This window comes from Mytilus edulis, chromosome 7 (assembly GCF_963676685.1).
Source record: "Mytilus edulis chromosome 7, xbMytEdul2.2, whole genome shotgun sequence".
Lineage (NCBI taxonomy): Eukaryota > Metazoa > Mollusca > Bivalvia > Mytilida > Mytilidae > Mytilus > Mytilus edulis.
Window position 1 is genome coordinate 18,684,531 of NC_092350.1, and position 276,286 is coordinate 18,960,816.

Genomic DNA, 276,286 nt, shown 5'->3' on the forward strand with positions numbered 1-276,286 from the left:
TCGCTCATTACAAATATTTGGGTGTTCACTTTACTGCATCTGGAAGTTTTCATCTAGCTAAAACTGAACTTTATAATAAGGCTCTTAAGGCCTACTATAAACTTAGAAAGGATTTTATCAATTTGTCTCCTGGAATAAAATCTTGTGTTCATATTTTTGATCATACCCTTAAACCCATTCTGTTATATAATTCAGAGGTATGGGGAGGTTATAATGTTTCTTGTAATAAATTACAGTCTTCCTTATTTAATCTTGAAAATATTTTTAAAAATCTTAAGTGTGAGAATCTCCATCTTAAATTTTCTAAGTTTATACTTGGTGTACACAAAAGGAGTGTCAATTTTGCTGTATTATCAGAACTGGGGCGTTTCCCCTTACATTATGATATTGTAAAGTCAATTGTAAAATACTGGTATAGATTTGAAAATCTTACAACTGAATTCAGTCTATTGAAAGATGCTTATAAATGCAGCCAAGAGCTTCACAAATCTAACATAACTTCTTGGTACTCATTTGCTAAGAAAGTATTAGAAGTTTTTGAAATTAAACCAGAAGTAAAACATTTTGGACAATATAAATTTTTGAACATATCTAGCAAATTAATTCACACTAAATATATTAGCAATTGGTATGCTAGCCAAAATAAAGCTTCTGATGGAAAACTGTTTAATTATGTGAAATTTAAGCAGAATTTTGGTTATGAAAATTATCTTTCTTTAATAAAGGACTTTGATTTAAGAAGATCTATATGCAAATTACGTATTTCTGCTCATAAGCTTCAAATTGAAGTTGGACGTTTTTCAAATATTCCACGAAATGAAAGAATTTGCAAAAAATGCTCCTCTGGCTGTGTTGAAGATGAAATCCATTTTTTAACTAACTGTGAAAATTCTAAATCAGATAGAGATGCTCTCTTTGACTTTGTTTGCCAAAGAATTCCAAATTTTTCTTTACTGGATAATCAGCATACATTTATTTATTTATTAAACTGTGAAGACAATCAGGTCCTTAATGCTGTTGGTAAATTTATTAAAGTGAATATGAGTTAGTAATTGTATTGTTACTGTATGTAAAATAATGTTTGTATCTACATTATATGTATCTATCAAATTAATATTCTTTTTCCTTATTCATGTATGCTCTGTATGCCCCTTGTGGGCCCTTAATTGGAAATAAAATATGTTATGTTATGTTATGTTATGTTATATTATATCCCTGTTTGATCTGCTACCTTTCACACAAAAAGAGCAATGGACGAAATGAACGAAATAGGAATAGGAATGACACCTGAACTGTTTGCTGCTGTATTTACTCTTTTATTGAAATTTTCATAGGCAACAATGAATGAAATTATTTTTTTCACTTTTGAACCCGCTGTTGTATTATAATTCCTGCATCAGATAATCAAACATCTCATCCTCAATGCCTCTTTTCTGACCAAAATTATCCATCACTGCTTTATCTCTTGAGCCATGTATTAACCCAAAGCCTTTAGGGGTATGGTTGAGTCTTGGAGATGAAGAAAGCTATTTTTATCCTACTTTCACTTTGGTGAAACAACCTGTACTTTCACTTTCAACAATCATGGCAATCATTCTTTTCCCTCATATTTAATTAATATATTTCAGTATAGAAAATTTATTAGCACAAACACATAAGTTTACATGAAGTGAATATGGCATACAGTATATTAACCTGACAATGATTTAATTGAAGTGACAGCTAGTGATATACATGTATATATATGTCATAGTGACTTAATAGTTGGTAACTATATTGGTAGACCATGATCAACATTATTACAGATGTGTATCTCCTTTTTTGATACATTGGATTTATTTCTCGGGTTTCCAATGAAAGATAACATTTGTGTGAAACTTGGTCATTTTTTGTGACAGACTTGGGGAATAGCTTTGGTAGAAAGGATGGAGGCTAGAATATATGAAGTAACATTATGTTTTCCCTTTATCAGATGCTGCAGCATCAGCAGGCAATGGGTGGTTTTATGTTTCCTGGAGAATCAGACGAGGATGAAGATGAAGAAAATGAGGAAGAAATACAAAGTAATATAATTATAGCTTATTAATGCATTGTTTAAGCTACATGTAGTTTTAAATTAATGAGTACTTCATGAAAATAATTCCATTAGATATATTTCAAACCCATGAAAAGATATTGTGCATGCATACACCAAACATCAATGAGACAACACCCTAACAAAACAACATGAGCATGTAATGATAAGTCCGAGATTACTCTGGCGTCCAACGGCTGTTTTGCCAGACAAGCTGGGGCCCTCCCACGAGTAGAGATGACATCATTAATGATTGACTGATTTTTGGTTGCATATATAATGTCCAGTGTGTAATATTTCAATATGAAGCATGTTCAGGACTAGATAACTTAAAATTAAATGCAATGAATAGATAGGTCCTATCATAGAGGCTGTTTTTGATGAAGGTCAGGAAATTTGAACTACCACTTGGAAATGATGGTACATTGTATATTGAATAGGTTCGAAATTTCTCCTTGCAACAGGCCACTTTATAGAGTCGTTACAAGGTTTCTTGGTGTGCAAAGAGCATGGCATTCTCTTAACACCAGGCATCGGATTTAAAGTCTCTATTCTGACTGGGTATTGCTGCTCACTTGTACATAGTACAGCCAAACAGACACCCCACTTTGGCAAGCCAATCTGAAGAAAACCAAAGTGCCCATATTTCTATTCCCCAGTCAATGTGTGAAATTCACTGTGAAAGACCTGATATTAAAGCAAACAGACAATGAAACTCCTACAATATTGTATGCTTTCCCAAAAAACTGAACAGTAACACTAAATTCCAGAAACTTTCAAGCTCTTATTTGTGTGTGCTAATTAAAAATGCAATAACAGTAGAAGCATATATATATATAAATTCAAATGTCATAGAATATTTAAAATTATTTTTTTAAACGATATTTATTGAAATCATTCACTCATATTTTTTTTTTAATTTAATCAATACATTCATAATGATGATTGTGTTTGACTTGCTTCTGAAAATGCTGAACTAATGATTTGTTTGTTTATAGCATGTTCATATTTTTTTTTTGTATTTTTTTTTTTAGACAATTCAGTATGATTAATATGGATCTGTTCCAATGATTTTTCAGAGTAAATGATTTGGATTTGAATATTTTTAATACTCTGCTTATATGTTTTTATTGAATTTTCAGATAATCCAAAGAAAAGAATATTATGGGCGGCAGAAAACAATCATTTAGACATAGTGGAATCAATTTTACAGTCTGACCCAGAATTGATCAAATCTTGTGACGATGACATGTATACTCCACTTCATAGAGCATGCTATAATGGTCATGTTGATATGGTTAAGGTACACAAAATGTAGGAAAAACATGAAAAAATGAAAAAAGATTATTTGGACTTTTGCATTATGGATTTTAATCCCAAGGTCCAGGCAAATTTAAACATAAAATACAAAAAATGGGATAAAACAAGGGCAAATTAAGTTTTATGGGAAGAAATCGCCATCCATGAGAGACATGACAACCAAATCTACTCTTCACAAGAGACCAAATGACACAGAAATTAACAATATATAGGTATATAGGTAACTGTATGGCCTTCAACCATGAGCTAAGCCCAAACCAAATAAACGGCCATAAAAAGCCCCAACAAATATAAAACAATTCAAAAGAGAAATCTAACGGCATAATTTGTGTTCAAATTATGAACGAAAAACAAATTTGTAACACAGCAACAAACGACAACCACTGAATTACAGGCTCCTGCCCTGAGATACACACATACATACAGAATTTGGTGGATTTAATCATGTTAGCTGGATCCCAACCCTCCCCTAACAAAGGTATAATAGTACAATATCAGAGAAAACTATAAAAAAAAATCAGTTGAAAAAGGCATTACTCATCAGATGAATACAAATAGAAATACAACTTAACAAAAACACAGAATCGATGCGGCGGGGTACTTGTGCATCCCAAAATAAAAAGACACTAAGTGTATATCTGAGAGTACTCACAGCTACTGACAAAGGTGTATTTATAATATGTAAAGTGAATAAGTTCAACAGAGGCTATCATTGATGTTTTTTTTAAAACTTTTTTACAGTTACTGATAAGAAAGAATGCAGATGTTAATGCTAAGACATCAGATGGATGGCAACCGATTCACAGTGCTGCAAGATGGAATCAGTCAGAAGTTATTAAAGTTTTACTAGAACATAATGCAGATATAAATTCACAGACAAATGGCGGTCAAGCACCGCTACATCTAGCTTCCTCCTGTAAAGATACTCGGGAAACATTGACATTGTTATTATCCAATCCAAACACTGACAGGACTATTATAAACAATCTTGGTGAAACAGCAGAGACAATTTGTAAAAGAACAAGTGCACTGTGTAAATTATATGAGGAAATAAAAACGTAAAATGTATATTAATTTACTACTGGGGTTCATTTGTTGTAACCCAACCTTCTTTTGGGACAATCAATGCATTTAAATGGGGACATTTATTTGGACCTGCCTCTACATGTTTGAATATGACTGGATCTAGCCCTGCAAATGATAGGTATATTGCATCCACTTACTACCTGTTGTTCACATCATACTGCAACATATAAATGCAAACAAATTATTGCAACATTTTAATGCAAACAAACAACATATACATGATATTTATAATAGATTGTGTAATAACAGTTGTTTTTGAACTGACATGATATTGTAGTATTAATAATATCGTAGAGTTTCCACATAGATTTGTCCAAGTCATGAAGGCAGTTTTCTAACTATGGCATACCTCCACTGTTACTAGATGTGGCGGTGTTCCAATTATGGAATACCACTGCTATTACTTATTGTGGCAGTGTTCAAAGTAAGGCATTCCACTAGAATGAATAGTTGCGGTATTTATCCAACTAAGGCACATCACTGGACTAACTAAGGCAGACCAGCAGAATAACTAGTTGTGGCAGTGTTCTAACTTTGATATACCACTTTTGTTACTAGTTGTGGCATATATATATCTAACTTGGGCATACCACTTATATAACTAGTTGTGACAGGTTGTCAAACTAAGGCATACCACTGCTATTTCTAGTTTGGCAGTTTTTGTTGAGCACATGACTTTTGTGACTAAAAGCTTGACATAGGGATAGTGATCTGGCGGCAGCAGCATTAGCTTATCTCTTATAAGCTTAATATTTCAGAAGGTAGAATACCTTGATCTTTCATACTTTGTATAAAGATGCCTTACCATATAAAGTTTCTGTCTGTCATATGTCCATTGTCCTCATTTTCAATGTTTCAGTTACTACTTGAACAAAAAAAAAGTGCTGTTAATTTGTCTCTAGTTATGATAAATAGGATAACTATATTTGGTATGTGAATACTTTCATATGACTTTGCAAGGTCCTTAAGCCCGTCAGACAGTTTTCACTTGACCTTGATCTCATTTCATGGATCAGTGAACTAAATTAAGTTTTGGTGTTCAAGTCTATATATATATGTGCTATAAACAATGGGTCTATATTTGATAAGGAATGATTGTATTGACCATTGGCAGGTGTCATCTGACCTTGACCTCGTTTTCATAATTCAGTTAAAGCTAAGTTTTTGTGTTTTGGTCTATTTTGCTTATACTGTATGCAGAATGTCTACAATGTCTGGTGTATGCAATAATTGTAAGGAATACATGTCTGTCTGGCCAGGCTCATCTGACCTTGACCTCATTTTCAGGGTTCATTGATCAATGTTAAGTTTTCCTGGTTAAGTTTGTTTCTTAGATATGCAATATGTCAACTACATGTATATTTAAAGCAAATTTGGTATGTAATGATTTCGGTTTTGGTTTATCTGACCTTTGGCTACATTTTCTTGGATTATGTTTAAGATTATGTGATAGTTGTAGTAAAGCTTTATACTGATAACTATCAACATAATATCAATGGTTAGTAAAGAAGGCAAGATATTTCAGGGTGTGCACTGTTTATCTAAGGCATACCACTGATGTTACTAGTTGTGGCAGTGTCCCTAATAAGGCATACAACTGCTATTTCTGGTTGTAGTGTTGTTACTAAGTCATACCACGGCTGTAACTAGTTGTGGCAGTGTTCTAACTCATGCAGACCACTTATAGTACTAGTACTGGCTGTGTTCTAACTAAGGCATACCATCTATTAGTTATGGGAGTGTTTAAACTTTTGAATATTAGTTTCAACTATTGTTAATACAGAAATTATTAAGAGGTTTTTATGAATGCGAAAAAAGCAACTGAATAAGTATTGCAATAATAAGTACTCGTAATTTGATATCTGATAGTCATCATACATATATACATGTATCTGTAGGAAGATTTCCAGATATCTGATAGTCTTCATACATATATCTGTAAGAAGATTTCCCGATATTGCATTAACTAATCAATTCTTAACATATCATATAAATAAATGCACATTATAATTTCTGAATTTACAGTATGCAGTCTACAAGCTGTTACTTGTTCTAGCAATGTTCCAAATATTGCTGTTATAAGTTGTTGTGGGTTCTAACTACAGTATTCAAAGTACTGATATTAATAGTTGTGACAGTGTTTCAACAGTTATATAAAGTCATACCAGTTGTTACTAGAAACTAAATAAAGGCAACAGTAGTAACAATTGTTCAAAAGTCATAAATCGTTTTAGAGAAAACAAATCCGGGTTGAAACAAAAATTGAGGGAAACACATCAACTCTAAGTGGAAAACAAAGGAACTACAGGATCAGGTACTAAAGAACAACAACAAATTTTGCATATACTGATAGGGAAGCGTTTCGTTTGAATTGTATTCGGTTCACAAAATGGGTGGCTGTTGACTCCATTTTTATTCCCCACAACAGACGAAATCAAAGCGGACTTTAGTACCATTAAAACGTTTAATCCCGCTGCAAATATTTGCACCTGTTTTAAGTCAGGAATCTGATGTACAGTAGTTGTCGTTTGTTTATGTAATTTATACGTGTTTCTCGTTTTTAACCGGATTTTTGTGACAAAAATGTCGGTTATTGATTTGGGGATGTACGGCGGGCGGGCGGTCGGGCAGTCGGGCGGTCGGGCGGGCGGGCGGGCGGCAATCAAATGTTGTCCGTGCATTAACTCATGAACCGTTCAACCAAAGCTTTTAAAATTTTAATATGTTATTACTGACAACTATTCGAAGGTCAAGTTCAATAATGGCGATTTTGACTTTTACCGTTCAGGAGTTATGGTTCTTGAAAGATTGAAAAATGGAGTTGTCCGTGCATTTACGCATGAACTGTTCTACCAAAGCTTCCCAAATTTTAATATGTTGTTACTTATGAAAGAATGGAGGTCAAGTTCAATAATGACGAATTTGACTTTTACCGTTCAGGAGTTATGGTTCTTGAAAGATTGAAAAATGGAGTTTCCAGTCGTGTCCGTGCATTTATGCATGAACTGTTCTACCAAAGCTTCCGAAATTTTAATATGCTGTTACTGATGACAAAATGGAGGCCAAGTTCAATAATGACGATTTTGACTTTTACCGTTCAGGAGTTATGGTTCTTGAAAGATTGAAAAATGGTGTTTCCCGTCGTGTCCGTGCATTTTCTCATGAACCATTCAACCAAAGCTTTTGAAATTTTAATATGTTGTTACATATGACAAAATAGAGGTCAAGTTCAATAATGACGATTTTGACTTTTACCGTTCAGGAGTTATGGTTCTTGAAAGATCGTAAAATGGCGTTTCCATTCAGGTTGTTGCATTTACTCATGAACCATTCAATCTAAGCTTTTCAAATTTTTATATGTTGATACTGATGACAAAATGGAGGTCAAATCTGATATTGACGATTTTCACTTTCACCATTCATCAGTAATGGTTCTTGTGATATTGCCAGGACACAAATAAATGTTAATAAATCCGGTTTGCTGTCGTTGTGACAGCCTCTTGTTTTTATATAGACTAGACCGTTGGTTTTCCCGTTTGAATGGTTTTACACTAGTAATTTTGGGTCTCTTTATAGCTTGTTGTTCGATGTGAGCCAATGCTCCGTGTTGAAGGCCGTACATTGACCTATAATGGTTTACTTTTATAAATTGATATTTGGATGGAGAATTGTCTCATTGGCACTCACACCACATTTTCCTATATCTATTTAGGGTTGCACTCCGTCCGTATGTATGTATGTCTTGTGGCTAATCAGTTTTCAACACTTTTTTCTCTGTGCCTTGAGAGATTTATTTGATATGTGGTGTATTCATGTATAGTTTTATCATGACAAGTAATTGAAGTTACAGATCAAGATGGTGAATTCTGTTACTGTCTGATGATTTTTTGTCGAGCCTGCAACTTTTGTTGCAGAAAACTCGACATAGGGATAGTGATCCGGCGGCGGCGGTGTTAGCTCACTTCTTAAAAGCTTTATATTTCAGAAGGTGGAAGACATGGATGCTTCATACTTTGTATATAGATGCTTCATGTTATGAAGTTTCCGTCAGTCACATGTCCAATGTCCTTGACCTCATTTTCATGGTTCAGTGACCACTTGAAAAAAAGTTCAAATTTTTTGTAATGTTGAATTCTCTCTTATTTTAAGTAATAGGATAACTATATTTGGTATGTGCGTACCTTGCAAGGTCCTCGTGTCTGTCAGACAGTTTTCACTTGACCTCGACCTCATTTCATGGATCAGTGATCAAGGTTAAGTTTTGGTGGTCAAGTCCATATCTCAGATACTTTAAGCAATAGGGCTAGTATATTCGGTGTATGGAAGGACTGTAAGGTGTACATGTCCAACTGGCAGGTGTCATCTGACCTTGACCTCATTTTCATGGTTCAGTGGTTATAGTTTAATTTTTGTGTTTTGGTCTGTTTTTCTCATACTATATGCAATAGGTCTACTATATTTGTTGCATGGAATGATGGTAAGGTGCTCATGTCTAGCGGGCAGATGTCATCTGACCTTGACCTCATTTTCATGGTTCAGTGGTCTTTGTTTAGTTATCTTGGTTAATGTTAAGTTTATGAGACAGTTGTAATAAAACTAAGCTTTATACTTAGGACTATCAACATAATATCAATGATTAGTAAAGAAGGCGAGACATTTCAGCGTGTGCACTCTTGTTGTAGAGTTATGGTCCTTTGGATTTCACTTATATAATCAGTTTTCGACAATTTTTTTCGTCATGCTTGAAGATATTGACTTGATAATTGGTATAAAGTTTTATCATATAACAGATCAATTCCGAATTAAGATCTCGTTTGACGATTTTGTGCAGGGTTATTGTTCTTGTACTTTGAAAATTAACTAAGTTAATCAATTTTCCACACTTTTTTTGTCATGATTGAAGATATTGACTTGAAATATGTTATATAGTTTACACCATACTATGTTATAGAACTAGTAAGCATTTGGTTCCAGCATTTTTAACCGTAGAGGACTATTTTTTGCCATCAATACGCTCAGAATGCTTGTAAATGATTTGACTTTAAGGATGTCTAAAAGCCAAATATATCAACACTATATCTCTTATGGTTTACAAAGGATTGAAACCAAACCAATTAATTTGGTATATCTTCACACCATAGTTGAACACCTCTCTTTTTATGCCCCACCTACAATACACCTACGATAGTAGAGGGGCATTATGTTTTCTGTTCTGTGCGTCCGTCCGTCCGTTCGTCCGTCTGTCCCGCTTCAGGTTAAAGTTTTTGGTCAAGGTAGTTTTTGGTAAAGTTGAAGTCCAATCAACTTGAAACTTAGTACACATGTTCCCTATCATATGATCTTTCTAATTTAATTCCAAATTAAAGTTTTGACTCCAATTTCACGGTCCAATGAACATGGAAAATGATAGTGCGAGTAGGGCATCCGGGTTCTATGGAAACATTCTTGTTTAGAGTGTTCTTATTTTGTACTGTTTTTCTTCATGCTTGAAGACATTGATTTGATATTTGGTATACTGTTTTATCATGACAAGTTATAGATTAAGTTCGAAGTCATTCCGGTCTTATGATTTTATGCAGAGTTATGGTCCTTGGATTTCAGCTAAATAATCCCTTTTTCAACACGACTTTTCGTCATGCCTGAAGTTATTTACTGGAAATTTATTATATAGTTTTGATCATGACAAGTTATAGATCAAGTTAAAATTTTGTTTCAATACATAAAGGCAACAGTAGTATACCGCTGTTCGAAATTCATAAATTGATAGACAAAAAACAAATTCGAGTTACAAACTTAAACCGAGGAAAACACATCAGCTATATGAAGAAAACAACGAAACAACAGAAACACTGAAGTGAAAAAAACCCAAACCAAACGACAATGTAAAGTAAAATCTCAAAAATACTGAACACCGAGGAAAATTCAAAACGGAAGGTCCCTAATCAAATGGCAAAATCAAATGATCAAACACATCAAACGAATGGACAATTGTCATATTCCTGACTTGTTACAGACATTCTCAAATGTACAAAATGGTAGATCGAACCTGGTTTTACCACACACAGAAACGAACTATAAGATAACAACTGCCATTGAATTTTGAACCTGTAGGGGACTATGTATTGCCATGCCATACTCACAGAATGCTTGTTGTTAACTGTTTTTTAAATTAGGCGATTATTTTTCTCAATTGAATTGGTTCATTATTTTTTTTCATGTCTGGGCCTTTTATAGACGACCCTACGATATGGGTGTTTCGGAATGTTGAACGCCGTATGGTTATAATAAAGAATAAGATACTTTAACTACAAAAAAATAATGAAATAATGTAGTCCTGTTTTATTCCACCAATTTTTATTAAAAACATTTACGTATTGCTTAAAGGTTTTGCCAAACAATGCATGTAATAATACGAATTCCTGAGATGAGCCTATCATTCGTATAGTAAGACGATGCTATATAACTAACAAAAAAATTCGCGATGCAAAGCACGAAAAATAACATTAATACCCTATTATCCAATAAAAAATCCAGAAAATGTACTGAATCCCCAGTGGACATAAAATGGTCTCTGTCCGTAGTTTTTGTTCTTTTCCATCCACACACGATCCCCCTTCTTCAGATTGAGAATGACTGCATTCATAGCATGATTCCAGTTTGCTTTCCGAGCATCAGGATATACGAGCATTTTATAAGTGTCGTTAACTTTCAGGAAGACTTCTAACGCAGACCCACACTTAGTTAAAATTGAACACATAAAAACATAGGATCCAGAAAACGGAGCGGTGAAAACGGATGTCAAACGATTGAAAGCATTCCCTTCATTAGATCTGACTTCCAAAAATTTTATTGTCGCCCCAGGATCAACATTGGATTGACTGTGTGCAAAAGCCGAAAACGCAACAATTGGTCTTTTTACTGGAACAGAAAGGCGTTTTTCTAATGAAGATATGTCACTCATAATTTTGTCCTGGTTCAATTTGATTTTAATTTGATTTTTATCATACAGATCCAGTCTTTTTTCTTGAGAAGCAAGTTTGTCAATAAGTGTTTTATTTTTCAATTGAAGCCGGTCTTGATTCTTCGTGATACGTGCTATCTTTTTAGACGAAATAACAACTTCAAGGTTTTTAAGCACAGATTTAATGTCGTCGATTTTCGACTCATGCTTCTCCAGTTTTCTTTCTTGCTGTCGAAGTTTCTCTTCTAATCGAGCAGTTTTCATTTCACACATCTCTTTCTGTGAATTGACGACAAATTCTATGGTTTTGAACCAGTTAAAATCTTCACCCCTTTTCTTCACACCAGGGTTATCTGACAATAATCTGTCATCATTTCCTTTCTCAAATTTTTCAGTGAAATATAGCTGAACCACGCTTAAGAAAGTTAAAGCAATAATCCAATAATTATTAACCATTTCAAGATTAAGGCGTCAATTATTTCGATTTCTATGTTAGTTTAACAGTGCTACCAAAACATTAAAATTAATGTACATATGTTACATGGTTAAAGTAATAATAGACATTAATTGTATAATTGCATGTCGTCTACATATACACTATTCGTGCAGCGTCGGAAAATATAAAACATTTCTTACCCTGCACAATTATTTAATTTAAATTCAATACTGCAATTTAACATTGAACTTAGACGTATAAGTTTTTTCAAATCTTCTTGTTGAATTTGTATCTGAAGCGAAATTAAATGACTTTTAAACGTGTACCTAAATGAGGACATTATGTTTGATACATAAGTTAGTGACATATATTTTGAAAAATCAAACATGAAAAAATATGAGAGTGAAACTGCAATATCTATCATGTACTTTTGAGGATGTTATTTACATCCTGACTATATCTATTATTTTTGATACATATGTATTCGTTAATGAATATCCTCCATTATTTACCCACATACTGAAATAAGGTCAAATATCTGAATGATTATCTCCTATATAAATGAAATATCTCTTTTTTCATTTACCATAATATCATAGTATAAATCAGATACACCTGATCGGACTAACACCCTCAGGTGTGTATCTAATCATTTACCCTCAGGTGTATATCTTATCATTAACCCTCAGGTGTATATCTTATCATTAACCCTCAGGTGTGTATCTAATCATTTACCCTCATGTGTGTATCTAATCATTTACCCTCAGGTGTGTATCTAATCATTTACCCTCGAGTGTGTATCTAATTATTTACCCTCAGGTATGTATATAATCCTTTACCCTCAGGTGTGTATCTAATCATTTATCCTCAGGTGTGTATCTCATCATTTACCATCAGGTGTGTATCTTATCATTAACCCTCAGGTGTGTATCTAAGCTTTACCCACAGGGGTGTATCTAATCATTTACCCTCGGGTGTGTATCTTATCATTTACCCTCTGGTGTGTATCTAATCCTTTACCCTCAGGTGTGTATCTAATCATTTATCCTCAGGTGTGTATCTCATCATTTACCATCAGGTGTGTATCTTATCATTAACCCTCAGGTGTGTATCTAAGCTTTACCCACAGGGGTGTATCTAATCATTTACCCTCGGGTGTGTATCTTATCATTTACCCTCTGGTGTGTATCTAATCATTTACCCTCGGGTGTGTATCTTATCATTTACCCTCTGGTGTGTATCTAATCCTTTACCCTCAGGTGTGTATCTAATCATTTACCCTCAGGTGTGTATCTAATCATTTACCCTCTGGTGTGTATCTCATCATTTACCATCAGGTTTGTATCTTATCATTAACCCTCAGGTGTGTATCTAAGCTTTACCAACAGGGGTGTATCTAATCATTTACCCTCGGGTGTGTATCTTATCATTTACCCTCTTGTGTGTATCTAATCCTTTACCCTCTGGTGTGTATCTCATCATTTACCATCAGGTTTGTATCTTATCATTAACCCTCAGGTGTGTATCTAAGCTTTACCAACAGGGGTGTATCTAATCATTTACCCTCGGGTGTGTATCTTATCATTTACCCTCTTGTGTGTATCTAATCCTTTACCCTCAGGTGTGTATCTAATCATTTACCCTCTGGTGTGTATCTCATCATTTACCATCAGGTTTGTATCTTATCATTTACCCTCTGGTGTGTATCTAATCATTTACCCTCGGGTGTGTATCTTATCATTTACCCTCTGGTGTGTATCTAATCCTTTACCCTCAGGTGTGTATCTAATCATTTACCCTCAGGTGTGTATCTAATCATTTACCCTCAGGTGTGTATCTCATCATTTACCATCAGGTTTGTATCTTATCCTTTACCCTCAGGTGTGTATCTAATCCTTTACCCTCTGGTGTGTATCTAATCATTTACCCTCAGGTGTGTATCTCATCATTTACCCTCAGGTTTGTATCTAATCATTTACCCTCAGGTGTGTATCTAATCCTTTACCCTCAGGTGTGTATCTAATCATTTACCCTCAGGTGTGTATCTCATCATTTACCCTCAGGTTTGTATCTTATCATTAACCCTCAGGTGTGTATCTAAGCTTTACCAACAGGGGTGTATCTAATCATTTACCCTCGGGTGTGTATCTTATCATTTACCCTCTGGTGTGTATCTAATCATTTACCCTCAGGTGTGTATCTAATCATTTACCCTCAGGTGTGTATCTCATCATTTACCATCAGGTTTGTATCTTATCATTAACCCTCAGGTGTGTATCTAAGCTTTACCAACAGGGGTGTATCTAATCATTTACCCTCGGGTGTGTATCTTATCATTTACCCTCTTGTGTGTATCTAATCATTTACCCTCAGGTGTGTATCTTATCATTAACCCTGATGTGTGTATCTAATCATTTACCCTCTTGTGTGTATCTAATCCTTTACCCTTATGTGTGTATCTAATCATTTACCCTCAGGTGTGTATCTAATTATTTACCCTTATGTGTGTATCTAATCATTTACCCTCAGGTGTGTATCTTATCATTTTCATATTCCTGACTTGGTACAGGCATAAAATGTCTTTAAAAAGAATAATACATATTTACATAATAATAATAAAATTGAGAAAGAAAATAGGGAATATGTCAAAGAGACAACATCCCGACAAAAGATCAGACAACATAAACATCTCAAAAGGTTAATTTGGCTTAAACCTACTTAAACAAATGTGATTAAGCTATATTTCTCTGAAAAACTTGAGAAAGGAAAATATGACAGGTTAATGACAGATAAGCATAGTGTGAGGAAAAAGGGGTGAAGAGTTTAACTCCAGTTTAAATTCAAAACCATAGAATTTGTTGTCAATTCACAGAAAGAGATGTGTGAAATGAAAACCGCTCGATTGGATATGGAGAATATGTCAAAGAGACAACAACCCGACCAAAAAGCAGACATCATTAAAATCCCGAAAGGTTAATTGGTTTATACCTACTTAAAAAAAAGAGACAACGGAACAGTTACCAGCATTTAAAATCAATCAACTTTTTGTTATTCTTCCGTTACATGTATAATCAGTGAAAGGGTTACGGAAATTATAACTTAAAAAGTGTTACAGGAAAGGAAACAAAGCTATATCAAAAAGCAAAAATAATCGTATATTTAACCACACTTTTCATTCTGACATATAAACGTAAATCAAAGTATGGCGAATAACACCGATTATGTCGAGGTTCTTTATGATCAGAACTACTCCGATGTCGCTCTAAGCAGTACCATTCTGACAATTATCGGAGGTATCGTTGGTATCCTAGGAAACGGTTCAGTCATTATATGTTACTTCTTTCGTATTCAGGAAAGAGGAGAGCGTTATTTTATTCCGGTGTTAGCAGTTGTAGATTTAGTTGCTTGTATAACAAGTTCTATTTTCTACGTTATGGATAATACATTTTTCTTCAATTATCCCAATGATTTTATGTGTCGTATTCTAATATTTTTGCAGCTGCTTGTGCCAGCGATTTCCGCAAGTTTATTACTTATAATAAGTGTTCAAAGATATCTGTTAGTTTGCAAGCCACACGGACCAAGGATGACATTACGTTGGAAGAGGATTGCCATTGTTGTTGCATGTTTGTTTACTTTGACTTACTCTGCACCGGTTCTTGCGATATCTGGAATTAAAACATCATATGAAACTTTTCAGAATTATACAGTACAAATTAAAGTCTGTAAATTTTCAACAGCAGAAACTTCAGCTATGACAACAGCTTACTTCGGGTTTCTTCTTCTGTTAACGATTATCAGTATTCTGATAACCATAAGTTTGTTCATACCTGTTTTGAAAAAGATACAACTCTCCTTTCTAGGGAAATTCAGACGAAAACGTCAGAATACGCTACCTGATGATGATTCGGTGCCAAAACATAATATAGAACTTAGAAGATACAAAAGAAAAACTCCTGAAATTCAGATCCAGAAAAAATCCAGCTCAAACCCAAGCATCAATACATCATCCTCTACTTTGATAGATGATCTGGATATAAATAAAACAGTAAATACTTTCACAACCGAGGACAACGAAAGAACAAGAAAGGAAAAGGCAACAAGAAAAATAACAATTATGCTTTTTGTCATCATTGCTGCTTATGTTTTATCTTATATTCCTTCTTTAATAACTTTAATCGTAGTATATGTTGATGGCGATCTCAATATCGGCTCTATATCCAGGGAGTCAGCATTTGTTTTTATTTACTTTGCGCGTTTTGTCTTTCTTAACCACATTGTCAATCCTTTTATATACAGTTACTTCGATGAGAAGTTTAGAACAGAATTGAGAAAGCTATTAACACAGATAAACAAATGCTGGTTAGTACAAAATGAAAAATAAAATGTAAAGACACAGCTAAATTAACAAAGTGAGTTTAATTATTCTATTTGAAACAAGTTAACTAAGGCCGTGTTCACATTGATCTAAACTCGGTGATGTGTTAGTGTAACTCACACGTAAACTAAACACAATTACGTTCCCATTGATAAAACGTAATTTGTACATGCAGTTTGAATTATTTTAAATTAGTCTACATGCAGTCGATAGTCAATGTAGGCCTTGCGTAGGTTAAGTGTACATAAAACTAAGCATTTAGAACATTAATTCTACCACGTATATTTAAGGAAGAAACTATTTTTGAATAAAATTGATATCTATAACAATTATTAATAAAGTTCTTTACAGTATTATTTGTCTAACTTTGCCTGAAATATATTAATTTGTTATAGAGAAAACTTTAGGCAGTTTTGTTCTGATCTGATGAATGTGCAGAGTTATGGTCCTTGTATGCAAACGATCAGCTTCCACACTTTTGTATACCTTTACAAAACAAAATAAATTATTTGTTTGAAGGGAAAAGATTTGTTTTGAAAATGATATAGGCCAAGGAAGAATAATGATTTGTACACGTTATTATCTTTTTTCTCACTAAAAATTGTACAAGAAATTTGTTTTGATTTATTGATGATACGGATTTTAAATGGACAGAATCACAAGACCATCTGAATGAAATTAACACGTGTAATTCTTTCTATATATAAGAAAATTTCAGGAATATGACAGTTGTCGTCCATTCGCTTGATGTGTTTGAGCTTTTGAATTTTCCATTTCAGTACTTTTTGTGATTTTGTTTTTGCACGATTCAATGCATTTTACACACGAAACAACACAGAAAACACATTTCCTTTTTACTACGAGTTACATCCGGAACGGAACAATTATAGCGGATCTCCATACGAAGGAATCAAACAAACATCAGTTTTTCTTTTCTCAAAATTGCCACCCTAAACACTGCTCCTGTGGTATCCTTTTCAGCCAGTCATTGCAAGTCTAGAGAATATGCTCAGCTGAAAATAGAAAAAATGCTAGACCTAGATAACTACTTAAACATTTAGTTGTTCGAGGATACAATAAAAACAGCCCTGATACAGATACCAAAAGAGCAAACTGAACTAGCCGACAAGTGCAATGAAACAGAATGAAAGAATCAATAGAAGACCTCCTGTACTCACAATCCTGATCTTTAAAATGTATCATCCATTTTTCAAAAGCATTGGAAAATTAAAGAAGCTGACCCCAATTTAAAAACAAATATATTTTCCTCACCACCAGTTATGACATTAAGGAGACCTTAAATCACCCATGACGAATTAGTGACAGCTGCATAAACAAACAACCTACTCCACTTCCCGGTTGAAACAAATAATGTGACAGAAGGAATTGCTTATGTTGTAAAGCTACCAATACAAAAGAGGTGCGAACGATCCTAGAGGCACATTCAAACTCATAGATAACAAACAAACTGAGAACGCCATGGCCAAAAGTGAAAAAGACAAACAGACAAACAACAGTACACAAGACACAACATAGGAAACTAAATACTAAGTTCCACGAAACCTACTAAAACTGGGGTTGATCCCAGGTGCTTTCATCTTTCATCAACTTCTTAAATGAATAATTTCTACCATTTAATCAGATTTTCAACTTTAAAATGGAGAACTCAATTGATATATTGACACTTAACACTGGTGGCATTCAGTATGTGGGAGATACAAAAGACAAATTTAACAGTTGGCTAAATAACCATCGTTCATGGTACAAAACCAACAAGAACTGTATTTTCACTTGACAAATTCGGTCAAAGAAAAAAAATGATATTGTTACTTTCCAAATCATAGGAATCGACACCACCGAGAGGGACACCACGGTGAGAAGGAGAACAGAAGACGTTTGGATCTACCAGCACCACAATTAAGAAACTGACAGTCTTAATGAAAATGTCGAGAAAATATTTAGGAAAGATAATGCATAATTTAGTGCACATCGGCACCCTATTTATCCTGTAATATTGGCCAATGGGCGTTACAAACTCCAATCACCAATTTTGTAAATAACAAATTTAAAATTCTTTACAAGGCAGCTAAATCCATGTAAACTGAGCTGCAAAAGTATCTTATCTACATGCGATTTCAACTTTGACTAGCAAAATTATGCATTTATTTTAATTTCATTCTAAACCTTCTGATATGTACATGCTAAATAGTGTGTCAAAATTACATTGTTAGGCAATTTATAATTTCATTTGTGTAATTGAAATAATCTTTGTACTGATTAATCCACACTAAAATATTTTCATATATCATGTGTTGCTATTTATACAGGTTATAATAATAGAATGAGGTATTAAAGAAATTTTGATGTTCCATTTTTACTTCTTTCTGTCGAAATTTCTCTTCTTATCGATCAATTTTTATTTCACACATTTCATTCTGTGAATTGTTAAAGTATTCATTCCTTTTCCTGTCACATTACTACGATTATATGACAATAACCTGTAATCTTTTCCATTCTCAAGGTTTTCGAAGAAATACAACTGAACCACCTAATAAAATTAAAGCAATTATCCAACAATTATTAGCTATTTCAAGATTAAAGACGTAAATGTTTTCGATTGCTATGTTAGTTTAACGACAGTGTTCCCAACACTTCAAAACCAATGTACATATTTTACATGCGTTATAGAAATAATAGACTTTAATTATATATTCTCACGTAGTTTACATATACAATATTCATGCAGTGCCGGAAAATTTAAAATTTCTTACCCTGCACAATTACTAAATTTAATTTGATACTGCAATTTAACATTGAACTTAGATGTTTAAGTTTTTTCCAATCTAAACGTTGAATTGGTATATGAAGTGAAATCGAAATGACTTTTGATCGCGGACAGGAAAGAGGACATGAAATTGAACTGTATAATAAACAGTAATTTTAAAATAACCGGTCGCTTATACAAGAACGGGTAACTAGGAGACTTAAATAATTGTAACTAGTACTTGATTAATTTCACATGACTTGGCGGGGTTTAACCGATTCGCTTTTCTTTGACTAGTCTATCCATATACTTGTGTTTTGTGATAAACTCATCAATGACATGTCTAGTTATTGTCATTGATCCGATTAATCATTTAAACAATTTATGTGTCTTCGCAAAGTAAATAGGAGACACAGTCGTTTATATTCTTGTAAAGCGGAGTCTGAAAATTGTGTATATGAAAGTATAACTATGACGACGATAGTTAAAAGGCATAAGTCGTTATTCTGTAAGGTTTTGATATACTTTGTTCCTTTCCTTTTCATTCCAAATGGATTTGCTTTGTTTGGAGGGGCACAAGGATAAGTGGCAAATGATATCTCGACCTTAATGTTTTTGTTTTGTTTTTAGTCTGATAAATTTCGAAATATTCTCTTTTCCAGCTCGTACTCAGTTCTTTAATTGTATATCCATTAGGTGAAACTGATAGTTGATTACAACTGAGCTAAAAAATAAATATAGCAAGAATCATTCCTTTAACACACATCTTCAAATAGACTGTCCTTATCGAAATTTAAACGTTATCAGTTGAACAAATACATTGATAGTCCAATATGTGTAAAGCTTCATGTTCCTTGTCTGTCAAAATGTTACCTCTACAGTAGAAACGTCGATTGCAGGATAAAGAACTGTAAACACAAGGTTACGTAGCAGCTAGTAAACAAAAGTTTTACCAAGTTTTTTTTATTCAAAAGGGCACTGATTACACGGGTTTGCCGATTTTTTTCTACTAATTTTACACATCTACTGTCCGTTATACTTCCGTTACATGTATAATCAGTCAAAGGATACGGAAATTCTAATTTAAAAAGTTTTAAAGTAAAGGAAACATCTATAACAAATATAATCGGTATTGTATATTTAACCACATTTTTCGTTCTTACATATATATACGTAAATTAAAGTATGGCGAATAACACCAATTATGTGGAGGTTCTTTATGATAAAAACTACTCCGATGTCGCTCTAAGTAGTACAATTTTGACAATTATTGGAGGTATCGTTGGGGTCCTAGGAAATGGTTCAGTTATTATATGTTACTTTTTTCGTATCAAGGACAAAGGAGAGCGTTATTTTATTCCAGTGTTAGCAGTTGTAGATTTAGTTGCTTGTATAACAGGCTCTATTTTCTACGTTATGGATAATACATTTTTTTTCAATTATCCTTATGATTTGATGTGTCGTCTTCTGATTTTTTTGCAGCTGCTTGTGCCAGCGATTTCCGCAAGTTTATTACTGATAATTAGTGTTCAAAGATATCTGTTAGTTTGCAAGCCTCATGGACCAAGGATGACTTTACGCTGGAAGAGGATTTCCATTGGTGTTACATGCTTGTTTACTTTGACTTACTCTGCACCGGTTCTTGCAATATCTGGAATTAAAACATCATATGAAACTTTTCAGAATTATACAGTACAAATTAAAGTCTGTAAGTTTTCAACAGCAGAAACTTCAGTTCAGAATACAGCGTACTTAGGTTTCCTTCTTATGTTATCGATTATCATTATTCTGATAACCATGGGTTTGTTCGTACCAGTTTTGAAGACGATAAAACTCTCCTTTTTTGGGAAATTCAGAAGTGGGCGTAAGGCAAGTGAACATCGAAATACACCACTTAATACTGATTCGGTGTCAGCAACAGATATTGAACTGGGAAAATACGAAGGAAAAAAATCCTGAAATTCAGATCAAGAAAAAATCTAGCTCCATTTCGGGCATTCATAGATCATCTTCTTTGATAGATGATCTGGATAATAATAAACCAGTAAATACTTTCACAACCAAGGACAGTGAAAAAACAAGAATGGAAAAAGCAACAAGAAAAATAACAATTATGTTATTTGTCATCATTGCTGCTTATGTTTTATCTTATATTCCTTCTTTGATAACTTTGATTGTAATATATGCTGATGACGATCTTAATATCGGTACCGGTTCTATTTCAAGGGAATCCGCATTTGTTTTTATTTACTTTGCGCGTTTTGTGTTTCTAAACCACATTGTGAATCCTTTTATATACAGTTACTTCGATGAGAAGTTTAGAACAGAATTGAGAAAGTTATTTACATATACAACTCTATAGTAAAAAATACTATATAGTACAAAATGATAAATAAAATGTAAAGACGCAGTTAGATTGAAAAAAAATAGCCAATGTAATCAATCATAAACACGTTAACAAAATTTAAAGTTACTCAATTTCGCTGCTTAATTTGTTGGACGCATTTTGACTTATTTTGATATCATAACCAACTTTCTGTCAACGTTTACGTTAACTCTTTCTATGTTGCTTTAAGGGAATCATTTCAAACAATAAAAAATGAAGTTGGAGATATTTCTGTGAGAGGTATGTCGAGAACATTTTATTCGAGTATCCGAGTTTTGAATTTGTACTCAATGGTTCGATTTTTGGTGCGAATACTCGTCAGGAATGTTGTTGATTACTTTAAAAAGTAATTTATAAAATTACAATTAATTTGCTAATCTCATGAAATAAATAACATTACATTTACTCCTAAAAAGTGACCGACGACCTTTAATACAGTAGATTACTTTCTGTAAATCAATCATGATTACATTAGATTACAGTGTTTACTATGATGTAAAGGGTTTTTAACATAAAAAAAAAACAAAAAAAACCCACTAATTTTTGTGAAAAATTATGAAGAATGGGCAGAGTAAATGTCCTTGCACGCAATTGATCAGCTTCCACACTTTTGTATACCTTTACAAATAGTAATACATTATTTGTTTAAAGGGAAAGATAGTTGTGAACATCAAATATGCCACGGAAGAATAATAATTTGTACAAGTTAATTTCTTTTTCTCAAAAAAATTGTACAAAGAATTTTTTCGATTTATTGATGATATTGATTTCTAAATAACTATTTATTGACGATATTGAATTTAAATGGACAGAGTTATCATCTTTTTCTCATAAAATTGTACCAGTAATTTTTCGATTCATTTATGATATTTTATTGATTTTAAATGGACAGAATCACAAGACTATCTGAATGAATTTCTAAAACAATGTAACCCTTTCTACTTAAAAAAATGCCTCTGCTAAGTCAGGAATATGACAGTTGTTGTCCATTCGTTTGATGTGTTTGTGCTTTTGATTTTGCCATTTGGGACTTTCCAGTTTAAATTTCCCTCGGAATTCAGTATTTTTTGTGATTTCACAAGAAGTTAGCAATATCCTTTAACTCTTCTTTCCTCTATATAGATGATGTTCTTTCACTAAATAATTCAAAATTTGGTGACTATGTGGAACGCATCATTCCCATCAAACTAGAGATAAATGATACTACAGATACAGTTAAGTCGGCCTCATATCTTGACTTACATCTAGAAATTGACAATGAGGGTTGGTTGAAAACAAAACTTTACGACAAAAGAGATGGTGAACTTTCCATTTCTAAGTAGCAACATTCCAGCAGCACCTACATACGGGGTATATATCTCCCAATTGATACGATATTCCCGTGCTTGCATTTCCTATCATGATTTTTTTTATAGAGGGTTGCTGCTCACAAGGAAGCTATTAAACCAAGAGTTCCAAATGGTGAAGTTGAAATCATCCCTTCGTTAATTTTACGGACGCCATCACGAGTTGTTTGACCGTTATGGAATAAGCGTTTCACAAATGATATCGGAAATGTTCCTTACGTCGTAATTACAATCCCCTTCCCTTTCATGAATGTGGCCTACCGAATTAGACTATTTACTGGATTTGTTATCACATAAACAACACGACGGGTGCCACATGTGGAGCAGGATCTGCTTACCCTTCCGGAGCACCTGAGATCACCCCTAGTTTTTGGTGGGGTTCGTGTTGTTTATTCTTCAGTTTTCTATATTGTGTCATGTGTACTATTGTTTGTCTGTTTGTCTTTTTCATTTTAGCCATGGCGTTTTCAGTTTATTTTAGATTTATGAGTTTGACTGTCCCTTTGGTATCTTTCGTCCCTCTTTTATACTACGAGTTGCATCCAGAATGGAACCATTATAGCTAATCCCCATACGAAGGAATCGAAAAAAAACATCAATTTATCTCTCCTAAAATTTACTCAGATTCCAACTTAAGATGAAGAACTCAATTGAGATACTTATATTTAACACTTGTATGTAGGAGAAACAATGGAAAATTTTAATAGCCAGCTAGTAAATAACCATCGTTCATGGTGCAAAACCAACAAAAACTGTTCTCTCACAAGTTATCATCGCTCAAAGAAACAATTGATAATGCTACTTTCCAAATCAAAGAAGTCAACGCCGAGTGGGACACAACGGCGAAAATGAAAAGAGAAGACTTTTGGATCCACCAGCTCCACACTTCAGAACCTGATGATCTTAATAAAAAAGACGAGAAAAGATTCAGGAAAGATAAAGACTAATGTACACATCAGCTTCCTATTTATCCTGTAATGTTGGCAAATGGACGTTGCAAACTCCAACCAACTATGTTGTGAAGGTCATCCAAATTTTGAATTCTTTACAAGGCAACTCAACTCATTTACAATGACTTTCTTATCTACATCCGATTTCAACTGGAAAGATGCATGCTTGATGAAGCTAGTTTGTGTAACGAAAAATTGCGTGTTTTTTTTTTTATCGCATTGTAAACTATATAGTGTGTTAGGATTCATTTGTGCAATATAATTAATCTTTGTACTGACAAATCCACATTCAAATGGATTCGTATGTTATGTGTTGCTTTTTATACAGGTTAAATAATAGAATGAGGTTTAAGGAAATATCCTGAAAACAACGTATATTAAATATAAAGTAAATTTTTGGCAGCTGCCCACTGAAAAAATGAGATCAATAAAATAACGGAACATACACCTACTAATACCAACATACACAAAAAAATGTACTAGATTTTCGACTGTTCTCCTACTACTTTTACAAATCTTCTATTCGTTACATCCGTCAATCTGTAATAAGTGAAATCATTCGGAAGTTGTAATAAAAAAAATATTTTAAGAAAGGATACAAAGTTATGTAAAACAAATACACAATCGTATATTTCACCATATTTTTTATTTGACACAAACGTGATTAAGGTATGACGAATAACACTGATTATCTTCAGATTCTTTGGGAACTGAAATACTCTGACGTCGCTGTAAGCAGTACCATTCTGACAATTATCGGAGGTATTGTTGGAATTCTAGGGAATTGTTCAGTTATAATATGTTACTTCTTTCGGATTCAGGAACGAGGACAGCGTTATTTTATTCCAGTGTTGGCAGTCGTAGATTTAGTTGCGTGTATAACAAGTTCTGTGTTCTACATTATGGATAATAAGTTTTTATTGAATTATCCCTATGATCTGATGTGTCGTGTTCTGATTTTTTTGCAGCTGCTTGTGCCAGGAATATCGGCTAGTCTACTAGTCATTATTGGTGTTCAAAGATATCTGTTAGTTTGCAAACCTCACGGACCAAGGATGACATCACGCTGGAAAAGGATTGCCATTGTTGTCGTATGCTTGTTTTCTTTGGCATTATCTGCACCATTTCTTGCAATATCAGGAATTAAAACATCATCCAAAACGTTTCAAAATCATACACTACAGATGACAGTCTGTAAATTTTTCACAGCAGAAATTACAGCAAATATAAGAGCGTACATCAGCTGTCTTCTACTGCTAATTATTATCAGTATTTTGATAACCATAACTTTGTTCATATTAGTGTTGAAAAGGATAAAACTCTCTTTTCTTGGGAAATTCAGAAGTTGGCGTCAGACATTCAAACATCGAAATACACCTAGTAATACTGATTCAACAAAAGATATAGAACTCTACAATTGTAAAGGAAAACTTCACGGAATTCAGATCCAGAAAATATCTAGCTCAAATCCAAGCATTGACGTTTCCTCTTCTTTGAGTGTTGATCTTGATATTAATAAATCAGTAAATACTTTGAAGAAAGAGGACAGCGAAAGAACAAGGAAGGAAAAAGCAACAAGAAGGATAACGATTATGTTTTTTGTCATTATTGTTGCTTATGTTTTATCTTATATTCCTACTTGTATCATTTTTATTGTAGTTTATACTCTCCCTGATTTCAATTACATTTCTTTGTCAAGAGAGGCAGCATTTCTAATTATCTACCTTTCTCGTTTTGTGTTTCTAAACCATATTGTTAATCCCTTTATATACAGTTACTTCGATCAGAATTTTAGAACAGAATTGAGAAAGTTATTTGCATGTGTAAATGAATAAGGGGGATATAAAATAATAGTCTGTGTGAAGATACAGTTGGCTTAGGCAAATAATCAGTTTCTGCATATTATTTGTTACGCATGAAGATATAGATTGATATTTGGTATACAGTGTTGCCTTTACAAGTTCAAGATTAAATCTAAATTTTGTTTAGTTTGTAGGGTTATTTCGAAAGTTTATTGGACTTAGACAATTCAGGCAAATAATCAGTTTTCCACACTTATTTTTGTCATGCTTGAATATTTTGATGTGATATTAATTGTATAGTTTGACACCGTGACAAGTTATAGATCAAAGTTAATTGCTCCATTACAATAAATTACAATGAATTTTTAGTTGGTAGGGTAATTGACTTGCAAAACTCTCAGAATGCTACTTTTAGTTATTTTGTCGCTGCAAAATACTCTTTTATTGCGAGTTATAGGGTAATTATTGTGTATATTAGATGCTTTCAAAGTGTACATATCCGTCAGACATGGCTCACTTGACCTCAATCTTATTTCATGGATCAGTTATCAATGTTCAGTTTTCGTGACCAAACCCGAACATCAGATACTATTAGCAACATATTCACTATATTTGTTGTGCGGAATGACTCAAATAGTAATTGTTCATACTCACCTGTCAGTTTCACCCGAACTTGACCTCATTTTCATGTTTTATATGTCAGTGTAAATGATTTTGGTCTTGTCAGTTTCTCATATACTGCATATAAGCAAATACAATGCTGTATTTGGTGTATAGAATTAATCATCATATTTAAGTAAGATCAAGACAAGATCGATTTATTCAATATAAACATTAATAGATGAAAGAGCAGCTAACTCAGAGAAAATATTTATCTTTATAAGTTAACTCAGAGAAAAAAATACAGATACATTAAAACATGAGACTCTTAAAACAACTTATTGATATTGAAATTAGAAAGCTGTATGATATTCAAACCAATCCTTTAAACTGTTTTTCATCAAAATTAATTTAAAAAAATTCTGAAATAAACAATTTTTATTAACTCATTGTATTACACAAATATTCTAGTAGTTATCAATTTTTTGTTCACAGACTTTTTGCCTTTATACATAACATTGAACATTGTTTCTAACTTAATTTGTGACTTTTCTCAAAACCTACTGTGTTTTCTATTTCCTAACAAATTTGTGACTTTCTTCCAGTTACCTTCATATAATCATTTTTGTTTTATATATAACACATCCTCTCTATATTAAACACGATGTGGGTGTTGTTTCTTGCATATTATGGATTGATATTATTTGTTAATCAGTTAGTTAAAACGTAATATATGATTTTCATTTGCTATAAAACCAGGTTCAATCCACCATTTTCTACATTTGAAAATTCCTGTACCAAGTCAGAAGTATAACAGTTGTTGTCCATTCGTTTGATGTGTTTTGTCATTTCATTTTGCTATGAGATAAGGGACTTTCCGATTGAATTTTCTTCGGAGTTCAGTATTTTTGTGATTTTACTTTTTGTTGGTTCAATTATTAGTTATTGGAACTGGAAATTGACTTTTGGATTCCAATTTTTATAGATAATGGCTTTACTTTATGAAAGCTTTTTTTTAAAGGGGCACTTGCTACGAGATATAAACAATCTAAAGTATGATTGTTTTGGTTCAATAATCAATGAAAGTGAAATAGTGAAATACAAATTCGCTTTTAGTAGCGAGTATGTTTAAATTTTGTCGAACTAATATAAGAAACATTGCTGATGAATTATTCACTTGCAAGTGAATAATTTGACCTTATGAATCCGTATACATATGAACGTCAATTTAACCCCTGAACTAGAGATGAACAACGGATGAATTGTGCGTGCTATGTTAGTTAAAGGAAAAGAATGTCAACATTAAAAGTCGAATAAAGGTAAATCATTTGATTTACTGATACGAACCACAAACAATCCTTCTTATTTAGGTAAAAACGATGATTAACATATATTTTCAATCTATAATATGAAATTATACAGACATAATTAAGCGAGTTTGCTTTCTTTTTTATATCTCTAATAATGTTTATATTGTTTATATAACTATCGGACGTCTTCAGAGGTCAACTCGATAGTGAAATGGCGTCAAGACTAAAATACACACGTAACAAGGCTACATATTATCGAGCCCATGCCCTTTATGTTTAGTTCAGACTTTTTTTATAATTTGAATAAATGTTTAACATGGTTATAAATCAAATATGAGAATTTGAGTCAAATAGATGAACATGAAATTGACAGCTAGTGCCCATCTAATAGTATTTAAAGAAATGGTTTTATATTTGGTAGATTAATTTTACTCAAATAATTCTTTGCTAAATTTTCAGTTGTAATTCATTTGTGTTATATACAAAAGAGTAAAAAATACAACACCCCTTGAAATTTTAAAACGGAACGTCCCTTATCAAATGGCAACACCGAAAGCTCAAACACATCAAACGAATGGAAAACAACTGTCACATTCCCGACTTGGTACACGCATTTCCTTATGTAGAAAATAGTGAATTAAATCTGGTTATATAGCTAGCTTAACTTTTAACTTTTTCAATATTGTGTTTTAATCTTGATTACTATAAAAATAAACAAAATATGTCAACAAAGAAAAACAAAATGGCAAATAGACAAAACCCAAAAGCAGACATGAAAGAAAAAAACCAAAAATGACTATTGCACAGTTACACATGTTTTGGTCTTTCACCAATTTACCACAATGAGTCAGAGATTGCAAATTAGAGTTGAACCTTCAGTGGGTCTCGAACTGCTTTCAATCTAATTCTTCAATTTCGTTCATTGAATAAAAACATTATATAGGTCACTGGAATATACGTTTTTTTGAATATTTAGATGTTCATATTTCTGAAAAAGAAGATAAAAAATGTTGTGTAATAAAACATGAATGTACTTATTACAAAATAAAATAATACAAAATATGCTGATATCTTATTATACTTAAAGGCTATCTTCAGTACTTATAGTTAACAAGATCAGTATTTAACGCAGACTGATATATAACTTAAATTTCGTTACTGTTTTCAATATGAACATTGTAAGGCCAATTTCAAGAAACGACAACAACAAAAAACCATGTCAATTGGGCTTCATTTGATACGATATATGCACTTGAGTTTTTACAAGATAACATTTTTGTTCGCAATGGAGTCTCCGAATATCATCAAGTTGTCGGAATTCCGATGGGACTAACTGCGCACCACTTATTGCAGACCTGTTTCTGTATTATTATGATTGAAATCAACAAAGACCCAACAAAAAATATCTGATACATGCATTTATAGCAGTTTTTGATATTTGAATAATATTTTGGCTCTCAATAAAAACGACTTCAGTATGTACACTAAAGAGATTTATACTGATTTCCTGACTTTACATAAAGCTAAAACTTATGTTGAAGTTTGAACAATACCCTTTCCTATATCTCTAATGTCAAGCTTTATACGAACATTTACAATAAAGGAAATGATTTTTCATATCCTATTGTTAATCATTCATTTCAGGCGGTGACGTTCCCTTGTCATCATCTTATATCAACTAATTACTAAATGCTATCATCGATACAAAGACATCATTCGTATATATGAATCAACATCCAGACATTTTTATACGTTGAGGTATTTCTGCTCTTAAATAGTAATATGCTATACAAAGCACATACATGTCTTCATTCAGCACAAAATCTTACCAAACCTTTAAACAGACTTATTCAGAAGGGATATAGTTACGATACTTATGTTAGATTATGAAAGATGGCATATTTTGGAATTAATATTGACTTACTCATAGGGTTTTTGCATCGGAAATAAAAACATTTATTCTAAAACCAGTTGTTGGCAGGCTATATGTTATATTCTTCTCATATACATTGTATTTTATGATGATATGATACTAAAACCCTAACGGGAGGGCGTGTGCTTAATTTTATATCTTTATATAAAACATAATCTTTCAATCAGTTTAATTGAGGTCTGTAGCTGGCATGTTAGTAACTGCTAGTAGTCTTTTTTTTTTTTTTTGTTTTTTTTTTTTTTAACTACATAATAATTTTATTCATCAAATATTGCTGGTTACATAAACCATCAAGATTCCAAACTTCTCTTGACGTACCCTGTTACAATCCACTGACTACCCAGGGAATAATCAGCTAGTAGTCTTTTGTTAATATATTCTAACATCGGTCTTGGACTTTTTTATGCTGTGTGTAATGCCATGCTTTTTATATTATACATTGGGGAAAAGTATAAGGGGATGGTTACTATATCACAAAATGTGTTAAAACCCGCTGCGATGTTGCGCCAGTCCAAAGTTAGGAGCCTCTGGTCCTTGTTAGTCCTGTGTGTGTGTGTTTTATTTTAATGTTTCTGTGTTAAGTAGTACATCCATTTTCTTTGGACTAGTACACATTTCTGTTTAAAATTCAGTTGAAGCGCAGCGCGGATGTGAGATTTTCTCACTATGTTGAAGACCCATAGGTGGCCTCCGTCAGTTTTCTGCTCTTTGGTCTTTTTGACATATTACCAATTTCCATTCTTAACTTTATTTATTTACTTTATTGTCTGGAGATTTTCAACAAACAGCTGATGCTGCCTATTGCTCTGAAGCAGCGAATATATTTTGATCCAGCTTTTCATATTTTGATTCTTTGTTTTAACTAATTAATCTGTTGGTAGCTGGAATGAGCAGACTTAATTGTGTTTTTGTACTGTCATGACATACGCATTGTCTGTAAATTCACAAGGGGGTGTTTGTGCACACATAAGAATAGCCAAAATTGCCTTCCCTATTCGAAAATTGACCAGAGTAGTTGACTAGAGTATAGTAATATAACCATCCCTTGATTTTCATTCGACCGACAGTGAAACCCTCGCCAAAACGAGGCTATGTTTGGCTGTGAGGGAGGAAACAAATCACAGCTAGGTCCTACAAAATGGGGAACTAATAACGATGCCTCGGGTTGAGGGAGTACTACACTCTTTTCATGATAGGAACCTTACAACAACTCTTTGGAAAGTTTGGCTAGCTCAAATGATTATTTTTGTTTATCCCTATCAAACATACCCTTAGTATCAAGTGGCATTCCAATATTCAAGCCTACCATTCCGGTAAACTTCCTTTCGTTGATCATAGCTATTATTTCTATTGTTCATGTATTGTCTTCCTGAACAAGCTATTTGTCACTCGACGTAAAGCAAACAAGCAATATTTTTTTTCATAATAAAAAAAAAGTCAATGAATAAAATGAGAAGACATTTTTGACGAAGGACGATTTTACAATTCCATTTTTTTATTTTCATAATGTTTGTTCCAAATCAGATTATAGGCTATATTACAAAGTGAGTTTTCATGGATATTATCTACAGAAAAACACATATTTACATAAACATCCAAAGGATTATCTTTGGCCTGACATTTGCTAGGAGAATGCATAATAACGGAACATACACTTACTGATCCCAAGTGAAAAAAAAAACCAAACAACATGCATAGATAATCTAACAGATATCCAATCTGTAACATCCTCCGATGTATAATCAGGGGAAGAATCACGGAAAACGGAACTTAAAAAATGTTCTAGGAAGGGAAGCAATGTAATATATAAAACAGTCAAAATTGTATATTTCCCTATACTTTTATTTTGACCAAAGACGTAAATATCAGTATGGCGAATAACACTGATTATCTTCAGGTTCTTTGGAAAGTGAAATACTCCGATCTCGCTCTAAGCAGTACTATTCTTATAATCATTGGAGGTCTTGTAGGAATCCTAGGGAATTGTTCAGTTATAATATGTTACTTTCGAATTGGGAAATGTGGAGAGCGTTATTTCATTCCGGTGTTGGCAGCCGTTGACTTAGTTGCTTGTATAACAAGTTCTATTTTCTACGTTATGGATAATACATTTTTCTTCAATTATCCCTATGATTCGATGTGTCGTATTCTGACATTTTTACAGCTGCTTGTGCCAGGGACTTCGGCTAGTTTATTAATCATAATTAGTGTTCAGAGATATCTGTTAGTTTGCAAGCCTCTCGGATCAAATATGACATTACGTTGGAAAAGGATTGCCATTGGTGTAGCATGTTTGTTCACTTTTACTTGCTCCGCGCCAGTTCTTGCGATATCTGGAATTAAAACATCAAATGAAACATATCAGAATCATACAATTCAAATTACAGTCTGTAAATTTTCCACAGCAGAAACTTCAGTTCAGAATACAGTGTACTTTGGTTTTCTTCTTTTGTTAACGATTGTCAGTATTTTGGTAACCATTAGTTTGTTCATACCAGTTTTGAAGAAGATAAAACTCACCTTTCTTGGGAAATTTAGAAGTGGGCGTAAGGCAAGTAAACATCGAAATGCACCACATGCTACTGATTCAGTTTTAACAAAAGACAAAGAGCAGAAATACGAAGGAAAAACTACTGAACTTCAGATCCAGGACAAATCTAGTTCCAATCAAAGTATAAATACATCTTCTACTATGAAAGGTGATATGTATATCAATAAACCAGTAAATACGTTCACAACCGAGGACAGTGAACGAACAAGAAAGGAAAAGGCAACAAGAAAAATAACAGTAATGTTTTTTGTCATCATTGTTGCTTATGTTTCATCTTATATTCCTTCGTTAATTATTTTAATTCTAGTATATGCTGTTGATGATCTCCAAAATTTTATTTCTGTATCCAAAGATGCAGCGTTTGTTAGTACTTATCTTGCGCGTTTTGTGTTTCTTAACCATATTGTCAATCCCTTTATATACAGTTACTTCGATCCGTTGTTCAGAACAGAATTGAGAAAGTTACTTACGCAGGCAAATAAATACTGGATGGTACAGAATGATAAATAAAAAGTTAAGCCATAGTTGGATTGAGAAAATGAGCAAATATATTTAATATAAAACACGTTAACTGGATTTCAAAAGACTCAATTTAACTGCCTATTTTTGATTGGTTATAATACAATAACCTTACTGTCAGTGTTAAAAGTAAGCTTTGTTTATTTGGCTATAAAAGGAGCCTTACACACAATAAAAACTTAGATTGAGATATTGCCTAGAGAGATGAAACTAAAACGTTTTATTCGATTATCCATATATGCAATTTGCAATCAAGTGTCCGGTCTTCAGAACGAATACTCGTAAGGAATATTTATTTAAAGCAAATGATCAAATTACGATTACTTTCCTAATTTATTGTAGCCAATAACATAACAATTACTTCTTAATTCAAATGTAATCTTTTTCATCTGATAGATTTTTACAAAAGTAATCATTATTCCATCGATGGCAATGTATATTGTGGTAGGTGAGGTTTTCTTAAACATAAGCAAAGGTGAAGAAACATTTTTGGTGAAAAATTATGTCTAGAATATCTTTAATATATGAATACATTATATATTATTAAGAACTTAGATTAGAAGCATTGTAATATCTGTATTGTTTGATTCAAATGAATTAAGTGACTATTTAATGATCCAATAGCTTTCTATTCTGTATTCACCATGTACATGATTGTATGAAATTTTTTTTATAAATGATTGGATATTGAAAAAACATATATAGTCCGTTTCTGTGTGTGTTACATTTTAATGTTGTGTCGTTGTTCTCCTCTTATATTTAATGCGTTTCCCTCAGTTTTAGTTTGTTACCCAGATTTTGTTTTTTTGTCCATAGATTTACGAGTTTTGAACAGCGGTATACTACTGTTGCCTTTATATATATAAGGGTATCATTTTGGGAACTCTGTTCAAAGTAGTTTTTCTAGTATCCATGTTAATGATATTATTTTCAATTGTGATAGAAGTAAGTAAGTGTCTTTTCTGAATTGCATTTATGTCTATGTCCATCTAATAATCATACATGAACAAGTGTTTCTCGCAAACGTTTATCAAAATGTCTAAAAATATATAACAAATATAGCGAAAACGTGTTATTTCGAGACTCGTTAGCAGAATTTATTGTATGATTAGACACGACATATGAATATACGGTATACAGACTAACACCACTACGTAGGATCGTAGCCGTCAGGAGCAAAAAAGGAGGACAAAAATATGTAATTGAATAGTTAATTAGCAAAAATTTTTAAAAATGAACATGGGAGGAAAGAGGATACTGACTAACTTCTATACTTTTGTCCTTTTTTACAATTTCAAATGTGACGTCACTTTGCGTTGAGGCCTTGACTAATTCGGGTGTTTCTATTTTTTGTGTTGGATTTTGTCGGTTTATGTAATGTATCCGGTTGCTTTCTGTAATTAGTTAATACTTCAGTTTTATCATGTATATCTTTTATATAGTCATTTTTAAAATTTACTGTTTGCAAAAGTATAAATTATTCTAAATAATAGGGATGTTCCGGTCCCAAACAGAAAACCTTGGCCGTTTTTGGCACAACTTTTTTGAACTGTACCTGGGCGTCACTCGTAGGTCTTGTGTGGACGAAACGCACTTTTTGCGTATTAAATTTTAAACCTGGTGCCTTTTGTTAGCTATCATTCGTGTGTTTCTTTGTCAAATATGTTCTTCTATTTATTTGTATTGTAGTCCTGGTATGTTGTGTTGTCATTTTAATGTTATATTTGACATGGACATTAAAGCGGGAGATTTGTCATGCCACAAAACCAGGTAAAACCCACCTATTTTTTCTTTAAAAAATGTCCTGTACAAGTCAGGAATATGGTCATTGCTATATAATAGATCGTTTCTGTGTGTGTTACATTTTAACGTTGTGTTTTCTTTTGTGTCGTTTGTTTCCTCTTATATTTGAGTGTGAATTCACATTATTATAAGACGTGTCACGGTACTTTTCTATCCCAAATTCATGTATTTAGTTTTCATGTTATATTTGTTATTCTCATCGGATTTTGTCTAATGCTTAGTTCGTTTCTGTGTGTGCTACATTTTAATGTTGTGTCGTCATTATCCTCTTATATGTTATGCGTTTCCCTCGGTTTTGGTTTGTGACCCGGATTTGTTTTTTTCTATCGATTTATGAGTTTTGAACATCGGTATACTACTGTTGCCTTTATTGGACTTTATATTTGTTTGATTTACAGTAGTGTTCGTTATATCACCACCCCCTACACCCAACCCAATACACAAACATACACGTTTCAGTGTACTCCTATTCAAGTGCTATATTTCAATAGAGTAGACATGATCAGTTTGAGATTTGATATTTTAGCGGATCCAGTAAACGGATATTGAAGACTACCCAAGCCAAAATTGAAGATTTCAACTCTTCTTAGTCCCGTTATTCCTATACGAATGCAAGCTCAAAGTTTGTGCAATACTAGTAATTTTTTTTACAATTCATTTCAAAATTAAATGTTTGAAATTCCAATAATTCAACAACGTTATCAATGACACCGATTTTAAAACTTCACATTTTTATTAATTTTTTAACATTTTTTATACTGATTTATTTATTTTACTCTTGGAATTGGACACATGCCAAGTTAAAAATAATAAGAAAAAAACAGAAAAAGAAGTAAAAGAAAATAAACAGAAATAGAAAATGATGCCTCCGAGGTGATATGTTGTAGGACTATGACGCTGATCTGATATTAAATTAGTTTTATACGCTAAGAATTGTATAAACAAAATGGGCCTTTGTATCCATCATAATTTTCTGAAACAAAGATATGAAACACATAAACGTATTGATCTTTTAAGTACTGTTTCCTGAAGGTTATAAACTTCTACAAAAAATAGCTGATATGAATGAAACAAGGAAGGAAACCACTATTGCCATTCACTTATTTTCAGTTTCCCGATCACTTTCATCTTCATTATAAAAAAATTGTATAGTTCAGATAAAAGTGCGTGGACATTTTTGAATATTGAGTTTGTTTCGTTGGTTATGTGTTGAAGATCTAAATATTCCGAATAACAAATATCATTCATCAGTATGATTCTGATGTTAAATGAATCATATCAATCTATTCCTGCAACTGTAACAATCTTGAGTTTTATATATTTAAAACCGAACACAAAAACGCTTGTACGTTTCTAAAATTTAAAATATGACATAGGTTATACAGCAGAGACTGGATAGATTGCTTCTAATAAAAATAGAAATGAAGTAATATCACGGAAAACACCATATTATGCAATGTTAATTGCAAATCTACAACATAAAATGCTGTGTATCTTTTACAGTGCAAATGTGGTAAACAGTGTGTTGACAAGCCAGAACATCCATTTCACAAACGAATAAACGACCATTGTAGCGACTATGATTGGAAGCTAGACCTTCTTCTCAGTCGACATGTGAGATTCCCTGGCCACACTAAGGCAGATCGTAATCGACTGACCATTACCATCATAGACCACAACACTGTTTTGTCTTGGGAGGTAATTGAAAACTTTGGCACCAAATGAGATAAATGAAAAGGTGCAATCCTCATTAGCGCAGTGCTTTTCATTTGGGTTATATCACATATTACTACGCTGTGTCTGTTGTTTTTTCTTAACCTTTGTCAACTCTAAAATTATTGAGTAATGTCACTTTAAATCGCAGGGTTCTATTCTTTTGGGATTCAAAATGTAATTGCTTGATCAAATATAACCATACAGTATATAAATTTTCAATGTATATCACCTCAGCAAAGGTGTGTTTTATAGGAAAAACGAAAATACTATTTTTCTTTAAACTTGTTTATTGTTTTTGTAGTAAATTCAAAAGGCACTTTACAGGGTATTGTTTAATTTCTAAAGGATGATATACAATTTATTACCCTCTGACACGGTGTGCTCTTTTTAATTGATTGTGCCTCAAGCAGGAGGTATAATTTTTTGTTTACCCCTGATATATTTTCAATTATTTCTGTACATTTGTTTTTATCCCTTTCAGATATACATTTACTAATATATAAATAAGCCAAATTATAATACGAATATATTTATTTCTGGTATAAGGTTAAACAACTTCAGTAATTTTGTTGGCTGGTGTTATGTCAGTTCAAAAGATATTTATATAACTATTGTATCTTAGCATGAAACCTATACAGTTTTCTTTAAGAATTTTGGTTCATTTAGCTTTGTTAAAAAAAAACCCCATGGCAAACAAGAATCAAATTATTAAAGTTTTATTTTTCAGTACAGGTGTATTTTTCAGATAAAAGAAAATTTCTTTGTTTCCCCAATTTTCTGACTCTAAAATTAGATAATTATGTCAATATGTCAAAATCTGTAAATATATCTTTACTTTATTGCAGGTGTTATCATGTCAGTAAAAAAGATAGTTATATAAAAAGTTAAAATTGAAAAAGTAGAGATTATTTGGTCAAGCCTGGTTTAGACTGCTCGAGTATGTGTCAGATTTTGGTCAAATCTAATTCTTTTTTTTTTCTCACTCAATTGATTCTTTATTGCACATATTGCTGTTTAACAATTACACTTGGTGTACAGCATTTCATGAAGTTTCCCTGTTAAATTACCACTGGAATACCGAGGGATAATATTCAGTAAAATTAACTAATAAAATACATCAAGTCTAATTCATACATTTGGTCGAGTATGGTTCAGACTGAAACAAAAATATGTTAAGAACCGGTCGAGTACAGGTCAAGGATGGGCTTAGACTGTTCCAGACCTGTTCAGTAAAAGAACAGACTTTTCTCAATGCCAAAGATAGGGTAAAGTACAAATCAGTACAGTAAAGTCCAGTATGGTTAAGATTGGAATCGAGTAATACCGATTAAAATTCAGTCCAATTCAGAATGATTGAATACGAATCAATATAGTAGAGTACATATATAGGCCATTTCATAATTTTACTGGTTTGTATTGTTTGTTCAGAAGAGGTGAGATTGATGGCAAAAAAATGTAAACTTAGTTTAGTGTATCATGGATCTACAAAGTAATCCCAACGAAATAAATTTATTCATTAATCTAAGCTATTTTAAGCCCTGCAGTCGACAGAGTAATGATTGCCACAAGATTTTAGCCTATTCAATAATTCAGTCAATGAAAAAATATTTCCCACGATCAGTTTTAAGGGTTTTCATATCACGTATACAACAATAAACTAGAGTATTTTAGTAGGTGGTTTTATATTACGCACTATATAAGAGTTTTAAGCACTGCAATTGACAGAACAATGATAGCTACAAGATTTGAGCCTTTTCAATAATTCGAAAATGGAAAAATAATCAGTTGTAATGGGTTTTATATCACGTATATAACAATTAACTACAGTACTTTTACGGCTCTTCACTTTACCAGGAAATTTAAACAATAGAATTTGTTGAATTTTAACACAATCATTTTAGTTTTTTTATATGTTCAAAACAAATGAGAAACATATTGCTTTAATAAAGTTTGTCTTATAAAGTCTATGTATGATTTTTTTATGATGTTACCAGATGCACTGCATGTATATGAAATGGTAAGTGATCGCAAAACTCAATCAGACTAAAAAATGGAAATATATTATTTTCAATAAGTAGTTTACCAGAACATGTGTTAACGCAGAAATTTAGTCATAGTTCAAATTTAGTCAACAGACTGTCGGCATTCCAATGTGTACAAATTGTGCCCTCTTCTTGCCGACTTGTTTCTTTATTATGAGGGTCGGTTGAAAACAAAACTTTACGACAAAAAAGATGATTTCAGCTTTTTAATTGTGAACTTTCTAAGTAGCAGCAGCACCTGCATACGGGGTATATATCTCCTAATTGATACGATATTCCCGTGCTTGCATTACCTATTGTGATTTTCTTGATAGAGGGTTGCTGCTCACAAGGAAGCTATTTAACCAAAAGTTCCAAATGGTGAAGTTGAAATAATTCCTTCGTAAATTTTACGGACGCCATCACGAGTTGGTTGACCGTTATAGAATAACCGTTTCACAAACGATATCGGATACGTTCCTTTCGTTGTAACTACAATCCCCTTCCCTTTCATGAATGTAACCTCCCGAATTATACTATTTACCGGATTTGTTATCACATAAGCAACACGACGGGTGCCACATGTGAAGCAGGATCTGCTTACCCTTCCGGAGCACCTGAGATCACCCCTAGTTTATTTATGGGGTTCGTGTTGCTTATTCTTTAGTTTTCTATGTTGTGTCATGTGTACTATTGTTTGTCTGTTTGTCTTTTTTTTCATTTTTAGCCATGGCGTTGTCAGTTTATTTTCGATTTATAAGTTTGACTGTCCCTATGGTATAGTTCGTCCCTCTTTTTTCAGTAGTGAAGTATACAACTGCACCATGTGGACTGAAAAGACGAACCAATTCAAATCTTAGGCTATTGTACTACTTAAAGAAGTAATTGCATACACAGATTTGGGATTTCCTTTACATGAGGGACCAATCAGAAGATCCAATTTGGGTTTCCTTTTTTTATTTCATTCAATCAAAATTGGGAAAAATTTGTTGTATGTGAACAAAAATATATTGAGGTATTAATGGTAAAGATAGGTGCGGACAAGGCTCTAATTCAAGGAATTTCATTTATCTCTTGAAATGTGCCTACAAGTCTTGCCTTTCATTATGACAATAAATGGGGAATTAAGTGGAAAACGGTATACTAATTAAGGACCAGCTACTGATACTACAAATTTCATTACCTAATCCTCGAGATGATTTAAGATTTTGTTTTTAGCAGTCAGGTTTTTTTTTAAAGTTTGGAATGTTTTATAATATCTTTCCACTGTTCTGAATTATCTACACTAAGTCCTATAAATTCTTACATTATTTCAGCATTGTCTCTTATTTGCTTTGCATTCGAAAAGTTGAGACCTGTAAGTTCGACGTCTTTTGAGAAAACATGCTGTTGTTGTTGCCCCTAATCATTAAATGACCATCGATAGTTGTCTCATTGGCAATCATTACATATCATATCTTTGGGGTGTTTTTTTTTTATCAAATTAACTTTTGTTGTCTTTTTGGTTGAGAGAAAAGATTAGTACATGGCTTGTTCTTGAAAAAAACTGAAAAATTGGATTCAAAAGGGTGTATATGTCGTCGGCAATAAGTGAAATTAGTCATTCGCATAGAGAGTAAGTCTATCGTCTAAGTAGTGTTAGAAATTAGTCTAAAATCATGAATAATGTGTGCAGGCATTAAGCTTAATGCCTAAAATATAAATACTAGTATGAGTAAATAAAAATAAATTTATTACATAATAATTATGAAAGCTGAAATTTAAAATATCATCCAACGGAAATAAAATATCTCCATTTGATCTCTCAATTCTACCCTGTGATTGGTGATGTTTCAGCTTCCCATGAATGGTAACACGTTCTGGCCACAATAATTATAACTCGGATAAGACCTAAGCTGTGAAACCCCGACCATTGTTAATTTGCAGTATATGGGGCGCATGAAATATTGTGAACATACCAATTAGACTACAAGCCACCTTTGAGTCACATTTTGTCGTAAGAACTTTCATTTTACAAAATTTTGAAGATGATCTTGGAACACCATAAGAAGTTGGTAGTTTCCATCTAGGTTTGATTAAAAATCCATCAAACAAATTTGTCCTTTACTGTTAAAGTCGTTAGATAAAATAGACCACACTACTACCCCCTTCCCTATATATTTTTTTTCGTATTACAGTTTTCACAAAGTAAAAGAAATAGTTCATTAGCGTCATGGGAAATATTAGCATATCCATTATTCAGTGTTTAAGCGTGCGGTTTCTTTATGTTCCTTTATCATACAGTTTCTCTGGGCAGACATAGATTTTTAAATTTTCCTCATCATTTTCGTTGACTTAAGTTATCAACCTCTCAAAACCTCCAATGGTAAAAAATGTCATATTTTTTTTAATTGTTGTAATCGTTTGTTGCATTCTTTTCTGATGATTCCAAAAGTTTAATCTTTGCCAAAAGATCATGGTACATTTCTCTAGGGTATATGTTCCTTTTATTCCCTGAATTTAGACTGAAAAGATTTATGAAATTTGTTCTCAATAGACATGTACCCATTTAATGCTATAAATCCAGATAAAGAAGTAAATAAGACATTATGGATTAGGGGAATGTAACAAATTTTTAACAAGAAAATATATTTATCCAATACAAAAATTGGAAAAATGGTGTGAGCAAAAAATTAGATTTTAAGTTTGTCTACTTTTGACCAGTTCAAACCAGCTCGACTAATGAAGTGTAAAAAAAAATAATATTATAATTATTATATAGAATTTCGTAAAACCACAAAATGTATGAGTTCATTATGTTTGAATACGAAAAATACTAAAATTTGAAGATCTATCAAATGAATCTATATAAATATTAGGTTTACAATTAAGAAAATACTCAATATTAAGAATAAATCACCGAATATGTATAAATTCCAGAGTTCACTTATTTCCTTAAATCATGTTCGGCAATAAGTTGAATAATCATCATCAGATTTCAGGAAATAAGGTTAATGTCTGAAATTTTCAGCTAATAACTTAATGCCTAGGCGTTAGCTTACTGCTTAGGATTTAAGCTTAATTCATAATTTCACTTATTGCTAACATATATAATCAAAGAGCAGATTGCTCTGAGGGATACGATTGCCATTGTTTTCATTGATACATGTATTAGTATTATTTTCAAAAATAATTCAACTGCACGTGTAAAATGCTCGTAAAATGTTATTTACGTAATCTGAATAGTTATTCAACTTTAACAGCAGTCACTGAGAGTGAGAAAAGGTGTTTCACTTCGTACCTTATCACCTATTTTCTTACGTGGTGGAACCCCATTCCTAACTCTTAGAATATTTAATTTCCTTTGGGTCAGTGGGCATGACTCCTTTCCGTACACATTCCTCTGTTATTAATTGCGATCGGTTTTAATATAATACGACGTCTATCGACAGAACGAGTTAATTTTTCTCGACGTATCGTCGTTGGACGAAAGTTACTTACGGAAGGGAGAAAACTCGAAGCGATAATAAGGAAGACTCCTCTTTGGCTGAAGGGGTGTTCTAGTTACACCTTTACGTTGTAGACTACATTTATTTTAATTTAAATGATGCATATGATTTTAAATTATGCAACAACAATAACCCTCAATAGCAGACAGACATAGAAAAGATCTCGTGAGTTTCAAATTAATCAATGGAGTAGGGAATCCAGAGCAACCATTCAATCTGATACCCCTTCAAATAAGAAAACTATACGCATGCGCATACTTACGTAAACAAACCCTAGACTTGGGGTTTGTAGCAAGGACGTATATTAAATGTTAATTAAACGACCTCAATTTCTTTATGGAAGTACAGTATCAAATATCAGCTTCATAACGGTGACATATAAGAAAACTCCAATTCAGTTCTTATGACAGAAATAGATTTATCGATCTGAATTCAGAGAATTCTCGCATGTTATCAAACTGGAGAATTCCCTCTGACGTGTTTCTAAATTTATAAAAACACTACATATAAATACTGCTTAATTCTGATTTTCCGTGTTGTTAAAAACACGCATCCAAGTCAAGGGAAATATCGAAACATGAAGATTATGAGAAGAACATTATAGGACAGTTGTTTAAATTCAATCCTTTTGTTTTTTATACCATTTAAAGCAAGACAATCTCAAGAATCTGAGATGTTCCTTGATGTTTAGAATAAAACGGTTGACGTGAGGACATGGCCCTGAGTCAATGGTATATTATCTACTGCAAATGCAACAAGCGATCAAAAAAGGAAGACCCATGGGAATGCAAAATATGCCAAAAGATATATAAAAATGAAGACGCTAAACTCCTTGAATGTCAAAGATGTAAAGAACATTTTTGCATAAAATGCTTAAATAAATCAAAAATTGAATATGAAATATTAAGCAACTCAGACACAATGTGGTTCTGCGCCCCATGTAGACAAGTAGTTGAAGAACACATAGTTACTGATCTGAAAATCGAAGAGAGATGCCGAGAGATCATGGACAACTATGAGCAAAGAATAAATGATATAGAAAAGAAATGTGATAAAGAAGAAGTAAGAGATATAGTAAGCCAGGAGATTATAAAACACAAATGTGACGAGGAAAGAGTAAGAGAAATAGCTAAAGAAGAAGCATTAAATGGAGGGGCAGTAGCTAATGTTGTATCCGAGGATATTGAAGGTGGAGTGCTACCAAATCAAGGAACAGTAACCACAGTACTAGAGGAAATAAATGAGAGAAAAACAAGGGAAAATAATCTGATCATATTTGGGATAACATAAAATGAGTCGGAAAATAAACAAGAAAGAATAGAACATGATGTAGAGAATATAGTCCAACTCTTTAAAGATGCCAAGATAACATTGGATATTGAAAACATCAGAAAAACACAAAGACTAGGGAAATATGATAAAGAAAAAACAAACAGACCTCTATTAGTCCATTTGCATAGACTCAAAACTAACCCTATTTAGAAACATGCATTATATCAGATCATATCCCAAATACCAAAAAGTAAATGTAAGCAATGACCTTACAAAAAGTGAGAGAGAAGAAGAAAAGAGACTGTGGGCTGAAGCAAAACAAACTTCAAGAAAACAACTCGGGGGACTTCCTGTTCAAAGTGCGGGGACCGCCATGGGCGAGGAAAGTAGTAAAACTAAAAAGGTGAAAAGAGAGACAAAAAATGTAAATATAAATGTACAAAAGAAGGGAAAGGTTTTTAACGGCAATGTAAATAACTTTACAGTTCTACCGAAATTGAACTGTTTTTATACTTATGCAGATCAGCTATTCAACAAAATGTCAGAATTGATCGTTCGTACAAGAGACAACAAACCAAATATCATTGGTATAACAGAAGTAAAACCGAAAGCTAATAGATATAAACCATCAACAGCGGAATATTCAATACCAGAGGTAGGAAATTACAAAATGTTTGAGAAAAACATAAAGTCAGATGAAGGAAGAGGCCTTTTAATGTATGTAGACTCCAACCTAGAAGCTACAGAAATTACAATGAAGACAGAGTTTCAGGAAAATTTATTTATAAAAGTAAAACTTAATCAAAATGACAAACTCCTTGTGGGTCTGATATATAGAACCCCATCCAACAGTTCCAAGGAATACAATGATAAGCTAGTAAACCTAATGTCAGAGGCAACAGATATGGGGTACTCACACATACTCATTATGGGAGATTTTAATTATCCTGAAATAAACTGGGAAACATGGAACACAAAGGGGGATAGACCAAACAGCACTGAAAATAAATTTCTGGAAGCACTACAAGATAATTTTCTGTACCAACACACAACAAAACCAACACGATGGAGAGGAGCTGACACACCCCATACACTTGATTTACTAATCACAAATGAAGAAGAGATGATTTCAAACCTAGAATATATGAGCCCGCTTGGAAAAAGTGACCACTGCGTCCTATCCTTTGATTTTAACTGTTATGTAAATATAAAAAGAGCACCGAAAATAGCTAATCTGTACAATCATGGAAATTACAAAGAATTTATTCAAGAGCTGAATAAAATAGACTGGCATAATAAGCTTAATGCGGAAAATTCCATTGATAAAAATTGGAATTATTTTTTAACCATTTTAAAAGAATTAGAGAGCAGATTTGTACCAACAAAAACTATGACACAAATAGGAAAAAAGAGAAATGTATTTCCAATAGATAAAAAGACGAGAGAGTTAATTAGAAGGAAAAATATTCTATCCAAAAAAATTATAACTAAACAAGATCCAGAAACAAGAGCTGAATACAATAAAGTCAGAAACCAGGCCAAAACATCAGTCAATAAACAAAAGAAATTATTCGAAAAAAGATTATCTGAAAATGCCAAAAGAAACCCAAAGGCTATATGGAGCTACATAAAATCCAAATCAAAGACCAGGGAAGGTATAGGGGACCTACATGTAGAAACAGAAGATGTAAAATCCGAAAAAAACAGATGACAATAAACAAAAGGCTGAGATACTATCAGAATATTTTACAAGCGTATTCACTAATGAACCACAAGGCAATATTCCAGAGCCTAAGCATATTCCATTAGATAAAAAAATAGAGGAATTAAATATTGGCACTGATTTGGTTTTGAAACACCTACAGAAAATAAAAACGGATAAATCACCCGGCCCTGATAATTTACACCCAAGACTGTTGTTTGAAGTCAAAGAAGGTATAGCTGAACCACTTGGCATCATTTTTAGCCAAACTTTAACACAAAAAGTAGTTCCAAAGGATTGGAAAAGCGCCCTAGTGAGTGCAATATTCAAAAAAGGGAAAAAATTACAAGCTAAAAATTATAGACCAGTAAGTCTCACATCAGTCGTCTGTAAAATAATGGAGAAAATAATAAGAGAACATATAATTAATTACATGAAAGAAAATAAACTATTTTCAAACAAACAATACGGATTTATCTCTGGGAGATCGACATCACTACAACTATTAGAGGTAATAGATAAATGGACAGAAGCTATAGACAATGGCTATGAGATTGCCTGCATATATACAGACTTCATGAAAGCCTTTGATACAGTACCCCACAGACGACTCGTTAAGAAAATCGAAAATTTTGGGATAACTAGTCCATTCCTAGAGTGGATTACAGATTTTCTATCGTAAAGAAAACAACGAGTTTCAGTTAATGGGGAAACATCAGAGTGGAAAGATGTAACATCAGGAATTCCACAAGGCTCAGTATTAGGTCCCCTGTTATTTGTTCTATACATAAATGATTTGCCAGATTGCGTGACATCAGATGCCTACTTATTTGCGGATGACACAAAAATCTTTAGAATTATTGAAAGCAAAACAGATCAAACAATATTGCAAGATGATCTAAAAAATCTCGAGAAATGGAGTGATACATGGCTGTTGAAGTTCCATCCAGAAAAATGCAAACACATAAATATAAGTAGAGGGGTAAGAGAAGAAAAGACAAGTTACAAACTATTAGGTCATGATATAAGTAAATGTCAAGAAGAGAAAGATATTGGAGTAGTAATTGATGAAGATCTAACCTTTGAAAGACACATATGCGAAAAAGTGAACAAAGTTAATTCAACTTTTGCCGCAATTAGAAGGACATTTAAAAACTTAAACGAAAAAATCTTCATACCTCTATACAAAACATTAGTGCGAACACACTAAGACTATGCTAGCTCTGTATGGTCACCTTTTAAAAAGAAATCCATCGACAAAATCGAAAATGTACAAAAAAGGGCAACACGACAGATACCAGGATTCAATAAACTGAAATACCCGGAAAGACTGAAAAAACTTAAGCTGCCAACATTGTCATATAGAAGGGTCCGAGGGGACATGATTGAGACTATAAGATACTAAATGGTAATTACGATCCAGAAACGAGTTCATTCCTTAAATTAATTTCAAGCACTGAAAATAGACATAGCACAAGAGTAAACAGTAATAAAATCATTCACCAACGATTCAAAACAAGTCTGAGGAAAAACAGTTTTTCTGTAAGAATAGCCAAATTATGGAACAAGTTACCAGATAAAGTAACTAAAGCGCCATCTATAAACTCATTCAAAAATAGACTAGATAGATACTAGGAGTACGAAGAAATCTATTATTCTGATTATCGAGCTGAATTAACCGGAAGCAGCATCAGAAATAATGGAGACAATATTCAATTATATGAGTCTGGTGAAGAGGAACCGTGAGGATCCTGTACCGGAAAACATCATTAAGTATCATTAAGTAAGTATAAGTCTACAGATTGCTTAAAAGCAATCGTATCCCAAAAAGTAATTTCAAGACTTTAGGAATTTGATCTATATATAAAAACATCATTAAACTTGAGCAACGCATCAATCTAGGTAACATCACATACTTATATGTGATCATTCACAATAAAGAAACTTGCATGTAAGATGAAATATATTCCGTTTTACTAGTATGTACCATTGCATTATGTTACTCCAAACGCATGACATATTGTTTTCATCCGTATTTTTGTTATTGATCTTCTTTCAATGATCTTTGTCCTTGCAATTTCGTAGGTTCTATTTGACCAATCTTCTTAAAAATACATTGTTAATCACAACGAGAGATATCATGTGTTGATGTGTAGTTAGATCTTTGAATTTTAAATGGCCATTGTTACCACGGAAAATACAAACATGTAAATAATAACATCTTGGTTTTTATGCATAATTTGGGTAAACCTGAACTATCAATCATAAATTTTTTATACAATATGGTGTCTACTATATACTAGGTTTTTGGTGATTTTTAGTATCCTCGAAACTTTCCGGAATATGTTCAACCGTAGAAACGAACGGTAAAATAGAAAAAGTAGAATTCTTAATGACAATTGAATCAAATGTAAACAAATTGTTGTTATCTGCAAGAGATAGGGGCGAAATATACCAGAAGGCCAGTCAAACTCATTAATTGTAATGTAAATATTTGGGAAAAGTTTAACAACAATTCAATAGGTCAATCGTCACCATGAAAACACCAAAAATTCAAAAATATAAAAATGCTTCAAACTTCATAAATCTTCACCACAATGTCAATTAACAGGTATATTTCGACTTTAAAATGTTCAAAATGGCTTCCGATTAGTTGCAATTGGAGGAGGTGACATCTCTATTTTTTTTGTAGTTTTCAATTATCTGTGTAGTATTGAAACTGTTAACAATATGAAAACTTTATTGACCAGATGTTTTCAACAAACAGCTTCTGCTATATTGTCAACTCTCTTAAGCAACAAACACATTTTGACCCAGTTTTCAGATTAAATGCCAAATTTTATTTCTTTGATTGAAATTATCAACCTGTAGCTGGACTTTTTTTCATCATTAGACCATAGAAGTTGACTGAAGTATGCATGATCACCTAATGGTTTTCTGTCAACCGACAATGAAACCATTGCCAAAGTTGGGCCTCCGTTTGGCTGCACGTGATGTACAAAATTGCATAAACGTCTGGTCAGAATAGGGACATTAATTTCAATGCCTCGAGTAGAGGTACTACTCTGCTCTTTTTACGCTAAGAAACATTGCAACAAATTCTTTGGAGGTTTGTAGGTTGCCAGTTTCAAGGCTCAATTTCTATCCCGATCTTATATACTTTCTTTCCTAGTGGTATTCCATATGCCCCTCCAATCATATCGATAGACTCCCTATAGCAGAGCAAACCTATCGTGTTTATTATAAATTTGTTCTCGTCCTGAAGATGTATGAGGTATTCGCTATTAGACGGAAAGCAAACATCATATTTTCGATCTTTCTTCGCATGATAGAATAAGTGAATTCGTATAATCAGGAGACATGTTTTTGTCTAATGCTTAGTCCGTTTCTGTGTGTGTTACATTTTAATGTTGTGTCGTTGTTCTCCTCTTATATTTAATGCGTTTCTCTCAGTTTTAGTTTATTACCCCGATTTTGTTTTTTTGTCCATGGATTTATGAGTTTTGAACAGCGGTATACTACTGTTGCCTTTATTTACGAAGTATGATTTTGCCAGAACAGTACAATTTTATCTTCACAAACTTGCCTCCAAATAAGATAATATTAAAATGAATTTCTAATTAAATTTCCAACAAAATAACACATATTTACATAAATGTCCCAACGATTATCTTTGGATGATACCTGTGGAAAAATACACGAGATTTGCAAAAATAAACAGAACAATCACCTACTTATACCAACTTACAAAAAAAATGTATGTATATTTAATCAAATCTTCCACCCGTGACATCTGCCGATGTATAATAATTAAAGGGCATACGGAAAACATAACTTAAAGGTTTTCTGGGAAAGGAAGTAAAGTCATATAGAAAAGAAATATATATTCGTTTATCTATTCACACTTTATTCTGACATATAGGCATACATAATAGTATGGCGAATAACACCGATTATGTTCAGGTTCTCTGGGAGCTGAAATACTCCGATCTCGCTCTAAGCAGTACCATTCTGATAATCATCGGAGGTGTTGTTGGAATCCTTGGGAATGGTTCAGTTATAATATGTTACTTCTTTCGGATTGAAAAGAGCGGAGAGCGTTATTTTATTCCAGTTTTGGCAGTCGTAGACTTAGTTGCTTGTATAACAAGTTCTATTTTCTACGTTATGGATAATACATTTTTCTTCAATTATCCAAATGATTTAATGTGTCGTATTCTGACATTTTTGCAACTGCTTGTGCCAGGTACTTCGGCTAGTTTATTACTGATAATTAGTGTTCAAAGATATCTGTTAGTTTGCAAGCCTCATGGACCAAGGATGACATTACGTTGGAAAAGGATTGCCATTGGTGTTGCATGCTTGTTTACCTTGTCTTACTCTGCACCGGTTCTTGCGATATCTGGAATTAAAACATCATATGAAACTTTTCAGAATCATACAATTCAAATTACAGTCTGTAAATTTTCCACAGCAGAAACTTCAGTTGAGAATACAGTGTACTTCGGTTTTCTTCTTCTGTTACCGATTATCAGTATTCTGGTAACCATAAGTTTGTTGATACCAGTTTTGAAGACGACAAAACTCTCCTTACTTAGGAAATTTAGAGGTTGGCGTAAGGCAAATAAACATCGAAATTCACCACCTACTACAAATTCAGTATCAACAAAAGATATACAACTGGCAAAATATATAGGAAAAAAACCTGAAATTCAGATCCAGAAAAAAACTGGCTCCAATCCAAGCATAAATATATCTTCTATTTTGAGAGGTGATCTGGATATTGCTCAACAAGTCAATACCAAGGACAGTGAAAGAATGAAAAAGGAAAAGAAAACAAGAAAAATAACAATTATGTTTTTTGTCATCGTTGTTGCTTATGTTGTATCGTATATTCCTTCGTTAATCATATTAATTTTAGTATATGCTGTTGGTGATCTCAATAATTTTATTTCTATATCCAGAGAGGAAGCATTTGTTTGTACCTACCTTGCGCGTTTCGTCTTTCTAAACCACATTGTCAATCCCTTTATATACAGTTACTTCGATGAGAAGTTTAGAACAGAATTGAGAAAGCTATTTTTACAAAGGTAAATAGATACTCGATCGTACAAAATGATCAATAAAGTGTGAAGACACATTTGGATTTAGAACTTAGTTTACTTATTCAATCAAAATAACGTTACCTAGATTTGAAGAGATTCAATTGCACTGCCTAATTTGGTACGGGCATTTTGACTGGTTTTAATATATTAACCTTCTTACTGTCAACGCAAACGCTGAACTCTCCTCATATTGCTATCAAGGGAACCTTTCAAATAATAAAAATGTAGATGCAGATATTGCTGAGAGTGGTGTTTTAAAAACATTTTATTTGAGTATACGAGTACGGAATGTGCAAGCCAGTTTAAGTCTTCAGAGTGAGTACTCGTCAGTCATATGGTTTGTCACTTAAAAACAATGAATAAATTACGATCACTTTGATAATTTAATGAAATTCAATAACATACCATTCTAATGCAATTAGTTTGTAACGATATTTTTTTTTTATTTTGGACGTTGACAAATATTTTTAGGAGTTAGATTTCACGTTCTACCAGCCCGGCCGTAACTAAGAAAGGCACCATTTGGAATTGCAATTTTTTGGGTTATGTAATTTCTCAAAAAATAAACAAGATAGTCACATTTTGAGTCTCAAAATCTTCTTTTTGACTATATTTAAACCATTTTGAAGCGTACTAAAAGTAAAAATACGTGTTCATGTTTGACATCCAGAGTATACATATGACGTCACATTGTTTAGATGCTAAAGACGATGTAACAGTTTCGCGGACTTTTTCATATATGCCAATTTTAAGCCAAAAAAATATTAAATTACATTAATTCTAATGTGTTGCATTTGAATGGAGATAACTGTATTGTATTTTAAGCTTGGCCTTCGTAAAACTTGATTTTACTGTCGCAAATATCCGTTTACCTATCTCCGCTCCTCGTCGCTAGGTAAACTCAATTAGCGACAGTAAAATCTACGTTTTAAGAAAGCCAAGCTTAAAATACAATACAGGTATCTCCTAAATTACTCCTGAACTTCAATGTAATCGATTACATTTAGTGAAAAAAAAATCAATCATTACATTGGATTCCATTGTATACTTTGATATTGAAGTTCCTTTTTAAAATATAAAAAACGAAAGAAATTTATTTTTTTGTGAAAAGTTTAAAATACAGAATGGAATTGAGAAATGTGTCAAAGAGCAGAAAACAGTCCACCAATGGGTCTTCAACACAGCTAGAAAAATATAAAGATTATCTAGTAGCTCTATTGTCTGTGGGTACATACTTGACGTTTTCATATGTATTTAGAGGAGTTACTCACAATTTTAATGAAAACCATTAGGTGAGTGTGGGTTATAAGAGTGAATCGTATCAAATGCGATAATCAATAAAGTTATATGTAATTTATTTTCAACATGCACATGATTGCATGAAAAGTTTTAATATATTTATTTAGAAAATATACATATATTCAATTCATAAAAATTCACAAAATTCAACAAAATTTGAAGCCAAAAAGAAAAAGTTCTAAATTCCATAACCATAACCTTTCAGGTGGGGTCATTTATGTCAATATTCAAGGTCAAAAATAATTTTCTATGCTGTTGAGTGTCTAGGTACTGCACATGTCTTAAGCGTGTTTATACTTATTTATACTGGTTATACTGTTGCAGGGGATGAAATCCATCCCTATTCATTACACCCACATTTCCATTGGTAGCCTTAACTTCGCGTCGAACCCCATTCTACCTTGCATAACCTAGCTATTTTTAATTTGTTCACTCTGGTTGGTCCTAATGATGCACGAACTATGCCACTGGACTTTAAAGCAACAATCAATCAATCTAAAGGATGCAAAATAATCGTAAATATTCAATTGCAGTGGTAAATGGAATATTTCACCTTCAGCGGTGCTGTGCATAACTATCATATATATATATATATATATATATATATATATGTATATATTGTATTGTAATGTGGCAATTATTATGTATATATTATATTGAAATCATTCTTAAATAAAATTTCTTTTTAAGCTTATTTTTTCCCTTAAGCCTGTATTTATACTTAACCGGTAAAAAAATAATGTCAACATACTACATTATTATTAAGACGAGCATTCATATAATGCAAATTAATAAATAAGAATTATAATATGAAGTTTCTCGAACGCTTTTATTGGTAAAATATGAATATATTGGGTATGTCAGCTGATCATTATCATTATGTTTTTTTGGGCTGTTCCAATTTTACTTCATTGTAGTCTGCTTTATAAGCCTGGTACCTTTGATAAGTACTCACACCACTGGGTCTATGCCACTGCTGGTGGATGTTTCGTCTCCGAGGGGTATCACCAGTTATCTAAGTATAGATTATAGATTCTGACATAAAAAAAACCGACCTTTCAGCGTCTTACTCGACAACACCTTGAAGATATTATGGCTAAATTTCTCAAAATAAGCCGAAAAAGTATGATTCATCCATTCAACAAAATATGACTTGATAACAAAACTTGCATACGTTTAGATTTATCACCTAATGGTTTTCTGCCGACCGACAATGAAACCCTTGCCAAAGTAGGGCCTTCGTTTGGCTGCACGTGATGTACAAAATTGCATAAACGTCTGGTCAGAATAGGGAAATCAATTTCAATGCCTTGAGTAGAGGTAGTACTATGCTCTTTTTACTTTTTTTTTTCTGTTTATTAAAAATTTGTTCTCGTCCTGAAGATGTATGAGATATTCGCTATTAGAAGGAAAGCAAACACCCTTTCGGTCTAAATGATAATATCATGGGAATTGGTAATATATCTAGAACCAATTCCGTTAACATTTTGGATATAGTTTCTATAACTGTTCGTAAAAAACGTTCTCACGGTCGTAGAACAAATCGCAATCAAAGAAAATTTCGGGCCAATCATACTAATATTTCGGACCTAATTTCTATTTCAAAAAACAACGGCAGACATTATCTGTTAACAAAACTCTGTTCGTTACCGGTTAATAAGTTAAATACAATTTTGAAGGATTGCAACACAATTTCATATAGCAGTCCTAAGTATGAAATTGTTCAAATTATTATGGCATATTGTTATTCTAAATTATTTCCCAAAATTGATCGCCCTGAAGATCATAAAAAACATTTTATTAAAATTAAGTATGTCAATAAAGGCTTTGATTTTGTAAATATTGCCGGTATATTCAACGACCATTCTGTTAAGAACAAATTCCTGGATATTTTGACAATACTGAGCTACTTCTTATTTGTTATATTTACAAGAAATCTACCCGGAAATTTGTGTTTAATTATAGTCAATTGTGTAAAGATATTAATATCAGTGAAAATACACCTACTTCATGTAATTGCAGTAATTCCGAATATATTTATGGACCCATTTTCCATGTTATAACAGGAGATCTTAACATCGTTCAAGACCGAGAGTTAAAATCATTCCTCAGTAAAGGACCTAAATATCGTCCCCCGTCTATTATTAATTGGGATGAGTGTCGTAATATCATCCACGACTCACTCCATACTTACTGTATGAAATGGATAAAACGGGAAAAAGCTGACAAAAAATCTTTGGACTCTTTTTTTAATTCAGTAATGAAGATAGTTGATATACGTATTCAACATTTTAAAGAACATTTTACTATTAACAATAACCACAATAAACCTATTTCTCGTATCAAACATAAACTAAAAGAACTAGCCAAGGAATTTGTTTTTGTCCCGGCCGATAAAGCTGCTAATAATATTATTATTGTTTGACGTAAATTTTACATTGGGGTTCTGAAAAAGGAAATCACCAATTCACCAACATTCCAACTGACTCCATTTTCAGAAAACGAAATCTGTAACAAACATAAACTTTTAGCCACCGCTTTACAAGCAGAGCCAAATACAATGAAAGTCCCAACTATGTATTGGCTTCCGAAGCTACACAAAACTTCTTACAAATATAGATTTATTTCGTCTTTAAGCCATTGTTCAACTACTAAATTGTCTATTCTTCTTACCAGCACACTTGGTACAATTAAAAACCTGATAATAAATTGTTCAAATAAGGCCTTCGAAAATAGTGGAATAAATTACTTTTGGAGTGTCAAGAACTCGTTGGAAGTACTTGATAAATTGCATGCTTATATTGGTGATTTTGAATCTGTTCAAAGTTTTGATTTTTCTACCCTGTATACCACATTTCCTCACATTCTCATTAAGAAAAAATTCACACACCTAATTAAATGGGCATTCAAAAAATCAGAATGTGAATATATATGTTCAAACTCTTTTAGGTCATTTTTTAATAGCAATAAACAAAAAAACTATGTTAATTGGACATGCTTTGATACTATATATGCCCTTGAATTTTTACTAGATAACATTTTTGTTCGCTTTGGGGATTCCGTATATCGTCAGATTATCGGAATTCCAATGGGGACTAACTGTGCACCACTTATTGCGGACCTGTTTTTGTATTGTTATGAGTTACAATTTATGACAAAAATAAGCAAAGACCCATCGAAACAACATCTGATAAACAAATTTAATAATACTTTTAGATATTTGGATGATATTTTGGCTCTCAATAATGACGACTTCAGTATGTATATTAATGAAATGTATCCTGTTGAACTTACTTTAAATAAAGCTAATACTAACAATGACCACTGCCCTTTTCTCGATCTTGATATCTATATCACTAATGGAAAGCTGAATACTAAAATTTATGATAAAAGCGATGATTTTTCATTTCCTATCGTTAATTATCCGTTTTTAGATGGTGACGTGCCCTTGTCACCATCTTACGGTGTTTATATATCTCAACTTGTACGATTCGCTCGTGTATGTAACAATGTTTTAGATTTTAACGAGAGAAATTTATGTATTACTGAAAAATTATTACACCAGGGTTTTCGATATCACAAACTAGTCAAAACATTTACTAAATTTTATCATCGGTATAAAGACATCATTCGTAAATATAGCTCAACATGCAGACTTCTAATACGTTCAGGTATTTCACATCCAATTTTTTATGGAAATCTTCTTTATAAAGCACAAAGGTGTCAGTATTCACCTCAGAAACTTACAAAACCTTTGAATAGACTTATTAAGAAGGGATATAATTACGATACTGTTGTCAAGTTATTAAAGATTGCATATTTTGGCGTTAATATTGAGTCACTGATAAGGTCTTTGCATCGGAACTAAACACATTTATTCTAAAAACAGTTGTTGGCATGACACGGGTTATGTTCTTCTCATATATGTTATGATGGTATGATACTAAACCTCTAACGGGAAGGATTGTGCCTGATGTTCATATGATGAAATCATAATCTTTCAGTCAGTTTAATTGAAGTCTGGAGCTGGCATGTCAGTTAACTGCTAGTAGTCTGTTGTTATTTATGTATTATTGTCATTTTGTTTATTTTCTTTGGTTCTTCTGACATCAGACTCGGACTTCTCTTGAACTGAATTTTAATGTGCGTATTGTTATGCGTTTACTTTTCTACATTGGTTAGAGGTATAGGGGGAGGGTTGAGATCTCACAAACATGTTTAACCCCGCCGCATTTTTGCGCCTGACCCAAGTCAGGAGCCTCTGGCCTTTATTTGTATTATTTTAATTTTAGTTTCTTGTGTACAATTTGGAAATTAGTATGGCGTTCATTATCACTGGACTAGTATATATTTGTTTAGGGGCCAGCTGAAGGACGCCTCCGGGTGCGGGAATTTCTCGCTACATTGAAGACCTGTTGGTGACCCTCTGCTGTTGTTTTTTATTTGGTCGGGTTGTTGTCTCTTTGACACATTCCCCATTTCCATTCTCAATTTTATTAAATTGTGACAAATCTGGACTTATTACTGTTATTATTTAACGTATTAATTATTGTATATGACATATATTTATTTGAATATTGCCGGGTGGTCAACTTCTCGGGAGTGCACAAACACTGATAAATGCATTGACTTTCATACTCATGATTTAAACTATTTGTACTTTGCAAGCGATAAGGGCCAGTTTTATATGTATATCTTGGTAATGTTTACCTATGTAATACTTTGATTATCCCGTCATATAGTGATTTATTTTGACAAATATCGTCGTGAGATTCAACTTGTTTACATCTGCCATGACACCGTTTTGTACTTTCACTTTGCGATCTCATTATTATTATTTGTTTAAGTTAACACTTTATCAATGCAGATAAATTGCGTATTTATCATGTTTGTGCCTCCCTTTTCATTAACAGTGTCTTTATTTATGATAGAACAGGGTTTTCATTGATCTCATTTAAGCATTATATCTAATGCGTAAGGTTAGGTAAATTACACATAAGTTCATACGCCGTAGTGAGAAAGGAATTTACTGTCCGTTTCATTATAGTATTATATAAAAATGTCCTTTTGGTTTTATTTGCTTTTAAAAATAATTCGGACAAGAAGGACAAAATGAGGACAAGCCAATAATGAGTATTTATTTAATAATAACGAAATCTGATTGTCCTCTTGAACGTTTCAAGCCAAAAGACGTAAGAAACGTTGCTTTTGATTGGACGATTAGATGTTTACTCTAACGTCATAGTAAGTGCCAAAACACATAAATAGGAGCCTGTAGACAGACATGTCATTCTGGATCAATCTCTTGAACCGTCAACTACCTTTTATATTGACCACCCGATTTATTGCTTTGTCTGTTGAATGATGAATGTGTATTTGATGTTTGTTATATTGAAAGAAGAAGTCAAAATACGACTAAAATAAATATCATTGATGTGTTTATTACAAATCTGTTTCTCTACAATGCCGTTGATTCCACTCCTCCCGAATGATGATTTAAACAGTTTTATAGTAACCCTAGGTTTGTTACAGTTTGGTGTCAGAAGTGGGATGACAAAAAAAAATTGTCATCCAGTGATCGAATACCTCGCCTGTGATTATTAAGTTGAATAGAAATCTTAATTTTTCAACGATGTTTATAGTGAACTGGTTATAATTTCAACATGTCTGACGAATCTGATTCAGAAAGTGAGTTTAATATGGATAAAAGTGAAACAGTCGAGGAAAATAATGAAGACTCTGCATTAAATACAGCAAAGCAGGGACAAGGTGGTATTGAAAGTGCATTTAATAACAACGTACGAGACGACATGGCTAGACAGAGAGAGACAGTAGAGGTGGAAAGGAATTTTGAAGGTGAACCAGGTGTTTCGTATTTCGAAAATAATAGCGTTCATGAACGAAAATGGGGAAATGCACCACGATTTTGCCGTGAACAGTTGCCGATTGCTGGACATCCTGCTACAATTCGTCCAGATGCTTATAGTGGATCAGATGGTTGGGAAGAATATTTTTCGCATTTTCAAGATTGTGCAGAACTAGGCAGATGGAGTATGGAAGATAGAGTATTGACACTTGCTGCAAGTTTAAAGGGCCCTGCGAGAACTTTTTATATGAGCCTTCCTACACATGAACGCCGACCTTATAGTATTCTTGTCCGACGTTTAGAAGAAAGATTCGGAAGTGCCCGTCAACAAAACAGATGGTTATCTCGTTTTGAAATGAGAAAGCGAAATTCCGGTGAAACAGTTGCTGCTCTCGGTGATGACCTCCGCCAGATTGTAAAAAAAGCTTATTGTAATTTAGATTCATTGGCACAAGAAGTGTTGGCGCTCAATCAGTTATACAAGTCGATTCCTATAGAAATGAAATGTCGATGCGTAGATCGAGAATGTAAAACGGTCGCTGACGCTGTAGATATAATTGAAAGATATGAGGCTCTTTTAGGGGAGTCAAGTCAAAAGAAAACTAGTGTCCGCTCAGTTTCTTCTGAAAATTGTAGTGAAAATAAATTAGATATGGAATGGCAAAATAATGGTGACCAAAATGTCAGATTAATTTCCCAACAGCCAAGTAATGACAGAACCATTCAAATGCTTTTAAGTAGAATGGATAAGTTAGAAAATCAGATTCGGAATACGAATAACCGATCCAACTTTAGATTTTGCCACAAAAATTACCAAAATGGGGGCAATACACAGAATCAAAGGACCTGCTTCATTTGTGACTCACCTGATCATTTTTATAGACAATGTTCTATGTCTAATGGTCATGAATTTAGGGAGAATAAATCCCCGAATTCACAGAATTTTAGAAATGTCAGACCAAATACAACTATGGAAACGGTTCAGTGAGACAACCGTCCGTTTATTCAATAGGTCGGGAGTTGACGGTTACAGAAGTCGTATTTTATGTTAATTAAATGATTTTAAAGATGTTGGAAATGAAATTCAGACTCAAATTATAAATAGCAGAATAAATCAAATAGGGTGTCAAGAAAAATAACAGATAATGGATTTTATATGCATGGTTCAGTTTATGGACAAACATAAGAGAACTCTGGCAAAATATGTTTTATGAAAATAATGTGATTATTTGTGATATTACCTTGATAAAATTTTAGAACAAGATTTATTATTTAAATTCGTGCAGTACCAGTAAATTACGGAATATTGAAGTGACAAAGAAAGCAGGAAAAGTATTTCACATATTAGATAGACTCGCAGAATATAATGGAAACGATATCATAAAATGGTTTAAAGTGATAAAAGAAAGTGTCTCATAATCTAGCAAGAAGTGAAGTTAAAACCAAAGAAGAGAAGAGGACAAGACGCCATTCAAAATTTATTGTGCTTATGTGTTTAAATGTGTATCACTCGTTATTTTTATTTTTTTATGAATAAGATTATTCATGTGTTGAGATATAGTGTATATGAAGAAGTATTGGTGCAGTGTTGTGAATGCATCCAGTTGTTATGTGATGGTGCAGTGTTGTGAATGCATCCAGTTGTTATGTGATATTTCTAGAAACGTAGCCCAGATTTGCCTATAGGGACTGATCACCCCAGAGTTGGTTGAAAAGAGGGGGTTTTCTAGAAAATTTGGTGGAATATTGTGATATTTCCAAGGTAGTTAATAATTATAGTTGCAGCGTCAACAGAAATTATTATTTGATGTTAAAGTGATACTGTGTTTTTGTAGATAAGTTGAAGAAATTCGTGAATGGCTCTAGTGTTTCTCTATGGTTTTTAAAATGTGTCCGATGTCTTATCAGAAATAGCTATGAGTGTAATAGTGAAAATTATCAACAGATGACAGAAAGATGATTTCCCTGAAGACACAGAAGTGTGGATGATATAATTAAACAGTGTGAATATATTCCATTAAAGATTGAAGAGCACAGAGACTATAAGTAAAAAATAAAAGTACTGGTATACTGTTGCCTCCAGAAAATACAGGAGTATTTTAAGACTTGGGTGGGGGAAATTGTGACAAATCTGGACTTATTACTGTTATTATTTAACGTATTAATTATTGTATATGACATATATTTATTTGAATATTGCCGGGTGGTCAACTTCTCGGGAGTGCACAAACACTGATAAATGCATTGACTTTCATACTCATGATTTAAACTATTTGTACTTTGCAAGCGATAAGGGCCAGTTTTATATGTATATCTTGGTAATGTTTACCTATGTAATACTTTGATTATCCCGTCATATAGTGATTTATTTTGACAAATATCGTCGTGAGATTCAACTTGTTTACATCTGCCATGACACCGTTTTGTACTTTCACTTTGCGATCTCATTATTATTATTTGTTTAAGTTAACACTTTATCAATGCAGATAAATTGCGTATTTATCATGTTTGTGCCTCCCTTTTCATTAACAGTGTCTTTATTTATGATAGAACAGGGTTTTCATTGATCTCATTTAAGCATTATATCTAATGCGTAAGGTTAGGTAAATTACACATAAGTTCATACGCCGTAGTGAGAAAGGAATTTACTGTCCGTTTCATTATAGTATTATATAAAAATGTCCTTTTGGTTTTATTTGCTTTTAAAAATAATTCGGACAAGAAGGACAAAATGAGGACAAGCCAATAATGAGTATTTATTTAATAATAACGAAATCTGATTGTCCTCTTGAACGTTTCAAGCCAAAAGACGTAAGAAACGTTGCTTTTGATTGGACGATTAGATGTTTACTCTAACGTCATAGTAAGTGCCAAAACACATAAATAGGAGCCTGTAGACAGACATGTCATTCTGGATCAATCTCTTGAACCGTCAACTACCTTTTATATTGACCACCCGATTTATTGCTTTGTCTGTTGAATGATGAATGTGTATTTGATGTTTGTTATATTGAAAGAAGAAGTCAAAATACGACTAAAATAAATATCATTGATGTGTTTATTACAAATCTGTTTCTCTACAATGCCGTTGATTCCACTCCTCCCGAATGATGATTTAAACAGTTTTATAGTAACCCTAGGTTTGTTACAATATTTTCGATCTTTCTTCGCATGATAGAATAAGTGAATTCGTATAATCAGGAACAATCTTTTTACGAAGTATGATTTTGCCAGGACAGTTCAATTTTATCTTCACAAACTTGCTTCCAAATAAGATAATATTAAAATGAATTTCTAACTAAAGGAGTAGGTTCAGTAAGACCCCTTTTTGGCCTCAAAATATAGCAGTTTTAGAAAATTGTGAAAATGTAATCGTTTAGATATTTATTGCAAAGTAGAATGCTTCTGCTACATAAATGTGGGCTGTTTTTGACAAAACAATGCACATATATCGGGTACTAGCATCATTAAGTCATGCTAAATTACTGAAATCTTCACAATTGTAGCATTTTAGTTAAATTTTAGACGGTTTCCGTCTGAAATGAAAGTGGCCGCATTCGTGTTCATTCATAATATTGAAATGTAAGTTGTATTTGATGATAATACATAATATATATAAAGGTTGAGGATGAACACGGATGTGGCCACTTTCATTTTTGCCAAAAATCATCTGAAAAGTGACGATTTTTGGCATATTTGATAGATTTTTCATATTTAAGCTTGAATCGGGCGTTTTAAATGACTTATTAGTTAAAATCTTCCCCATTAACTAATTGAATCAATTGAAATAGACACTTAAGTGTTAAGAAAGTGTCTAAAATCTTTCGTTAGATGAACTTGAAAATTGAGGCCGAAATCGGCCCTTACCGGACCTACTCCTTTCCAACAAAATAACACATATTTGCATAAATGTCCCAACGATTATCTTTGGATGATACCTGTGGAAAAATACACGAGATTTGAAAAAATAAACAGAACAGTCACCTACATATACCAACTTACAAAAACATGTATGTATATTTAATCAAATCTTCTGTCGGTGTAAAATAATTAAAGGGCATACGGAAAACATAACTTAAAGGTTTTCCGGGAAAGGAAGTAAAGTCATATAGAAAAGAAATATATATTCGTTTATCTATTCACACTTGTATTCTGACATATAGGCATACATAATAGTATGGCGAATAACACCGATTATGTTCAGGTTCTCTGGGAGCTGAAATACTCCGATCTCGCTCCAAGCAGTACCATTCTGATAATCATCGGAGGTGTTGTTGGAATCCTGGGGAAAGGTTCAGTTATAATATGTTACTTCTTTCGGATTGAAAAGAGCGCAGAGCGTTATTTTATTCCAGTTTTGGCAGTCGTAGACTTAGTTGCTTGTATAACAAGTTCTATTTTAAACCCGAAAAAATATGATTCATCCATTCAACAAAATATGACTTGATAACAAGACTTGTTTTCGTTTAGATTTATCTAAATATATAAATTTGCAATGCAATCGCCACTGACAATTGTCTTTCTTTAATTATTCAAAGCCAGTAGAAGTGGTCGTGGTTATTTCGATAGACTTTAATACCTTGGTACTTTCGAGGAAATGAAAAGTTTCATTACATATAAGACACTTAAAACAATAGATTTATATTATTCTTGGAAAGCGGTATAATTTTCAAATTTAATATTTCAAATTGTTTTCTGGTTAAAATATTTTGATATATTCGGAAATAACCAATTGGTATAAAATACATGTATGACACAAATAATCTTGTATTGCCAAATAATTTCCTTGTGAAAATAATATGACAGAAATACTGAACTCGAATGCAAATAAAAGAAGAGGCTCTAAATAACCTAAATCGCTCACCTGTTATTTTTTGCTTCAATCTTTCATCAATGATTATTTTTGCTTTTCAATATACATTAATGAGTGGCTTTAAAATGTCATTCAAATGTTCCTTTTTTTTTTTAAGGCAGATAGATCTTGACCTGATAAACATTTTTATCGGTGTCAGAATTACTCTAAATGCTATGTTTTTTTTTAGATATAATCCAAAAACTGCATTTGACCCCTATGTTCCATTTTTGGCCATGTTTGTTGCTGGGAAAAAAGATCAGATACATCATAAATTAAATTCCTAAAGGAATATTCATTTAAAGTTTAGAAGTATTAGGCACAGAAGTTTCAGAGGATACGCTTTTAAATGTAAGCAACCATGTAGAACAAATTGTGTAAAAGTGTCTGTAAAGGACAATAACTCCTAATAGGGGTCAATTGACAATTTTGATCAGATAAACTCTTTTGTAGATCTTACTTTGTTGAACAATATTGCTCGTTACAGTATATCTCTATCTATTATAATATTCAAGATTATAACAAACTAGAGGCTCTAAAGAGCCTGTGTCGCTCACCTTGGTCTATGTGAATATCAAACAATGGACACAGATGGATTCATGACAATATTGTGTTTTGGTGATGGTGATGTGTTTGTAGATCTTACTTTACTAAACATTCTTGCTGCTTACAATTATCTCTATCTATAACAGTACTTTCTGTGGAAAATGTTATTGAAAATCTTCAAATTTTAAGAAAATTGTTAAAAATTGACTATGAAGGGCAATAACTCCTTAGGGGGTCAATTGACTATTTTGGTCATACTGACTTATTTTTAGTTCTTACTTTGCTGTACATTATTGCTGTTTACAGTTTATCTCTATCTATAATAATATTCAAGATAACAACCAAAAACTGCAAAATTTCCTTAAAATTACCAATTCAGGGGCAGCAACCCCATAACGGGTGGTCCGATTCATCTGAAAATTTCAGGGCAGATAGATCTTGACCTAATAAACAATTTTACCACATGGCAGATTGCTCTAAATGCTTTGGTTTTTGAGTTATAAGCCAAAAACTGCATTTTACCCCCTATGTTCTATTTTTAGCCATGGCGGCCATCTTGGTTCGTTGGCCGGGTCACCGGACACATTTTTAAACTATATACCCCAATGATGATTATGGCCAAGTTTGGTTAAATTTGGCCCAGTAGTTTCAGAGGAGAAGATTTTTCTAAAATATTACTAAGATTTACGAAAAATGGTTAAAAATTGACTATAAAGGGCAATAACTCCTAAAGTGGTCATCTGACCATTTTGGTAATGTTGACTTATTTGTAGATCTTACTTTGCTGAACATTATTGCTGTTTACAGTTTATCTCTATCTATAATAATATTCAAGATAATAACCAAAAACAGCAAAATTTCCTTAAAATTACCATTTCAGGGGCAGCAATCCAACAACGAAATGTCCGATTCAACTGAAAATTTCAGGGCAGATAGATCTTGACCCGTTGAACAATATTACCCCATGTCAGATTTGCTCTAAATGCTTTGGTTTTTGAGTTATAAGCCAAAAACTGCATTTTACCCCTATGTTCTATTTTTAGCCATGGCGGCCATCTTGGTTGGTTGGCCGGGTCACCGGACACATTTTTTAAACTAGATACCCCAATGATGATTGTGGCCAAGTTTGGTTAAATTTGGCCCAGTAGTTTCAGAGGAGAAGATTTTTGTAAAAGTTAACGCAGGACGACGACGACGACGGACGCCGACGGACGCCGGACGCCAAGTGATGAGAAAAGCTCACTTGGCCCTTTGGGCCAGGTGAGCTAAAAACTGAAAAATTTCCTTAAAATTACCAATTTAGTGGCAGCATCCCAACGATGGAATGTTCAATTTGTCTGGAAATGTGAGGGCTGAAAGATCAGACCAATTGAACAATTTTACGCAATGTCAGATTTGCTCTAAAAGTTTTAGTTTTTGAGATATAAGCCAAAAAACTGCATTTGATCCCTATGTTCTATTTTAAGCCATTGCGGCCATGTTTGTTGATGGATCAAAACTTCGGATACAAGTTATAAACAAGATACCCTAAGGAACATTCAGTTAAAGTTTGAAGGTATTTGGTCAAGAAGTTTCAGAGAAGATTTTTTAAATAGTGTACGACGACAGACGACGATGGACGTCAAGTGATGGCATAAGCTAACAGGGGGCTCTATGGTCCCCGGTGAGCTAAACAAAGGGAAGTCTTTGAAAAATGATAAAATCAAATGGTGCCAATCAAGGGAACAAGAGAAAAACAAATTCCATATTGCTGTTTTCAAATCGTAGGTCATTTTTTAATTCCTTGTACAAATGAGTTCACCCTGCTTGAAGTTGGGACTCTGCAGAATTATATGACATGTATATATGGTATAAAAAGACAAAAGCTTTGCTTGCTTACATAAAAGGTATAATATCACCATGTTTTTCCCATATTAGTCTTTGTTAGATTTGCACTTTTCAAAAAGTTGTGCAGAATTTATCTTTGTTACAAATAACAACTAGACAAAGTGATGCCCCCACCGCAAACCAATCTGCTCTAAAGTAACTGCATTATAACAAAGTCAATGTGAGACTTTCTTTGAGATATTATTGTGTCTGGCAGACACAAATGATGCCCCCGCAGATGCAAAGTGTTATTTTAAAATACACAAAATTGACCATTGGAGCACATTGGTTTCTGGTTCACTGAAGGAATATCTCTTATACAAATAAATACACCAAAAATGACAAAGTTTGACTATCTCCCAAAAGAGCAAATATTGATAAAAATAAAAACCCTGATTACATGCACACCTTCAATATATTTACGAACAGCCAGCAAAGTGAAAACTTCCTAGCATTCAAAATGTAGAAAATGCTATGCACCTCTTATGCAAGTAATACTCCAAAAAAATAATAGTCTTTCCAAATGTACAGTTGAACATGTTGATTGGTTGGTTACTATTTTTTTTTTATTTCATTCTCATTATAAATCATAAATCATTTAAAAAATTTCAATTTTTTATTATCATAAAAATATTAATATTGCACATAACATAATAAATTATAACAAAACAATCATAACAAACATTACAGCATTAATACAAACATTAGACATTATATTTGACGCCACCTATGGCTATAGAAAGTAATCAATTCTTCTTCAAGTCAGTGAATCCTTCATCTATACAAAAATGATTGTTGATTATTTTTATATTTCACAACTGAATGCAATGTGACTCAAATCTTTTTTTTGTAATATATATTTGAATTAATGAAGATATAGTGTATTAATAGGACAATAAAAATAAGGTAATGCTAAAGTAATGAACTTTTTTCCACTGACTTACTTTATTGATATGGCTACAACTAACTGAAGCTACATTGGAGCTATTTCATTTATAGATCTCCTATGCCAGTCTTCACTCAATTACTTATAAAAGTGTAATAAGCTTTTTTAGCCTTTATTTTCAAACATCATCATTGATATTTAAAAATGAAAATTCTGAGAGTTGAGCAATATTGTATACAAAATGATACTTTGTTAGAATTTTTTTCTCTAATGTTTTTTACATGATATCTAATTAATAATTGTCATCTCTTTTTTAGAATCAATTAATAGGTGCTCCTAAATGTTGGCAGCAGGTGAAGTCTCTTTTTTATGATGTCCAAATTACAATAATCAGACAAAACCATAGAAATTTGTAGATCACTTCAACAAAATTTGAAATAATAAATGGCTGAAAACATTGAAACCAAACTCAGTTTAGCAGTACATTAATAAAGCTGTCTGAAAAGGTACAAATTACTGAAAATATAATTGAATTGTTTATCCACTGTTTTTTCCCCCCAATCATTTGTGAATGTTTTACTTATTTCCAGCTAGAGAGAGGAAGGTTATACTGTTTTAATTTATTTCTAGCTAGAGATAGGATGGTTATCTCGTTTGAATTCAATTCCAGTTAGAAAGAGTATGGTTATACTGTTTTAAATTATTTCCAGCAGGAAAAATGATGGTTATACTGTTTTAAATTATTTCCAACAGGAAAATGATGGTTATACTGTTTTAATTCCAGCTAGAATGAGACTGATCTTCCTCCTCTTCATCAATAAATGGTTTATCTACACATCTGAAAAGGAATAAACATTTCCAGGATAAGAAATATCAATAATTTTTTTGTGAATGTTTACTTTTGAATCATCATTGTACTTGATTTACCATTATTTGTGAGACTTTAAAGTATAGGTGAACCATGATTTTGAATGGTTAACAAAAGGCAAATTTTCTACAGGCTTGTATGTAAACTTACACAAAACCATTAAATAAAAATATCCATTAAAGTACAGCTTTTCCTTTATCCATGAAATTAAATGAATCCACAGTAATAGAATTGTTTCCATAAATGTCTTAAAATTAATTTATGTTTCAAAAAGAAATGTACAAATATATTCATAATCAATATCAGTGTTCTTGTTTGACTTCCTTTTAAAAATTAAAATCTAGCAGTCACAATAGACATATAAATGACTACGGTTTGCTGATGGAGTTTTTGTGTTCCTAATGGTTAAAAGCGTATTTAAAATTCGATTTACAAAATGACAGATAAGTATTTTTTGTAATTTGTAATAAGTTTGGATGAACTTATGTTTAACACTGGGACCATGTCCAGAAACTTGAATTGACACCAGTATTAGAACAAATCTATATTCTGTGAAAATAAACCCTTCTTTGTTAAAGACAAACAAACCAAGCAAGTTTTTAAAATGCTGTGTCACAAGGTAACAGTTAATAAGAGGGCATGTCACGTGAAAGCATCAAATGGACAACACCAAAATGAGAATCTTTGTACAGACATAAAAAAAATAACTGAATTAATCAAGTTCTTTATTGCATTTTTCACAGAAAGGACAAAAATGTGAGATTTTTATTGTGATTTCAGAAAAATCTGCATACAGACACCTATATGTGTCTAATATATATAGAATAATACATGCCAAACCCGTATCGCATGCTGTATCACAACCAGAAACCAATATCAGTCCCGAGGGCTGATATTGGTCGAGTGGTGATACAGCATGCGATACGGATTTTGCCATGTATTATTCTGTTTATCATATATTTTAATAGAATCAGATTCATGGGATATCCATTTTTTTTTAAATCGTCTGAAATTATAAGCTAGTATTGGTGGATATCAGCTATTGTCTGCTCTATGGTTGGGTTGTTGTCTCTTTGACACATTCCCCATTACCATTCTCAATTCTATTATGATCTATTATGATTTTCCTTTAATTTTCCAGCTGACTTTTTTTTTATATAGACATCCTTATTTGCTTAATATCCACATCGTAATGCCCCCTATAATCTTATTACATTCTCAATATATGTTAAAGACCATGGGTATTAATTTTTGGAAAAAATACCGATTTTAGTTGAAATTATAGGACACTTTTTTTTGTTGTGAAAACTCATTTTTTTCCTATGCCAGGAAATATAGCAACTGAACGTCATAGGTCAAACGTTGACGTCATTTGAATTGTGACTTCATGCTAGGTATGCGATACAGGTTTTGCTATGCGATACGGGGTATGCAATACAGGTTTAGCCATGCGATACGGGGTATGTGATACAGGGTAGGTGATACAGACTGGAAAAAACAACCTTTATTAGATATACAAAATTGCTGTATTTTGTACTAAACATATGATAAAGAGCAATAATTTCTGAATTTACAGTTCTCCTATACCTATGTATTCAAAGTTTAACTGTACAGACTAAACTTGAGAGCAGTGTCTGTTTTTTTTATTAAAAATTTCAGCAAAGTATACAAAATTCTGTCAAATGACACAGCAAAACACAGCCATTTAATTGGTTCTATTGAACTAGAAATTGGAGATGACTTGGTAATGTTTCGAACTCCCAAAACTTAATCTTAAATTATGTTCTACCTGTTACTTTATCTAACATATCTATTCTTTTCTTTTTTTCTCTTAAAAAGACTTGTCACCTAACTCAAATTCTGAATTATATTGGAAATTGAGGATGATTGTATAATGTCATTGGTTGAAATATTACATTGAATAGGCTTGAAGTGGCAAGTTATATTTCACCAGGGAATATATTCTTATTTATAGTGTGGCTGAACATTAAAATGAGGGGGGAAAAAATCATGTGCATTGGAGATTGCTATACAATATACTAATGTATACCTTATCATAAAATCACCACAATAAAGACATTCTGATGCTACAAGATCATCTAATTCTGCCTGAAAGTAAAAAAATATACAAATTTCAAACACATGATTCATACCTTACTGTCAAATGAGTATTGCAAAGCTTTACCTAAATAGTAGTCAATGTTGTTAATCACCCCAATAGGTGTAGTCAATGTACAAGATATTCCATGTTTAGTTCCTGTTAAAAGCCAAAGTCAAGCTCTTTGTTCATAATATTGTTTTGTTTGAAATCGGGGACAAAATTGCACTTTCAAAATTTCCAATTGGGAGCCTCCATGGTAGAAATCCCCCACAAATAGTGACAGTTGGTAGGTATGTCCATTGGTGGTGAAACAACATATCAATATATCTCAAATATATCATCCAAGGAGTTAAAAATACAAACAACAGACAGAACATTGACACTTTGATCTTTTGATAAATATATGAACTAAATTTATGACCTTGACATGAAAAGCATGAATATGTTACACTTTGTTGTTTAGACAACTTAGAAGTATCACACCATAGTGTAACCATATTACTGGCATTGCTCATGGATTTCAAAACTTCACACCAGAAACAACTGAAGTATTCTGCCATCTTTTCTAGGCCTTACATGATTAATGACAGATACTTGGATTGAATGGTTATAACCACATGATTTTTACATGGCTCTATTTGATAGGTTAACAAAAATTTGTCCATAGTACACGGATGTCCCACTCACACTATCATTTTTAATGTTCAGTGGACTGTGAAATTGAGATCCAAACTCTAGGTTGGCATTACAATAAGAAAGATCATATCATAGGGAACATGTGTACTTAAGTTTCAAGTTGATTAGACTTTAACTTCATCAAATACTACCTTGACCAAATACATTAACGTGAAGAGGGACAGATGAATGGATGCATAGACCAAAAAACAAAATGCACCTAAGTGGGGCATAAAAATAACATACATGTATTAAGATCCCATTTATAACAGCACCATCTGTGAGGTATCATTCTTACCTTAATATCTAAATGTTTAGGAATGTTTAGTGATGATAAATCATTTGATTGTTGTTGTTGTAATTTACTGCTTTCATGTTCTGCTAGTTTCCTTTGTAAATCAACCACACGGTTTTTCTTTGTAGTTGTTAAATTTGGTATCACCTAAAAAAGTAACCGAATATCATTATCCTCATCTCTTTTGTTTTCATACTATTAAGAATGCATTGTGAAGTTACAATTTCCATTGAAAAAGCATGCATAGTGCTAATTCATATGACCTGATGATACATTTTATATTGAATTATAGTGTTTGTTTGCAAATATGGGATTTCTAACGGGGGTTAACATTTGTTTATTTTAACCTTTTTTTTCTTCTGCCATCCCTTACGTTTTTATGCCCACTTTTTTGTTGAAAATCCTGGATCTACTGCTAACTAGTGACTGGAACGCTGTTAGAACTGACATTGTCTCACAAATATTAAATTTTGTTTGAAGAGTTTCTAACCATGATAAGCATAACTGAGTACAATGACATACACCACATATCATTTTTATTCACATTCCTTTCTTGAAAATCTCAAACAAGTTAACCATACTATACTTTTATAATTCAAATCACATATCTTTTAAAATCTAAATCACAAATCTTTTAAATTAATTCAATCAAAACTTTCAGATTTGTCTTTTGATTCAGAGTTTGTTCCCCCCCCCCCCCCCCCCCCCCCTAAATCATATTTTCACTTGTTCTCTCATTATAGTATATTGCCCAATACAACAAACTGCATAGCTTCCACTCAACCTATTTTTCATCTTCATTTTAAATATAGTGCAGACTGTTCTTTAAATGTACAAATTAAATAAATAACCTACTTCTTCTATCAAACAATCTGAATGGAATTTATGTTGGCATGGGAATAAGTAGAATCCTCTGGTCATCAATGGATAGTTACAAGCTGCACATTTATCATTAGCCTTCACTGTTGAATATCTGTAATATAAATAAATAACATAACATCTATTCCTAGACTTTACTGTATATATATGTAATAAACACATAACAAAGGCAACTATTAGATCTTACTTGTGTTTTATTAATCATTGGGGCAAGACAATGTAACTCTTTCAATATGTTTTTTAGTGTTCATATCTTTCAGGTCAAATCATGGACCTTTTACTCAATTAACATGCATGGCAATACCTAAAACTTAAAAGATACTAAATTCTTTGTTATGTTATATTATAATGTTAGTAATTTGATAAAAAAAAATAAACCTATACTTTGATTTGTCATCAAAACTCAACTAAGAAAACATGAAACATACTTATTCCTAAAACTTTGTATTTCTTTTCTAATTTCTTCTGCACTTCCTGTCGCTTCATCCATCTCTTCTTTCAATGTTTCTATATGACTGTTGTATTCTTGCAATGATGTGATGATGGCATCCTGGAACAATCAAACAAGAAATCAGATTCATCTCCAGTGTTTTTTTATGGCATAAATGTTAATACAGTGGAACATTCAATGAGTAAATTTCAAAAAATTACGACTTTTGAATGGAAAGCAATAATTTTAACAATATTTGTGATGCCTTATTGATTGTAAAAACAAATTGCTCATATACTTGTAAAAAAAAATTTATTCTTTACATGTAAAAGAATATGACAACATGTCAAATTTATGAGATTTATAATTACATAATTTGAATGGTCTATTGTCAGACAATTTTTGTATTGTAATAAATTATTGATTTGGTCTGGTTTAGTGGTTTTCCGTATGGCTACTTTAATTTTTTTCTAAGGATGTAATGTTAAATGTGTGTGGACATCAGGTAACAAGGTTGCAAGGAAATCAAGTCAATAATACATTAAGCTTTAAACTCTTTAACAGAAGTAAATAAAATATAAGCATTTTTTATTTTCATTAAAAGAAATTTAAAAGTGAGAACATGAAATTGCTAAACTGTGTAGTCCATTTATGGGGGGTATATATCATAGCTGCTATTAAATACCTTAAAATGGTCAATGGTAACAAAATCAGGAAAAAATGGAAGGATATCTTCAATCTTAAGTAAATCACATTCATGGAGGAATTCCATGGCTCTCTTGACATCTTTCTCTTTTTCTACAACATGTCTTGCTGCAAAATAATGTAACAAAATAAGTCTACAAAATGAGGATATAGGGAAGAAACAAGATATACTGTCATTGCTTAAAACTTTTCAGAGTCCATTTTAATAATAATCCGACTCTCTCAATTATGGTCCAGACAGAAAATTGATGAAGACTTGCTAACATCTTTAAAACTAAACATTAAAGAAAGACAGAATCTTTGTGAAATACAAAATTATCATGCAAATTAAAAACCAGTAGCCATCAGTTACATGCTGCCTTTGTAATTGGCATGTTTAATTCAAGTAAATAGTATATAAGAATGAAGTAAGGTAAAGGGATACAGGATCTTAAGAACCCCTTTTTCTTCAAACTATCATCATTCATTCAACTTACCAATTCTAAGCCAAAGTTTCTTTTTTAACTCATCATCTGTATCTTCAGGTTTTTCGGCTTGGGTCTTAGCTAACTCCACATCAACCTAAATAAATAATATAGTCCATACAAAATTTTGTTTCCATATGTTTTATTGTCCTTACTTCTGGTGTAAAATAAATGCTTTTATTTAAATCACATTTTTCTGTCATGTTTAGTTCAGTATGACCTATTATCCCTCCATTTCCCATTGAGAAAGTCTTGACTCATTTAAGAGACTACTGCATGCTCATTAAATTTAAACTCCAATGGTTTTATTTGAACAATGTTTAACATACCGTACAGCACATATTAATTTTTTTCTTCAAGTTATAAATTATTTTGGACTTGTTATGTATGCAAGCACACACCAAACAGTGACAAGATAGTCAACTTAATGACAGTGGTCACTTAGTGGTAGAAGTAATTGACCAGTTATAATTCCTGTTCTATTGAATGTTGTTATGTTAACATTCTCTATAGAGCCGTGGAGTACTGGTTAGCGCATAGGACAATTGACACAAAGGTTCCTAGTTCGATTCCCGCACCAGGGAGAAAATGTCAGGAACTGAATTTTTCGGCTCTCTCTTGACACCATTTGCAAGTACGGTCTTGAGAAAGGATAATAGTCTGTCAGAAGGGGGGATAAATGGCTGACATGCGTTAAGAGAGAGACATATCTCTTACACGTAAAAGACACCCTTGTAGATTTCGAAAAAAAGAGAGCAGGCTAATGCAGCTACAAGGCAGCACTCGCACCCGCAACATGGAAAGGGATTAACATAAATTGCAATAACTTGTTTCCCAATCCACTATAAATAAATATGTTTAAACTAAACATTCTCTATATAAATGATTATAAATATAATCAAAATATACTCACATCTAATGCCAAATCTACAGCTTCTTCATACAGTCCCATTAAAGAATAAATATGTACACATGCCTTCTTACGATCATGTTCCATACACAGTCTTAATGCATACTTCAAATCATAACAAATTTCATCTGGATCCTAGAAACAAAATTAATTCAGGTCAGACAGGTTTCGTTGTATTTACTATAAGCATTGCTTTTTCCAAATAATTTCATGTCCCCAATAACAGAAGGTTTTAACTGTATTCGAACTTTGTTTTTTCCTCAATAAATATCTATACCTAAATGACAAAATATAACTTACAGTTCCTTGTATGTCTAAATACTGCATGAGTCGGTCAGGTCTAAGGATAGCATAAAGAGACAGAAGGTAGTTATGTATGGCCATCTCTTTGTTCGTCAGTTTTTCTACACAGAACTCTAGGTATGTTATTGCTTCATTCCCCTAAAATATTAAATTAAATACACAATTAAGAAAATTGTTTAAAAATAATAGTCAACAACTTGTTTTTTTATTTTCTTATAGTTTGATATAAATAAGTTGAAAGATGATCATCTAATCAGCAAGAAAAACGCAATTTCTAATGTATAATGCTTTATCAATTTGAATCTACAGGAAAACACAATTTCTTTGTATATGATATTGTAAACTAACGGTAAAATGAGGGAATCTATCTTTTGTGTAGATGCATATATATAGATTCTATCATTGGTGCAAGTAATATTAAATTTCTCTACTGGAGACCATTATATTTTCCTATAAAAAAATGAGGCTTGCCAAGCATTTAAAATATGTGAAACTTAGCTGTTGAGAGTGAAGGCATTTCATATTGCATGCGTTTTGGTGGTCTGTTTCTCTAAATAATTGTAACTTAACTGTTGAGAGTTGAGAAATATCATTTTGCATGAAATTGGGTGATGGAATCTGTTTCTCCTCAGATTTATAAAAGATATGTCAATCATTTGCAAAAGAGGTATTCTCTGTGACAGTTTCACATTTTTTTATGACATCAAAGTAGATATTCAACAGAGAGCAGGAAAACTTTGTGTCTGACATAATAAAATTAATGAACAAGTTGGGGAAAATTAAAACTTGTGTAAGAATTAAAGAAATAATGGTAAATACCTGTTCCCTATATTTATCATGATCATACTGAACTAGAGCTGGTATCAACTTCATTGGTTCTAATTCTGCTGACTTGGCGATCCATGCTGTGACAGTTTCCTTTGGTATATACTGCATTAGCAAGGGAGAGAACTTGTAATACAGTTCCACGTCACTTTGTTTCCTCAATATTAATAATGCCCCGTTGTAATCATCCTGCTGGAGGTAATGTGATATCACTTTCTCAAAATCTAAAATACAGTAAAACATTTTTCTTATGTAAAAATAATGTTTAACCAATGCTCTTTTTTTTCTTTATCAACAATATCAAATATCAAAAATCAAACCAATAGATTGAGTTGCAGAATCTACATCTCCATTGTTTATATCTTATCCAAACTTCCAAACAATGCCAAAATCAACCTTTCAAATATTTTTCACTGATATCTGTTCAGAAAAGAAGGTGAAAATAACACTACAAATTTTTGTATAATGTACTTGAAAACACATTAGACCATCATAACCCTTTTCAACATGACAATTTTAGAACTTTTTAAGATATTGGGGTTAAAAACATTTCAAAATATATTTTAAGTCTAACAATAAGTGAATGCAGGAGCAGACTTACAAAGCAAAAATAAAGCCAGGCATATCTTTGTCCTCACCTGCACTGCTCCTGAAGAAATAAACAAGTAAAGAAAACAAAATTAAGTAATCACTGATTTGATCTTTTACCTTGCATAAGAACAGCAAAGAAAACCATATCTTCTACATTTCCATGGCTGGCAATGAGATCATACACTACTCCTCTGTTATTACTCACACATTCCTGTAATAAAATAATGTGTTTTATATCAGCTCTTACAAACATTTTGGTTCTTTAAACATTATATGATCAGATTAAAAAAATACAAAGATACATAGTATTCTGAATAAAACATTCCTCTTAGATCTAACATTAAAATGCAGTATGTAAAGTGTTAAGCAACAAATTTAAGACAGGCAAAGGAGAATACTAATCCAGCATCCATAAAATAGAGAAAGTATTTCATCAAGGTATAAAATAAATTACCTTTATTTTTGGTTCCTTTAGAAAACGTCTGAATTCTTCTTGGATTTTTTCATATTTTTCTGGTTGTTCTTCCATATTTTCCTTTAGTTCACCTAACTGGTTTAGGAATATTTCAATCAACCAAGTCACTAACATGGTCATTTGTGTTTTGTCCTGAAGAAAAATATATAATCATTGTACATGTATTAACATCCTAACATCAAATCTATTGGTATCAGTACCAGATTCGACCCAGAACTTGTTAGTTATTAGTAATTTTAATTATGTGGAAACAAAAGGGGTTGCAATGATGCGAATTTTATCAACACCATTGTCCTTAGGACCTATATCAGTTAAATATAAATTTTATTTTTTTATTCATTGTTTTTATGTTATGCAAGCTAGCAAATTGGTGGACCTTGCTGTTTTCAAAGTATAGATTCTTGGATTGGTTCAAACCTTCTATATCATTAAATTTTACAAGAAACTCAACAGGCAATTTTTTAATCCAACAAAAAATAATGAATCAACAGAAACCATACAATAATAGACATTCATAATATATAATGTTATACAAATTATCACTTTTGTAGTACCTGAGGGCCAAGAGATGACAATTTTTTCATTATAAACGACCGTAAAGCATCCTTTCTGTCTAGTCTGATAAATTTTAAAGCAACCTCTTCAAATGAGTTCCTGGTCTGTGCATATAATACAGCACTTTCTTCATATCTAAAAATTAAAAAAAAGTGTTGATGGTTGAATTGATGTCCTGCTGTTTTGTCTTCTTTATTTCAAAGTCTCCCATAGATTTCTTATTTGTATGGCATTTGTGACTATATTTGCCATAGATATTAAAATTTGACATAGATCTTGAACCAACCATAAATTTAAATCATACATATATATTGCAGGAATTTGCATAATTGGTGAACATTACAAGCTTGACTGAAAATGTGGAACTTCGTAGCAAGTATCTCTTTTTTAAAGTTTTTAAAATATTTGGCTTTGCAAGTCCAAAAGTGAATCAAATTGAAAATTAAAAAATCTAAATCATGAATCTTCTTAAATATTTCTGAATGATTAATTCAGATAAATCGTAAAATAACAAGAAAGTGTATCCATTGGACATGATGCCCTCTAGCTCTAAGACAATTTAATTTTCAGTGAATTATGAAATCACAACCATAATTTGGCATATATTAGGCCTAACCTCTTTTTGGAAAACAGATGTTCTGCCTGTTTTGTCAAAACTCGATCAACCTGAGCTGGATTATCACTGCAATATTCTCTGGCATTTTCAAACTCCTCTGTGTCTAAATACATCTGCCATACATCTCTAAAAATACAACCATAAAACATTTGTTTTCCTTTATAACAAATTGTTCATTTGAAGACGAAAATACTCAAATAGCAGTTCAAAATTAACTTATGAGAAGGCCAATGAATTCCCTATAAACAAATAACTCATTATGTTATGGTTTGTAAATGAAGTTTCTTTTTCATTTTAGTCTGTAAAAAGTTTTTTAGAATCAGTATTTATGTATTACCTGCACACAGTTTAACTTCAAAACATTGACTTTTGCCAGATTTGTGGATAATACATATCTATACAAATATAAATTCTTGTTTCTTTTTATATAACACTCATCTAAATGTATTGAAATATTTTATCATTTTCAACCAAGCTTCCCAGCAAAACAGTAAATCGTTGAATTTTCACAATCTTAGTTGACATAACAGTAACTTTATTATAGTAATCCGCTGTTGACCTTTTAATTGTATACATACATTGTTGCCTATTTATGCCTCCTAACCTGGACTTTCTGTTGATATTATAATTGAATATAAGGCCAACATTAAAAATATCTTTGTTTCCCCTCACACGTCTGAGGTTATTAGGGTATGGGTAGGTAGGTAGGCAAATTATTTTATTTTATTCCTTGATATGGTTTTCTATATTGAATTTGTATAAAATTCAACAAGTAAGGCTCAAGTCAAGAAAAGTGGGGTATTCCCTGTATTCTAATTCAGTGTACACCCCAGTTTTCTGGTGTTAAAAAAAAACAGTATACAGGGACCTCCTTATTTTCATATTCATTTAATGTAATGAAATATACAAAAGCACACATTGTACTTGTGGTAACAATGCTTAATGATAGCAAGTGTTTTTTTAGTTAAAAAATCAAGCTTATTTCAAGTCTAATTTGATGCATAACTCACAACAAAACAATTCCTTTGTTCACCAATTCATAACGTGATCATCAATTATGAGATGACAAAAAGATACATGCATGTTAATCAATTGGGAATTAAAATTCAATGAATAAAATTTTTCAATAGAATTGAACATAATTTAGTTATGTTCAGTTACACCTGGATCATACAGCTTGGTCAATTAATTCCTAAACAAAGAGATTTGTATGTTTTTTCAAGTTCTAGAAGAAACAAGGCTTCACTTTATATTCATGTTTTGTATTTCCTAAAAATACTTTTAATAAGTATTTACGAATTTTACTGATGCAGTTATAACGTTAAAACGTGCCCTTTTGTAATTTTCATGCCATTAATTGAAAAAGGAAATCCCATTTAAACTTTTTTTTTTTACATCAGAAAACAGGGACATTCCCTGAAAGCATGGAATACATGTATCCCACATTTCCTGACTTGTGCCCAACCTGTTCAAAGACAATGTAGATAGATTTTAAAGCACGATTCAGACCATATTTACTCATTAAGATTTTATCCTTTAAACAGGAACAGAGATTAGACACAAAGCAAATCAAGATGCACTCAGCGGATTGAAAGATGTTTCAGGTTTTTTTTATTTTCAAAAAAGATCACCCTTGCACACAAACAAATCGTGTGGCAAAGCATTTTGTTTGTTTCCTTGATTCCGAATCATGCAGACGCTTCAATGCAAAAATACCTTGATTTAAAACGCTCGTTGACTACAGCATCGGAAAGGTATCACCAAAAACCAACGCTCGTTGACTACAGCATTGGAAAGATAACACCAATAACCAACATAGCAAAAAAAAATAGTGGACAAGAATGGCCAACAAAAATTTTCAGGTCGCGGTGATTTTACCAGGTCGGTCGGGTGAGGGGAAACAAACAATATTTTAATTTTGGCCTTATTATTATAAGTGTTGCCTATTCGGATCCCCTTACCTTGCCTTTCCATTGACCTTATATTTGAAGACATTTTGTGAGGTATAAGTCCAGATCCGCTTACCTTGCCTCTCTGGTGACCTTATATTTGAAGACATTCTGTGAGGTATAAGTTCAGATCCCCTTACCTTGCCTCTCTAGTGACCTTATATTTGAAGACATTCTGTGAGGTATAAGTCCAGATCCCCTTACCTTGCCTCTCTGGTGACCTTATATTTGAAGACATTCTGTGAGGTATAAGTCCAGATACTCATCTTCAGAGGATCTTTGTATAATCCCATTAGTTTGCCTAGTCTCTGTAAGATACAAAGATTTTAATATTTTTTTTGTCTGTTTGTTTACAAGCAAACATTTGATTTGGTAAAATACATTACAGCAAATATTCCAAAAGTTTTTATTATTTATTCTGGTTATCATTTGACACCATTCACTGAATCATAAATGTCCTTATTAACTTAAACTTGCATTTCCCTAACAATCCCTAGACAATGTTAAGGCCACCCTTTTAAATTCTTTGCTTGATTTTGCCTACCTGCCTTGTAGGGTTGAGTAGGTAGTTAAGGATTAATATTTTTTGGCAAACAACACAAGCTACATGCTTTAGACCAGAAAAGAAAAATTAAGCTAGAAAAAAACTTTTAAAGAAAATTTGAAACGATTTGTGTCTTTAAACTTTTCAGATAGACTGTTGCCTGTTTTATAATAAGTAGGTACAAACATATTCAAGAACATTTTATCTACTTCTAGGAATGCCTTAATTTTAAATAATTCATCTGTTTTTTTTAAAATGAAGAAAAACATTAAAAATATTGACAAGTTCATAAAATTTAATAATCTGTATTAAGCCAGGGGAGATATTCACACTTGGATATTACTGCAAACCAATTTAATCTTACAATAGTCAAATAGCTATAAAATAAATAATGTCCTCATGGAAAATCTTAAATTTCCTAACATAAACTTGTTATATTTGCAAAGAATGAATATTTGCTTAAAAAAAAACTAAATAAAAGTTTTGAACCCCATATTCATTGAAATAACATGTACGTTGATCCTTAATTTTAGAGTTTATAAGTATAACATGATGTATATCTATCTTAAAGTTTCAATAAATATTTATTAAATTCTGCAATATTTGCACATTTACCAATTGTATATCAACATTTGGAAATCTCATTTTTTGCTTCACATAAAGATTAATTTATTATTCCTTCGATACCAATTTCCATGGATTTCGTGGGTACAGGTAAACCACAAAATTAAATGTTCCAACGAATGACAAATTTTCTTTAGGCTTGTATGATGATCTTAGCAAAACACCGAAATTGAATATCCGTAAAAATTGGTACCCACGAAAATAAATGAATCAACATTTATTGAGCCCCTAGACCCTATTCCATTTGAGGATTATTGACTACAAAGTTACAACATACTTACATCAGCATACACGTCATCATATATCAGTTGATCATTCAATACACATACTACTTTTATTCTGCAAAAAACAAAGAGAATAGCATATTTTAAAGTTAATATATTTTCACAATTGCAATGTATACACTTTTGGCTTCAGGGCTAAATTCAAAAATAGAATTTTTTGCCATCATAATTTGTAGAAAGTATTTAGAAGAGGGATATTTTCCTGAATTTTGTTGGATAGGGGAAAAAATAAATCTGAAACCCCCAACAAAAAAAGTTCATGTTCATGATCAAACTGTTTTAAAATCAAAGCCTTGAAAGGAAACAAGAATGTGTCATAGTACATGGATGCCCCACTCACACTATCATTTTCTATGTTCAGAGGACCATGAAATTGGAAAATGTGTAATAAGTTTCAAGTTGATTGGACTTCAAATTCATCAAAAACTACCTTAGACCGAAAAATTCAACAAAAACTTTAACCTGAAGCCGGACAGATGAATAGACAGACTGACGGACGAATGAACGGAGGAACGAATGGACACACAGACTTAAAAACATAATGTCCATAAATGGGGCATAAAAATTAGAAAAACCCATGAATAAATGACAAAACAAATGGAAAATGATTGTTACTTTCTGGATTTGATACAAGTACTTGCAAGGAGAAAAAAATCCATATTCCAGATGGCAAAAAACATTAAAATAACATGTTGATATAACCCTACCTGTCTTGATAAAGTAATAGAACATGGAATTCTGTCAGAACCATGGAAATAGGATGTGTCTTCTCTCCATCACTGTCTTTAGGGTATCTGATATAAATGTTAAGACAATCTTATTCTTACTGGATTTAAAGAAAATGTTTAATCAAAGTGCTTGTCAGCACGGAAGAGTAACTATTGCATTAATTTATCAGTGGGAAGTAATTTAAAATTAAATATTGCGTTGTCAATAAAGCATTGGTTGTAGTTGATTCAACTACAATTCTGGACAATGGGAGATTACTCCAATTTTTAAAGATGACTTTAACAATGACATCATTTATATCTTTGGAACAGATATTAGATTCCTTGCAAAAGTTGTGTTATTTTCTTGACAGGTGTAACATTGTTTTGTGACTTGAATATCTAAGCATACCGTTCGTTACATTTACATTGATAAATTTCTGTAAATGTTAATTGATAGGATGTATAGAATGTTATGATCAATGCACTATATTTTGTGTATCAAAAGGATAGTGATAAGCCTCGTAAGATTAGATATCAAGTTAGTCACATAGGGTTTTGATTGCATTTCATGCAATCTTTACCCAAAAACATAATGTCCCTACTTAGGGGCATGAAAAACAGACAAGTGTAAATTCTAGTTTAGATGTGCATTTACTGAAAACATTTCATGAGTCAAGCAATATGTAATAAACTATGTATCTAGTCTATTTAGTTTCTCGTTCTTATTTATAAGGATACGGTATAAGTTTTGTTTGAGTTGTCACAGATTTTGGTCCAGCTTCACCTGTGAAATCTAAATTTCCAAAGTACACACCAGGTCCTGAAGAAAAAAAACAAGAAAAAGTATTAACTATCAAAACATGATTGAACTTTTTTTATTTCTAGATGTTTAAAGATCTTTATCCATTTCTATGTATGTCTAGAAACACCAGTTTTAAAGTCATAAGAAACAAGTTTCCGGAGGTTATAATGTTAAATTTTTTTTTGAACCAATGTATGCATATATTCTAAGGCATATGTGCACAATTTAAATAATAACTGTCATGAATCGATCATGTATGAGGGACAAACAAATACTTCTAATGACTGTTGATCAAAACCAATGGCTGTTCATCAACTTTGTATTGGCGGAAGTAGAATTATAATGATCAAAGCCCTGATAAACCATCAATACAGAAAGATAACGCAGGTGTATGGTAAGTAAGATCATATCTGGATGATAGAGCTATGTTCAAAATCAAGTTGACCTCCATGTTCCATCATGATGAGTATCCAAACACTTACATATACTTTCTAGTCTATACTTTTTCATTATTTCAGTAAATTAGGCAAAAGACGCCCAAGTTTAACAGTACATGTATTACACAAAATTAAAATACAGTATTCACTAAGTACTGATAAACTATCATGAACATTTGTTGTGATGTTTTTTATTTGTTATTCATTATCAAAATTTTACATTCTACTCTAACTAAATCAGTATACCTGTCATCCAGGCAAATGTCCTTGCAGAACCTCTAAACTTTGGGAAATAAAGTTTTAATTCACTGTAGCCCATGTTTCCTGGCAACTCTAAGAAGGGAGCTAAAAATAGAATGGAAATTCTTTATTTGTTTAGAAACAAGGGTTACATTTTAAAACATGATATTACCATTACCTTTTTGAAAAATGGGTTATCTGGTTAAAATATAGAAAATAAAGAACTGAATGATCCTATTTCCAGTTAGAATAATATAATAAATCCTACATAGATGCTGACTTAACGTCCAAACAGACACAGTATTAATCAGCTTATATGAATAGGCATCCCATTTGTAAAAAGACCATAACTTCTTCAAACAAATTTAGGTAAAATCATCAATTAAACAACATGGCCTTTCAAATACCCTTCTATTTTCAATTGCATAATTCATCATACAAATACATAAAGGCATACAATTATTATGTTCCTATGTTGTGAGGCACTTGGGAGCAAGAAAAGAAGAACAGGACCTTTCATTTCCATCATAAATGGTTGTACCTTTTTGTTTTTCATAATCTGCAAAGAACTGTTGAAACATTGGAGGCTCTGCAGACTTTGATACACTGCCTAGAAACTGATATAAACGTCTGAAAAAAAGTGATTAACCAAATTATAATCCATGTTGTTCATTAAAATGTTTACCATCTCATATTTACATTGTTTCATATACCTCCTATGAAGGTTTTGGTGGAGAGTTTTACTACTGCAAGATTTCATGAATAAGATAAACATTCAACCTTGCAATTGAAACTATGTACCTTCAAGATTTCTTATATTCTTTCTGACCCTACATAACATTGTATTTAACTCCCTTTCAGATATTGCAAAACCCAGCAGCTTATCTTTGGCTAAATAAACTTTTTCTTTTCTTCATTTGTGTGTTGTTTGAATCCTTTAATGTGTATATGACATGTGAAATTCTATGACACAATCTAATAAAAATGGGAGAATTAATTTGTCAATCAATTATTCTATAACATGCACATTACTGGCACCAGTAACATTTTATGATACTGTTTAATAAATTCTGAATTCAATGAACAATAAGTGTAAGAGAATATAAAAGTGTTGATTTATTAACTGCTATTTTTGTTACTTTAAAAAGTGCATATAATACTTGTGAAAAAATCCTTTAACAGTACAGACTAAACCAACTGAAGTTATATTCATATTCTTACCCAGGAGTTGTAGCTAGTATGAAATATTTATACTCTGTCATTGATTCACATGGCATTCTATCAAACTCTAAACCCGTCACAGATACTGCGTTCTCACTTCCCAAGTTAAATAACTGAAAAATAAGTTATGTAATTCTGATTATTAATTTACAATTAACAACAAGCCTTCAAGGCCAGGCCGGAAAAAATGTTGTCAAGGCTAGTTAAATTTGCCCTGAAAGGGGCCTAACAAGCCATATAAGTTTAAAAAGAAATATGAAAGACTGTTTATCTGATTTACAAGTCACATTCAAATGTTTTTGGCTAGTAATCATAAAATATCATTGTTTCTGTTCATTTTCCCAACATTCAAAGTACGATGATCCTGCAAATTTAACAAAAGATAACCATGTTTTATAAGCATGAACATTAACTTTAAAACATATGTATATATACTTTCTTTAAAGGAATAACCTTTATTTTATTCAAATATTTAGTAATGTACTGCTATTATATCATTGTCTTCCTATACTCTTATTTCAACAACAGCTTTTTTGTATTCAGTGACCTTTTAAAAAACCATGACACCTCTCATTAAAAATTTGGCAATCCCACAGTGAGAAATAAACTGTTATCACAGAGATATGTCTGGCTTTTTGGCAATTTCAATAATGCAAATGTTGAAATTAAAATAGCAACACTTTAACGTGCAAGATTTAAAATTATTCAAAGTCAATGAACAATGACTGAAGGTACATGGCTAAACAATCTTCATGGAAATGAGATGTGCCAATGCTAATACAACTGCATACCAATCATAATTTACCTACCACTAGTGGTTCCCCATAAACTGACCTAATCACAAACTAATACATGAAAACTAAGTAAAAGTTTTAAAGTCAATAGACCATAGCTGAGGGGGCAGGGCCAAATTATCTCCATAGTAATGAGATGTGCCAATAATAATACAACTACATACCAAATATATTTGACTTACCACTAGTAGTTCACCATAAACTAGACCTATTCACAAACTAATATATTGTTGATGCCGCTGCCATAGTCATCGCCACTCCGTCAAGCGAGACAAAAACCATAATGGTAGATACAGAGAACAAGATATCTATTTATAAACTGACATTTCTTATACAGCTTTTACCATTATAAGTTTCAAAAATGTATCTCAAATATTGAAACTCAAATCTTTTACAACAACTATAGCAAATATAAAATCTGAATGCAAAAGCAGCATATCACAAAACAAATTCTTGCAACTGATAAAAAAAACCATGTATTGCATTATGTAAAATTGTCAGCTGTTGATATTGGTCTAGAAAAATAGTGCAATTTCATAATAATGCATTTTATTTTACAACATTTTAAACCTTTGGCAAATTGTAAAAAAATCCAAATAAACTGTTTGTTTAAGATCTAGTTGTATTTGTCTGAATAATTTTTCTGCATACAAGTCCAAACTAGAATGACTAGGGCAATAAAGAACTTGGTTTGACTTCCTTCAGACCAATATATTTTTCTTTGTTATAATAAATTTTGATATGAACATTCAAAGTATACAAAAAAGATAAAAGACTAGTAAAATTGATAAGTTGAAGGTATGCACATATCTAAAGTATGTCTGCTTTAGATCAATACAATTCACAGCTTATTTGCACAGCTTTGTAGTACGTATAAATAAGTCAATTCATAGCCAATGTCACAAAATATTTCAAATAGGTATAGATATGAATAATGCACATGTAAATAATAATGCAGGCTCATGCACACATCAGAAAAGTTTCTCATTTAATGTTTTGAAATTAAATAAATAATAAAAACACACTGAAGCTAAGAACACTGAAAAATACCTCCTCTGATTTAGAAAGCAGCTTAAACTAGAAATTGATATACAAACTGAAAATATTCATTTTTCTTGGATATTTTATCATTGTGTTGCTTTGTCATGTTTTATTTTTATATTTTATTTGTTTCTACAATTATTTGGTATACTTAAAGGGCCTTTTACAGCTGATATTGAAATAAGGAGTCATTTACCCTTTGTGAAGCCATACATGTATCTGTATAGATATTCAATTTCTAGTCTCTTTTCACATTTTCAGTGTTTCGTTATAGTCTACACAGCCAAATTTTGCTCACCTGAAATTCACATTAATCCCAATTGACAATCATATAACATTCAGTTTTAAATGAGAAAACAGCCTTTCTTCTTTTTCTGTGACTGTTTTACATTACAACTTCAATATTAAAGACCCTTTAAATTTTATACCAATAATTTCATTTTTAAGTCTATATAAACAGATGTATTGAACATCATTGTACAAATTGTTACCTGTTTGAGGTACTGGTCTAGACTTCCCTGAAAAAAACGACTATTCTCGTTGTCTGTAAGTTCTGTCTCAAATATCAAACCTGTAATAAAGTGAACACATTTACTTATGTCTGCACCTTCATTTTGTTTTCTTTTAACATATGCATCACATAACTTTTTTAACAATGGGTAAAAGTATTAGGCTTTGGTTTATTTATATCAAATAACTAATTCAGTGTGTTTTATGTTATGGTCGTTTCAATTTTAGCCCCTAAATCAATCATCTGATTTAAGGCATTTCAAGGTACATTTTTAGTAAAGGTTGGCCATACTGTTCCAAAGATACCACATGGAAACAAACATTTTCCCCCAAATTAAGTCTATCAGTTACTGGTAACGTTGTGACCTTGACCTTGGACATCAAAGTCCCTAATTTACCAACATGTTATTCTTACGGAAATGAATTTTATTGTCCTCATGTGGCATTCATCATAATCATATTATGAGATCAATTTCAACAAAGAAAAAAAAGTAATTTGAATTCCTTGAAATAAGTTCATTCAAACTGTATACAATATGAATAAAATGTTTTATAAATACCTTTACTGGTTCCTAATAAAATAGCACCAGTTGTTGATTCATTGGCATTCTGCCAGTTCCATCCCACAGAATCTATATGATGACCCTGCAAATAAATACAGACTGAGATAACCAACTAATCACCTATATCTTATTACTTGATGGAAGACAGGGTCATCAATTTTAATTTTAAACACTTGTCAAGAGTTTGTTTCCTTTGATTTCAAAAGTTTAGAAAATTTAGAACAAACTATAGAGAACACTATGTTTTTTTTACGGTAAATACATATATTAGAATACGTTTGTATGACAACAACTTTGCAATTTTATCAAACTTAGAAAAAATCATACTAATACATTAAAACCGACTTCTTGATTGCTTTCCTCCTTATTAGGGATTCTGATAATTATAGAAAAGCTTTATTGAAGCATCATTTGCATTGATATAATCTATAGTTGTCATACCTTGATTTTTCCAATAGGTTTTGGTCTCTTTGAATTTCTGGACAGGTAATAATTTTCTGTGGATTCCATACTAATGATGAAATGACGGCCCGTAGGATCTAGGAATATTTGATGAACTTTGTCCTCCACAGCTCTTGGTATTTCTACCTCTGTAAAATTATAACTAATAGACATGACAAATCTGTGTACACCAAAAATAGTTCTTTTCAATTATTTACTTTTCACTTATCTACCCATTATCTAGACAGACAGAGATTAAATAAAAGAACAGTTGATTACATCCAATCAATGGTACTGGTACAGCTTTATTGGTACAGTTTCATAGCATGTAGCCTTCTCAAAGGCCAGGTGGTCTAAGTACTTTTCCTATGGTGATCTTCAGTTGTGAATTTGAACCTTGCCCATAGCTATATAGTGAGCTTAAGGTGTGTGACACTCTAATCTTACTTGAAAGGTTTTGCCTACTGAAAGTCTGTGACTCCGGCGTCATTTTTTTTATACTCAAACATCAGTGTTTGATAATCATTATTATAATGCAGGTACTAGAATGGTGAAAATTCTTATTTAAAGATGTTGTAATTTCAATTCAGCAATTTAAAAACAGTACCGTAATTATATTGCTATATTTAATTTAAATCAATTTTTATGTCATTTGGTCTCTGGTGGAGAGTTGTCTAATTGACAATCAAACCACATCTTCTTATTTTTTATACAGTTATCAAATAAATCCATTATGAAGGTTTTCTGTAAAACATTATATACTTGACCTTACCATCTGGTTGTTCTGGATGTTCAAGGTCAAGGCGTAGTAATATATTACTGCTCATTGCCATCACCAGGAAATTATTACATACAACAAGGTGAGTTATTGGGTTTGGTGGTCTGAAATGATTATGGTAAATTACACACAGGAATATGTAGTATATCAAAAACATATTATACATGTAATTTTAATTATTTAATTACAATCGAAAATAGGTTGCACAAATGTAAATTATTGTTCATGTTGTTAATCCCTTTTCAATTTTATGCATTAATTATTTCTGTTATATTTATTAACAATTCAATATACGCTTAAAACTTTTTACTGACATTAATGTTCATCAATGTTTTTGCAACTCAGTGTGAATTATAGTAGATTTTGATACATATTTTCTCGCCTCAATATGTTTACCATGATATGTAAGGTGGTGATAAAAAATCTATTAAGCAATCACTCAATCACTATCAAGTAGCAGTTGAGAAAGTATACAGTTAGTACATAATAAATAAATCATAAAATGACCAAATTTTCTGCAATAAGTGACAGAGAGAGCCTACAATCCTTAGCTTATATGTGTGTTGGAAGTGCATACCACCTCAAAAAACATTTATGTTCCTCTTGTAAGCAAAAACATTTTCTGAAGAACTGAGACAGGGTTACTACAGAGCTATATCTCTAGGTTAAGGTGGTTTAAAATTGTATCATACTTACTTAAAATTCACCTTCTTTTTGCTAAATATAGGTATATCCGATTCTAATCTGGCATCTATAAAACCTGGACCAATCTATTAAAGAAAAGTATTAATGAATTAAGAGTTGGTCCCCTTCATTGTGATGTTGTAGGGCAACATGCACAAATTTCTGCATAGATTTTCAACTTGTCATTGTGACCACTAGATCTTAGAAAGATATAATTCTGAACATAAAAATGCCCAATCCAAACTTTCTAAAACTGTTAGCACTGAAATAAATTTACATTCTGGCAAAATGAAATGAAATTAGCCTGTTACCATATTGTGTTGTTTTGCTATGACATTATTAAAAATATTGTATTAAATTACACGCAAAAGCATCGACTCATAAAAACTTTATGTTTAACTTAGAAAATATATTTCTCTTTGGTATCTAATGAACATGTAGGAATAACTATTTATATACAGATTTTGATCAGTACACAATTCAAAGCTTTGTTGCATGATTCATGTAAAATTTAAAATTAACTTACATTGTACTTTTACAATAGTTATAAAGAGTTTAAATAAACCATTTGCATAGTGACTTACTGGTTCCTGTACTGGTGCTACTCTGACTGAGGCAGCTCTAGCAGATTCCTCTTCATACTGGTCCAAAATGGAGGCCATGGTTCAAACTGCTGCAATAGAGTCAGAATTTCATAAAAAAAACGTTTAGTCACTGACATTAACCAAAAGTAACTACATTAATATAAATATGCAGCTACATGTGTGTATCTATGAAATACTATCTATTCTGACAGTAGTCATTGCATGTCACCAGTCTCAATGCAGTCATTTGGCAGTGGCAAAATAAATTCATTTCATATGATTTTTTATATATAAATTTGTATGTTGAAAAGTATATTCATATTTAGGGTTTTGTTAGACACTGTGTCTTGAAATTGAATGCTGCTATTTTATTTTAGTGTGATATTGTAACACTGACTTCCAAAAACTAAGTACATGATCATGATAATAGTAAAATTGATCAGCTAAATACATAATAATTAAGATGACAATTTATATCAATTTTCAACAGTGTGTTTATATTCTTGATTACTAAAAATCTTCTGTTCAAGTTTTGTAAAATTGAGAACAAAACTAGACATGTTCAGACTTATTGTAAACTGTAGACACTTATATTAACTCATTTATTCTGACAGAATGTGTAGATTTTATAAAGCTTTCATGTCAATCCAGCCACAAGTGGATCCAAACCCAAGTCGATCTGTCACAAATCTTTCCAGACAAAATTTAAACCTTATTTTTAACAAGTGACATCACTTACCAGTAATCTTAATTGACATGAAGCTCATAAAAATTTGTTATTTTAAGAACAACAGCAAAGGTGGAATCTAAATAAATGCATAACAATTTTACACTGCAAGCGGAATGTGTCCATGGGACACAGATGATGCTCCTGCTTGTACATGTAACGTAACAGTACCCAAATTGCACCGAGTACCTAAATTGCACCTATTTAGCAAAAGTAGCAGCGGACATCTTACAAGATTTCCTAGAGACTACACAATTTGTATTTTTATGATTTGATACTATGCACATCTTTCAACATAGGTGAAAATATTTAGATATGCACAAAACGTTCACAGTATTTATCAATAGATGAAATGTTTACTGAAAAAGCAAAATGTACTGAAACGTCGCCATGCGACGTCATCAAAACGTCATCTTTTTAAAATGATAGAATACAATATGTTACAAGTACCCATTTATAAAAAAAAATGAAGAGTAAGCATGGACTTATATCCAATTGTTCAAAATATTTGAAGAAATTAAACAAAAGCTCTGTTATTCGACTTTTGACGATGGGAATTTAAGCATAGATGCAATTTGGGTACTCCTCATTTCAGAATCATTGATGGTTTGGAGGTCAGTTTAGACCAATTTTCTATGATTCCATATGGATTTAAAATCGAATTGGTATACCTATATAATAAAGAAGGATACAGCTACAAAATAAACACAGAATGGACATTATTGTCTTTATCATAAAAAAACGTAGGTGAAAAAACTGTCAAAATAGGTGCAATTTGGGTACCGTCACGTTATATAACGTTATAAAAGAAAGAGCAGGAAGAGAGACGCTACCAAAATTTGAACTTGATCTTAGTGTTGTGGTAATAAGCATTGTGTATATATAGGTTTCATAACATTTGGTTGAGGCAAAATTTATGTTAGAGAATGGAAACGAAAATTTAGCAACTTTAGAACGGTAAAAGAGACGCCACCAAAAATCAAACTTTATTAAATTGTTTTCTTGTGGTATTAATACGCATTGTACCTCATAACATCTGGTTCAGGCAACCTAAAGTTAGAGAATAGAAACTAATTGTGGAAGTGGGTCTCATTAAGGTCTAATCGCGACGCGGGATTGTCGATTTTCTTGTAAGCGTGAAAGTCAAATTATTGTGCCGTGAAAACTGGAAATTACAAAAAATGAGAACTGCTTACGTATATAGTCTTCAACGGGATACAGGAATCTGACAAAACAGTAAGTGGGATCAGGTACAGAACCCCCAAATGAGACCCCCTTATGATGTAGGGACGTATTTACTTACAGTCGAACAAGGGTAAAACACTTTTAATGCATAAAAAAATTATATCCAGACAGCTGTCATATCTTTAGGCACACAAAATGCAACAATATGTAATTAGCAGCAGCAAGAGATTTAGGTAACTTTTGACTGAGTTTCACTTAAGTGTAAATATGTTGTGTCTATTAGTTCCGATCCCCCGAAAATCTGCCTCCTGTTTCAGCCTTGGCAGTGGGGGAGGATACCTTCGTTTCTCGTCTTTATTTATGCTTAAATTTATACCACACAAAATAGCTAAGACATTTTAACTATACCATCTTACTTATTTCGTCTTTAACTTATCAATGGTTCTGATAAGCTATCAATGTGAAGTTCTAGGAAAAAATATAAGGAAAAACAAATTTTGTTTTTGTCAAACCATGGAGGCTGCCATATTTGTTTTCAAAATTTTGACTAATAACCAAAAATAAAAGATATGTCAAGGGAACGCGACGGACGACAATTATTTGCCAGAATTTTCTTATTTCACAGGGTATATTATTATCATATTATTAATTGGTGATAAAAAAAAATATATCTTATCTCATTGCACAGTACAATTACAAAGGTTTTTGATAAAAGAATACAGAATACAGATAAACAAAATGTTTATTTTTCTTTGATTTAAATAATTCTTCCATATGTTCTTGAAGTAATCATGAAACAAAAATATTTAGTTGAAACTGAACCATCAGAACCTGAGACTACTATAACACATGTGTTATACGCCACGGTAGTAGTCTTAGTCAGAACTAAGTATTTTATTAATTGGATATTGCAGAAATAGTGAGGTTTTTGTGGAAGTACATAACATATAAGATAATGTTTAATCCAGGGGCAACTCCAGCAGTTTTTATAAAATAAGGGGTCCAGCCTCAAACCCAGAAGAAAAAAGGGGGGTTTCAAATATATGTTCCCTTTCAAATGCATTCAACATCAACAAAAAAAGGGGTGGTCAGACCCCTAGATCCCTACCCCCTGCAGACGGATTCAGGGGGGGGGGGGGGCTGTGCCACCCCTATCGCTTGAAAAATTAGGTTGATTTAATAGGGACTCACTGAAGCGTGACTGGAGCGGACCCCTCTTACAAAAAGTTCTGGATCCGCAACTGCTCAGTAAGCTGTCATTCATGTATTGTGCTGACATTTTGAATGGAACTGACGATTGATTGATTGTTGGTTGCTTATGCCTTCACAAACCAGTGGCAAATATTTCATGAATGTTCTGGATGACCACATTTAACTGAACTCATACAAGTTTCAATTTGATTGACATACATTTGAAACCTCCGATCTTCTCTGTTGTCAACTCTCCATGAAGTCTAAATGACCAAAATAAAAAGGAGGGGTTGAGTGCATATGCAGAAATGTTTCACCTGCATTGCTGCTGTAATACAATCCTGTCTGTGACCAACCAGATAAGACGAATTAACAGTTTATACTAACAAGAGCAACGAGCTGGGTGCCACACATGGAGCAGGATCTGCTTACCCTTGTGGGCACCTGAGATTACTCGGTTTTTGGTTGAGTTTGAGTTTTGAGTTTTTTATGTTGTTTTTTCTGTAGTGTACTATTGTTTGTCTGTTGGTTTTTTTTCTTTTCCAGCTGTGGCACTGTCAGTTTATTTTTTACTTATGAGTTTGAATGTCCCTCTAGTATTTTTTACTGATCATAATTACCTTTCTTTCTTTGTTTTAAGTCTTTTAAGATTAAACTGTTTTACTACAGGTATCGCATTTCATCATTATAGACATCAGAAGGGACAATATCATATATGTTATCCTGCCAGACTGATATGTACAACTCACAATAATTCTATACACTTAATTATTGTTTACCTTTTGCTTAAAGTAATAATTCAGAAATTTTGCCAAGAATTTACAGTATCTAAATTGGACCTACCTGTAACCCTAAAACCAGAAATTTTAACCATGATCCAGGAAAATGGTTCAAGGTTAGATGAACCCTACCACAGGGACATGTTTATTTTAGTCATTCCATACACCAAATACAGTTGAAATATGGCTTATAGTATCTGTATCACACAGAACCACAAAAACTTAACATTGATTACTTATCCATAAAACGAGGGCGAGGTTAGTCTGAACCTATTCTAATGAACATGTAGACCTTGCCATGAATAAGAATACCAAATGTAGTTTACCTGTTATCATAATACATGAGAAATAAATAAAAAGTTTCTTGAAAGAGTCACTAAATCATGAAAATGAGGTCAAAGAAAATGGATATATGCCAGATGGAAACTTGAGTTCATAAATCTTTGTACAAATAGTTTACACCATTACCACTGCCAGATTAACATCTGTTTGGCATTCTGGGATAAATGCAGTAGGAGGGATAAATTAAGTATAATCCATCACATGTAAATGTGCATTTCCAATTACAAGAAACTTTATCTGTTTCTAAGTTTGTTTCTGTATTAGTAGTTTTTATTGCCTTTGGAAGAATTTGGTCTTGTCAGATGGCACATCTTTGATAACCTGTGTTACTTCACTCTGGACATTTCAGTGTTTGGCATACTAAATTTGTGCTGATATTTGTCAATTGCTAAAGAAAATAGTTTGACTTCTGGACGTTTCTCTTTTGATTTTTAATAATCGTGTTGATGTTTCTGATATTTCCTTTAATTCATATTGTTGCAATTTGAGATGGACATACCTTTGATGTAATTGGGCTTTTGAATTGCCATTTGATTAGAGATTTTCCAGTTTGAATTTTCCTCAGCGTTCTGTATTTTTGAGATTTTACTTTTTGATATATGGTAAAAGATGTGTTTCTATTTTAAAAAGAGTTGAGACCTAGTTGACATAAAATGTCTTTACTGGTTTAAATGTGCTGTTAAATTGTTTTCTTATTGACATATATCTATACCCTATAATTCCTATGTGTGTTTCAACTTTAGATATTGAGTTGAATTTAACCGTTGAGTGAAACAGCTTCTTATAAATTCTCATTATCATTAACTTAATGTGAATCAATGAACCATGAACATGAGGTTAAGTCGCATGAACTTTACTTCAGACAGAACTACACATCATACAATAACCATGTATACCCAATATAGATCATCTATGATTTAACAGTTAACTGAAAAAATCCTCTTTGAGGAAAACTTTTCGCTGATCAATGAAACATGAAAATGCTATGATTCAAGATTCTTATACTAGTTCAAATGAACTTTAGAATATCAATCAAGCAAATGTTAAAATATATTTATTTCTCATGAAACTTTTTGTCTTTTTGATGGACTTAAACGGACATCCAATTCAAGGTCAAGATCATCTAAATCATCGTCATTATTAGTTACACTGAACACAGGAGTAGATAATTTCCTAGAATTTAAAGTCGTTAGCCATGAAGAACTTTGTGAACACTGTGGAACAATCTCACTTGAATTATTGTTTGATGACTGAAAATTGACTGCTAAGTTTGGTGACTGTGAACTTGAAGGTGTTGAGTCTTTAGAGTGACTATTAGTTGTGTTGCGTACAAGATTCAATAAATCACATGCCCGTTTAATTTTTGCTGAACTATCAATTGTGTCTCTCATCTGAGATTTTGAACCTGCATTAGTTATCGTAACATTTTGTGATTGTATACTGTCTGTCCACAGATGTCCTGACATCATACTTTCAGATAGCCCGCTATCTTCTCCACTTACTTTCCTTTCACTCTTCTGACCCTGATTTAGACTAACATCATCCACAGACCTATTAGTTTCATCACATGACTGCTCTTGTCTTCTTGCAATAGATGAATTAGCTTTATCAAAAGCAAACTGTTTTAACTTTGAAATAGTACTTGATGGAATCTTTTCCTTCATTTCATGGACCTTTTCTTTAATAGTAGTATTTGAATGAGCTTCTTTCTTGTGTCCATTCTTTAAATATTTTTCCTGGGTATCAGTTTCTTCCAAATCATCAGTTTTTCCTTCTGGTTCTTTATTGCCCATTTTAGATTTAAGTTTAGCAACAAGTTTCTTCCCTTTAAAGTTTTTGATATTTGTTTCACCTTTATCTTTCACATAAATGAGTTTACCTTTGCTTTTCAACTCAACATCAATTTCATCTATGAAATCTATATTCTCATCTAGTGCTTCATTTGGTTTGCTATTTAGATGTTTGTGAGTTCTTTCATTCCTATTTTTGATAACACCAGCGACATGATTTTTAGAAACAGGTGTTACTGCCTGCTTGTCATCAAGAACAGACGAGATGTCCAAAGTCTGTATTCCATCATTACGACCTTCAGGGGATACCATTGCCAGTTGCGTTGAAGTGAAAGGAACATCATTTGATTCAACTGGAGTTAGTCCAACAGTTGGACAAACCACAGGATGAGAGAGAGAGAAGGATTCAGTTCCACTACAATTCAGTAAATCTAATGACACATCTACATGATTAACAGAGCTATCAGAACTATTTTCTCTTGATCTAGGTTGTAAATTTGATTCTGTTTTGTTACTTTTGTAATTTTTATCAATTTCCTGACAAGGGAACTGTTTGTAAGAATTCTGATTGATTTCTGTCCTACTTTTTAATCGAAAAGATTTCTCAGCATTTGATGATCCATTGTGTGTTAAATTATTAGGTACAGGTAATTCACTAGATACGGAATTGTTTATGATATTTTCATTAATTGTTCTCTGCTTTGTGACATCTGTTGAAATTTCACCTACTTCAGGAGATGCTTCTCTTTGATGATTAGACAACTGGGTAACGTCCCTTGTTGTCTGTGATTGCGAAATACTACTGTTTTGTAAAACTGCAGAGCTCTGTGATTGGTTAATACTACTATTTTGTAAATCTACAGAGTTCTGTGATGGATTAATACTACTTGTTTGAGAATCAACAGAGTTCTGTGTTATTGTGCCCATAGTTTCTGAGATAACTTCAGTATGAGTTGTATTACTATTCTGTGTATTACTCTGTTGGCTGACATCCACCGTCTCATTTACAATTAGGTTTTTGTAGTTCTCCAGTATTTTCATCTCATCTTCCAAAATATCAGTTAAACTCAATCTATTTAGAACCAGTTCAGCTGAAAAAGATGATTTCCTTTATAGTCACAGCTTTCATTAAAAATTTCAACCTTTGTATTACTGTAAATTCAGAAATTATTGTGAGCATTTATTATTGGGATTTTATCATTTAAGACTTAAATGCGAATTTAATTTTAAGATTTTGTGAAAAAATCGTGTTTAATTCATATAAAATATTTTAAAATGCGAGTTTAAATTATTGCGTTTACAACTCTGCCGCATTTTTCGCAATAATAAAAATCTCGCAATAATTTCTTAATTAACAGTATGCTAACTTTGTGAAAACCTAAGACATATTACATTGATACTTTTTGATAGTTTATTTCTATACAAACAAGGTATATACCGGTACCGTACTTTGACCTATAATGGTTAACTTTTATAAATTGTGACTTGGATGGAGAGTATCTCATAGTCACTCATACCACATCTTCTTATAGCTATATAATTTCAATCTTAAATATATGAATCTGAGATAACAAATCTGTAACATAAGCAATTTTAAAATCACTTGCAGTTTAATGTTAATTTATAACTTTTTACTGTTGTTTCCATACAAAATTATTTTAAGCACATTGGGTGATTTCATGATATATATTTAAAATCAGTGGTGTGTTCTGCACATCTTTTACATACAAATGCTTTTATTTTGAGATATAAAATTATCTACTATAAATTAATCCTTGAATAAAATGAAATGATAGGTGTTCTACATGTCTCTGTCCTGTACACAATTAGGGCTCAAAACACAATAAATAATCTTTGATTTTAATTGGTTGAATTTGGAGTCTGAGTATGTTATGACCACAAGGCCTATTTCCTTATGTAATCAAGAAAAAACTGTATGCAAATAATCAGCGTACACACCTTGTAATTTATATTCTTCCTCTGCACTATCTGGAAAGGCTGTGTGTAAAGCATTGACTCCTCCTAATAATGCTGCTCCCTGAACAATAATAAAAGAATTTATTAAAAGTATTTCTAATATGACGTGCTTCTTTCGCATTGTAAACAACACCGTGATAAAATTCTTGATATATCTATAATTAGCACATACTCAGAGATATACATAATAACGGCTGTTACAATATGCTTCCCATGTACATCCACATGTAATGGAACCTATTTATAAACACTTTGCCAATTTTTTTTTTTTTAAATTGCAATTAAAAAAAGAAAAATAAGTTGTATTCTTATTCAGATGCATAATAAAAAGAATTAATGCACAAGAGCTAAAAGAAATCAACAAAATAAAAATAAATTAAACTTCTGCAAAAGTTTATTTATACTGATTTTGGCGCATTTCAGTCATTTAAAAAAAATGACATCATACCCATGAAAACGCTAGAGTTGAAAGTTTTCTTTTACGTGAGACATCCAAATTCATATAATATTGTATTTAAATTGATTTTTGAGGTAGATTTTATTTAATTTCCTGTTGTATTGCATTTTTCGCATATTACTGATTTCAGCAAGTCAACATGGTGGCTCCTTAGTTACGAAATGTCAACTTTGGATTTGACGGTAGCTTATGAGAGAAACATGTAAATTAATAATGGCAAATGTTGGGTTGGAGAATTAAAAGAATTAAACAGATTTTTTTCTAGCAGTAATTCCCGAAATAATCCATTCAATCTACTGGTATAGATTTATTAGAATGCTTGAGATTTATCTAACGGGGAGTAAAAAAAAACAGCCACACACACAGCATACCCACTCTAGCTTCAGTTTTTTAATGACCGTATATCATTGGCTGTGATATTTGTTAATTTTATCCCTCGCTAACACTCAGGATAAAATTCGAATATCACTGCCCAGGCCATGTGTAAATTTTCAACAATCTATGGCTCCCAAGAATTATTTCTTAAATAACTTTTTTTTTAGCGTGAGTGACTATAAAAAGTAAAATCACAAAAATACTGAACTCAGAGGAAAATCAATTCGGAAAGTCCATAATCACATGGCAAAATCAAATAACAAAACGCATCAAAAACGAATGGACAAGAACTGTATAAAATATCCTTCCTCAAAATAAAATAACTTTGTGATCACCTTTTTCATTAAATTTATTATTTTACAAAATTATATGAAAAACCTTATATTAGAGATAAAAGAATATGTCTATTAATCAAATTATTATAATTGCTTATAAATAATAACAAAACACTTCAAATTTGAATCATGTTAAAATGAAATCATAAGAGAGCAGTATAGACCTGCATGGTTGATTCCATCAATGTGACAGCAACAACTGCATCCTGTACTGTTACTGTGTTTCTGAACATAAGTCTGGCATGAGCTGAAATAAAAAATATATCCTTAAATAAGGAAAGAACTGAAATAGAAAATTTCTGAAATAAAATCATAACATGATAAATATATGCTTGTCCAAGCTCAGGCCATAGTTATTTTATTTTTAGTTTTACGAATCCGCCGACCCTAACTTTTGCCGAATTGGAAAAAAAATAAAATTGGAAAACACCAATTTTTTTTTTAATTTTTATTCCGCCCGCCGCGGTGCTTTGTGCTGTAAAAAAAAATTATTTGGTTTTTAGTTGTATTTTTCGATCTGACTCTGTACAGCGCTTGAAAGAATACGATTTTACGCTTAGCAATCGATGTTAGAAAGGACTTGGCCCAGTGGTTCTGTATTTTGATCTTGCGGTAATCAAGAACAAATTTGTAAAAGGGGAGTCTAGTACATCTATTGGCCAAATAATATCAAATGAACTTCAGGTGTAAGTGAGAAGCCAATCAAGAGTGCTTACGGCAGTGGATCGTATTTGCTTGGACAGGGCCATGGACATGGTGCGATTAGTTCCTCCACAGAACTTGACACGCATGTGCCGGTCGGAGTTATGTCATTGTCAGGGAATCCTTGTCCTGTGATAGTCTGATGGAGGTGACTTATTATGCAGGTATGTAGTTTTAAATTGGAATTTCATCAAGATGAAAAGCAATTCTTAAATATGAAAGTTTGCAACATTTGTGTGTTGGTGAAATGCATGAAAACAAATATTTATAGCTGTGATTTTGTAGTAGTTTCTATCTGAGATTTTTTTCTTACATGTGAAAAAAACATATTAGTAGCCAAAAGCAAACAGTCCACTCTGACTGAATCTTAGTTACAATACTTAGGATAGTCTCTCCAACTTTGCCCCAGGATATATATCATTTGAATTGTCTCCTAGAGGAGGGAATCAAAACCCTCTTACACAAACATTATTGAAGTCTCAAACAATTTTGGAATCTAAATTGTATTTTTCAGTTTAAAACAAAATTCCTATTATATATATATATATAAATATATTAAAAATGTACAACTTACTACAAGGCTGAAAAAGTGGTATGATATGATTGAATCACTGGCATGAATGAAACAATTTCTGAGATTTTTTTCATCTTTTATTTTAAATAGGTATCACACAGGTTTTCAATGATGTTTGCTTTTTTTGCAGGGACTTTGAAGACATTGCAATCCTGAAATAGTTCAGCTCAAGGAAGACTTATGTATTGTGCGGCCCATATGTGAAGGATGCATTGGTAGAGGAATGAAACCTGCGACCAGGAATGCCAAAAAAGTTGAAAAGTCAAAAAAATGAACATTGAACTGTCATTGTCATGTCTGTTGTATTGTAAAAAAAAATTAAAAAAAGTATTTACACTTGAATTAAAATTTGTTTTAATTCCAGATAAAGCACATAGATACTGACATATTAAAGAGTATTCAATCAATCCATGGTCACAGCACAAGCACATGTCATCATTTGTGAAATTCTGCAGTTCGGTTTTGGAAGGTCTTTTGTTTGGAATTTTTTTTCTTCCTCCTACCCATTCTTTTCTTTATAGGTGTCCGTAAAACAAAATTAAAAAAAAAAAAGAAAATCTTGAATTTTTTTATTTATTTTTTTTCGTCCTCCTACCCATTGGTTTTGTAAGAAAATTTCGTAAAACTAAAAATATAATAACTATGGCCTCAACCACTTCACCTTGATTCCAGAATAACATCAGAGGAGTTTAAAGAGCATTTCCAATTTTCTATAATCTTTCATTTTCTATCGTGACATGCATCCTTTGGAAGCTTATAAAACAATGTTTAAAAGTGGCAGAGTTGAAGTCATCTCTTTAAAAGTTTTAAAGATGCCATCACAAGTTGGTTCACCATTTGTGAAATAGCTATGTCATGTCACAAATGTGTAAACAAAATCCCTTTCTTTTTTCCTCAATTGTGGCATGTTCAAGTTCGATTAATCACAGAATTTTTACTTACTAGCTGCCACTTGTGGAGCAGGATCTGTTTACCCTTCTGGAGCATGGAGATGATAAAACGCCTGTTTATTTGTGGGGTTAGCATTGATTAGTTTTTAGTTTGTTTTGTATATTGTTGTTTTGTTTTTTCATCACTTTAATTTATTATCATGTCATTGTCAGTTTCTCTTATGTTTATTGTATCAGCATAGTGACATACATCTTATGTGCTGCAGTAACTTTATTTCCTTTTTTTTTTTAAAGATTTCTGAACTTGCTTTGCTACAGGAATTTGTAATTCAACTGGATTATCAGCATTAAACTTGTGATAGGATAAGATGTCAACCTTAACATATTCTGATTCATAGCAGTATTTCTTACCCAAAGACAACCTTATCATTGTTCTTACAGCAATCTAACAATGACCTAGAGAGTTCTAGCAGCATCTTGTGATAACCTAATCATGATTTAGAGTAACCCAATCAAGTCTCATGTATCACTATGTGACAGCTTATGATCCAGAAGCAATTTCTCTGCATGTTTTGGAGTATTGAAGCATTTCTTACCTTGAGACAATCTTATCATGCTTTGAAGCAACCTCATGGTAGTTCTTGCAGCATTTCTATCATCAGCTCCTCTTTGTGCTTTGTAATACTCTCTTAAAACCCTGTAAAGTTGTTCAATATATTGAATCATTATTTTAATTGATCAGTCTGCTTTAAAAGTATCTATAGTAAATATTTTTTCCTTTATATTCTATTATTCAAGTGTATGATTGTTTTTCTGTCGGAAAGCAGTAATTCTTCAACATAAAGACTTCTCTATTTATTAGCACAAGTTTATGTGCTTACTGTAGCTTTTATCTATTTACTGTATTAGAACACTTATGAAAGTGACTGTGTGATAATAGGATATTGATTGGGCGGCTGTCTCATTGACATAACGTCACCAATCTTGGTCTGTTCACATCACCCAACAATCTAAATACAGTTATTAATGAAGGCTCTAGAGTGTAACTTTAAATAGACATACCTGCTAGCATCTTCAGTAAGTTCTGGATTAATGGTTTTAATCAGTGATATGTAAGCCTGCATCTTCTCCATACTCCACAGAGATCTTGGATCAACATCGCCTACAAGAGTTAATCTGATACAGGAACTAACATTCATAAGTAAAGCTCAGAGCTGAGACAAGGTTAGTATGGTATTATGCTAAATAACACTTATTTGACACTTTTCAAGGAAAAATTTTGAAGCATCTTAAATGAAATATTTTTCAAAATATACTAGTTACAAAAAAAAAGTTGGTATGTGTATAAGATTGACATCCTATCTTACCTAATGGATCTTTATTCTCCAGTATGAATGATGATACAACTCTATCCCAGTCTTCATTCTGTGAGTCTAACAGTACTAATACTAAGTCAAATCTACTCAACAATGGACTGGCTAAAGCAACATTTACACTCAATGACTGTAAATATAGTCAATATAAAACATGATAACGGATATATGGGATTGGAAGTTTAAGTGATCGAATTAAATTAATAGATGTGTTGATATCAACATGATCAAAGATGTCTTTAGTTGTTTTTTCCAAGTCTCAATATTCTGCTTGGTACAGATAGGATTTATATTATATTCTAGTTTATGTTTTGGTTTTAATTTACTGTGTTTTGAACTTGAACTTTTAAAGGTATATCTAATAAATTTTGTATATCTATTCATACCTCATTTGGATCATATTGACCTTTAGGATTGGTAGCAGCCAGGATACTTGTCTTTGTGTCAAGTTTACAAACCATACCAGCCTTAATAAAATATAGCAACACTTAATTATTTCATTGAGCAATGGTTCATTTAGATTTTGTAACTGTCAAATAAAACTACTTCCACAAATAACTTAGTTATTTAAATCAGCAGAAACAAGACCAAAATAGCATTAAAGAGTTATAAAATTTATACATTCTCTTCGCTAATTTTCTCATTATATAGTATAGATATAGCAGTTAGACCAAAACAATTATGTCACTAAAGGGAGTTAATTTGAAATCATATTTATGGATGAAAAATGGAAATGCATGAACATTTTTGTTTAAATATTTTATCCCATCACCTTGGCAACACTGATTGTTTGTTGTTCCATAGCTTCATGTATACTGGCTTTATCATGTTCTTTGATACTATTGAATTCATCAATACAACAGAGACCACCATCAGCTAGGACTAAAGCACCTGCCTCTAATTGCCACTCACCACCATCCTATAATGAAAAATTGTTATTAACATAGTAGTTCTTACCTTAATCATTTCCAGCAGCAAAGTACAAAAATATTCGATTGTAAAAATTTCATGCGTTTTCCATGAATATTGTTATCCAATTGGCTGATATATTCTAATATCAGAATAGATGATGTAATTTTAACAGCTTAAGTATATAGGGAATGGTTCTGTGTTTTGAAATACTATTACAATAGCCAATATATTTGTTTAACTGATATTTACTCTACACTTTTCACAAAATTTTTGTTGTCATTGTTGAAGAATGTACAGTATCCTATAGTTCATAACCTTCTACATCATTTGGTGTCTGGTAAAGAGTTGTCTCATTCATACCTGTCAACCTCTGAAAATGAAAAGTCAGGTCATGACCTGCATTGAGAAAAAAAATCTCAGGTCATAACGCGTACGACATTTTGCGGGCTCAATTGAAGAACAAAAATATGTTTACATATAATTTATATAGTCAATATGTATATGAAACAGTTAGAACATGTATACAAGTTTATTTCAGACTATTGTTATATTCCATAGTAGCAGACTTGGCATTCTTTAAAAGAACTGCACTTGGTTTCAGTTCATAGCAATGCAAATGTGTATTCATTTTACAAGAAAGAAGAGCACTCAGTGTATCCTTATTAAGATCAGCCCTACACTCTGTAGCTATTTTCTTTACTAAAGAAAATGCCCTCTCACTGTCTGCATTGCTGTTTGGCAAAACCAGTAATGTTTTAGCAAGTTTTGACAAAACAAAAAATCTTGGCTTGTTTTCAACTACCACTTTGTTATTTTCAACTGAAAGGGCCCTCTTTACTATTTGGGTGGTTTTAGTTTTTCCACAGGAATAACCTGAAGCTATTTCACAGCTCAGGTAAACAGTCCTACATTTTGACTTTTGGTTACATTGAAAAAGACCGATAAAACCGAAGGTCGCATTACTTCTAAATACCGGAAACAATTCCGGTCAGAAATCCGGGTGAAACGGGTAATGTTAGAAATTCCCGGGACCCGCCGGGTAAAGAAAAACTCCCGGGTGAGAGGTGAAAATAACGGGTGTCACCCGCAAAAAACGGGTGAGTTGACAGGTATGCTCATTGGTAATTATAACACATATCTTCTTATTTCTATAAAGCTCTTCTTCAATAGATATATTAAAGAGGGGCGAAAGATACCAGAGGGACAGTCAAACTCATAAATCGAAAAAAAAAAAATGACAACGCCATGGCTAAAAAATAAAAAAACAAACAGACAAATAATAGTACATATAATATAAGATAATCAGAAAGTATCAAATGGGTAACATTTGCAATTCATAATTGAAGATATATTGCTAAGTAGATACATTTCATTACAATATATCTATTTTTATCCTTCTGATGCAGGTGCAATAATATTGCAATGGCAACACATGATTAATTAGTCATTTGTAAAAACCCACCTTGACAGCTGTAACAGTAAGTCCTGCACTTGTACTACCTATCCCTGTTGTCAAAACTGATCGAGGAGTTATCTTTGTAGCATACTTCAGAAACTGAGATTTTCCTGTTCCTGAAAATATAGCAGGAATTATGTTAATAACCTTTTTCTCACGGCCCTTGTATTTGGCGGCAGAGAGGGTCACTTGTCATCCAAACATATTTAGATTTAGTGATCAGTTAGTTTATCATGGTACAAATATCGTCAGTGTATTATAAGATGTAGTGTGAACTATTGTTGACTTATGATATCCTCATTATAGCTATTCTGTAAACAGCATGTTGATGACCTCTTCTTCAGAGAAAAGGTATGAATACAATTCTTTTTAAATTTAATTTCTACATTTATACTGCAATAACTACTTTACCTGGATCCCCAACTAATAACATGTGTATTTCTCCTCTCACCCTGGTTCCAGTTTCATCCACTCTCTACAAGATCATAAACATACAGTGTATCCTACATTTATCTCCTTTAAATAAATATACAATTAACAAACAAAAGCCAAGTTCAAAATTTGATTAGATTTCACCTAGTCTTAGTTTAATATCTTGTATGTAAGGTTTTGAAACTGATAATAATTTTTAAAAAAGACAATCTATGGTCAAGTCTTAAAATATCCTTATCTACAAAATTCTAAATTTAGTACTTTTTAAAACATTCTGGCCAATCACTTTTTAAAAATATTCCTCTCGACACTATCTTTTGATTGTTAAGAAGCGTATGTTCAAGTTTGGTAAAAATCCAGGACAGTTTATGAATCTAATAATGATACATGTGATAGTTATCTAAATGTAAACAAAGTTGTAAGGGTCATGCAATATCCTCACATTCTGGGGAAAAGCTCATAATTACCCCTTTACCCCCCTCAATTATATAGCATAACTTTAATATGACTACATAGTTGAAAGACTACATATGTTTAAGAAGTGTCTGGTTACATGACAAAGAGAAAATTTATGTCAATTTCTCACGGTTTAAGAGTTGTAGACAAGATTGATATTCCTGTGATGTACCTTTGAATAGCTTACAAACAGGGTCAGGCCATTATATCCACAAGATTAGAGTTGTATGTGGTACTTCTTGAATCCAAACAGCAAGGAAAACATCATTACTACTTAAATTTGTTGGGTAGCTAATTAACACGCTTTGATATCAAATGTATACCGATCAAGATATAAACTGTAACTATATCTCAGTGAGCCTAACCAGTAAAGGCCAAGCAGTATAACGTCAAGATATAAACTGTAACTATATCTCAATGAGCCTAATCAGTAAAGGCTAAGCAGTATAACGTCAAGATATAAACTGTAACTATATCTCAATGAGCCTAACCAGTAAAGGCCAAGCAGTATAACGTCAAGATATAAACTGTAACTATATCTCAATGAGCCTAACCAGTAAAGGCCAAGCAGTATAACGTCAAGATATAAACTGTAACTATATCTCAATGAGCCTAACCAGTAAAGGCCAAGCAGTATAACGTCAAGATATAAACTGTAACTATATCTCAATGAGCCTAACCAGTAAAGGCCAAACAGTATAACATCAAGATATAAACTGTAACTATATCTCAATGAGCCTAACCAGTAAAGGCCAAGCAGTATAACGTCAAGACTTTTATGGCTAACTACTGTGGATTCTATATTATTCGTTGGATACAAATCTTCGTGAATTTCGTGGACACAGGTCAACCACAAAATTAAGTATTCAACAAAATACAAATTTTCTATAAGTTATTATGCAGATTTTGGTAAAACAACGAAATCAAATATCCATGAACATGCAAGTTTTCCTCATCCAAGAAAATTAGTACCCACGAAAATAAATGACTTCACAGTATATATGCACTTACCTGAACCCCACCAGCTAAAGCCATAGCAACTGCAAGTTTGACCACATATAATCCATAGACTTGTGGACAAAAACTGGTCAAGATCTGGTTTCTCCCTGTCAGTGGTTGATGAGAATGACTCTCCCAAAATGATAGGATTTCCTTTTTCTGAAAAATATTCCACACACTCATATCTAAAATATTACACACATTCATATCTAAAAAGAGTAGAATTATAATAAGCTGACATACTGTGGATTCATTTTTGTTTCGTAGGTATCAAATTTAGTTGATAAAGGAAATATTGTATTTAGTGTGCATATTTGATTTCAGAAGTCTGTATACAAGCCTATAGAAAATGTGTACCTTTTTTTTAACTTTGTGGTTGCTTTTTACCATTAAATCTATGAAAATTGGTGTCCCATGAATAGTTCAACAAAACTTTCATATTAGTCAATATAATATACTGTGTATTCTAATAAGTGAAATACCAGATCTTGATTGACGAGAACTGAGTTACGCTGTTCATTGGTCACTAGAACATGGTTAGCTTTCATTACAACTTCAATTTCACATCGACTGTCTACTGATGATGGCCGCCATCTTCTTTTAACTGTTCCACTGTAATAAAATACCATAAAAGACTTTCTAATGAAATCAAATTTTTAAGGTTTATAACTTAAAGTTTACTCTTTCTATCTAGTTTGTGTTTTTTGTACTGTACTGTAGATATGACTCCTTATTTTAAAGATTTATTCTTCTGCTAAATGACTACTATAACAATAGTGAAAACAAGTATAAATAAAAATTCAAACAAAATGAACAATTATACATAAAATGTAAGTCACAATAACCTAGTTTTTATTCTTCATCACTACGACATGTTCAACAATTTTTTTTTTTTTTTATAAAGTTACATATATATATAAAGATCTTGTACAATGATTCATATTTTTTCCCCAACTGATTTCGTCATTTTTAAATGCTTGAGCTTTGATTTTATATGTGCAAGTTCAGCCGAGATGTTCAAAAAGATTGTTAAAAGGATTCTGGAGGGTTGTTCAAGCATATCAATGTCCTTTCAAATAAACTATTTTCATACAATCTTGGTAATCTCGTGAACAAATAAGTGTATTATATGTTTATATTACTACAACTTGGTAGATGTATCTGCTGCTAATGTAGTGTCAACCTATAAGAGTTAATCCTCCAATAGCTTGTGCCTCACTACTGGCATGGTTCAAATGATACAATTTGTCTGTATTACAATTTTCAGTTTATGAATATTGAATCCATACTTAATATATTGATCATATAACAACATCTTTTGCTGGTAAACAGCTTAAGGGTAGTTACCATATAGTGACATCATCCCCTGCCTTACAAGTGTCCACAAGATCCTCCTCTAGTATAACCCACATGGATCGGGGTATAGTCCCTACAGCTAGTTTCTGTACTTGTTCTTGGACCTTTATTTCCTGATAATTTCTACAGTTTACAGGTTGACCTCCTGGAAGTCATTTTCAATACAATTTTTTTATGTTTGAACATTCACATTCACAATTTTATATGAAAATAAAATAAAAGAAGAATATGTCTGAGAATATGAATGCCACTGTATCAATGTTGCAATTTCCCTAAGTGTTTCTCCCCATTGTGTATAAGTTCACAAAATTTGGTGACTTACTGGTATCGTTGACTTGTGTGAAATTTTTAGACTTTCCTGTGTACTTGTATCATTGTCTAGTTAACATGGTTAAGTTTGTGTGAAGTAAACTTAAATTGTATCAATGACATGTGTGAAGTATTTAGAGTTATTTGCATCATTTACTAGTTTAAAATTTGAAGACTTATCTGTATCATTCTTTAGATGAGTTCTATAAGAGTTGCCAGGTGTAGCATTCATTAGTGTGATGACTATAGAGTAACCTGTATCATTTAACATTGTGTAAGTCTTTTGTGTGAAGTTTTGTGTACTTACCTGTAGCAATGACAAGTGTAAAATCTGTGTACTTACCTCTATCATTGACTCATGTGAAGTCTAAAGATTCACCTGTATCATCGACTAGTGTGAAGTCTGTAGTCTTACCTGTGTCATTGACAAGTGTGAAGTCTAGATTTACCTGTATCATAGATTAGTGTGAAGTCTGTAGTCTTACCTGTGTCATTGACAAGTGTAAAGTTTGTGGAGTTACATGCTTCATTAGTACACTTGTTTGGTTTCCCTACTGAATAAAACTGTTCAATGTCAGCCTGAAATAGAGAATTTCATTTTTTGGTAAACATATATACATTACACTTTTATAATTCAATCATGTTACAATGAGTTAATTTCATGATAGAAATATATATAAGATATAAGATATCCCTGGTAATGCTTATTCTTTTTTTAATTTAATTTCTAAGAAGATAAAAACACATTATAAAAATATCATTTAAATTATTTTTTTAATGCATATTCACATAATAAAAATTAATGCAAAGAGAATTCCTTAATAACTAAAAAAAAGAGTTTTATGCTAATTAAATGTCAGTACCTCTACTGTAAATATACTTCTACATTTAGCACAGATATAATCTTTTTCATACTCTAACATCTTCATAACAGTGGTTCTTATCACAGTTCCTATAAAATATATATATAACAATGATGATAAATGTTTTCAAAAACTATATTTAATGCAAAGAAATATCACCAAAAATGCAATATTAAGGAAACTTATTAGGATAGTTGGGAAAAGCTTCCATATATACATCCTGGTCCAATGCATGCTGTATGGTTGCTGAACAAATTATGTACATGCATCACTTAGTGTGTTTCTAAACTATTTACTGTCAACAGGCAATATCAACATTTTTAGCAGCAGGAAAAAAAAATAGAGAAAACAGTTTAGTGGAACAGTTTTACACCTTTTTAAAACAAAACGTTGTCAAGAGAAACTGTTTTTGACAAAAATATGTCATAGAAAGGCTTTAATACCTGTTTTTGACCCAAAAAAAGACTATCAAGTGGAACTACTTGTTTTAGATAAGAAACTGTTTTTGCATAAAAATATGAAGGTGTGTTAGGATTGCCAACTATCAGTCAAATAACAAATGATGTCTACCTGTTATTGACAAGAAGCTGTCTACATCAGCAGTTCTAGGTAGTGTAGTTCTAGTCAGCTCAGGACAAACAGGCAAAGACATAATTCTAGCATGGATATGTTTCTTTACATTCTGAAAAAAATATATATTCATAAGAATTACTGATAACTTTTTGGCAGACTTTGTGTCGTTGCTGATAAATTCCTGCTGTCATCTCAAAGCCTTGAAAAGAGAATTACGCAGCGACTGAGCAGGATGATATATGGATAGGGAAGGACGATAAGTAATAATATCATTGCTTGTATATAAAAACAATTATAATACCATTTCAATGGTGGAGCAGTTAATGGAAGAAGAATTTGTACTTTAACAAGTTATATAAATAGAACCAAAATTAGGATTTTCCCTTCACTCCTGACTTTGAACCAAGTTGTAAATGTTTTAAATGGAATCAAATGATCTCAAATTATCCCCATGGATCAAAGGAATATTTTACTGTAAATAGCTGTGATTCTAATCATTGGTACATCTACACTAATTCAACTATTTAAACTCAATTTTTTTCATAAGTTTTACCTCCATATACCAATACTGAATTTTAAGTATAATTGCTGACTTAAGAATTGGGAGTAGCAAAAAAGTTCCTTTTTCTTGAATTATTTGATGTCTTAAATACTCAGCTGATTCAAATTAGTTCTTTTACTATAGATTTTCATATGATAAAAACATAATCATTTGTACCTTCAACATAGTAAAAATATCTATAAAAACAAAATTATCAACCAAATCTCAATATACATATGACTGTCGGCAAATGCTTGGTTAATCTCCATCATGGTAGATAAAGTGGATACCTTGTGTATGCAGGGTTGTCCACAAAAAAAAAACATAAAATGTAAAACGGGTCTTCACTTATTTAAATTCGCTTACCATAACATTTTTCTGTCGATGATTTATCATCAAGACACTCTGACTTTCCACCATTGCTGCATCAAACACAGGAAACAACTTATCAGGATTGGATAACAGCACTTCACATATTGACATGTTGTGTTCAAATAATGACAGGGCACTGAAAATAACACTTCACAGATTGACATGCTGTGTTTAAATAATGACAGGGCACTGAAAATAACACTTCACAGATTGACATGTTGTGTTCAAATAATGACAGGGCACTGAAAATAACACTTCACAGATTGACATGTTGTGTTCAAATAATGACAGGGCACTGAAAATAACACTTCACAGATTGACATGTTGTGTTTAAATAATGACAGGGCACTGAAAATAACACTTCACAGATTGACATGTTGTGTTTAAATAATGACAGGGCACTGAAAATAACACTTCACAGATTGACATGTTGTGTTCAAATAATGACAGGGCACTGAAAATAACACTTCACAGATTGACATGTTGTGTTTAAATAATGACAGGGCACTGAAAATAACACTTCACAGATTGACAATTCATAGTTGTGACAAGTGGCAGAGTGGATTAATTTACTATATATACAATATGGCTTGGTATTGAACAAACAATATTTTGTTCGACTTAAGCAACACAACAGGTGCCACATGTGGAGCAGGATCTGCTCTCATCTGAGATCACCCCCAGTTTTTGGTGGGGTTTGTTTTACTTAGTCTCTAGTTTTTCTATGTTGTGTCTTGTGTACTTTTATTTGTCTATTTGTCTTTTTCTTTTTTAGCAATGGCATTGTCAGTTAATTTCAATTTATGAGTTTGAATGTCACTCTGGTATCTTTCCCCCCCTCTTTTAAGCAATAATGATTTTAAAAGTCTACTGATTTGTATGCCCAGTCTTTGGGACCACTTAATAATTTCTTTTGCAATTAAGCAAACCACCATGTTATGATATACATAACTACAGTGATAACTAATTCTAGTTTTACATAAATACAGCAATAAATAGTTCTAGTTTTACATATTTACTTGACAGTAACGGAGAAGTGATCTTCATTATCCTCATTCAGTAAAATATCCACCAAGTGTGATGTATGATGTTCTAATACATATCTCTGTAGGATGGCTGAAAAAAGGTACAAATTTCACTTGTAAATAAAATATTTTAAACAGAAGATATTACATTTTGACAGGAACATTCCTTTTATGTTGTACTTTGAATATTAACTTATCAAAGTTCCAACTTTAGAACAATGATGAATGTGCAGTTTATATACTGTGAAAGTACTTTAATTTGTGGTTATCAATTTTTGTGGTTTGGGCAACATTTACATGTTCGTGGGTTTTTAAATTAGTGGATTTTAGTTTTCTAAAAAAAAATTGAAAAATCAAAGCCATTAGAAGGTTACAAATTGTCTGGATTGAAGGAAATTGCAAAGTAAACATTGACCTGTGTAAAACGTAGTGACTACGCTAATTAACCCGAGATAGAGTGTTCAACAGATTAAAGACCATTTAAGGTGTTAATTCAGTCAGAGCTCAGACATAAACAAGTCGATTTTTGTTTTCGACTTAAAGAAGTCAAAACATGTATTTATTATAAAAATGTGTTTTCAATTCTAGACTTATAGGTCTATTTATGTTGATGAATAAACTTAATTTTACTTGGTGGCCAAAGTACACCACCTATGACAGCAAAAACCTGTCTGAGAGTTCACAAGGACTTGAGCTATCTATATTTAATGATCTAATTGAACATCCTTACTAAACACAAATGTTTTACCTCATTAAGTGTGGTTCCAGGTGGTTGCATTGTAAGGTTAATTAACATTATCTCCAATTTTTTAGACTCTCATTCATATTTTTCTTTAGAAGACAAAGCATTGTCTTTCAATGTTGTCATTATTTGATTTAGATGCATGACCTCTTTATAAATATGCGTGGGTCTTGAAGTTAACCAATTTTGATCACTTATCGACTTGTAGGAGTCGGTATTTGCAACTTTTTTTATTCTGGTCAATTATTTCTTGCTTAACAATATTTGACTTATTAAAGTCGTATTTTGTCTTGCATATTAAAGGGAGACAAATCCTAAAACTAACAAATTTAGACCTCTATGAGTCAAAAGCAGATTCAGACTTATTCATGTCTGAGCTCTTAAACATGTCACCTAAAGAAAATTGGGTTTTGTCATGAGAATTAAAACATGAAAAGTTGTACATTTAAGGTTATCAAAGATTTTAAATGGGTATAATCCTGCATGCAGTTGTTGTTCATAGTGCTTTTGCCCTGTGACTTCTATTATAGTATTCTCAGATTTGGCGATATTCAATATATTCTGTAGATCATACTACATGCTGATCTTTTCCATGGCTTGATTTGGATAACGGTTGTTTTATTTCGCTGGACACTTAAATTCGTGGATAAAGTCATCCCCGAATACCACGAAAATTGGTTTCCCACGAATAAAAGTACTTTCACAGTATCTCGTTTCATCCCGATTTCCTGGTTTAAAAAGTGAAAATAAAAATAGGCAAATCCAAACTATCACCTTTACGTATGACTTTACAACAAAAGGAACTTACGTTTCTCTATTTTTTGTGCTATTTTCATATTTCCTGACCGTTGTGAGAAAAATATTTCTCCTCACTAGTGAAAAATCTGTTCTTGGCTAATAATTGGTTGAATTTTAAGTGTGATGTTAAATTTTCTTGTTTTCTTCTGAATTTTCTCATTGTGATGTCATGAAAAAAGACGACAATGCCTGATAACGTCACATCAAAAGTACACAACTTTCCTCAAATCTTTGAAAAGGAGGGATAAAAACCATAAGAGAAACAGATTCCACCACTGTAACTCGTGTATTAAAGACCAAACAGCCTATTCATTTCTACAGGCATAATTCTTTTTTCACACTAAACAGTAGATTTGTATCTTTTAAATACAGGTTCAAGAGTTTAGGACTCATATTGTTTTGATCTTTAAAAATATGTTTTATTTCATTCCCGCCAACAATTAAACTTAAAACTGAAAAACGTTTCCAGTATTAAAAAATATCCACCAGTGATTTCTTCATAAAAAAATAAAGAAGGAAAGTGCCATATGTACTTTAGGCAAGGATTTTTTAATTTGTTGGTTTACGGATCCGCCGACCCGATTTTGCTGATTTCCAGAATAAAAATAAAATTGACTTTTCATGCTTTTTTATTCCCGCCGACCCTAACAAATGCATTATCCCTGAAAAATAATTAATATGTCCTTTTTTTATGAAAGGAAATGCATAAATCACTTAATACAGAAGTGATGACACTTTCTGTTGTGAAAAAATGATCGAAACTTTCAGTTTACGTTTCTAAAAATAGACAAATCAATTATTAATGACCTTGAAATATTGTTTGCGCAAATAATTTTGCAGATCGAAATCTGTGTTTAAAAATAGTTACACAATAAGTTCGTTTCCTTTATTTGTCACCAGTCCGTAAGATGCCTGTTCTCATAGAAATAGACTTGTCAAAATGTGGACAGGTGGAAGTTCAAGACACCGAGTAAAAGTTCTGAATTTTAATAAATCATTTGAAATTTTCTTGTTTTCATAGATAATAAAAAAATATGTTCCATTTGGATAAAAAAAACGTGAATGCATGGCAACTATTATTTAACCCGATATTCTCGTTTTTCCAGTGGACGAGTCTATTACGTTTTTGACACGCGTGTTGAAACTTATTTTCGTACGACGTTTTTACATTTTTATCTTTATCAGTTTTCGTGCTAATTACTATTCACCAAGTTTTAATTAAGAGCTACCGACATGAATCTCTTTATCTTGTTTGTGAAATGACGATTTAATTTCGTCTATGTCCATGCACCCCTTTTTTACGGGAAATTATTAGACAATGTCATGCGATGTTTATTACAGCTGAGAAATACTATTTCATCCACGGGGGGTAACTTCGATATTTTTTTGGTAGGGATGTGCCATTTTTGCCTCAAAAAACGTACCCATTTTAATATAACATTTACTGAAATTCAGTACCTATAAATATATAAATATTTAAGAAAGAATGCCCTATACTTATATACAATATTTAAAATATGACCCATGCTTATATAAGCACTAACTCATCATCACTCATAATTCATAAATATACCAGCTACCCTTAAGTTTTTATATATGAATTGACATCGTTTGGTGCACATATCAATAAAAATATTTACATATATGTAGATCATACCCCAAATCAATATACAATTATCAAACGTAAATGCATTTTAATATAGGATGTCATTAAAAAGGAGGGGCATTTTTATATAAAATCTTGCAAAATTATGACCCATATTTTTGGCACATCCCCGTATACCCAATAATAGGAAGTTACCCCCCCGTGATTTCATCGAACTAAAATTTAAGAATGATGACAAAATAGTATGACAAACATATTATTAGAAAGGTGAAATATATATATATTCATTTTGCATATCAGTTTTATGTCTTGAAAGATCTTTTTTTTTCTTTTTTTTTACCGACCGACCGACCCGACTTTTTCATGGAGAAAATCCGTAAACCAACAAATTAAAAAACCGTGGCCTTACAAAATAAACCAAAAAAAAGTGTATGTCACCGACCTTTCAAAAAAGTTATGAGTAAGTTTCATGTTTTTTTTCTCGTTCGTTTTGAAGAAAAGAGTTGTCTTTCTTCAGAACATTGCATCTGACGTCATAGTACAAACTTTCCTTGCTGGCGCACTATTTGAAAAAAAAAAATCGCAAATTGGACGTTTGAAACCCTCATTTAAATTTCAAGAATAACAACTATATTCACCTACTTTATTATCCGGTAATACTAGAGATTAAGCATGTATCAGTTTCAGGTCTTAAAATGTTGTTGCAGCACAATATAAACCTTCATAAACACCATCAGTCGGAATGGAAAACTGTTAGAAACAACCTTTCACGCCGCTTTTGTATTGAAAGTCTGTTTTTGTCCTCTGTCCCTCATAAACATAATTATTGAAAATAAAAAAAAGAAATGAAAGATGGCACTGGTTAACTTACAGAGAATTTGACTATACCAGACTAGATGTACTTGTTCCTTTTTCGCGTCAATTTCACTGAGAAGTTTGCCGTAACGAACTTATTCGGTACTGTTGACAGACGGACATACAAAAGCATGGACGGACTTCTTTATACCATTATTTTTCCCGACTAAGACGAACGTTTAGAAATTATTGCATCAAGTTTGTAAATTCATTTTTTTTTGAATATTTAAGATATAAGGAATATAAATTATAGGTATACATTTGTAATATATGAATGACAGTTTTGATTCTAAAACGTTAAACATCTATTTTAAAATACAAATGTATTATCCTTTTATTACTAAATGTACCTCGTGTGTTTCGAATCAACGAGACAGTAAATATAAAATACAAAAAGTTTTTGATTCAAAAATTAATTTAGAAATAATTTTCCGTTGAAAACTACAAAGTAAGATTTCTCCAACAGGATAAAATATAATAAATCTAAATTGCTCATTTTGGAAATTAAGACAAAGAAAAGGTTGTTGCCGGCATTGAAAATCGAATTTGTTTTCAACCTTTCCGGCCACAGTTGTAGCTAAATTAAAGGGAGCGATTTTATGTAAGATATTATTCTTGGAGCAATTGTTTTTGTCATAAGTTAAATTTACAATTAAGTTTTAAACACAGAAAATTTTTATTTTAATTCACATTCGCTTCAGTATTAGTTTTATTGATATTTGCCTTACAGCTAATTTCCTACTGGATGTAGGGTAAAACTTTGGTTGGCTTCCTTGCTTTGTTTATATTAATAAAATTGAGAATGGAAATGGGGAATGAGTCAAAGAGACAACAACCCGACCATAGAAAAAAACAACAGCAGAAGGTCACCAACAGGTCTTCAATGTAGCGAGAAATTCTCGCACCCGAGGCGTCCTTCAACTGGCCCCTAAACAAATATATACTAGTTCAGTGATAATGAACGCCATACTAATTTCCAAATTGTACACAAGAAACTAAAATTAAAATATTACAAGACTAACAAAGGCCAGAGGCTCCTGACTTGGGACAGGCGCAAAAATGCAGCATGGTTAAACATGTTTGTGAGATCTCAACCCTCCCCCTATACCGCTAGCCAAAGTAGAAAAGTAAACGCATAACAATACGCACATTAAAACTCTGTAATTAAGATTGACATCTATATATCTTTATATAGGTATGTAAACCTGTATATATGCTATTTAATTGAATTGGACGTTATCAAAATATAATTATACAAAATATACAAACAAAGCAAGCAGGCAAACCAAAGTGTTTATCTACATACATTAGGAAATTAGCTGTAAGCTTCAGTGAGATTAGGCGAAATGATTATCAGGAGAATACTAAATTTTTGAATTTTTTGAAAAATTGACACTTAAATTAGAAGAATCATTGCATAAGGAACATGTAAACTAAGTTTTAAGTTGATAGGACTTCAACTCCGTCAAAAACTACCTTGACTCAAATTTGCAACCAAAAACTTTAACCTGAAGCGGGACAGATGGACAAACGAACGGACGCACAGACCAGAAAACATAATGCCCATAAATCGGGCATAAAAATAACTTTCACCTAACCTGTACACAATCGGCGCAAACGAAAGACAAAATCTACACAAGTGAAGAATAAAACTAGAGGCTCTAAAGAGCCTGTGTCGCTCACCTTGGTCTATGTGAATATTAAACAATGGACACAGATGGATTCATGACAAAATTGTGTTTTGGTGATGGTGATGTGTTTGTAGATCTTACTTTACTAAACATTCTTGCTGCTTACAACTATCTCTCTCTATAATAGTACTTTCTGTGGAAAATGTTATTGAAAATCTTCAAATTTTAAGAAAATTGTTAAAAATTGACTATGAAGGGCAATAACTCCTTAGGGGGTCAATTGACTATTTTGGTCATACTGACTTATTTTTAGTCCTTACTTTGCTGTACATTATTGCTGTTTACAGTTTTTCTCTATCTATAATAATATTCAAGATAATAACAAAAAAACAGCAAAATTTCCTCAAAATTACCAATTCAGGGGCAGCAACCGATTATCCGATTCATCTGAAAATTCCAGGGCAGATAGATCGTGACCTGATCAACAATTTTACTCCCTGTCAGATTTGCTCTAAATGCTTTGGTTTTTGAGTTATAAGCCAAAAACTGCATTTTACCCCTATGTTCAATTTTTAGCCATGGCGGCCATCTTGGTTTGTTGGCCGGGTCACCGGACACATTTTACTAAACTAAATACCCCAATGATGATTATGGCCAAGTTTGGTTAAATTTGGCCCAGTAGTTTCAGAGGAGAAGATTTTTGTAAAAGTTAACGCAGGACGACGCCGGACGCCAAGTGATGAGAAAAGCTCACTTGGCCTTTCCGCCAGGTGAGCTAAAAATGAAATGCAGATCGACGCAAATATAAGACAAAATCTATGCATGTGAAAGAATAAAAGAAAATGAAAAGAACGGCGCAAATATAAAAATTCGAGATCAAAATTTATATTTTATTATTTTTATTAGAACGAAGGTTAAATATATTGTAGTATCGTTTGTGTCCATTTGTGTTAAAAATCCACAGGATATTCAAGTAGCGCGACGCATAATAGTTCCTCTTTTCTTGGAGACGTAGCGTACATCATGTTGGAATGCGTGAAAAACGTGAAATAGGACGTTATTATTTGACGTTTTTTCATTGCTAGAAACAACGTCATAGAGCTTTTATGTCACTACCAAGTTGCGTTAGATGATGCGCATAAACAACAGGCTGTTTGGTCTTTAAGATATTTCTCCACTCTCAACAGTTAAATTTTAATTATTTAAAGAGCTTGGCAAGCCTTGTGCTTTAAATATAAAAATTTAACTGTCTGGAGTGGAGAAAATTTATGATGAAAACTTGACAGCCCTGTAATACGATAGAAATTATTTATAGCACAAAAACTTTTACATATTTTATCTAAAACATTTACATGCGCATCCAAAATACATGGCAAAATAATTAGTTTATTGATGGTAGAAGTAGTAGAAGTCAGAGCAAACTCGGACATTAATAATGACATGAGAGTGTTCCCTGATGAAAAAAACAAATCAAACTATACAAAATCACAATACAACTCGATCTTTTGTGGGTGTTCAATCGATGGGACAAATCACACTTATGTAGATATGGTACCTTTGTATTCTACAAATACGTTTAAATTTGCATTTTCTTCCGTTTCTTGATTCTCATTCTGATTCATTTTCAATTTGTACCATTTACATTTCCCGCCATATTTAGAATAGTGGACAAAAATAGATATCTATAACCCTGTACACAGTTCCGATTAAAGCACCAAATGACCGTTAAAGTCGAAAAAAGTTACCCTCCTTTTTTATTGTTCATTCTTATTTTTTTAAACCTAAACCACGATTTGTATAGTCAGACTATACAAATCCTTTCCTCAACTTATAAACTAAAAATAATGCAATCATCGTTTTATTTGTCTCAATCTGTGACTACCATAACTGGTCGTGTATAGTATGCAGTTCTGTAAAGTACACCCCCTTTTCGTTTCGAAAAATAAAAAAAAAAATGTTGGAAAAGTTTTAAAAAAAAAAGATTATTAAAATTTAAAGTGTAGTTCGTTGTAAAATCCTTTGATAAGGACCTTTTAATCCATGCATCTAATCTTCATTTAAGTCAATTTTATAGAAGTAAAGTTATTGATAAAAGATTCTTTCAAACCAACATTGTCTAAGCATGCATTATTTTTAGAAAGGACAGAGACACTATAATTATGTCTCTGGATATGTATAGATTAGTTTAAAAAATATACGGTTGTTATGGTACAGTTATTCATAATTTAAATTGCTGATCATGACACTTTAAAAAAAGCATTCTAAAACTTTCCAAATGATTGTTGTATACTGTCTAAAGGATAATTCCGACGGTGCGTTGCGTTTGCGCATACATGATACCAGTCAAATCTAAATCAGCGCAAACGTAGTCGCCAAATTTTGCAATATTTTTTTAATAATTTTATTATTTGAAAAAGAAGAAAGGTTGTAGTAATTAGTCATGACAAGGAGCCAAAGAAAAGGGATTAATCATCCATCCACCGCTGGTATACATCCATTTATCATTCTATATTTAATCAATCTATACCCATCTACTCATCATCTATTTCAGAGATTCTTAATAGTAAGATGTTGAAATGAGTTGTACAGAGTATGTAACACTTCATTTCATTATACCTTGGAATAGAATATTATTACTTCAAATCAAGTTCAAATAACTTTTATTTCAAGTCGGCAAGTTGAATAACAGTACAACACCTTTTCAGTACAATACAATTGATAATGGAAATATTCTCACTACATTGAAGACCCATTGGTGGCCTTCGGCTGTTGTCTGCTCTATGGTCGGGCTGTTGTCGCTTTGACACACTTCTCATTTCCTTTACCAATTTTAGAATTCAAAAAAGCACACAAGAGTCATGAAGACAAACAAAGGCTATAGGCTCCTGACTTCGGGGACAGGCACAAAAATGTAGCGGGGTTAAACATGATTAGTGAGATCTCAACCTTCCCCTACATCTCGAACCAATGCAGAATATTTAAACATACAGCAATATGCGAACAGTAAAAATTCAAACTCAGTTAAAAAGAGGTCTGAGTCCGATTTCAGAAGAGTTAACAGAATAAACTAAACAAAATAAAAAAGATACATAAATTTACAAAGGACTATATTAGCAGTTACTGACATGCCAGCTCCAGACTTCAATTAAATTGATTAAAAAGATTATTTGATCGTCATATGAAAACCAAGCACTAAACCTTCCGTTAGGGTTTTAGTACAGCATACCATCATAAGATATTTCAGAAGAACATATAACCCGTATCCAGGGCCGTAACTACATTGAGGCAAATGAGGCAAATGCCTCATGTTGGAAATTTCCAAAACAAAAACAAAAAACAAAAAAACTGAAACAGGATTGTCTTCATATCAACCTGAATTGTTTTCACGGAAAGTGTCTTGCAAGTCTCTCTGATGTCTCCCGTGCATGTTTTTCGAGATCCGTGTTTCTATTTTACTTTTGGTTTTCAGAGTTGATGGTCTATTGTTTGTACTTCTGTGTCCCGGGTTTGTCTTTTGTTTATGTATTGTCCTACTTTATAACTATAGTCTGCAGAGTGTTGATTTTCATTCGTAAACTGTGGTTTTGCCATGTTTCATGTCCACCGATGTCCAGACATTGTACGAGAAACTATTTTAAGAATATACGATGCTACTGGACATAAAAAAAATTGTCGTTTCTGCATGGAGAATTGAACTTGATATCAAAGAATACAAAACTGGCTCTTTTTTGTAGATGAAACTAGATAGCTGACATGGTTTAAATTAAAGTAAGACCACCAATTTCCCGGTATTGCCATATGACCTTTTACATTGAAGGATTAAACTTGCATGAAGTCGTGTTTAGACTCTTAAACAGAAAAAAAGAATATGAAGTAAACGTGCACATGACCTTATCTCACACGAAGTCATGCATGCATAGAAAAAATACAAATGATCAATGGCCAAAGTATTTTTTCCCTATTCTTCATCTTGATAGTTGATGGAGGGTCTTCAACAATAAAAGAATCATTAATACCATAAAACAAGATCAAGATGGTCCTTAGTGTCGACTTAAGCAGTACTAGTACTTAAAATATAATACTGCACTGTCACTCTATTTCAATCTAGCAATAGAAAAAATCACCAAAGTCTGAATTAAGCACAATACAAGACTAGAACAGACAGACATAATGAACCTAAAAGTCTTAAATTACAATGAGTTTTTGCTTTGAGACTAGAATATTGTCAAAAGAAATAGCTTAAAATTAATTGCGTTTCAATATAAGAAATAGTCCGGGAAACGCTCAGAATGCACGATCTTGCGTTATTTTTCTCAGAGCTTCTGGGGGCCTTAAGCGGCCCCGAGACCCCACGCAAAATTTTGTTCACCTCACTACGCTCGGCGAATATGTTTTGCCTCAATATTATAAGAGGCTAGTTACGGCCCTGGTATCATACGAACAACTCAGTGGTTTTAGAATACATGTGTTAATTTTCGCTGCAAAAACCCTATATATGAGTAGAGCAATAGTTATACCTGAATATGCCATCTTTAATGACCTGACAACAGTATCGTAACTACATCCCTTCTTAGTTAAGTTTGTTTAAAGAAATGGTTAGCTCTTGAGGTGAATGACGATACTTTTGTGCTTTCAAGTTGTAAAAAATATTACCATAAAAGATTGGATGTGAAATACCTGTCTGCTGATTGATAAAATTAATGTTAGTAAATGTTTTGACTAGTCTTTTTATATCGAAAACCCTGGTGTATTAATTATTCACGGTAATACACGGATTTCTTTAATTAAAATCAAAAACATAAGCCGGCGTTGTTATATACAAGAGCAAGTTGAGATATATATATACTGATATTGGTCTAATGTGTATATTTTTATTTAATTTTGTTTGAGTGATTACTCAGATTTACTCGCGATATCATGATATTTATTTTAGTTTGTCAGTTCCTTTTTGTCATTTCTGAATTACTCATTGTGTATACCAATTTTGTATGTACAGCTCCTTCGTTTACTATTCCTTACAACTATTTAGAGTTTCTCACAATCTTAGTAACTATTTTTATGCAGATTCAATAGTTTATTAAAGTCTCACCACATACATACAAGTATAAACACAATATAATATCAAGTACACAATATAAAATTTAGAATGCATGTGCCATTCTTAAAAGAACTATCAGAGACTGTTATATACAATTATAAAACAATAGAATTAAAACATAGTTTTATTATTTACACAAAACATAAAAGTGAAGTATCACCATGCACATCGATCAAGGCGGATAAAACCTGATACATGTACATAATAAAAATAACTGATTTTTAATAGTATAAGATACTATTTCGTCGTAATAAAATATTATGGCAGGTTTTGGCTCCTTACGCAAAAACTGCTCCAACAAAGTTATGAGGAGGACAGATTAAAATTGACACTCCGTAAATTTTATGGACACCATCACGAATTGGTGGATCCATACGATGTATCTTTGACCAAACTAGCTAAGGACATTTTACCACATAGTAGATTGTTGTTTGTCATGATGTCGTCTAATCTTTTAATTACCAAACGTGACTTATTCCCGATTGTGACTGTTTTGCTGAGTGTGAATTCGCATTACTATAAGACGTGTTACGGTACTTTTCTATCTCAAATTCATGTATTCAGTTTAAATGTTTAATGTTTTATTTGTAATTCTCATCGGATTTTGTCAAATGTGTTGACTTCTTTTCTATTATATTTATGTGTTATGGTAAATAATATTAATCACCGCATTCATTTATTAGATTTTATTTTGTTCAACGTAATCAGTGCGATATTTTACGTTTGAAGTGAGATTCAAAACAAACCGGACAAAGCTTTATAATATAGTTAATTGCTGCCTTAGTTTGCTATTAATAAATATTGAAATGTGCATTGTTATTAAGTGCAATATCAGTATTTATCGCTATTTTGTGCATTTTTCGTTTGATCTTTTTTTGTGATAATTTTCATATCATGCTACTCGCTTGAGATGGAATAATTATCACTAGAAACTAAGGAGGCCACGTGGCGTTGCTAACGAAATTGACATGAACATGATGAAATTGACAACGTCGTCATAGGTAAAATAGCGATAAATAGATTATCATTGGTCATCTCAACTTGATTGCTTTTCTCACTTTCGCTGTACCAGCTCAAGCGAGAAAATCAATCTCGTTGAGATGATCAACGATAATCTATAATTAGTTCAAATGTATCATCGTGTAATGTGTTTTCGTACTAATAACAATTTTCACTGCTTACGGTTTTTACTGTTGAGTTTTTATGGTGTTTACTCAGATTTAAAAAGCATGTCCTGCATGTAATATATTTGCTATGTAATAATACAATCCAGTTTCTATAACTAATTTATTAACAAGTACATCGTTTGATGGTCAGACTACAGAATGACAACATGTGTATAAGAACTTCAATTGATCTATTTAATTGCATGTTTATTTAAGAACGGGCAGACATGTGAGAGTTGCTGATCTGTCAATTATAATTACTGTAACAGATGATACGGTAATAAAGTGAGGTGAACTTTATAACACTGTAGACTGATTTTAGGTATCTAGTTTTTTTGTCAATGATTTCTACGATTTTTTACTGTTTCCGATTACTTTGCGATTTTTGTATGTCAAAAAACGGCGTCATATGTTTTCGTATGAAATAAAAATTGGATCAGTACACGGACAGGAAATGACTACAAAATCCGGAAATAAATTTTTTCTAAAGTCATGGTTCTGGTGATCGCTTGAATCATAAAAAAAGTTATTAAATACTTTTCAGTACTAAAAATTACTAGTAAATAGTGTAAGGTTGGTGTTTCGTGTGATGAAATTTTTAGATTTTGATTAATTATCAGATTGGCACCTGGTTTGTACAAAATACATTATTTTTTTCTAAAATAAAATGCAGTTTTCAAAATTTATGATTAAATATAAAAAGTTAAGACTGTTTTCATCTTCATGTATCAAGGATGTATAAAAAAAAATTGTCAATGAAATATTGAATAGTTGGATTTTGAACAACCATTTTATATAAGAACCCTGCTAATTTTAACTTTTTTTTTGTAATTAAAACGACCAAAAAAACACATGACAGTCATATGTCTTGAAGATCCGGTGTCTGACTTGCAAAAAACATATCTGGACTTTATTTTAACCCTTCAGAATTTTTTTCCACAACTATTCTAGTGATGCGTATTTTTGACATTAAATAAAAATGGCTAAATAGGTCAGTTTTATTTAATTTGTTCTAACGTCTTTAAAAAGCGACGTTGAATATGTTTTAAATATATCAAGTTGTAGTGGTGTTGTTGTTCTAAATATAACAGAAACAGAAAAACATGCCACAATGTACGCGTATGCAGTCGAAACCGACGAAATGTGGTTGATACGAAAACATATGACATACGAAAACATATGACACGACGATAATCTTGGGTCAGTCCTAGTTCTATCTTATTCATTCAAATGACGTCATTTTTCATTTTTTCATGATCTGTTTTACAAATCCAAATGACGTCATCATTTTTTGTCATTTTTTTACAATTTCAAATATGACGTCACTTGGCGTTGAGGTTTAAGCATATTCGGATGTGTCTACATATTGTGTTGCAAATGTCTGGTTATGTAGTGTATTTCAGTTGTTTCCTGTAATTAGTTAATATTTCAGTTCTATCATGTACAGCTTTTGTTTATTAATTTTATAAATTTACTGTTTGCAAAAGTATAAATTATTCTAAATGATAAGGATGTTCTGGTAACTAACAGACAACCCTGGCCGTTTTTGGCACAACTTTTTTGATCTTTTGGTCCTCGATGCTGTTCGACTTTGTGCTTGTTTCGGCTTTCAAACTTTGTATCTGGGCATCACTAGTAGATCTTGTGTGGATAAAATGCACTTCTGGCGTATTAAAATGTTCAACTTGTTGCCTTTTGTTGGCTGTTGTTCGTGTGTTTCTTTGTCAATTGTATTCTCCAATTTATTTATATTGTAGTCCTGTAGTGTTGAGTTGTCATCTTAATGTTATATTTCACATGGCTAAAAAAGGGGAGGTTTGGCATGCCACAAAACCAGGTTCAACCCGCCATATTTTTCTTTAAAAATGTCTTGTACCAAGTCAGGAATATGGCCATTGTTATATTATAGTTCGTTTCTGTATGTGTTACATTTTAACTTTGCGTCGTTTGTTTTCTCTAATTTTTTAGTGTAAATTCACATTGCGATAAGACGTGTCACGGTACTTGTCTATCCCAAATTAATGTATATGGTTTTGATGGCATATTTGTTATTCTCGTGGGATTTTGTCTGTTGCTTGGTCCGTTTCTGTGTGTGTTACATTGTAGTGTTGTGTCGTTGTTCTCCTCTTATATTTAATGCGTTTCCCTCAGTTTTAGTTTGTTACCCCGATTTTGTTTTTTGTCCATGGATTTATGAGTTTGAACATCGGTATACTACTGTTGCCTTTATTTGGCAACAGAACTACAAACATTTTCATTTTTAAACAAAAATATCAATTTTTCAACATCTGACAAAGTTAAAAACATACCATTTTGTTGAATTATATCAATAAATAAAGACTGCCTTAAATCTTCATATAATGGACATGTTAACAATACATGTTTTTCATCTTCTATATCATCACAATTGAAACATAATCTTTTATCTAAATCTAATCTTTCGTAACGACCCGTTTCAATTTTTAAAGGTGCTACTCCACATCTAAATTTCGCATATGCACTGCGATATCGAATAGGTATATATATTTTGCAACACATGTTGTTAACTTATTTCCTTGACCATTAGAATCAAGCCTTGCACTCCATTCAACTTTATAATTATCAAAAATATTAACTTCTTACTGATGAATTATATTTTTATCCAGTATATAATCATCTACATTACAAAATCTGTCCATATTGTAAAGTTTCAACATGTCTATCACTTTATAACTCCAATTTTTAATTTTATAACTACTTTTTCTAATTGACCATATAAATACTTTATAATTTATCCTGTCTTTATCCATTTTTGTACATCTTGCCCAGTGTCTAAAACTGTTAGACCACTGTTTAACATATGGAGGCTTCCAATCCATGTCACCTGAAACAGCATCATTGGGGGTATACTTTCCAACTCCCATATAAAATCTCATGGCTCGGTTCTGGACTGCTGAGATGCAGGAGAACTCACTTGTACCCCAAATAGCTGAGCCGTAATTGATGACTGACCAAACTAAAGTGTCAAACAATTTGGTGAAAATATTGTGTTGGAAGCCACCATGTGCTTTACATTTTACTATCAGAAGGCCTAATGTCCTACTTGCTGACTTTGCAACTGCCTTTGCCATAACTTTATAAACTAAAAATTCATTTAATACTTATCCTAAATATTGATAGCTAGAAACATAATCAATGACTTCATCATTTATATTAAAAACAAAATCTGATCTTATCACAGAGGGATTTCTAAAATGCATGATTTTTGATTTATTTAAATTAACTTTTAAACAATTATCATTACACCATACACCTAATACATTAATCAATTTCTGCATATCTTCTGTATTTTCAGACAATAAAACAAGATCATCTGCATATAATAAAATAGTCTTTCGCCTTCAATGTCTATATACAAATATTAAATGCTTTTATATCATCAATTAAGTTATTAATGAAAATATTAAATATGACTGTGGATAAAACACATACTTGTTTCAAACCAGTATTTACAGTGAACCAATCAGTAGTATTTCCGTGCACACGAACACAGCAATCTATATTTGAATAAATGGCTTGCAAAGCACACATTAACTTTGTACTTATATCTAAATCTGTTAATTTGTTAAACAATTGTGACCTGTCAATTTGCCTTCTTTAAATCTACAAAAGAGACAACAGTTGACACTTTACATTTTCCCTTGAAATCTCTTTATATTTTGTTTTTTTCACTGTTATTGTCTGAATCATTTTTATGAATTTTCCTTCTTACCAAAGCATATACTTTGTCATTGATATATTCTTTGTCTATCTATTTTTATTTTCGTTTTTTACTTAAAACATATTTCATTTCAAAAAAATCATGTTCATGACATACACATATCAATACAGTGATACAATAATACTAAGGGATTCGGAAACAATGTTTCCCTTATATTAATCCGTCTTCCTGTCTTATTTTCTTTTTTTGAAGATGCGGGGGTTGGGGGTTGGGGACACTACAGCTAGTAAAAATTTATATCCCGTTCTCCACAGATAGATACACTCCTTATTAGATTTTGATTACTCAGAAGAACGTCTCACTAAAACCACTAGCCCAACTATCCAGTTGTGTTTGTAGGGACGTCTGTTTTCGCATGTCTAACTCCTAGTGTGTGTTATTTCATCTTTCGAAGGTATTCAACTCGATGTAATCCCTTTATATTATATTTTTAAGAATAGAAAATGGCAGGATCTACCACAGAATAAAAATCAAGGATGGGGGATATAGAGATGATGTGTTGCGTTGTCGAACCGTTCCTTGCTCACAATTGTGTCCTTTTTTGTTGCTAATTGTATGCCTTACAAATTGTTGTCATATATAGCTGATTTGGAAAGAGGGATCTCACAAACATTTGTGATTTGTCCTATAAGTGGTCACCACACTTTTAGAAACCTATTAAACAGGTAGAAGTAGAAACGTTATTTATATGGCTTCCCAGATTGCTGGGATATTAAAGCTTGCACTTCTGTAAATAAAGACAATGCAATTTCCCATAAGAGCTCCTTTTACGGATAAAATTGTGCCACTTTTACTATGAAGTTTCAGGCGTAATATATCCTTGAATGGAAAGTTCATATGTACTTTTATTTTTTCAAAGGTCAAACTATTGGAGCATGCTGCATATTTTCAACATTTTTATGCCTCGAACTTCTAAGAGTTTAAACGTTAATTCGCCCCGGGGTAAAAATGGCCAGGGGAATGGGTATATAACACCGGCAGGTAAACACAACAAAATATCTATGATAATATATATCCTCCCCAAAAAGGCGTGGTATCTGCATTTAAAAATTGCAAATTGCAATTAGGGATTAAAAGAGGGACGAAAGATACTAGAGTGAGATGCAAACTTATATTATCATATTGCTTCTTAAGTGATAAAGTATGCATTATTCAACTCATTTATTATCTTAAGAAGCTTTCTTTGGTGAAAAATTTAGATTCAATTTAAATTTCCTCCTGGAAATCTGCATGGTATGATAAAAATGAGAAGGAATTAATAATAACAAACAGATTAAGTAGTAATAAGGAGCTTGTTTTGTCTTTTGAGTGAATTTTCACATATTTTTTTCATTTTTTTTATATTTACATTTTGATTTTTTTCTCAGCTATTTAAATAAAGGCAACATTAGTATACCGTTGTTCGCAAGTCATAACATTGTTCGGTGTCACTGATCACTGAATTGGGGGTTGTGACAATATGATCGGCTTAACTTTATTGTTTACATATATATTTATATCATTCGTCTAAAGAACAGCCCATCAACGTCAACAATCTGTAAATTTGTGATAGCAAAATTTTTTCTAACCTGGTCGGGATTCGAACTCGTGCTACTGGGATATCGTGGCAAAGCCTTGCATCACTGGTGATCCCATGGATAAAATCTGTCGTAGAGTTGCCACTGGTTCAGACCAATTTGAAAATAATAAAATATAACAGGGAAATATATATCAAGAAAATTATACAAATAACCCTGAGAAAGGTTGTTTTAATTTACAGTTAATTAATTTACATGTAACTACAAGAACATGTTTACATATAGGCCATATTATGGTGACATGTTGTAATAACAATTAATTAAGGATGTTTGCTTGTCATGTTTTGGAATTTTTGTCAGATTTTCGAAATCCTCTCGTTTTATCTGTTTGAATGCCTTAAAAAAAAATTACCCATGGACCCCCTTTTTTCTTTATATAAATCTTTAACATGTATAATTATAAGCCATTTGTAAAAGTCTTATAAAATCTTATTTGTTTTTTAATAGTTTTTGAGTACTTTAACTGGTCAGTGATAAAGCTATGAAAAATCAAGAGAGAACATTTTCCCGCCAAAATTCCAATGGGTAATATCTCGAAAACAAGCACATTGACTCCTATATTTTTTTTGCTTTTTCGATTTCTCAATTAATTCCCTATCAATATATACTAGTGTTATGGAAAGCTATTTATTTTGAAACTGAGCAGCGAACTTCCTTAATGAACTGGACATACGCGAATTCTGCAAATATAATGTGTCCAGCTTTGCCAAAACATGTGATCACATGTCAATTAAAGTCAGCTTTATAAGACATTTTGATAAATTATTATAGGAGCTTTTATTGAGAGGGAGATGAAAGCGTGTCCTAAATTAATGTCATTGACCAGTAGTTTGTAATAGATTTCGGACAAATCTGACTAAATGTATTTCGAAACTCTGATAAGAAGTGGTTTTCCTGTGACATCGTTCTTGTCACAGCTGGAATTTTATCATTAAATCACATAGGTGGCGCTTTAATTTAGTGGCTATATAACATAGAAAGGACTTATGTACAGGCCATTTACTACAGAAGGAATTTAAGATACTAAGGATGCAGGTGATCATAGTTTTAGCTCTAGTTGGGTCCATTTATGGATTTAATGTGGGAAGTATCCTCCCAGGAGGTTTAGGGCATGTTGATTCCAACGATGCAGGACTCATGGCAGCTGTCCAGGACGCCAGTAAAAGTGTTAATATGATGTCAAACAATATGATGCATCTGACCACATTCCAGGTCACTCATGCAACTAAACAGGTAAAACTTTAAGTATTAGACAAATTCTATCAGCTTATTCTAATTAAAAGTCAAGGTTAAATCAAAGTACTGAAGTACTGGTCATCGGATGACCGCAAGTTCTTTTGGATTGTCACAAACACTTGTCTCAGAAAAAAATTAATCATATCTCTATATAAAGTGAGGCTATTGTACAGAGATATATTTTTTTCTGAAACAAGTTCGTGCGTGGATGATGAATAAATAACAGGAAATTCAATCTCATCGTAATCACTATTATATTGAAGTGATACAAATCAGTATACTTTGGTTTGCTGTTATATATAATATATATATTTGTATATAACACTTACATTTATACTAGTATATAATTTTCATCCATTTGTATATCATTCTATCCTACTATTCTACTAATAGTGAAGTGCAAGTGTATGGTTGACACTCCTCTGTAATAATTCGATTTTTCTAATAGATTGGATTTGAGTAGACTGAGTAGGCATTCATATTTTCCCGCAAAATGTTCTTGAGATATTCTTCCGCATGCGTTTACACAATTTTTCTGTACGTGTGCATATATATTAATGATGTTTGACTTATAAATATTTCTAACAACAAAACATTTTCAAATAATTAATTTATGTTCTAAAAATATTTTTTAATGAGTATTCATTGAAGAAATGAATCTATATCAAGCAATAAGGAATGTTGATATGCACTCGATAATGTCCGCGTAGTTATACGATCGGTTTACTAGTCAAAAAACGAAAGACAAATCTCTACATGGCAACAATGCATCGTCAGGTAGAGGTCTTAAAATATTTGACAGTATACGGTGTGGGTTTTGCTCATTATTGAAGGCCGTACGATGAACAATAGTTGCTTACATCCACGTCACTCTGGCCTCGGATTGATATTAGTTTTATTGACAGTCATACCAAATATCATTTTTTATACAAATACGTGAACACAGCTACTGACTGTATTTTCTTTTATAATAAATTCAACATTTTCTCATCGTTATTTTGTTGTGATCTTAACTCAATATCAATATAGTGTGAAGTTGATCCTTTTATAGGTTATTAGAGGATTGAGATATACATTCGATGTCTCATTCAAAGAAGCAAGCGCATGTAAAAACACAAAAGAGCATTATCACGCAACACTAACAGAATGCCCACCAGCTGACGGTGCACAAACAGTGAGTACTATCCGTGAATTCATGTTCTTTAACCACCATTGACAATTTGTAAATCTTTCAACTTTTATTTATTAAAAGTAAGCACCTTTTTAATTCGGTTTTAGGAAGAAAAAAGAACCAACTTAGCAAGTGAAATATATACAGTTTATACGATATCTCAGCTGTTTTTCAGACAAGCTGATGTATACCATGTATACTGATATTTCCTTAGAAACTTTCAAACTACTACGTATTTACATTTATTACAGTTAATTTTCAGCATGATAAATTAGCAGCAAATAATCTACAAAACTCTTACAAATAAAGATATATAACCATGTTAATAAAATAATAGAAATTAAATAATGGTATTCGTTAAAATTGATAATATTTAAAATGGCGATAAGAATGATAAAGATGTATGTATACATGAACGCGAATCGCCTCTATCATCATCGAAATTCGACCTCATTGTAGATATTCAAAACATCGTTTTTATTTATTTCCATCGAGATTGGACCAGATATTCAAACTCAGAAAATAAGATCTAACCTCTTTTATACAAATTACATTTGTTTCCTTTTGCAGATGCATTTCCATTGTTCAGTTGTCGATGTTGCCTGGGAAACACCCAGATATACCACAACATGTACCATGAAATAAGTAAGTACATCCATGAAATAACTAAGTACATAGGTATAACTGAAATGTGAACTTTCATACGTACGTTTTTATTTAGAAGGTACATCGTTCAAGAATTTATAATAATTACAACAATGTTTTAAAAGATAATATTCTACGCAAACACTGAAATTAAAATAAATACAACACACAGTACATATCTTGTGGTTCGACTAATGTTGTTCTGAGTTCGAATCTCGCACGTGGCAGGTGCACTCGACTCCAATCTAAATTGACGAAGTGTCTCAGGTTTCTTCGCCGTCAGTCAGTCAATAAAAATTGTCCGCCACGAAATAGCACAATAGTGTCGAAGGTTGCTTCAAACACCAAACAAGCAATCGATCAATTTTGAAACTGTGAAATTGATGACAAGGAAGCGTCTCGACTAAGGAGTTTTGAATATACATGTTTACTGCTTAACGGCTACAGAATAGAGTTTGTCCGGGCAATTGTAATCTTCTTGTATATCAACAGATTGATTGTATTGTTTATATCTTTACGATATACTTTCTTTAAATGATTTGAAGTGGAAGAGTAAATTTGACTACTCATAATTTGATGGCATTTTTAATGTTCATTGAAATGAGAAACATGCTGTACTGGAAAGTTAAATAATAATGATTTTCCGTTTAAGTAAGCTGGACTAAATTAAAAATTCTGTAAACTAATATTGTAACTATAATTTATCTCGAGTTATCCTTTTCGTTTCAGAGAACAAATGGAAGAAGACTCCAATTCATGGAATAAACATTTACCATTGTTTTATATTCTGACTTTACGATCAAGTATTATACATTATTAAGTACACCAGTCTTAATATGTGAAAGAAAAAACAAATAAATAAATTTATGTTATTGTTCTTGAAAGGATTTTTTCTCATTTCTCTAAATTGTTCCCAATTTTTATTCAAGAATTGAATGCTTCTTTTTGTAACTTCATTGGGATGTAAAAGCGTTGACCAAAGTAGATTCCGCGCTTCATTCAAAAATTGTGCGCACGGTCAACGCTTTTACAACCCTATGAAGTTACAAAAAGAAGCATTCAATACTTATAATTACATATTTTAGATAGGATAATGAAAACACGATTTTTATCAAGTTTTTATTTAATTTTTCTGTGCACTTTATTGTAGGACCTCGTGTCAACATGAATGATACATTTTATTGTGTAATGAAGTCGATTAAGGAATAACGCGAGATTGCAGTGTAGCCAATACGAATAACGTATTATGATGAAACTCCATATAATTAAGCGTCTTCTTAACCATATCTACACCAAATACATTAACAGTTTTTATTACTATACTGAGTAATTTATATACAACGTAGACAGCAATGTTTGCATATTACATGGTAACCGCTAGAGGTTAAGGATTGATGACTATATTTGTCAAAATCAAGTAGAAAGATATATTGCAGTATAAAATACATGTATAGAAGGTGAAGACTTCATGGGGTGGATAACTACCAAGTATTGGTTAAACAGAAATTAACCTATAGCTGTACAATGTAACCTATGGGAATGCAACAAGAGTATAAATCTCAATAACCGAAAATTATACCATAGCTATCTATGGTATAATTTTCACAATTATACCATGGTTTTGTTGTGTATGATTTTCGAAAAGATGGCAAGACCTAAACGAGGCCGCCTGAATTTTTAGATTTACATATGAACAACAGAGTCAATGTGGGGCCACTAAGCTAAACTGCCCGCTTTGCACCAGCCGATATAAATGAATGCCTAGGGTGGGAATCGAACCCACGTACACCAACTCCGTTGTCCCTATATTTTTAAATGAAAAAACAAAATTGACAAGAACAAATTTAAAAAAAGGTATAAATGAGTTAAAATTTCATTATAAAATTATACATGAAAATTTAAGTTGATTTTCGGTGATTCAGAATCTGATGTGTACTTAGATTGTACTCCCATAGCCTCCACTGTACAGCTACATGTACATGAATATATTGAGTAAAAGGGTTTAAAATTGCCGAGGCAGATTTTTTGGGGGAGAAGGGAGCGGAAGGCACGCCCTTTTCAAGGTGCTTCATGTATGGTAGATGCGTAGTCCTTTTTTAAATACAGTTTTACCTTAATGTTGACTTGCTAGACCCCTTCCCCTTTAATAATCCTGGATTCTCATCCGATTTGATATAAATCTAAACTGTTAACGAGGTTGCTTAAGTAATAACAATTATGTTTGAGAATTAAAAATAGATAGGTTCCTATAAATGAAGCTGGACATAGGTTTCTTTAAATGAAGCTGAACATTTTGTTTAAATCATCTAGAATATACATCACATGCGATTTTAATCGTGGATATTTTGAATTCCCTGTTAATTAATGCGTGACTTGGGCTTCTGGTACAAATCAAAACGTAGAATTATTCATCCAAACTCACTAAAAAATTCTTGAGATTCAAAATTTCCACAGAATTATAAAACTAATTAACAATAAAAATTTACACATTTCAAACATTTAACATTTTGATAAAATAAAAAAATACACTAACCCTTTGCAGTTCAACTTTTAATCTGGGGTTCCGGAAAACTTTTTAAAATATCTCTTGCAGCCATATACATGTATGCAGAACATCCAATTTCTTTTGTCTGTAACGTTACCCGTAACCAATGTAGATATGCATCCATCGCTGTCGAAAAATCTTGTCTAACTGATGTTCCCGCTGTTTCAGAAGCCCGTGCTTATTTCAGAAAGAAGGCGGACCTTAATGTGTAAGGTCCAAAAAGGGTAATTTGACTGATTCTTATTAAAGTATTTTTAAAGTAAACTAACAAAAATATATGAAATACACATTTTTAAACAGCAATATATGCGATAGGTTAAAACAGATATTTCATATCTTTTGGATAATTTTGTGGTGTTTCGTAAATTATACCATAGCTTTTGTTGAAACCCCTCGGCAACCTCACTCGACTTCGTCTCGTGAGGTTATTGCCGGGGGTTTCAACAAAAGCTATGGTATAATTTACGAAACACCACAAAACTATCCAAAAGATATGAAATATCTATAACTAAAACGCTTAAACAATAATTTGATACGTTCATATTGAAGTAGTGTCGTCGTCACCCGCCGTTGATCACGACAAAACAAGTTTAACTGAATATTACCGTGGCACACTCTAATTTGTTATTGTTCTTGAAAGGAATTTTTCTCATTTCTCTAAATTGTTCCCAATTTTTATTCAAGAAATAATTACATTAGATGTATGTTTCATTATGATACTTTATTCCGATTGGCTAACTGCACATCACGTGTTATTCCGTAAGCAATTGTATTGCTCAATAAAACTTTTCATTCATGATAACACGTGGTCCCACAATAAAGTGCACAGGTGAGTTAAATAAAACAATAATAAAATTCGTGTTTTCATGATAATTGCTAAAAAAATGTAATTATAAGTATTGAATGCTTCTTTTTGTAACTTCATAGGGTTGTAAAAGCGTTGACCGTGCGCACATTTTAAGTATGAAGCGCGGAAACAAAATGTGCTTCGGTCAACGCTTTTACATCCCAATGAAGTTACAAAAAGAAGCATTCAAGCTTCGGTCAACGCTTTTACACCCCAATGAAGTTACGAAAAGAAGCATTCAATTAAGAATTCTTAATTGAATGCTTCTTTTTGTAACTTCATTGGGATGTAAAAGCGTTGACCGAAGTATATTCCGCGCTTGATTTAAAAAACGTGTGTACGGTCAACGCTTTTACAACCCTATGAAGTTACAAAAAGAAGCATTAAATACTTAAAGTTACATATTTTAGCTAGGATAATGAAAACACGATTTTTATCAAGTTTTTATTTAATTTACCTGTGTACTTTATTGTAGGACCTCGTGTCAACATGAATGATACATTTTATTGTGTAATGAAGTTGATTAAGGAATAACGCGAGATTGCAATGTAGCCAATACGAATAACGTATTATAATGAAACATACATATACAATACTAGTGCATTGACTTGCCATATCAACGATATATGGATGAGGCTTAGAAATGTGGAAATGCGAGGCTCGCGCCGAATCCTTACATCGTTGATATGTCAAGTCAATGCACTATTATTGTCTTTATACTGCAATCTAAAATAGTACATTTTCAATTGGTGTTTAGTGTGTATGTTATTATTTGATTTAAATATTGGGAAAACTTCCCCCTTTTATAAAAAGGCCTCATATCATGCAGGCGGAGAAATGAACAGCACAATGAAATGTACATCTACCTCCAATCGATGATGAACAAGTTTGTTTGAGAATGAACTAAAATATCAACAATAAGCATAAAACATAATGATATATAGTTTGCAAACCAAAAATATTAACAAGTGAAATATGTTTTTTTTCTTCTAAAAATTGAAAAAAAAATAAGTTTATGTCGTTGTATACATTGGAAACAAGAATAGGTTGAATAGGTCGTATGAATAATTATTTATAATTTCGGCAATTTCTATTTAAATATTCATGAGAAAAAGTGATATCAGGTCAGTGACTGTATATGACATAGAAATATACAGTCAACGCATTTTGACTGCTCAAATAGAACGAGTGCAGTATAAATATAATTAATCGTCTTAACCATATCTACACCAAATACATTAACAGTTTTTATTACTATTTTGAGTAATTTATATACAACGTAGACAGCAATGTGTTTGAATATTACATGGTAACCGCTATAGGTTAAGGATTGGTGACTATATTTGTCAAAATCAAGTAGAAAGATATACTGCAGTATAAAATACATGTATAGAAGGTGAATACTTCATGGGGTGGGTAACTACCAAGTATTGGTTAAACAGAAATAAAATGCTTAAACAATAATTTGATACGTTCATATTGAAGTAGTGTCGTCGTCACCAGCCGTTGTTCACGACAAAACAAGTTAATATGATGAATATTACCGTGGCACACTATAATTTGATAAACCCAAAGTTTGATCTCAACAAGATATCGTATGAAAATGCACAAGAAGCGACACTGGGCCTATCCCAACTAACCACTGGTATTTGCGACACTAAGTTTTCGTAGTATATACATGTACATTGGTCTCATCTCAATTTGGGAGTGAAAGGTCTTTTTTTAGATTATTCTTTGCTTTTGCTTTATCAATAACACACACACATAAAAAAACAAGCATATTTATTCATAGGAAATCATCCTACCCAAACTATCGTATTTCTATTATCAGCGAATCGGAAAATCTGTGTCAGAATCCATACTTGGATATAGGAAGATGTGGTGTGAGTGCCAATGAGACAACTCTCCATACAAATAACAATTTAAAAAGTAAACCATTATAGGTTAAAGTACGGCCTTCAACACGGAGCCTTAGCTCACACCGAACAACAAGCTATAAAGGGCCCCAAAATTACTAGTGTAAAACCATTCAAACGGGAAAACCAACGGTCTAATCTATATAAACAAAACGAGAAACGAGAAACACGTATATATTACATAAACAAACGACAACTACTGTACATCAGATTCCTGACTTAGGACAGGTGCAAACATTTGCAGCGGGATTAAACGTTTTAATGGATCCAAACCTTCTCCCTTTTTCTGAAACAATAGCATAACATCACAACAAAGAAAAACATACGATAAAATATCAATTGGCAGACTTAACTCAATCAAAAAACGTATGATTAAACAATGAACGAATAAATTTGATCTGCGATATCTGAATACAAATGCACAGTTAATTAAATATTAGAGACAAACATTCATGACCAAAAAGCTAACAAACAAATTCAAAAACAGGACATGACTGAGAAATATTTAACCAATCAATTTTTACTTTAGAAAAAAACCGTTTTTTTTATAATCTTGAAGTTTATACAAATGTTGTAAGAATAAGTGAAAAATTGAAGATATTACAAATAATCAAAGCTGGTGTACAGACAAGATCCATATAAATTGGGAAAATTCCCCTTTTTTTGACATTTTTATCTATTAAGTCTGTTTGTTTTGTTTACACATCGTTGTCAACATAATGGAATTTTATGCGACTTTCATACAAGTGAGAGGTTTATCTAGCTATACAGCCAGGTTTAATCCACCATTTTCTATATAACAAAATTCATGTACCAAGTCAGAAATAGGCCAGTTGTTATCCATTCGTTTGATGTGTCTGAACTTTTTATATTGCCATTTGATTAAGGACTTACCGTTTTAAATTTTCCTGGGAGTTCGATATTTTTGTTTTTTTAAAATTTCTACATAATGTGCATGTGCTTTAAGTTACTTGTTTGTTAGCCCAATATGACCACAAAGGGACTAGCAAATACCGAACACAATAACGTGCATACCATCGCAGGTGGAAAATAGAAAACATCAACAAAACTTACAAAAACGAACCAAGTTGTTTTCTCCACCTTTTGCACATGATTTTCTATTAGATGTTATTGGCTTTGCACTAGATTTCATTAACTGCGAGTACCCTTAGCGCTGTATGTGTCTTAAGTGTTTTTGTGCTTTGTATCGTTTTGATGAAGTCCTTTCCTGTGATTTTTATAGTATTTGTTAAGTGATTTTCGGACGTAGTCTTAGCTTTCTATGCTGTGTTTTGTAGACTGTTGTTGGTCTATTTGCTGTTTTTGTGCAATTGTTTTGTCCAATTGTATGCAACTTATAAGTTTGAAGATCCCTTTTGTATCTTCCGCATCGAGCTCTATCTAAGCAATTTCGCAATTTGTAGATAATACAAAAGGAAATGCCTGTACCTAATCAGGAATATGGCATTTTTGATGTGTTTGAGATTTTGAATTTACCATTTGATAACGGACTTATCGTATTGAACTTTCATTGGAGTTCGGCATTTTTGATATTTTACTTTCCCTTAAACGGCCAGAACAAAGACTTGCCGTTACAGTCAGTATAATGTGTCTAAGGATGTTAACTGCTCTTCCTCCAGACTGTTGACACCTCGCTGTTGTGAGTTATACCATATTAAAACTCTTAGTAAACGTGTAGCTATGTAAAATTCAAATGTTATCTTTTTGAATATAGATGCAATACTTGCTGGCGGTTGTTAAATATGACTAATTAGCCAATCAATCGAATCACATGAAATGTTGGAAAGGATAGAGTACTTTTATATACCATTTAAGTCATATCTTTACTTCATTCTACTTTATTCTTTTTTACCTTTAAAAATATTAAAAGTTTCAAAATAACGAGTTCATCTTACCATAAATATCTATGCATGGGAACAGAAACCTAAGTGTTTCAATAATTCAACTGCCTGTAAACTACAAATTTATAGAAATGAACATGAATAAACAAAAGTATTTAATTTCAATACAAAAAGGCTGACTACTAAGCTGGCGGTACACTCGGTTCCGAAACGTCATACAGCAGTGACATCGACCTAGCGGTTAAAAAAAAAGTTATCAACGAGTACGGGAGTTTTGGCAACACAAGGATAAGAAAACTGGCACTCAAGTCAAAACAGGTGGGATAGTAACGATATAAATCACTGAGTATTGATAATTTTGAACGATTAGTTTAAATCTTGACCAAATTATCTTCGAACGTTTTGATCATATATCGAATTAATGAACTTTTTGCCGACATTCTGGTTCATCTAACTTGCACGAGCTTGATGTAAAGGAACCAAAAGACCTAAGTGTAACACCACTGTAGAAGAAAACCAACTATAAATTGAAATTGGATCTAGTTATATCGTTACTAGCACAATCACAACTTTCATGATGATAAATGACAATAAGGACTTACTAAGAGTAAAATACATTCAAGAAATAATTATTTCGTGACCAGCTCTATGCATATGTTACCATGATTACACATTATATTGTCGACATCGACAAATATGATGCCTACCTAAAGTTGAAATGACCATAGAGCATGGCATGAAAGCACTATGTCGATTTTGATATAGATATTTATAACTTTTTATCTTTCAATGCGTCGCTGTTAGACATGTTTACATAGAAAGACAGCATCAAGAATTCAATGAAGTTCAACCGTTCTTGAAACCCAAACATTTCACAATTAAAAAAGTGTACAAATATATGAGGACTTACTTTGAAAATTATTCTATAGAATTTCCTAGCGACCAACGTCTGGGCAAACACCAACAAAATGTCAAATTTGATCTCCAGTTTCGTTCAAAATACAATTAACGAAAACAGCTTATCAAAAAGAAACCAGGCTTATAATTTGGTAGTGCATCGACACAGTGGTGGTAAAATCTCACCATCGACACAGTGGTGATAAAATATCACCAATAATACCGGGGTACTAGTTTCATAATATGGTTCGCCAGACGCGCGTTTCGTCGGCAATTGGCGCTGAAAATTTCTGAACTAGAAAATAAAGAAACCACAGCTATGCATTTACAACAAATTTGACAATAGCGGTAATCTCAGAATCAAATCTATGACAAACATTACGATTTAGGTTTTGAATTTATAACATTCGCTCCTTAGTAGCAAAATACCAACTTCACCCGTATATGAAGTATACATCTCTTAATTCATACGATATTCAAAAGCTTGCAGCCACTACTAATTAGAAATAAAAAGATATGTTATACTTGCCAATGAGACAACTCTCCATCCAAGTTAAAATGTGTAAAACGTAAACAGTTATTGGTCAAAGTATATCCTTCAACACAGACGCTTTGATCACACATAACAGCAAGCTTTAGAGGGTTCCAAAATGACTAGTGTAAAACAATTAAAACCGGAAATCCAACGGTCTAATCTATATAAAAAAAAACTAGAATCGAGAAACGGTTATGAACCACATCAACAAACGACAACCACTGAACAATAGGTTTATGACTTCGGACAGTTACAAATACATACAGCGGGTATAAACGTTTTAACAGGCGCCAACCTTCATCCTAATCTGAAACAATACAACATAGATAGACACACTTTAAAAACAATATCAATTGAAATGGCTTAACTCAAACAAAAAGACACATAAGCAAAAATAAGGACTATAGTAAACATACACTGCACCAATAAATGTTGATATATCACACAATAAAAATAAAATACAGTATTGATTAATAAAATGGAGATGTAAAACAATGCCAAAAAGACAATTAACAATATACTAATTTTGTTTTTCTTGAATACAAAAATATTATATAAAACGTAAATAAATTTGTTGGTTATAGTATGAAAACAGATGTGAAAATTCATCGTCATAATACTTACTTTCTTAAGTACCAAGGCCTGGTAGACAAATAGTACCAAGGCCTAGTAGACAAATAGTACCAAGGCCTAGTAGACAAATAGTACCAAGGACTAGTAGACAAATAATCAGTGTCTACTTCAGAAATAGTACAAGATCGTCTTGAGTTATATATTCGAGGTGTTTACCCTTGTATTTATATTTCACTTAATTTGTTGACGTCTTTGCCAATTTATTATCAACTACAACACTTTTTTAGTTGGCGTCTACGTTATATTTAATTTTATGTTTGTTTGAATTTATGAGTCAGGAGTGTTGTATGTCTGTGATACATAGTTCGTGATTCTTATTCTTTAGTTTTCTATGTTGTGTCATGTGTAATATTGTTTGTCTGTTTGTCTTCTTCTTTTTTAGCCATGGCGTTGTCAGTTTGTTTTCGATTTATGAGTTTGACTGTCCCTCTGGTATCTTTCGTCCATATTTTACAAAGTTTTTACTGATCGATCCTAATTATTGTCAAATTAATCTATTATATAAATACGAAGATGTGGTATGAGTGCCAATGAGGTCCATCCAAGTCAATTTGTCTTCGACTTTTTAAGTTTGAACATCCCTTTTGCATCTTTGTCACTCTTTTACGGAGAGAAAACATTGTTTGAAGGGAACAACCATCTAAGTAACATCAGAGTTGTTATTGAAGGGAACAACCATCTAAGTAACATCAGAGTTGTTATTGAAGGGAACAACCATATAAGTAACATCAGAGTTGTTACTGAAGGGAACAACCATCTAAGTAACATCAGAGTTGTTACTGAAGGGAACAACCATCTAAGTAACATCAGAGTTGTTACTGAAGGGAACAACCATCTAAGTAACATCAGAGTTGTTACTGAAGGGAACAACCATCTAAGTAACATCAGAGTTGTTACTGACGGGAACAACCATCTAAGTAACATCAGAGTTGTTACTGACGGGAACAACCATCTAAGTAACATCAGAGTTGTTACTGACGGGAACAACCATCTAAGTAACATCAGAGTTGTTACTGACGGGAACAACCATCTAAGTAACATCAGAGTTGTTACTGAAGGGGACAACCATCTAAGTAACATCAGAGTTGTTACTGAAGGGGACAACCATCTAAGTAACATCAGAGTTGTTACTGAAGGGAACAACCATCTAAGTAACATCAGAGTTGTTACTGAAGGGAACAACCATCTAAGTAACATCAGAGTTGTTACTGAAGGGGACAACCATCTAAGTAACATCAGAGTTGTTACTGAAGGGGACAACCATCTAAGTAACATCAGAGTTGTTACTGAAGGGAACAACCATCTAAGTAACATCAGAGTTGTTACTGAAGGGAACAACCATCTAAGTAACATCAGAGTTGTTACTGAAGGGAACAACCATCTAAGTAACATCAGAGTTGTTACTGAAGGGAACAACCATCTAAGTAACATCAGAGTTGTTACTGAAGGGAACAACCATCTAAGTAACATCAGAGTTGTTACTGAAGGGAACAACCATCTAAGTAACATCAGAGTTGTTACTGAAGGGAACAACCATCTAAGTAACATCAGAGTTGTTACTGAAGGGGACAACCATCTAAGTAACATCAGAGTTGTTACTGAAGGGAACAACCATCTAAGTAACATCAGAGTTGTTATTTGCTTCATGTATGACAAAATTAATTTTAAGAGATTGTTCTTCTCGACCTACTAATTTTTCTTAAAATGACTTGTAACAAGTCAGGAATATGACAGTTGTTGTCTGCAGTCTGTTTTTCTGTATGTTGGCGTTTGATTCTGTTGTACATCTGTGTTTCGGTTGTTTCGTTGTTTTCCTGGTATAGTTAATGCGTTTCCCTCGGTTTAAGAGATATCATGATTTGTTTTTGAATACGCTTGGGTCACACATTTACGAGTTTCCACTCCATCCTTCATAGTACCATTCCCGATTAAAATTTGTTAAAATTCAAAAGTTCTGTAATTATCGGGACTGTGAAGTGAGTATTATTACCGAATTTCATATCACTTACGGAAATGTTCCGGAACGTTTTCTGCAAAAACGGTTTGCATTCAGGAAGCAGTCTGAACTCAATCGGCAAAAAAGCACTTGCAAATGTATCCAGATCATGTCCGTTTCACAGGACACCGTCCAGAAAACACAGAACAGTTACGATTTTGATCAGATATAGCACGACTAGACAACATCGGCTGAGTTTCCCCGAATGTTACGGGACTCACTGTCAGGGATGGTTGGCCGACCTCTCCGATCCGTAAGAATCTGTTACGAAAGTATTCTACAGCGTTCAGGCAATGATCGAACATTCCAGATCATTGAGGATAGTCATCCGATATTTTCCTCTTTTCGTGTTTTAGCGCTGTCTGATCTTAAAGGGGAGCCAATAATCGGCACTGTGTGAACGTCACATTAATCGACCTATGACTATAAACAGCGATATACTACTGTTGCCTTTATTCATGCATCGACTATCTTTTATATTTATCTTTTTCGTTATAGAAAAAAATATTTCCATTCTTTACATATTTTGCAATCAGAAATTTAGAAATAACCATGGCTTAAATACACTAATCAAAGATACCAGGATAAAAGACAGCTGTGAATTCATACACGTAGTGTAGAAATTTAGTGTAAGTAATTAAGCAGTCAACTGTATTGACACGACAATTGAGCACTAGTGGCATTTAGAATAGGAATTCAATTTTGTTATTAAACAAACATGATGTTTGTACTTCCATAGATATTGCACAATGACACTACTTCTAACGACATTGAACGATGATTTGAGATAAGACATTATTTGTTTATTCATACTTGTACAGAGATTTAAGACAAAGGGCTTAACGTCATTGATAGTCCTTATCTTTATATATATAAATCGCGACAAATCACTAGTTTAGCATACTATTAAAGTTTTGAAAATTCATTAGAACGTTCACTACTGTTGAATTTAAGATGTTCAAAATTATCTTATTGGGTGTTTTAGGAATGGTCGTTTGCCAACCCTCACTGCCGGGCGGATGGCACACATTTCGAGGTCATTTAGGGGTTGATATCCTCCTAGCATGCAAAAGTAAACTAGAATCTGAAAATTTTGCTGTGCATAATGTTATACCAATGGACCCCATTCTCGAACAGGTACAGTATATTTATATTTTTTTTCTTTCTAAATACAACATTTTAATTACTTCCCTTTGGTTCTTTGTCATATTTGTGAATACGCCTTTCAATACAAGATGTCAATAATAAAACATATAGTCTTTTATTCATTTGATTTTATATGTCATATTTTCTATACGTTGTTTCAAAAAATTCAAATAAACTCATCATAGATACAAGGATTAAAATTTTGTATTTGCGTCAGACTGGCGTTTCGTCTACAGAAGACTCACCAGTGACGTTCAAATGAAATAACGTTAAAAAGGTCAAATAAAGTACGAAGTCAAAATTATGTACATGACCACAAGCGTTTGCTACATTTACATTTTTGTTGACGCGTGTTACTTGAATAGTCTTCTTCATGATCAGATACGTGTGACGACAAATTTTTGAACGACAGAAACATTAAACGCGTCGGAGCTTAAGGTAAATCAGGTAAAACTTGGAGAGAGGAGTGTGGTAAATTTTAAATCTAAACTCAATAAAGCTTAACTAAGAGAAATAACTCAAAAGACCTAACTTTCATAAACGGAAGTTATGTAAATAAATTTGTTTGTAGCAAGTAAACAAGTCATGTGACCCCCATCGTTTTACATTCTGAAATAAGAATATAAAGAGCTATCTTCCCATACTTGATATTTATATTCTATCGTTTAGTTTTCCTTCTATCACACAAAGTTAGTATTTACATGTGTATAATCTATACGAAACCTAAAATTTTGCACAACATCTGGCTAGAAGAAAAGTCTAAGATAAAGTGAAATGAGGGACATGTCCTATAGATAAAATTTAAAAGTATTATCATAATTGCATGGATTCAAGCACATTTTTTTTCACTTTGGACTTTGCTATAGTAGTAATGTATATAATAATTAAAATATTTAAGAAGTATTTTTCTTCCAGGTTGTTGCAGGGTACAATTACAGATTTAATGCAACAGTAGAACAGGTTAATCACAAGGTAAGATTGTTTTTGTATTCAATCTTTAAGAAACTGCAAAAAATAATACAGAAACCTATCTTTTGATTAAGAAGTGATGTCTTTTTTTAAAGAATTATTAGTATGACTGATGATACAGCTGTGAAAGAAGCTATGGATCAGCTAAAAGACAACGTTGAATTTTTTAACACTTCGTCAGTTTACTGTTTGTAAGTGAAACTTTTTATGCACCGTATATATAAGTAATTCCATATTAGAACATGGTTAAAAATACTGGAAACCTAGATAAAATACGATGCAAGCATAACGTCTTTCAGTTGTCATTTTTCATCTTAAAATTTCATTTAACAGCTGGATCTACGACAAACGAGTTAATCATAATATCATATTGTTAGCTAACAATATTGAATATTGAGGTAGTAATATACCTGTTATGTGTAAACACTACAAAACTACTAAAAAACCTATATTGGTTATTCAATGTAGTTTATTTTATGATAGGTCGCTACAAACATTACATTTAATATCTTTGTCTGTAATAAGCCTGTATTAAACGCTATTATTTATGCAAAAGACAAAACATTTGACCAAAGGCAATACATTTGTATTTGATTTTAAAAACTATATGACAATTTCAGGCCATCACTTGTGAGTTCCATCTCTTCAAAGACTTACAACAACATGTAGAAGTCACATCACATAACTGTCCCACTCATACGTAATGTAAGTCAATACGTGGTAGATAAATAAAGGAAGCAGCAGTAAACTGGTGTTCAAAAGTCATTTAAATCTATTAAAAAACAAATCCGGGTTATAAATAATATATAAGAGGAATCAGGAACACTGAAGTGCAACAAAACCAAACCCAAACATTATTTTTATTTTGTTCTTGTCAAAGAGAAAGTGTAACAGAGTCATTTTATTTGAGCTCGAAAAATATTAATCTTTTAAAAAGTGTCGATCTCTAAAGAAAATTTAAAACGGAAAGTTCCTTATCAAATGTCAAAATCAAAAGTTCAAACACATTAAACGAACGGATAACAACTGTTAAATTCCTGACTTGGTACAGGAAAGTGTCTTTCAAATGTTCATCAGACATTAGTCGGTCATGTATATTGTTCACGCTTTTGTTTTGTATTTAGTTGAATTAAAGTTTATGTACATTTAATTGGATTGCAATATTGTATGCTTGTTTATTTATTTCCAGACTTACAAAAGTCTTATTCATTTTCAGATGAGTTGATATCCAGAACTGAACGATGATTGACTCCAATATAATCATATGGGCAGAACACAACTGTCTATTGCTTCAAAATAAAAATGAACTAAATGTCGCCTTTTGGTTTTGTATCGAAACTTTCCATGAGGGGTAAATAAAGGCAAGAGTAGTATTCTATTGTTCAGTAAATCTATTGAGAAAAAACAAATCCGAGTTACAAACTAAAACCGAAAGAAACACATCAACTATAAGAGGAAAACAAAGGGACAACAGGAACACCGAAGTACAACAAAAAAATAAACCATCAACAAACATATCAACTATTTAATAACACCTGCAATATTCCTGACTTGGTAAAGGACTTTTTAAGAATAAATGGTGGGTAGAATCTGGTTTAATTGCTAGCCAAACTTACTTCTTTATGAAAATGTTAAAACAATATTGTTAAAACACTGCGTGTCAGAAGTACTACACAAACTCACGCAAGAATATTCATAAGAAAGAAACGCACATACTTTTAAAATTAACTTAATTATAATTATCTGAAATTGTATTATCTACACTGTAAAGAATAATTTATTAACCTTTGTATATTATCATGATTATGCATTATGTTGTTTTGAAAAAATTAATTCAATTTAAAAAAAAAAGAAATGCACATACAAATAATATAATAATCGACAAAACATGCAAACCACAGATCAACAACGAACATATTACATCAAGGACAAATCCACAGGATATCAACAACAGTGACGCGTTTATGTAATTTTAACATGCATTCTCGAACTTTATATAACTATTTTTTTCCAATATTCGTCCAAGCAATTTTCGTGACAATGATGGTATGGAAAGGCAATTTTATAATTATTTAGACACAAACGATAAGACATAACAGAGTATCCAAACGAAACAACAACAGAAACATCAAACATAAATACTAGTACACGAATGCTGAATGTACAAGCATCGAGACATGCCGCACAGCAATGCAAATTCACAATCAGGATAACAGTCATATTCGGGTAATTGACAATGATAGTATTGACTGGCAATTTTATAATTATTTGGACAACAAACGATACGACAAAAATGTAACTGTAGAGTTTTGAAATGTAGAAACGTCTGTATGATTAGTAAATTTTATCAGACAAAGCACGGTTTACACACGAGGATTACACTCCATCATCTCATACATGTCTTTGCGGATGCTATAGAAATGTTGCTTACTATAAACTGCAATTCTTTGACCGTTAAAATCGTCTTATTGTGGTTAAGTTCACAACATAAGAAACAGATTTCTTTTTTAACTAGAGAACCACAGTCGGAAGACAAAAAATCAATAGCAGTAAAGTGTTAACAAAAACTATGCGGATTATTAAAACACAATTTATGACGAACTCTGGAAAAAGTAATTTGTTAAAAATAGTTTTTAACGGAACTTGAAGTTAAATAAAGATTGTAACTCATACAAGTAAGTCTACATTCAATCTACTTTTCTCCTGAGTTAATAAAAGAAACTATACAGTCGAAACAGGAAAGAAGTTGTTGATGACATCATTAATACCAAACAAATATCGAATCTAGATAAGATAAAAATAAGGAGATGCAAGATGATTGATAAATAACTTTCCACCAAAATGCAAATGAAGTGGACGTGCGTGTCATCTATTATGAGAAAAACAATGAGGAAAACCTGAACCGTAGAGTCGGCAATTATAGACCCCGACTTCAAAAATCTCGGAAATATGTTTTTCATTAGTTATAGAGTAGTTTAGATAAGATACGAGTACATTGCCAATTTGGGGGTTGGACAATTATTTGTAACTTTTAGGGTTTACTGTGAGATTTATATCAGAGGTAAAGAAACATAGCAGAATGCTATTGGTGTCAGAAAGGCTGCAAAGGGATTGGCAGTTAAAAACCTGTTAAAAAGCTTCAAATGATGAGGGTCACTGCAATCAGGAAGATTAATTAGTCTTTGTCTTATTAAATGTGGTTGACCTTTAATAGATATTGTGCAATGATTTTACAATGATACATAATTATCAAACAGGCTGTATATTTTATTGATTTAAACGAAACCAATCAAAAACAATGATATAAATAATTGCGAAAAATTGCTACCCATTTGATCTTCTGTAATTTTGAAATGATCTCAACTCGAACCATACCATAACAGTTTTAAACTGGCATATTAGTGCAACACCTATATGTATCTAATGGAGGTTTATAAATTTTCACTGATTACACTAGCATTGTGTGCTATCAAAACTGTAGATTGTTCACATTTTAGGGGTGGCATTATAACTTGGAAACCTCTTGGCACTCAGGTAATCTTATTAAAAATATAATTGATATGATGATGATGTGAAATTAGCCGCCAGCTCGTTATTTGTTATTTAATATCTAATATGCAACTGACCATTCGGTTACATATTCAGATTTTATTTGTCAAAATTATAAAAAAAATTGAATAAGATAAGAATAATCTGTTACCCAAAGTCAATACAGTATATACGAGAAAAAAGAGGAGTAGATCAAATACAAACGGCTTTTTGGTATTATAACTTTAATAGTATTGGCAGATGGGTTGTTTCATTGCTTTCACAAACGGCACTTTTCATGACCACCGATATTGTATATAAAGAGTCTTCATTTAATGTACGTGTAAGGCATATTAATTATTACTATAGTTAAAAATGTGCAATAAATACTTCAATATGTATTATGGAATGAACACTCAGAGATATAATATATTACGGATGACAATTCTTAACATTCACATGTCTACGGTTCATAATTGTATGTTCCCAAAGAAAAAGATAGTATAACATATGAAAAGTAGCAATAACTCTAACATCAAACTTGATATTTCGCGTAATACACATCATCCATTTTCTAACACCTTTTTGAATCAGAACCCAGTTATTTATCTTGTACCAAGACTGCTAGTAAAATGATTTTATTTGTATTTTAACTGTATTGACGACCAATTCCAAGAAGCATGGGATTGTATTAATTGGACAATTTAAGGTATTCTAAGTCATTGGTTTATCAAATTTTCCACATATCAATTCTTGAATTCGATAATATCTTTGATCAAATAAGACCAACAGTGTCATTATTATGATTCATAAAGATTACATTCATTGACTTTTACAGATGATCTTAAATTCAAATTTAATACCATTATATGTTTTTAATAAAATTAACGGTATTCATTTTCTTGCACCAGATGCGCATTTCGACAATACATGTCTCTTCAGTGATGCTCGTGGCTAAAATATTTGAAATCCAAAGCTTATATAAAAGATGAAGAGCTATAATCCAAAAGGTCCAAAAAGTATAGCCAAATCCGTGAAAGGAATCAGAGCTTTGCACGAGGGAGATACATTCCTCAATTTATAATAATTTATAATATTTTGTAACAGCAATTTAATAACACAAAAAATCCGTATTTTCATGCCAGTACCGAAGTACTGGCTACTGGGCTGGTGATACCCTCGGGGACTAATAGTCCATCAGCAGAGGCATCGACCCAGTGGTAGTAATACAATTAACGGTACCAATTTTCTTGCACCAGATGCGCATTTCGACAATACATGTATCTTCAGTGATGCTCGTGGCTAAAATATTTGAAATCCAAAGCTTATATAAATTCGTTTCAAATCGATCTCAACAAGAACCCCACAAAAAACAGGAGGTGATATCGGGTGCCTATAATCGTTTCGTCCCCGAGGGTATCACCAGCCCAGTAGTCCACCAGCCCAGTAGTCAACACTTCGGTGTTGACATGAATATCAATAATGTGGTCATTTTTATAAATTTCCTGTTTACAAAACTTTGAATTTTCTTATCCCAGGTATAGATTACCTTAGCCGTATTTGGCACAACTTTTTGGAATTTTGGATCCTCAATGCTCTTCAACTTTATACTTGTTTTGCTTTATAAATATTTTGATATGAGCGTCACTGGTGAGTCCTATGTAGACGAAACGCGCGTCTGGCGTACTAAATTATAATCCTGGTACCTTTGATAACAATTTGATAAATGAATAACTCAATTGGCATCATAATGATACAAAAGTCAGAAAATCATATAAAGGAATTATATATCTAAATAACCAAAGGAAAAAAGAATCTTCGTTAGCCGAGTGGTCTAAGAAGACGAACTACTCTATACATAGCTTGTGAACACTTAAGAGTTGTGCAGTTTGCACGCGACTACTATTAGAATTGACAGACAGTTTTCCTACTGAAGGTCCGTGGTCCTCTCTTTTTTCACTCTAACAAAAAAAAATGACAGCTGCAGGAAATCACAATATTTTTTAAAGTTAATCAGTCAATGTTAGGAAAAAATAAAACAAATATTATTACTCAGGCATCATATTTATAGAAAAATGTTTACTTATAAATAATCAAATTCAAAAGAAGACTAGGAAGAATGAGTAGTTGATGCGCAAATAGGAATAAGGGAATGCCAAAAAAAAACAATTTCATAACGACAAAGCATGATAAGTAAAGTATAACTTAGTGTTTGGTGGTAACATTGTACTGACAGAGGCGGATTTAGAGGGGGCCAGGGGGTCCGGCCCCCTTTTCTGGTTGATTATATAGGGAATCACTAAAGCATGACTGGAGAGGCCCCCCTCTTAGGCAGTCAGTGCCCCCACCCCTATTTGGATCTGCCACTGCCTGATATCAACCCCAATTTATAGGATTCATGTTGCTTAGTCTTTATTTTTCTATGTGGTATCTTGTGTACAATCATTTGTTTGTTTGTCTTTTTCTTCTTAAGCCATGTTGTTTTGTATCCATCGCACTTTTATAAATTATTTTAGAGGAAACATGCCACTAAGATTAGCAGTTTAAACTTCTTTTTAAAAGCGTAAATATAAGGGTTCAGTATAATCAGGAAGAACAGATACATAATACATGTGATATAGATTGTTGTAGTATTGAATGACATATTGAATATATTTTGATATGAGTAAATGATTTGCAAATTTAATTTAAATTGTACATTACTTTTTGAAGCATGAAAACCTGTAATCTATCTTTTATAAATTTAAACGATACGTATCACATATAATTGATCACAATGTAGTGCAAAAATGTTACCCAAGTGGAATTTATGTAATTTTAGAATACTCGGCACGCTCTTCGGCATTACAATGTTAACCTCGAATATTAATGCAACATGTCTAAGAATCAGAGAGAGGTAAATAAAATTTCCCTAGTAACACAAGTATAGTGTGTAATCAAAACCGAGCGAAAAAAATTAAACAAACACCGAAGGAAACACTACAACTACAAGAGGAAAACAACGGAACAACAGAAACACTGAACTGCTGTCCACAATTTTTATTGTAAAAAACTGCAGTTATTTATTTCTGCAGTTCAAGCTACTTTTTAAGAAATGATGACATTTACTGTAACCCGGAAGAACAAATAGACTTTTGTCGTATTGAATAACCGTTTGAACTCATATCAATATCACTTAAATATTGTTTTACTACATGAAAATCTGTGAAGTCTTTTTAACTATTTATATAAAACGTACCAAATGTCAATTAGTTCAAAATTTTGAAATACATCAGGAGCCTTTTATTCAGTGTTTATTGTTTGTTGCTGTGTTACAAATTTTGTTTTGGTTCATTATTTTGTACATACATTAAGCTTTTCGTTTTTTCGATTTGAATGTTTTACATTTGTTATTTTGGAGACTTTTATAGCTGAATATTCGGTAAAGGATTTGCTTATTGTTAAAGAGGGAAAAAAAGATACCAGAGGAACAGTAAAACTCATAAATCGAAAATAAATTGACAACGTTATAGCTAAAAATAAAAAGACAAACAGACAAACAATAGAACGCATGACACAATCCGGAATGGTAGGCAGATCCTGCTCCACATGTGGCACCCGTCGTGTTGCTTATGTTATAACAAATCCGGTAAATAGTCTACTTCAATAGGTCACATTCATGAAAGGGAAGGGGATTGTAGTTACGACGTAAGGAACAGATCCGATATCATTTGTGACACGGTTATTCCATAACGGTCAACCATCTCGCGATGGCGTCCGTAACATTTACGAAGGGATGATTCCAACTTCAACATTTGGAATTCTTGGTTTTATAGCTTCCTTGTGTATAGCAACCCTCTATCAAGAAAATGACGACAGGAAACGCAAGCACGGGAATATCGTATCAATTGGGAGATACATACCCCGTATGTAGGTGCTGCTGGAACGTTCTTACTTAGAAATGGAAAGTTCATAATTGGAAAGCTGAAATCATCTCTTTTGCCGTAAAGTTTTGTTTTCAACCGACCCTATGAGGCCGACTTAACTGTATCTGTTGTATCCTTTATCTCTAGTTCGATGAGATAGATGCGGTCAACATAGTCACCAAATTTTGAATTATTTAGTCAAAGAACATTATCTATATAGCGGAAAGTAGGGTTAAAGGATATTGCTAACTTTTTATTTTTCTTCCTAAGAAGTTCATGTAAAGGCTATACGGTGGCCTATAAATCTAAATAACTATGTCACATGTTTTCTTGTAAAGTGTTGAATCATTGGTAATCATACTTCAGCTTCTTTTTAAATAAACACTTGCACATTAAAGTTTTATACTTAATATCATTCCAACAGGTGTATTAATTATAGGGAATTTTACAATAGTATTGTGTGCTATCAAAACTGTAGAATTCACACTTTAGGGGTGGTTTCAGTACATGGACAATTTAAAGCAGCTCTGTTATTTTATTATTTTATTCAAGTACAACGATGGATGATCAGGTTCTATATTTAAATTTTCGTAGACATACTACTTTTTATACTACTCCGTTTTGATATTAAAATTTTCTCACAAAATATTTTTGATTTGCCGTAATTTTCAGAAGTGAAAAAAATCATAGTTTTAAAAAAAAATTCGACGGATTTCAGAGACCAGTATTACCGTAGGCTTGAAGAACAAACATATGACAAAGCGTATGTTGTAGCTATTTGATTTCTAATTTGAATTGTGTCTGTAGAATCGTTGAAATTGTACATGTCGTACAAGAATTTCTGTCACTCCATCTCATGACTAGATATTGTTATATTCTGACGAAACATTATTGATCTTTTTCCTTGATTGTGATTCGGGGGTTAAAAGAACTTATTGAATGATTTGTGATTTTATACTGTTTTGCTGGTGAAAATGTTTATTGCGGTTTGACGGATCTTTAACTGCGTCCTGGTTTCAATTATATGGTCATTTTTTTATAAATTTACTGTTTACAAAACTTTGAATTTTTCGAAAAACTAAGGAATTTCTTATCCCCGGAAATATATTTCGTTAGCCGTATTTGGCACAACTTTTTGGAATTTTGGGTCCTCATTGCTCTTCGCCTTTGTACTTGTTTAGCTTTAAAACTATTTTGATCTGAGCGTCACTGATAAGACTTATGTAGACGAAACGCGCGTCGTACGTATTAAATTATAATCCTGGTACCTTTGATAATTATATTCATCCATTCATATAATCGGGTTCTACTAATTGATGATGTCACAAATACTTCACTAAAAGACGCAATTTGATGAAATCATCTTTTATCTGAAATAATTAATATGTTTTAAACAAATGTTCACTACTTTATTACAGTGATTTTCTTTTTACATATATATGGCCCAAATTATGAGTTCATGGAGGATGGACACATTGAGTATTCTATCAGGTCAAACGTCTGTGTGCATGCTTGATACGAAGTAACTATTTTGTCATTAATTAACGCGTCACTTTATATTGATAAAAGAAGATTTGGCATGAGTGTCAATGATAAAATTTCCATCCAAGGCACAATTGGTAAATGTAAACCGGCGTAGGTCAAGGAACGGCCTTCAGCACAGATCCTTGGCTTACACAGAAAGCATGCAATAAAGGTCCCAAAAAATTATTAGTGTTAAACCATTCAAACAGGAAAAGTAACGATTTAAAGTATATAAAAAACATGAAACACTTATGAACTGCATTTACAAACGACAACCACTGAACCTTAGTTTCCTGGCATAAGACGGGTGCAGACAATTGCAGCAGGTTTAAACGTTTCAACAGCCAACAACATTCACCCTAACCTTAACAAAAATGTATCATCATAACATAGAAAGTGTTCATTTAATTTGTAGATATGTTACAGAATTTAATGTCCGTATCACAATAATATATATTCACAATTTTGCACGTTACTATTTACAATTTATACAGGTAAATAGAAACTCATTGAAAAACGCACCAGTAACAGTAGGTGTTTTCCCTTTGGACCGAATGTTTGATATCCATTGAGCCGTTTCTATTATTGTTTTATGTATAAATATTATAATAACAATAGTTGTGATTTATTCAATATTTTTCATGCCTTCATGCTTATTTGAAAATTACAAATTTATATAATGTATATTTATGTATATTATGGAGTAGACGGAACTAAGTTGAAAAACTTGTGTCTAATCCATTCGTTTTGAACAATAACATATGTTTAAACTAACTACACGGGTGTCCTTCGGTTTAACGAGAGAAAATAAACATATGATCTTCCTTTAAAAGCGTTAATTTGTTTATGAAAACCTTGCATTTTGTTGAATTTTCATCAAACTTGATCGTGAAAGATCAGGCAACGCATTATTTTGATAAGAATGAATATTAAAGCTTTTTTTTTTTTTAATTCAACACTTTACCTCAAAAATTGAAAAAAACAACTGAACACGTGTCTAAATCAGTGTGAAAAAATCAGCTCTGAGAATCGGTCTAGTACAATTCAGGCAGATCGCCACTATTTAGCCAATAATATAGGTATGCAACGTTTAAACCAAAATTTGAAGCATCAACCAAATACTTGTAACAAAAACAGCATTTTTTAGAAACAATTTGAGATTGAACGATAACCAACATTTTGAGCAACAGTACTGTCTTAAATTCTATGTATTTTTATATACAACGTAGCAGATATGGATTGATTTCTAATGAGATACCTATGTACTACAGACTAACGAATACCAGAGCGCAAATGCTAAAATGTCTCATCTGCTTTACTTATGAAAATATAGGTGTTCCGATCCTTAAAGTGCCTTAGAAACTGACAAACGTAAAAGTTATGTTTGGCCAATTAATTCGGGACATAAGGTCGAAAGTATATGATAAAATTGAGAATGGAAATGGGGAATGTGTCAAAGAGACAACAACCCGACCATAGAAAAAACAACAGCAGAAGGTCACTAACAGGTCTTTAATGTAGCGAACCCTAACTAACAGCCAGACATAGACATATTACTATCATTCAATATATCAAATACATCTGACGTCATATATGAAACATGCAAACAGAAATGTACACCATACACCAAATATATACCGTGACGTTATATAGCATACAAGTATATAAACAAAAGGTCACACAACATCAAACGAACATTGCTTAATGGCATAGTTTTCAATTCTAAAAATATGCAACGTTCGTTTTCTTCAACATTTCGAAATTCTCTACTATATATAGTTTATGTTTAGTGGGTTCTTTTAAGTAACTTTGTAATCATTATTAGATATATTTTCGATTAGTTACCCTCACAACCAGCTTTAATGTTTAATTATTGTACTAGTGAGTTATTGCTTTTTTTTAATTTGTTTTTTGACAGATTTAACTTGTGCGGGTTATTTTTGTAGGGCCCGCAATTGTGTATACTCTATGTCATGTATATGTATAAATTATTTGTTAAATGAACTTGTACAATAATTTTCGGCCAAAATAAAAGTTTTATTTATCTTGTTTTATATTCTGAGCCAAAGACATCTTCGCAAACCAAGGGTTACGATCCACTCCCGCTCTCTTCGCGTGAAGAGAGCGGTAGTGGATAGTAACCCTAGGCTAGCGAAGATGAGCAAAAAATAATTATGCATGATAATGAGGTCAATGTTATTTGAAACCTTGCAGAAGTCGAAAATGTACGCCTTACAATCATAACAACAGACAGTTATTCTAAAGCTTAACGAATCCTCGATACGGACTTGACCACAAAACTAAATCTTCATTCATAAAATGAGGCAAAGTCGAGGTCAGATGAATTCTGTCTTACGGACATGAAATGTAATTATAGGATCCAATATACAAAATGTAGTTATCCTATATCTCGTGCTTAGTGAGTACTTAACATGACCTTCACCCTACAATCAGCCAACTATTATACAAATAACATGTTCAAATGCATAAATAATTATTTGTTTGTATTATTTGTAATTGTACAAATAAAATCTCCTGTTACCCCGCTTATATATATCTTGAGCAAGCGATAATATGTATTGTTTTAATGCGTACCAGTTTATTTTTGGCTACTCTTCGAGGTCCATGTTTAAACAAACGTTTCAAGTGCCGGGTGTAACTTACAGGATACTGATCTTTCATGTGTTTTCTCGATTAAATGTCTTTCACGATCCGGTACCAGAGCTTTTACGATCGTCTCGCAATACTTGACCCCCGTTAGATATTCTTTCACGATCATTTCTCTCTTTAAACTGAACAACACACGTGAACTGGATATGTTACAAATTATTCGTTGTCTCCTCTTTATTATTTTTATTTTAGAGTTTAAGAGAAATATTTATCAAAATATCAATTAAATAGACATGAGTTTGGTTTTTTTTTGTACATTAAAAATGCCTTTACAAAGTCAAAAATATGACAGTTGTTATCCGCATAGGTTCCCAGTGGGCCCTGGGAATAAAAGTCTTAACGACTGCAAGACGAGCCTTCTGCTTCAATTGAATGAAGCCTTGAAGGTGACATACATTAGTCGTGGGACTAACCTCGAAACCAAATACCAAGTATTTGCAATCAATCTCCTTAACAACCCTAACCTCCTCATCGTCGTAGTTGTTCAAAGTGAACACCCAATTCTTCTGGTTAGGACCTCGAGATAGAGTCTTCTTTCGAGAAGCCTTCAATACTACTCTATTTTCCGTTTTCGTTTTCATGTATTTTAGCTTTTGATTTCGCAATTTACTTAGGGAATTCCCGTTTTTAATTTTTCCCGGAGTTCATTATTTTTGTTATTTTACTTCATACTGTAACCCGGAAAAACAAGATGACTTTTGTCGTGTTGTATGACCTGGTGATCCCATACAATGTCACTTACGCGATTTACAGATACTGTTTTAACATGACAGCATGTGAACTATTTTTTTTTTATAAATTTTAACAATATGTTTCAAATATCAATGATTGTCATATAGTTCAAAAATTTTAAATGCTGGACACTCGCACTAAGAAATTGAAGTTTTAACCTGGAATATCAATGCAGCACGTGTAATAATCAGATGGAGGTTTATAAAATTTCGATGATTACAAGAGTATTGTGTGCTGTCACAACTGTAGCATGTTCACACTTTAGGGGTGGTATTACCACTTGGAAACCTTTAGGCAGCCAGGTAACTGCAATATTATTAGAGTGTCATGATGAATAGAAAGTTAGCAACCGGTTAGTTATTTGTTATCCCGTCTCTAACTGACACAGTCGGGTTTTTTTTATTCAGATTTTCAGGCAAACCGCTTTTTGTATTATAACGCCTGTTTGATATTAAATTTTTTTTTAAATTGCCGATATTTTAAAAAATGCATATAAGCTTGAAAAGATTTCGACGGATTTCAGAAACCATGATTACCTATTTTTATTCCTAAATTGGTCCGTAGAGTTTTTGTTATCGTCGTAATGGCCTAACGATATTTGGAATGACTATATGTTATTATATTTTGTAAGAATATCTTTGATTTTCCCCTCTTATTTGCGACTCCATGCTTCAACGGTATTCCTGTATGAAATGTGATGTTTTTACTGTTTCCTTTTATCTCAATAGTAAAATCACAAGCATACTGAATTCTAAGTGTTCCCTCTCTTTGTTCTTCTTCTGAAATTGTTTATTTCGGTGTGACGTATTTTTAAGAGCGTCATGGTTTCATTGTATCAACTTGTTACTCTGTAATATCTAACCCCAATCACATATGCCCGTGCCAATCCAAAGTTAGAAGTCCCGTCAATGGTTATCTTGTGTTAAATTCTTATGTTTTTTAGTTTTTGATTTATAGAAGTGTGAAATGCAGGTTCCTGTCTAATTTATTCACATCTTTAATGGGTTTGACAATTTGGAAATTAAAAATTAGTTAATACACCTATATATAGCATGAACTGTGGTATCTAGCTTTTCTTTGGTATTGGTATCGTTCGGTAGCTTTGTCTTGACATATTGCCCTAAAATAGAAGATCACTCCTAATATAAATTAAAAGTGAAAGAAATATTCTTTAATGATATTTCTACTAGATTGTTCTATGTGGAATAAAAAGTATAGATTATTTGTTCCGACCGGTGCAGATATTATGTGTTTGTTTACAACATATATAGGTTTACAATATTTCCACATCATTAATTCATATATGTAAAACTATCGTACGTATATACATTTCATTCCTATTTAAACACAATAGACACCTTTCTTCTTGAATGTTTCAGTGCATTAACAGTAATAGCCTCTTACGACATTACACTGTATTCAAATTGTCTGCTACATACTAGATTTGTAGTTTGTCTCTCTTTAAAGTACAATCATAGGGAGTGTTTACATATATTCACATTTAAAAATATTATTTACGTCTAAAGCAAGAAATTAACCAAAATGTTTGCTAATTCAGATGTATATTCTTTTTCTACTTTAAAGAAAGAATAGTTAGATTGATAAACCAAACTATTGCAGTTCATTCGATATAGAACAAATCATGGTGAACTTTCGCGTCATTACTGCCATTAAATAATCACCAAGAGAAATAGAGGCAATTAATACTAAGAAACTTAAGAAACACAAAAAGAAACTTCATAGCAAAAGCCAAAAAAAAAAACCCACAAAAAACGAATAGACATAGAACATTACATAAACACTACATAGAAATCTTAAGATTGAGCAACCAGCCCAGTTTTTAAAACAAAATCAAAGGTGATCATTGGTTATCAGGAAGGGCTAGCAAAGCCCTAAACAGTTGATTGGTTACTAGATTCTTCGGTGTTTAACTCCCCTTTAAACACTATTGGATATATCATTGCGGTAAGTTTTTATTGGTTCGACACTTGAATGATTTGTAGATGTTTAAATGCTGGAAGCACTTGAATAAATTCGTCATAGTGACAAGGCTTTTAGTTTCGTACGCTAGACGTGCGTTTAAACTATAAAAGACTCATCAACCACGTTCGAATAAAAAAAAATGAAGCATGCAGTAAGAGACCATTTATTAAGTAGGTTTGATTTTGTAACCCAGATTTGTTTTCTCTCAATCAATATATGACTTTTGAACAACGGTATACTACTGTTACCATTATTTAACTGTTATGTAATTCTACATAAGATATATAATTAATAGCGATTTCAGCGTAATATTTAACAAAATAGCTCCTTAAAAAAAATGTAAATGATGACGTACTAATATACATTTGTCCAATAAAGTGCAAGTCAAGATAATATAAATTTAAAGTTAAACATAACGAACACATCACTGTAAAAAACGTCCGAATCGCTTTTTGAATCAATTTCAAAAATAAAGGTCAGTTTACTCGTTTTAGCAAGTTAAACACAGAAACTTTTTCAAAAGGGGGAATTTGAAGAAAAAAAAACATTTTCTATTAATGTAGAAATACACAGTTAGAGTGTAGTTTCGCATTTTGGCCACGGTTGATTTTTCAAATATGAAAGTTATTGCCGTAAAATTGTGTATGTTACAACATCTAGATTTTTATGCCCCATTTATGGGCATTATGTGTTTGATGAAGTTGAAGTCTAATAAATTTGAAACTAAGTACATATGTTCCTTATGAAATGACCTTTTAAATTTTTACTGCAAATTACAGATTTTCACCCATTTTCACGGTCCACTGAACATAGAAAATGAAAGTGCGGATAGGGCATCGGTGTACTGGGGACACATTCTCGTTTTCACATGTTTTATAGTCTATTTTCTGTTTGACTGTCTGTATTTTCATAGCTAGACAGTATATAGGTCCAGAAATTATTCAAGTGTTTACAAACACTTTTTTCCCACGAAGTGTCTGACCAAATTTTACACACAAAAAAAGGAAAAGATAGAAAAAAAAATCAGTGACTCGGTTTGTTTGATTATCATTTGTCAGAAGATAATTTTTTTTACAAATTAAATTATTAAAATTATTAAAATTTTATCATCATTTGTCAGGAAAGAATATGAGATACACAAGATCGAAGTGTGAAACAATTTAATATATATAATACGTATCCAAAGCATCTTTGTTATTTCACCCTCTCAGCTATGTGTTATTCAATTTACTATACTGAATGTTCTATCAGTACTTGTCATTTACAGATTAATTTTATTTTAAAAGTATTTTCTTTGGCATCACGTATATGAAACGCGCGTTTGGCGTAATAAATTATAATCCTGGTACCTTTGATAACATAACAACGGTACGGGTATGAGAAAAAAAAAGATGTTTTCCTTTTTTATTTTGACAGTCAAATAATAAAATCTGCGCCAATAACGTGGAACTTAATTCAATTACTTGACGTAAGTTCAACTCAAAAATTGTCACCCGCTCAGCCTTGTGATAGAGTAAATTAAGATCATCGTATTAGCCATGCAATCAAAATATGGCATTTGAACTTGAAGTATAATAAAGTAAATTATCTTCCTCGTATTAGGCAATCGACATCTTGCATTTCAACGTGAAGTATAATTAGTTTGTTTAACGGGATATAAACATATTATATGCAGTTGCTGATGAAGCGTTGTCCAAATGAATAAAAAGAACACAATAATGGGCGCATTATATTGTTCCTTAACTTAATCCGTACGTGCGTTCTACAATCAAATAAGCAAAAGTCTGCCTTAGACCTCATGTATATGCGGTATCATGTTAAGCTGTTGAGGTAACATCGCTACAATTGAATTATACTTTTTATTTCCTTAATGCAATAAGGATATTTCTCACCTTTAACTTTAAAATATCAACATTACAAAATTTCTAAACTTTTAGTTAGTAACATCAACACATTAATAATGTTTATCTATAATTTTAGATTGAAATAACATATCGAGTGTCTTTTCGAAGAAGTGGTGGTCACCCTTGTACTGATGCAACCATATCTGATCAATCCTTGCTTTCAGGAGAAGGGTCGTTAACATGCTTTTCTGGATGTTCAAATAGTATTACAACAATGTCATACTATTGTACAGACTACAGCGTTGATGAGGATTGGACAACTGGTGAACGTACAGTCGCTTACACTTTTCAAGGTTCAACTTCCAATATATACCAATTTGGGTAATTTATATTTCATTTTATGTTTCTAAATCATTTAAAGTCAAACATTCCAAAGTGCAAAATTGCACCAAACGTATGTGGAAAGCTTGAATAAATATTTTTTTCTTCTATTATAACAGATGTGTTACATATACTTTTTGAAATAAGACAATATAAGACAGAATGCATAGTTTGAATTTCAGTCATAATTTAATATTAATTAACATTAGAAGACCTCAAAACAAAAAAAGAAGGTTAAAATCTATGATTTCAGTCTTTTTGTATTGGAAATTTTCAAATATTTGTACATAAATGACATTTTTCATATAAAGAACTACTTGACTTGAAAACAATTTTTTTCAGCTTTCTAGTCAATCGGTAAAAATAAAAATAAAATAAAAAAAGTCAACAAAGCAAAACTTAATGCCCTTTAATTCTGTTTGCAAGCTATATTTCTAAGATTACCTGATATTCTTTTTTAAACACTTTTACCAAACTTCAACGAACTAAAGAAATGTGCTTTTAAAAACAAATTTGTTCAATGAATTAAGGAATAATTTCCTGCAACTATCCAATTCCATGGATTTTGGCCCGTCTTATGTTGACATGAACTCTGATGTGACTAACTATGATTTTGAGATATTACAGCTTTTTCAATGAATCGAAATTTAAAGCTGTGAAAAATATATTTGGTGAAGAAAGTCTTTACCTAGTTCATATATCTATTTTTGCAGTATAACAGTTAAAGGTAAAAGCAAAAAAAAAAACCGTAACGACCGTATTATTATTTTTCACAGTTACATTACTGATCCTAACTGTAAAACCAGATATATTTTCATTGCATTGAAATTGTCCATTGACATAATTTTAGCTTAGTTTATACCATGCCCTTAACTTTCTATTTAAGGTATCAAAGTTGTTGTTGGATAAATTTGGAAGTTGGCGGTTACAATTGGATTATGAGAACGACAGCAGACTTAGCAGTGCGGAATGATATAGGCAAAATTAATTCATCTCCAGTATCTGCTATGAAGCCTATTGTACGAATGAAATATGGCTGTCGGTATTCACTACAGATACCCGGTAATTATTAGAAAATTTATTCAATTAAAAATTACCTTCAATATAATAAAAAATTAAAATTACACAATTACACGCGCACGCGCACTCATGTACGCACGCATAATATAATATATATAGATAAAAACGAAGTAATACTAACATTTTAAATAGTTTTATCAACAATGCTGATTGCTTGTTTTTTATAGACTCTTATAAGTCGCAGGGACAGGAACATTTGGAATGAGGCCTGAGTTTACATTTTTTTTCGTCCTTTATTGTACTTACCCTTTTGAAAAGTGTTAGTGCACTTGATCACAATCGGGATATACATTTCTAGGAATGTAATTAGAAATCGCTTGCAGATCGTATATATTTCGTATGGGTGTTAGTATGCGTAGTGTATTGCTATAAACGGTTAATTGGTGTTACGTAATTGAAACCATAACTTCAAAATAATTATTGATTCCAGTGCAGACTATACAAGAACATGAGATAAACGAGAAGCAGATGAACTGAACACTGTGTCACAATGGGTCAAAACTATCAGGTATTTGGTGGCCTTTGGTTATTGTCTGCTCCTTGGTCGGGGTTTTGTCTCTTTGACATATTCCCCATTTACATTCTCAATTTTATTTGATAAAACGTCTCATTTATAACTGTGTGAATGGTCGACCAAAGTGCGTTTTCGGAGACAAAGAGTCTGTGAAATGTTTATAGTTATGTTGTTGTTCCTGCGTACAAAGCTTCAAATAATATTGTCTTTGTATGTAAATTGTGCTACTACGAGTGTCTTGTAAAAAAAAATTGGAATACCACATACAAAAACATATCATTTGACAAGGATGAGATTTTGCGAATCCTAAATCCTTCATGGCTTCAGTGAACATTACATTGAACAAGAAATTTACTTGTTTGTATTGGATACCAAAACTTCACAAAATTCAGTACAAACAACGGTACATTGCCGGTTCATTCTGTCCGCAGTGAAAGAGGTCTTCAGAAAAGCTGTGAAACTGTTTACTAGCGCAGTGGAATTAACCATATGTGGATTCTAATAACTCGAATGAACTTCTTGATAATTTAAAATATCGATCTCTTTCAAAAAAACAATTTTTAACAAATATTTTTATTCAATTATTTCCAGATTTGTAAATATTTAAGTAGCCCAGCTCGCAAACTTAGGGACCCCTGTATTTTAACAGTCTCGCATGACAAGAAAAAAAATCAGATGAGTTTATACTTGCAATAGATTTACATACATATATTTAGAGAACCAATACTGTAACAATTGATTTTACCTGATAAGCATCACTGTATAAGACCATACTCATTATCGTATATCTGGTTCACTGACTAAAATTTGTTGATTTAAACTTGACAAAAAGCACTATATATGTGATACAGAAACATTAGTTGATGTGATTGAACAAAATATGAAAGGTTTCTGTTATATACATATGGATTATATCAGGATAAAGTACATGTGGTAAGCACTAATGTATTACGAAGCATGATTTATGTGGAAATTTACTAATATACATTATATGCACAAACATAGATTTAAATATAGATTGCAATTAAAAACAAATTGACATACAAGGTCGTCTCAGTACCAGAATTTATGACAAATGAGACGATCTTAATTTTAAAATTATCAATTTCCCTCACCTTAGTAGTAACATACCAACTTCATCTGCATATATGATATCATTTTCCCAACTTATTCTGTATTTAAGACACTTCAACAACTACTCAGACATTGTAAAACGTCCCCAGTCTCTGAGCAGAAAGTTGATGAACCAGGTGTATGTTAAAGAACGTCTCGTCCTTTTTCTCAAAAAAGTTATCGGAAGGTACAAATTCATTGTTGATGATATTATCAATAATGTAGTTATCAACTTCACAAATAATAAACGATGGTCTTGAAGTACAGATTCTGGGTACTGACGATATTTATCATCTTAATAACGAGTTATAGTATTCTTTCATTTATCTTAATGAATACTACTTTTATGTATGCAATTTCACTTTGAACTTGCCTTTTAGAATGGCAAATGAAGATACAAGTATCTTGTCTTAGGAAGGGATAAATCCTACTTTGTAACAAAACCCCTTTCAAAACTTCATCCTCTGTTCAATTTATGTTTGGAATCCACTGTTACAAACCCTCATTCAAACCAATACAAACTTCAAGCTATAATTTCGGATATTGCAAGTCACAGACTTTTCAAGCCAGTTCGCATTGGAAAAGATGAAAAAGAGAAAAGATATTTTCTAAATCTTTCCTTTGCCAACAAAGGTCTCGATGGCGTCAACCTTGGCAATATCCTTCATCATAAATTAGTTCAATCGAAAATACCTCCTTATTTTAAAGACCAGTCTGTACCAATAATTTCTTATACCTATACCAAACCTATTGCAACTAAAATTTTCAATTACAAACGCGTTTTGCAGGATCTCGATATTGACGACTTCAAGTCTAAACCTCCTGATTGCACTTGTGCTAGTTCCCAATTCACATATAATCCCGCTGGCCACGTTATTACCGGTGACCTTAACATTGTTAATAACACTTCTCTACGAAACGTGTTATCGAAAGGTCCGAAATATCGTGAGCCTAAATCCATCAATTGGAAATACAACTTTAAAATTTTGATGGATTCAGTCGAGGATTATGCCAGGCAATGGGCTAAGCGCGAGAAGGAAGACGTAGACACTCTATCCGAATGGATAAAGGCAGTGAGGTCCTTAATACAAATCAGAATTAAGAAACTGAATGGGTCCATCAATGCCCATGCTACGTCAATTTTTAAAGACCCAAATGTTGCTAAACACCTATCCGACCTCCATGATAAATATGTTGTTGTCCCCGCAGACAAAGCCCCAAATAACATCGTTTTTGTCTGTAAAAGTCATTACATTAATTGCTTGATAAACGAATTAGGTATAGACAATTCACTTGGAAACTCAACATATACCCTCACGACACTTACCAAAGAGGAAATCCTGGATAATCATAGGTCTGTTCTTTGTTCCTTTGGTATTTCAACCAAAGATGAAGAACTGGATCTTCCATCACTGTATTGGATACCTAAACTACATAAGTGTCCTTACAAACAGCGGTATATTGCTGGGTCTTCCAAGTGCTCCACAAAACCTCTTTCTAAATTATTAACATCCATTTTATCAGCAATCAAAGACGGGCTTCAAAGTTATTGTGAAACTGCCTATTCTAGAGGTGGCGTGAATCAGATGTGGATACTTAAAAATTCCAAAGATCTTTTAGAGTACATACAATCTAACTCTCTTTTATCTTGTAACAGTATTAAAACATTTGACTTCTCTACTCTTTACACAAGTATTCCACATTCCAAACTTAAAGACAAATTAAAAGAGTTGGTATTACTTTGCTTCATAAAAAAGAATGGCCAACGTAGATACAAGTATCTTGTCTTAGGGAGGGATAAATCCTACTTTGTAAAGAATAACTCTGATTCAAACAAAAAATTCTCTGAAACCGATATTATCAAGATGCTTGATTTCTTGATTGACAACATATTTGTTACGTTCGGAGGACGTGTTTTTCAACAGACTGTTGGCATACCAATGGGAACAAACTGTGCCCCTCTACTTGCTGACTTGTTTCTTTATTATTATGAGGCTGACTTCATGCAGGAACTTCTTAGGAAGAAAGATAAGAAGTTAGCAATATCCTTTAACTCTACTTTCCGCTATATAGATGACGTTCTTTCACTAAACAATTCAAAATTTGGTGACTATGTGGAACGCATCTATCCCATCGAATTGGAGATAAAGGATACTACAGATACAGTTAAGTCAGCTTCATATCTTGACTTACATCTAGAAATTGACAATGAGGGTCGGTTGAAGACAAAACTTTACGACAAAAGAGATGATTTCAGCTTTCCAATTGTGAACTTTCCATTTCTAAGTAGCAACATTCCAGCAGCACCTGCATACGGGGTATATATCTCTCAATTGATACGATATTCCCGTGCTTGCATTTCCTATCATGATTTTCTTGATAGAGGGTTACTGCTCACAAGGAAGCTATTAAATCAAGAGTTCCAAATGGTGAAGTTGAAATCATCCCTTCGTAAATTTTACGGACGCCATCACGAGTTGGTAGACCGTTATGGAATAACCATTTCACAAATGATATCGGATATGTTCCTTACGTCGTAACTACAATCCCCTTCCCTTTCATGAATTTGACCTACCGAATTAGACTATTTACCGGATTTGTAATCACATAAGCAACACGACGGGTGCCGCATGTGGAGCAGGATCTGCTTACCCTTCCGGAGCACCTGAGATCACCCCTAGTTTTTGGTGGGGTTCGTGTTGTTTATTCTTTAGTTTTCTATGTTGTGTCATGTGTACTATTGTTTTTCTGTTTGTCTTTTTCATTTTTAGCCATGGCGTTGTCAGTTTGATTTAGATTTATGAGTTTGACTGTCCCTTTGGTATCTTTCGTCCCTCTTTTGTAAAGGATCACTCTTATTCAAACAAAAACTTCTCTGAAACTGACATTATCAAGATGCTTGATTTCTTGATTGACAACATATTTGTTACGTTGGGAGGATGTGTTTTTCAACAGACTATCGGTATTCCAATGGGAAAGAATTGTGCCCCTCTTCTTGCCGACTTGTTTCTTTATTGTTATGAGGCTGACTTCATACAGGAACTTCTTAGAAAGAAAGATAAGAAGTTAGCAATATCCTTTTTGCTCAATTTTCCGCTATATAGATGATGTTCTTTCACTAAATAATTAAAAATTTGGTGACTATGTCGAACGCATCTATCCCATTGAACTAGAGATAAAGGATACAACAGATCTGTAAAGTCGGCCTCATATCTTGACTAACATCTTGAAATTGACAATGAGGGTCGATTGAAAACAAAACTTTACGACAAAAGAGATGATTTCAGCTTTCCAAGTGTGACCTTTCAATTTCTAAGTAGCAACCTTCCAGCAGCACCTGTATACGGTGTATATATCTCCCACTTGATACGATATTCCCGTGCTTGCATTTCCTATCATGATTTTCTTGATAGAGGGTTGTTGCTCACAAGGAAGATATCAAATCAAGAGTTCCTAATGTTTAAGTTGAAATCATCTCTCGTAAATTTTACGGACGCCATCACGAGTTGGTTGACCGTTATGAAATAACCGTTTAAAAATGATATCGGATATGTTACTTACGTCGTAACTACAATCGCCTTCCCTTTCATAAATGTGACCTACTGAATTAGACTATTTACCGGATTTGTTATCTCATAAGCAACACGACGGGTGCCACATGTGGAGCAGGATCAGCTTATCCTTCCGGAACACCTGAGATCACCCCTAGTTTTTGATGGGGTTCGTGTTGTTTATTCTTTAGTTTTCTATGTTGTGTTTTTCATGTGAACTATTGTTTGTCGTTTTCATTTTTAGCCATGGCGTTGTCAGTTTATTTTCGATTAGTTTGACTGTCCCTCTGGTATCTTTTGCCCCTCTTTTGTAAAAGCAACAGAGTCGAGAAAACTCTAGAATGTTTTAACAGACGAAAAAATAAATGATGAACGATTGAAATAAATTCATAGAATACATAAAAAGCTACTAATTTTGTATTGTTGACAGTTGTTTTAAATATATACCAGTTATAGTAAGTTATACTAATGTTGATATCAAACAAAATAATATGAATTTTTAAATCTTACTGAAATATATCTAATTTGACTTACTGACTGATAGGGAAATACAAATAAAAATGTATCTATACACAGGTAATTATAAGTCGTTTTTCTCCCATTCTATAACAATGTTTCGTTAGACCAACAAAATTAGCAATAATAATATCATACTGTATAATCAAACAGTACTAGACGATGACGGCGATATTGTAAAATGTAGATGGTCTACCAATATGGAAATTAATGAATGCGGAGGTGTCTGTCAAACATTCACAGGTTCTGTGTTAGATGAGGTAAGTCTACAAAATGTATGATAATTGAGAAGTCAGCTAAGTTTATTAAATCTACTTTTTTTTATATTTTGATAAATCAGTTGTTTCTTGTACAAAAGAAAACATTACTATAGCGATTTTGCTAACATATACCATAAACAAACCATAAACTTAAGTTTGGTAACTTATTCCGGTTCTATGCATTTAAATTTTGTACTTGTTTTATTTGATAATATTTTGATATTAGCGTCACTGGGTCTTATGTAGACGAAACGCGCGTCTGGCGTACTAAATTATAATCCTGGTACCTTTAATAACTATTAAAACACCAATATTTTGGATAGGTGGATCTCCTTTATTGCGATTGTTCGATATGGTTCATGTCTGGTGTCATGGAAGGCGAAAAGAGAGTATCAATGGAGTAGTGGTTTTTGTTCTCGGTTATAATCCTTGTCATTTGTAGTCTAGTGTTTTCGTTCATGTACAAGGGTCTTGATGCAGGTGGTGATTATCAAAATGAGGGACAACAATGTTTCTAAGCACAACATCTCTGTTTGTCTGTCTGTTTATGTTACTCTGTAGAACATGCATACCCAGCTTACAACGGTATGAGAAGCAACCCCATACTGTAACACCACCAGCAATAATGCAGTCGTTGGGAACATGTTGTTTGGTCAAAGGCCGTTTCATTTTCTCGCCAAACTCAAATTCAGCCGTCAACTGGTCGTATCAGAAACCGACAATCATCTCACCAATAAATTTTTAGAAAGTTCCGGCGTCGCAGGTAATTAACCATTAAAACCTGCTTATACGGTGTATGTCTGTTAGAGCAGGTCTCTTGACAACTCAATGTGCTCTTACGTTGCTTCTATCAAGTCGAATAGATGACGGTGTAATTAAAACTAAATGGTTAAGTATGCTCCTAGTTCTTCTTCCGACATTTAACATGCCAACATTCGGCCACGGAAAACGTATCACTTGTCATATATATCACACAATGACTTGATGAAGGTCAAATATCACCTATACGCGAGTCAATAAGAAGAAGATTTTTTTAATGGTAATGAACTAGTGCATTTGTACAAGTTCAGTTGACCTTTAATAAAAAGTTGCGTAACAGGAGTTCAATCGTGTTGATCGTAATGAATTAGCTTATGTTAAAGGCAATTCATAACACCAAACAATGATACTTTTTCGCAATAGTTATATTTGGTGGTACTAAATTTTTGGATGACTGTATATAAGAATTTGAAGGGCCTGTGACTCAATTCTGGGTAAGAAATGCCGAATACATGGGGAATTTAATTAATGAATTGAGTAAAAAAAAAAACGTTTTGCTTAGCGAGATGAAAACATAACACTTGATAAATGGGATGCGTTCAAAGTTTTTTTCTATACTTCTTTTATAAAATTATCCGGAAGGCTTCAACACAAAATAATGTTAAAGCCAAAAAACGTAACTACCTAAATGAGCGAGAAACTATATATAACCCAAATTAGTCTAGGATCAATTTCTCCATTCTTTGTAATTTTCAATCATCAACCGGGACTTCGATAAAATAGTGTCGTGTCAGATGCAAAGCACCTACTGCTAATATAATGTTTGTGATATCGACTGAGTGCATGAAAATAGAAAATGGAAAAAAAAATTATGAATTTGTTTTTTCCCAAGCATTTTTTTTTTAGATTTAACTGCGAAATCTCAGGGTCTTTCTAACCCCCAAATTTAGAAATAGAATCTCGTTAGCATTTGTTGGCTACGACTGTCTTTTGAGGAACATTTTTTTATTACTGTATCATTGGTGCTATGTTCAAGTTGTTCATTTATCCATGTCAATAAATTGGAAAGGGCTAATTTTGTCTTCAAAGGCCTTTTTTTCAATTTTCTGCTGAATATAACAAAATGATTACAGCAATTTTAAAAATTGATCATTGGGTGCCGTTCATTTTATAACATTTGTCGTTGTCTTAGAAATATTTAAAAAAAAAACCAATCAAACATCTTGAATTCTCAGGGTTAAAAAGTTTGTTAACGTTTTTTTAAACAAACAATGCTTTTTAAACAAAGCAATCTTGTTAGCATGTAGATATTTCACATTCTTTCCATAAACAATCTTCTTTTAAATCTAATTTTGAAGCACCTGCCAAATACCTGTCTGTTCGTTTCTTTTTCATTAGTATTTTATATAAGTTAATGTATTGCCTATCTTAACCCCATATCCTCTCTACGTCGTGGGTAAGAGCTTTAACAATCGAGTTTAGAAACCCTATTCAAGAATGTATGTTTGATATTTTTTAGGTATCCTGTATTCTACATTATAACGCTACCTTTAACACGGGCTGGTTCGGCGTAGCAGTGCAAATAGAAGACTTTGCTGTATCCAACGATACAGTGCCATTAAGTAGTGTGCCTTTACAGTTTCTTGTCAAAGTATTTAATTCGAGTGATTATTGTGAAGACAGGCCAGTCCTTGTAATTACAAATTTCATTGATGGTTCAGACTTTCATATCAGCCTGTATTCAACTTTAAACGAAACTATCGTAGCCAGGAGTATATCAAATACATCAGTGTATGTAATTACTTAAATAACATTACAATTTTGCAATATGTTCTATGGCTGGGTTAAAAATGACATTATCAACATAATAGAAAGTTCTTATTCATAGGAAAAAAATGGAATCTCCATTTTGTCAAACAGTTTTGATTTACTATTAATTTTTTCCTATTTATCAGATAAACATTTTAGGTGCATTGTTGAAACAAATTTAATTCATATGCGATGGCTGTTCATATGATAATCATGATGGGAAACCAGTACTAGTATATCTAATTTTTAATAAGTTGAATACATGTGAACTGTGGACGAATATGAATTTTCAAAACTTGCTAAGATTAGACGAAATCTGGTAGGATTGTAAATATAAAGATTAGATGAATGTGACAACTCTTTACCAGAGATCAACTGACATAGAAATTAACAACTTTAGCACATACTTACAACTTCTCGTCTTTCTAATTTTCATAGTACATACTTTTTCCGTGTACTAAGTAACTACGCATGAATGACCACAAGAGTAAGATTTCATTGTATTGTAATCAAGATATTAGAACAAAAATTGCTACTGGCTATTTTGAAATAAATGATGTGTTCCAAATTTAACTAAATAGTTTGTAATTAGTTTTCAAACAGATTTTTAACATCCTACTAATCAATCTTTTGATCTTAATTTTGTTTTGACAATTAAAAAAGTTTCTTTCATTTAAATAAAGAGTAATAATAATGGTGCTTTATACCTTGATTAAAGTACAACTCAATCTAAAATTTGTAATCCTTTATCTTCCATGCAACTACTTTGTACACAAAAAGAATCAACCATGAATCTTTTGAAGGGAAATTATTAATAAAGCAATTTGATATATTTAGTCATAAATTGGTCGATAATTGGTTGCCTAATGTCCAGTGACAAATATTTCATGCATATAAACTATCTACTAGACTACCTATGGGTACATACCAGGGGCAGATCCATCCATTTTTAAAAGGTGTTTCAACCAAAGATGTGGGAGGGGGATCCAACTGTTTGTACTCATTCAAAAGCTAGTTTTAGGTTTTATGTGAAATTAAAAAAATGTTTTCAAGAATGTAAAGCTTTCACTGCAATTTAAGAATTGTCTGCTCTTGGTCACTTCATTTTGTCATCTTACCATGTAAATAAGTACATGTATAGTAAAACAACGCTTCGTTCATATCAATAAACATACTTACACCAGCAGCTACCTTCTTTACATTCTAAAGTCAAGGGCCTTTTGAAATCCCATTTTTACAATGATATTATAGTGAGTAGATTTACAAAACTACGTAAATGAGCTACATCCAGTCAGGCAAAACATATCAATAGACTAATTACAGGATTACTCAAGTTGTAAATATGTGCTAAATTGGATATTGTATAGAAAGGTATATACTATGAAAATAAGAGCTTGGGGCACAGCCCCTCGCTCTAATTTTCATAGTATATACCTTTCTATACAATAACCGAGACATAGGTCATCGTGCGGCTTTGAACAATGAGTAAAATCCATACCGGTAATCAGCTCAGTATAAAATGTACCGATATAACAAATGCAATACAATTCAATTTAGAAAACAAACGGCCTGATCTATGTAAAAAAACATTGAATAAAAAACATATATAATATGCAGGATCATACAGCAATAAAAAACAACCAATGAATTACAACATCCTTACTTGGTCCAGGCACATATAGAATATGGCGGAATTAAACATGCTTGTTGGCACGCCAAACCCCCCTCCCCCTAACCTTGGAGTATGCTTTAATGTTTTCACTTGAAAAATACTATTTACAAAAACTGCACACGTGGTGGACAATGTTAGTCCCCTAAGATCATTACCAATTTCTCAATGTCCCTTTGATTTTATAATTTTAGATTTAAAAAAAGTTTGTCATCGGAACTACTTTGAAACCAAACGACAGAATTTATTGACACTGTGTATATATTAAGGACATACAATGTACTGTGTTGAATAAATTAATTAATTCATGTCTCTACGAAAGTAACTGAAGGAGAGACAAAAGTTTTTTTTTCAATCCACATCAAAAAAAAAAATTCGGTTTCAGTTAATTAGATAGGAGCTTTTTTTAGACAGATCAATGATAGTTTCTATAGAGTTGAACAACTATTAGTACATAATAGTTTGATGACTATTTCAATATTTGGCCTTTAAGGTCTTGGTTCAGTGAATTCTATTTGATTAGACATTATCAATTTTAAGTTTTCTCTTCAAGTCACTTTGATGGGAAATACGTGTTATAAATCAATAACATGTTCTATAAAGTTGCATTACTATCAGTACACATCAGTTTGAAAGTTCTACCCCTAGATCAAAGTTCATTGACTTGCAAGGTGAAGTTTTCTGCTAAAATTAGTTTTTCATGAAATACTAGTTAAAGACAATGATATTTTCTATAAACTTGCATTACTATCAGTACATGTATGTCATGGTCCAACAATTTCAATTGATTATCAATGTTGCTATTCATCGGATTGTCTTGTTCTGAATTTTTTCACCACAGACGTGATATATCTCTGTGTCAAAAATTCCTTTTTCTAAGAAATATGACCCGTTGAAGTTAAAACTGCAACAGTTTTTCATCGCAACTACTCTGAAACCTCACACACTTTGTAGATAATAAGAACAGATAATATAAATGTGCATATCGACAGAAAACTAAAATTCAATGTTTATTCTGGGAGCAAATTTCATTCGAATAGTAGAATTTTAACCTAATGGTGTAAAATGATTTGTTAAAATCAAGCAAAATAAGACTTGAATATGAAAATTGTCCAATGGGTCAGGTGACTCCTAATATGAGTATTTGTCATGTAATGACGATATTTACCTAGGCTATATATGTTGTGGAGTCTATAGTAAATCTTGCCAAAAAAACAGGTCAATTATCAACAGTAAGATCACTGTATCCAAAAAATTCTATACGACTAAACTTGTCAACTGCTACCTTACATGATTTGGTGATCCTTAATAAGAATTTAAACCTCTTTTTGGTATTTTATAACTGTTGTCTTGACACTATAATGTATAGAGAAACTCTCTAACCAGCCAAAATTATAAATGATTTTTGTTGATTTTATAAACATTGTCTTGTTGCGTGGTATAAGGTTGTTTTTTTTTTTTTAATATACCTTTATTCCTGACCAGAGTATTTCCATTTTGTAATACGCTATTTCAGTCCGTTTACCAGCTCGTAACTGAAATATTTATTGCAAATCCAAACTTCTGTATCAAACTTATCCAAGGATATGTTTTGCATTAACAAGACTTTCTTAATACTTATTCCCACACATTATTTCCTTTTATCTTATAATCTTGGTACCTTTGATAACTATTTATCTATCATTTCAGAATCATTGAAATCACAACAGTTTCCCCTATTGGGGTCGTGAAATCAGATTTAAAGGTATATGGTGATACTGGAAGGGAATGGTACGTTACAGTGACATGGACACCAACAGAGGATCAAATAGGGAGCCACATATTTTGCTACACAGCAATTGACAGTGACGGGTTAGTATGAATCGAAAAAACATTATACAATTCGGATCAATCTTGTTTTGATCATGGGCATTTCTCAAAAACATGTTTAGAAATAATCTAAAACACAATTTCTTTGGTTCAAGTTGGAGTGATTTATTTGTTCTAGATAGGAGATACTACGGAACTTGCAAAATGTTGCAAAATATTATGCGAATAATCCTGGCGTTATACAAAAGATATTTCAATTAAGTGGTCAAGATAAACTACATTTTTTTCCAACAAGCGACATATATCTTTAATACTATCCGTAGAGAGTCAAATATTAATAAGACACGAATAGATAACTGCATGAAAAAACAGAAATAATTATTATTGAACTACCTTATGCATTAAATTAGGTATACTGTTTGAAAAGTGATCTTGACTAAAATTTAGCGATCGTTTAAACTAACACAAGGATGTGGACGTGTTTGTAGATTATATTGATGTGTTTGTTAATACAAATTAGTTACTGAATACATTAAAGGTAAGAACAAACACATTTAGAAGTTCCTTTGCATTCTCTAGTACAACTTTGTGGAATTATTATCCAGAAAAATTGAGACTCATTTTTACTGCATGATCGAAAATCTAATCAATGAATGTAATTCATATAAATCATTTCTTCTTTTTTTTTGTTTTCATAATTTTATCTACTTATATTAAATTTTATGTAATACAAGTGAGTGGAGTAAAAGGGACCAATTGGATGATAGTATTTGCAATGATTGAGCTTACCTACTTGAAATAAAGATTAATATTTTTATTCTTAATTCTTTATGTCTATTGTTATTATCATAGGATGCTGTTCATTGGTCTTTATTTAAATATTACTAGAAGACACCCGCGAGAATTTCAGAAAAGGTATCAAAATTCATATGTACTTGGAAACTGTTTAAGCCCTCTTCCTTGTTTCCAGAGTCCGTTATTTTTTTCCTGTTAAATTCCATTATTTTCGCGTTTCTGTATACTATTTTACGTATAGTTACGTATACTATACATAAAGTTCATTCGCTATTAACTTTCAATTTCTTCTCCTAGACGATCGCTTCTATATTATTTGAAGAGTCTCTATCAACGCAATAATTATTGTCCTCTCCCCGAGTACTCTTATGAAATGTATGTGCAAGTTTAAAACCGGAAGTCCCGTTTGACTTAAAAACGAAATCGCGGGCATTTTCAGCTTGGTTGATAGTAAACTATTTTAAGATGATTTTTTGTAAACTGAAAATTTTATGTCTTGAGAATTTAAGAAATGATATCAAAAGTCATAGGTACATGGAGACAGGACAATATTTTTAAGCCCTCTCTTTTTTTCAAAGCCCGTTATTATTTTGTTTCATATTCCATTATTTTCGCGGTTCTGTATACTTTGAACATACGTATCTATATTATAAATATTAAAATGTATTTCATTTTCTATTAACTATCCATTCAAAGTTTCTTCTCCATGGGGATCACTTCTATATTTATATATAGAGAGTCCCTATATAGTATAGAAGTATATTTATCATAGTATACATGCAGATAAACGCGAAAATAATAATCCTGTCCCACGTGCCTGTCCCCGTCCGAGTGCTTATTAAAATTATGTGTTAGTTAAAACCGAGGTATAACAGTAGTGGTTCTTACGATCTAAAAACCACGATCTGGACAACGCTCTGATTGGCCTATTTATTTTTCATGTTTGTAATCTATCATACGATTTGTTCTCAATGTTTAAACCGGTAGTCAAGTCTAACTTAAAAGTCGGTTTGATGACGGAAAATCACTGCTTTATTATATAGAGTCTCTATATATTATAGGAGTATATAAATCATAGTATACATACAGATAAACGCGAAAGTAATTGTCCTTTCCCCGTCCTCCCCTCGTCGGAGTACGTATGGAAATTATGTGTAAGTTCAAACCGAGGTATAATAGTAGTGGTTCTTACGATCTAAAAACCACGATCTGGACATTGCTCTGATTTGCCTTTTTTTCAATTTTGTTATCTATCATACGATTGGTTCTCAATGTTTAAACCGGTAGTCATGTCTGACTGAAAAGTCGGTTTGATGACGGAAACTCACTGCTTTAATATATAGAAAGTCCCTATATATTATAGGAGTATATTAATCATAGAATATATGCTAAACGTGTAAATAATTGTCCTTTCCCAGTCGAAGTACGTTGGAAAATTATGTGTAAGTTCAAACCGAGGTATAATAGTAGTGGTTGTTACGATATAAGAACCACGATAACGAGGACGCTCTAGATCTGATTGGCTTATTTATTTTTTCATTTTTGTTATCTATCATACGATTGATTCTCAATGTTAAAACCGGAAGTCATGTTTAATAACGGAAACAATATTCGGACGCATTTATTTTCTTTTTTCTCCCAAAATAACCCAAACTGAATAGTCATAAGAATGGATGACAAATGCGACTATGCATGGTACCTATAGGACACAGAGACATGATGATAACTTTACTGTGGGAAGAAGAGAAGCGACACTAAAAATGAGGTCTTCTCGTTTAATAGTATAGATTCCTTTATGGTACATGTTGGTAATGCTTATCACATTAACTGTTAGTTTTTGCGTTAGAATGTATATCGCTTCTTAAAACACCAATTTACAGTTTTCTATCAACTTTTGATTTAGAAAGAGAAAAAAAAAATTGCATCATTCTATTCCATTTTTTTTTACAGACAATCAACTGACCAGACATGTGTCACACTTGTTGTTAATGGTAGGTATAACTAGACTTCATGAATATAAATAATGATCGAAGTAACTATTGATGTGCCTGTTTCTTATATTACTATTACTGATTCAGTGATGCTATTTACGATATATTCGTATTCATATCCGTACTTTCTCGTCGATAAAAAAATACACTAAAACTAAGGTTGCAAATCCCTTAGAGATACAAGAAAAAATTGCGTATTTAAATGATTTATGTAAGTCAAATAATATTCAATATAATTTTTTATCATTCTATTTTAGATTTGTGTACAAAATTGTTTCATCGTATCAAATTATTCGAAAATTTTAGTTTTCAGGCGAAAAAGTGTCAAAAGATTTTTTTGATCCCATAATTCAATTTTTTTTGTTAACGATGTACATTCAAATTGTTTGGCTCTGAGTGCTTCCAATGACATCTCATCTTAAAATTCACTTCAAAAGAAGCAGGTTCGGTACATTATTAATTGATAATAATGTTGGATTAAAATCAAAATCAAAATAATATATCATATGCAAATTCTAAATAATATCTTACAACTTACTGTTAATTAAATTAGAACTTTGATTTATAATTTTTGTGATCATTTGTATTATGCAAGTACTTGACGAAAAAAAGTGTTAATAATTAAATTTGAAAACAAATTATAAAATTTAGGCATTCTCCATACAGAATGAATAGCTGGTGACATAGAAATATCTCAAAACGCTGTTGCTTGAAATAAAAAAAAAATGTAAATAAATATTTCAACTTACTAAAATATTGTTTATCTTATAACACTCTATTTAAAAATGTATCATTAATGAATTGAAGGTTCCATTGCCACAACTGAAAAAGAAATACCAACGACAGAACTAACAACAACATCAAGCCCTATTTCAACACACTCAGAAGAAACAACAACAATAGAACAAACGACAATACAATCAGAGCAAACAACAATAGGTAGGTATAAGTAGACTTTAAAGCTGTGTCAAATATAAATTATGTATGAAGTAACTAATGACGCGTCAGTTTCTGAGATCACTATCAATGTTTCAGTGATGCTATTTACGATAAATTTATATTCGTAAAAAAAAATTTTTTTGGTGTTATGCTTTCAAAATTGTTTCATTGTAACAGATTAAATTTTGGAAAATTCTCAGGCAAGTGTCGAGAGGATATATTTTGTCAGATAAATCCGATTTGTTTTTATATAAAATTGATATTCAAATTGTTCGGCTCTGAATGCGTCTAATGATAAAATATACTTCAATCGCCCCTCTTTCAAAACAAGCAGATTTGGTAAATTATTCTTTGATGACAATATTGGACTTAAACTCAAATTGAATAGTACATGCTAATTCTAAATAAAAGCTTACAACTTACTTGTAATTGAATTCGAACTTTGATGTCAAATACTTGTGATCATTTGTTGTATGCAATTTAAAGTAAAATAAATTAAAGATTTAAAAAAAAAAAAAAAAAAAAAGAAATAATTGTTTACGATTAATTCGAAAATAATATCGAATCCTCCATTAAAAATTAATAGTTGGTGACATAAACATTTCTTGAAACAGTTGTTACGTGATGTAAAACATGTTAGCTAAATGATCACTTTAAATGTCTAAACTATTTTTACCCTGTGACACTATATTTTAACATTTATCATTAATGCAGGTTCCATTGCAACAACAAAACAAGAAATACCAACGACAGACTTTACGACAACAACATTAAACCCAACGTCAACATACTCAGGACAAACAACAACAACAGACCAAACGCCAAATCCAGACACAACAACAAATTCAGAGAAAACAACAATAGCAGAACTAACAACAGCAACAACCCTAAATCCCACTTCCACTTATGCAGGACAAACCACGACCATACCAAAAACAACAACACATTCAGAGAAAACAACAATAGCAGAACTAACAACGACAACAACCCTAAATCCCACTTCCACTTATGCAGGACAAACCACGACAATAGAACAAACGACAAAACCAGGAACAACAACAAAATCAGAGAAAACAACAATAGCAGAACTAACAACAGCAACAACCCTAAATCCCACTTCAACTTATGCAGGACAAACCACGACAATAGAACAAACGACAAAACCAGGAACAACAACAAAATCAGAGAAAACAACAATAGCAGAACTAACAACAGCAACAACCCTAAATCCCACTTCAACTTATGCAGGACAAACCACGACAATAGAACAAACGACAAAACCAGGAACAACAACAAAATCAAAGAAAACAACAATAGCAGAACTAACAACAGCAACAACCCTAAATCCCACTTCAACTTTTGCAGGACAAACCACGACCATACCAAAAACAACAACAAATTCAGAGACAACAATAATAGCAGAACTCACAATGGGAACAACCCTAAATCCCACTTCAATTTATGCTGGACAAACCATGACAAAAGAAAAAACGACGAAACCAGAAACAACAACAAAGTCAGAGAAAACAACAATAGCAGGACTAACAACAGCAAAAACAATATATCCCACTTCAACTTATGCAGGACAAACCACGACAATAGAACAAACGACAAAACCAGGAACAACAACAAAATCAGAGAAAACAACAATAGCAGAACTAACAACAGCAACAACCCTAAATCCCACTTCAACTTATGCAGGACAAACCACGACAATAGAACAAACGACAAAACCAGGAACAACAACAAAATCAGAGAAAACAACAATAGCAGAACTAACAACAGCAACAACCCTAAATCCCACTTCAACTTATGCAGGACAAACCACGACAATAGAACAAACGACAAAACCAGGAACAACAACAAAATCAAAGAAAACAACAATAGCAGAACTAACAACAGCAACAACCCTAAATCCCACTTCAACTTTTGCAGGACAAACCACGACCATACCAAAAACAACAACAAATTCAGAGACAACAATAATAGCAGAACTCACAATGGGAACAACCCTAAATCCCACTTCAATTTATGCTGGACAAACCATGACAAAAGAAAAAACGACGAAACCAGAAACAACAACAAAGTCAGAGAAAACAACAATAGCAGGACTAACAACAGCAAAAACAATATATCCCACTTCAACTTATGCAGGACAAACCACGACAATAGAACAAACGACGAAACCAGGTACAACAATAAAATCAGAGAAATCAACACTACCAGAACTAACAACAACAACAACCCTAAGTCCAATTTCAACTTATGCAGGACAAACCACGTCAATAGATCCAACGACAAAACCAGAAATAACAACAAAATCAGAGAAAACAACATTTGCAGAACTTACAACAGCAACAACACTAAACCCCAATTCAACTTACGCAGGAGAAACCACGACAATAGAACAAACGACGAAACCAGGTACAACAACAAAATCAGAGAAAACAACAATACCAGAACTAACAACCCTAAATCCCACTTCAATTAACTCAGGACAGACCATGATAATAGAACCAACGAAAAACCAAGAAACAACAACAAAATCAGAGACAACAACAATAGCAGAACTAACAACAGCAGCAACCCTAAATCCCGCTTCAACTCATGCAGTACAAATGAAAACAATAGATCAAACAACACCTCATGAAACAACAACAAAATCCGAGAAAACAACATTAGCCGAACAAACAACAACAACATTAGAACTAACTTCAACATACTCAGGAAAAACAACTACAATAGAACAAACGACAAATCCAGAAACATCGACACCTCAAGAAACTACAATAAAATACGAGAAAACAACAATGTTAGAACTAATAACAGCAACAACATTAGACCCGACTTCAACACACTCAGGACAAACAGCTAAAATTGAACAAACGACATCTCCAGAAACAACAACAAAATCAGACCAAACATCAATATCAAAACAATTCAATACTACAGCAGGAATAACAATAGGAGAACCAACTGTAACAACAACATATGAGCAAAGCACAACGATAGCAGCAGCAGAACAAAGAAAAACAATTACAACAGAAAATGATGAAACAATCACAACAGTAGAATCAATCACAACAGTAGAATCAACCACAACTAAAACAGAAATACCAACAACAGCAAAACCAAGCACTACTTCAGATGAACCAATAGAAAATGATACAACCTTGACAACATCCGAACTAACTAAAACCACCCTTAAACTAACAACAACAATTATCGAATCAACAACGACACCAGCTATATCTACGGAAACGCCACATAAATCAACTACCAGAAACACTCCAGAAACCTCGAAACCTGCTGAAGCAACGCAGACTACAACAACCGAACAAACTACAACACCTGTCAATCCAATAACAACATCCTTTGAAACGAAGCCAACATTACATGAAGCACCAATGACCCCAGCTGAACAAACAATGACATCTGCTAAACTAAAGACTACCCAATCCAAAACGCCGACCTCAAAAGAGAAACAATCAACAACCTTAAGTCAAACAACGACAACAACAGTGGATTCAACAACCATTTATGTCGAACCAGTTACTGCGCAAGTCGTTACAACAATATTTGAACAATCAACCCCTTTTGTCAAATCAACAACAACTCCAAGTGTTCTAACGACAAAATTTGAACCTATTACTTCTTCCGTTGAACCAATGACAACCTATACATACACTGAATTAATGGGTACACTTAAAATGTCTGCTGAACCTTCAACCGAATCTCCTGCACTGATAACAACTCTAGCTAAAACAAAAACATCAGCCGAACAAACAACAACCCCAACTGAGCTAAGTAGACCTGAACGATTAATGACCACACCAGCTGATCTAACAACTACTTCTGTCGAAACAACAGACACTACTCCAGCTTCTGATAAACCCATTAATGATATCAAAACAGGAAATAAGGAAGTTTCTTTGAACTGGGTTATACCTATTGTTGTTGTTGGAATATTAATTCTTATTACAATATGTTTCTGTCTCTATCTTTTATTTATTAGACGATTAAGAAGACATAGATATACACACAATAGTGACGCTAGTTTTGACTCTCGTTCACAAAAGACAGAAACAAACGTTAATGAAATAGATTGGTACAGGAAAACAGCAATGCATGAATCACGCATCATACCCAGAGCAGTGTTGAAATCATGGAAGAGTTTTGACGAACTACCGAACTATAATTCTATATCATAGAGGAGAACTAAAAGCTCACATATAAAGTTTTGATATCATTGCTATCAAACTTTTAAATCTATATCTAAGAATTACGCTTGGAATAGATTCAAGAAGAAAAGTCATTATTACTACGTCTTAAGATAGTAAATTCAAATGCAAGCAATCTCAAAACAAGCTGACATTTATAATAAGCTTAGAATTTTCAAATGATTTGGACTCGGGCATCACTTCAAAGACATTTATGACGTTAAAATACTAAATCTTTGGATGTGTTTTAGTTGAATTTAGTCTCTAAAGCATGATTTTGTATTACTTATTGTTTTTGGCATTTAACTAGCTGTCAGTAACTGAGGGTATTCTCCGATCGTTCTTTCTTGTTAATTTGACCTGTTGATACTATTTGTAATGCTTTTTTGGTATTTTATGTTTATTTATTCAGATATATATCTGATCTTTAAACCAGTTTTGAGTTTTTGTGTTTGTATTACTATAAATTTTCACTTCTTCGTACTATAAACATCAAAATTATTTATGTTTTAGAAAGTATTTCCTTTCTCCATTTAAACTATATACCTACCAACAAAATTATTTTCATTTTTAAGTCTTTCCACTTTTTTTTTCTTCTGCCGCCCGAGATGCTTTTTTGTTTTATAACATATCGAATGGATTTTTGGCCAAAGATGTTGTACAGTAATGGGGGTTTCAAAACTCAACCTGTGTGACCGAACACTTATTCATATAGGAGTTATCTCCCCGCATCCCCTTTTTCTTGTTATCGCTATATCTCTAAAACCGTAAAGATTTTAACAAACTGTTTTTACCAAATTATTTGTCTACTCTTAAGAAGGATTTGGTTAAGTTTAACTGGAGTGATCGGAAGACATCTGATGGGAGTTATTTCCCCTTGAAAATTTAAGATAGGCGATATGTTGGATAAATTCATACGTTATAAGTCGTAGAGGCCTACAGTCTTTCGATATGCAGTCTTTGGTCCATCTAAAGGAAATTGAGGTCAAGGTCAAAGGTCAAGGTCATGTTCTAAATTTTGAATTTTGCTTGTTATCGTTATTCTAAAGAAACTGTAACAGTTAATGATATGAAGTGTTTGCCAAATAACTGTTTACAATAAGGCGCAACTTCAACCTTTTTAAGTCGAAGTGTTTTGGTTAACCCTTATAGGAGTTTTCTCCCCTTATGTATTTGAAATCCGTATTTCTCCACAACCACACAGTGATTATCCTCGGGTCTTTCGATTAGAGTTCACGGACATTTGACCTCGAAGTTGAGGTCAAGGTTGAAGGTCAAGGTCACATTCTAAATTTAGAATTTTGCTTGTAATCTATATTCTAAAGAAGCTGTAACAAATAATGATATAATGTGTTTTCCAAATAACTGTTTACGATAAGGCGCAACTTCAAACTATTTGAATCGAAGTGTTTTGGTCAACCCTTATAGGAGTTTTCTCCCCTTTTGTATTTGAAATCGGTATTTCATATAAGTGATTGACCTGGGGTCGTTTGATTTGAGATCACTGACCTATGACCTTGAAATTGAGGTCAAGGTCAAGGTCAATTTGACGTTCTAGATTTTGACCTTTGCTAAAAATGCTTTCTTGTTCATTATAAAACAATTAAGTCTTCTGCATATACCTATATATATATTAATCTTATTGTTTTATATCAGTTTGAGGTACAAAATTACATCAACAAGGAGTGAAATTTCCAACATCTTTTTTTTTTTTATTAAATTTCATTATTATTATCGAGGTGGAAAGACCTTCAATTGTTCTCTGAAGAATTGGTTTTTGATTCTGTATATTTTATTGTTAATGGCATATTATTGTGCAAGGTTATTGTTGTTTTTCTGAAATAATTAACATATCATAGCGGTACAATACTTTAATTATTCACCCCTTATTTTATTGATTTTGTATTGTTATTGTATCATAGATAAAAATGTATCCGTTCAGTATATGTCACTTGTGTTAATAGGTCTTTTGATTGGTGTAAGCCATTTCAATTGATTTTCAATAGTATGTCTTTCTATGTTGTGATGTTACATTATTGTTTCAGATAAGGGTGTAGGTTGGTACATATAAACATTTAAACCCGCTGCAATTGTTTGCATTTGTCCTTAGACAAGAATCTGATGTTCAGTAGTTTGTTGATGTGGTTCATAAATGTTTCTCGTTTCTCGTTTTTTATATTGATTAGACAGTTGGGTTTCACGTTTGAATGGTTTTACCCTGGTCATTTTTGGGGGCCGTTACAGATTAATGTTCGATGTGAGCCAAGGCTCCGTGTTGAAGTAAGCACTTTGACCTATAGTGGTTTACTTTTATAAATTTTGACTTGGATGCAGAGTTGTCTCATTGGCATTCATACCAAATCTTCTTATATCTATGTATTGTCCAAATGCGCATCTTGTTCAGAAAATTAGTAACCGTCACTGTAATATTTCATCAATAAAAATATCAATGAACATCAAGTGCTTTTGATACCATGATTTTGCTGAATAATTTCTGGAACGTTGCTTGATTATTTTCTCTTCAAGTTAATGTTGTCTGTCTTGAGTGTTTTAACCAATTTTTATTGTCCCCTTGGTACCATCTTTCATTTAAACATATTTGTAACATACAATACTGACATTAACTCATACCATTTAAATGGGAATATCACAACTTAAGATTTTTATGGATTTATTTACATGTACTCTATACATTTACTCAACGGGATATATTTTGTGTTTACTCTTGCATCTGTTTATAAATAAATGATTCATAAATTATTGTGTCTATACAACTGAGAATTAAAATGAGAAATATGTCAAAGAGGCAACAACCCGACCAAAGAGCAGACAACAACCGAAGCCACCAACGGGTCTTCAACGCAGCGAGAAAATCCCGCACCAGGAGGTGGTCCTCAGCTGGGCCCTAAATAAAATTGTGTACTTGTTCAGTGAAAATGGACTTCATTTATATTGTAATTTTGGGGCCTTTTATAGCTGTCTATGCGGTATTGGCTTAGCTCATTGTTGAAGGCCGTACAGTGACCTATAGTTGTATATTTGTGTCATTGTGTCTCTTGTAGAGAGTTGTATCATTGGCAATCATTAGATATAGGAAGATGTGGTGTGACTACCAATGAGACATTTTTTATAGTCACAATGACCTCCATAACATATAATGAACTAAAAGTAAAAAAAACATACAAGACTATCAAAGACCAGAGGCTACTGACTTGGAACAGGCGCAAAAATTCGGCGGGGTTAAACATGTTTCGTGAGATATCAACCCTCCCCTATTCATCTAGCCAATGCAGAATAAAGAAACACATAGCAATACGCACAGTAAAACTCAGTTTAAAAGAAGTCCAAGTCAGGTCGAGTATGTTCAAATTAAGTTCTCACTGTATAAAACTTTCATATATGCCGCAAAATGCGTATTCTTCAACCTTATCCGAAAATTAATTCCAAACTGGTGCTTCATAATAAATGCCCCCAAAAAATAAATACAAAAAACATTTTTGTCCATCTTAAAGTGGAATCAGTTTAGTGTTTTCTATATTTTTGTTTCAAAACCTTATACACTTGTAAATACAAATCAGAAATTTTTTCGTGATTTTTTTTAAATGTTCAGACAAATGTTTTTTTTACCGCTGAGGTTATCTGAAAAATCGATGAAGAAAAAAGTAAAATTGCAAACACACCGAACTCAAAGGAACATTCAAAACAGAAAGTCCTCTATCAAATGGCAAAATCAAAAGCTTAAACACATCAAATGAATGGAAAACACCAGTCATATTCCTGACTTTGTACAGACATGACATATCCGGGTGTAAAAAGGGTGGCTCAAACATGGTTTTATAGCTACCTAAACTGGTATGGCAGTCGCATTCGTCAAAATGCGAATTATTGAGTGACAGGCATCGTAAATATAAATGAAAATGAAATAAAATACCCTTGCAATATGCAACTTGGTCTGTGAAAAGTTCTTATGATTTCTGCCTCACAGGAATGTAACAACAGGTCAGCATATATGGTTCAAAATGTTCAGTGTTTTATTCATAAAGTAAGATATTTCAAAACCTAGAACGAGGAATAGGTTTCTTCATTTCTAATAGAAATCCTGAAATACACCAAAACCAATCTTCGGACTCAAATTCAAGCAACATCGAGTATTTCAATAGCTGAATTTGATAATTTCTAAAATCAGGACAGAAAGTATGAATACTTTTTTCTGTCTATACAGTAAATAAATATACTGTATATGTGACAAACTGAAGTGCTAAACTACTCCTGTATCTAGTCTATGAACAGCAGTTGTTTGTTGTCTTTGTTTGTTGAACTATTTTATCATAAGAATCAAATGTTAGTGGTTGGCATGATATGGTATGTTGTACCCATCAATATTTTCCGCTATCCTTTCGATATACAACTGGTATTTTTCACATGTTCTAGATGTTCGATTTTCACTAAGTGAGGTAATTTTATTGATTCACTAACCATGATATATGAGTTCAAATGATCTGTTCTGGGATGTTTTGTATACTAGGAAGTTTTTTATACACGTTTAAAAGAAGGACAAAAGATACCAGAGGGACAGTCAAACTCATAAATCGAAAATAAACTGACAACGCCATGGCTAAAAATGAAAAAGACAAACAGAAAAACAATAGTACACATGACACAACATATAAAACTAGAGAATAAAACAACACGAACCCCACCAAAAACTAATGTGTGTGCATTAGGAAAATAACATCGTTTCATTAATTCATATCTTTCTGCATAACTGTTTAAGATAAATTATTTTTCATCAATTATGATATGATTAATCTACATCTCTTAAAGATTATTATTATAAATTGTATCAACATTATCGACAACAAGACATAAAGTTCGTTTGACACCTCTGTACGCCTTTCGTTTTTGTTAATCAAATCTTTACTGTTTTTAATCACACTGTACCTGAAATAAAAATGATGTAAGCTCTAAAGCTAAACATAAATTGGAAAAAAACAATTATATGTTTCTTAAATATTATACACATGTTGCTCTATGGTAATTGCCCTATAAATGATATAAAATGTATCGAATGATAATGAAGACTTCCATACATGACTAAATATAATGTAAAACAAAACATATGGGTTCAATACCAAGACACTGTTTCTTTTCTTCTTTTTTTTTCCTTTAAGAGCATGGAGTAGTTTTGTAACACGAATTGATACGTCATATCCTTTCTTTTAAGGTGTTAATTATGTCCATTTATTTTACATTATTTATACTAGGAGGGGAGATCTGAATTAAAAGTGTGTAGTTTTAGAAGTGGCAAACATATAATTTATTGTGTTTTTCACATGAGACGCTTATGATAGGCTTATCGGATATGTTCCCGGTGTCGTAACTACATTTCCCTTTCCATTTTCACGAATGTGACCTACCGAATAAGACTATTTACCGGGTAGCAACACGACGGCTGCCAAATGTGGAGCATGATCTGCTTACCTTTCCAGAGCACCTGACAATACCCCAAGTTTTTGGTGGGGTTCTTGTTGCTTGGTCTCAAATTTTCTATGTAGTGTCTGGTGTAGTTTTATTCGTCTGTTTGTCTTTTTCTTTGTTAGCCATGGCATTGTCAGTCTATTTTCGATCTATGAGTTTGACTGTTCCTCTGGTATCTTTCGCACTTCTTTTATGATTTGGAAAGCTATAGTTGTATTGTGTAATCAAAATGTTCATTCAAATATTAACGACAAAAGAGACTTATTTTCAATCCCGATTGTTTCTTTTTCCTTTTGGGGTTTAAAGTTTTGATGAACTTCATGTATGTATAACTGGAAATTCTTGAAACCTTTACCAGATTATTTCCTAGATACAAAGGTTTGATAGGAAAGTTAGCTGTACCTGACACTTATACAACGTAATCCTTGGTCTAACGTAAAACTTAGTTACCATAACAAAAACAAAATATTGACGGCAGGTATGTACTGCTATTTCCATTGGCTATGTTGAGTTTGAAAGACTGTTGCTATATAGTTAATAGTAAAATCACAAAAATACCAAACGCCAAGGAATACTTAAAACGGGAGGTCGCGCTTTCATTCTTTTTTTAAAATTGTAAACAAATTAGGAAAACCTTAAACTGTGAGTATAACAACTGTTATATATTTATGAATAAACTCATCATAGATACCAGGACTAAATTTTGTATATACGCCAGACGAGCGTTTCGTCTACAAAAGACTCATCAGTGACGCTCGAATCCAAAAAAGTTAAAAGGGCCAAATAAAGTACGAACTTGAAGAGCATTAAGGACCAAAATTCCTAAAAGTTTTGCCATATACAGCTTAGGTAATCTATGCCTGAGATAGAAAAGCTATAGTATTTCAAAAATTCAAACTTTTGTGAATAGTAAACTTATAAATATAACCATATCAATGATAATTCATCTCAGCACAAAAGCGTTGACTACTGGGCTGATGATACCCTCGGGGAAATATATCTCCACCAGCAGTGTCATCGACCCAGTGGTAGAAAGGATCAATTAAGTTAATCACTACATGAATGAATGAATGAATAAATAGTTTATTAGAGTGCAACCTGAATATATACAATATACAATATAATGTACATTGAGTATTGACATTGACTACAAATCATTGCATGTGTTGAACACATATTCTTTTAATTTTGAGCTTCTTTCTATTTTCTTATATACATATGTAAATTGTTTCAAACTAATATTTTTTTTTACCTTCAATACAAATCCCCTGCCCCTCCTCGTCACTGTAGTTAGGTATACATATACAAAAGTATGTGCCAGATGAAGGCATCAGTTCACACACTCTGTTTTGTCCCTCTATACATTCCATACAAGTCGTTGTCAGTAAATTACCATCACTTACACATTTGACACATTGTCCACAAACTGGCGCCGGGGGCGATATTTTGCCCACCTATTTATTTCAAAAGTTACAGTTGAGTTTTGTCTACATATTTTACGCAAATTAAGTAACGGCGATTTTAAAAATATAGGAAAACATTTCTCCTTCTCAAACGAAAACATACGTCAATATGACTGCAACACTATGACACAAATATTATATAGAATTTCAGAGTTTTATGTTTGATATTTTACAATATATTCAAATAGCTTTTTTAATTTACAAAACTTTAAATCACTCTCGACTAGGTAGTTGAAAACAGGTAACACTTTTAATGATTTTTCAAATACACTTTAGCATTTAGGTCTAGAAATAGTTTCATCAAACAGTAGACAGTATTTTGGTACCGGAATAAAAATACGAATTTTGTGTTATTAAAGTCATATGAAACCTCAAATTAAAAAAAAATGATGCAGATGTTTTTTTTAAAACTAAATGAATAGTACTCATTATAAAACTTATGTACATATACTTTTTTTCTGAAGAAAATTCTTAAATTTATCCACATTAAGAAGAAGTTTTCTTTTTTTAATTGCTTGCTTTCAGGAAGCAATTCGCCGACATATTTTCAGTATTAAAGTGACTCTTCTCGTAAAAATCCGGTGATCGCAATACGCCTGGATCTGTCATTTAAATGATTTATTATCTGATTGTACATGTTATACACGTGCTCAATATCCATGCTTCTTTGTTGATTGTTTACTATAAGGTGACAATCAGTAAACTACGGCTTCAAAACACGACAAATAATTAGATGCCATATTTTCACATCATAACAGACAGAGAGGGAATAAAAATGACAATAATACGATGCGTTTGCGTAAAAAAAATGATAAAACCGTGCACAGAAGACTAAAGACTAAGTTTATGATATATACATTGGTTCAATAATTGGATAAAATAATGTTGAAAGTTATGATAATGTTGATTTTTTTAGTCCATGTGCAAATGTGTTTTATTTTATCTTATCATGGCATTTTCGTTTTGTCTTTGTAAAGCGAAGTCATGTACCTTGATTTCATTCACTTAATTTACATTACATAATGTCAATCGACAACTCTTTACCAACAAGTAATTGTAAAACACAGCAGAGCTGGTCATAGACTACAGTTCACTTCTATATCAGTTCGGTACAATGCTTTGTCATATTAAATAACACCATGGTATTTTGCCAAATCTTTCGTATATGTAATGCACAGTACAAGTCCCAAAACATATAAAAAATTTGAAATAATTGAAGCTTTACAGCTTACAAATCCGAACTGTATGGATCAGTCAAAAGATGTTGCGAAATCATTTTGCACATGACCCTAACACTTCTTTCATTTATAGATCACTTGAAATAAAACATCAAAATATTATTTCAAGTCTTTCAAAAATTTCAAAATAAGATACGTAGAGAAAAAATAAAGAAAAAATATTTTAAATAAAGGGAACTATATTTGTGGACGAGAACACTACAGTTCATTAATTGTTGGTTTTTAGTATGACTACTTACTGCGATAGTACTTCCGTCTGGAAGTTTACATCCAGTCATTCCTGTAAAATTTAAGTTTTTCTAAATTTATAAGACATCGCTTAGTGGGGTAGGTTGTTTTTATACATTTATACATTCACTTCGTCATTTAATTCTGTAAAATGTTTATTTTTTTAAATAAGAAGATAGATATGGCCAAAATGTCATTACTTAAACTTGAATTTAATTTCATAGTTGATGATACTACCATAAAATAAAGAAAAATCACCTATCAATTTATATAGTGAGTATACAAATTTATATGGTTTATTCTGTGAATATGTAAACTTAATATTTTCCCACTTTCCTCAGATTCTGTAAACATACAAATTTTACATCGGATGTATATGACAACAAACGCGTATACACTTTGTCTCATATATATATTAAAAAAAAAACCACACCAGTTTCAAATGATATCATATATGAATTTGAATTGAAATGAACTAATGACATATCCGTTTGGAAATAGTTTCAATATTCACGATTTACACTAACGTTCTGGAATTTCTTTTGAAGAGAGTATAATGTGTTATAAGGCAACTTTTGTTTGTCCATTTGAATCTTAAATTATAATGGGTAGCACAGCTCTATTGAATAACATTACTCGGATGCTCAACTAACATAATTCTTTCAGATATATCCATCTTATATCTTTGAATGATGGCTTACGTATACGTTGCAGGGCATCAAACTTTTTGCATTATTACGAATAAGCGAATTCGGCTTAACTATCTGTTAGATATTGTCATAAACCATGTGTAACCGTAGACCAAATACGCCGATTTTAATTTGTTTATCTCACCCTAGGGATTTAAAATCACTTCTCTGATACATTCATCAGTAGAACCGACATTATTTTTAAAGGAGCCAAGACATTTACATGGCGATGTCAGTTTATTTTCGATCTATGAGTTTGACTGTCCCAATCGGATCTTTTGCCCCTCTTTTACTTCTTTTGCTAGTTCTTGTCTAACCTTTTACATTCCATACTTTGATCAAGATAACAGTAAGTTGAAAATACATATGAATAATGTAAACAACGAATAAGACTCAGTAATTCTATTTAAGAACAAATTCACACAAAAAGTGATCTTTTGTTATACAGTGAGTTAACAATGAACATACCACACTTGTCAATGCATTCTTTCTTTTCTGATCCTGCAATCAATTATTAAAGGAATATGAAAATCATTTGATACTATGGCAAACATTAAATATCATAAATAATCACCAAAATCCAAATAATCTAGTTCAATATCCATACGATCAGTGTACGTTGAAAATCATTTTTTGGGAATATTTTGTCTAAAATTGTCTTCGTCCTTATTTTATTCACTAAGATTTTAATCAATACAATTCGGGAATAAATGCATCAGATACGCGAACATTATATTTACCCAACATAAAAATGAAAATGAAGACACTACAAACTAATCTAATCCTTTGAAGTTTGAATTTAAGAACTTTCAAATAAAAAAAAAATTTGACTATTGCAGTTTTAAGTTGACTATTAAGATGTATTGAAAACTTACAATTTTCCATTATTTTTTTAAAGACAACAAATAGTTATTTTTAAATCTTTAAACATTTTAAACTAAATATTTGCAATTGCAGATAAAAATCTAATAATATTCAAAGTTGATTTCGAATATCTTGTAGTTTTCAATTGCGTTATGGGCTCTTATATAAACTACTGGGAAATTACACAAGTGGAAATATGAAGAATATACAAGTACCCGTCCATGTCCACTCCATGTGTTGTTGTTAGATATATTTCTGAGTTATCCAACTAATGAGGTATGCCATTTTAATTGTTTTTATAGTTTTTTTATGTTGTACTGTTACACCACTGTCCCAGGTTACGGGAGGGTTGGGCGACAGCTGACTTGCATGTGCCTATCCAAAATCCAGAGCCTTTAATTCAGTGGTTGTGTTTTGTTATGTTTTTCGAACAAGAAAAATATTCCCGAAATACAGAGTACTTTCTAAATGAAACCATAAACACATAGTTAACGACTTCAAGTATGAAGTTATTTTATTCTATAAATTTTGCAATTGAAGACAAGTCGAACAATGTTGCTTATAATCTGGTATATCATATTTGCGTTTCGCTTACTAGCAATTAACACTTATCAATGAACATGATGAAACCAGAACAAAAAAAATATAGTGAAGACAAATATAATTATAAAGAGTTTTGGAAATCATAATATTATATCAATAACAACTTAGACAATCTTCAGTTTGCCTTATAGGAAAGAAACTGTTTTCAACGTTTTTAAATAAGATCAAATTTACATAGAAATTACCGAATCAATAATATTTTCATCTCGAAACAGGCGTTCTGACAACTGCATTTTTGATCCCATCGTAAACAAAACAGTTTTAATCAGGTGCATCGAATGTGAGATTTTAAAAATATTCTTAAGATAAATTCAACAGTACAGCAGTATACCGCTGTTCAAAAATCATAAATCGATTAATAGAAAATAAATCCGGGTTACAAACTAAAATCTAGGGTAACATAATCAGCTGTAAGAGGAAAACAACGGTACAACAAAACACTGATGTGCAACAAAAAACCAAACGACATTGCAACATACATAGAAACGAAAGTTAAAAATATATTGTGCTATAAATTTGGTTAGCAAATCACGCGTTTGCTTACGTAAGTGACAAGTGTATCAAAGCAGTTGGATTGCCAAACCGTATTCGATTTCAATAAACACTGAAAACCAAAAAGTCATACATGTGTTCTAAATACGATTAACATAATCTCAAATAGACATCCACTTTAATATAGCTGTCACAATCTGTTGGACAAGATGGAATATATAGATGTGTAAGATGGTTGTAGTGGACTGTAAATCCAAGTTACTGGTTGTAAATTTAGATATAAGAGTATCTGCTTTTAGATCAACATCATCAATTTATTTCTATTTATATGTTAGCTCATAATCCTCAGTTTATTTTTTTTTTAATTCTTATATAACATGAGTACATATACAAACCTGACGTAAAGTGTCTTTTACAATTTCGAATACACCTTCGAATTCTACCTGTAAGACAATTTATTGTTTTGAATAATTGCAGAATTATTTTTTGGTCTCAGGTCTTCAATTCTTATCTCTTTAAGTAAAATGACAAAAGTTGTGTGGCTCTTTTATTTCCAATATAGACGGTAAAAACAACAACAAACATGTAATATAAAAACGGCAATTACTATACTGTATCAATGAATGGTTGTAGCAACAGATAACAAGCTCAAAGTCTGTGACACGCTGAGTAAGCCGTCTAATATTTTTTTAGAAAAGGATTATGTATTGCATAAAGACATAGATATAGGAAACTCGTCCATACTGTGCTATCACATTTCATTATTTCAATGGCTAGTGAATCGCAAAATATGGTTCAAAACCATAATTTGGCATATATATTTTTTCAATTTTACATGATATTGAATAGAAAACGAAAAGTAGTTGATATGAATACATATCTTTGATAAAATACCGTCAAAATCTTAACAGATTCTTAACAAAACAATGCATCTAATACTTGACGGGGGATTGTAACGGAAGCACAGATCAAAACACAAAATAAACCTACTATCATGGCGGGGCACATCAAACGGTTTATACTATTTTATGTGTATTTTGATGAATACTTATCTATACAATAAATAATATTATAGATCCATTAATTTGCTTAACTTTACATTAACAAAAGTGATATTCACATTTTTTTTAAAATTAAAATGAATCACTTTAAAACAATAACCCAGCTATTGTTAACTTCAATCATAAGAAAATAATTACTTACATTTTCGGTGAGCGCTTGAAATTGAAATGACACAAAGGAAAACGATAAGACAAACTTTGAAAAACATTGCAGTGAAGGTTTATGCGACTCTACTGAATCAGTTTGTTCCAATACATTTTGTTATGTAACTTTAATAATTCATTTATGATTTCGATACTTCAGTAATTCCTTATCTTTATTTTTTAAAACACTGTCGATAATTAGTTATCTTCTTAGTTAAAAAGTTGAACAGCTTCAAGATTTGATGTAGGATCCACTGAAAAAGCATGTGCGTTATTTTTTATGTTCACTTGTAAGTTAAGTCGTACTAAACATTTAAATATTAGTTTTGTTAATGTTAGTATTCGCAAATACGTTTTCCATTGTCATTAACACAGAATAAACAAAGTACTTTATCAATAATATACGATTGATGATAAAAGTAACACGTTGTTCTAGTTACAGTATATGGGCTTTCGCACTAAATTATTTTTATTCAGGTTGACGAATGGAGAACTTTTGTATTATATCAAAATAGAAACATTTAACTTACAAATAACCACTTTTACACTAAAGATTGAACTTTGATGCAATATATAACTTAACCAATAAAGCCCTTTATCCCAATTTTCCGTGCGCAAATGCTTATACGGTTAATGATAAGAATGTGTGAACCTGTTTTATTCATATTGCGTTGAACTATGTGTATTTTAAATCTTTAAAGGCATTACATTTTGTTATTCAATTATTTCAATCATATTTAACTTTAATCGCTGTAAAATATATGTCAATCGAAATGAATATGTATCCGCTATTAATCGATATTTTACGAAATTTTCCTTTGATCTTACTGACTGATAATTTTCTTTCTTAGCGGAGTCGAGTGATATGGAAATTTTCGCTAGAAACTAAGGGGTACGTGGCGTGGCTAATGAAATTGACACGAAATTGAAAACGTCGTCATAGGTAAAATAGCGATAAATAGGCTATCATTGTTCATCTTAATACGATTACTTTTCTCACTCTCGCCGTCCCGGCTCAAGCGAGAAAAACAATCTCGTTGAGATAATCAACGATAAACTAAAATAATCAGAACTTCTGAATACCGGATAGTTGATAAATATGCATCATAATTTGACCCGTTGATGTTCGTCTCTAGGTTCACAATCAATTATTGGTAGCAATAAAAAAAAATATAGCCAAATAAGATAATCTATTGATTACCGGTAACATAAAAATTCAGGGTTTTTTTTACAAATGTTTGATATACAAATTGCTATAACTATTTAAATTTGTCTAAACACTTTCGTTTTCAACTCAAGAAATAGATGGCCTTATTCCTGTTTAGCCCAATCATTCGGAATATTTGTTTTTTTTTAATGCTCTTTAACTTCAAATTTGATTTATTTAGTCTTTCATCTAGTTTTTAATTCGTGCATCACTGGTGCACCTTACGAAGACGATACGCGTGGAGTAACACGTTGTAATTTTATTCATTCTAATCGTATTGACCACTACTTGACAGATGCCATTGCTAGTGGACGTTTCGTCTCCGCGTTTATCACCATCCAAGAAGTCAGCACTTTTTTTTTGTCATACACATCATTGATATGTTAATTTACCGTATTTTTTCTCTTTAAAAGAGGGACGAAAGATACCAGAAGGGCCAGTCAAACTCATAAATCGAAATTAAACTGATAACGCCATGGCTAAAAATGAAAAAGACAAACAGACAAACAATAGCACACATGACACAACATAGAAAACTAAAGAATAAGCAACACGAACCCAACCAAAAACTAGGGGTGATCTCAGGTGCTCCGACAGGGTAAAATGTTGCATTAATCAAGACACGGCCGTATTCCATACAATTTATCAGATTTTTTTTCAAGGCTCTCAAAATTAGTTTTAGAATTGATTTAGCTTCTGGGTTGATTCGAACGTCAATGATGAATCTAGTGAAGACAAAACGTGCATCTCACGTTACAATTTATAAGCTTGGCATCTTTGATAAGTTTTTATTAAATCCATGTCACATAATCAAAATGTCGATAACGAGTGCATCTACGTGTGTATGTAACCATCGTTTTTTTTATATTTAGACAACTCAAAAAAAATTGAAACCTTTATTTCAGCGATTCGTTGTACCTAATATATGCAAGGGAATTAGAAATAAGGGATACTACTAAAACTAAACTATCTGCGTCAAACTTGTGTCTTTTTCTTTAAAATAACACTTCTCTTAGACACGAGACGATATTACTTTTTCTATTGTTAACCTTCAATATCTGCATATTTATCCACCCTCTGTCGAATGGCGTTTCCATATCTAAATTTATACTATGAATAGAAGCGTGTCCACATTGTAAGAAGTTTTTCAAGAGGGATATTCTCATTACGATTATCTTGCTAAGCAGGTTTCTGAAGAAGAAAAACTCAAGACGACAAGTTTTAGAATACCCACAATGAAGAGCATATCAGAAAGATCGTTCAACCTTGAAATGTATTGAATTGTCTGACATTTCATATATGAGTGTAGATTCACAGCGATGTGATGTGAATAGTTTATCTCGTTAATTCTTCGAATGAGAAAACAACAGGATAGTTCATAATTGATCCTTAGTTTAGTTATGGTATTTGTGTGTGTTGTTATATTGAATTCATATACACATATGTACATATTATCAAAAAACAAAAGAAAAACACTGATGTAATAACAGATTATGTATTTAAACTTTTGCATATAGTTCTTGTTAAACAACAATATAACTAATGATTGTTGTAATTAAAACAAAACACGTTTTTGCCAAATGTCTACTTTCTTACGCAGCAAAACTTTCAATGATCGACATTTTCCTTATAAACTTCTATCTTACTCATTGGTAGATAAAATTTAATTGATTTGAACATGCTTGATATATATATGACATCATCGACCCAAAAGTGTCAAACTAATTCTTTCTGAGAATGTCTGTGTATCTATTACATCCATTTCCATGTATCTTTTTCTTTCATTTTTATCTCCTGGTTGCCATAACATAGTTGGTCGTAAAGAGTTTCTAAATTTCTGAAAAAAATTTGGATTTACATGTGAAATTTTAACATGAATTATAATAATGCAAAACATTCAATGATTGGGACACAAGTAGCTCTTCTTTTTTAAGTAGGCAAATTATGCAAATGTCTGTCATACTTCAAATTATTAGCTTGGTTCCTTTAATGAAGTTGCTGTTACTGGCGGATGCCACGCTGATAAACGTTTTGTCTCCGAGTGCATTAGCCCAATAGTCAGTACATTTGTGTTGATATAAAATATACTTGATTGTCATTCATGTAAGTTTACTGTTTATAAAATGTAGAACTTATCGTAAAATTAATGTTTTTCTATCACCAGGACAAGATGGTTTTAGCTGTATTTAGAACAACTTTTTCAACATTTTCGATTTTCAATGTTTTTCAATTTCGTATTTGATTCTAGCGACAATGATGAGTGTTACGTTGTCGAAACACGCGTCTGGTGGATTCAAAATATAAGCCTGGTATGTTTAGAAGTTTATACATTAATATTTTCTATTCATTAACAAGGCAGGTTTGGAGAACTGAAAATTGATTGATGATGGATTGGGCCGAGAGAAAACTATTATGTTACAGTAAAACAAGTGAATGTTCAAAAGATAACTACATGATATCAATAAACTATACAAACATCTATTACAGTATTTCCTTCAGACTGAAAAACGGTTATAACGGCACATATTATCACAGGAAGTAGTGGGACTAAGGCGTAGGTAAACCCAAATACATTCGCTAACAGTGGGTAACTGTACTCTCCATATGTTGGTGATTCATATCGAACCACGATCATAACCAGTAAGATCTGAAAATATAGCAATAATAACTTCTTTACTGCATTATGTTTGAAATTTAGTACTATCGATGCCATGATAATCATTAGTAGAAATTTCAAAAATTCCACATAACCTCGAATAAAGTTCCAAGTTGTTAAGTTAAAGTCATCCTTTACGGCCATTATAGGTTGGTTGAGTAATGTTCAATGATGACGACAGATATGTTCCAATTGTTGTAACCATATCCCATCTCTTTTCCTTAATGAGATTTAACCAATAAGACTTAATATCATTTTGTACAATCCGACGGACGCCATATGTAGATCAGGTTATGCTTATCATTCCATAGCACCTAATATCACCCCTGGTTTTGTTTAAAAGAGGTTCGGGTTGTTTTTGCTGTAGTTTTATGTGTTGTTCTTTGGGTTTTTTTTCTTCATTTCTGTCTGTATCGTGTATACTCGTATCAGTCTGTTTTATCATTTGTCATGAAAAACTTGATATTAAAATTTCACATCCAGTCAAGTTTTGGGGTATAATAAATATATTGACCGATGTTTTAGGAATTTGCTGATATCTCAGGGTTAGAAAGGAGTCAAATTACCAATCTGCTCATATTTGTATAGGAGTAGCACGACTTCAGGCGCACCGGAGATCATCCCCAGTTTTCGATGTGGTTCATGTTGATCAGTCTATAGTTTAAAATGTTGTTGTTGTACTCATACTATTGTTTCTCTTTTCTGTTTGGTTTTGACATGGTTTGTCAGTTTGTTTTCGACTGATGAGCGTTTACATAGTTTGCTTCTTTTTTAAATCCCTCAGCTCACGTGTTCTAATATAAATGGCGAAATACTAGTTGCACAGGAGAATTCAACTTGATGCTTTTAGCTTTCTGTATTACTTCTTTTATGTGTTTCAAACTTTTGATTGATATATTTCGTAATATCAGTATGTGAATGACTTACAAAAAGTAATACTGGCGTGACAAAGCACCATAATATCCTTATTACTATTGGGATAGGCCGACCAATCATCAGTTCTATATCTCTAGAAAAATTGTCGGCTCCTGCAAGTAAATTTTTATTACATTATTTATTATAGTGATCACAATTATACTGAGGTATAAAAGTAGTAATGAAACCTTATGTTTATGACTATTGGAAATCTCTCTTAAAGTTGTTCGACTATTTCTTCTCAATATCTAACTATACCGAAAATTATCGGGCTACCTTTACGTTCTCACTCTCAATAATAATAAGCAAAACCAAATGAGTGGAGAAATATAATTGATTCATACAGAGGTAGAATCTTTTGTTTTCACTTTTTTCTGGGTAACTACAAAATGTATTCTATATCGGTAAAAACTGATTTTGTACAATTCAGAGAAATATCGTATATCACTCGATGCACAGGTGAAATACATATGTTCTTTCTACATAAAAAAAAAAGTATTAACCTTGCAAGATATATACAATGTCGTCCAATTATTTTGCTTATTCACTTCTATTCGAGACTTTTACTAATTCGCTTATATACTGAACTTAGATATACAAAAACAAAAGGTAGGAATGTCAAGTTTGACAATCTCATATATGCTATCGGTATACAAATATTCTTTTTTCTGAGAAGTCTCCTGTAGACTAAAATACGGATTTGAATGATTATTTGAATGGCAAAAGCGACAAGGCACACTTGAAGGTTTACTCTTTTGTGACAGTTGTTTTATACTCATGTCCTTGTGTCATTTGTTAATTTTCTTACCATATATCCAACCAAATACCAAACATTCAATAATTCCAAAAATTGGAATACAAAAGGCAGCTATATACCAGTCCATTAGTTGAAAAACATATATTCCACCCTATATAAAAAAAAAAGGAAATTAAAAAAAGTGGAAGTCAAAACCGACAAAATTAAATGCTAACATTCAACAGAACAAGTGAAAAACAACTGCAATATTGCTAACTAAGTACAGGCATTATCCGACGAAAATCATGGATTAAAACTGCTTTAAAGCCTGCTAATCCTCAAACTTATATTACAGTTGTTTATTGTTTCGTAATATTGACAATATTTGATGAGCAACCGTGACAGACATAATAAATTAATGTAACAATAGTTGCGATCATCCAGCAAACAGCAGAAGTGTGCATATAATAAGTACAAAGTTAGTCACCATTTAAGACGATTTAATACATTTTTCTATCTCTTGATGTCCAATGTTGTTGATGGGTTGTTTCTTCGTCGCCATCATACTCCGACAGTTTTATTCATACAATTTAATACTGAAGTGATTTCCAGTTGCTTACGAACCTTACCAACCAAACGCAATGTTCAAATATTAAGGCGTAACTTTAACCGAAAGTTATGAACCATTAATGTATTTCATATTTCAAAAAAAAAAATTACAATCTAAACTATAAAAACATAATTATTGTAATATTATTTAACGATATTTTGGCATAATATTTGGAGCCGATTGGTTCACATTGTAAAATCTTTTGAATATTGTCATTGTAGAATCAAAAGTAATTTAAACCTTCAAAAATATATTTACTTTTTTTTTAATTTTACATTTACTAGTGGTACTTGTTAATTCTGTCTATACCTGCAATTGTGCATTTGAGTGTGTAGGTTTTTAGTGTGTGTTTTTTTTTATCAAATTACTAATTTATATCATATTAGCGGAATATATGTGGTTCAGTTGAATATCGGGAAAGCCAGTTCTGATCTTTCGCGATTTGAAAACGTTCAAAACCGTGTAATATATGATAAAAGTCTATTTTGATTAAATAATTTAAACATTTTTACTATTGTTATTACCCACCAAACAATTACCTGAAAACAAAAGGGCAGTCCCAACAAAAAGAAAGACGCCATTAAAACGGCAGTAAACATCATTCTTCTTTTCCTTATATATCGGAAGCTGTCACAGAAAACGGCAATAATAGGCTCAATACCTGCAAACTAAATATCATTTATTAAGATAAAAGTTCAACACTTTCAATAGCAAAATATTTCGGTTGCATTATGATGCCGAATTCATTTCAAGATATAAAAAGGCAATAAATATAGTGAAAATAGAGTCAAAACAGATGGGTCGACGGGGCAAGTATCTTCAGTTTTAAGTGAATACCTCATCGTGTTGGACCATAGTTGAATCTAACATCAATTGGCAAGACCAAGTACATAATAATATATGTAAGAGTGTTTGTGAACAGGTCACATCTATGACAGTTTAAACACGTCTTTAGTAAGTTAAGACGTTCAGACAAACATTGGAACTATCAGCCACTTCGGGATAATAAGTGTACAAATTTCGATCGGATAGTTTGAATTGTTCTTTCTCGCAGTTCTGTTAAAGGATGTTTTAGTGAGAGTTTTAGCGCTTAAGATTTGAAAATGCCTGTACCAAGTCAGGAATATGACAGTTGTTGTCTATTCATTTGAAATTCTTTAAAATATACTCTACATCGAAATCAATGATTTTTTGTATGTAACGTCAAAAGATCTGGAAATTACTAACTTGCGAATCCAACCCAATGGTTAATATCATGATAAAGAATATAACAGCCCAAAGATTGGGTAGTGGCAGTTTGGCTACAACTTCTGGGTATGCTATATAAATCAAACCAGGCCCTGAAAAAAAATCATAATGTCATAACCTAAACAGATTAATCTTCTTGCGTCACTACTTTTCTTTCAAATGATAAGATAACGTCGGTTTTAGTAGCAGGTTTAGAATTCTGGCGTAGTTAATAAATTTCCTATGTTTAGGAAATAATTCAAATTTGTTTTCTGCATTTGCATATGATTTAATGTTATTCTTAACAGAAAATGCACAATAAAATAGATTAACAAGTGTTGTTTATTGTGTGCTGAACCAGAAGTACTTAGAATAATAAAAAAAATAATGTTTTCTGTTGAACTATATTGATGGATAGTAGTTTTAAAGGAAAATTGTGCTTCTAAGATATATAAGGTTTTGTCTGTCAAGCTGAATGAGTTTAGTTTTCGGTATTGACATCCCACTTTATGTTACGTTTTAACATCAGATGCAGGTCCAATACAGTTTATGTGAAGCTGATACATTATCATATCTTCTGGTTATCACAAAATAAATTATACTATCAATAATAAAAATGTAAAATCAATTTCATGGTACTGTGGCAATTGGCGTTTGGTTTTAATTGCTGGTATGATATAGCCTGTAACTTCATATTGGAAGGCATAGAAACTAAGAAATATGTTGACTTTTTAAGCATTTTTATTTTATATTATAGTATGTGTTTGTATAAACATCGGTATGTTTAGCATTTGTGGGTGCTTATGCATAGTGTTTAATTTGTTTAAAACAAAACGTCTGTATGAGTTCACTAATAAAGTTCTTTTTCATGTTTGCATCTTAAACTGAATTTCCAAATGAACAATCAATAAATTCCTAATAAAGCAAATACTGCGGTTTTCACTTTACATATTTCTCTTCATTAGACATTAGATTTACCTGATTTAACAACATCTTCTATCTCAACACCGTTGGAATGTGCCATAAACCCAAGAACAGAAAAAACAACAAATCCACCAAAAACACTAAAACCTTCTCCCATTGTGATCAGCATCGCAGAATCTCTGTTTACATATGAATCAAGAAATTTATTAAGTTGAAATGGTTTTGAAAATAATTTGCGCTACAAAAATTCATATCAAAGACATGGTGTTAATGTTATAGTGTGTGTTACGAAGTTCAGGTGTGATAATGGGCCCTGTAAATAGCAAATCCCAAAATATATCGTTTGGTGGTGCGCCTGACAGATGTTATAGTTTCAATATGATTTCGCTTTCTTATGGAACCACCTTATATAACTTATAAAGCAGAAATAAGAATGAGTTGCCCTATTTCATAAAAGTAAAACAATTTATTGACATATCTTTCTATAACTTTATTTTAAACTTTAACAATCCAATAGTTTAAATTCGAAGATCGAAAGACCTTCAGTTGATCTCTGAATAAAACATCCTTTTTTTTTAAATTTTTACATAGTATTGTAAATAATTACCTTAAACAATTATTGTTGAATTTATTATAACTCGCCATAGTGATAAGAGGTCCCCAACAAACACATGTTGAATAAAATACTTGAATTGCTGCCTCAATCCACACCTTTAAAACATATTAAATTAAAATGTTAAATAGATTGATATGTAAGTAATCTTTGTTTACGAGAATTCTATAGTTTTGTCCACTAATAAGTTATTCCAGTGGGCATTATTGAAGGCAATTATAAAAATATTGTTTAAAATGATTACTTTGCATGCCTTGGTTCATTAAAATACTATTGTCAAAACAATTTGGTTTACAAATGTGAAACAAAAATACAAGGTTGGACACTATCCATTATTTTAATCAAAGTTGTTATTCTTGGAATCTTTACAATGTGAAATAAATTAAAATAAACCGTTGCCATATGCATGAAGAAGATATCCCCTACACTGTAAGAGTGTTTTGGTCGTATATCTTTTTGCCCAGTACTTTCTTGTGCTCGCTCGTGTTTCCTACATACCGGTTATCTTTATTCCGTTAACTTGCCTTCTTGTAATTGATTTGTTTTGTTTGTGTGTTGTCGTTGAACTTGTGTTTTGATCTCCCTTTGAATATAATTAAATCTTTATCTTCAATGTGCTTAAAACTTGAAACGAAGATTGTTCATGATATGATAGAACATTTTGCTATCATGGTATACAAATATGGACAAATATAAAGGTTTTGTTTTATGCGATTGTAATTCAAGTGAGAGGTTTAGATAGCTTTAAAACCAGGTGTAATCAACCATTTCCTACCTAAGAAAGTTTTAATAGTAATTCAGTAATATGATAGTTGTTATCTATTTCTTTGATGTGCTTGAGTTTTGATTTTTCAATTTGTATTTGGACTTTCCGTTTAGAATTTTCCTCAGAGCTCGGTATTTTTGTTAATTTACAATTTAGGAAAGGCTATATTTATGTTTGTTTTATTGCATTACCTTTGGATCTCCTATTCTAGTAAAATTGGGATATATGTAATATCGAATTCCATTCATCGCTCCTGGTAATGTTAACCCTCTGACTAACAAAATGATCATTAAAATATATGGCAAAGTAGCTGTCACATAGACTACCTGGAAAAAAATAAGGTATGCATTCACATATCATTATTTCTAACACATGTACTAACGTTCGTTATATAATTTACACTGGCCGAGATTGATATAGCATCTGTCTTTTTTGCAGAGTAGTGGGACTTGGACTCACGGCCCCAGTATTTCCTGATAATACCGCCAAGCGTCAGTGTAATCTTTAACAAATATTTACACTAAAACTTCTTGTTAAACTGCATGATATTGGATTGCATTGCTTACAAGACGTTTTTTTTTTTTTTTTAATTAAAACATATAAAAAAAAACGTATGAGAACATCAAAGATAAAAGATATAGTGCTTAGGCAAATATATATATAATCAACATGACAATATAGTCAAACAAACAGTTTATCTCAATTATTTCATTGACAACTGACGAGCATACGTCTTTTGAATATGGCATTGTCAATATTGCAAATGATTAATACCAGATTTAAGTCGTTAACAGTTCAGTTGAATACACAGTTGTCTCCAAAACTGACATTATAAACATGATGGGTATTTAAAGTTTTGAATATATTTTGACCTCGAGTATCACTGTTTAGACATTAATTGTCCACAATAAACATATGCACATCTGGTGCAGAAAAACGTGGTACCGTTAATTCTATTTCTACTACTAGGTCAATACCTCTACGGGTGTCCCCAAGGATATCACTAGCTTGACTTTATGTACTTTGTGGTCTATAAGCTCTTTGTTTTGTTGTTATGTTGGGTTTTTTTTTGTTTCAAACAGCTTGGCCTCGAGCATCACTAAAGAGACATATGTTATTGAAATTCACATCTGGTGCAGAACAATTGGTATCGTTAATGTTATGTAGGCTTTAATGAGTAGTAATTGTTATTTGACAAATCAATTTAGACCCAAGCAATGCAACCTTATGCAGTTAAAACAAAACAAAGTTAGGGAAGCAGAAAGAATACTTACTTTCCCAACGGATTTTATCCCTTTCATTAGACATAGAAAGAGAACTACCCAGGATACAAGCAGACAAATAAGTATGTTTAGATTTAAACTTCCCATCTCTTCTATTCCTTTCGACATGTCTAAAACTTTATATCTGAAATATAAAGCAAAAATAAAATCCGAAATCGAAAGACAGAGAACAGTAAACAACATATAATCTGAATATTGTCCAATGTCATCTGGTTTACCTATTTGTAGTACAAACCAAAGTGTACAATGCCTAAGGATTGAGACAGATGACCCAACAGATTTTCCCGTGATTAATAAAAGAAAACCTTCGATCTTGCAAAAACCCGATCAAAGCCATTTGTGTAGTATGGCGACTTTTACGTTAAAGGGGCTAAGAGAGTCCTGAAAAAGGCGTACATTGTTATATGCGAAAAAGAACAAATGCGTTGTCGCGTTTTGACATACATACATACATATACATAAGAAGATGATGTATGAGTGTCAATGAGACAACTCTCCATCCAAGTCACAATGTATAAAAAAATTAAGAATTAAAGGTCAAATATTTATCAAATGTACCAGGATTATAATTAATACGTCAGACGCGCGTTTCGTCTACATAAGACTCATCAGTGACGCTCATATCAAAATAGATATCAAGTCAAACAAGAACAAAATTTAAGAGTATTGATGATCCTAAATTTCAAAAAGTTGTGCCAAATACAGCTTAGGTAATCTATGCCTGGGATGAAAAAAATCCTTTTTTTTTCGAAAAATTCCAAGTTTGGTAAACAGGAAATTTATGAAAATGACTACATAATTGATATTCACGTCAACACCGAAGTGTTGACTACTGAGCTGGTGATACCATCGGGGACAAAACATCCACCGCCAGTGGCATCGACCCAGTTTTGTAAATAGTTATCAAAGGAACCAGGATTATAATTAAGTCCGTCAGATGCGCTTTTCGTCTACATAAGACCTATCAGTGACGCTCATATCAAAATAGTTATAAAGCCAAACAAGTACAAAGTTGAAGAGCATTGAGGATCCTAAATTTCAAAATGTTGTGCCAAATACGGCTAAGGTAATCTATGCCTGGGATAAAAACAAATCCTTAATATTTTTTTTTGAAAAATTCAAAGTTTTGTAAAAAGGAAATTTATGAAAATGACCACATAATTGATATTCATGTCAACACCGAAGAGTTGACTACTGGACTACTGAAACGTCCTGCGGCAGTGGCATCGACTAAGTGATGTTAATAGTTATCAAAGGAACCAGAATTATAATTTAGTACGTTAGACGCGCGTTTCCTCTACAAAAGACTCATCAGTGACCCTCAAAGTACGGTCTTCAGCATAATAGCTTAGCTCACAAACACATTTTATATATTAATGATAAACGGGTGTAGACACTGATTTCAACTAAATGAGATGTCCACCATGTTTGATAAGAGATAAGTGTCGTTATAAACGAGCTCAATGCTCTGTGTTTTTATTAATTATTATTCTCACTTACTGCCAAAATTCTTCTTGACTAGATATTCGGTCAATGGAAAAATTTCCGTAAGATGACGAATTAGATATTGTACTATTAACGTCACTGAAGTTTTTCGCAGTCAAAAGACTGGAATGCACTTCGGTATTATTTATATATCCCACAGCACGAGTATAATTATTATTGCGTAATGCAGTAATTGGTCCATTGTAACATTGTTCTGTATTCCAAATATTTCCACATGTTGTCCATGGCAGTGGTGATATAAAAGAGTTATAAAGATAGTATAATGTCCACGTGACCACCATGACGTAATATAAAGCACATACAACGTTTAAAATCACCATGCCCATTCCGACGCCTGCAAATGAACAAATAAATAAAATAGTAGAACAAAGCAGTACTATATATGAACTGTTACTATGTATATTATGTTTATTGTGTTTATTAATTTGTTTAGTGATACTATTGAAATCTGAAATATTTTAAAACTGCAATTATAAATGTTTGATTCCATTGGAATTTGTATTCAATGCCCATTATTTACGAATAATTTTTATCTGATTTGAATCATACGCCGGATAAATTACGACTGTTCGTTACCCTTAAAGCACACAAACGATTTAACTTCATTTTTTGGGTCAAGACTATAAAACAGGAAAACAAATGAATGGTTCGTTATTTTTATTTTTTTTGGTTGCTTATAAATCTGATTTGACATAAAAATATGCGATGGATTCCGGATTAAAAATTATCATTTTCTACCATGCTGATTTTTCAGTGTTAATACTAAAACTTGTTGCTTGGTTATCTAGCGGTGAAAAAGCAAATACTTGCATAATAACAATGCACCTGTCCTTAGTCAGGAACCTGATGTTCAGTAGTTGTCGATGTGGCTCATAAGTGTTTCTCGTTTCTCGTTTTTTTTAATAATTTAGATTAGACCGTTTATAGTTGTTTCCCCCATTTGAATGGTTATACACTAGTCAGTTTAAAAGCCCTTACAGCTTGCTTTTCGGGGTGGACCAAGGCTCCGTGTTGAAGACCCAATCTTCTTGTATCTATAGTCTTACTAAACAATAACAAAAAGCTAGCCTACACTTGTTAATACTTACCTCTGAATAAAGGACATACCTCCCAACATTGGACTGTGCTCCGTGCTGTGAACTGTCCAAGTGACACCTCCAGGAAAAACAACGGAAACGCTATGAAAATGCAGCAGATAATGAACGGGAATAGAAAGGCACCTGAAACAATAACATTTCCGATATAATTTCATTATGCCTTTAAAACCATAATTGATCACCATTACTATAAGTTTAAATGTATAGTTTTAACTACGGAAAATATGTTCGAATGTCTTCCAGACTTCTGTTTATTATTGTTGCTTTGGAGGTATTTTATAGCCCAAAAGTTATAACCTTGAAATGTATTATAAAGGTGTGTGGTTTGGGGGATGGGTAGTTAAATATTAATATACATGTATAAACATATATAAACAGATAAAAAGCCTTTATAGCTTACTGTTCGGTGTGAGCCAAGGCTCCGTGTTGAAGACCGTACTTTGACCTATAATGGTTTACTTTTACAAATTGTTACATGGATGGAGAATTGTCTCATTGGAAATCAGACTAAATCTTCATATATCTTTATGATGAAAAGCTCAGCAGCTTATTTATGTAACATTTCCAGTTTTAGCGTTTCAGTGACTTGTTTTTTTTTTTTTTTTTGTTTTTTTTTTATTTTCCATCCAGATTACAGCCTTGCAATTTAGTTTAACTTTTGGAAAAGCTAAGTGAGCTAAGTACATATGTTTTGGAGCTTACAACTCAAAAGTGTATAAAATAAAACACACTTTAACCATGAAGGTATGCGTTTGCCTTGAGATCCCTGGAGGACTAATAACGTTATCGTTAGTAAAATTACCTAGTTCGATAACCTCCAGTAACATTCGCTTGATGGTCAATTCAGTCAAAAATATATAAGCCTTTATAGCTTACTGTTCGGTGTGAGCCAAGGCTCCGTGTTGAAGACCGTACTTTGACCTATAATGGTTTACTCTTACAAATTGTTACATGGATGGAGAATTGTCTCATTGGAAATCAGACTAAATCTTCATATATCTTTATGATGAAAAGCTCAGCAGCTTATTTATGTAACATTTCCAGTTTTAGCGTTTCAGTGACTTGTTTTTTTTGTGTTTTTTTTTTTTTTTTATTTTCCTTCCAGATTACAGCCTTGCAATTTAGTTTAACTTTTGGAAAAGCTAAGTGAGCTAAGTACATATGTTTTGGAGCTTCCAACTCAAAAGTGTATAAAATAAAACACACTTTAACCATGAAGGTTCGCGTTTGCCTTGAGATCCCTGGAGGACTAATAACGTTATCGTTAGTAAAATTACCTAGTACGATAACCTCCAGTAACATTCGCTTGATGGTCAATTCAGTCAAAAATATATTCAACAATATTAGTTTTTTACCGGTGGTTCATTGTCGCAATTTTCTAAATAGTCTATCAACTCTAATTCGATTAATTTCTATGATATGCGTTAAAACGTAATTTTGCTGAATCACTGTTTGCTGTACGGGTGTATACATAGAAAAACCTCACTTTTTGATCTTCATTTGTAGATTTAAAATGAGTAACGTGTTTTGAAAATACTGCTGTTTTGGGGAATACAGTTGTGTTGCATGATGCCATTAAATATAATAAAAGCATTCAGTCATAAAAAAAATCATTTCGAGAGAAAAAAAGTAATTTCTATTAATTTGACGGTTCGTAATGTTTTCAATGTTAAATGGTTCTGTTACTCAATAAATGGAAAATAAAACCGTAGATATCAAAAGGAAAAGCTTAGTTGTAATTTGCAAAAGAGATGATTAGATAGGATGACCATCGTTATATCCTTCATGAGAATCAGTATAGACACATACAACTGCAGAAAACGGTTAATTGGTTGAAGACCATATGATGAACTGTCTCAAATCTAGAAAGAACTAGTATTTGTTTATTCGCATATGTTACATTTTCCTTTCATCCTACTCCAAACAATATGACAGAGCGACTTAGCTGATACATAGTATTGAAGGTCGTACGTTGACCTATAACTGTTTACTCTTTATCCATGTGACTTTGATGGAGAGTTTTCTGTCTCATTGGCAGTCATACCACATCTTCTTATTTATATTCATATATTGAAATGAACGAATGTACGAGAAAGTGGTAACTCTGTATTACATCTATCGGTATAAGAGAAGTGACGCTCTGCATGTTTTACTTGCAAGTATAACTGCGTTCTTTCATTCCATATTTAATTTACGAAGAAAATTTGTCTTGGAACTAGCATCTCGATACAAAATTGACATAGTGTATACTTATTTACATACAAGACATGAAAAAATGTAAAACAATTCAAACAAGAAAACTAATTAAATTCATATTATAAATTCTAACTTATGTCCTCTCTCGTGGAATTTTTGCAGCGAAGCCAACACAAATAAAAAAGAAAAAAAATCCAAGAAATAGCCCTAAGTTTTATATATAACGAACATAGAACATGATGAGCTTTTAAATTTATAAGGTTTAGACGTCCAATCTTTAAAAAGAATGAGGACTAAGGATATGGCAAATAAACCATATGAAATCTTGCATGAATAGAGTTCATCGTACTGTGATGAATACGTACTGGCCGTAAAAAAAAAACCTTCCGATTTGATTTGATTGATTGATTTCTGCTTCAACCCGCATCAGCGCGATGAAAAATGATTGTATTTTCAAATCAAGTTGTGTGTTTAAACAAATTGTTATATCTTAATGTTAATGTCAATATATGATAAGTTTCGGGTAAATCACTCACCGCCACCGTTTCTCATACATAGGTAAGGAAATCTCCAAAAGTTTCCTAATCCAACAATATAGCCGAGCATTGATAAAATAAATTCTATTTTTTTGTCCCATTGTTCACGATCTTCTTCTGAACTTTCTTCTGATATCGAATCCGTTTCTATATGAACTTTGTCCTCATCTTCCAAGTCAAAATCATGTTTTTCTTTTACCTCCATGATTAATTCACTCTCTGTTGTGTATATGTTACTACATAGATATATCGAATTAAGCTTCTGTATCAGTATTTATGTGACCACAATCACGTGATATAAACACCCGTGCCCCGAAGACTATCAATTAAACATGACTTAGATTAAGCACAATGCTATGGTGTGCTCCAAATGACAATTTACAAAAATAATGGTAATGAAACTACCAATGCTGAGAATAAATGGTTATGATTGAAATTGTTCTCAGTTTAATCTTATTTGTTGGGGGTTGGGTGCACTTAAACGTATATATGTGGCACGGGTGAGCAGCTGATACATCCAGGACCATATCCTTAACATATATATTAAATAATTTATATACCCTGTCATATATTTGATTTAGATTATGGTAGATTTTCTTGTTTCCACTATAGATTGTGGCATATGCACTTGTCTGCATTGTAGAATATGCGACATCCGTATTTACTTTATGATAGATTTACTTGTATGTATTGTAGAATATTGCAGATTTACTTGTCTACACTGTAGGTTATTGTAGGTTTACTTGTCTGCACTGTATATTATAGTAGATTTACTTGTATGCATTTTAGAATATGGCATATTTATTTGTCTATATTGTAGAATATGGTAGATTTGCTTGTCTGCTTTGTAGAGTATGGTAGATTTACTTGTCTGCTTTGTAGATTATGGTAGATTTACTTGTCTGCTTTGTAGATTATGATAGATTTACTTGTCTGCTTTGTAGATTATGGTAGATTTGCTTGTCTGCTTTGTAGATTATGGTAGATTTGCTTGTCTGCTTTGAAGAGTATGGTAGATTTGCTTGTCTGCTTTGTAGAGTATGGTAGATTTACTTGTCTGCTTTGTAGATTATGGTAGATTTGCTTGTCTGTTTTGTAGAGTATGGTAGTTTTACTTGTCTGCTTTGTAGATTATGGTAGATTTACTTGTCTGCTTTGTAGATTATGGTAGATTTACTTGTCTGCTTTGTAGAATATGGTAGATTTGCTTGTCTGCTTTGTAGATTATGGTAGATTTGCTTGTCTGCTTTGTAGATTATGGTAGATTTACTTGTCTGGTTTGTAGATTATGGTAGATTTGCTTGTCTGCTTTGTAGATATAGTAGATTTGCATATATGTATTGTGTAGCATTGCAAATTTACTTGTCTAGTACATTGTAGATTATGGTAGATTTACTTATCTTCACTGTAGATTGTGATATATGTATCTGTCTGCATTGTACACTGGAGTAAAGCTGATGACCGTAACTGCATTCACGGTCATCCCAAGATGTCGGAAGAAAAATTAGGTCAGTTTCTGTATTGTCTGTTAAAGTGTTTCCATATCATTTTCTTTACAAATCATACATTGAAACGATGTAAATTTATAAAAGAATCACTCGGAAATCACTAATTACTTCCGAGAAATGTGCATGAAACGGGAAATTCGATTTGAAAAAATCGCTCAGATGACCGTAAATCACAATCGAGATGACCGTAACAGAATCAGCGATTCATAACAAGGGTGACCGTAATTGCTTTTAAGATGACCGTAATTTGTAAATGATGACCGTAACTTTTAAAGGATGACCCTCAATTCTAAGAAATATCCGTGTTTATATAACTACCTTTTTGTATCAAATGATTAATCGTGTTGGTATAAATATATTAATATGAGAGTATTATCCTATATGTAGAATTCGAAGAAAATAAGACGTGCTTCAAATGCAAAGATTACCATATGTATCTTTTTTACAGTAGAGGGTTTAATTCTTTTTTAAATGAATTTGCAAAAAGACATGCAAATGAACAGGTAGGGAAAACATGCTGCAAAAGCGCGATAAAATGACACTTTACAAGTATAATGAAAAAATGCGGTGCACAGCCTCCATGCAACTGCTCGACAAAAGATTTTTTTTTTTATTTATGGGATTCCTTTTAAAGACATATAATAAATACACATTTTTAAAAATGCCAATGCATGTACATCAATTGATATTATATCGTCTTCCATTTTGTCGTGCAAATAAAATAACAGAAATATTTTGAAAATATCATACGACTAAACTAGTGAAGGTGAGCTTCAGCAAAGTAGATCCTTAAAATAGTCTTGTACGAATAGCGTATCACAAGGGGGAACGTTGTTGGTTATTTGTATATATACAGAAATGTTATTCATATAGTCAGGATTCTACTTCTTCAAAATTATCTCCCTATTACGCCAGTTCATGATCACAATCGTAGAAATGGAAGCCACTGTAGGGATGACTCTCTGCCAATTTTGCTCTTGAAAACTGATAAATTTATCCACATAGCACCATTACGATCGATCGTTATATGTCAGTTATATTTTAAAAGACAAATGTATCTACTAGCTAATGAGCATCAGTTAATGATCTTGTCTGCATTGATTAAACTTAAAAAATATTGTCTGTTTGGATGTCAGGTGGAATTTTCGAAAATTCTTAAGCATTTAAAAAAAATCTTATTAAATATTTCGTGGAAGGGCAGACTAAACATTTTCAGTGGTTGAAGATTATAAACCCTAGTTATCACACACAAGAAAATCATATTTTTTCGAAGATATCCATTTTCATCATCCAAATTAAAGACTGTCGTCAAGTACTTTTAGAAAAAAATAGCAATTCGAACACACCTACTCTGTTTTTGTGATTCATTAGATAGGTATTTCATTTGACCCATATATTTCATCTTTTCGTACTGTCATTTTTTTACGTTATAAAGTCAACTTGTGGCTTTGATATATAAAAATGATAGAATCTGAAGCGAGATGCTATATCAAATACTCTTGCTTTGTACGTTTTAAAGACAAAATATATACATCAAACACGCCCTAACATAAAAAGGTGCACTCGATTTTCTCTTTTCGATACAATCGTTACCTATTTTGGGGAATTTTTTCTTGATTCACATAATGGAAGGGCAGACACGAATATTTCTGAACTAAAAGATTGATATGTTCTCCGTACGTGGTTAAAAAAAAATCGGAGATTATGCATTTTCTACATCCAACTTATAGATACCCATGTCGTCGACTAGATATCTTATTGTTTTGCATTATTATGTAATAAATACATTAAAAAATTATGCAAATGGTGTTTTTAAAGTAAAACTCTTCGTAATTGAGAAGAAAATTGTCGTTTTATTTGTTTCTATTAACTTTTTAAAATTTTGTTACTATATCAAACATTACAGTAAACATTTGTCGCTTTCTCGATAAACAAAGAGCTTCGATTCTTTTGTTCTATTTCAAAAGTGTTTACGCCTGCATATATCAAGACAAATTAAGATTTTAATCTGCCCTCTGGAACCATACACAGACTCGATTACCAAATATTCGTATGTATTATTAATGTTTTTAATGTTCCATTTATTGGCATTATGTTTTTCTGGTCTGTGCGTACGTTCATCTGTTCGTCTGTTTGTTTGTCCGTTTGTCCAGCTTCAAGTTAAATAAAATTGAAACTTAGTACACATTTTCCCTATGGTATGCATGATCTTTTTAATTCTAATTCCAAATTACAGTTTTATCCCATTTTTACAGTCCAATAAACATAGAAAATGATAGTGAAGATGAGGCATCCGTGTACTAGGGACACATTCATGTTTCTTCAAATTTTCGTCGTATCGCTGTCAATTTGTGTTAAAATTTTAACGTCGTTATCAATAAATATTTCATTATTTACGAGAAATATGGAATTTACTATCATTGTCATAAATCCAAAATACGGCCAATTATATTATAGTTTAAAAAAAAATTATGAAACAGAATTATTTATATCCGCTAACCGAGCCCCTATTGATATCGACAAACTCAACAAAAAAGCTTTGAATACAATACGGATATTTCTTAGAATTGATGGTCATCCTATAAAAGTTACGGTCGTCCTATATAAATTACAGTCAGTCTTTACAAATTACGGTCATCCTTTACAAGTTACGGTCATCTTTTTACCAATCACGGTCATGCTTGTTTTATGTTACAGTCATCTTGAAAATATTCTGATTATGATTTACGGTCATCTGAACGATTTTTTCAAATCGAATTTCCCGTTTCATGCACATTTCTCGGAAGTAATTAGTGATTTCCGAGTGATTCTTTTATAAATTTACATCGTTTCAATGTATGATTTGTAAAGAAAATGATATAGAAACACTTTAACAGACAATACAGAAACTGACCTAATTTTTCATCCGACATCTTGGGATGACCGTGAATGCAGTTACGGTCATCAGCTTTACCCCAGTGATTGTAGACAACAGCATATTTCTGTCCTTATCTGCATTGTAGATTTATGGCATATTTACTTATCTACTACATTGTTGATTATTGCAGATGTTCGTGTTCACATAGTAAATATTTACAGTCTACACTGAAGATTCGAACTTATCTACACTATAGGTTCTTGTTGATTGACTTGTCTATCCTATAGACTCGGAAAGATTTACTTGTATTAACTGTTGCTTCGCAGAAGTCAAAATAAGAAAGAAAATATACAATATGAATGATAAAAAAACACGAAAAGATAAACAACAGTACAAAACACTAACCAGAGAAGTGAAAGATTGAGAAACATCTAGCCAACCCAAAAATGGGGTCAAGTAGGGTGCTCTAGAAGGACTTATTAAAAGACATTGAGGGGGGAATACAGTCTTCATCACTAGGCAGTTGTCTGTTCAGTATGTCCAGCTCAAAATTGTTCTGAGTCTATAATGTCGATATAATAGTTGAATTTGATTGAATTAAACAGAAACTATTAAATATTCTGTATCAACACTCAGTTCACCAAGAAATAAGACATAGAATAACCATAAACGAGGTTCCCGACTTGAGACAGGTGCAATGTTGTTTTTTTTATAGATTTCAACCCCCTTTTTTTAATCTTCATCAGAGGATTAACAAAAGTTACACCATAGAACATACATAAAACCAAAATATTACAGGAAAAGAAACTCTCGACAAAAAACGGTATAATGAAAAGAAAAAATAACACAAGTTGACTTACAAATAATAAACAACACTACCGTAATGAAGAATGATTGTTCGAAGCCAATGAAAACAAGCACAAATTCTTAGCCTACTGATCTAAAAACATGTCACACTCTAATATCGGTCGTTGAACTTCAAAGATGACTTCATTCAGCAATGTCATATACAGTGCATATTGACGAGATCTTTTGAAATGAAACCCAAGACAAAATATGGAATTTAAAGTCAGGCAAAAATAAATATTTTAGAATTGCTTCGAAGATTGATATTATCCGAAAAAAATATAAGATACGCTGATTGAACAAGAGCAGAACAATTATCAGTTTCATCAATAAGATTATTTTCTCCCAAAAGAAATTTAGAGTAAATTCATAATGACAGTACAAAACTGTTCCTATAAGGAATTTCGAAAAATGTACGTGAGTTAGACAGTTTCCGTCTTTGTTGAAGACTCATTGTTTGCCTTGGGCTGTTTCCCCTTTCAATTCTTAATTTTATTCTCATTTTCATTCGTATTATAGTAGCTGTAATTATAAAATCTAGCCCAATTTGTAACATACATTTTTCTTTTTAAAACAACACTGGACTGAAGGACTCCAAATGACTTTTATATATACATCTTCGGATTTCAAATGTTTGGTTTGAGCGTTCCTGATGAAGGTAAATTCAGAAAAGCGCTTCGGACGTATGAAAAAGTAAAATCACAAAAATAAATTCAAAAAGGAAAGTCTCCAATCCAATGAAATTATTAAACGTGTTGTTTTCATTTTTTTACATCACTGGGTCGATACCTCTGCTGATGGACTATCAGTCCCCGAGGGTATCTTCAGCTCAGTATAGTCAGTACTTCGGTACTGACATGATTTAACAAACTTTTCTAAAATTATCCGTTTATAAATTTTGAAATTATTAAGAACTAAGGTTTCAACTCCCTCAGACAAAGTTGACTTTAGATGAATTTGGCTATTTATTTTAGGTATTTTATGTCATATAACTCTTCAACAGCTTCGGTACTTATAAATCTTCTTATGTCATATAACTCTTCAACGGCTTCGGTACTTATAAATCTTCGGATTTCAAATGTTTGGCTTTGAGCATTCCTGATGAAGGTAAATTTTAGAAAAGCGCTTCGGACGCATGAAATTATTAAACGTGTTATTTTCCTTTTTTTTTTTATATATAACTACTGGTTCAAATTTCACTGCATCATCTGCGCATTTGACAATTATTTCTCTTCGATGATGCCCAGATCCACTGAAATATTTGACAATGCAAAACCCAATACAAATGTTCACGAGTTGATATCATCATTGATATCATCAACAAAGACTAAAACAATAGAATTACCTGGACAAGGAATAAGAGGTATATTATGCTGGTACTTAAAAATTGGGCTACTGGTATATTAATAAAATTGGGAATGGAAACGGGTAGTTTGACAAAGAGACAACAAACCGACAAAGAGCAGAAAGTAAGAGGAACTAACAGTTCACGTACAGATGTATCGACCCAGTGGTATAAGTAACATTAAACAGTGGCAATTTTACTGCACCTGACTCGCATTTCGATCGACAGTTTTTGCTCTAGACCAATATAAATTAACTAGTACATCAACAATTCAAAGGTATATGACACAGTGTAGGTAATCTGGAGATATATATATAAATTATTACATAATATAATGTTCTATTCCAATGAACATTACGGTGTTACACGAACGATGGAATTTTAAAGCAGTATATGTAAACGAAAGTAGGGTGTCTTCAGTTTGTTTGTGCTTTTAACTCAGAGATAATTAGCATGTTCTTATGCAATGATATTGTTTTATTTACTATTTGTGTGAACTATAACTGTATTTTATTTTTTTTACTTAAGTTGTATTTTTCATTCTTTTTTTTCAACATAACACTTTCATTCACGTATATGACTAAACCATCTTTATCATGTTTATTGACTCACTTAAATCGTATATTTTTGTTGACTGTGTTCGTTTTGTAAAAGGTAAACTGTATGATCAAGCATGGATAAAATCCAGTTTCAGAAGTTATATTAGATAGCCAAACTGCTCATAGACATCATTCACACGCGTAAGGGCATACTAACAGTTTAATTAAATGATCCATGAAGATTTCATCGCAAAGGAAATGTCAACATTATCAAGGCGAGTAAAAATGCCTAACATAGTTAATCACATATTTTTTCATCTGATTGATTGATTGTTGGTGTTTAACACTACTTTCAGCATTTTTGATAATACCATGGCGATCAGGTAATACCATGGCAATCAGGTAATACCATGGCAATCAGGTAATACCATGGCAATCAGGTAATACCATGGCGATCAGGTTTTATTGGTGGAAGCGGTCAGAGTGAACCACCGACCATTAAAAGGAAAACTAACAATGCCAGTCATGTAAGATCGTAGTCGAACGGAGCTGCGACGTTTGGGGTTCGAACTAACAACCACAGCAAGTGATACTGCAAATCGATGCCCCTTTTTCATCTGATGATGAAGATATGTTGTAATATAGAGCTTTTAATAACCATTTAGAACACTAGTTGAATCATGAGAGAAGTCAAACCGTGCCCAGGTCCTCTTTGTGGCCAATTAATTTGACTTTTGGTACATTGTTTTAAAATTTTGACTGCTCCTTTTTTTCGGTGGTCATACCCCTTCCCCCTTTTCGCGTGTTTCTGTATACTATGATCATTCATATACTATACATAAAGTGTATTTGCTATTTGCTATCAATTTCAAGTTTACTATACACGGCGGTCTCTGATATATTATATAGAAAAGTCTCTATATAATATTATCAGTGACCGCCGTTGATAAACTGGTCCGCCATTCAATGTATAGCTTCATACCAGGGGTCCAGTTTACGCCGTGGATAGTCCAAATAATTATAAGTCTTGAAAGATCTTGAAATGTTGTTTGATTTTTCTTCTGTGATGCCTTCCTACGCGACACAGAAAAATTTATAAAATACCTCTCCCTGAAATTCTCTAGTCATAAAATCTTTTACAAAAATTCATCCGACTTCGACAAAAAAAAAAATGATTATCAATAGACGTCGTCATACGATGCACATACCAGTCTGTCTATGCATTGGTATTGTATGAAGCATCCATGTGTTCCGCGATGACTTCCTGCTCATCTTGTGCCTCATGATAAGTGACTTGAATTTGCCTTTTGAGACGTCATTGACAATTGGGAAGCAAAAACGGTAACACCACATCGGACATATACAGGGTAATATATGACACAGCAATTCCATTGAAGACTACCTAATCATTGTGGTGTCCTGACAACTTGCGAAGATTTTTTTAACCGTACCAGTGTCTCCCTTGTAAGTAGTTAATGAGGCCAAGGGAATCAAATCAAATACTTCATATGCAGTTGCTTCTGGAATGTTGCTACAGAGAAATTAAAAGTTTCTTATGCTAGAATTTAAGTTATTTCCTTTGTCAAAAGGTTCAGTTTTCAACCGATCCTACGTTTCCAATTCTCTGCACTTCCTACCCGTATCTGTGATATCCTTGGTTGGATGATACGATCCATATTACTCAACAATTTTAGACTCTTCAGTGAGCAGTGGACGTCATCTTTACAGCGAAATAAGGAATTAAAGCATAAGGCTAGCATTTCTTCGTTTTTTGGACAGTTTACCTGTATAAAGTCTGTCTCATATGAATAAATTCGGCGAAAAGAAGAGCACAGTTTGTTCCCATATGAATACCGACTGTCTGTTAAAATTTAATAAAAAAAATGTTTTTTTTTTAAACGATTGAGCATTTTGTTTATGTAAGGTAACACTTTTTGTTTATGTAAGTATTTCTTTACCACAAAATTCTCTAAAATAATCATATGTGTATTTTTCTGCTCGTTCAAGATTTGTAACCTAAACCTTTTTTAAGATAGTTGTTTATTGATGATACGATATTTCTTGGTATTTTACATAAGAGGACGCTTGTTTACGAAATTGTTTTGCCTTTTAAGTAAGTTATTTTATCACTTTTTAGGTGAATGTATCTTATTGGTGTTATCTCAATTGGAAGGTATCTTATTTGACTCAAACATGTTGGTGCAACTGTCCTTTCGAATTAAAGTATACAATATCTAATTTTATTTAGATAGTCATTATTAAAATCATATTGTAAAACATGCTTGCATTGTCTGGCTTTTGATCTGTATGATTTATTGATTATTTGTAATTGGCTTTGAACTATTTTTAAGTTAACTGCGAGTACTCTTATACCGGTGGCCTGTATCTATTGTTTTACGTAAATTGTTGAGTTTTTTTGTTTTTTTTTTGTTGGTTTTTTTTTGGGGGGGAGGGTTAAGTTTTTTTTTTATGTTGTGCCTATCCCCCTTTGTCCCATGCGGAAAATGTAGAAGAGATTTGAGCGCTCATAAACATGTTCAACACCGTAACAAACAGACCTGTCTCAAGTCCGGAGCCTGTAATTCAGTCGTTGTCGACTTGTCGGTTCATGTATGTCATGATTAACTTTTCAGAAACTAAATTTTAATAAAGAAGGTCGTTAGTCTTTTCGTTTTAATTATTTCACATTTCATTTCAAAACCTTTTATAGCTGAGGGGTATTCTTATTTTAGAAGCTTTACAGTGACCCATTAACGCTTACATTCACGTCATTGAACTCTGGTGGATAGTTGTCTAATTGGGAATCATTCCACATCTATTTTTTTTGGATATTCACGATGCCAGTTTATCTTCCTCATAACCGAGGTATAAACGAGAACATTGTAAACTTTTCAATTCATTATTGGATGGTGCGTGGTTCTATCAGGAATATTTTTTACGAAACAAGTTTTGGGAACGTATACCTTTCTTGACAATGATGATACTATATTTCTTGATTATTTGCATACTATGTGACTGCGGATGCATGTTGATGTAATTATTCAACCTTCTTAATTTTAATTTTTGGATCTCTATCTCTATAATAAGATATTAGAGTGATGTGATCTCGTCTGTAGGTTATCTGGTTGGCACAAAACATGCTAATTTAATTGTCCTTACAAATTAAAGTATTCTGTACTTAATTTGCATTTATTTAGATAGTCATGAGTGAAATATTATTGTAAAACATGCATACAGTGTACCTGGTTGTAGTATTTCCAAGGTAAGACAAACCTAGGTGAGAGATGTCAAATAATAGGTGTATGTTGCGTCAAGATATATCTGAACCCAAAAAATAGAAATACAGTTTTATGAAAACAAAACAGATTAATTTTTCAATTTTTATTTACAGTTTATTTAAAATCAGGCTGTGGACTTGAAGTTTTTTTTCAAGAGAAGAATACATGAAAAAACATTCTCATAATTATCTTTTTGGGCAAATGATAAAATCTTGAATAGAGTAACATATATAAACCCTATATAATCTGATATTGATATCATGGGCATTGCCTTCGAAAGAAAAAGTAATTGATTGATTAATTGATCATCTTTCTATGTGATAATTCAGCATGTATATTCAAAGAGAGAACATGATAAACAAAATTACCTCATAGGTACAAGGATTAAAATTCTGTAAACCAGACGCGTGTTTCGATTACAAAAGAATCATCAGTGACGCTCGAATAAAATAAGTCTAAAAGGCCAAATAAAATAAAGTAAAATAGAAAAACCACGACCAAAATATAAACAATACATACACATACAACAGTTGACAAACAGTTGTAGATATCAAAGTAGGAATTGAATGATTTCTGTGTGAACGTAGTACAGTAAAAAAAAAATTGGATAATCGTACAGTAGCAGATATTAGAGGATAAATTGAATGATGACTGCGTGAACATGGTTCAGTAGCTAATATTAGAGGAAAAAATTGAATGATGACTGCATGCACATGGTGCAGTAGCAGTTATAAGGGGATAAATTGAATGGTGACTGCGTGTTCATGGTACAGTAGCAAATATTAAAGGATGAATTGAATGATTGCTGCGTGAACATAGTACAGTTGCAGATATTAGGGGATAAATTAAATGATAACTGCGTCAACATTGTGCAGTAGCAGATATATGAGGATAAATTGAATGATGACTGCGTGTACATGGTACAGGGGCTGATGTTAGAGGATAAACTGTATGATGACTGCGCGAACATGGTACAGTGGCAGATATAAGAGGATAAATGGAATGATGACTGCGTGAACATAGTACAGTAGCTGATATTAGAGGATGCATTGAATGATGACTGCGAGAAGATGGTACAGTAGCTGATATTAGAGAATAAATTGAATGATGACTGCGTGAACATGATACAGTAGCAGATATTAGGGGATAAATTGAATGATGACTGAGAGAACATGGTACAGTAGCAGATATTAGAGGATACATTGAATGGTGACTGTGTGCACATGGTACAGTAGCATATATAAGAAGATAAATTAAATGATGACTGCGTGAAAATGGAACAGTAGCTGATATAAGAGGATTAATTGCATGATGACTACGTGAAGATGGTACAGTAGCTGATATTAGAGCAGAAATTGAATGATGACCACGTGTACATGGTAAAGTCGCTGATATAAGAGGATTAATTAAATTATGACAGCGTGAAGATGGTACATGAGCAGATATTATAGGATACATTGAATGATGTCTGCGTGAACATAGTACAGTAGCAGATATTAGGGTATAAATTGAATGATTACTGCGTAAACATTGTACTGTTGCAGATATAAGAGGATAAATTAAAAGATGACTGCGTGTACATGGTACAGGGGCTGATGTTAGGGGATAAACTGTATGATGACTGCGCGAACATGGTACAGTGGCAGATATAAGAGGATAAATGGAATGATGACTGCGTGTACATAGTACAGTAGCTGATATTAGAGGATGCATTGAATGATGACTGCGAGAAGATGGTACAGTAGCTGATATTAGAGAATAAATTGAATGATGACTGCGTGAACATGGTACAGTAGCTGATATAAGAGGATAAATTGAACGATGACTGCATGAACATGGTACAGTAGCAAATATAAGAGGATCAATTGGACGATGACTGCGTGAACATGGTACAGTAGCAGATATAAGATGATAAATTGAATGACTGCGCAAATATGGTACAGTAGCCGATATTGCAGTATACATTGATTGATGACTGCGTGAACATGGTACAGTAGCCGATATTACAGTATACATTGAATGGTGACTAAGTGTACATGGTACAGTAGCAGATATTAGAGGTTGAATTGAATGATGACTGCGTGAACAAGGTACAGTAGTAGATATTAAAGGATAAATTGAATCATGACTACGTGATCATAGTTCAAAAGCAGATATAAGAGGACAAATTAAATGATGGTTGGCTGTGTGAACATAGTTCAGTTGCACATATTACAATGCAAATTGGTTATGGCTGTGTGGACATATTACAGTAGCAGATATATGAGTACAAATTAAATAATGGTGGCGGTAACATATAAAAAGATTGAGTAACTAATGTGTGAAGATAGAATCGTAGTAGATTTTATAATATATATTGAATGATTGTTGTCTTAACATGGTGTAGCTGCAGATATAAGAGTATAATTTGAATTATTGTCATGTGATCATTAGTCTTGTATTATTTTTATTTTAGTTTCTTGTGTACAATTTGGAAATAAGTATAAAATGTATGATGACTGCGCGAACATGGTACAGTGGCAGATATAAGAGGATAAATGGAATGATGACTGCGTGAACATAGTACAGTAGCTGATAATAGAGGATGCATTGAATGATGACTGCGAGAAGATGGTACAGTAGCTGATATTAGAGAATAAATTGAATGATGACTGAGTGAACATGATACAGTAGCAGATATTAGGGGAGAAATTGAATGATGACTGAGAGAACATGGTACAGTAGCAGATATTAGATGATACATTGAATGGTGACTGTGTGAACATGGTACAGTAGCAGATATTAGAGGATTCATTGAATGATGACTGTGTTAACATGGTACAGTAGCAGATATAAGAGGATAAATTGAATGATGACTGCGTGAACACGGTACAGTAACTGATATTAGAGGATGAATTGAACGATGACTGCATGAACATGGTACAGTAGCAAATATAAGAGGAACAGTTGGACGATGACTGCGTGAACATGGTACAGTGGCAGATTTAAGATGATAAATTGAATGATGACTGCGCAAACATGGTACAGTAGCCGATATCACAGTATACATTGAATGATGACTGCGCAAACATGGTACAGTAGCAGATATTACAGTATACATTGAATGATGACTGCGTGAACATGGTACAGTAGCTGATATTAGAGGATAAATTGAACATTAACTGCGTGAACATGGTGCAGTAGCAGATATAAGAGAATAAATTGAATGATGACTGCGTGAACATAGTACAGTAGCAGATATAAGAGGATAAATTGAATGATGACTTCATGAACATAGTTCAGTAGTAGATATTAGAGAATAAATTGAATGATGACTGCGTGAAAAAGGTACAGTAGTAGATATATAAGGATAAATTTAATCATGACTGCGTGAACATAGTTCAGAAGCAGATATAAGAGGACAAATTAAATGATGGTTGGCTGTGTGAACATAGTTCAGTTGCACATATTACAATGAAAATTGATTATGGCTGTGTGGACATGTTACAGTAGCAGATATATGAGTACAAATTAAATAATGGTGGCGGTAACATATAAAAAGATTGAGTAACTAATGTGTGAAGATAGAACCGTAGTATATTGCATAGTATATATTAAATGATTACTGTCTTAACATGGTGCAGCTGCAGATATTAGAGTATAATTTGTGAATTATTGTCATGTGAAAATAGTACTATAGCAGATATTACAGTATGAATTGGAAGATAGCTTTGTGAACATATAGTAAAGCAGCTGATACTTAAGTATTAATTAAGTGATTGATGGGTGAACATAGTACATTAATTAATACATTTTAGGGTACAACTTGAATGATTGCTGTCTTAATATGGTACAGCTGTAGCTATTAGAGTTTAAGAAGGTACAATTGATGTATGAACAAATTAAGCGCTTTTAGCTTTAACAACTGTTGTTTCTGTATAATAGTGTATTATGAATTATAATTTGCCTGATTTCCCCCTGAACAAGTGTGAGGTTATCTACACGAAAATGCCTAGTTTTCTTCTGTGTTCTTTTTCTGCAGAGCAAATTTTTAATTAAAAAGAACGAGTGTACAGCCGTAATTCCTCAGTAATTAACACGTGTGACCTTGTGTAAAAGCCGGTCACATGCAGTAGTATATATACATGAAGCACTATGATGATCAGTTTGATTGACATGGTACGTAACACAGTTATTTGTTTTGAGGGCACCAGATTAACGCGCACTGTACACGGAATGTAATTGTTTTGACAAGTTGTTAGTATCAGTCGTTTTATGTTACATAACGACTTCATTTAGTAGTAGTGTGTGGTAATTGTACTGACAAACTGCATACCGTTAATATCAATATTAATCTAGAGATTTTGGTAAAGATAAAATTATATGACCGGTACATTATAGATATTGTTGTTTTGCGTCGTGTCTATCTGATGTTGACCTCTTTATTTGCTGCTGGATTTAACAGTTTGTGTTAAACATGTGTAACCCATCCAAAATTATGTATGTGCCTGTCCCAAGTCAGGTGCCTTTATAATTCGGTGTGTGTTGTTGGTGGCTGTCTGTCATATTTGTTCGTTATAAAAAAAAGACTTGGTTTTCTCTTTTGATTGCTTTAAATTCTATAACTTTATGGAGTTTTATAGATACGGTATGGGACCAGGGTTTTACTCGTAACGCGGTCCTTATCTGCTTAAATGCCCGTTTAAAGTCGGACTGTTGTGAAAAATTGTTTCATTGACGGTCATGCCACATTTCATCGTCATGTTTGTACTTAGTATGAAAATAGTTATGTTCCCTTCATTCTTGTTCATTTTTAGATTCTAAAATGTATTCTTGCTATTCGTCTCCTTTTTCTTACGAGATTTACAAGGCATAAATATATGTCCTGTATGTGTTTTTATGTTTCATCTAGGTTTGCTTTATACATATATCTATACATCATAGACTTTCAAATGTTTCAGTTATATCAGTCCTGATGAAGGTATTTAATAAAACCGCCACACTTAAAAAGTGCATGTTATTCTCGTTGGCCAAGGAATTGACGCGGTAAGTTACTGCATGTAAAACGAAAAATTCCCTGGAATATTTTTTTTTTACAGCGGATGACCATGAGTGCATTCCGGTGTATTGCTATAGCCTAGATTTCAATTACGTAATATTCGTTTTAGATTTTTAACCAATCTATAAACATGATGAATACGCAGACATTAGCAAGTGCAAACTAACATTCCTAATCGCTTGTTATAAATTCATTTCTTCAATGAATACTCATCAAATACTTTAAAAGAAGATGAATTAATAATATTAAAAAGTTGTGTTATATGTATGTACATATAAGTGAAAAATCATTATTATACTGCAATCAGCTATTTTACTATACAGATAAAGCTATACGTATAAACGTTAGCTTTATACGTCAATGACCTCAACTAACCTATAAGCCCCGCCTCCTTACCGGAACTATTGTATTTCATCAACAACGTCACGTCACGACCATGACAACGTAAAGTAACAATGGTCAAACTTTTATGAATTTAAACTTTTATGTCTTCAAATTGGTTATTGATATACAATGTTTATCAAATGTTATTAATTAAGTTCATTTTCCCTTTCTAATTCCTTAACATGTCAATGTCTTACCGCCTGGACTACGCTCATAGGGAAATACCCCAAAATGGTACCCCAAGAGGGAAATTCCAAACACTTTTTTTAACAATTTTTGTTACATATTTTTTTCATTTTTAATTTTTTTTTTCGATTTCAGTATAAAGACAATATACGTATAGTGTCTAAATATCAAAATTCCAGGGCTCGGTTTACACCATCAATACATTTTCTAAAGGCACAGCCAAACTTGCAGAACAAATATTTTTATCTATGAAAGATTGTAGTAAAGGTTTAAGTAATGTGTGGTTACGAAATTCCTGACTTTATAATTTACCAGTTATACATAGATTACGATCATCAAAATCCAAAACGTCATTTCAGACACAGCAATAGCGAACGAGTTCAGATATATAAACACCGTAAGACTTTGCCAAAGGGAACATTATCGTCAAAAAAGGGAAAATTAACAATAGGGAACTTTATTACACAATTAAGAATTTAAGCACAAATATGCATTTACGGAATGTGTCGTTCACTTAGATCAATAAAAAAAAAAATGTCGCTGAGATATTCTACATTTTTACAATTATAGTTCACACTCCTAAACGTTAAGAGTTTTCAATTTGTCATTCTCAACTTGAAGGTCTATATTCATTCTATAACATAGCTAGCAAAAAGAAAATTAATGAGAGTGTTACTTAAAGCTGCACATACAGCGTATCAGTCTAAGAACATAACCGTAATTCTAATTTCAACCAATCGGCGGCAGAACTGTTCTCTGACTAAATGAACCATAGCTCGATGTTACGTGGCGCTGACTCCTGTATGTGCTTCGTTTTCTGTCACAACTGCTACCCTGTGAATCTGTATCTTGATATGAGTTATCAAGACTTATTCCAGAATCTTCGTCGTCCTTTTCATCGTCGCTCGCATCTCCATTTTCTTCTCTTATATCATCAAAATCAAAAGTTCTGCCCATTACAGATTTTTCCCTGACACACATTAGATTTTCCTTATATCTTTGGTGCGCATTTTCAACACGTTCCAATTTCTTTTCTAGCTTCATTTTCTTCTCGTCTTCGCTTTGTTTTAATCTTTCCAAGACTTCAGCCCTTCGATTGTCATAAGTTTTTGCTATGTCCGGAATCATGGCAGATTTATCTGGAACCACTTTGTTTATTTTTTGTTCGTATTTTAGTTTGGTTTCTTCTTGTTTCTTTTGAATCCGTTCCAGAACTTCTGCCCTCTTCTCGTCATATTTTTTGGTAACAGAGGTAGAAGAGTTAGGTTTTTCCCTATTCATTGCGTTATCTAATTTCATTTTTCTCTCCTGTTCCTTTTTTTGAATTCTATCTAGCACTTCAGAACGTTTTGTTTCATATTTTTTCACTGTGTCCGATACAAGATCAGGTTTGGTTGTTGACTGTGTCCGTCTTAATTTCTCTTGAGCACGAGCTTTCTTCTCCGCCTCTATTTCGTCTCGCTTTGCCAGATTTTGATGACGTTTTTCTTCAAATTGTTTACACTGTTCAACTGAAATTATTAAAATGAAGTAAATAAGTATATTAATAATTTTCGTTTAAAGAGGTTTTCTCCATTAGTTAAAACTTAACTTCTTGGGGTTCTCAAAGTAACATTTTAAACCCGCTGCATTTGTTTGCACCTGTCCTAAGTCATGAATCTGATGTTCAGTAGTTGTCGTTTGTTGATGTGGTTCATAGTAAGTGTTTCTGGTATCTCCCTCACGCAAAGCTCTGATTCCTTTCATGGATTTGATTATACTTTTTGGACCTTTTGGATTATAGCTCTTCATCTTTTATATAGGCTTTGGATTTCAAATATTTTGGCCATCAGCATCACTGAAGAGACATTTATTGTCGAAATGCGCATCTGTACTGGTGCAGGAAAATTGGTACCGTTTATGTTATTTCTCGTTTCTCGTCTTTAATATATATTAGAACATTGGTATTCCCCGTTGAAATGGTTTTACACATGTCATTTTTGGAACCCTTCATAGCTTGCAGTTTGGTGTGAGCCACGGCTCCGGTGTTAAAGACCGTACTTTGACCTATAATGGTTTACTTTTAAAAATGTTGTAAGCAAGAGGTGCCACTTCCAACGGGAATAAGAAATAAGTACTGACAAGTATGCTTCATAGATATAGTGCATGTCATTAATATGTTTTATGTACTGTTCACTTGTGTATTGTTTTTGAAGATTTCTAACTTAATATACCTAAGTCCTCACTCGTAAAGAAGGTCGCGAAGTTTTTTACGGGTATATTCATGATTGAATTATTTGATATAATAGTTTATTGTGTTTATTTGTTGGTTTTATCTATGAAAGAGCTCCTTTCCTTGATTGCAACATTGAAATGTTTATTTTTGCCTATAATCAAAACAAAAACAATACCTTTGGATTCCAAATCTTTCTGTCGAGCGATTTCTGCTATTATACGCCTTTCATCTCTGTCAAACTTCACTGTAGCTGGATAGAAGAAAGGAAGTTTGTCATCAAAGTAGAAATATGTACATATAGCAATAGCACACTGGAATTGAGAAATAAATGCTGAAATATATATCTAACACAAACAAACAAAACACACAAACGATCACAAATAAATTCAAAAGGTTCCAAAGGTGCAATAAAAACACAAGTTAAAGATAACAGACAATTCCGTGCTCAATAGGAACAAACGGAATGGAAAAAAATGTATCCACAAATAACAGATGTGCAGAAAACTGAAGAAATAAGCAAAACACGAATCCCACAAAGAAACTCGATAAACTCAGATGCTCTGGAATGGTCCTGATGACAACATCCCTATAAGTTATTGACAAAACAAAACAACTGTATGTGTACTACAGTTCTTCCACTTTCATTACATTACAGTGAGGCATTAAATACGGGAAAAAAGTTCCACATGAGAAGACATTGTCATCGGTTTTAATTGTATTCTTTGGTTAAATGGTGATAACATGAATAACACAGATGCAGAGTATTATAAAACAATAAACTATATCGAGCAAAGAAGTCATAAGTTGCCCGGCAGAGACAATGCAAATATCTAGACAACCATTGATCACGTTAAGATATTTGTGAGATTCTAGTTTTCAAGAATTAATGACGAATATTTATCCCTTAAAAAGCAAACATGGAATATATATATCAATGTCATTTCCAGTAAATATTGTTCTATTAAAGCATACCTACATCGTTTACTGTTCAGATCATCATATAAAATGTCGGACATGAGCTTTCGTTCATCAAGGCTGTACTGTTGTTGGAGTTTGTGTTGTTTCTTTGGTGTTTCACTGGCTGGAACATAAAAGGCTGGCATGTTTCTTCTTTACGGAACTAACAAGAATTCATGAAACAAATTGTCTGGTGTCTTTTTAAAAATCTAAAATATACATACAAACGTCATTAAAACGACTAGGTTCCTTTATTTTATTTTGTGACTGGGAAAAATAAGCGCTGAATTTTTAACTAAATATGCTGCATATTTCTCAATCATGTAAGTTATTATTTAGTGGACTTGGTTTGGATAATATGCCGCGGCACAAAAGGAGGAACTTTGCTCTCCCGGTTTTCAAAGAGTAGTTGAAACGATGCATAATTATAGATAAAAGAAAAAGTTAAAAAATAGATAAAAGAAAAAGTTAAAAAGAAAAGTTAATATACAAAATTTACTATTAAAGTTATGCTTACTTTGAAAGGTTTTCCTATTCTGTCCAGTTCAGTGACGAGTTAGTGTGTCATTATAATAATCATCAGTTTTATTGTATTTAGTAACAATACTATTGAGAGTTATGGTTGTTGTGGCTTTTATTGGATCCCACTGAAAAATTAATGAATCTCTCAGTCACTGATGGAACCGTATTAAATATTCATGAAAGATAAGGAATACATGTATATTATGATCATATTGCAATAGTACAAGCTTCATAGTTCTCTGGGTGTCACGATTTAATTATATTTACAATGTTATTGAAGTGTTATTGGTTTACACATGTACTACTGGTTTTATTCTTACATTAAGGCTATTTAGAAATTTGTATAATCGGCTTTTAGCTAGTATGGAAGATATTAATCTGAGATTTGAAGTTCAGATCTATCTCCACTCGTTTGCTCGTAAAGCTTTACTAAATATATACTTCTAGAAATGTCCAAGCATGTTAACCATTTGTTAATTTATACTATACGTAAACAATTTAATACTGTATTAATACGAGCAGTGGAAATCTATGGTTGAAAACGGGATATAATACATCAACCATTCAAAAACTTTTAAAACGGTATCATACAAGTACACACTAAAGAGGTGTCGAAGAAAACACCCCCATTAAATGATAGACCGCGTATGTAAACCAGATGAAATCAAATAAATTGACGCCTTCATTAATATCAACAGAACTCATTTGTATCATATGTCTCTGATAAGAATAAGCATGAGATCTTTGTATGTATCTTTTACAACCCAATTACAACTTTTTTTATATATTTGGTGGTTCCGAATATACAAATATTGATGAGAGCTAGCCTATGGGTTATTATCAACCACCACAGTTCTGACTGGCAACATTTTTTTAGTTGAAAAATGAAAATGAAAAGAAGACACTCACTTCTAGACTATAGAGAAGCTTCTTTTTTTGCCAGTCACTTTCAGAAGTTTATTCCCCCCAATGGCACCGAAAAGAAAGCCAAGTCACACTTTTGACCGGCTAGCTGCTTTAACAAAAAAAGTTATCAAATCTGATCAGTGTTCCAGAGACCACACTTTGATATCATTTGTCTTTTACACAAATTGATCTGATTTTAAAAACCAAATGCCTTTTACATTTTACATGGTAATCGAAATATTATAATGGAACATTTAAAATTATAAAAGGATGATTAATATTCCGGCATATTTAGTTCACTCGCATTTCTTCCCACTGGGGATATAGACGATGGTCTGGATATCTTGTGGTGTCTAACTTATTTAACTTTATTTGGGCAAATTTCGTTATCTTTAGAAATAATGCTAATTTTGTAAAATTCTAATGAGAATGCGTTTTATAGTATTTTTTTTCTGTAATTAAACCAGGATATGTATAGTGAGATATCCTTGAATTAGATAACTTCTTTATCATCTGTTTTTTTTTCTTTCTGTAATTTATTCATATTCAAACTTGTATTATCTAACAGGATTTGCCGTATATATTGTCTTTTTTTTTTTATCCCGTCGACAGATGTCTTTTATATATATACTTTGCGCCCCATTATAGATTATTTATTTATTTTTCAGCCAAATTTTACTCTTTTTCATATTTTTGCCATTTACTCCTATTCTTTAAAAACCCTCTTTACTTTAAACACCATCAAACCGGCCCTCATTTCGCTAACATACAAATCCGTAATTGTCACAAGTCTTTTTCCGATATGACCCGGATTTATTTTAAAGGCCAAATTACGCGGGAAATATAATCAAAAGTGAAAGTAGAACTCAACAGTTGAATAATACCTTGCAACCTGTTTGAAATAGCGTAATATGGTATATCGATAGTTTCATGGTATAATGCTTCAAGGGCAGACAATATTTATGATCTAAAATATGTTTTCCTTGAAATTTTTACACGAATTAGAAATTTGTATTTGTTTAGAGAAATATAACCACAGGTCTTTCTTTTCTATAGCTGCGAATGAAGTCCATCCAGAGAAACATATAATACTTATATGTGTCTGATCAAGGATTTGTATAGTACAAATCCTTGGTCTAATTGATCTTAGGATATTAATTATATTTTATAAATTTACCGTCCACAGAGCTTGGTTAATATTACTAGTCCAAATAATTATGATGTCCGGGACGCCTTCCTACGACGTCGAATGAAATAAACAACTACACTGGTAAACATTGATTAACTAATAGAAATCTGCCATTCCTGTGACATCACTTTCATCTTCTGATTAACAAGTGAAATTTGAAGCTGATATATTTGTACCTTCATATAATACATGGTACCAATTCAAATTTTTGAGAAATTGCACTGTTGCAATTTCATTTTCCAATGGTGCCTATCCCCCCTGAAATTCTTATGCATTGAATAAACTACAAAATGATGTATGACACAATTAAATCTGTTGTCATAATCATTCCTAGCAGGTCAATTGTTAATTATTCCAAGAATCATGAAAACAAAAGAATGATGAAGAAATAAATAAATGGCTCTTCATCAGTACATACCTGTCAACTGACCCGTATTCTGCGGGTGTGACCCGAGATTTTCACAATTCTGAGGGATCACCCAGGACACCTGCCAGGTCATTGAATAACCCGAGAATTCCAAAAATGACCCGTTTTCACCCGTATTTCGTAGCCTTGAGATTGATCTTCTAAGTAATATATTCCTTTGAAATACCGGCAAATTCGTAATTCTTCCATGAACAGGAAGTTAGCTGTGTAAACTGTCAAATTAAGTTGCCCATTAAGTGCATGGCTTCACTTGACAGCGTTGGTGTCAAACACACTGTTAATTAATACCAATTACCTTAGCTTTAGGTCGTAAATAAATTGCACAGTTGTTTTACAAACATATTTCAACTAGATTTACTTCCCCTTTTTTGTCACCATTCAAAATTATTCCTCATATTTACGTTTTTGGGGTGAAAAAGATTAAATCTTAAAAAAATAAAATTCAAATACATATTGCAATATAACTTTTCATTATTTTTATATCTTTATACAATTTAAAAAAAAAAGTTGAAAATTATTTTGTTCATCTATACTTCTTTTAACTATATTACTATATTTTATTATAAGTCTAATTTCAATTGAAAATTTAATGATTTGTTTTATGGCTGATAGCTGGTTTCAAACATAGAATTACTTATGGAAAATATATCCTAGTATTTGGTGTGTGAGGTTGAATTACATCACCACTATGAGTAAAGAACATAAGACTGTGTTACACAAATTTATAAAAATCTTTAAAAAGTGCAATGAAACAATAATTAATAAGATTTAAAATTACTTAACCAAGTGAACATGCATTGATGTTTTGGTAACTTTGATTTAAATTATAAGAAAAATGTACAATAAATACTGAAATTCAGCTCGAAAAAGTTTGTACGCGTTATGACCTGAGATTTGATTCTTCAATGCAGGTCATGACCTGCATTTTCATCGTCACAAGTTGACAGGTATGTCAGTATAACATAAGAAACAAAGAAGAGATATGATAATGAATTTATAAAATAAAAATATGCATGCAAGTAAGTAAGCAGTTACTCTTAAAAAGAAGTTTACACACTAAAAACCTTTTTAAGATTTTCAAAAGTTAGAGGGTATGTACTCTAAGGATTCATTAAAGTGTGTATTGAACATAGAGAAGAAAAGAACTTGTTTATTATTAAATACAATTTATAAAAAAAATTACCTGATCAGAAATTGTCCATTATGATAGCTCCTTTAGTAGGTATAGTCTTCTTTATTTCATTATTAAGCATTTTTGGACTTAATGATTAAAATGAAAAATCACACAAATGCATCTCTTTTCAAATAGTGTTTTTCTTATGTTTCCATTTCTTTTTTTGTAAAATTGATTTACTATCTGCTAAGAATTGAATTGTAATTTAAGTGACCTTTCCTACTGTGAGGTGAAGTCTGTCAGCACTTAAATAATTATGACAGAATAGTCCAAGCCATCTGACAACATGCACTAATTAGTCATAATTTGCATTGTCATAGGTCATGCATTAATAATGATCTAGGTCAGTGATTGTTCCATACTTCATACTTAAATTCAAATTCTTTATTAACTTTGAGCCTTACAGCTCATCAGTATAATCAAGTACCGGGTACATGTACAGTTTATACATATGGCATATTACAAACAATATAAACAATATGCATAATAAACAATAGGTGACGTCAGAAGTTTCATCAATACAAAATATCTTTTATTACAATAAACTGTTTCTTAATTTAAAAGAGAAATGTATATACTTTCCTAAATTACAAAGCTGTTTTGTGTTTTCACCTGACAATAATTCTATTAATTTAAAAGTTGATGGCCTAGACCAGTAATATTTTTTTACATATTTTTTTCGCAAATCAGTATATCTACTACATTGAAGGATGAAATGAAATTCATCCTCTATTACTCCTAAATCACAAAAAATACAATTTGTTTTATTTCTATTAGCAAATGATTAGTACCAACATAACGACCAGTTTCAATACAAAGGTTATGTGAAGACAAATGAATCCTTGTCACACTTCATAGATACCCTTAAATAATAGATAACCTTTAAATGTCTTTTTTGTGTTTTATGGGGATGCTGTCTCCAGAAAAAAAAATGCTGTCTCGAGACATATACTACTCTTTATAACTTTATTCATCTGCAAAAGTATATTAAAGATGAAAAGCTATAATGGTCATGTATACTACATAAAAATCCAAAGAGATGCAATGGTTGTCTATTTATTTTTTGGCATTTTAAAACAGAAAGATGTAGCCAGTGGGTAAACTAGCTAACTTTATAATTCTTGGAAAAATATATATAACTGTCAATATAAATATTTTCAAAAAAAAGATTGATGGGGTCAGAATCCTATTATATGTGTGTTTGTCATTTGAATTATTATTTCTGAATGTATAAATGTACAATGATGTACATGTACAAGAAAGAATAATGTGTCTTTATTAAATTAACTATTTTGTAAGGTATAAAGTACAATCAGGATGAGCCAAACAAGTACCTCCAGTGCTGGTAGCTGGCAGGGAGGGAGAGGATGGAGAGGTCGAGGCTGGTGGAGAGGTCGTGGTGGAGGTCGTTACTACAGTCACCATGGAAACAGAGGGAGAGGCAATTCACGTAAATTTATTTAACATTAAATTGCATAATTATATGGTGAATATCAAATTTATTATTAGTATCGACTTATGCTAAAATATACATTTGTACTAATACTAATCATATGAATTATATAGTTGAATGCTTACTATCCAGCAAAAAATATAAGTTGTATGGCCTAATCATGCTAATGGAAAAGAGGGATTTGAGGGATTGAAGAATGGTGTTTTTTGCATGCAACTCTCAAAACAGCAAAGAAAATTGAATTTGAAATATCTTTAACTTGTATTGGTGGGACTAAATGTGTATTGAAAAGTTATTGCGTTTATGTTTATAACCCTTTGGGAACATGGGAACAATTAACACAACAGTGCTTATGCCTGGTCACAAATTTTGATATATTTAACATATTGACTTGAAATATAATAAGCAATCTATCAAGAAAAAGATGAAAAGTTTGAAACGTGCAAGCCTGAGATTATCAATTGTTTTTGGTTCCTCAAGAAATAATACTTGTACTTAACCTCCCTTTTATGTGCATCATATATAACAATTCCAATGAACCAGTTTTTGTTGAAGGCCAAAGTTTTCTTTTCATCCTAACTTGTTTAACAAGAACTTTCTTACCAAATACCACACTAAAAATGACAAAGGCAAACTCACAATTTGTATTTTGTTGTTTACAGTGTTCAAAATATTGTAGTTGGACTGAATATTTAAATTAGAAGCAGGCTGATTAAATGTTGCAATCAAATATTAGATCATACTTAATAGGAAGTCTATTAATAGAATCTCAGGGCAGGGGAGGAAGAATGATGGATGATCCACAGCCCAACAGAAGGCCTGCATCGCAGATGGTCCAGACTGTTATTGAGGTCCAGTCCCCATACAAAGGATGGAAGTATTACTTTCCAGAAGAAGGTAATTACAAACAGACATTCACACATGCTCATTCTCTACTTATCACATATATATGATGTAGACTGTAGAGGTCAGATCTCAGTTTCTTTTCAATATATATTTTGTAGATCTGTAGGGAAATATAGTAGCATGAAACTACAATTTTTTTTTCCTGAAAATTGGAAAAATCAGGTCAGTAGTTTTGTACTAAGGTAGGGTTCCCTGAATTTTTCATTACATTTTAACAGATTCGTTAGCAATAGCTAATAGTACACCTTTTTTCAATTTCAGCTTATAATGACCATTCTCCAACAGTTAAAAAGGTTCAAGTATTTGAGAAATATTTCCTGAGTTGGTCACAGTCTTACAAATGGGTATGTTGTAGTCTAAGTATTTTACATTTGATTTTTACAAAGTGTCTGGGATTTTTTGGCAATGTTTATTTATTTTTAGTTTTATTTGATACTGTTGTTTCTATCATGAAGATATTTTAATGATACCTTTGAACAATAGAGTATTTAAGCCAAAATAAAGTCATGAAGCCCCTACTAATAAAGTGAGCTTTCTTTTACTTTTGTCTTTAAGAACATTTCTTCCCCTTAGAAACTTCAATACTAAATATTGCTTTCTTTTTGTAATACAATGACAGCATTAATTAAGACCATAATCATCATTGGGTTCATTTAAATCAGAAATTGCTAAGTTTAGTCGCAACAATTTATAATGCAGTAAGAACACACTATTTTCTTGCTTGTGACTTTATATGAAAACCAGATCTTTTGATCATTATGTCCTATCAGTCTGCCAGGTCAAGATAATTTGTACATATCAGTTTTGTATTTATGTTTTAGGATGAAGTGGAAGAAAAGGGATATTTCATTGTTGATATGAAAGAATTATTGGCTGATCAGAGTAAGTCAAAACCATTTACCTGTGGACAGACAAACCATTCAGGTTTCTGTGAAGTGATTCAACTGCATGTTTATACCATAACTTAATTACCTTATGCAGAGATAAAAAATGCAGATTTTTTTTTAATCTAGTAGTGTTTTGATTGTCTTCCAAGGAAGAATCCAATTTTGTTGTTTGAGGTGCACATGAATGTAAAAGTCGTACATATTTGATTAAGAACGAACTATTCTTGACTGACATTTTATGTAAATGTTTATAAGTTCTCTCTCTCGAGAGCCATTGTGTAGTGGTTAGCACATCAGACTTTTAACACAAAGGTTCCTGGTTAGATCCCCGTTTCGAGGTGAACATTTCAGGAACAGAATTTTTGGCTCTCCCCTGACACCATTTGCGAGTATGGTCTTGAGAAACCATGATAGTCCGTCGGAAGGGGATGATAAATGGCTAACCCATGTTTAGAGAGAGCAATATCTCTTGCAAGTAAAAGACACCCTTTTAGATTTAGAAAAAGAGCAGGCTAACCCAGCTACAAGGCAGTGCTTGCACCCACAAAGTGGAAAGGGATTTATATAAAATGCAATAACTTGCTTCCCAATCCACTATAAATAAATATGTTTAAACTATATAAGGGTTCTCCTCAGAACTTTTCCAAGAAATAAATAGTGTTTTGGAGAACATGGGATGGTTGTGGGAAGAGAAGCACTTGTTTTCTAAAACCACCAACAAAGCAGATTAAAAGCTGAGGTGTCAAAGTTTTTCCCGATTTTTATCCCTCAACCCGAATCCCGATATCGTGATCGTAAAACTAGTCAAAATCCCGATTTTCACCAAATATACCCGAAAAAATTATTGTTTACCTATTTTGAAGTTTTTCTGATCAATTTTAAAAATTCTATAATTTTACCTGGGGACATATAACGACAAGTTAACGACCCTACGCTAATCAACAGTCACAACAGGTGTCATAATTAGTGGTTGTATGTAATCAGATTACCTAATGAGTCATAACAGTCCTCAAAATTAATTTGTACACACAAATTTGATCAGAAAGCCTTTCAATTTTAATCAATTTATCATACAAGCACAATTTGCAACATTTGTCGTAGTTCCACAACAAAATCATAATTAACTGAAAGATGAGAACTGTAATGAACTCTCAAGAAAACATCGTTTATCTTGAAATCAGTTTAATTTTGAAACCAGACGTCGTGTGTCTGTTGATTTAAAATCGACGCCATTTTGTATTCACTTCTAATGTGTTACTGTATAAGCCTCCGCCGGTAAGAGCACCTCTGAATACAAAGAAAGATAACTCAAATTTTGTTCATTTTCTCTTTGATACTGATAAGACTAAATCAAAGTCATTCTTCATCCTTCTAACTTTAGGACATGTAGTTTTACGTCTTTTGAGTCATGGTTCATAGAAAAGAAGGTCTTTGGAGGGGGAAAAGAGGGGGGTCTCTACTTTGAATCCATTATTTTTAATGCTATTTTTCTCTATTCTTCAGTTATTTTGTAAATTTTAAAATTTAATAGTAAAAGAATCATGCAAATAAAAGAAACCAAGGCCTACAAGATTATCATTAGTATACCAAAAGAAAAATGAAAAGAACTGAGACTATTTTAGGAGTAAAAAACAATGCACACAGAAAAGTTGCTAAAATTGTAACCCTTAAAAATCTGGTCGCGCTAAATCCCCCATAGAGATTTTCACAAGTTGGCAGGTCTGTACCTTTTACAGCTGATTTCAATGAGTGTGTAGCAAATGGTTTTATCTTTGGTTAGCTTGCTTGATAGCTGAACAGTGAAGTCATTGTCAGGTAAGATATACTACCCTCCTTTACACAATGGGATCAATTACACAAACACAAACTAGAAAATGAATATGATCTTTTGATTATGATAAGATTGGATATTGGGCACAATGAAGAAATGCCTTTTCTTTAACAATGTTTAAACTTTGAATTGTAGTTTTAATGGAAGGTATCCCAGACCTATCAACAGAGATGAAGGACATGCCAGACAGAATACTCTCTTGTATTGGATTAGCTGTTCACCAGGTAAATTTTTTCCTAGAAAACAAGGAGTTGAGGTTCTAAAATGTTATAATGTCAAATCAACTATAGATGTGGCAACTCTTCAAAAGCAACCCTGTTATTTGTAATATAGTGCAAAAATTAAAATCACAAAAATAACAACCTCTGAGAAAAATCAAATGTTAAGTCCCTAATCAAATGGAAATTCACATCAAATGAATGGATAATAATTGTTATATTCCTGACTAATGGTACATGAGTTTTCTAATGTAGAATGGTGTATTAAACCTCATTTTCAAACTAGTATGACAGTGGCATAAAATTCTATCATATTGAAAACAGACCAAACACATAAACAATTCAAAAGTAAACATTTCAACTATTCCGAAATGTCAACTGCATCTGATCATTTTTATATTACCATCTTTTGACTTTGGAATTAACATTTTTTGGACAGGTTAATTTCTCTGCGGTTGGACATCCTTGTACTTGGTCAAGCAAAAGCAACATAAAGAAGTAAATCCAAGATTTTAATCGGTACAATTTTGAGGGAAAGTTTACTGTTTAATGCTTTCTATACATGACATTAGAAAGCTGTAAATTTTCCCCCTAAATTGCACCTTTTATATATTTGACTTTACTTCTTTTGGTTGCTCGTAATTGACTGAGTACCAGGATGTCTTACCACAGAACTAAAAACAAAGGTGATTTCTTTTTATAGAAATTTATATTCTGTTAATCTTTTAAATTGCTGTTCCCCGTTATTTTAAAATCTCAAATAAATGCAATCAACTTAATATACTTGAAGCATTTATTTTTCAGTTGATTACTCACAAAAGAAGACATGAAGCAGAAGCAGACTCACAAACTGACCAATCAGATGGCAGTAGTTATTCAGTGCCAGTAATACTAGCTAGAGTGATTAACTTTGGATCACAGATACCACTGAAAAATTTGAAAGCAAATTACTATGGTTTGTGATAACAATTAGTTTTCTAAAATCTAATAAGAAAAAACACTTGCAAGTCATAAACATTTCAGTGTAATTTACCTTATTTATTTATTTTTTTGGTGAAAAGAGTCCCCGATTAACAATTTATTTTAAATTTTTGTTTAAAAAGAGCCCCAGAATAGTATCCAAAATATTGAAAGGTAAAATGTTTTATTTTTTTCACATTTGATGTGAATAAAAATATGAGGTTAACATCAATTAGTGATCCAACAATAAATTGCAGCAAAAATGAACATTAATTCCACATGAACTGAAAAAATGTTATTGAACCAGTCAATGCATGGCATTGTATTTACAAAGAAAAAGATTGTAATGTTTAATTTATTTACATTTATAGACTTTGTATTTTTAAGCAGTATATATATGTAGTTAATAATTCAACAAAATTTCTTACAAATTGTAGGAAAGTTTGTTTCTGTGAAGGGGACAGTTGTAAGAGTTAGTAACATCAAACCATTATGTACAAAGCTAGCATTTGAATGTGTTTCTTGTGGTAATGTTCAGGTATTTACATCTTTATAACTCTAAAGCTGACTGTTGTGAAAGGTAGTATCATTTATGTAATTTCAGCAGTTTTAAGAATTAGACTGGTTTTTTTTATGTACTAGCTGACAGACTGTGGATTGTCCTATTAGTAAGACTGTCTCTGGGGTCTGATTTTATCTTCTTAAGCATTGATAATATTCTAAATAAGGAAATCCTTATCAAATTATTTTTTACTTGCATAGGGAATGGGGAAAGCTGGTCAAGTGACTGCTTGACTTTATCTGTCTCTGTGTCCATTCAAAAGTCCTTGGGTAGAAAGCTTTCATCATACTATTAAAGGGTATAATTTTATATTTGATCTGTAGCTTAATACTGGTGAGAAGTAGCTGGTAAACAATTGTTACATGTGTTGTGCAGCCACTTCCTTCTTGTAGATAGACCAAAATTTTTCAGCACTATATAAGCTAAGTTTCATCAAACTTTCTTAGCTACATTGGAAGGGAATGTGATTTTGTATTTGTTTTACAGCTTGATAATGTTGATTTGTAGCATGTTGGCTGTTTTACAATATGCAGTGCTGCCACTTCTTGTCTATAGACTAAAAAGGAAATATAGATTTTGACACTATTATAAAAGGCAGTATATATTGTAGACAAAAACAAAGGATATGGGACAAAATCCATTCATGCACAGAAAAAAAAAGGAAAAAACCCAAAGGAACAGTGCTTTTATTGTTGTTTTTCATCATAAACTCACATTGAGGCCTGTTAATGTTTGTTTACCATGTTATGAAACATATCGACAGTTTGAATTACATTTACTGTAAATTCAGAAATTATTGCAATGTTTTTATTATTGCGAAAAATGTGGCAGGGTTATAATCGCAATAGTTTAAACTCTCATTTTAAAATTATGTATATGAATTAAACAGGTTTTTTCTCAATATTGCGAAAATTTAAATCGTAATAATAAATGCACGCAATAATTTCTAAACTTACAGTATAAAAAAATGAATGAGGATCATTGAAATATTTATTTTTAAATGACTTTATTTTAGAGTGTGACATTACCTGATGGTAAATATACAGTTCCTACCAAGGTAGGTACAAACGTTATAGAAATTAACACCAAAATTTAGTTTGTTTTTATTAAACAAAGAAAAAGCTTGACATATTAAAGAATTGAATACAATTTTTATAAAGTTGTTGAAACATTTTACAAAATCTGTGTATTTATCACTTTTAATTGGTGATATCATGATATTCTTGTAAAGGCAACCTTTCTTTAACTGTCGGGCAATTTATGTGAACCATCTTTAAAAGTTAGTTAATATATGGAGATGTATATGCATGAACAAAATGATATTGGCCTCACACAATCAAGGGCAGATAATTGAACTTAACAAAGATTTATATGATTTTTTCTTTTGTACAAACCTCTAAGACAAATTGTAAGATGAATTTTGATGAAATTGTACAGAAATTTAGTTTAAACTCTGCAGATATGCATGACAGAAAATACATGTGTTATCTAAAATATCAATAATGGTAAATACTACTTTAGTTTATTATTTGAATCTCTCTGAAATATTATTATATCTAGCAACATGGTTATTTCTGCATTAACTTGAAGTATTAAGCAAAATTTTTTTTATTTTTTTTGTTGAATAAACATTTCTGATTACATTTATATTCTTGAATTGCAGTGTCCGTCTCAGGATTGTAAGGGTAAAACATTCTTTGCAAAGAGAAGTTCAGAACTTACAAGAACCATTGACTGGCAGACTATCAGGTATGCATTAAGTCATGTACTAAACTAATGATTCACATTTTTAAAATCTAATGCATTTTAGTAATATTTTCAAAAGAGTACATCAACATAATTTGATGTGACATTTTTTTCATGTTGGAAATGAGAACTTTAGAATTACCTATTGTCCTTTAGGTTCTTAAACAATGAATAGAGAGGTGATTGTCCAATGACTGTATATTTTAATAATGCCAGAGTTGGAAGGAGCATTTTGCTATAAAATAGAAAATTAGCTGTTTAATTGATAAGAAATTGAACTAGTACTACAAAATAATTTGTTCACATTTGACTTATCATGGCAGTACTTTGTATGGATACATTAGTTAATTGAAAAATAAAGTTTCTTTTAGATGTTTCAATTTGTTATTGATTTCAATAGGGTACAAGAAATTATGGTAGACAGGCTGAAAGAAACTGGCAGAATACCTAGAACTATTGACTGTGAACTGACACAAGATTTAGGTTAGTATGGCAGAATACCAAGAACTATTGACTGTGAACTGACACAATATTTAGGTTAGTATGGCAGAATACCAAGAACTATTGACTGTGAACTGACACAAGATTTAGGTTAGTATGGCAGAATACCTAGAACTATTGACTGTGAACTGACACAAGATTTAGGTTAGTATGGCAGAATACCTAGAACTATTGACTGTGAACTGACACAAGATTTAGGTTAGTATGGCAGAATACCTAGAACTATTGACTGTGAACTGACACAAGATTTAGGTTAGTATGGCAGAATACCTAGAACTATTGACTGTGAACTGACACAAGATTTAGGTTAGTATGGCAGAATACCTAGAACTATTGACTCTGAACTGACACAAGATTTAGGTTAGTATGGCAGAATACCTAGAACTATTGACTGTGAACTGATACAAAATTTAGGTTTGTATGGCAGAATACCTAGAACTATTGACTGTGAACTGACACAAGATTTAGGTTTGTATGGCAGAATACCTAGAACTATTGACTGTGAACTGACATAAGATTTAGGTTAGTATGGCAGAATACCTAGAACTATTGACTGAACTGACACAAGATTTAGGTTAGTATGGCAGAATACCTAGAACTATTGACTGTGAACTGATACAAAATTTAGGTTTGTATGGCAGAATACCTAGAACTATTGACTGTGAACTGACACAAGATTTAGGTTTGTATGGCAGAATACCTAGAACTATTGACTGTGAACTGACATAAGATTTAGGTTAGTATGGCAGAAAACCTAGAACTATTGACTGTGAACTGACACAAGATTTAGGTTTGTATGAAACATGGAACATCTAGCTGTATCTTGTCTGCTTGCTTGCAATTATTATATCACAAGTTAGATGAGCAGCTAGATACCAAGATAAGCATTTCTGAGCATAAGCTTCAGGTTTGACATGTTCATTTACATGTTCTTATCTGTCTCAGTTATGTGTTGTGGAAATTTTTAATAATAGGTATCTGTAAACATTTGGCTAGATAAAACAGTATAAAAAGCTAAACTACTTTCTCTTGCCAGTTTTAAGTGACATTAGAAATTCTCATTTATTTCGCCTTTGCCAAACCCTTTTCTAAGCAATGCCAATGTAAATTGTTACAGTTTAACATTGTCTTGATATTATTTATAATATAAATATTTGCAGAAGTTCAAACAATCAGATCTTATAGTATAAAATACTTTCAAATTCAGATATCACTTACTCCTTTTCTGTTTTCAGTTGACAGTTGTGTACCTGGAGATGTAGTTACTATTTCTGGTATTGTCAAAGTTAACAGTGTTGATGAGGGTAAGTCTAAAAATAAAACTACTAGTAAAGAAGACAACAATCTTAGGAAAATCACTGGCAGCTTCATAATGTTGGGGCATTAAGTGTTACCCTTGTCCTTCTGTACCGTCCTCCCCAACATCTCCAAATTGGTTTTGGTTATCTCTTTTTATTCACAATGCTTATTTTTACAAAAAATAGATCAAGTTCAAAATTGGTTGGAGTCACTTTTACCTTTCATGAGTTTTGGTCGTTTATAAAAATGAAAATTGCTGAAATTTTTTGTTATTTATTTATTTTGAAACAATCTAAACAATATAAGACCAAAAATTTCCACAGACCAGAAAGCATAATTTATGCCCATAAATGGGGCATTAAAATTGAATCTACAAATTAGATATTGAAATTGAGTTTGTTTTACTGAATGACAAGTTGCTCATGTTAAAGTAAGAAGATTTGCATTGAAATTTTACTCATTAAAATTGTGCATGCTTACTCAAAGCATGTAAAGCAAGAACTTTTTGATATAAAGACAATATTTTCCTATTTAAAGTTATTTTCATTCAAAATTTGAGGTCGAAACTTTAATTTTCCTTACTGAATTAATTAATGATTAATAAATTTAGTATATTTATTTGTTATCTTCAAGGTAAAGGCAGAAACAAGGACAAATGTATGTTTCTATTGTATATCTACGCTAATTCTGTTGTGAATGCCAAGGGGAATAAATCTGGTGACAACTCAGGACTAGCTATGGAATTCACCATGAAGGAGTTGTATGCCATTGAAGAAATACAAAGTGAGAAAAATCTGTTTAGATTGCTTGTAGGGTGAGTGAAATATTAATAATTATTTCTAGAAATACAAATATGATTTTACATGTAGACCATAAAGAAAACTGTTAAAACAGTATTTGCTCATTGTTGAAGGCCGTACAGTGACCTATAGTCTGTGTCAATTTGGTGTCTTGTGGAGAGTTGTCTCATTGGCAATCATACCACATCTTCATTTTTATATTTATTGTATGGTTTTCACATATTGAAATGTAAAACATATTGATTGAAAATGTCAATATTGAATATAACTGAACTATGATCAAGATTAGATATTTTGAAGTATTAAAGGTGCATTCCAAATCCTACCAAATATGCCTACTTAGAGAATTTCGCATATATTTTTAATTTTCATGATGAAAACTTTTTATATGAATCAGTGTAATACAAAATGTTTACTAGGTTTCATAAAGGTACAAAATTCTTTTGATATTTTAAATTCCAAGTTAAAAATGTCAAATATTTTTGTGACTGCAGTGTTAAATTTTGTACATTGTAGGTCACTTTGTCCATCTATTTATGGCCATGAGGTATGATTTTACATAGATTTTATAATTTTGTGAAAGTAGTTTTTGTAATATTATCCGAAATAATTATTTTGAGGGTTTGTTTACTTCATTTCAATATCAAGTAAAATCGAAAATTACATAAGCATCAAGTGCTTATCTTAGTCTATGTCTTAAGTCTTGTTTGTACAACTATGAATTTTAAAACTATCAAATTGATGGTTTTATCTTAAAATATCAAATGTGAAAAAGTAAAGAATAAGATTTCCCCATAGCCAATAAAATCTATTTCAAACATTTTATCCTTCTTTTACTCATTTAATTTCACATTTACAGCTGGTGAAGGCAGGTTTGATACTTGGATTATTTGGTGGGACTCATAAGTTTACAAATGATAAGGTGAGTTTGGTAATTCTTTCACATGACTAATATTAGATTTAGATTCCCTATGATTTATGGCCATCCACCAGTAGCCCTTTTCACAAAAAATCTTAAGTGTAACATTTATCGTAAGTCTAAAATATTCCTTAACAATTAAACTAGATATCTTTATAGTTAGATAAGATTTTTTGTTCAAAGGGCTACTGGAGATTATTTATATATTTGATAGATAAAATGCCATATACATTTACTTATCAAAACAAACACATGAAAAAAATTTGATAAAATTGTGAAGACTATAAGCTACCTAACCTAGAGATTCAGATGTTTTTATGCCCCGTTCATTGGCATTATGTTTTCTGGTTTATGTCCCATTCATGGGCATCATGTTTTCTGGTCTGTGCGTCCGTCCGTTCGTCCCCCTTCCGGTTAAAGCTTTTGGTCGAGGCAGTTTTTGATGAAGTTGAAGTTCAATCAACTTGAAACTTAGTATACATGTTCCCTATGATATGATCTTTCTAATTTTAATGCCAAATTAGAGATTTCCCCCCATTTTCATGGTCCACGGAACATAGAAATGATAGTGCGGATGGGGCATCCGTGTACTGGGGACACATTCTTGTTTTATATTATTTTTTCTGCTTTATTTTTGTGCTATTTGTTTACTCTACAATTTTGCCATGGAGTTAGTTATTTGTTTTTCCTATTTTCAGAACAGAATTCCAGTCAGAGGAGATCCTCACATTTTAGTTGTTGGAGACCCAGGATTAGGGAAGAGTCAGGTAATATCACTATTTGTTATATGTGCAAGAAAGAAATAGATTAATGGAAAATATGTAAATTTTCATATAGCCAATTGGAATGCATGCAGGTATCAAGTAATAACTTTTTGTAGATCAATCCAGCATTTATTTTGTAGCTGATTTTTAGTGCCGAAATCTAGGTTATGATATTTAATTTGAAAAAAGGAAACTATACATTGATTATTTATTTTCAAATTTATTAATCTAATAGATATGCTATACAATGCTATGATATAATCTTTTTTGAAAATAAAGAATTGAGATCTCTACTTTATTTTTTTCACTGTCTTTGTCATTAAATTTTACAGATGTTACAGTCCACAGCCAGTATAGCTCCCAGAAGTGTGTATGTCTGTGGAAATACAACAACCACCTCTGGTCTTACAGTAAGTTTATATACAGCATAAAAAACTTTATATAGATATAAGATGTGGTGTGAGTGCCAATGAGACAACTCTCCATCCAAATAATAATAAGTAAAAGTAAACCATTATAGGTCAAAGTACAGTCTTCAACACAGAGACTTAGCTCACACCTGAGAACAAGCTATAAAGCACTCCCCCCCCCCCCACCCACAATTTAAAAAAAATAGTGTCTCGCCTACTTTTTCTGTTTATCGCAGGCTCTACAAAAATGAGGAAATGAATCAATAAAAATATTCCTCTTAATAGTATCTTTTGATTATAAGAAGCTTCTGTCCAAGTTTGGTAAAAATCCAGGACAGTTTATGAATCTAATAAATATTTAAAAACTGCAGACTGACTGTAATGTTAACTGGAAGAAAACAAAATTTCCTTTTAAATACTAGCATTTGATCATAAACAAGCTTCTGTCCAAGTTTGGGACAAATTCAAAATAGTATAAGAAAGTTATTGAAATTTCAAAAAGTTTAACCACAGGGTGAATGTATTGTTTCCTGGCAGAAAATCCATTTAAAAGAAAAATACTTAAAAATTGGATTTATTTTTTTACAGAATTTCCTTTTAGATACTAGCTTTTGATTATAAACAAGCTTCTGTCCAAGTTTGGTACAAATCCAAAATAGTATAAGAAAGTTATTGAATGTATAGTTTCCTGAGGGCTATTCCAGAAAAAAATGTATGGAGGGGTTGGAAGGCAGTTTTTGTCAGCACCCGCCACCCAGACAATTGTAATTGAAAATTATAGTGCATTATAGTGTGAAAATTTGCTCTGATACTCATCACCCATGTATTATTAATACAATGTGCCTTCCAACCCCCCCCCCCCCATACATTTTTTTCTGGAATAGCCCTGACAGAAAATCTAAATCCATTTAAAAGTTAAATATGGAAAAAATGGATTTATTTTTTTACAAAATTTACTTCTGGATACTATCTTATAATCATAAACAAGCTTCTGTCCAAGTTTGATACAAACCCAGGATAGTTTAAGAAAGTTATTAAAATTTTTAAAACTTTAACCACTGAGTGAATGTAATGTTTCCAGGCAGAAAAACTAAGTCTATTTATAAGTAAAACACGGAAAAAATTGAATTTTTATTTTTACAAAATTTACTTCTGGATACTATCTTATGATCATAAACAAGCTTCTGTTAAAGTTTGGTAGAAATCTAGGATAGTTTAAGAAAGTTATTAAAATTTCAAAAACTTTTAACCACAGAGTTGATATTTGTGGCGTCGCCGCCGACAGAATGTAGGATCGCTATGTCTTGCTTTTTCAACTAAAGTCTAAGGCTTAACAAAAATGAGAAACATTTATGAACCACATCAACAAACTACACCAACTGAACATCAGGTTCCTGACTTAGGACAGATGCAAACAAATGCAGCAGGTTAAAATGTTTTATGCATGTCAGTTCAAAGTAGATTATGAGACCTAACCTCTCATTCAAGCTTTAGAAAATGTGGAATTTTGCATTTTGAATAGTTTGATTGTTTTAAGTTTGGAACAGGAACAGTATAAATGTTTTATATGGAGACAAATGTTAAACAATAATGAGAGTATTCAATGGTTCCCTGTACAGACATGAAATTAAGAAGGGTTGTTTAGGTTTTTTCCCAATTTTTTTGTTATTTGAAGTTAACTGTATTATTATTACTTGAATATAAACAAAATCTAAGGAGTCAGTTTTATGTTAGTTTAAGGGAAAGAAAAGATATGGTGTATCAATTCATGACACAAAATCACTAAATGCTCAAGATAAAAACAAAAACGTTTTGTATTTTAGGTGACCCTATCTAGAGATGGAGGCTCTGGAGATTTTACTCTAGAAGCAGGGGCTCTGGTTTTGGCTGATCTTGGTTGTTGTTGTATAGATGTCTTTATATTTTAGGTGACCCTATCTAGAGATGGAGGCTCTGGAAATTTTACTCTAGAACCAGGGGCTCTGGTTTTGGCTGATCTTGGTTGTAGTTGTATTGATGTCTTTATATTTAAGGTGACCCTATCAAGAGATGGAGGCTCTGGAGATTTTGTATTAGAAGCAGGTGCTCTTGTTTTGGCTGATCTTAGTTGTTTTTTAGATGTCTTTATATTTTAGGTGACCCTATCTAGAGATGGAGGCTCTGGAGATTTTGTATTAGAAGCAGGTGCTCTTGTTTTGGCTGATCTTAGTTGTTTTTTAGATGTCTTTATATTTTAGGTGACCCTATCTAGAGATGGAGGCTCTGGAGATTTTGCATTAGAAGCAGGTGCTCTTGTTTTGGCTGATCTTGGTTGTTGTTGTATTGATGTCTTTATATTTTAGGTGACCCTATCAAGAGATGGAGGCTCTGGAGATTTTGCATTAGAAGCAGGTGCTCTTGTTTTGGCTGATCTTGGTTGTTGTTGTATTGATGTCTTTATATTTTAGGTGACCCTATCAAGAGATGGAGGCTCTGGAGATTTTGCATTAGAAGCAGGTGCTCTTGTATTGGCTGATCTTGGTTGTTGTTGTATAGATGAGTTTGATAAGATGGGAAATCAACATCAAGCTTTACTAGAAGCCATGGTAAGTACTACAGAAAGGGGGGGGGGTAATAACCTATACAACCCAGTAGCCCTTTTCACAAAAAATCTTAAGTGTAAAATTAATCTTACGATAAAAATATTTAGTTGAATTCTTAAGGAATATTTTAGACTTACAATAAATTTTACATTTAAGACTTTTTGTGAAAAGGGTTACAGGGTGGTCTGGCATGGTTAAGTTAAATAGAACTAGTACACATTTTGTTTTTTGCTGTGTTGAAGACCCATAGGGAGTCTAGGGTTGTTTTCTGCTCTTGAGTCTGGTTTATATCTTTTTGACACATTCCTCATTTCCATTCTCAATTACAAATGTAGTTATATAACAATGTTTTTAATTTTTTGTAAATCTGAAATAAGCTGTTGTTATATAGATACATCCATCATTTACAAAAAATTAATGAATTTGATATCGTAATGATGAATGTTTTTATTTTAGGAACAACAGAGCATAAGTATTGCAAAAGCAGGGATTGTATGTAGGTAATTATGACTTTGTAATACTGCTTTTTATAATATTATGAATAGAACAGTGTTTTTTTTTAGATTGGATATTGTAGATTTAATTGTTTTTAAACACAACACAATTAATACATTTTGTGCACTAAAACCTTAAAAAAAAAATTCTCACCCTTGTCTGTATGAACCTACACCCATATGAATATCCTAATATTGGTTTCCGTTCTCTTAATTCAGATAACCACAACTAAATGTTTTGAAAGTAGTACACAATGCTTCTTACCACGTTTAAATTTACTTTCATTGATCTTGAGTTATGTTCCTTGATAAATGGAAAAAATTGCAATTTCTGCACTCTAACTTTACCTCAACTAAATGTTATGAAACCTTAACACAATGCTTATTATCACCAAACACAGTTCAAATTTGAATTTAGGTGGTGTCACTTTTACTGTTCTTGTGTTATGCCCCATTTCAGGAGTAAAGTATTGTGAAGTGAGTTTGTTTGAGAACTTATTTAAATGTTAGTCCAAATAATAGTGTTACCTTGAATTTAGATTTTTAACATAGGTTGTAGATACCATTTATAATATCATAGTGTTTCTTCACACAATATAAATTGTCATAAAATATAAGAATCTATTTATCAGCATATGATTATGTTTTTCTAGTACAGGATACTTAATTTTTTTCCAGTTTACCAGCCAGAACATCCATAATAGCAGCAGCAAATCCTGTTGGTGGCCATTATAACAAGGCTAAAACAGTCTCAGAGAATTTAAAGTAAGTGGCCATTATAACAAGGCTGAAACAGGGTCAGAGAATTTAAAGTAGGTGGTCTTTTACAGCAAGACTAAAATAGGGTAATATTTTCACTGTACATTCTAAATTAGTTTTGGTATTTTTTATGCAGTTAATCTGCATTATGCGAGCACCCTAGATTTGTGGTCTACCCAATAAATGCTGAAATACTTGCCATTGTTATTATCTAGCTGGCTACTATGTTATATATAACTAATTGAACACTTTTTTAATACTTTTAATTCTGGATTACAAAAAATATGACTAGAAAAACCTTAAATGATCGTCAAATCACCCAAAACTTTTGACGTTGCACATAGGAAGTAGTGCTCATTAGGAATTCTTATGTAGTTTATTATCGCCTGTGCTTTTGGTTAAGATGTCAAAAAACAATTGTACGAAATATTTAATTGACGAAAATCTTTTAAGACAAGTAGTTTAGATTTCCCAAATGGCAAAAGTCGTAGGAATATTGTTTGTCGTCAATACGTAGTACAACTATGTCAGTAGTCTATTATATAATAAGTTCAACTGTTCATGCTGTTGGCGGCAATTTCAAATTAGAAGACGAAATTCGTATCTTTTCAATTTGGAGGCAGGGGTTCAAATTAGCGGTTGTCCGAGGTCCGTGACCTTCCATTTCGACTTGGTTACTAGCCACGCCCGACGGACCTTCCACTCTGAGACAACTATATCACAGTTATAGTAGTCTCAGTTCCACTTGAAAGAAAATAAAAAATAGCTTTGCAAGCCTTTTCGCCAAAGTCTCCAAATAAACGATCTCAAAACTTATTTTAATCATTATTATTCATGACATCGATGTCAATTTTGTTCAATTGCTAGCTATATACAGAAAATCGCCGACAAAAAATGTGTTAATACGAGTAAAATAGTATCTGACTGACAAAAACAACATTGGAACACAATGACAATGGCTGCCGTGAAAAGACAATTACAATTTCAGACCCGATTCCGGAAGCGGATAAGGGTAATTCCGTGTTTTTGGCGAATCCAGGCAAGTGACAAAATACATCTATGCATGGTAAATGAATATAAACACTAGAATTGAAAACCAAAAGATATATGTAAAAGAAAGAAAAAGCAGAAAATATTTTAAACAGAAACTCAAAATTACTTTTGACAAATTTTAATGTAATCAATTGTACTGTCTAATATTTTTTTGCAGTTAATCTGCATTACTGCAATTTTGAAGGGGTATTTTTTTTCTCAATTTTGAAGGGTCAGTTAAAGTAGCTGGAAGATTCTTACTTTATTTTCACAAATAACTACCTGGATGTAGGCAAATCATATGATATATAGGTGGCCTCCTTTGGGCCACTCTACCCCCTCCTGTTTGATAACTTTGAAACGGATGAGATCCCCACCTCTCAACCATATACATTCATGTATGGGACTATATATATAACTAATCAAATGAAATATAAGGGGAGTCCATGGGGTGACCCACCCCCTCCTGTTTGGGAACTTACGAAACGGTCAAGATCCCCACCCCTAAACAATATATATTCATGTATGGGTCAATACAACTAATTAAATGAAATATTAGGGGGAGTCCCCCTACCCCTCCTGTTTGAGAACTTGGAAACCGATGAGATCCCCACCCCTAAACCATATATATTCATGTACGGGACAATATAACAAATCAAATGAAATATACGGGAAGTCCCTGGGGTCATCCTATCCCTTCCTGTTTGAGAACTTGAAAACCCTTGAGATCCCCACCCCTAAACCATATATATTCATGTATGGAACAATATAACAAATCATTTACATTTACTATGGGCAGGTCAGTCAGACCTCACCTTTGATCCTTGTAGTAGTGAACATTTGTCTGATTTGTGTTGCATAACTATTGTACTATAGAAGACATACTTAGTTTTCTTTACAGGGAAACCAGTCCATTCATACTATTACATGTTCGTACAAAGTCAACACGTACTACTAACAGTCAACTAAAACCAACGTTAACTACCAATTAGAACAACTACAATCATTGCGAACTTGTACCACTGCAGACTCACCATAAAAAAATATACATTTATATATTCATTGCTATTGAAACCTTGATAACAAATAAATTATTTGCCTTAATAATTAATTCATTAGATAAACATAAATGTACAATATATGAATGTTTAATGCCACATCAGAGGCGGATTTAAAGGGTTTTTCAGTGGGCCCACTCCCCCCCCCCCCCTTTCCATTTTTGAGAAAAAATTTGGTTGATTATATAGGAAATCACTGAAGCATGACTGGAGCAGGTCCCCTGTTAGGCAGGCAGTGGGCCCCCACTTATGAAAATTTCTGGATCCGCCACTGCACATAATTACGTTTGCCTGGTTTTTGGTTAACTGCCTTCAGCGCTTACAGCGCTTTGATTTTTTTTTTTATCATTACTCTCTATGAGTTGCATGCATGAGGATACTATAGTCTTGAGAACAACTCGAAATTGGTGTACAAAAGAACTTAAGCTCTGTAAAGCACACCACATATAAGTAAACTTCAAACTAATATTGAGATGTGCTAAACTGTTATCTGTTCTAATTTTTGAGGATTCATTTGTCATGTTTAAGGTGAATGAGGTTTCATTAGAGTCTAGAATAGGAAGCTTTTGTGTTTCTTCTGTAAAATTATGATGTAAGTTTGTCTTTTTTTCAGAATGGGTAGTGCCTTGTTATCCAGATTTGACCTTGTCTTTATTTTGTTGGACAAACCAGATGAGGTATGATCTATTACACATACTGACATGTATTCTCCAAAATTTATTAACAACAATAGCATAGATGCCAACCATTACGATTTTTGCGTAGTTTCTCCGATTTTGCCATTAAAACTACGCTATTACGGTCAAAGTCGAATAGTTACGGATTACCAATCATCGCCGTTCAATTTTGTAAAACACGGATTTTTATCATTACTTTTCCGTCCTGGTCCGGTTTTTAGAAAACGCCAATGTAATGCTTCCGGTTTCTCGGGAGTTATCAACCTATTGTCGAGTAACTAACTGACTTCCGAAGGGGCAAACTTGCATTTTATGAGTAGATTTCCCCCTTTCTCTACTTCTCCTTGACAAAACGAAACTGTACGAGTCGAGAACATCTGAACAATTAATTAATGGAAAACATACGACAGACAACATTATAAACAACAAATTTTAGTGCACATTACCTTGCAACCACTCGTCAGTATTTTTTATTGGTAAGTGCACGTTTATGAATGATTACTGAAAACTTTTAAAAAATACGGAAAATTTCATAGTTTGTTACTGATTGTGTCAAAAGGGGGTTGGCATCTATGCAATAGGGAAGAGCAAAAAAAATATATTAAGGAACCAGAATGGCAACAAAACTACAAAATAATAATTTAAAGAAAGATAATAAAAAACGGGACACAGAAAAAGAAAGACAAACAAATGTCTTTTAAAAATTACACAGAAAATTTGAAAAAAAAACCCATATGAACCTCATTCAAACTTGATGTAAACTAAAGTACTTATGATTATAAAGTCATAAATAGTGGTTGACAAGGAATGAGGAAAAAGAATATGATTGCAAATATAACTTTATATAAATTCTGACTAATAATTCAAATATTCAAGGGAAATTTTTGCAGACATAAATCTCCAAATATTGAAATGTAAAATAAAGTTATCATCAGTAAATCACAAGAGATTGTTTTCCCATATCTGCCACCAAACATTTTTAAATTTAAGAACCTAGATAACTACATTTTAAATCTTAAGCCATGTTGATTTTCAGGTGTTTTATTTTCAAAATTGTACAAAATCTATCTGGACTTATTTTAATAGAAGTTTCAAAATGACACATCAGTTAAGTCCATATCTGCTAACCTTTTAGAAGAATAAAGTGGAAGATCTCCATCTCTTAAGCTACACTACAGGGAGATTATGGATGACATAATTTGTCGAGCCTTTGACTTTAGTCGAAAAATATTCACTCTGTGGTTAAAATTTTTGAAATTTTAATAACTTTCTTAAACTATCCTGGATTTCTACCAAACTTGGACAGAAGCTTGTTTATGATCAAAAGCTAGTATCTAGATGGAAATTTTGTTTGCATTTTGTACCTGTTTATCTGTATTTTACTTATAAATGGACTTAGTTTCCTTCCAATTAACATTACATACAGTCTGCAGTTAAAGTTTTTAAAACATTTATTAGATTCATAAACTGTCCTGGATTTTTATAAAACTTGGACAGAAGCTTCTTAAAATCAGAAGATAGTATCAAGGAGAGTATTTTTATTGATTTTTTTCCGTTGCGCCTACGACTAACAGCAAAAGTAGGCGAGACACTGGGATCCGCTGAACCCTTACAAATTTTTTCATTCAGAATTTTTTTATTCAAATGGATCAAATTTAATTATCTGTATGTGGATTACATTAGTTAAAAATATGAAATGAAGGCAATTGGTGTTGTCTATTGTATTAATTATGAATATTATATTTTACAGGAAATGGACAGTATGTTATCTGACCATGTGATGGCTTTACATGCTGGACAAAGTAGGTCAGTAATCATTTTCAACTTATTTGACCTTAAGGGTTAATTTGAACTATGGACACATTTTGGTATCTCATCATTATCAGTGCATCAAAAAAACAGATTTCAGTGTGGTTTATTGACTTTGGAACTCTACATAATTTACAAGTCAAAGTTTACGCTTAGGTTAGTTTAAAGGGATCCACTCATGATAAGTCGGTGGTATTTTGTATGCAGTTTTACAAGTGTGGGCATTTCTGATTTCCATAGAGGTTATATAACTCTCCACCATCAGTCATGTTTCATTCACTTTGATTGATTTGCATAGTTTACATGCTTAGATATTGCCATTTTAATTTCAATATTTGCAATAAGAGAATTGTATTTCCTTTTTTTCAGAGCACTGAGTGTAACTGTAAGAAGACAAAAAGTTAGTATTATATGTAGTGAATAAAAATCATCAAAACTGATAAAAAATGGTTCATGCTTTATTAGTATCAATAAGGCTGCAACTCAGACAATAAAAGCCAAAAGACATGTGCATATTTGACAGGCTTTGCCATGTTACCTTATTTCCTTACTCTTTACCTACTTAACTCTTAAGACTAACATGATTTATCTTGTATGCTGGACTAAAGACATTCTACTGGTTGATCATTTGGAAGAAAAATTGTAGTTTCTATGATAAATATTTTGTCCCTTCTTATAAGACATTGCCATGGGGAAAACACAAGATACATTTATATCAATCTTTCTATTCTAACGTAGACTGTTGATATGTATTTTGTAGGATGATAGTATAAATGAGTCTATACTGTTAATAGAATCAGACAAACCTCTCAGTGATAGGTTAAAGACACCAAGACATGAACCATTTGATCCTATACCTCACCAACTACTTAGAAAGGTAAGCTAAATATATTTTAAAGCCTTTGGAATATGTGATATATTTTTTACTAACAAAATTCTTAATATATATAATGATAGGGAAATGTGATATGATTGCCAATGAGAAATCTATCCACCAAAGTTTAAATAATGTGAATGTAAGCAATTATGGGCAACCAAATGAACTTCAACAATGAGAAAAACCTATACTGTATGGTCAGCTATTTAAGCCCTGACAAGAAAACAATTCAATTGAGAAAACAGTTTATGATAAACAAATATGACAGACATGAACCAACAACTATGGAACAAAAGGCTCCTGACTTTGGGACAGGCACATAAAGAATACGGTGGGGGTAAACATTTTTGTGAGTTCTCAACCTTCCTTCTAACCTGGGACAGTGGTGTAACAGTACAACATAAGCACAGACCTAAAATCTAAACTGAATTTTGCTGATTTTTGTCTAGCCTGTGAAGCTAGACATAGGGATAGTGTTCCGGCGTCAGCGGTGTTGGCTCACTTCTTAAAAAGCTTTATATTTTAGAAGGTGGAAGACCTGGACGCTTCATACTTTGTATATAGATGCCTCATGTTACGAAGTTTCCGTCAGTCACATGTCCAATGTCCTTGACCTCATTTTCATGATTCAGTGACTACTTGAAAAAAAAGTTGTAATTTTTTGTATTGTTAAATTCTCTCTATTATAAGTAATAGGGTAACTATATTTGGTATGTGCGTACCTTGCAAGGTCCTCATGCCCATCAGACAGTTTTCACTTGACCTCGACCTCATTTCATGGATTAGTGAACAAGGTTAAGTTTTGGTGGTCAAGTCCATATCTTAGATACTATAAGTAATAGGTCTAGTATATTCAGTGTATGAGAGGACTGTAAGGTGTACATGTCTAACTGGCAGGTGTCATCTGACCTTGACCTCATTTTCATGGTTCAGTGGTTATAGTTAAGTTTTTGTGTTTTGGTCTGTTTTTCTTATACTGTATGCAATAGGTCTACTATATTTGGTGTATGGAATGATTGTAAGGTGTACATGTCTAGCTGGCATGTGTCATCTGACCTTGATCTCATTTTCATTGTTCAGTGGTAAAAGTTAAGTTTTTGAGTTTTGGTCTTTTTTTCCAATACTATATGCAATAGGTCAACTATATTTGGTGTAACACTGTATGGAAATATTTTATGATCTATATGTCAGTCGCGCCGGTTTTATTTGACCTTGACCTCATTTTTATGGTTCATTGCTCAGTGTTAAGTTTTTGTGTTTTGATCTGTTTATTATTTAGCTATAAGCAATAGGTCAACTATATTTGTTGTATGGAAGAATTGTTAGCTGTACATGTCTGCCTGGCATTGTTCATCTGTCCTTGACCTCATTTTCATGGTTCATTGGTCAATGTTTTGTTTTCTTGGTTAATGTTAAGTTTATGTGACAGTTGTAATAAAGCTTTATATTTAGGACTATTAACATATTATCAATGATTAGTAAAGAAGGCAAGACATTTAAGTGTGTGCACTCTTGTTTAAACCTTCATTTTCAATAAAAAAAAACTAAAGGATCTAATGCTTCAAAGGTTATGTGTTTGACTTATCTTTTGATTTCAGTATATAGGATATGCCAGAAAGTATGTCCATCCGAAGATAAGCACAGAAGCTGCCAAAGTCATACAGGTATTTATATAAAGTGATAAAATTTTAAGTCAGCTCAAATTGTTAAAAAGAGTTAAAATATGAAGCTTTTTTAGGGAGTAAGTCAATAACTGAAGTCAAGAAGCTTCAGCTTGTATCAAAATCCGTTATTTAACAATATCTATAGAAGAAATTGCTTATAATGAATTAATAAATGGTATTTGTATGGTTTTTATGATTGAAACAATAGCAGTTTTTTGTCCTAATGGGACTCGTTATGGGGGACATGGAAATATTGGGCATCAGTCTGTCCGATTGTCAATGTGTTTGTAAAACTGGTCTTGTTAATGCTCTTGTGTGTACATTTCTTGCCAGTTTTATAAAACTTTCTGCAAAGGTTAATATCAGTAATGTCTCTGTCAAGTTCGAAGATTAGTGACATTCAATTATCAATTAGATGGAGAAGTTAGCCATCTCAAGTGTATATTTCTTGATTTTTATGAAATTTATATCATAGGTTTATTTTATAAATTTCTCTGACAAGTTCAAAAATCGATGCCGATCCATTATTTAAAAAAAAATAGTAATGCCCTTTCATTATATTTCACAGGACTTTTATCTTGAACTTAGAAAACAGCACCAAACACAAGACAGTACACCTATCACAACAAGACAACTAGAATCTCTCATTAGACTGACAGAATCCAGAGCTAGATTAGAACTGAGAGAAGTGGCTACCAAAGAAGATGCTGGTGATGTCATAGAAATTATGAAATACAGGTAAATTGATAATTTCAATGACAGTTAGTTTTGGTGGGAAAATCTAGATTGTTCTTTGAAAAACAAAATAAGTGTATTGCAATTGTTTGGAGATTAATCACAGAAAGAGATGTGATTGAATCTTTCTTCGAGAAAATTAGATTCCCTTTCATCCAGATCTTCTGATTGGCTGACGTCGTTTTGTTTATCATATCATAGACACAATTTTGTCATGTGACCATGACATCAACCTTTTTTCATAATTTATGCCAGTTTAAAATGGAATTCAGAATTGAATTATAAGAAATAACTGTAATATTTTGTCAGTCTATTTCGAAATAGCATAAAAAATGTGGTGCACACTGTTAAATAACCCGCTATGCGCGTTATTCAGTGTGCATTACATTTTTTATGTTATTTCTTCATAGACAGAAATAATATTACAGTCGTTCTTTAAATAGATTTATTTATACAATTGTCAAAAATCTTTTGGAATACAAAATTAACGGTTTAGTTTGACAAAAACAAGAACATTAATAGATATTGGTATAGTTAGATTGGTATTTCAAATTAAAAAAAAGCATATACAAAATGGACTCATCATATCATCTTTATTGTAACTTCTTAAAAAGTGGGAATTTTTCATGAGAGAAATATTTTTGTTTATTTCCTAATTAATATAAAATCCTGAAAAAAGATTCCCTTTCATAAATTATGAAGGAAAAAAGTCGGGACAAGAAAAATTTGAAAATAAAAACTCATGAACAGGGTTGACTTTTCAAATTTTGAAATTTAATCTCACCCAAAATAAGCACTCAACAACTTTCTAACTAATATGTACCATCATTTTTCAGTATGGTAGATACTTATACAGACCAGTTCGGTGGACTGGATTTCAAACGTTCTCAGCATGGATCAGGAATGAGTGGTAGATCACAGGTAAGTCCTTTATCTCATTAAGAAAAAGATTTATTTGTTGGTTTGTCAACACATGTAGCTCTTATATTTATTTAAAGAAAATTTGAAGCTTTAGAACAGTCATTCTATTAATAGCAATTAAGTTTTAAGCATCATAGAGCTATATATGAAATATGGAGTCAGTATTTATAGTTCACCTTGAAAAAAATCATGAATCTATCATTCATATTGGCTATATCTATGGCATTGTGCTTACATAGATTATCAAAGTCATGTCAGCAGCAAAGTCTATCAACGTGTAAAGGAAGGGAAAAATTCTATCAGACCAATTATAATTAAGTTTTGTAGATATCAAATCTTTTTTTATGCATGTCTCTAAAATGCTAACGGATATTTTTCAGCCAAAACGTTTTATAGCAGGATTACAGAAAGTGGCAGAACAAACATACAACTCTATATTTACTGTACAACAAATGAGACAGATAGCTAAGGTAGGATTTAGCATATGAAAGATTTATTTCAAATTAATTTGCATATCTTAGAAGTGTATCATGGTTAGTCTGTTAACAGTTGGGTCTTTGGCCAATGAGACAACTCTACCAGAGACAAATGATGTAGAAGTTAGCCACTATAGGTTACCATACATCCTTCAACAATGAACAAAAGCCATATCCATATAAAACAGCTAAATTAAGTGTATGATGCAGATATGTAAGGGGCAGATCTTTTAAGTATATCGTGTGTTAACCAGTTTTGTTTGGGTGAAATAAGCATAATATTTTACTGGTTATCTGCTCTACGTCTAGTTATCTTTTTTGTTTTGTCTTTGATTTGTACAATGTAGATATGGTTTCAGCAGAACTTTATTTTTTTTGTGTTTACAGTTGTATTTCAAAGTTAAGTTTTGATAATGTGCTTAAACTTTTGTATATTTTATAGACTTCTGTCTGTTGTTGAAGACTTACTGTAAATTCAGAAGTTATTGCGATGTTTTTAGTATTTTGAAAAATCCGAAAGGGTTATAATCTCATTAGTTTAAACTTGCATTTTGAAACTTTAAATATAAATTTAAAAGGATTTTTCTCGATATCGAAAACATTAAAATCGCATTATAGTCTAAATTGACAAAATCACAATAATAAATGCACAAAATAATTCCTAAATTTACAGTACGTTGCCATTTAATTGTCTTATGGTTATTTTGTTTGTTGGATTGTTGTGTCATTGAGGTATTCCCCACATCTTCTGTTATTCATATTCAAGTTTATTTTTCAGGATTGTGGAGTACAAGTGCTGGACTTTGAAGGTTTTATAGGTTCTCTTAATAATCAAGGATTTTTACTGAAGAAAGGACCTAAGGTTTACCAACTTCAGACTTCTGACTTCTGAAACAAAAGAAGTCTAAGCAATAATCAATGATTTATACAAATAAAAAGCAGACTAACCAACTCCCAAAGTCTCAATTTTGAACAAATTGGCTTAACTAATGGTCAGGAATTATCACAACGAAAGGACCAAATATGTACCAGCTTACAGTATCTGACATATGATTGGAAAAAGAGATTTTCCATTACGAACCAACAATTCTTATCCAAATAAAGAACGACTATCACTTACAGATGCAACATGTATGTTGACCAATGCTCAGCTAAAATAACTGTTAACAATAATTGTTTTCATTAAAAAATCCATAAGAACATCAAATGGTAAATGAAATTGGACCCAACACCTTATTTCTACATAAAAATCCTTACCGCAAATTGATATGATATTCCCATTTATAATGTTTATTATGTTAAACAGTTCATTTATGCTTTGCTTACATATTTATTACTTGTTATTACTTTGATTGAATAAACTTGTTAGCATATTTCATATTTTGTTTGTCATATTTAAATGTGAATATGCCCATAGGTTTTCATGAGCCATGGATAAAACAATTGTACAGGAAGGAACAGTAAATAAATCTGTGAGTGCTCTTGAATAACATCAATCTAAAAATTTGATGCACAGGCTTCCAAATAAGTTTGTTAAATTTTGAAAAGCAAACATATAAAAATAAATAAATGTTGTTCATTCACTTCTTTATTTCAATTTTCTCTTGTAATAATCAATAATCATCAAATGTATCATATATATTTATCAAAGCCATACTAACTATTGGTACACATTTAAACAACTTACTGCCGATATCATTGAGTGTGTAGCCAAAGGTAATATCGTTGGTTAGCTTGCTTGTTAGCTGAACCGTGAAGTCATTATTAGGTCAGGTATACTGCCCTCCTTTCGAAGTAGCCTAGTCCAACAGACAGATAGATTGGTTATCTGCTAGACTATTCTACTCTTAAAGGAGGGTAGTTTACCTAACCTAGCAAAGACTTCACTGTTCAGCTAACAAGCAAGCTAACCAAAGATATTCCCTTTGGCTACACACTCAATGATATCGGCTGTAAAATATAAAAAAAACATCTGTAACTGTTCAATCATTTGAAAAGCACAATAAAAACAAAGAGAATATGAGATGGTCCAAGGATTGGAACAGCATTAAGTTCTTTGAATAAAATAAATATTGTTTTAAGTAGGTCCTTTACTACTGTTATGTACAAAAGCCATATCCAACAAAAAACAAATTGATGCAATAAACAATCCAATTATAAATAAAGTATACAAATATTTACAACCTATCTATGTCTAATCTCTTTTGCAGGCACCTTACTCTATGAATAAAAAATAGATTCCTTGTAACATATTTAAAACATCTATAAGACATGCCACTTTTTCAAATTGTTCCATTTGGAAGCTTCAGTGTTTTATGTTCCTCATCATTTGTTTTATTGTCATCTAGTCCTGTAATGTTCCAGTTGTGAAGGATTTCTTTTGCTTTGTTTAGGGTTTCATCAGTCTATAATTAGATTTAAATCTGGGATTATAATAAGTGGTAAATAAACCATTACAAACGTCTAGGATATTTCTGTCAAATATATATCATTAATAAATTCAAAGAAATTTTGTCAAACTTTATATTTTCATTTTTAGAAAATTGCATGACTTTAATTCTTATGTAAAATTATGTCAATATTTGCTTCTATTCCTGGCCTTGCAGGAGTCATATAACTTTCGAGAACGATAATTGTACTTGTACTCAGAAATCAACCAATCAAAGTCCTGGATTTGGCTTTTATCTTTTAGCACAAATTTTGTACTTTGAGTTCTGAGTAAAGTTTTATGACCGAGAGCCCAGATGAAAGTTAACTAGAATTTGTTGTTAACCTTTTAGATAATAAGAAACTACCAAATAAATATAAAAGTCTATCATCACTGGGTAAAATTTAAAAGCAGAAAGACAACACATACATATTCCCAACAAGAAGTTTTTAAATTGGCTACTATAATGAGTTCTTACCTTGACAAAGCAGATTCTCACATACTTTTCTCCTAGATATTTATGTTCTTGGCTGTAACATATGGAGACTGGCATAGCACAGAATTTCTAAAACAACGATTAATTAATAATAGAAGTTTGTAATAATATAGAAGTGGATGTGAGTAATTATACTGCCTTCACCAATGAGACAACCCATACTGTTTAGTCCATTATGATAGGCCCTAACATAATAAATGTAAAAGAATGCAAACCAGGGAATTATGGTAACTTTCTAATTAATAACAAAACAATTTATGAAAAATGAACTGATGAAAACCACTGAATTACAGGGTCATTAACCTACAGATCATAATTTATTATAACTTTTTCCGAACTTTAGCCTACAAAAAATAATTCTGTGTAATAGTATTGTCCATAAAATTAGTGCAATAGTTATAGAATTGAGAATGTGTCAAAGAGACAAAGAACAGAAAGCAGTCCAAGGCCACCAATAAGTCATCAACACAGAAAATCCTGCTCCAGATTTTTGCCAGAATGAATAAGGTTATTTTATAGTATTTGCTCTTAAACCTAAGAAATACCATTATGGTATAGTATTTGCCATTTAACCTATGAAATAATACTATCATGTTATAGTGTTGTCCCTCCTATGCCACAATGTAAGAAATACTGTCATGTTATAGTATAGGCTCTATAATCTAGGAAATTGTGTTATAATAAGTTTTGGACCTTTAATCTTGAAATACCATATATATGGTATATTATTTGCCTTTTAACCTATGAAATAATAACTTCTATGTTATAGTGTTAGCCCTCTATGCTTGGAATAACTAGTATGTTATGGAATTGGACCTTTTAATACTGCTATGGTATAATATTTTCAATTTAGCCTAGGAAATACTGCAATTGTATAGCAAAAAAAAATGAACGAAAAACAAATATGTAGCACATAAACAAATGACAACCACTGAATAACAGGCTCCTGACTTGGTCATTTAACTTAGGAACTAATACAATGATATAATATTGCCTACTAAACGTAAGAGATACTTCTTTGGTGCAGAATTGTCAATCTAACCACTACTATGATAATATGCCCATACCCGTTTTAATATAAAGTTACCTTTTTGTGTATTGCCCATTTGACAAATTTGTAATCGTATGCCTGACCATCTTCATCTCTTGTCACACAACCATTGGTATCTAAATTAAAAACACAGATTTAATTGAAATATGTACAACGATTTTTGTGCCCAATCTAGCACCCACTTTAAGGGCAAGGAAGAAGCCATGCTTGCAATCTGATTAAAATCGGCTGTTTAGTTTTCTTTAGGATACTATCCGCACATAGAGCGTATCACAACATCGGTTTATGTGACTATATTCAATTGATTTTCATAGTAAGCTCCTGGTAGAAGGGAACCTAATTGAAATGTTCAAAGATCGATTTGACTCCACACATTCTCCTCTTTATGTAGTAGAACAAGTAAGAAATTACCACCACAAAGTAACATAATTAGAACCATGGAAATAGTACATTCATACATGTATATCATCCCGCATATTAAAATGACATCATGCAGAAATGCAACCAATGTGTAACTGTTCTTATTTTTTTTTTTTTTTTGTTAATATCCAAAATCAAAGTTGTGGAAAATATTTTTTCAGAATCATTTGGTAAAAAGTAAAATTACAAAAATACCGAACTCCGAGGAAAATTCCAAATCGAAGACCCTTAGCAAATGGCAAATGGCACTGAAAAGTTGAACATAGAACCGTATGAGAAAAAACGATATTATCTTGTCAAAAAACACTGTCAAACATTCAAACATAATATCCATACTGGTCTGTGTTCATACTTAGTAGAAACAAAAATATAATAGGTGAAAAATGTAAACATGACAAACATTATCTAAAACAATTTAAAAAAAAATTAAAAATTTAAGAAAAGGGGAAGATTTAAAAGGTATGATATTTTGAACTAAAAGTTACTTAGAGAAATATAGTATCTATATTTATAGAAATATACTGTCAAACAATTGAAATGTATTGTGTTCCTACCGAGCTTTGATATATCTGCTACAATAAAATAGCCACCTTCGGGCACCACTACAGTAATTCCTGCCTCACCGAGGTATTTACACAGGAGATCACGCTTTATTTCCATATCCCGTGGGAGGGAGCTAAAATAACATTCTGACGAACCAAGGCGGGATAATTCTGTTTCTAAGGACACTGCAATAGCTTCCTGTAAAATGAAGAATTCATGATTGGTAAATTATAAACGATTTTTATGCTCCATTTATGGGTATTACGTTTTCTGGTTTGTGTGTACGTCCATTCGTTCGTCCATCCGTCTATCCCGCTTCATGTAAAAGTTTTTGATGAATTAAAAGACCTATCAATTTGAAACTTAGTACACATGTTCCTTATGATATGATCTTTCTAAATTTGATGCCAAATTAGGGTTTTGACCCCTATTTCACGGTCCATTGAACACAGAAAAAAATAATGCGATTGGGGCATCCGTGTACTATGGACACATTCTTGTTTTTCAATTTATAAAGGTATATATGTATCATTTTTCAGAGACAAGTGCCTATGTCATGTAAGCTGTCATTCTGATAAATGTGGTCTAGCTAGATATTACCCATGCAAGTAATTTCTTCGTTAAAAGTGGACAGAATACTCTTAGTTCTATGAATTTTGTACATACCTGAGTTGGAGTGGGATTAGTCCTTAGAACTGCATCATGGATAGTCTCAATACCCTGTATAAGGTTTGCAGGACCTACAGCCCAACCGACTTTCCAACCAGTGACACTAAACGTCTTCCCAGCACTGCCTATTGTAACTGTTCTATCCCACATACTAGGTAAGGTTGCTGAGAACATATTATTAAGTCTGATATTTACAAGCAGAAACAGGTATAGGTTTTATTAAATAAACTGCACATTCCGGACCCAATTTAAATAAGAGATGTTCTTGTAACAATATTTCTTCGAGTTACAATAGATCTTATGTATAATCAGATTACGTCTGAACATTTTTCCTAAAAAAAATATTCAGCAGATTTAGTATTAGTATCGATCACGAAAAACTAAAGATGGAACTCTATTTAAAAAGGAGTTTAGGATGATCTAATAAGATGTCAGTTAACTTGTACTGCTAACCTACAAGTTCTTTCCGCGTGATAATAAAAGAGAAACTTACCAATTCGAATATGCTTTTTCCCATCATATATAAGCCATTCATAGACTTCATCAGCAATACACATCACATCATGCTCATTACACAACTCAGAAATCAGGTCCAGCTCATCAAATGTAAACACCTGTAATATGTCAAATGCTAGCATTATCATAGGCTTTCATGGAAAAACCTGGTTGATTATATAGGGAAGCATTGAAGCATGACTGGAGCGCCCCCCCTTCTAGGTCAGTCAGCGGGCCCCCTTAGGAAAAGTTCTGAATCCACCACTGATTATCGAAAAAGATATAGTAAAGTTGGGAAGTTTGAAATTTGATAGTTGGTTGCTTGCTTAAAGTCCAGTGGCAAATATTTCTTGCATGTTTAGGACGAGAACAACAAGACAAAATGTAAATTAGGTAGTTGTTGTAATTACGGCATTTCGGGGTCAAGGGAATTTCGACTGCCACTGGAAAATGGGGATATATTGGAAAGGGAGAATAATTTGACCTTGTAACAGGCCACCTACTGTGCTACAGACCCCTCAAGAGTTGTTGCAAGGATTCTTGCCATGCAGATAGCTTTGCTACCTCTCTAAACGAGGCATCGGATTTAGCGTACCTGATCTGACCGAACGTGATTGTGTATTTGCTACATCCCGCACAGCCATACGGACACCCTACGTTGGCGAAGTTTTTACTGTCGGTCGGAGAATGACCAATGATGACAATAGTTCTATTCGTCAGTCACATTTGAAGTTAAATGTCTCAGCTGATATATACATTTCAACAGATTTCTGGACGTATCTTCGTTCAACCTGAATTATAACCTGGACCGATAGCTTTATCTTGCAGACCACTGATAGGATCACAGTAAATGTATTGAAATAGTTCATGGGCACATCTTTGGATTTCTCACTTCTGCCACAAACAATGACGTTTAGTTGTTTAAAATATGCAGTGACAGTGACGGTTCGTAGATGTTCACAAAGGGGTACAGATGCCCCTACACCCGAAATTTTGTACCACTGAATTGCCATGACCTCTCCAGAAAGTCATAAATATGAAAAAAATAAGAAGATGTGGTATAATTGCCAACGAAACATCTCTCCTTCAGAGACCAAATGATAAAGGTCCCAATACGGCCTTAAACATTGAGCAAAATCCATATCGCATATAGTAAACTATAAAAGACCCCAAAATGACAGATGTAGAACAATTCAAACGAGAACGAAAGCTGATTTAAAGTTTAACCGTGTAAATCATTTTATGGAATTATACGCACCTTTCCAAGTGGATTCGATGGGTTGTTGACCACTATAGCTTTTGTCTTACTATTGAAGGCTTCTCTTATCTGACTAGTGTCAAATGTCCAGTCTTCGCTGCTCGTGACACTTTTACAAGTATTTGTCTACAATAAATAGAAATAGCTTTAGCTATATTAAAACATTTGGTTATGAATCAATTTATTACGTTTCCTGTGTTTTACAGTGATTCATTTTGTTTTGTTTGGCCGATCATTTTGTCAATCGTGTCAACACTTGCACTTTTTCTAAGGACATAATTTGAGACAGAATGGTGATAAAAAGACAGTAAATTGTTTGTCTAAAGATTGCTACTTATGAAGGAAGAAGACTGAATAATCTATATATTAAAGACAGATGCCTTATGGTTTGAGATTTCTGTCTGACAAATGTATGTTTTTTTTTAAATAATCATACATAATATATGAAGTTGACATATGACATACTCACCATTCTAAGTGGTATGTAGACAGGCACAGCACCTGCTAAACGCAACATTTCTTTATATGGTTCATAAAATGGTTCAATCAGTATAACCTAAAATGATTCAGAAAACCATAGCGTAGCGTGAATTATAAATAAAACAAAATGATTTCAAATGTAATTCGCTTATTCATTTAATTAAATGGTGTTCGTGTACTGATTTTATTGTTCGTTCTTTTCTGTACATTTTCTTAGTTTAGTTTAGTTTAAACATATTTATGTATAGTGGATTGATAAACAAGTTATTGCAACTTATATTAATCCCTTTCCACTTTGCGGGTGCGAGTGCTGTCTTGTAGCGGCATTAGCCTACTATAAAGATTAGAAGAGAAGAGTTGAGATCTATACAAAAACTTGTTTAATGCTTACATATGATGCTTCATGTGTTTGTCCTTAGTCAGGACCATCTTCAGTGGTTGTCTTCAATCGAAGAGTTAAAAAAATGAAATTTGGAATTACTAACCTCGTCTCCGGGATTAATTAGTCCCATGAAGGTACAATATAATGCTTCAAATGCTCCAACGGTGACGTTTATGTTGGTCATGGCGTTTATTTCTCTTCCCAGGGTTATACTGTAGAGTTTAGAAAGAGCGTCGACAAGGCGCGGATGCCCCTGTAATGTATATTACAACATGCTTAAAATCATCTTTGGTCATCCTTTCTCTGGTCAGTGATTCGTGTGTTCTGTTTTACTTTTCACAATTGTCCCAATTTAGAGAAATCAGATAATTGTCAGTTTTTTTTATAATTTCAAAAATGCCAATATCTGTTTACAGTGTATACACTTAATATCTGATTGATATAATTTTTCCTTATAACAATCCAATTTTTCGTATAAAAATGGTTTCAAATGTAAAGACCAATGATGTTATCTTGTATAAATCCGATTTCAAATGTAACAGAACGGTAATGTTATCTTGTACAGGTGCGGTTTCAAATGTTACAAAACGATTATGTTATTCTTACAAATTCGATTTCAAATCTTACAGAACGCAGAGGCGGATTTAGGTGGGGGGGGGGGGTCCCCCCTTTTGAGAAAAAAATTTGGTTGCTTGTATAGGGAATCACTGAAGCGTGACGAGATCGGCCAGTGGGCCCCCACTTACGAAAATTTCTGGATCCGCCACTGGAACGGGTAATGATGTCTTGTACAAATCCGATTTCAAATGTTAATGAACGGTAATGTTACAGAACGGCTACAGTGTTCTCTTGTATAAATCCAATTTTAAATGTTTCGGAACGTATAATGTTATCTTCTACAAAGCCGATCTTAAATATTTCAGAACGCTAATGTTTTCTTGTACAATTCTGGTTTCAAATGTCATATAACGTGCATGTTAACTTATCTTGTACACATCCGATTTTAAATGTCAGACAATGTTACTGCGACGGTGTAGAATATTGGAATATTACATAACATTTATCTATTTATGGAAATAATTTATTATGTAGAATACCAAAACTGTTTTACGAGACAAGTACGAGAAATCAGAGTCACTACATAGCCTAAACTGTAGATAATTAGTGTCATAAATAGAACAATAATGTAGCGATACAATAATTCCTTTGTTCCTTTGGGGGCAAAAGTCTTCATAGTTTTAGATAAAATGGAGAATTATCATGCTTTAATCCATGCTTCTCTACTTACATAAGCTCTTGTGTAGTGATTGATCATGTGGTTGTTCCCGATAACAGCATTGCTTAGAGATTCAAGAACATTTTCAGGTGGTCTGAAATCAGGGAAACCCTGAAAAAGTATCGTTTAGGTCATTCACACACACAGTATACGATGCAAATTTTCGTTGTCAATTCATCAAACGAATCAAATGTTTGCTTTAATCATATTTTAATGAACTTTTTATATAAATATTTTATTTCAAATAAATTTCATGCAATTTATTCACGGGGACCTCGGTGGCCGAGTGGTCTGAGGAGTTCATATCCTGTCAACACTGAAGTTGTAAGTTCGAACCCCGATATTAGAACATATCAGAGGCGTATATAACGGTCTCGTTCACCTTTAAATTTACAATAAGCAGTTTCGTGTATACTTCTTACAATAGACAACTTTTCACATGCTAATACAATGAAACGACTGATATACAGTGACGGAATTTAAAAAGGACGGACACAAATATCGAATGGTTAATTTATAGACATTTTACAATTTGATTTTTTTTATTTGCTCCGCCTACTTTAAAAATCCTGGATAGTCACTATAGTTCCTTGTACAATTCGTCCTCTGTCAAAATATGAACCTGGTATAATTATGTTCTTTTACCTTTACCAAACGTACATGCAGTAAAAAAACCTTATTTCAGTATGTTTGTATATAAACAGAGCTGACTATGCGGTATGGGCTTTGCTCATTGTTGAAGGCCATATGGTCACCTATGGTTGTTAATTTCTGTCACCTATGGTTGTTAATTTCTGTGTCATTTTAACTCTCTTTTGGAGAGTTGTCTCATTGGCAATCATACCACATCTTCTTTTATATATATATATAAGCAAAACACGATACGTATTTCAATTTTTTTTCGTATGTTCGCTCGCTTCATTTCTTGACAAGCTGGCTCTTATGCATGCAGTTTAAAAAATTACATAATCTACTATTATCTATCTGCAGCGTATGTGAATAAGAACAAAATTTTACCTACTATACTACTATGTTTGGTTATATACGTACCAGTGCCATGTTCAGCGCTCCATGTTGTAAAACCAGTCCCAATATTTCTACCCTGTAGAAATAATATACTAAGTTGATAGTTTGATTGTTGCATGGTTGCTTAACGTCTAGTTTCAAATATTTCATGCATGTTCAGGACGAGAACAAGTTAACAATAAATACAATTTGTAGGTCTTGTAATAGAGGTCATCAGAGATGATGGTCAGGGAAATTTGGACTGCCACTGGAAAATGAGGATATATTGGATAGGAACAAAAATTTTGCCTTGCAACAGGCCACCTACAGACCCCTCAAAGAGTTGTTGTGAGGGTTCTTAACATGCAAAAAGCTTGGCACTCTCTTACAGTTAAACGTCCCCATTCTAACCGGACGTGGATGCAAATTTGAAACATCCCGCATATAGCCAAACGGACGCCCCACTAAGACAAGCGTTTCAAGTCACTGCTGGTAGGAAGAAGACCAAGTGACCATATCTTTATTCCCAAGTCACCCTTGGGGGCTATACTAAGTTGATGTTAAACACTTTATATGCTGGTTTCTTAAAATAAATCTCAATTCCTTCTGGTAATGTCAGTTATCTGCGCTGCAAAATGACGTGACATGACTGTCTTTATACGGTATATTTTTTTGGAATGATACTGAATAACCGATAATTTAAGATAAGAAGTTGTGTGATTGCCAGACAGCTACACACTAGAGACAATGCGAATGTAAACAACTATATGTCACCGGTTGCTTTCAAATACTTTCAAAAAATGAGCAAATCCTATACCGTAATAGAAAGTTTTAAAAAAACGGACTTGCTTTCGTTTTAATGCGGAACACAATGATATATTCACTCTTTATTCTTAATATATACTGCAATCCCCCACATTTTCTCGACATATTGTGGTCACATCATTTTGGCATTAACCTTCATATCTTTCACAACTTACCATATATTTCCTTCGCATGCTTTGTCTTTTACTCTGTTTGCTAATCCTAATTTTGATGCCATTCTTGTCCACACACAATCTAAAAATAAATTTCATATAACTGTTGCACATTTTCCTTTTAATCTGGTACTTTTTTATATACAATACTGCGGTACTTTCGTAAGGGGAAACATTTAAAAAATAAAAGAGCTCCAATTCTTACCTTGCTTATGTATGTCTACGTGTTAAGGAAAGACAAAAACTTCACATACATAATTTATATACTTGTACTTATATGTCTCTCCCACTAAGCATGTCAACGACGAGAAGGTATGATTAAATCAAGCCCTAATTATATCATTTAGGATGATAACAAATTCCTACCCTTGTTTAAATCATATCCCATAGACAAAATTATTACAGAACGTAACAATAAGGATGTAAAATTAGATACAAAAGGATTTTCAAGGATTGAATGAAGAAAAAGAACACTTTCTTTTCAAGAATAAATGAACTTGAAGAAAAACTTGAAAGCTTATAAAATGAAAAATGTTTCAACGAGCTTGATTTTCCAATACCTGTGAGAGAGATTGCAAATGCCATATCAAAGATTAAAAAGAACAAATCTCCAGATTTGGATAAAATCACAAATAACATGATAAAATGTAGTCAGTCAGCTCTCTTTAATGTTTTCAGAAGCTATTTAATGTCTGTTTAAGCTCAGAAATATACCCTACAAGCTGGGCAGAGGGTTACATAACACCATTACATAAAGCACATAATATTCCTGATCCAAACGACTATCGTGGATGGACAATTACAAGCTCGATAGGCAAATTATTTAATTGTGTTTTAAATTCATGTCTTCACAAATTTTTAATTAAATTTACTATCATAGATGAGTGTCAAATTGTGTTTTTTTCTGGCCCCGCAACGAAGTTGTCGGTGCCATATAGTTTTACCCTTGTCCGTCTTTCCGTAATTTCGTCATTCCGTCATTCCGTCATTCCGCAACAAACCATTATACGGAGTTTTTTTTCAAAACGCCTTCTTATATATATGTTATCTCACTAACTTCAAACTGGGTCGATTTGCGCTTTTTAGCAATTGTTTTTTTTCTGATTTCATCTGTTGTCTACTTTTTTTTTTAACAAAAACGTATGTTAATTTGACACTTTAGATTGCTTTGTATGTTCACTTTCTAGATTATTGTTGAAGGGCGTACGGTGATCTATAGTTGCTAACTTTCTACATTGTTTTGTCCTTGGTTGATGAGTTTCCTGATTGGCAATCATACCCTAAATTCTTTTTCATATAATATGCTTTTAACAATTCAATTGAACAAAAGAGTATATATCGAGATTTAGTTTGTTTCTTGTTACTCAATCAGGTCTATGTTTTTTTTGTTTTTTTTTGTGTTTCGTCTTGAGACGCGTTGGCAAAGGCACAGGTTAGAAGTAGTAGTCGTTGATGCCTCAACAGTTTAAGTTCGAATTCCGCTGAGTCAACGATATAATTTGTAGATACAAAATTACAGCTCTAAGATTGTTAAGGTGAAGGAGGGTCTCACAAAACATGTTTAACCCCGCCTCATTTTTTGCAAGTCGGGAACCTTTAGTCTCCGTTAGCCTTGTGTATTTTTAAAAAAGAAATAGTTCATTTGGTTATGTTTGAACTTTCAGAGTTTATAGTGTGGTGTCCATTTTGTGTTTTTAAAAGAAGTAGTTCATTTGGATATGTTTCAGAGTGGGGTCTATTTTGTGTTTTAAAAAGAAATACTAGTAGTTCATTTGGATATGTTTCAGAGTTTATAGTGTGGGGTCCCTTTTGCTGAACTATTACTAGTATAAGATTATTGCTAAAGGGCCCGCTGAAGCCCGCACCGAGATTTTCTCGTTGAAGACCCATTGCTAAATTCACCGTTTCCAATTTCTATCCCATTTGATTTAAATTCGGCATATAATCAATTACATTGTAAATTGCACTATTATGTAGCGTAAGAAATTTGGTTGGAAAAATAACATTTTCACACCTGTGTGTGTGTCATGAAAACTAGATATTTAAAACTGTCAAATATAATTATATATAAGTTCTGATGCATCGTATAAAATTATCGGTATTAGTACTAAAAGATACTATTCTTATGTGCTTTCTATGCTTTTAAATATTATAGATGATATATAACAAATTATCCGATCAATCAATTTGGTTGTCACCATTGTAGCAAGTCTACATCATAGACAATGAAACACGTACAAAAACTTAACTTTATAAAGTGCACCAGAAGAAAGGCAAATTCTCCTTCATTTTTTTCCATTATCGAGATCATTTTGAAATCTCCTCGCAGCTCCGTCTAACGTTATTTTGAGGAGTTGTAGGTGCTAAAATCATAATGTTCTATTTTAAAGCGACTAAACAAGTTCAAATGCGTTATGATTCTCTGATAGAATGAGCAAATTCGATATATTTATATAAAACATCAAGAAATCTATATCCAGAGGATCGTCAGGGGTTGTCGTTTAAAAAAAAAACAAAAAAAAACTCACAAATATAAGCTTTTCGTGTTTCCGAAATTCTACAGACAAATGTTAAGGGTATGGCGTAGCAGGAACGGCACATAAAATGTACCGGATGTAAACTAGTATGGTAGGCACCAACTGTGCAAACAAACGGTTATAAGCTTAAAGGGAAACTTCGCAAAAAAATCAAAAATTGATATTATGTTCATTCTGTATAAAAATGCTCAAATTCATAGATATTAAAGTTTTATTCCGCTAGATAAGCGATCACCATCGATTTTAAATTTAGAGTATCAATTCTCTGCGATCCGCCATTTTGTCTTCTTTCCCGATTAATAAAAACGATATGTCTATAAACCGCAAAGAAACAAAACTACAGTAACCGATGTAGTCGTAATTGCGTGTCGATATCTTGTCAATCGTACGGTTGTTTTATCCGACTAACTAACTTGATACGAAAAATATTCTTACTTTTTTTAAATTACCATGGTCTGTTGTTTTTAAACTGTTGATATTGGAATTAGGTGAAAAGTCAAAGTTGAAATCATAATTTTTTTCTTGTGAGGGGTGTGAGGTGACACGTCCAGGTATTCAAGCGATTTCCTGTCGGGCTTGCAAGTTCATGCATCGTTTCACTTCTGCAGGTAATGATCAGTGTACACGGCTGATAACTTATAACTTATAACTTTCCATTTTGAACTATCAGATGAATAATATACAACTCTGTCTTACTTGACATTACTAAACTCATACGCTTGTTTATAAATAACATTTCTGGTGTAAAGAATATAATTCATAAACATATAAATAATACCCAAAAAATAAGATTTGATGAAATTAAAATCTATTTAAATATTTTTTCCAAGGGTGAATTTGGGAAAATGTAATATATAGTCATTGTCAATAGTGAACTTCAAGGACAGATTGGAACAGACCAGAAATATTGATTTAAAAAAATGTACGCACTTGCCGACGATTCGTTTATACGACTGGATAGAAAGTTACGGAACTATAGCGCAATTTAAAATATATACATGTATACATTGAACATAAGAAAAAAACATATATTTTGAATAAATAGGGGTAAAAGTGTTGTAAATAGACTAGTCCACGTATGCCAACAGTATGTAATCATCGAATGTCGATAGACTATTGTATACCAGAAGAAGAAGAGAACCAATTTGATTTAAATACAGGTCGATGTATAACTTTTGTTTTGGTTCATTGAAGCTGTGGACCTAGTAAAATCACAGATTTATATTTCAATAAGATTGTTCTCGAACAAAGGAAGTAATTCGTCATCACAATTGTTATATATGCCACTGGACGAACACTAATTATCCCCAGGGAGTGTGAATATTTTGCTGGGAAACTTTTGAGTATCAAAGTTTCAAATTAATTTCGGGATTTATTTTCTTTCTTGGTATTCAATAACCGAAAAAAGAATAAATTACTTGTTCGCTAAATAGGGGTATTCTTGTCAGATAAAAGACTTTTAGTTATATTTAAAAAATAGGGAAATATGACATTAAATTGGTTCTGTCTTTTTTTTAAACATCGTTAAAAAGATGTGTGTCTAAGGTGAACGCCACAAGAACCCTGTAATACTAGTACGAGAGTATAGCATGTAAACATTCCTTCTCAATAATATGGTTGTATTGGAAATCTTTTCATACAGATTGACAACTCATTGTCCGATATGCATGTAATATTTGCCACATGACGCCCATAGTTCTTTCTACCATCATCATTTTATTCTGTGATATTGCTGTAAACATCGAATGGTTCACACCCAAACAAAATGGGAGTAATGGACCTTCAGAGCTTCTCCGTGTTATACACTTGTGAAATATATAGACGAAATTTCTGTATTGAAATGAATCTACATCTCACAAACAGGATTTTCAAATAACGATTGTGAGTAATCACCTTACAAACCAATATAAACGTATGGCAAGATATAACCATGAAGGAATTTAGTTTTTGTCAGACGCAAGAACTCATCACTATATATATCATAAACGTATACGTATATATATGCATACAGTTTCAAATATTAAGAACAAGCGGTCGATGTCGATAGTCTGTTTTCTAACTGTTCAGAGTTAGACATGTCACTTGTTCATTCTTGGAAGCCTTCATATTCCCCGTCTAACGATGGCAACTCTTTCTGATTGTGTTGACTATAAATGCTTGTATGGTAATTCTGTCGTTTATCTGTACAAGCGGTTGCATTTCCTCTCCTTTCCCAACAAACAAACGAACGAAACGCCACTAGTCTGATTCCTCTGGAGCTCATCCTCAATGGCTCTTATACGTCAGGAAACTTACATGTATACTAATAATGATTTTTCAAGAACAACGATGTATGGACGAACTATTATAAATTCGTCAATATCAGTTATGCATGACTAAAATATAACTTTTATTACAACTACTGTATTACTTATTTGGATTAATGACGGCTATCATGTTCAACATTGCACAAATATTATCATAGAATTTAAAAAAAAATCCTCAAAAATCCTCAAAAGAAATAATGGCTTAGCTTAGATAATTGATATTCTTTTCACAAAAAGTTCGTGTAAATGATTGTCAAATGAATTTAATTATGTAAGAATAAAATGTTAAAAAGAAACTAAAAAAAAATCATGCATGTTGTATGTTGTATTTTTTTGTCAATTAAAAACTTTAAAATTGCAATAGTTTTATTAGCATTTAAACACAGCCAGATTTGAATACAAGTTAAGAAATTCCGGTAAAGTCAATGATATCAAACAGATGTACAATGGAATATCAAATTGGGTAATATTGCATTTAGTTTTTATAAAAGATTAAAACTACTATTTTTTGCTTCATATTTGAATCTTTACGCCAATTGCCGCTAAGAAAGTAATCAAAAATTGTTTCCTTTTATTTTTATACACTTTCGGAATTACGAATCTGAATTTTATTTTCAATTAATTTACACAATTTAATTATTGTATCTTTATTCTCATCGTGTATTAAATCTTAGTGTATTAACATCGTGACAGCATACTCTTTTTAATCCTTTCTGTTTATCCTTTCCAAATAACAACATTTATACCTGTGTACGCTTGAACTCACACCT

At 32.3% G+C, this 276,286-nt stretch overlaps 14 protein-coding genes and 1 long non-coding RNA gene across 21 annotated transcripts; 9 read left to right on the plus strand and 6 right to left on the minus strand.

Annotated features, from left to right (window-relative positions):
• Nucleotides 1–1,204: 1,204 nt before the first annotated feature.
• On the plus strand, nucleotides 1,205–4,468 carry LOC139480924 (ankyrin repeat domain-containing protein 49-like). 2 transcript variants are annotated; one of them, XM_071263885.1, is made up of 4 exons: nucleotides 1,205–1,304; nucleotides 1,973–2,063; nucleotides 3,217–3,377; nucleotides 4,136–4,468. In XM_071263885.1, exons 1-4 carry the CDS (start codon nucleotides 1,251–1,253, stop codon nucleotides 4,454–4,456), a joined length of 627 nt encoding a protein of 208 aa, XP_071119986.1. In that variant the 5' UTR covers nucleotides 1,205–1,250; the 3' UTR covers nucleotides 4,457–4,468. The 2 variants fall into 2 exon arrangements, with proteins under 2 accessions (XP_071119986.1, XP_071119988.1); XM_071263887.1 differs by having other exon boundaries at nucleotides 1,253–1,334.
• A 6,365-nt stretch (nucleotides 4,469–10,833) lies between these two features.
• On the minus strand, nucleotides 10,834–11,959 carry LOC139482797 (uncharacterized). The gene has a single exon (XM_071266852.1). It carries the CDS (start codon nucleotides 11,895–11,897, stop codon nucleotides 10,995–10,997), a length of 903 nt encoding a protein of 300 aa, XP_071122953.1. The 5' UTR covers nucleotides 11,898–11,959; the 3' UTR covers nucleotides 10,834–10,994.
• A 12,372-nt stretch (nucleotides 11,960–24,331) lies between these two features.
• Nucleotides 24,332–28,475, plus strand: LOC139480912 (neuropeptide Y receptor type 1-like). Its single transcript, XM_071263857.1, has one exon. It carries the CDS (start codon nucleotides 24,373–24,375, stop codon nucleotides 25,534–25,536), a length of 1,164 nt encoding a protein of 387 aa, XP_071119958.1. The 5' UTR covers nucleotides 24,332–24,372; the 3' UTR covers nucleotides 25,537–28,475.
• Nucleotides 28,476–31,216: 2,741 nt separating this feature from the next.
• Nucleotides 31,217–36,798, plus strand: LOC139483003 (cephalotocin receptor 1-like). Its single transcript, XM_071267033.1, has 3 exons — nucleotides 31,217–32,134; nucleotides 35,723–35,917; nucleotides 36,781–36,798. The coding sequence occupies exons 1-3, from the start codon at nucleotides 31,217–31,219 to the stop codon at nucleotides 36,796–36,798; spliced, it is 1,131 nt and encodes a 376-aa protein (XP_071123134.1).
• Nucleotides 36,799–42,930: 6,132 nt separating this feature from the next.
• Nucleotides 42,931–44,427, plus strand: LOC139483004 (uncharacterized). The gene has a single exon (XM_071267034.1). It carries the CDS (start codon nucleotides 42,931–42,933, stop codon nucleotides 44,425–44,427), a length of 1,497 nt encoding a protein of 498 aa, XP_071123135.1.
• Nucleotides 44,428–65,395: 20,968 nt separating this feature from the next.
• LOC139480925 (vacuolar protein sorting-associated protein 18 homolog) lies at nucleotides 65,396–90,204 on the minus strand. Of its 5 annotated transcripts, XM_071263892.1 has the most exons (29): nucleotides 90,065–90,188; nucleotides 87,737–87,825; nucleotides 87,165–87,238; nucleotides 86,463–86,572; nucleotides 85,691–85,839; nucleotides 85,247–85,331; nucleotides 84,668–84,747; nucleotides 82,342–82,454; nucleotides 81,662–81,750; nucleotides 81,127–81,225; nucleotides 80,380–80,461; nucleotides 79,639–79,725; nucleotides 78,929–78,986; nucleotides 77,684–77,787; nucleotides 75,531–75,656; nucleotides 74,914–75,049; nucleotides 74,339–74,491; nucleotides 74,002–74,095; nucleotides 73,288–73,517; nucleotides 72,466–72,606; nucleotides 72,169–72,300; nucleotides 71,268–71,352; nucleotides 70,772–70,899; nucleotides 70,085–70,206; nucleotides 69,633–69,750; nucleotides 68,781–68,924; nucleotides 67,757–67,815; nucleotides 65,593–65,676; nucleotides 65,396–65,553 (listed from the first exon to the last, which is right to left on the minus strand). In XM_071263892.1, exons 2-28 carry the CDS (start codon nucleotides 87,812–87,814, stop codon nucleotides 65,613–65,615), a joined length of 2,940 nt encoding a protein of 979 aa, XP_071119993.1. In that variant the 5' UTR covers nucleotides 87,815–87,825; nucleotides 90,065–90,188; the 3' UTR covers nucleotides 65,396–65,553; nucleotides 65,593–65,612. The 5 variants fall into 5 exon arrangements, with proteins under 5 accessions (XP_071119993.1, XP_071119989.1, XP_071119992.1 ...); XM_071263888.1 differs by having other exon boundaries at nucleotides 65,396–65,676; nucleotides 90,081–90,204; XM_071263891.1 differs by having other exon boundaries at nucleotides 65,396–65,676; nucleotides 87,737–87,822; nucleotides 90,065–90,194.
• A 2,793-nt stretch (nucleotides 90,205–92,997) lies between these two features.
• Nucleotides 92,998–117,034, minus strand: LOC139480926 (uncharacterized). Its single transcript, XM_071263893.1, has 19 exons — nucleotides 116,915–117,034; nucleotides 109,722–109,818; nucleotides 108,697–108,838; nucleotides 107,787–107,898; nucleotides 107,217–107,305; nucleotides 106,839–106,932; nucleotides 106,036–106,189; nucleotides 105,171–105,300; nucleotides 104,701–104,847; nucleotides 103,213–103,276; nucleotides 102,808–102,917; nucleotides 101,206–101,352; nucleotides 100,820–100,900; nucleotides 100,428–100,563; nucleotides 100,123–100,222; nucleotides 99,657–99,757; nucleotides 97,059–97,141; nucleotides 95,710–95,788; nucleotides 92,998–94,841 (listed from the first exon to the last, which is right to left on the minus strand). The coding sequence occupies exons 1-19, from the start codon at nucleotides 116,979–116,981 to the stop codon at nucleotides 93,022–93,024; spliced, it is 3,753 nt and encodes a 1,250-aa protein (XP_071119994.1). The 5' UTR covers nucleotides 116,982–117,034; the 3' UTR covers nucleotides 92,998–93,021.
• Nucleotides 117,035–127,936: 10,902 nt separating this feature from the next.
• Nucleotides 127,937–130,896, plus strand: LOC139480927 (cystatin-2-like). The gene is made up of 4 exons (XM_071263894.1): nucleotides 127,937–128,193; nucleotides 129,248–129,370; nucleotides 129,938–130,012; nucleotides 130,742–130,896. Exons 1-3 carry the CDS (start codon nucleotides 127,990–127,992, stop codon nucleotides 130,010–130,012), a joined length of 402 nt encoding a protein of 133 aa, XP_071119995.1. The 5' UTR covers nucleotides 127,937–127,989; the 3' UTR covers nucleotides 130,742–130,896.
• An 8,871-nt stretch (nucleotides 130,897–139,767) lies between these two features.
• On the plus strand, nucleotides 139,768–140,940 carry LOC139483005 (putative uncharacterized protein DDB_G0289263). The gene has a single exon (XM_071267035.1). The coding sequence runs from the start codon at nucleotides 139,768–139,770 to the stop codon at nucleotides 140,938–140,940; it is 1,173 nt and encodes a 390-aa protein (XP_071123136.1).
• A 1,189-nt stretch (nucleotides 140,941–142,129) lies between these two features.
• Nucleotides 142,130–144,670, plus strand: LOC139482798 (uncharacterized). Its single transcript, XR_011654959.1, has 4 exons — nucleotides 142,130–142,380; nucleotides 143,305–143,361; nucleotides 143,979–144,063; nucleotides 144,575–144,670. It is a non-coding gene; the product is annotated as an uncharacterized lncRNA (long non-coding RNA).
• A 5,091-nt stretch (nucleotides 144,671–149,761) lies between these two features.
• LOC139483006 (mucin-2-like) lies at nucleotides 149,762–180,941 on the plus strand. Its single transcript, XM_071267036.1, has 9 exons — nucleotides 149,762–149,782; nucleotides 159,681–159,925; nucleotides 160,812–160,987; nucleotides 166,853–166,959; nucleotides 169,238–169,509; nucleotides 172,886–173,047; nucleotides 175,751–175,791; nucleotides 176,599–176,730; nucleotides 177,445–180,941. The coding sequence occupies exons 1-9, from the start codon at nucleotides 149,762–149,764 to the stop codon at nucleotides 180,939–180,941; spliced, it is 4,653 nt and encodes a 1,550-aa protein (XP_071123137.1).
• A 14,957-nt stretch (nucleotides 180,942–195,898) lies between these two features.
• LOC139480928 (sodium- and chloride-dependent glycine transporter 1-like) lies at nucleotides 195,899–210,990 on the minus strand. Of its 2 annotated transcripts, XM_071263897.1 has the most exons (14): nucleotides 210,856–210,990; nucleotides 209,483–209,718; nucleotides 206,742–206,873; nucleotides 205,648–205,987; nucleotides 204,139–204,271; nucleotides 203,056–203,190; nucleotides 202,093–202,196; nucleotides 201,540–201,664; nucleotides 200,562–200,674; nucleotides 199,874–200,002; nucleotides 198,797–198,896; nucleotides 198,001–198,101; nucleotides 196,894–197,064; nucleotides 196,022–196,254 (listed from the first exon to the last, which is right to left on the minus strand). In XM_071263897.1, the coding sequence occupies exons 2-14, from the start codon at nucleotides 209,685–209,687 to the stop codon at nucleotides 196,117–196,119; spliced, it is 1,926 nt and encodes a 641-aa protein (XP_071119998.1). In that variant the 5' UTR covers nucleotides 209,688–209,718; nucleotides 210,856–210,990; the 3' UTR covers nucleotides 196,022–196,116. The 2 variants fall into 2 exon arrangements, with proteins under 2 accessions (XP_071119997.1, XP_071119998.1); XM_071263896.1 differs by lacking the exon at nucleotides 210,856–210,990 and having other exon boundaries at nucleotides 195,899–196,254; nucleotides 209,483–209,806.
• A 14,974-nt stretch (nucleotides 210,991–225,964) lies between these two features.
• LOC139482799 (uncharacterized) lies at nucleotides 225,965–228,859 on the minus strand. Its single transcript, XM_071266853.1, has 3 exons — nucleotides 228,655–228,859; nucleotides 227,854–227,928; nucleotides 225,965–226,974 (listed from the first exon to the last, which is right to left on the minus strand). The coding sequence occupies exons 1-3, from the start codon at nucleotides 228,779–228,781 to the stop codon at nucleotides 226,193–226,195; spliced, it is 984 nt and encodes a 327-aa protein (XP_071122954.1). The 5' UTR covers nucleotides 228,782–228,859; the 3' UTR covers nucleotides 225,965–226,192.
• A 2,011-nt stretch (nucleotides 228,860–230,870) lies between these two features.
• LOC139480929 (DNA helicase MCM8-like) lies at nucleotides 230,871–260,569 on the plus strand. The gene is made up of 29 exons (XM_071263898.1): nucleotides 230,871–230,977; nucleotides 234,153–234,303; nucleotides 235,072–235,203; nucleotides 235,474–235,556; nucleotides 236,034–236,094; nucleotides 238,066–238,154; nucleotides 238,953–239,103; nucleotides 239,546–239,646; nucleotides 240,686–240,727; nucleotides 241,334–241,419; nucleotides 241,817–241,899; nucleotides 243,153–243,221; nucleotides 243,850–244,030; nucleotides 244,533–244,563; nucleotides 244,876–244,938; nucleotides 245,634–245,702; nucleotides 246,032–246,109; nucleotides 248,557–248,694; nucleotides 249,148–249,191; nucleotides 249,864–249,950; nucleotides 252,648–252,711; nucleotides 254,462–254,517; nucleotides 254,890–254,920; nucleotides 255,281–255,397; nucleotides 256,996–257,061; nucleotides 257,630–257,799; nucleotides 258,633–258,717; nucleotides 259,098–259,187; nucleotides 259,972–260,569. Exons 2-29 carry the CDS (start codon nucleotides 234,171–234,173, stop codon nucleotides 260,083–260,085), a joined length of 2,514 nt encoding a protein of 837 aa, XP_071119999.1. The 5' UTR covers nucleotides 230,871–230,977; nucleotides 234,153–234,170; the 3' UTR covers nucleotides 260,086–260,569.
• A 194-nt stretch (nucleotides 260,570–260,763) lies between these two features.
• Nucleotides 260,764–271,001, minus strand: LOC139480931 (kynurenine--oxoglutarate transaminase 3-like). Its single transcript, XM_071263900.1, has 13 exons — nucleotides 270,879–271,001; nucleotides 270,677–270,755; nucleotides 269,742–269,793; nucleotides 268,704–268,802; nucleotides 267,519–267,668; nucleotides 267,023–267,109; nucleotides 266,554–266,679; nucleotides 265,294–265,414; nucleotides 264,798–264,964; nucleotides 264,143–264,329; nucleotides 263,205–263,284; nucleotides 262,100–262,186; nucleotides 260,764–261,598 (listed from the first exon to the last, which is right to left on the minus strand). Exons 2-13 carry the CDS (start codon nucleotides 270,736–270,738, stop codon nucleotides 261,476–261,478), a joined length of 1,341 nt encoding a protein of 446 aa, XP_071120001.1. The 5' UTR covers nucleotides 270,739–270,755; nucleotides 270,879–271,001; the 3' UTR covers nucleotides 260,764–261,475.
• Nucleotides 271,002–276,286: the final 5,285 nt, after the last annotated feature.

What these genes read in the sequence shown, in the direction of transcription:
- LOC139480924 (XM_071263885.1), top strand. Translation starts at nt 1,251, where the DNA reads ATGGACGAAATGAACGAAATAGGAATAGGAATGACACCTGAACTGTTT. An exon ending in AAATGAGGAAGAAATACAAA is followed by an intron (nt 2,064 to 3,216) that starts GTAATATAATTA and finishes TTGAATTTTCAG; the next exon opens with ATAATCCAAAGAAAAGAATA. An exon ending in GTCATGTTGATATGGTTAAG is followed by an intron (nt 3,378 to 4,135) that starts GTACACAAAATG and finishes ACTTTTTTACAG; the next exon opens with TTACTGATAAGAAAGAATGC.
- LOC139482797 (XM_071266852.1), bottom strand. Translation starts at nt 11,897, where the DNA reads ATGGTTAATAATTATTGGATTATTGCTTTAACTTTCTTAAGCGTGGTT.
- LOC139480912 (XM_071263857.1), top strand. Translation starts at nt 24,373, where the DNA reads ATGACGAATAACACTGATTATCTTCAGATTCTTTGGGAACTGAAATAC.
- LOC139483003 (XM_071267033.1), top strand. Translation starts at nt 31,217, where the DNA reads ATGGCGAATAACACTGATTATCTTCAGGTTCTTTGGAAAGTGAAATAC. An exon ending in AGGCAACAAGAAAAATAACA is followed by an intron (nt 32,135 to 35,722) that starts GTAATGTTTTTT and finishes TATCTTTTACAG; the next exon opens with TGCAAATGTGGTAAACAGTG.
- LOC139483004 (XM_071267034.1), top strand. Translation starts at nt 42,931, where the DNA reads ATGCATTATATCAGATCATATCCCAAATACCAAAAAGTAAATGTAAGC.
- LOC139480925 (XM_071263888.1), bottom strand. Translation starts at nt 87,814, where the DNA reads ATGGCCTCCATTTTGGACCAGTATGAAGAGGAATCTGCTAGAGCTGCC. An exon ending in TAGCACCAGTACAGGAACCA is followed by an intron (nt 87,239 to 87,736) that starts GTAAGTCACTAT and finishes TTTCTTTAATAG; the next exon opens with ATTGGTCCAGGTTTTATAGA. An exon ending in TAGACCAGTACCTCAAACAG is followed by an intron (nt 82,455 to 84,667) that starts GTAACAATTTGT and finishes CTTATTTTTCAG; the next exon opens with TTATTTAACTTGGGAAGTGA.
- LOC139480926 (XM_071263893.1), bottom strand. Translation starts at nt 116,981, where the DNA reads ATGAATCAGAATGAGAATCAAGAAACGGAAGAAAATGCAAATTTAAAC. An exon ending in GAAGTATATTTACAGTAGAG is followed by an intron (nt 106,933 to 107,216) that starts GTACTGACATTT and finishes TCTCTATTTCAG; the next exon opens with GCTGACATTGAACAGTTTTA. An exon ending in CTTTAGCTGGTGGGGTTCAG is followed by an intron (nt 103,277 to 104,700) that starts GTAAGTGCATAT and finishes ATGATCTTGTAG; the next exon opens with AGAGTGGATGAAACTGGAAC.
- LOC139480927 (XM_071263894.1), top strand. Translation starts at nt 127,990, where the DNA reads ATGCAGGTGATCATAGTTTTAGCTCTAGTTGGGTCCATTTATGGATTT. An exon ending in TCACTCATGCAACTAAACAG is followed by an intron (nt 128,194 to 129,247) that starts GTAAAACTTTAA and finishes ATCCTTTTATAG; the next exon opens with GTTATTAGAGGATTGAGATA. An exon ending in CAGCTGACGGTGCACAAACA is followed by an intron (nt 129,371 to 129,937) that starts GTGAGTACTATC and finishes TTCCTTTTGCAG; the next exon opens with ATGCATTTCCATTGTTCAGT.
- LOC139483005 (XM_071267035.1), top strand. Translation starts at nt 139,768, where the DNA reads ATGAGTGCCAATGAGGTCCATCCAAGTCAATTTGTCTTCGACTTTTTA.
- LOC139483006 (XM_071267036.1), top strand. Translation starts at nt 149,762, where the DNA reads ATGTCTAAGAATCAGAGAGAG. An exon ending in TCCAATATATACCAATTTGG is followed by an intron (nt 159,926 to 160,811) that starts GTAATTTATATT and finishes TTTCTATTTAAG; the next exon opens with GTATCAAAGTTGTTGTTGGA. An exon ending in ACAGCAATTGACAGTGACGG is followed by an intron (nt 173,048 to 175,750) that starts GTTAGTATGAAT and finishes TTTTTTTTACAG; the next exon opens with ACAATCAACTGACCAGACAT.
- LOC139480928 (XM_071263896.1), bottom strand. Translation starts at nt 209,687, where the DNA reads ATGGAGGTAAAAGAAAAACATGATTTTGACTTGGAAGATGAGGACAAA. An exon ending in GGTATGTCCTTTATTCAGAG is followed by an intron (nt 205,988 to 206,741) that starts GTAAGTATTAAC and finishes GTTCATTTGCAG; the next exon opens with GCGTCGGAATGGGCATGGTG. An exon ending in CTAGAATAGGAGATCCAAAG is followed by an intron (nt 202,197 to 203,055) that starts GTAATGCAATAA and finishes TATGTTTTAAAG; the next exon opens with GTGTGGATTGAGGCAGCAAT.
- LOC139482799 (XM_071266853.1), bottom strand. Translation starts at nt 228,781, where the DNA reads ATGCCAGCCTTTTATGTTCCAGCCAGTGAAACACCAAAGAAACAACAC. An exon ending in TGATCTGAACAGTAAACGAT is followed by an intron (nt 227,929 to 228,654) that starts GTAGGTATGCTT and finishes TCTTCTATCCAG; the next exon opens with CTACAGTGAAGTTTGACAGA. An exon ending in GAAAGATTTGGAATCCAAAG is followed by an intron (nt 226,975 to 227,853) that starts GTATTGTTTTTG and finishes TAATAATTTCAG; the next exon opens with TTGAACAGTGTAAACAATTT.
- LOC139480929 (XM_071263898.1), top strand. Translation starts at nt 234,171, where the DNA reads ATGAGCCAAACAAGTACCTCCAGTGCTGGTAGCTGGCAGGGAGGGAGA. An exon ending in TAACTGTAAGAAGACAAAAA is followed by an intron (nt 254,921 to 255,280) that starts GTTAGTATTATA and finishes TGTATTTTGTAG; the next exon opens with GATGATAGTATAAATGAGTC. An exon ending in AAATGAGACAGATAGCTAAG is followed by an intron (nt 259,188 to 259,971) that starts GTAGGATTTAGC and finishes TTTATTTTTCAG; the next exon opens with GATTGTGGAGTACAAGTGCT.
- LOC139480931 (XM_071263900.1), bottom strand. Translation starts at nt 270,738, where the DNA reads ATGGCATCAAAATTAGGATTAGCAAACAGAGTAAAAGACAAAGCATGC. An exon ending in GCATGCGAAGGAAATATATG is followed by an intron (nt 269,794 to 270,676) that starts GTAAGTTGTGAA and finishes TTATTTCTACAG; the next exon opens with GGTAGAAATATTGGGACTGG. An exon ending in AGCAGATATATCAAAGCTCG is followed by an intron (nt 263,285 to 264,142) that starts GTAGGAACACAA and finishes TTTTTAATTTAG; the next exon opens with ATACCAATGGTTGTGTGACA.